At 42.9% G+C, this 288358-nt stretch overlaps 5 protein-coding genes and 1 long non-coding RNA gene across 8 annotated transcripts in view; 3 read left to right on the forward strand and 3 right to left on the reverse strand.

Annotated features, from left to right (window-relative positions):
- Positions 1-52775: 52775 nt before the first annotated feature.
- Positions 52776-63265, reverse strand: LOC142498113 (uncharacterized). The gene is made up of 4 exons (XM_075606617.1): positions 63195-63265; positions 55696-55883; positions 54222-54299; positions 52776-53856 (listed from the first exon to the last, which is right to left on the reverse strand). The coding sequence occupies exons 1-4, from the start codon at positions 63263-63265 to the stop codon at positions 52802-52804; spliced, it is 1392 nt and encodes a 463-aa protein (XP_075462732.1). The 3' UTR covers positions 52776-52801.
- Positions 63266-81807: 18542 nt separating this feature from the next.
- On the reverse strand, positions 81808-172817 carry CFAP74 (cilia and flagella associated protein 74). The gene is made up of 39 exons (XM_075604840.1): positions 172702-172817; positions 171182-171314; positions 170764-170857; positions 165637-165780; positions 165261-165359; positions 163455-163559; positions 160833-161006; positions 160231-160341; positions 157343-157445; positions 152202-152359; positions 150819-151023; positions 149305-149478; positions 145045-145218; positions 144396-144514; positions 140751-140817; positions 139906-139995; positions 139580-139753; positions 138910-139099; positions 136791-136897; positions 136590-136712; positions 135455-135576; positions 133615-133743; positions 126943-127030; positions 125868-126041; positions 124423-124556; positions 123685-123961; positions 120071-120220; positions 118290-118435; positions 115725-115859; positions 114558-114667; positions 111536-111591; positions 109953-110072; positions 108664-108819; positions 108082-108211; positions 103293-103447; positions 101614-101734; positions 100694-100821; positions 95354-95488; positions 81808-82900 (listed from the first exon to the last, which is right to left on the reverse strand). The coding sequence occupies exons 2-39, from the start codon at positions 171291-171293 to the stop codon at positions 82802-82804; spliced, it is 5088 nt and encodes a 1695-aa protein (XP_075460955.1). The 5' UTR covers positions 171294-171314; positions 172702-172817; the 3' UTR covers positions 81808-82801.
- On the forward strand, positions 165124-216310 carry GABRD (gamma-aminobutyric acid type A receptor subunit delta). 2 transcript variants are annotated; one of them, XM_075604842.1, is made up of 9 exons: positions 165124-165372; positions 198912-199024; positions 199708-199775; positions 204275-204495; positions 207796-207878; positions 208976-209113; positions 209386-209541; positions 209835-210046; positions 215537-216310. In XM_075604842.1, the coding sequence occupies exons 2-9, from the start codon at positions 198964-198966 to the stop codon at positions 215831-215833; spliced, it is 1236 nt and encodes a 411-aa protein (XP_075460957.1). In that variant the 5' UTR covers positions 165124-165372; positions 198912-198963; the 3' UTR covers positions 215834-216310. The 2 variants fall into 2 exon arrangements, with proteins under 2 accessions (XP_075460957.1, XP_075460956.1); XM_075604841.1 differs by lacking the exon at positions 165124-165372 and adding an exon at positions 187069-187427.
- A 15009-nt stretch (positions 216311-231319) lies between these two features.
- LOC142498114 (transmembrane protein 26-like) lies at positions 231320-236547 on the forward strand. Its single transcript, XM_075606619.1, has 3 exons — positions 231320-231516; positions 234459-234585; positions 235966-236547. The coding sequence occupies exons 1-3, from the start codon at positions 231320-231322 to the stop codon at positions 236545-236547; spliced, it is 906 nt and encodes a 301-aa protein (XP_075462734.1).
- An 11664-nt stretch (positions 236548-248211) lies between these two features.
- Positions 248212-288358, forward strand: part of PRKCZ (protein kinase C zeta) — a 185783-nt gene continuing 145636 nt past the window's right edge. Inside the window, exons 1-5 of one of the 2 annotated variants that reach the window (XM_075604845.1) lie at positions 248212-248353; positions 248950-249103; positions 252690-252879; positions 272254-272375; positions 288094-288183. In XM_075604845.1, the coding sequence (XP_075460960.1) occupies positions 252809-252879; positions 272254-272375; positions 288094-288183 (283 nt within the window). In that variant the 5' untranslated portion in view covers positions 248212-248353; positions 248950-249103; positions 252690-252808. Of the gene's footprint in view, positions 249104-252689; positions 252880-272253; positions 272376-288093; positions 288184-288358 lie in introns of both variants that reach the window. The other variant, XM_075604843.1, reaches the window with a different exon arrangement.
- On the reverse strand, positions 258356-275417 carry LOC142497283 (uncharacterized). Its single transcript, XR_012802220.1, has 4 exons — positions 275230-275417; positions 263343-263488; positions 261692-261836; positions 258356-259347 (listed from the first exon to the last, which is right to left on the reverse strand). It is a non-coding gene; the product is annotated as an uncharacterized LOC142497283 (long non-coding RNA).

Here is a 288358-nt window from a genome sequence, read left to right on the forward strand (position 1 = left end):
ATCACGCCAGTTCTCCACAGACGACATCGATTATACGGTCAAGGGCCCCATCATTCCCTCATCTAAAAATTGTGTTAGCTATTACGACTCTCCATCATATTCAGAAAGCCCAGAACAAGATGGCTGCTGGAATAGCGATTCCTCCATCCAAACTTTTCATTCCTCCTTCACTCCGGCTGGAGGTCTTACGATGGGGACTCGAATCTAAACTTGCAGGCCACCCAGGGGTTTGGAAGACATGTGAACTTATTGAGAGGACTTTTTGGTGGCCAAAATTAAAAACTGACGTACAGGACTTCGTCTCAGCTTGCAGTGTATGGGCCCGAATTAAGATTCCCCAAACACTGCCCTGTGGGCTTCTGCAACCATTGCCGATACCCTCTAGCCCCTGGATACAACTATCCATGGATTTTATTGTGGAACTTCCCCCCTCTCAGGGTATGATGACAATTTTAGTTATTGTTGATCGTTTTGTGAAACAGGCCCATTTCGTACCCCTTCCGTACCCCTTAAAAAACTTCCCTCTTCTTCTGAACTGGCGGACATCATTACCAAGGAGGTATTTCGTCTGTATGGACTGCCTTTACAGATCATTTCGGATAGGGGTTCCCAGTTCATTTCAAAATTTTGGAAGGTGTTCTGCAGGCAATTGGGGATTGACCTTCACTTTTCGTCTGCCTACCACCCGCAATCCGAAGGGCAAACTGAGGGCACCAACCAATCCTTGGAGCAATACCTCAGATATTACATTAATGAACATCAGAATGATTGGGCAGAACTCCTACCGCTGGTAGGATTTGTACGCAACATTTTATCTCATGACTCTCTGAGCTGTTCTCCATTTTTTGCTGCATGGGCTTATCATCCCCACACCCATCCCATTCATTCTCCAGCAAGAGGTGTTCCAGCAGCTGATACCAGGGCACAGAACTTACAGGACCTTTGGAAGGGGATTCAGGCAACCCTTCACTCAGCCACTGAGAGACAAAAAAAGTCTGCGGATAAACATCGGAGGCCATCACACCCATACTCCATGTGGGATAAAGTATATATCTCAACACGGAACATCAGTCTACGCCAACCTTCTGATAAACTCGTACCACAATTCCCTGCAATATCGTCTGGAAGATCAATGAGGTCACTTATCAACTGGAGCTCCCCTCTTCATTACAAATTCCCACCATGTTTCACATATCCCTTATAAAGCCTGTGGTGAAAAAAATCACTTTTCAGAGGACCCTACTCCTCCTTCCATTGAGGGTCAAATTGAGTATGAGGTACAACAAATACTTGACCCTTGTATCTCCAGGGGACCCATTAAGTATCTGGTGGACTGGAAGGGGTATGGTCCTGAGGAAAGGAGCTGGGTGAAGTCTTAAGATCTTCATGCTCCAGCCCTAGTCAAGGCGTTCCACCGTCGTCAGCCAGAAAAACCAGGACCTGGTCGCCCCAGAGTTCGATCCTGAAGGGGGGATACTATAAGGGATCTGTCTGAGCATTCAGGATGAATGCTTCCAGGAAGTGACATCACTTTCTCCAAAGCTACCATCTTGCCTCCTAGCAATCCCTGCCCTCACAGGAAGCAAGCCTCACTTTGAACTTTCATTGCCAGCAGCTGCCACTGGCCTTTAAGTAGCAGGCAGTTGCTATCCAACCTTGCTCATGCAAAGTACTTGTTACCTTGTCTTGTCTGAGCTGTGCCTTGCCTTTGTTTTGCCTGCTTCCTATCTCAACCTCAGAACCGGGCCTGACTACTCTTTGCCTTCCACCTGCCTCGACCTCGGAACCGGACCTGACTACCCTTCGTCTGCTGCCTGCCTTGACTCAGACCCAGACCTGACTACCCTTGCCTGCTGCCTGCCACAACCTCAGAGCCGGACCTGACTACCCTTTGCCTGCTTCCTGCCTCGACCCATGAACCGTTCCTGACTATCCCTGCATCTCAGGCCTCTGATCCAGGCCAAGGTTGGTGTATTACTTCGTACCTCTGCCTTGCGGGTCTATATTCTGTTCTGCAGTCAGCAACGTTACACAAAGTTCCTATGACTCAGTGACCCAGCCATTGCCTCCCTAATCAACTCAATTTTGTCTTCAGGCCATATCCCACAGACCTGGAAAACTGGTAGAGTTGTCCCAATCTACAAAAGTGGGGACAAAAACATTGTCCCACTACAGACTGATCTCTCTTCACCCACTACTATCCAAAGTCATGGGAAAATGTGTCAACTCCCAATTAAATGATTACTATACCAGGACAAATTTCCTTAGCCAACTCCAATCTGGCTTTTGCACAAACCATTCCAGAGTAACAAACCGCTTAAAAGTTTGCAATGAGATAAAGTGTGGAATGGAACTGGGACAACTAACTGGTACAATATTTCTAGATTTTGCATAGGCTTTTGACACTGTTGACCATGTTATCTTGTTAAACAAGCTGCAGTGCTCTGGAATAGGAGAACATGCTTTAAACTGACTTCACTCCTATCTATCGGGTAGATCCCAATATATGTCTATTTCGGGCTCTATCTCTAACCTCTTGGATATCACCTGTGGGGTCCCGTTAAGCTGTTATGGGCCTCTACTCTTTTCAGTTTTTATTAATGATCTATCTACAGCTTGTAAGGCAACTTCAATACACATGCATGCAGATGACACAATCATATATGCACACAGCCCTAGCGTCTCTGACTTTGAACATGTACTTCAATCTTTCAAGACTTGAGCACTGGATTTCCCAAAACAAACTCTTTTTAAACACTGACAAAACTGTAACTATTGTATTTGGGATGAAGGTAAAGCTACCAATGACAGGGCTACAAGATCAGAACCAACTCAAACACCACTCTAGCCCCTGTCACTGGTTTTAAATATCTGGGCATATGGCTTGACTCCCATTTAACATTTGGGTTGCATATTGATACTCTGAAATCCAAAACCTATGCCAAACTGGGTTTACTTTATAGGAACAAATCGTCCCTAAGACAGCTGGTCAGAAAGGGCATCGCACAGTAGATGCTAATGCCAATTATAGCCTATATGGTTCAGCACCCCAAACTCACCTTAGCAAGCTAGACACTCTCTACAACTCCATATACTGGTTTGTCCTACAATGTAATTACAATACACACCCCTGCAAAATGCTCAAAGAACTAGATTGGCTAAACCTTGAATCAAGGCACAAAGTACATTTTTTTTGTCTTGCCTTTAAATATTCTCTGGGCAAGCTACCCGGCTATCTGAACAAGCTCCTCACCCCTACCACATGCAGCATTTATCACCTGAGATCCGACTCCAAAAGACTGTTCATGGTTCCAAGGATCAACAAAAAATCTGGCCGCTCCTTACTAGGGCCGCAGACAGATTTCCTGGGGCTCAGGACTAAAGTTACGACTGGGCTCCCCTTCCCTGTACCGGCGGTCTTGCGAGCCTGCCCCCCCCCATTTCACACCTCACAAGCCCCCTCTATTTCCCCCCCTCTTCCCATGTATTTGTCTCGTTTCCCCCTCCATCAATTACCCCACTCTCACTCAATCCCTTCCCCCCTCATGTATCTCTCTCCCCTCCGTCTCACTCTTACTCCATCTTTTCCTCACCCACTCCTCTCACTCTCCCCCTCCATCAATTCCCATCAAACCCCACTCTCTCAATCCTCTCTCCTCACACTCATTTCCCCCTCCCCCTCCCCAACACAGACAATCCCCCCCACAAAATACATATAAAAGAACCCCCCAGCCCCAAATAAAAAAATTAAAAAAAGCTGTGTGTGCTGTGCACGCGCATAGTAAGTGAAACTTCTTTGACTTTTGTCACAGAAATTGACTTATAACGCGCGTGCTCGGCACACATGTGTCAGTCAGTGTATGTGTCAGTGTGTCAGTCAGTGAGTATGTATGTGTGTCAGTCAGTGAGTATGTATGTGTGTCAGTCAGAGAGTATGTATGTGTGTTTGTTTGTGTGTGTGTCAGTCAGTGTATGTATCTGTGCCGGTCAGTGTATGTATCTGTACCGGTCAGTGTGTGTATGTGTGTCGGTCAGTGTGTGTATTTGTGTCAGTCAGTGTGTGCATGTGTGTCAGTGTGTGCATGTGTGTCAGTCAATGTGTGTGTGTGTGTGTGTCAGTCAGTCAATGTGTGTGTGTGTGTGTGTCAGTCAGTGTGTGTGTGTGTCAGTCAGTGTGTGTGTGTCTGTCAGTCAATGTGTGTGTGTGTGTCAGTGTATGTCTCTCTCTCTCTCTGTGTTGTGTGAATGTCTCTCTGTGTCGGTCAGTGTGTGTATGTGTGTCAGTCAGTGTGTGTATGTGTGTCAGTCAGTGAGTTTATGTGTGTCAGTTAGTGTGCGTGCGTATGTGTGACAGTCAGTGTGCGTGCGCGTGCGTCAAAGTGTGCATGCGTCAGTGTGTGTGTGTATGTGTTTATTGGCAGCAGTACCAGCATCATGAATGTTGAGCGGGTGGGGGAGCTCACAGTGGGGGGGAAGGAATAGGCACATCATTCAGGGGCGGTGTTCGGTACATCACTGGCGTGTGCGTGCGTGCGTCAGTGTGTGTCAGAGTGTGCGTGTGCGTGCGTCAGAGTGTGTGCGCGTGCATCAGAGTGTGTGCGTGCGTCAGAGTGTGTGCGTGCGTCAGAGTGTGTGCGTGCGTCAGAGTCAGTCAGTGTGTGTGTGTCAGTGTGTGTATGTGTCAGTCAATGTGTGTATGTGTCAGTCAATGTGTGTATGTCAGTGTGTGTGTGTCTGTCAGTGTATGTGTATCTCTCTGTGTGTACACACCGTATGTCTCTCTGTCTGTGTCCTGCCCCCTCTCTCCTGACTCCCCCCACCCCCAGCGGAGCTGTGGACCCGGGGGGCTCAGTCTGAGTCTTCTGAGCAGATACCCCCCCCACCCCCCAGCGGCGCACTCAAGCTCCCCCCTTCCCCACCCCCCAGCGGCGCGCTCAAGCTCCCCCCTTCCCCACCCCCCGGCGGCCCGCCCAAGCTCCCCCCTTCCCCACAACCCGGCGGCGCGCTTAAGCTTCCCCCTTCCCCACCCCCCAGTGGCGCGCTCAAGCTCCCCCCTTCCCCACCCCCCGGCGGCGCGCTCAAGCTCCCCCCTTCCCCACCCCCCGGCGGCGCGCTCAAACCCCCCCATTCCCAGGCTGTTAGGAGCGGCGCGTCCATCGGCATGGCAGCGGGCGGGGAACAGCGCACCTGCCAGCCGCTTCTGTGCATGCGTGGCGCACAGCATGGCAGCGGGCGGGGAACAGCGCCGCTGCCAGCCGCTTCTGCGCTTGCGTGGCGCGCTCAAGCTCCCCCCTTCCCCACCCCCCGGCGGCGCGCTCAAACCACCCTATTCCCAGGCTGTTACGAGCGGCGGCAGCCTCCCTCCTCCTGTCCATCGGCATGGCAGCGGGCGGGGAACGGCGCCGCTGCCAGCCGCTTCTGCGCATGCGTGGCGCGCGGCATGGCAGTGGGCGGTGAACGGCGCCGCTGCCAGCAACTTCTGCGCATGCGTGGCGTGCGGCATGGCAGCGGGCGGCGGAACAGCGGCAGTTTTAGGAGGGTGAGGCGTGTGTGGGAGGGTGAGGCGTGTGTGGGAGGGTGAGGTGTGTGGCGGCGATTAGGAGCGGCGCCGGCGGCTTTCGCCGCCGCCGCCGCCACATGTGTCAGGGGGCGTGTGAGCGGAGCGGCATCCATTACGTGCCGTCACTTCCATTTCACATTTCGCCCCCCATCTATCCAGTTTTATCCCATCAGAGGTGCCACTAAAGAAGTTTCACTTCAAAAACAAATACATATAAATGCCCCCTGCTGCAGTTGGGCCCGACCTCTGGCCGGGCCCGGCTGACGGTTCTGTCGCTGCAGGTCCCTGCTCTCTCACAGCAGCGGGCCTCCCTCACTCTGTCCCATGCTGAGCTTCGTGCATCGATGTCAGAGAGGCACGGCGCACGCCAGCAGCTCAGCGTGGGACAGAGTGAAGGAGGCCCGCATCTGGGGAAGAGCCGGGGCCTGGCAGCGACATTACCGACAGCCGGGCCCAACTTGCGGCACTGGCCGGGCACCTCACAGCCACAGGGCCCAGGACCCCCCTCCCGATTCTTCCCCCCTGACGGCGGCCCTGCTCCTTACAACTGGAACAATCTACCAGAGACTCTCAAAACCAGTTTAAGTTCTTTCAAGTCTTGAGCTGTTCCACATTTTAATGTTGTCTGTAACTGTTAATTGTCTGTTAAATATGCCCATAACATATATTGTCCCTAACTGTCCATAAAATGTCTGGAGATACAATGTGTAACGATGGATTGTCATAAGTCTCTGGCCAGGACAAACTTGAAAACAAGAGGTAACTTTCAATGTATTATTTCCTGGTAAAACATTCTATAAATAAGTAAATAAATAATATACATGACTGCTGAAAGTCTGTGTCAGTGACTCCAAATCAGTATGACTAACAGCAAATCAGTGAAAGTTGACATGTTTGCATTATGAGTTGCAGAATTTTTACCCTCTGGGACTTTCCACCTGGAAACAGCAAAACCCATTGTGGTCGCCTGCTTTTCTGTAACACATGAGGGTTAAGAGAAAACAGTTTAGCATCCATCAATGCTCCCTCAAACTCCCTAAACACACAGCTACATTAGAACACAATGGTTTGCTGGCTTGACAGACAGTTATACAAGCAAAACAATTCACACTTGTCATGGAAAATTCGATTCCAAGACAAAGGAACTTGTTTGTATTGACCAAACCTGTTCTGTTGCTTGAAGTGCTTTGAAGCATCTTTTCTTAACAAGCTACACTAATGCATGTCTGGAAACTACACAGCCTTTCACTAGGGCATATCACATCTCACATATATATATCCAATGTCTATATTTATGCCTGTGTATGTGCGTTACAGGCCTTCCATCCATAGCATACTAGTGAGATGAGGTGTGGTGCATAGTTTCGCTTAACTCGTTTGTGTACAGTAAGTAAGAGCAGTGAGCATTGCATAGCAATGTGCTGATGGCACTTTTGGCAGGAAGAAGCTGTGTATGTGGACATTGCAATCCTAATATACACCACTCTTTTCACTTCCTCTGCCCCTTTCCATGCCTTTCTCTGTTCAGATATAAACTCTCACCTTTTGAAAGTTGTTATATGCTAACATGATTCAGACTTTGGCCTTTTTTTCATTTCAAAAGAAAAAATAACTGCAAAGTGATCAATGGCGCAATGCATAACCCATACATCTCTCATACATTTACTTTTATGAATATTTTCCCAAAAGTAAAAAAAACTGTCATGCACAGCGCGTTACCTATACAGTACATATGTCATGCATTTAGTTCAATACATGTCATACATACTGTACATATACTCAAACTTTATTTGCACAGAAAAAACATTTGGGAGGGGGCATGAGGGAGTGGGGGGAGGGGGTTTAGTCCTCCTCCTCAGGACCTTCTATGATGGAATAGTCTTTGAGCAGGCTGTGAATCAGCCTGCGACAGTCCTGTACCGACATCCTCTTCTTCCCCTTGGTCAAACGTTCCCTGGCAAATAGCAACACATTAGACGCCAACCGGTTTCGATGACGTCCTCCGTGTTTGTTCCTGAAAAAAGTCCATGGAACACAGAATGGTACGTAATGTACTTCATCGGTATACAGTCCCTTAGATCAGAGTGCAGAGCTCGCTTCAAGGTCCGCGCAAAGGGGCAGACCCAGAAGTGGTGAACAACAGTTTCCTCCACTGGGTTGCACCTGGGGCAGTGCCTCACAATGCATAGGCCCGGGCCATAGAGATGTGGGGAGAGTGGAGGCGCGCTAACGCTGAGACTCGCCTGCTTCAGTCAGCGTGATTGCACAGACTTGCAGGCGAGCCAGCGTGTGCGAAGGGAGCCGGGGGGAGGTGTTGGAGGCGGGGCAGTGACGTCGCTGGGCCAATCGCCCGCGACGCACTGACGTCAATGTCACGGTGCTGACGTCACGGCGCCGTGACGTTGACGCTGCTTCAGGCTGATTGGATGTTTTCAGCCGACAGCGCGCTGAAAAACAGCTTGGTGCTCGGCTGAAAACTCCAAAGCCTCAGCACGCCTGCGGACGCTCGCGTGAGCCCCCTCTCAAGGCATCCTCATTGAGGATGCAGGGGCTCAGTGCGGAGCGTCCGCACGCCTCAGCACGGCTTGTCCATCTATGGACGCAGCCTAAGTCTGCTTTTGTACTTGTCAGCCCTCACGGGAAGCCCTCCATGTATCGCCCCCACCATGCAATGTCTTTATGCTTGTTCGTAAGTCTTTTCTAAGCCATATTCCTTCACACCGTTTCAAAAGTGTTGGGGTGGAGTCCTGGGACCGAGTCTATAACGTCCTTTGCCCAGATCATTTTGTAAATGACCTTGGGCTTCCACAGATCTGGTTTTACTCCCTCCAGTTTGTTCTGCCTCACAAACTTCCTCACGTCCATGTAGTGCCTCTTGTATAAAAGTAGAGGTGAATACCAGGGGAGATTGGAAGCACACCAATGCCTTGCTAAGGATACACTACCCGCTATAATCCTGGTGGGGTGAGTGAAAAGGGAGACGTAAGGGGAATAAGAAGCCCTGAAGAAGGGGGTAACTATAATAGACTGCCACTGTACAGGGAACCCCCTAACCCACTGGAAACTGAGCCATTTAAAGGCACAACAGATCCCCTACATGCCCTACTACTCCTGACATTAGGTGATGCTGGGTGCATGAGATACAGTAGCGCTCTGAAATGCAAAAACATTATAAATAAACAGCCTGATCCCATCTAGGGTGCTGCAGTTGTAAGGGTCTATACTTGCCTTCTCCACAAGGCTATATCCACATATCCACACAACTGCTAAAATTCCACCTGCAGTGAAAAAGACACAGAAGTGAACTGCAAATCTGAATAACTATGCATCATTAAAAATGTTCTAAATGTTCTAATTGGGAGACTTCCGATGATGTCAATGGGCATGGTTCACTAATGATGGAGCCTCTAGGACCCTCCGAGATAAAACGATAAAAAAGCATGTTTCTGATCTGAGAAAACAGGTCTAAAAGATTTTTTAAATGGCTGTATACACCAGCGATGTCTATAAAATTTAGAAAACCTACGGCACAGGAGTTTACTACGTTCTTTGGAGGAACTCAACAAATGGCCGAAAATAAAGAAAATGGCGCTCGCACTGATGCTGTAGCACACGCGACAACAGACCAAGACCTCGAGAAAGAAGAGGGAGAGGTCCTATCTTGCTAGTCTGTTCAAGAGTATACAACAGTCCCTGCAGACATCTTTCCAGATTAATCTGAACGAGGCAGTTAAAGAGATCAAAGAAGAGATGTCAGCCCTCTCCCAAAGAACCACAGATTTGGAGACCAAAATGGACAAAGCCCTGCAATTGCAGGCAAGTGCTGATGACAAAATAATACAGCTAAAGCATGATCTCCAACTCCTCAAAGAAGGTCAAGAAAACCATGAAAATAGAGTGAGAAGACAAAATATCAGAATTAGAAACATACACACGAAGGTTTCTTTGGAAGATCTTCACTCATTTCTCGTCAGACTCTTCTCTACAATCGACCCAACCTTAGAAGAACGAGATCTAAAAATGGATCGGGCTCACAGAGCATTAGGATCAAGATCAGAAGACCCTAAAAGGGGAAGAGATGTTATAGTGAGACTCCACCATTACACTACAAAAGACAAGATTATTAACTGCTGTAGAATAAATGGTGACATCACCTTTGAGGATGCCACCTTACAAATTTTCAATGATCTTTCAAGGATTACCGTGGCGCGTCAGCGAGAATTAAAGCCACTAACTCCACTCCTGAGAGAAAAAGGAATTAAGTACAGATGGGGCTTCCCATTCAAACTCCTAGTGATAAGGAATGGAAAGCAGATTACAATCAGGTATCCCGAGGAAACAGAGAATTTTATACAAGCACTCGGTCTACCACCATCCCAAGCCGCCAGCGAACCACAAGCGCAGCCGAAGCCACAAAGAGCGAGCTTTCAGAGGGGACCCCCTCGTACCTCAGAAAGACTGACCGGCCATAACCAGGACCAACAAAGACCAACCAAGTGAACCCACTAAGACCAGCTTCGCGCCAACCTAGACCAAGGTCACAAGAAAACAAATGTATGTACTTTCTGCAAATAAACCTCAGTCATACCAACACCTGGCGTAGTATTTGAAGCATGACTAAGTAACAAAGAAGAAGAAGTGTCCATGAGGCGCATCCTGAAGCCTCAGGAACCTCTTGTACTGGAGGCACTGACTACTAAAGAACCACCGTGAGCCTGTCCTGATGTCCTCTGCACAACATCGTGGAGATCTCCTGCCTCCTCTTTACCACCAGGTATGATACAGCAGCCGCAGAATACACTGGTAGCAGCACCTTTCCCAGAGAGGGGGGGAAAGAACGCTACATATATACATCTCCACCCCGTTATAGCGCGATCCGCTACAACGCGGATCGCTTATAACGCAAGCTGAGCGTGGCTCCAGATTTAGAACATTTCTTCCAAACCTTTATTGCTAGGACACACACGGATATATACACTTCAAAGCCAGTGTCATTGTTTTCAGAGTCCATGCCTTTATTCACTGCGCCACCTCCATTTCATCAGAAATCCAGATGCACTTTTCCCCCCACTTTTGCAGCTGGGAGACTTTCGTACATAACCACCAATGTGTTTTTATATTATGAATTAAGAGGGGCTGCTCTATTTATTTCATTGTTTATTACCTACAGTAGTGGTTCTGGAAGAAAAAAATATGTAGCACACTATGCAATTTAAACTTGTGTTACTAAAAGTGTATAACAATTAACTAGCGTTCCAAATTTAGAGCCAGAGGCTTCGCTTTATAAGCATAATATCAGTTAATTAGGTTTTGCCATCATGACCCAGATTAAGTGCCTCCTTAATTTCTGAGTGTTGTTACGTATTGGCATGGGAGAATGTCGGGGCTGACTGGGATATCCATTTGAATATAACGGGTAGCTCAGGACAGTTGAATCCAATTTAGACATTTAAATCAAGCTCAGTCCTCAATGTATACCGACAGCCCAGATGTTCAAGCCTTTTCTAATTAACATGTAGTTAACCAATCAACTGACCTAATTCTCACGTAGGTAACTTGCTTAGTTATGTATTACCCTAGAAAAAACGGGCCTGTTTGTGGCTCTTGAGGAATAAGCTTGGCCCACCCTAATTTAAATATTTTGATCCAATATAAAATCAAAACTGCCTGAAGCTGCAAATGTTATCTAGGACCAGTTGAAATCTCTGCATATAATACATATTTCCAGCACTCTGGGACAGAGCTTACAAATACCCTGAGACAGGCATCCTAATGCCAGCAGCAAGATAATTATTGGGTGCAGAATCTGATTGGCCATGAGCTGTGCTATCTCCATATTAAACACACGGCCCACCCCATATAAAAGTAAACCTTAATATAGGAATTGCATTTAGGAGCGTAGACTTTTTTCTTGAGGCGGGTACTTTTAGGGAAAGCACACTTTCCAAGTATTTCTTTTGTGTCTGACTCTGAGGCAGTTTCCTGGTATCCTTGTATTATCCAAAGTCATTGTCATTTACTACAGAGCCAGTGACAAGCGATGTATGTATGAATAACCCCATTGTTAAACGAACACACTTCTTGTCCTTTCACATCTGCTCTCCTTTGCATTGTGAAACAGGATTGATGCACAAGTCCCAGTGGAGCCAAAGAAAGAGTTTAATAGGCTGCCCAGGGAAACCTCTCACCAGGGATTGAGTGGCAAGTACTTCATAATTTCCAATAAAAAATAGGCTGTTCACAGTTACTATAAATATGTTAGTGCCAAGCACGCGCGTTCTAAGTCACACTCCTTTGGGCTTTGATTTTTAATTAAAAACATCACCATCACAAATACAATTTGTGTGACAAAAGACAAAGAAGTTTCACTTTAAATGCGCGTGTTCGGCACATACTGATGGGCTCCGCTTTACGGCGTTCTGTTTTACAGCGTTCCGCTCATACGGCGTTTGCCAATGTATACCCATATTCATTAGGTTCGGAGCTTGTTCCGTTTTCCGGCGATTTTCAGCATGACGCGCTCAGCAGCTGAGTATCCGCTGTCACTAAACAACAGTTTTAGCGCGTGCGAAACTCCTTGTCAGATGCCACTTGCCAGCAAAACAGTCGGTTTACATCTCTGCACCTCTGTTTTCAAAGGTATAATACAGTACAGTAGGGCCCCGCTTTACAGCGATTTCCACTTGGCATTGGCGGCCTGGAACGGAACCCGCCGTATGATCGGGGCCCTGCTGTACAACCTTTATTATTAGCCTGTCCACACCCTGACCATATTGTCACAACTCAGCTGGCTCTGGGAGCAACCGTGTCTTTGTACATCCCAATTAATATTTGATTTTAAAAAAAGCAGGATATATTTTTAATAGCATGTAAAGATTTTGACTGAAAGTTAAACACTAAACATCACACACAAAAAACGCAGCAGCAAAGTTGACATGATCAGGACTGAATTTTTACAAAAATGTGGTAGTAGTGACTATTATAAGGATGCTTTCCTGCATACAATTCTGTATTCCTGGAAAAAAAGAGAGAGAAAAAAAGAATGGGGTATGTCACAGTATAATATATGGTAATATAGAAAATATACTGTACTGTAGGAATCTGTCAAAAAAAAAAAAAAAAATCAGAAGGGCCAGCAACGCATTGCAATGCTTTGCTGTCTCTTATTGCCCTGAAGGGGTTAATCAAGAGGACACCAGTTGCTCAAACTCTCGACACACTAAGGCAATTCAGTGCGCGCTGGTGCGTGTGCGGGCGTTTCGTTTATGGAAGCGCGTCTCAACTGTATCAACGTCAGCCTCTCACAGTCAATTGTAATTGACGCGCACGGTAGCACAACAGCGCGCTCTATGTTACAGGCCTCACTGGGGAGCATGAACTGTCAGGTAATAACATTGTTCAGCTGAACCTAACCACACTGGTAAACATACCTTATTCGCAGGCACGTCACTCACCTGAAGCTGAGGATGGCAACAATGACTCATCTGTCTCAATGGATATGGTTCCTGTATAATTATAAACCGGTTACATAACTCTTCATTTTCTTGTTCAATAAACCTAAATATGTAGTTATACTATTTTAATGGCACGCAGTCATATTGTATTACTCAGGCCCGTCCCTGTGCATACCTTGGCTAAGGCGTCGCCTATGGGTGGCAGGTCTCAGGAGGCAGCAAGAGGGAAAGTGTAATAGCACTGCTGCTTTTTCTTTTTCTAACATATGTAGGTGTAGCCCCCTTTCCCCGGTGTCAGGGCGACTACCTGTGCTGCTAATAGCTGCGTGGCAAACAGGAGGCCTAATCCTCCGCCACTGGGAGCCTGGGGTGTGTACAGGCATACCCCGCATTAACGTAAACAATGGGACCAGAACAGTTCTTGCTAGCTGGGCGAAACGCGTTGAGTGGATCAATTTTGGACTTGGAGGCGACCCGTAGCGAACCAGCCCTGTAGCCGTGACGTCACATATCCTGTGAATATGATTCAAGACACCGAGCTGTGGAAGCCAGCTACACACCTGAGGGAGGCGGTAAGCAGTTCGGCAAACCTCTAAGTTCACCATTTTGTGTGATACACGCTTGTTTTATATTGGCACATTGTAAGTGCGCATTTTTTATCCCCGTTTTACATAAAGATTTATCTATCAATTTGATCGCACTATGTAGCTTTCTCTCTTATCCTACATGTAACATACACCTTGCTGACGGAGCGTTCGAAAGGGGGTTCCTGATCACTACTACCTATATGGGTGGCAACCCTATTTGCCAACTGCCTTTATTTGCTAACGTCCTGTGAGTAGATCAACTATATGAGCCAAGACACAATTTCACATCTAATTGATTTCTGGAACGTCTGCACTTATATGTGTATTTTTTGTTTTCTTTTCTTTTCCCTATACGCTCCCCCTGGAACGTTTGAGAAACTGTAAAGCGAAAATGTACTTAAAATGAAGCACTACCTTTTTTCCACTTATCGATGCATGTACTGTACTGCAATCATTATATACGTGCATAACTGATGTAAATAACGCATTTGTAACAGGCTCTAGTCTCCCCGCTTGCGCACAGCTTCGGTACAGGTAGGGAGCTGGTATTGCTGTTCAGGATGTGCTGACAGGCGCATGCGTGAGATGCCGTTTGCCTATTGGGTGATATGTCCTTACTCGCGAGTGTACTTAAAGTGAGCTCCAGCCCCGGGGGTCACTGAGTAAGACCAAGTAACAGTCAGTCTGTTCCACCGAAGATCTGCCTCCGGGTGGGATGGTTTCCTGTGTATACCACCAGCAGAAAGTCTCTAAGAGGGTGGCCTGGTCTGGCCCCAGACGCAAGCCGCGCACACAGAGTGCGTCCGTCACCGCTGCACTGACTAGCACTAATGTATTAAAGGGAGCGTCCCTGCCTTGGGGCCTTTCCTACAACACACAAGCTAATGGTGAGGGGTCTAGCTGGGACCTAAGGGGGTATTCTGGCCTAGTTCAGTGGAGCACCTCTCCCTGATCCTTACCTATCCCCTTGCTGTCCTGCTTCCAACTGACGTGCTTTCCTGAGCATGCCAAATGTATCTATCTCCATGCAGAAGATTCCAGCTGCGCGATTGGCTTCTACAGCCCATGTGTCTATCAGCTCCAAGTGCTGCTGGATTTTGTAGTTCCCCTGCGGAGAACTTTGTAATGGCCCCCGCTGTGGGAATGCTCTGCGCATGCGCGAGGTGTGCCAAGATGGCCGCCACAACCCAAACCTGCACTGCGCAAGCAGAAGGAGTGGCAAGATGGCCGCCTTTGTCACGGAGCTCCGGCGATGCTCTCGTCTGCACCAACCTCTGTGCACCGGAGGTAAGAGGAGGGGGGCACATAGCTGAACCGGGGGACCAAGGGGACCTGGGTTGAAGCAGGGGGTCTCCCTAGCTGGTAGCTAGTAACTGTCCTGCGCTTCAGCTGGGCAGCAAGCACCTACGGTGTCAAACCGTCATGTCACTGGATGTGAGGGAGCAAATAATGGGCCCTAGGGTGACCGGAGTGTATGGAGAGGCAAAAAAGATTAAAATCTCTTACCTTTGTTCTCCACTCCGGTCTGGGTCCTGCTCACGCCTCCCTCCGGTGTCCGCGTGCTGCCTTTAGTAGGTATGAACAGTGGATGTGGAGAGAAGGCGCTACTGCGCATGACAGAAGTCCAAACAGGTCCCGGATGATGTAAAACAACTTTATTCACAACACACTCTGGGGGCTACACCACGATCTCCTCCTCTCCGCGTTTCACCCTTGGAGATAGGGCTTCGTCTTGGAGTACTTAGTGGGTCCAAGACGAAGACCTATCTCCAAGGGTGAAACGCGGAGAGGAGGAGATTGTGGTGTAGCCCCCAGAGTGTGTTGTGAATAAAGTTGTTTTACATCATCCGGGACCTGTTTGGACTTCTGTCATGCGCAGTAGCGCCTTCTCTCCACATCCACTGGTCTCCCTAGCTGATCCACATTAATTTTGGCTTTAGGGACCCCCTGCTTCCTGAGATACTTACCTCCTTACGGGGTGCAGGTATCTCAGCTCAGGTTTAAAGTTCCCGGTCACATGGGCCAATAGGAAGCCTCCTATGACATCACGGCCCAAGCCGTAATCAATGTGGTTCAGCTCCAGAGACCCCCTGCTTCCTACCTAGGGTGGGAAAGGGGAGTGGGGGGCTACATATTATTGCTTGCCTAAGGGCGGCACATAACCTAGGGATGGGCCTGGCTACTGTTAATGTTTTCTTGCAATAACCACTATATAGAGGTGCTATAAGTGGTTTAGGAGTGAGTATTGAGAGGCCAGTGTTCCTGAAGAATAATATAAATAAAGCATGAAGAAAGTCATCTTGATGCCTGAAATGTGAGCACAAATCTAAGCCATTGTAAAGCCTTTTTAGCCTTTAATCAATATGTAGTGTAGCTGAAGAAAATGTTAGTCCTACTCATTGTAATGGAGATGATCTCTTCTCCAGCATTGGGAAAACGACCCTTGAGCTTATTAACTAGTGGGTCTACAATTCTGCTGCACTTAGTTATTATTTTTACAGAAGTCAGAAGGACATGGATGTAATGTGTGGGATTTCTCTATATTGGAAAGACTACGCGAGTTTCCTATTTCATCTGCACCTGCAAATTTCCAGCCAGTTGCGCATGGCAGGACTACAGGGGAATGTTCCACCATCATTATGTTTATATTATTTATAATAGCTATACTGTCAATATAACACATTTTGCTAACTTATATAATTAAATCTTAGTGCTGCATCCCAAAAAATTGGTTGATATTGTACATAGCTACTTAATTCTGCGCTAACGCTATTAATAGACTTTTGGGGGTTTATACCAACTTGGCAGACAATTTTGACACACGGTCTCCTTTTTTGGTACATATTTAGTTTTTTATTACATACTATTTACATCTGTATACCTAGTGCAGTACATTTTTGTGCACCGCAAAAAAATTATTTTTGACACTAGATAGGCGCACACAAAGAAATTTCCGTGCACAATTTGATTTATTTTTTACACAAACAAAGCTTTTTGTGATACTGAGTGCATAGGCCCCCTTGTTTGATGGGTTAATCTTACATGTACACCATAAATTTATTTTAAAATGACTGTTATATCACACTTGGGAAAAAATAAAAAATATATATGATTGCGCTAAATATTGCAAACATAAACCTAGAATGAATAAAATGTCTTATAATTAATTACTAAAATAGTACAGATGTAGCCAGGCTTTCTGTCTTGCTAAGTGTAAATCTCAGACATTTATTTTCATTCTGTGGATATGACTGAGCCGTGGTTCAACAATGGAGTTTAGCGGTGGCCGTAGTACTCTGCAGTATTAATAGGTAGCGCTATTGTGTCTTTAATCTAAATGCAATGTAACCCATTCATTATTCCCGTTCATTTCATGTTATGATATGATACCCCATACATTTCAATTGAACCCACCACTTATTCCCATAAAAACTTCAGATAACTAAAAAGTATTTTTAAAGTATGACATTTTTTAATTAGAATAAATTACAGTTTAGAGATAAATAACAAAAACTTTGGGAAATAATACAATCTTCTTCAATTTTCTTACAAAAATACAATCTTCTTACAATAATACAATCTTCTTTAACTGACATCTTCTTCTTGCTGTCTGTTGTGAAGTTTCACATGTAAAATAATTGTGAGATTGTTATTAATAATTGAGAAGAAATAGATGCATGAATTACACAGTGTGAAACACATACTACTGATAAACTGTGCATGTGTGTATTATGGAACCTGTATGGAGCGCATGTGCATGTCATTTAATTTCAGTACATGTCATTTTATTTCAGCGCATGCGAGTTCTATGGAAACTGCATGGAACGAACATGCGAACTGTACGTATGTAACGCATGTGCAGTATAGGTATTGCCAATTGAATGAAACGCATACATTACCTTCAATATGCATTACTTCTGGTCAAGATTCAAAGAGTTAACCAAGTGCCTGCATGGATTAATAGTGGAGAAAAGTTTGAGGATGTTATATTTCCTGATGTTATATTTACATCTGGGCAACATGTGACATAGCATCGCTATACACTTGCATCAAACATAATAAAGGTCTAACAGCAGTAAAATATTTCCTAGATCAAGAAGTTAAAATTGGTAATATTCAAACCACATTTATTTTGCAGGCCATACAATTTATTTTAACTCATAATTACTTTTTATTTGAAGAATCTTATTATTTACAGACCTGTGGAACGGCCATGGGCACCGCGTTTGCCCCCAGTTATGCTAACCTCTACATGGGATGGTGGGAGGATCTCCATGTGTGGGGCAATGCAGGACTGGGGGCGAGTTTGGTGTTCTATGGCCGTTACATAGATGATCTCATTATCATCTGGGATGGACATCAGGACGAACTTGAAATTCAATTAAATTCATTCAATAACAATAATATGGATTTAAAATTCACCTTTGAAACAAATAAGGACAAAATGGTCTTCTTGGATCTTGAACTCAGTGTCAGTGAAGAGTCTAAGATTGTCACTAAAACACATTTTTAAAAAGTTGCATCCAATGGCTACCTTCACAGTAAAAGTAATCATTACAAAAAATGGTTGGACAATATCCCCAGGGGCCAGTTTCTTAGAGTCTGGAGAAATTGTTCTCTTGACTCTGACTACCTGGCCCAGGGGGATTTGTTGGTTAAAAGATTTCTATCAAAAGGATACAATCCACATGTCATAAATGAAACTTTCAGACAGGTCGGTGCACTCAATCGCGCCTCCCTGCTAGAGAAAACATTAGGAAACAAATCAAAAAACAAAATATCAAATGATTCAAAATCTTTGAATAATTCTCCTCTCTTTATTACAACATATAATAATGCTGCACGGGGTATCATATCCATTCTTAATCGACATTGGAGTATAATTTTGAGAGACCCAATTATAGGTAACAAATTACCACCAAAAATACCTGTAGTTTTTCAAAAAGCAAGAAATCGAAAAACAATGTTAGCACCAAGTCGTTTAAAACAAAATATGGACTAGTCTAATAACAAAGATATATTGAAAAATGGAAACTTTACTTGTGGGCGCACAAGATGTTTGACATGTGGACATCTAAACAAAGTAGATCAAATCACATCACATTTCAATCAAACAGTTCACACTGTGAAGGGTCATGTGAACTGCCTATCAACATTTATAGTTTATATCATCACATGCCCCTGTGGCTATCAATACATAGGCAGGACAGCGCGTGCTTTAAATATGTGTTTCCTGGAACATAGGCGTAATATTATTCATGGCATGACCACTCACAGTCTTTCAAGACATTACCTTGAAAAACATAACAAAGATCCTTCTTCACTTTCCATATTAGGTTTAGAATATATTCCTTCAAATTTGTTAAGTGGTGACAGATACAAAAACTAAACACCAGAGAGACTTATTGGATCTACGTATTAGATATGTTGAGTCCAAGCCCTACATACACAACTCATGTGGAGGAACGGAGGTCTGGGTTGAACATGTTCAGCATGTTCCCTTTGTTCCTCTATGTGAACTATGGCAGATGGGAGGTTTCTTGGCCAGTTCTGATATCACACAATTTATATACATAGAGTAGTTAGGTCACATGAATATATATTCAACACACATCCTTATTTTTATACATTAAATAAATCAACAAATTTAAGCATTTTCACTTTTCCACCATTAATCTATCACACATTGATACATTTAATTTATTTTATATTCACATTTGTACTATACACATACACTACCGACACGTTTAATCCGAGCAGGGCTAGTTCCGCAAGCCGGGGGATGCCCCGGCTTGCTAGCCCCACTCCCTCGGCGTGCCGCGCGTCACCGATGCGCGGTCACGCGTCATCGGGTGTCAGCGCCCCCTGCACGCGCGTCCAGGGCTCCCCGAGGGAGCCCTGGTGTCCCGCGATGTGGGGGATGGCGGCAGGGTGTTCCGGGGGACCCGGCGGACCCGGCAGCGGGAGGGAGAGCGCCCCGATCGGAGGGCGCTCTTCCGCTGCTTTGGCGCGCGCCCGGCACCCTCCGGTGCGCGCCAGGTTACTGCTGCGGCCGAGAACGGGCAAATGCTCGAATAAACTCGGCCGCAGCAGTATATATGAATTATATAATTAAAATATTATTGTTAAGAGCACATGACAATTAGATCACAAAATTTTCATTTATTATACTTTTAAAGATTATTAAACTTATATAAATAATACCATCTGGATTGCTAGTTTTGCTCTTTATTTCTCTCATTGGGCGATCCCTCCTACAAATATATGAATCTTTGAATTCTTTAAAAGGAAAAAAACCTTTATATTATATCATTCTGTTCATTGAGTCTAGTATTCATAGGCATCTATATTTAACTAACACGTATATTTAACGTATATTTAACATAACCTGTAGTCCAAAGAACTACAGGAAAATCATATTGTTTATCATCAATTTGGTACATTCATTAAACATCTAATGAATATTCCATTTAGATTTGTCTATAGATATATCATTTATATATTATCTGTGGCATGGTCCCTTCTATGTCTTTATGAATCAAGATATTATAAAATACTCACATAATTTGGATCCTTTCTTAGCAGAGATCAAAAGATCTCCATGTTAACTATTAACATCATGAATAATTTTTTCCATCCTGATGGATATATTCCATCAATGTCGTTCAGTTGAAGTTCAAATTCATGTACAATATTGTTTGTTATATATATATATATTTATTATTTTTTATTTTATTTTTCATTATGATAATCATGTCAAAAAGATTATTTGTGTATGTTTTTATTGTCTGTCCTTTACTCATTTTTATTTAGTAATCAACTTTTGATCAATATACAATTGCTTTTCTAAGTAAATTCTATTAAGATACAAGCTATTCAACACAATGTTTAAACGGTTAATTGTATTATTTGAAAACAATTATCTTATATCTCACTTATATGTTTATTTCATTATATCTATACTATCCAAAAAAGCCTATATCATAATGATGCAATAATATTATTATATATGCATCTAAATTAAGAGTAAACATTTACTAACATTGTAATAATGAATTTCTATGTCTCTGTCATTTTATTAATTCCAGATTATACATTCAAAAAATGTTGCTTCACAATCATGTGACTGCAATTATCTATTATTCATTTACCAATTAATATAGGATAACAATTTAATATAAACATAGCAACTTCTAAAAACAAGTTGATAACGTTGTTTTTAATATATATTTGCAGTTACATGCTTACAAATGTGAAATCTATGTATGTCTGTATTTTGATTATATTTCATCTTATCTACATCATTATGTTTTATATAGTTATTAGTTAATATGTACTAAGTAGTTCAATTACAACTCAATATGGTTAGCACAGATGACCCAATTTAGGGCAATATTGGGCGTATTTTACTTGAATTTTTCAATTGGATGGAAACTCCTTTAAATAGTAGCCCAATTAGAATGCACGTTATCCCCTGATGAAATCCGTAAATCGGAAGAAACGCGTACACGTAGGGCACGTGGTTTCAAGGAGCTACGTTTGGTGGAATAGCTCGTGCGTCTGCTGCCAGGAGAGGGAGGACGTTCCCTGAGCCACACACAGCATCTAATGCTGGAACAACAGACTGTATACCTGAATTTCTGGAGGGACATCTGACTGTGAGGCACCGGTAGCAGTGAGGTCTGATGTACTGAAGTAAACATTCAGCGAGCAGCTACTTGTTGGCGCATGGGTTTACCCATACAATGCTTAATTTGCATTGACAAATTGTGAGTGTGTATTTGTCTTGTGATTTTTTAATTAAAATTTTGTTACCAGATTTTACACATGGATCGGGCGCTTTTTCTCTTGTTTCTCCAATAGAGTTTGCTGGGAGGTTGCTGACCCCAAAGAAGGAGCAGCCCGGACGTTGTATCTCCATACAAAATCATCAACTTTTTTTGTGGAAAACACATAACTAAAAAAATATATAATTTGTTACACGTTTTTTTTATTTTTTATTTTACATTTTTTAACATTTTCATTTTTTGGTTAATACATTTCACCTAATCATATTATATTTTGATAATCATATTTTTCAGTGTTTTTTGCAATAATAGTTCATCATTCATCATTTTTTATTCAATATATTTTTTAACACACAACAATTATACATATACAATTTTTACAGTTTTTATATTTTACACACACTCACCATCAATACTTATGACCACCATCTGAGTTCCTATATATATTTTATAATTATACATTTTTACAATTGTTTTATACGGGTCATCTGTGCTAACATTTGTTGTGGTTTGTTTGTTGTCATGAGTCTACTGTGGGGCTAGTACACACCCAGGCGCTGTTGAATCTTTCAAATATATATATATATATATATGCTGTGGCGATAGGAATGCAATTATTGTATTAAAAAAGCAGTGTCTTTTACACAAAATAATTGTTGTTTCCACTTACCAGATACAAGTTTTGGGGTGTGAACATCATCAGATTTAAATGTTGGTTAACAAAAGGCTGGTTAATCTGTGAGATAATTGTTCTCACTTTTAACAATGAATTAAATTAGTTAGGCATTGGAGTTCAGGCAGAATTCCTTTGGTTAAGTACGTCATGCCCAGTTTAGCCTTTCAGGGGGAGGAGCAGAGGAATGATTCATACATAATGTGAAGAATGTAAATTATTTTCAATAATTTGAATGTAACTGGCAAGATGCATCACTATTGTGTAATCCATAGGTGTGCAAACTGGAGGGTGCAATGTTTTCTGGAGGAGGGTGGGGGGGCCCGGCGCTTACAAAGGCACTGCGCTCTTCCCTACAACACTTAAATTAAATGCCAGGGGAGAACACAAGTCCTCTGTACATTGCTTCTGGCGATGGCAATGCGGAGTCAAATGACACCACGGGGTCAAATAGCAGCACGTTGCTCTGGCAATGCAATGTCACATGACACTGTGATGTCAGATGACGCCGGAGAAAAGGTAAAGGGGGGCGCAAGCAAGGGGGGAGATCAGGCAGGGGGATAGAGACAGAAAAGTTTGTGCACCCCTGGTGTAATCAATACATGTAAATATTACACAAGAAACACCATTGCAGTTTTTATTTAAGTGAAACTCCCACAGTATAAAAGTATAATAATGTATTGTTTTACGTTTCGGGAGCAGCTGACAAGTATTGACCAATAATGGAGTGTGAACATCTTTGAATTTAGGCACATGCTTGTTCTATGGAACGCATATGCGGATCTTTTGGGAATGACAGTTCCATGTAAACTTAAATTTACCTTAATTATCCACGGGCAGAGGCTGAAAATTGGGTGGTAGCAACCCATTGTAGCAATTGTTTAAGTTGATCATGTAATTGGGATGGAGGTTCATCTAATTTTCGGAGTTGGTTTGTCCATACTGCTACTGTGGCACGTTTTCGGGTGGGGGTAGGGACTCAGATGGGAGCAGATCAGAGGAATCAGTTCAGAAAGGTCTATTCAATCTCGTTCTTCTTCGAAAGTTGCCATAACCAAACATACCCGTCCATGACTTGTGTAGTGCCAAGTACCCACCCCTCACGCCAGGGTGGGGGGGGGCACTATTCTAATAAAGACATCATTAATGCTTAATTTGTGTCGAATAGAATTCTTCCTGCCACTTTGTTGTTGTTGTAGAATGATATACTGATATATCTCAGAGAGTTACCCTCTTATCTGTACAGTCTTGAATGGCACAATATATTTTTTTTAAAAACAACAACAAAAAAACATAGTTGTAGGCATGTCTCTTCTCGCATTTATTTTCCATCATAAAAACGGACTGACACAAGATTTATTAATGTAGTGTTTTGAGAAAAAGTGTGAACCTGCTACTTTTGATGAAACGTACAAGGTCATAATAAACAAGGAAGGCAGTGTTTAAAGCGAGACATTTCTACATTGTATCTTGTATTGAAACACTTGTGAAGTTCTTGGCATGCTTGGGCAAAGGTACTGCACAATATGCAATGTGCCATCTGCCTTATGCAATAAATGAATCCTACTGTACAGATGTAGCAAGACTTACGGTTTCCGGTGCCGCACAAAACCAAGTGTTAATTCCGAGCATTTGTTTGCAAACTGCAGCATTGTGACCCTTACTGAGTATCATAGGTGACGATATTCAGTGTGCCATCTGCCGGACTCGTACTGAATTACAATTATATAAATAACCGCACACATAATTCTGTACTGAATAATTGAATTCTTAAAGGCCAAAATTATAGGACAATAAGAAAATAAATAAACACTGTAAGAAATTACATTTTAGCATTTAGCAAGGTGACCCGGTATTACAGATTAACAATACAAACCCATGACAGAAATTACATTTCTAGATACTTGGCATCACCCTAAGTATTTTTTGCATTTTTGTACCATAATGAAATTGCCTTAGAGAATAAGAAACTGTTACACTCCCCTTTGTACTTTTCCTGAGGTTTAGGATAAATCAGTTGTTTGTACAGGCATCTCATTAATGTTTTAGATAAAGATAAGCAATCCGTTTTATCCCCACACACAGCTTTTAGTCTAACATGCACAGTAATGAAAGCAATTTAAAATAATTTGAGGATGTATAAGGTGAAGCATAGACCTAGAGTGGAAAAGTACAGTGTATCAAACAAGGTCAGTACACATTTTCAGAAGCTTGTCGACCAATGGTTTAATTGTTAACAGGATCTTTAAGGGAAGCCACGTTGCATTAAAGAAACGCTCTAGGATCTGCTTGTGACTCTTGCATATAAAAAGGATATAAAGACATAAATATGTATTCACATGCTTGCTGTCTCACTTAACATGAGCTTCACACTTAATTTGTAGCCTGAGCCAAGCTGAGACATTACATTAATATTTTAATATAACACTTTCATTGTCACAAACAAGTTGCATGTACTTCCTGCATTCTTTATCATCTTTATATATTATTTTGATCTATTCCAAGGCACATCCTTAACCAGTAAAAACTGAACCAAAGATTGTTAGGTAATCCATATATGAATGATCCTTTTATTAAAACAATGCGTTTCATCTTATGCTTTCATTAAACTCAACTGATTTGTGCTGTAATTGCTCTTAAATAAAAAAAAAACATTATCCTTGGCACGAAACCAGTCTCACAACCAGTGAGGCTGGACCCCCTAGGATCACCCAGGAAAGGTACGAGGGAACTCAGAGTGATAGGATGGACATTCACACCAAGAGATATACAAAGTTGTATAGAGGCATACAGTAGGCATAAGTTAACCATATTTTAAAAAGTGTGATAGTGCCGATCTGGCAATCCTATCACACTTTATGGAATAATGGCCATAGTGACAAAAAGGCAGAAAGATGGCTTTAAAGGCAGAGATGAAGTGTCAAGTAGAAAGAAGGCAATTTTCCTGCATCAAAAACCTCAATTAACATATTTCTCTAAGTGGAATCCTCATTCTTTGCTGATCCCTGGTCTTAAAAAAGCTCAAACATAACAAGCAATTTCTCAATGTTACAGCCACAGCGGATAGGTATTCAACATACTGATGCCATTATTTCGCTTTGCTGGGGATCCCTGATCACTCCCAAGTTGCTGGAGTACGTTTTTGGTTGGAAATCACCCTTTTTGAAGTTGTGGCAAGTGCGAGATTGCTTCCACACTGATGCCAACATTCACTAAACAGTCTGGGAACTCCCAGCTACTGCCAGAGACACAAGAGCAAGTACGTGATTCAGTATCACCATCTTTGGGAGGAAACCTGCGTGTGCTTGCTGAATTTACCTCTCTGAAAGTCAGGAGGCAGAGTCTTGTGAAGAATCTTTATTATTTCAAAAAGGATTTTTTGGGACCTAAGACAATGTGGTCATTTTGTTTTGTGTAGCAGATACATAAATGGGCTCCAGAGACATGACCTAAGAACCTTCGATGCATAAATAAAACTTGCACACAGTAAGAGCACTGGAGGTTCAACGGTCACAGCTTTTATTAAAATACAAATAACAGAACAGTAATTACCAAACACCCTGACAGAGTGCTCCACCAATCAGTAAGGCCAATGGTGCTCAACCATGGACAGCAAACCCAACCAAGCCAGGAACCGCAAAGCCCCAGCTGCTCAGATGACTCACCATCAGCTGCGAGAATGAGCCCCAGGTACCCACCACCCGGTGATCTCTAACCACTCTCTAATAAATTCCATGACTAGGCATCACTGTACCCACAAAGCCGCATCTGGCCAGGTTACCTCACACTTAACCACCAAACATCCGCCACCAACGGGGCTATTTAACGACCATTAAATTAGCCATGAAGCATCCAGACCCGCCTGGACCCTTTCCACCCTGTCCTGAATGACGATATTAAATAAAGCCAGACCAAGGTTAGAAAAATGCACCCCGTCTGGCCGAAACAACTCATCGTTATCAGACACAGATTCCAGGTGACAAAACACCCTGCCACCTGACTGCAAAATAAACTTCCCCACAGCCTTATTAATGGTCTTCCTACTCTTCTCGATTGCCAAGCAAGATTATCCCCTCTCCAAATCTTCGTATTAATAGTGTTCAACACAACACAACTTGCCCAACCTAACTTTAATCTGTGCCAAGTCCCTCCTGATCGCATGAATAAAGTCCAATTTGACTGATACTATGTCATTACCTGCAATGTGAAACAATAATACTTGAGGAAGCCTCTTGTCCCTGGCTAGCACCAACAGCTCTAGCAACAGCTGGTCCCATTTTAGAACCCTCTTATCCCACCCAAAAAATGCTGAATGATCCCCCCGCCCCATCAGAGCACAAATGTCCATCTGTATGGGCGGACCTAAGCCTGCTTCTCGGCCCATTGAACATATGAGTCGCCGATCATTTATAGGTCCGTGATAGCAACACCTAAACCATGATAAGGAAACAAAACATAAAGCAACCACTGTAGCTACCTAAAATACTCAAAGACAAGCATAACCATGATAACAGTTTGACTCCCACCTCCCAATCCGATGGATCACATCGACACCTAAAACCCAATCCAGGCTGCCTCCCTCGCTGCCCTTATGCGTAGCAAACTGAGCACTATCTAAACACAAACTACTCAGACATAACTGATACCTCGACAAGGCCTCACCCCGCAGCATGCACTTGTAATGAGCCAGGAATAAGAAGCCTAACCTCCAGTAGCTCCCCCTGCCTGCTAACTGGGCAAGCCACATTGCCATAGAAACCACCTAACCGGACCCACGAACAGTGTCAGTTTTTGACTGGCGCACCAGGAGGCTGACAAGATCAGATCCCTCAACCATGTTCTGAAAAGACAAACCACCTCCCCCTTTCTTAGTGATGCCAACCAGCTTGCTAACACTTGGAGTCCCCAAAAATGCAAACACTGCTTTACACAGCCTTGTCTTGAACTTGAGAAGCACACTTTCTGTTTAACCTGCACAACACCTTCTAGTACTAAGGGCATAACTGTTTCCTACAAGCTTGTCGACCAATGGTTTAATGGTTAACAGGATCTTTAAGGGAAGCCACGTTGCATTAAAGAAACGCTCTAGGATCTGCTTGTGACTGTTGCATATAAAAAGGATATAAAGACATAAAGATGTATTCACATGCTTGCTGTCTCACTTAACATGAGCTTCACACTTAATTTGTAGCCTGAGCTAAGCTGAGACATTACATTAATATTTTAATATAACACTTTCATCGTCACAAACAAGTTGCATGTACTTCCTGCATTCTTTATCATCTTTATATATTATTTTGATCTATTCCAAGGCACATCCTTTACCAGTAAAAACAGAACCAAAGATTAAGTTATGTAATCCATATATGAATGATCCTTTTATTAATAAAACAATGCGTTTCATCTTATGCTTTCATTAAACTCCACTGATTTGTGCTGTAATTGCTTATGAATAAAAAAAAAAATTATCCTTGGCACGGAACCAGTCTCACAACCAGTGAGGCTGGACCCCCTAGGATCACCCAGGAAAGGTACGAGGGAACTCAGAGTGATAGGATGGACATTCACACCAAGAGATATACAAAGTTGTATAGAGGTGTAGCATGGGTCCCTCCGGTCCCCCTGTCTTGCGTGTGTGCTTCTGCGGGGGCGAGCGCGTTCCCGGGGGCTCCCTTTGGCAGCTGCGGCAGGACGCCGCCATGTTTAATGTGTTTGCGCATGTGTGGAGGCTTGCGCGTAAGCAGAGCAGTCGTGGCGGCCATGTTGAGGTTGCCGTGGGAGTTCGCGCCTGTGCAGTTCAATGCACAGAGGTTGGCAAGCATATAGGTGGCCATTACATGTGTGCAAGAGCTCTTGGAAGTTGCGCATGCTCAGTTAAGAGTAGCGGCGGCCATTACAGTTTCAGACATGCGCAGTAAAGATCGCGCACGTGGTCCCCATAGGAAAGAGCTGTACCAAGGACTACAATTCCCAGCAGCCTCTGGGGACTGCACTTTCACCCTGTCACATGCAGTCAGACAGCCACTAAGGCTGACAGATTCTCATGCTGCATTTTGGATACATTGTTGTGTGAAGCACATGAGTCAGTTAGGAGCTGGGACTCAGAGAGGGGAGGGTGTGTTTGTGCAGGGAGGAAAGTAGCCTCCTGTACTAGGCCAGAAGTCTCCCCTTAGGCCCCAGCTAGACCTCACTCCCCTTCAGCTTTTGACTGCCTTAGGGAAGGCCCCTTAGGTAGGGACTTTGCCCTGTTAGCAGCAATCAGAGCACAAATGTCCACCTGTATGGGCGGACCTAAGCCTGCTTCTCGGCCCATTGAACATATGAGTCGCCGATCATTTATAGGTCCGTGATAGCAACACCTAAACCATGATAAGGAAACAAAACATAAAGCAACCACTGTAGCTACCTAAAATACTCAAAGACAAGCATAACCATGATAACAGTTTGATTCCCACCTCCCAATCCGATGGATCACATCGACACCTAAAACCCAATCCAGGCTGCCTCCCTCGCTGCCCTTATGCAGAAGTAATGAGTAGCAAACTGAGCACTATCTAAACACAAACTACTCAGACATAACTGATACCTCGACAAGGCCTCACCCTGCAGCATGCACTTGTAATGAGCCAGGAATAAGAAGCCTAACCTCCAGTAGCTCCCCCTGCCTGCTAACTGGGCAAGCCACATTGCCATTGAAACCACCCAACTGGACCCACGAACAGTGTCAGTTTTTGACTGGCGCACCAGGAGGCTGACAAGATCAGATCCCTCAACCATGTTCTCAAAAGACAAACCTCCTCCCCCTTTCTTAGTGATGCCAACCAGCTTGCTAACACTTGGAGCCCCCAAAAATGCAAACACTGCTTTACACAGCCTTGTCTTGAACTTGAGAAGCACACTTTCTGGTTAACCTGCACAACACCCTCTAGTACTAAGGGCATAACTGTTTCCTACAATCCTGCACCACCGGTACCCTCTTGAGCCCTGCAACCACCTTGCATACTACAAAGTTCTTTGATGGGTCCCCCAAACCATACAGCCTTATAAAAATTGAAACCCCAGACAGCTTCCTTGCCACTAAGCTGCTCACCAGCCCTTATTCTTCAACCACTAACACAGGGTTAGCAGGGTCCGGAGCTCCTTGACTTCAAGCCAACTTCCCTGGCAGATTAACCACTCCACATACCAGGTGCAAAAGACGCCCGAACTAGGTTCCTCAATTTTCTGCCGCCAGGTCCCACAACTCTGGAATTCAAATCTGATCTTCCAGTTCTGCTTCGGGGGTCAACCCCCTCAACTCCACCAGCTGAATGCTATATTCAGATACAAACACCACCAAACCAAAGTTCGCAGCAGCGCTGCTACTGGATGGGACCATGCCCCAAAGCCATCTATGGGCTACATCACCCCCATGTTGTCAGTCCTGAAAGTCACCCCCCATTTAGCAAAGAGATTACCCCATAACCTTACTGCGACTATGTAGGGGATGTGTGCAGAGGATAGAACACCAGAGACGTTTTTAGGAGGACTTTTTGGCTTTACTAGCCAGCAAAGTTAAACAGAAAACAGCTTCATATCAGCAAATCAGAGCAGAAAACAACAACCAGGCCTCACCCAATGTATGGGACTGACTAACATTCAGCAGTCCCTATCTTAGGGCTGGAAGGCTAGGTCCCTTACCAACCTTTTGATATAAGTCCAAAGAGAGGTACCTATAGGCAGGGTGCTCTCCACATCAGTCCAGGGTCTGTGGGGGTGTCTTTTGGGTGTTCCCTCTGGTGGGTTTCAGGGACCGGTGTTGCCTGGAACAGAGTCTCTCTTCTCCTGGGATCTTTCTGGCAGCACAGACTCTCTATGCTAGAAATCCCCTACAGTTTGTGCAGCAGGCCTTTAAGCCTGCTTGATGAACCAGGTGTTTACTGGTCAATTAACTCCTGCTGAAATGTACCAGCTCCCTGTTGGACTCATCAGTAACAGACAGGCTTTATTTTGGAAGGCTTTTAAACTGGAGAAAAGCCCTGTTACCGACAACTAGGAACAAAAACGTAAACGTCAAATTTTTAATTAAGGGGGAATCTACCCATACCTCTGGCCAACATTTGGCTCACCCGCCCCCTCAAAGTAGTATATATACATTATAAGTGTTCAGACAGTACTACAACTAATAGATGGGATTGAATAACTATTTTGTAGGTGCCCGGATAACAGAAGGACCCCTAACAAAGTACTTCAAGCAAATAATAGGAAAGGTTGTGTGGTACTCAGCACTTCAAAATCAAAACATAGCACTCATGTAGGTTTTTAAATGCAAATCTTATGTTATCTGTTATATGTTCTCTCATGTTAATAAGTTATTCTCACATACTGTATTAAATCATGCAGTGTGGATAACCACTGTGTCAGAGTATAGCTACATATAGTCACGTCACGTGTAAAGAGAAAACAAAATGTATGCAAAGAGTTAACTACACACTATAAAAGTGTTAGCTAATTAGTTTAAAAACATCCATATTGTTTCAGGGTAACCCCACTTCTAAGTATTTTGATGGTTTCTGTAAAATTGCAAACAGGCTAATCGATGTTTTTCAGTCTAAAGAGCAATAGGAAACCGTCATAGAATAATCTCCTCTTATATCCTCAAAATAATAAGTATCACCTTACTGGAAGACCTGGCTATATAATCCAACATGTTGTGCATATTCATATTTACACAAATGTATGCACACAGGGTGTACAAGCAACAATATTTACAAAGATATATGGTGATAAGTGGAAAGAATTGAAAAAATATACGTGCAAAAGAGTATTAATAAAAAGAGGGGGGCCATGTCTCGGGGTCTAAGTCCTTCTTCTGGCCCATTCTCACACTAACCAAAGTGGAGTGAGGTACTTCGCTGTTTAGATCATCAAAAAGTTAAACACAAAAATATACAACCACCACACACAAATCAGGAAGCAAGAAGAATATATCTACGAAATCCTGGTAGGTAAATCGTCCATTCACTGTGTTAGAGCAGCGCCTTCTCAAGGTAGGTCCCCAAGCCTATTGACCTTGCTGCACCCGTAAAAAGCGGGAGCCCCTTGTTGGACGTTGGACGTTCCCTCCAGAGGCTCCTACCATTATAGAACCGCACATTTTTTTGCCATATAACCAAGTCCTTCAAAATACAGGACCCCAGCTTTAGTAGCCGCCAAGCATTTTCGAAAATACCCTCCCCACCGGCATCACTATGGCCACATAGACCAGTTGACTACGCAGGTTCTGGAACGGATGAAGCAAAACTTTTTTTAAGTGACAAGAATACCTCCAGAGCCCATTTAGTGCCCTAAGCTTGTCCCCGGGAGCCTGTACCCCATCCTGACAATGTCAATTCCTATTCACAAAAAGCAGAGGGACGTCATTGGACCCTCAGTATTTTCAACAGCCAGTGGAACCCCACACTCCAGCGCCATCGCCAAAAACCTTTCCAACCATCTTGCACATACAGTCAGACCCGCCTGGAGCCACAAACAGAAAGTCGTCCAGGTAATATAGTACCGATACCGCCTGCACTCTTTTTCGTACCAGCCCCTCCAAGAAGGTACTGATTGTTTCAAAATTAAACACCATAGTGCACACCCGATAATAAAAATCATCAATGGGGATGTACCGGCAGAAACCAAAAAGCGGACCAGAGACTCTGTACATCTTTTAATATTACCTTTGGTGGTGGCAGTGGATATAGTGGATATATATATATATATATATATATATATATATATATAGTAATGAAGTAAGGGGTAAATATTAACGCATTGAAAGTACCTTGCGCAGGAGAAAGGTGAGTTGGCTAGAGTAGCCGTGTGTATTAACCCTGGTATATCTAAGTCACGTGCTCACAAGTGTGCTGTTTGTGACAGATGGTATATTTGGAGAGATTGAGGGAAGATATTAGTCATTTGAGGGTCCGTGCATGGAGAAAAGGGACTCGGCTAGAGAGCTGTGTGTATTAACCCTTGTCCCATGCAAGGTCACGTACTCACAGGGGTGTCGTACGTGATAACATCTTTCATTCCACTCATTATTTTAATCTCTTCCTGCTTCAGTACCATATTTGCCGGCACCTTCTCCTCTTCTCTTTCACTTTGGTTAGTTGTCCCAGAAAGTATCTGTGAGAGCACTTACTGCATCATTCCTTATTTCTGAATTAACACCCTTGTTTGTTTGTCCAGAAGCTAACCTTGACCACTTGCTCATTTTTAGACCTGTCACACCAGGGAGGGGAAATAGGCATACTGTGTAAGCCAAATGATCCTATATGGCTTCCGTAAGTATAGATCAGTGACAACCGGTGATCCATCATGTGCAAGATTTTAAGCAGGAGCTGGTCAATTCATACCGTACACTAACCACAACTCAGCATTGGATTGCCCTTAGTAAAATGTTTGGTGGGAAGGGAACAGGTATTTCCTTTTAATGTTACTGTGCACTTATCTATATGTTTTACATTGAATGCCTGTTCTATAAAGTTCTACATACATAGCTTGTATACATACTTAGATTGGAAGCTCTTCGGGCAGAGACTCCAGAAACTCTCCAACCCTTTTATCCCCTGCACCCAATTTTCCAACTCTAAATGTCCATGAAATATCTGTAAATTGACTGCATAACCCTGTATTGTTACAGTATAAGTCTGTGCCCAGGACATACTTGATAACGAGAGGTAAATCTCAATGTATTACTTCATGGTAAAGCATTTTTATAAATAAAAAATGTCCTATTGTTTTATGTCTGAAGCGCTTATACCTATTGTGTTGTAATATTATGCCACGTGTATTACTGCTGTAAAGCGCTATGTACCTTGATGGTGCTACTAATTTATATATAACTAAACTATTAATATTAATCCTCATCTGAAATTTCCACTATCGACTATTGCATCCTCCATTATACTGCAGGGACGGGAAGTTTTCTCATAATCGTCATTTAAAATTGGAAATGAAAAACAGACAGCATCATTACTGTACGCTAAGGCCCCGCTGCACGCGCCTTGCTTGCCAGCGGCGCGTGCAAGTTACTGCACCGCGATTTGCGGTCTGCAGGTAACTTTTTCCGGCACGGGGGGGGGGGGGCATTTTCAAAATGTGGCAGGGGGGCTGGGCCATGACAGGGACGGGCCAAAACGCAAGCTGTTTGCAAACACCCAGCAAAAGCAGGATATATATATTTCTATTTATTTATTTATTTCCCTGACACTGCTTCCGGCAGTGACCATAGCCCTCGCACTCTCGGAGCCCCGTAGCCCTCACACTCCCAGAGCCCCCCCCCCCTCCCTCCCTCCTCCACAGGGTCAGCCTGCGAAACGGGCACCAGAGAGGAGGGGGGGTGGGGGCGCTTCACGGCTTCATGGCTCCAGAGACGCACAAACTTCCCTCCAGCTCCAGACAGCTCCCCTCCTCATTGGCTCACTGCGAGACCACGTGACGTGTCGCCGCTTGGGATCACGATCCTCGTGTATCCCCTGCCGGCTGACGCGTCACAGTGCACAGCGAGCCTTGCAGGTAGGAGGGACTGGGGCTGGCTCGGAAGGAACTCTGGTCTGGTGAGTGACGCGCACGCCGCCGCGCACGCCGCCGGATGCAGAGGGACCCAGGCCTAATGGTCTCAGCTCAGCAGCGAAAGGGTGAAATAATTCACCTGATCAAATCCAAAATACATCACATTCTTCTATTACCAAAACTACCTTGAACTATAAATGGGTCTCCCCATAGGTAGCACTGCCTAACTCCGTTACACTAACAGTCACCAGGAATTCTAATGAGGTACTTAGTTTAGTTTACGACCACAGGTGTGAGTCCCGAGTTAAGTAAAATCAGGTTATAAACATTTGTTGGCTGTGTAGCAGGACAATGTAAGTTTCCTTCAATACCTTCTCTATAATTTACAGGCTTGAGACGGACCCGCTTTTTTCTTTGGTTTGTGGAAAGTTTTACCATGTGTGTTTTCGCGGTCAACAGCCATTGAACTGCATCAATAATACATAGCTGAGTGCAGGTCAGCTTTGTGACTGTATTTATTCCTGTATAGTTTATAAGTCACGGCTGAGCACATTTGCAATGGGCATTCAGTTTATTGCTACTATTTTCTATGCAATACTATTCATTTTGAATTAAAGCTACAGGATCTGGAGTGAATATGCCTACTCCTGGTAATCTGACGCCAAGTGATCACTCATGATCTATGACAAGGTGGTTCATTAACCTCTTGTCACCATACTTGTTGAGAGGAGTATGGGGGTAGGGACAGGAAGTTAAAACTAATCACATCAATTAACCTGTCCCAATTACCTAGATTTAGTTAACCCTAAATCCATGTCTGCCAGAAAACTCAAACAACCATTTAACCATAAATACGCGAAAACTATCCATTCTGTACACTTCAAAAAGAAACCTCTGAGGTTTTGAAAGCTCTGTACACTATCATTTTCTCTACGACGAACTCTAATATTTCTCCTTTAGTAGGTATCACAACCATGAACATATCTATACTTTCTTAGGACCAGTAAGACTAAAACAATAATTTAGATGTAAGATGTACATTTTTTCACCGCTCTTTTAAGTGTAGCCTAGCCTCCGTCCGCTACTTATTTTCCTGGGCCCTACCAGTATAAGTCCTGTTACGTGCAGGCAGTGGATGAGTTAATCCCTTCAGAAAGGCCTTGTGTGCTATTGCAGCCTTGGATATATTTGATATATCCAATGGCGGGCCTAGCAACAGCCAGAAAGTGTCAACCTGAAGGGTGGATACTGGTTGGATCACATGCTGGATGTGATGGCCTGTCAGTATTCAGACCTGCTCTGTTATAGGTCAGAGTTACAAGCACAACCCAAGGGTATAAATACTGACACTTTCCTAAAAGTGGGTGTGTCTCTTTCCTCCCCCTGTGGAGTGAGTACCAGCTACCCTGGGTCTCATTAGGAGGAGCACCATGAAGAAGGCCTGGTATGGGCCTCAAGCCCTCTCACTAATACCTTCACTAGAGGAAGCAAGGAAAGTGATGCACCTGCTGTAAGATCCTGGACATGCAATAAGTACCATGGAAACATCTATCAGAGTGATTCACTGTCTTAAGCTAAAGAAAGGTGTCAGTCTGGGCCATCCTACTATCCAGAGGATCCATTCTGACTGGAGGTGCTGCAACCACAAATAAGGCACCATGTAAACCCTGTCCTGTTCTCCCCACACCAACGCGGAGCACTCATCCCTCTTGTTACCTCACAGGTACGCACCACACCCCTGTAAATATGGAGTAGCAGACCAAATCTCACTTAGGGTGGGGTAAAGGGGCTACATAAGTATGTTGAATTAACCAACTATAGTTGCTGAGTGATGTCTATCAATACAAAGAGAAATAGGTTTCAAACCACTGCACCATTTTTTGCTATTTTTTTTTGCTTTTGGTTATATGTTGGGCCATTTCAGACTTGGCAAATTTGTTGTGCAAAATACTCAGACAGAGTTTGATACATTCCATTATATTTCCATCAGATAACTACTGCCGAACACCTTCTGTTAACTCTCCGCAAATCTCAAACTGGTGCAGACAGAGCAAAATTGGAGCAAAGAACATTGAACATACAGTAGACGCAAAAGGCAAATGCACAAATTGTGCTCCAAAATTGTCTTGATACATGATATAGGAGTGGTTTATTTTTATTTCTTATAAAGCTTTAACTGCAGCAACTCAGCCCCCAGACAGATATAGTATACAGAACTTCATCTACAGCTGGGGTCACAAACTCAGTCCTCAAGGGCTACCAAACAGGCCAGCTTTTATGGATATCTCTGCTTCAGCACAGGTTACTCGGTTCAAGACTGAGCCACTGATTGAGCCTCCTGTGCTGAAGCAGGGATATCCATAAAACCTGGCCTGTTGGTGGCCATTGAGGACTGAGTTTCAGAACCCTGATCTACTGCCTAACACAACCTCCAACTCCTCTTGGCCTGACTTTCAACAAGAAACTTCTGTTGTTAGTAGGGATTGAAGGCCAGGCTTCTGCAGTATGAGGCCTACATAATCTATTGTTAAATAGATTATCTTGAGACTCTGTAAATACCAATATTTGCGTTGTTGTGGTAAATATACATCAGTGAAGTCATAGCCATTTAGCAACCTTAAACTGTAAAGTCTTCTAAGCAGGTATCACACTTTATGATGATCTGCTGTTACAATTACATTGCTTTCAATTATATATATTGAATTAATACACCTTGATCTACGGTTTTCCTCTAGTTTTAAAGCTAGTGGACTTTTATACACAGCCCCCCACATACCCCGAGGGAGTACAGCCTGGTTATCAGGACTGGAGCCAATTACCAGTGGTAGGAAAGAGGTGAATAAATATGACTCATGAAAATGGGTTTCTATGGAAATTCCCTGCATCACTGCTATATCTCCTACGTACTGTATCTCTCCATCCTTCTATCTCTGCTGTTTTACTAAACCCTCCCTGGTTTCTCCAGTAACAAAGGGCAACATTTACAGATCATCTTACTTGCAGATTTGCCAAACAAACATACACACAGTACTGTACTGATGATTCATATCTTTTATCCTTACCTTGAATCAGATGCGTATAAGCATTTCAAAAATAATTTTTCAAAGTGAATTTGTAGAGATGTGCATTTGACCCCGTGTTTTGGTTTTGGGTTCAATTCTAAAAAAAAAAAAAAAAATCCTGTGTTTTGGATTTGCAAAACATTGTCAAAAGTTTGTGGTATTAGTATTAGCGGGAAAATGTGAATTTGATGCCACAAAATCATAACGTCCTGAGATCTGGAGTTTACTTTGTTATTTATGCCATTTGCAAACGACACCAAAAATATTGATATTAATTAAATGCTCTGTCAGACAAGTTAATTATATATTCTTCTAATTTCTGACTGCTGGAGAGTAGGAGACAAGACAGATGGTGACACATTTCTCTATGCCTACCATAGTAGATTAAAATTCAATTTAAAATATATATATATATATTTTTAAACACCACCATGGACATGGGTTTGCTTCTCGTTAGTTCCGTTGTTGTTCTATCCAGCTGAGACTGATTGACTGGTTTAAAGATAGACCGGACACAGGTCAAGACGGTGGTGATGAAAGAAAATAGAATCTGATTATTACCTAGTCCTAGGTAACCAAACCAAATGGAGGAACAAGTCTGAACTGGACTGAGACAAGTTTAATGTTTGGTGGTATGTCTCTGCTTATATCGAAGCCTAGTAACCTAACCAGTCCAAGTTATTATTAATTTATACCTAAATAAATGATTATATCATTGTTATTTATTTCATGCATCTTCCTGTCCCAACACCCCTACCAAATAGCAGCAGGGGGAGGGAGAGGTGCCTTATTAGGAAGACCAGAGACAAGTGAGAAACAAAAACTAATGCTTGCCTCGATTTCAGCTCTGGCCCAAATATATACTCTGATTGCCCCGTTTCCATGTTTTAGATACCAAGAACCTGGACTAATTCATGTGTATGGCAGGATGTGGCACTATCTGTAAGGCTAGCCCTCTGAGTCCATGTCTTTTTATAGCTATATAGTTTAGAATAAATGCGTTCTTCAGTATTAGGTGATACCTTTTTTATTTGGACTAATAATTTATGTCATAGGACAAGCATTCAAGAGTTCTCCTCTCTTCGTCAGGTCAGCAATACTGATATACAAAGAAATCTATAGCTAAAACAGAGGTTTTCTATTCTATTCCGATAAGGTCCCAGTATATATATATATACATACATCTCGGTGAAAGCTGCTGTTTCGGGATAAAAGATAACTTTATGAACATGTGTACTTTGGGAAATTTGTAAGTACAAATTTCTCTGGATTCTACTAAGAACTCACTGAATATCCAGTTTTTTGAAAGGCATATTTGCACTATTTTGCTTGTGTTTTTCTTTCCACATATATATCTGCGCTCCCCACAAACATCCTGGATACCTGACACTTTTGGATTGAGGAAAAGCAATCTACATGAAGGGTTGAAGCTGCACCTTATTTTATATATTTATTCACTATATCACATATTCACCTTAAGAGTTTGTATTTTCACTATTATTTAAGCACTTATTATAAGTCACTTATTTACCATTTAGTAATAGATTTAAGCGCCAATAGATAACTTTTTTGTTTATAAATTATTAGTCCAAATAAAAAAGGTATTGCCTAATACTGAAGTACTCATTTATTCTGTACTATCGCAAATGGACTAACAGGGCTATTTCCGTTTTATAGTTATATAGATATGCTTGTAATACTTTGGGAGTTTTTTTAAAATAGGACTGGCCTTTTCAGAATGTATTTGATGTCAAGAAAAAGGTGTCCTAAACTTTGGCAAACAGAAGCATGTGTCTCCTTTTGTGGGAGAAAAGTGTGTATGTGTGGGGGACATGTAAGGACCACATAGCCCATATGCTCATTTGAAGTATCTCATGCACAGAAAGAAAATTGACTGTAAAAGTGGCTGTTAAATTAACATTTCTATATTCCCAGTTCAATAAGCTTCTCCTCCTACACGTGTATAATACAGATGACAGCAAAGCAGTAAAATTCAATTGACTGTAGTCACCAAGGTCATTGGTGCGATAGAAGCTACTTGAGTGACATTGTTTTTTTTTAATGTATTTTGGTCATCTTTTTAATAGTGACAACTTTTATGTCATCTGTTATTTTTGCTATACCAGTTGTAATAGGGTGAATAATCCCCCCACGCATGACACAGCAGAGAGTGGGTTAACCCTGCATCTAGCTAAAAGCTAAAAGAGGATTACAACCAGTGGCGGAATTACCATAGGGTCCCATCCTCCATGCCGGTCCATCACTTATTTTAGCAGTGTTCTGGCATGTCTAAAAAAAACCCTCTCTCCACACACTCTGCCCATAATCTACCTGTGGTGCAGGGCCTTACCCACAATTCCCACCTGGATGGGCTCCCTCCATGGCAGCTGCATAAGGCCCCGCTCCACAGTTAAGGCCCCAGGTGGATGGGGGGGGGGGGGGGGCTTTTTTTTTTTTACTTGCACAGGGCCCCACTGGTGACTGGTTCCGCCCCTGTTACAGCTGACAGGAGTCAGGCTTGCATAACCATCATATAAAAAGTTACCAATCTCAGTGGGATATGAATCAATTGTCACAAACAGGAGCATTGCTCTTAAACTCTGCATCAATGTATCAAGGAGGTTTGCTCCAATTTTACCAGAATTACCAAGCTTAATACTGCACATATATGGTACTGCTTTCAAATTGATGCAGAGGCAAATATATTTTCCATCTTTCAAAAGAAACAAATTATCTTAAAAAAAATTATTGCTGGTAAAGCTGCACAAACCTGTAATAGTTGGTATGGATTTTCCACCTGTCACATACTATGGAAAACTTTCTATATTAGAGAACCCCATCAAGCATTTTCCTTCTGAGCTTTCAAATCCTAAAGTTGCCAACCCCACAAGGCTTTTCATAGCAGGTATTTAAACACCTATTATAATGGACTAAATTATAGCATTTAAAACTGCTTGAACTGTATTGATTCTGTGCTTTCGCAACACGACTGCACAGCTAGATCCTCCCGGCAACTAGTGGTTGTGAGAGTTTAGAAGAGATCGCCCACTGTGGGAACATTATACATGAGCTGTGCATGCACAAATCCTGAGCAATCCTGTGAATATTCCCCAATCAGGGCTGCTTATAGCTACTCATACTGCAATTCCCTTCTGTGTACAGGTTCCTTTGACAACAAGGTGACGATGACTTCACCCTTACACTAATGGAAATCAAGAGCACCTGTAAAAGGACTTTATATTACCATCCTTGTAGAGCTTCAGATACATTTAATCCTATATCAAAACATATTAATCCATTTATTGGTAGAGGTATGGCCACGTACCGCTTTACTGGGGCCCAGGACTATTCTCTCCAACCGGGACCACCCCTGTCTTCTCTCTTTTCTCTCTCCCCCTCACTCCCCCTCTCTCTTTCATCCCCCTCACGCACTCTCGATCTCTCTAATAGCTCCCACCCTCTCTCGCTCCCCCTCTCACTCTTCCCATCTCTTTCTCACTGTCTGCTCTCTCCCCCCCTCTATTTCTCACTCCCACCTCTCTCTCACTCCCCACTCTCTTTTTACCCTCCTCTCCCCCCCTGTATTTATCCCCTCACCCCCATTGTATATCTCCCTCCTCTCTTTTACTCTCTCTTACTCCCATGGTATTTCTTCCCCTATTCATTTCTCCCCCTTTCTACGAATGTTACTTGGGAGGTTCTTGTTAGGAAGGGCTCTGTGGCGGAGGAGATCAGGGCACTGTGGACTGACGCAGAAGTTGAGCTCGACATTCGGGCACCTCCAAATTCTTGCATTGGCCAGGTGCACTTGGGGGAGGAGGGTTGCTAGAGAGGGCCCCGCAACTAAAGAGAGACATCCCATGGAGGACCAGATGGCCCAACATGAGCCAAACTTCCAGCATCAGCGGCCGGGCCCCCCTGAGCTACCAAGCGTGGGACACTTGTCTTGGCTTTCCTCTACTATTGGCGGCCCTGGGCAGAGAGCCAGCAGCGATGGAGTCATGGAAAGTAATCCGTAGGCTGATCTCCGTTATGGATTTAAGCAATGGCTACAGCTGTCCGCTGGTGTGATACAAAGTTTTATGCAGGATGGTCAAAAAAAGCTCCAGTTCCACTTAGACTGGCCATTATTTTTGTGTACAAATCAATTTTACTTTACCATCCTGCAGTTTGTGGTTATTAAGAATTATTGAACTAAAAAAAAAAATCCAGATTAAATATGATTAAAAAAGAAGATTGCTAAAAAGACGTCTATTTTTATATGGATTTGCATCTTGCCATATTTATTAAGCCCTTATCATATATCAATAATAGAAGTTCTTGATGCAATTTGGTTTCCGGCTATGCAATCTGCACACAGAGACACACACCCAGACGCACACACATATACATAGAGATGCGCACACACAGACACAGACACACAGATGCACACACACAGAGACAGACATACAGACGCGCACACACACACAGAGACGTGCACACACACACAGAGACGCGCACACAGAGACACGCACATGCACGCACACGAGGAATTCACAGACACTATACATATAGAAGTGCAAATAGGTAAAACAGGGTGTGTGTGCCGCGCACACACATTCTAGGTCAATCTTCTTGGCGTTTTGGCACTGAAATTATGTTTTGATTTTTAATTAAAAACATCACCATCACAAATACAATTTCTGTGACAAAACACAAAGAAGTTTCACTTAAAATGCGCATGCTTGGCACACACACTTTTCTTGTATGAAGACCTTCTGAGTGCCGGTTCCTTCTTGTTTTAGGAGGATGTGTCCTGTAGCCTTTCATTTTCACTGCACTGTAATGATGCCACTTCCTAAATTATATTCATGTCAAAAACATATTCTATATAATCCCCATTGTAGTTAATGGGGATTTTCAGTCAAAACTGGGCTGAATGGCCAATGCAGACTAAATAGAATGGCCAATGCAGACTATATAGAATGGCCAATGCAGACTATATAGAATGGCCAATGCAGACTACATAGAATGGCCAATGCAGACTATATAGAATGGCCAATACAGACTATATAGAATGGCCAAATAGTTGTGAAAAGATATTGAGCACTTCCTAAATCAGGGGTGAGCAAACTTCCTGCACTGCGCCCTCCCTGCCTGCTCTTGTGCTCGATCGCGCCCCCCTAATCTTCAACGAAGCGTCAAATGACGCTGCGGGGTCATATGACATCACGTCACGTTTCCTGCGGCGTCATTTGATGTCACGTCTCCATGGTAACAGGCATCATTTGACGCCACATTGCCATGGAGACGCATGGACAAGAAGCTGGTGAATACATTTACAGAGGCCTCGCGCTCTTAGCGCGGGGCCTCTGTAACCCCTGCGCCCCCCCCAATTAAGTCTTGTGGGGGCGCCCCCCAGTTTGCGCACCGCTGTCCTAAATGACAGTATGAAACAATCTTTCAAATTAGTAGAAAAAATGTAAAATGGTTGTTTTCATGTTATTGGAACACGAAGATAACACAGGGTTTAAACAGTGGCATCATTTTGCCTATGTGTAGGAATTTATTGTATACACTGTAATATACTCTTAATCTTCTTTGAACAATTTATTTTTATTAAGAATATCTGTTATTTTTCTACTTTTATATTACGTACAAATACCTCATACTATTAATACAAATGTGGGTTTTGAAAATGTCCTCTTTTGTTTTCTAATCTCTTTACCTATGAAATTATACTTCAGGGTATTTATGTGTAACGGGTATTCCCCCACCCAAGAGCATATGGTATATGTGTGCGGGGAACCTAATGTTACCAGGTGTGGTGCTTTACCTGTTAGGCTCACAGGGTGCCTAAGCCTCCGCCACGGGGAGCCTGGGGCACGTATAATAGTAATAGGAGTATAAAAGAGAGAAAAGTTGCGCCAAAAGTGGGTTATCCTACTGTTCAGTATGTAGCTTCAGTCTTTGCACAATGCAGTTCCGCAGCCTGAGTCTCTCAGAGGTGATTCACCAACCTCTGTATAGATACTGGTAGAAAAAAGGGGGTCCTCTGGCGCGTTGCTCTGCTTGTAGCTCCACGGTGTTTAAAGCATGTAAAATAAAGGAGAGAAGAGAGGGGACCACAGTAAGGGACCAACACAGTGGTTATACACAGCTCTTCGTTTGAATAAGGGAGGGGGGGGGAGTGGGGGTGGTTAGAAGATCAGTGGAGGTTGAAAGATAATGCTGTATGAGAGGAGACACACTCACATCAAATGTCTGATATCTTGAGCTGTTGTACTCTTCTCTTTATGTGACTGTATTTGTTGAGGGTGAGGAAAAGCCTCCTGGTATCCTCCTTAGCAAAAAATAGAAGGGAAAAAAATAGTGCAATAAAATTTATTAACAGTTGAAAAAAAGAGATTTAACACTTACAAGCGGCCGATAATTTCAAGCATAGAGAGGAGATGCCGCCAGACTCCACAACACGTCCCTTCCTGGGTTGGGGTGGTTTGTCCTGGCTGTTTCCCTGTTGGCAGATGATTGCTGTGTTGGTCTTCACTTTAGGTGGCTGTGCTGAGAATTTCCAAAAGCCCGTGCACGGGCTATGTCCTCCACAAGCCGCCTACCCCTCAGCATACACAGATTCCAGCTCCCTGCTCCGCTGCGCGGAATCTGTGTATGCTGAGGGGTAGGCGGCTTGTGGAGGACATAGCCTGTGCACGGGCTTTTGGAAATTCTCAGCACAGCCACCTAAAGTGAAGACCAACACAGCAATCATCTGCCAACAGGGAAACAGCCAGGACAAACCACCCCAACCCAGGAAGGGACGTGTTGTGGAGTCTGGCAGCATCTCCTCTCTATGCTTGAAATTATCGGCCGCTTGTAAGTGTTAAATCTCTTTTTTTCAACTGTTAATAAATTTTATTGCACTATTTTTTTCCCTTCTATTTTTTGCTAAGGAGGATACCAGGAGGCTTTTCCTCACCCTCAACAAATACAGTCACATAAAGAGAAGAGTACAACAGCTCAAGATATCAGACATTTGATGTGAGTGTGTCTCCTCTCATACAGCATTATCTTTCAACCTCCAGTAATAGGAGTAACCTCGTACTCGGTGCAGCGCCTCCACCTCCGATGGCTCCCACCAGAGGGGGAGTGATCCTCGCAGGACAATATATATGTAGAGATCACACAACAGCATGTGAAACAACCAATAACTTTACTGGCAGCAACCATAAGCATAGAAACGTACTTGCATATAATATCAACCGGTGTCCCTCCCTAGAGGTGACACTAACTACGGCGTCTCGCAGGACGCTATCCCCCTACCCCGGGTGATCCCACCCCGTGTCCAGTAAGCCCACACAATTGTCCTCCACCCTCAAGTGAGATAAATATGTGTGACTGCGCAGCCACTATGTCTGACAATGATAATATAGGATCGTTGGTGCACTTGATGAGGGTTACCTGCCGAGCACTCCTGTGCCCGGGCCTGCCAAGGAGCTTCACAAAGGATCCGGAGGCTGACGAATCACAGGAACTACCGTCCGGGGCGATCCCACCCGGATGGCTGCTGCAGCCGCAGCGGAGGTCTGAGCCCAAACCTCTGAATGGAAACGCAGCGTCCGCTGTGTCCCTAACTGACTCTGGATACTGATAAGGGGCAGGGTCCCTAACCTGGGGCCTGTTCCTACAACACTCAGCTATTATGACTCAGGGCTATCTGGGGCCTAGGGGGCTGCTGGCCTAGTGAAGGGAGTCACTGACTCCTGCACCCTACCTCCTTCCCCTAGCTGCTCCGGTCACCAACTGAACAACATGCTGCAAGCCCGCAAAATGTATCAATTCTCCCTTGCAGGGAGATGCTGTGGCCCTATTGGCTCCCTGGCGTCACGTGGGGTGTGCAGAGGCTCATGGGATATGTAGTCCCTTCCAAGAGCCCTCTTCCTATTGGCCAGGCCGTTTGCGCTATCACCGCGCATGTGCGAGCTGTCTGTGGGCATCCGACGCTTCTGGCTCCTGCGCATGCGCAACACAACTCGCAATGGCGATGCCCTGGCTACATCTGTATAAAAATTGTGATAACAATTAAGGTATAAACAGAGCAATCTAATGATATTATTCATATACAACAGTCTATAAACAGTATTATATAAAAACTATATAACTATATAAAAACTATATACATTGCATTGGTTATTACAATCAGGTAACTGAGAACTTAGGGCCTCATGCAGTAAGCGTTGATAAGGGAATTATCACCATTTTATAGCCAAAATTGGGTTTGAGATTCAGTAAGCGCCGATAAGTGCTTGATTTCGCCAGGTTTCGGAGCCGATTATTTTGTTATGGCCAGTCGGCTGCCGATAAGCCTGTTTTCACCACTGATCGCCACTTTTTTAAATCGGCTGGATTCAACAAAAAAAAACAGCTTATCGGGCCTGATCGGCACTACGAAATTGAGATGTTATGGCCAATTTCTCCCGCCAACTAAAGTTGGCAGTTTGGAGGGGAGAACGATCGCTAAGGCTGCCGCAACGGCACTTAGAAAAAAAAAAACTTCTGTACATCAATGGAGTCAATGGAGCGGGGACGTATAACAGTATAGTACTGTTTACGTTTCATTGCTCACAATACAAACGTCATTTGCATTACAGTGTGGGGGCATTCCCTGCATTGTGTCACAGCTGACGTGTATTATTTGCATAACATTAGACTTTTACATGTTTGCAGCATTTGCGGGTCACATTACTCATCATGTGTTGATGTGCCAAGGGAAAATACTATACTCAACTCTTAAAGGAGAACCTCACATCATATCACACATTTTACTGAACTGAGCGACAATTATTTACATGATGTTACACATGACACACATGTCACACATACACCGTATATTCATGTTCCTTTACATTACACAATGCTTGTAATGTGACACGCATCTTTAAACGTTCATGTACATCTAAATTCTCATGTTTACATATAGTTTTGGGTCGTCCCTATTTTCATGACGTCACTTATTGGACGCTCAATCACATTGCATGTTTACATTGTAACCGTAGCATTACAAGCACTTCAACCTAACTTATACACACATGTACAGTAATTCAGCATTGGGACACCTTGTAAACTCATTCTATACCAACTATCCTCCTTACAGAAATGCATGCATATGCACACGACTATTCATTGTTGTCAACATGTCACAATAACATGCCTAATTACACATGTTACACAAAACTTTTCCCACGTCAATCTCAGCCTTTTTGTCTAATTACATGACTGACTGTTGCGTTCACAAGTGTTACATGCATTGCACATGCAACTATTTATTTGCAAGCAATGTTTCTACAAAGGTTCACGTCACATCATTGCCAAATATCATCATTCCCTGCAGAATACACACAACAAATACTTATAACAAGAACTGCACACAGCTTGCCACAGAAGTACTTTATTATGTTAATGTAACACCTTGCATTTTACTATGTCACCTGACATCATCACATACCTATTTAAAGGACGCCCATTACCTGATCATTCACAGCTACTCATTTCAAAATGTTGAGATTGTTTAGGAGACGGAGGAACATTCTTTTCTATGACATGCTTGATGATGAAGACAATCATATAGGGCAAGGGAGGGACACACCGAGGGACAGTGACAGTGACAGGGACAGTCACGCGGATACGACAGAGACAGGGAGAGGGACAGGAGATCAGAGGAGAAGACAGAGGAGACAAGTTGTGCCTCATCCGCGTCTGTACAGGGAGAGAACCCTGTTAGATGGGATGAGTGAGGAGGAGATTGTAAGTCGCTATCGTTTGAGTTCAGCAGCAATCTTAGCTCTTTATCAGGAGATAAGGGGAGATTTAGATTTTTTCACAGCCAGAGGTCGTGCAGTCCCTGGGCTTGTTAAAATGCTGTGCTCATTACATTATCTTGCTTCCGCGTCATACCAGACAACTGTGGGCATAGTGGGCGGGGTCTCGCAATCTACATTCTCGCGGGCCTTGACCCAGTTTCTCTATGCACTCAATAGACACGCTAGGAATTATATTCATTTTCCTACAGAGGCGACAGAGTGGCTGGAAGTCAGGACTGGCTTTTATAATATAGCAGGGATACCATGTGTGCTGGGTGCAATCGATTGCACACATGTTGCTTTGATTGCACCTAGTCAGAGTGAGCATGTGTACCGCAATCGGAAGCACTACCATTCACTCAATGTACAGGTGGTATGTGATGCCACGATGAGGATAATGCATGTGGTACCCAAATTCCCTGGTTCCAGTCACGATTCCTCCATCCTGAGGAACTCTTCAGTCTTCCATGCGTTCGAAGAGGGACATTTTGAACATGGTTGGCTGCTGGGTGAGTACACATTTACATGTTTGTAACACAAAACACTTTTTTATTTAGGAATGTTGGCATTGTACAATTTGATCACTAATGTCAGCTTATGTGTGCTCCATTCATTATAGGTGACTCAGGATGCGGAATTAGGCCGTGGCTCTTGACTCCGGTGCTAAACCCTCAAACTGAAGCAGAGGAGAGGTACAATGCAGCCCATATCTCTACAAGATCTGTTATAGAGAGGACATTTGGCCTACTCAAGACCAGATTTAGGTGTCTGGACAGAACTGGTGGGGCTCTTCTATACAAGCCTCAAAAAGTGTCTGATATTATCCTTGCCTGTTGCATTTTGCACAATGTTGCACTGAGGCACAATGTACAGTCAGACCTAGCTGAGCCTGTGGTAGACGAGAATCCCACCCATGTAGCTGCTGAAAATGAACAAACAGCCAGTGGTGGCCAGACACGCCAGAATCTCATCAATTCATTTTTTTCTTGTAAGTACAAACATATATGTTCCAAGTTCTACTTTTATACTTACATTATGTTATCTTAACAATAATGTTTTTTTATATACCCTTCTGGTAGGACACAGATGAATATGGGTTGCACACCTTTCTTCTCTCTGCTGTGTGCACAAAGGGATGTGGCACCGGTATGTTATTGTTGCACAGGTTATATAATCCCTCTTCAATTTTACTTTAGTTGTGTGTATGTGAATACAACTGGGGTAACAAAGCACTAATATTTTAGCATTGTGTTGTTCCTTATGCTAACACAATACACATATTATGCCCATACTCATTCATGCTTCTAGTATGCTTACATACAATGTTATTGGTGCAGTGTAACATGTACATCCATATGATGTGTACACCAGCCTGATTTACATTTTGAATGTCATGAAATATACATGGTGTTGCACATTTAACACCAAATACACACTTTGCTGTGTTGTTTACGGTACTGAAGATGGCATGTCAATGTTTGCAATTTATATATTGTTCCTTTGCATTATAGGTATATCTCCAGTATGACTGATCATGGTATGTATATTTGCTGACATCTCTCATAAGATGTGCCTACATCAATCTTCCTATAATTATTTGAAGTCAAAACCCAACATATTGGTTTAAACACAAATGTTACATATATGTACTTTCTGTATCATGTATATGCATTTAGCTACTCTTGAGCTTTCATGTGCATTGTATTAGAAAATGATTACTCCCATTTCATCACATTTTATGTATGTTTCCTTATAAATTCCATTCATGTAATATAGAGGTGTTTGGAGACAAGGGGATAACTGTAGTTATTTCTTTACTTACGGGAGATCATTCATCACGGATGAAATTGACTGATCATAACACTCCATGCATGAATGCCTGCAATCACAACAATGCGTACTACATCTTATATTTAGCAATGTTGGTGTTTTGTAATGCTAGGAATTAATAGTCAACATTAATTTACATTTGTGACATGTGTATGTATAAGTCACACGTGTGTGGATGTGTCCTACATGTACCAAGTGTTAAACTGTTAACAGAGAAGACAAATTTGTCACTAATGTTACTGTCATTTAGCATTTCTAATTTACCAATATGACAATGATGGTAATATTTTTGCAATATAAATCACGTCACTTCATCATTATCATGATGATAATTATCAAGTATTGTCACAATTGTAACGTCAATCACGTGCACATTAGCATAGACACACTTTGTAAGACAACTGTTTGTGTCTGTATCAATTTGTGTAGGATCCATGTATAACACCGACAAATGATAACACCAGCTTTATTATGGTAGCTTATATCATCATATTGACTATACTATGTATTTTTAGAACGTTTAATAAACACAGTAAACTATAGTTAGTTAGGTTAATGAAATATACACAGAAACGTACTTCATTACATGATGTTGATGTCATAATCAGAACATCATGCATTGTAGGGGACCACAACATCTGGCCAATAACATTATTTGCTACAGTCCCAAACCATTTTATCAACATACCCATGTAACAAGAGATTTTTAACAAGAAATGGCTAGTTGGTTGTAAGTGTCCTTTACATTGGGAGAAGGAGTGGCTCAGTGAGTAAAGACACACACTGGCACTGAGATTTTGAAGCAGGGGAGTCTGGTTCAATTCCCGGTGTCGGCTCCTTGTGACCTTGGGCAAGTCACTTTATCTCCCTGTGCCTCAGGCGGCAAAAAATACATTGTAAGTTCCACGGGCCAGGGACCTCAGCCTGAAAAATGTGTCTGTAAAGCGCTGTGTACAACTAGCAGCGCTATACATGAACATGCTCATATTATAATTATTATTATTATTATTATTATTATTGTTACATAGTTTCGACAGTCATACGTTCCATTACACAATAGAATTCACAAATGTGTTAGCAGAGTGGGAATGGTTGTTATATATAAAACACACCATGCCATAAAATGATAGTAGTCATTAAAGAACACTCAATAAAAATTCATGAGGCACTATTTTGCAACATCATTATGTTAATTAAGTGCTTATGCAATATAGGCATAAGGGTATCACATTTTTAATTGTTTGTTAATAAGCGCTGCAAGCAATATAAAATTAGTTCCATATGTAGTATAGTAGTCGGTGGCTCCTCCTCACAATCATCTCATATAAAGGTAGACTCTTCTGAAATCATACATTGATCCGATTGTATCTTCCCCGACATCTCTGAAATACAGCAAACACATGAGGGTCAAATATGGCACCTTACTATATATGTATCCATGACAACGCATTACACAGCTCTATATGATTGTGTACATACACACGTCACTCACTTATATGTTAGAAGTACAAGTGTACATCAGTATGTAATGTTTCTTTAAATTTGTAGCAGGCATAACTATGTATATGATGTGAACGTTGCCTGTATACTGAAAAATGTGCGCGCACATCTTAGTGTGCGCACGCACTTCACGCTTGGCTGCACTAACTGTTAGCGCATGCGCAAAACAAAGCGTACGTTGTGCGTTCAATACATCTTGAAAATACCATTAAACATAAAATCTTTATTTCAAATACAATGAATACGAAACTACATTCGTTCTAAACGAGTACATCTGTATTCTTTTTAAACAGACGTGTTTGGACAGAAAGGACGGCCGATAACACAATGCGAAAATGCAATACGTGTGACGTCATGTTAAACCAGCGTGAAACGCACGCTAACACTCCTCCCACTCAATTAACATTCAGCTAACGCCCAGTTGACGCCTACAAACACTGAGCCGCACACATGACACACTGCAGTTACCGTTACTATAACAAAACATGACAGCCAATAGGCTTTGAGGCGCGCACGTCGCTTGGGGGCGGGACTTACATCCGTAACCCTTTTTAAGGACGCCTTGGGCCATGACAAGGGTCCCACGTCATACGTGGTGGACCCGCTTTTAAATGTTGTAGATGTAGCATGATAACAAAACAGGTATGTGTTAGAGTTATGGTAAAATGTTGCTAATATGGTTAAAGGGATAGGAAAGTACGTATATTTATTCCGTCAGCAATGTGTACTACTCTTTCAGGTTATACTATATTGTATTCGGCAACAATTTCTTTGTGATCGCTACATGTTATGCAGTCTGCAATGTTACGCTGTATCCACGCATTGGAAGGGAAAATGGTGGTTAAAAAAAAAAAAAAAAAACATTTAAACGCACAGTCAACGCATAACGGTTGTTATATTTACCATTCTTCTAGAATTAACTGTTCGTCTGGCTGCAACTGGTCGCTCCAGAAATGCAAGGCATTTTCATCCACGCTTGACCCACCCGCTGAATCCAGTATGACACACATCTCCTCCATGAAGCGCTCATAGGAATCGCCACTGCTTTCTTCAAACAATTGGTCGGGAGGTAGGTTCATTTCTTCTGGTTCCCATTCCAATGCATTTTCAGCTGAAAGGCTTGGTACATAATCATAGTACTTTTGTTGTTGTACAATGTGGGTTTCAGGAATGGAGGGTGCAGATATTGCAGCAGGTATCGATTCACACGGAACAGTAGTAGCGGATCCATTGCTATTGGCATTAGGAATAAATATGCCTTTCACAACAATATATGTGCCCTCTTTCAGGGTAAAATGCTTTTCCTTTGCAATCTTCCAGAAACCATAGGTGTGTTCTAGCTTATCCTGCACACGTTCAAAAAAGTCATTAGTTGATAAAGTGAATCTTATTGAGGAATTAAAATTCCGCGCATGCCTACGGTCTTGGTAATAAGGATATTTAGCTCGAATCAAATCATAGATTTGGCGTGTGCTTGCTTTGTGTCTGCGACTGTTTAAAATTGCTTCGGAAACCATGTACTTATAACCTAAGAGGGGATTCATATTGTTAACGAATTCATCAGCCATGTCAGAGTAGCACAAAAGATGTGTGCAGTTCTGTCTTCTTTGCTCATCAAAATGATTCTGCTCAATGGCTAACAAATTCCTGTGTTTCGTTTTCAAGGTCAACAAAAGTAACTACTTTTACTCCTTATTTCAAAGGCCAATTGGATGTGTCCTTTTAATTGGTTTAAGTTTTGTGGTTAGTGATAGGCGAATGTGGGAAAAACATGTATCATTTTTTTATCTCGTTTGTGAAAACATTCCTACACTTATTTCAGTAACATTGAGTTTTCTTGCAAAATAACAAAGAGCAGTGTGTGAAAATAGTGCTTAGACAGCCATATCAGTAAATACACACACCTGCAAAATGAAATGTTTTTTTCCCACATACATTTGTGTGTATTTGAAATTCTGGTTAACTACCTGTCTGCATGAGTTTAAATACGTGTGTATCTATATATATATAATTATATCTCTCTCATAAAAATATATATATATATATATAAAGTGTATATTGTACTATATGTATATATGTATATATATATATATATATATATATATATATATATATATATATATATATATATATATATATAATGTATCTTTTTTTTTTTTTTTTATTGCAGGAGTACACACAACATATTGATGGCAGTAAGTAGGCCTTGTATGAAACCTATTTAAATGGTGATAAACATGAGTGAATTAAGTAATAAACATTTGTTTGCACCCAATAATGTTAGAGGCTCACACTTAGTATAGTTGTCAAACATTAGGCCTGTATTATTAAAATAGTGTGTTTTCACAAGGAAGCATGAAGTGTATGTTTTTTGTAAATACATCTATACCAGTTTAGATAGTACTATATATACACACACACACACACACACACACACACACACACACACACAGTGTGTGTCTGTGTGTGTGTGTGTGTGCATATATCAATACATACTACATATATATTAGTATCAATTCAGAGATGTTCTTGAAACAAGAACACATAAATGATTAAAGGACAACATTACAATGGCCACCAAAGGTAAGTAATATTTAACACAAAATCCTGCTGTACACGTACAAGAAAGATGTTTGCAGTTAAATAGGTGCTTTTATAATTGCATGAAAATAATATGCACATGCAATGATTACATCAATTAACACACCCAAATGCAATGTTTTGCTGCAAAGTCAATGTCAGCTTCTCTAAACTTAGCAACTGGCTCCTGGTGGACCATTACTGAACAGACGATTAAAACATAAATATTTATAACACTATTCATTAATTAGGAGTGTTAACATTTCCAAAATTCACGTGTACAAAAACATACTTGAAAGTTTGGAAACAACACAGTCTTCAGCATACATACAATAGTAATTAGATAATCTGAAGTCAACAAAACAAGGCCAAAGACATATTTTCTGAATTATAACATTTATTTTTTTTGTTCCTTTTGCGAGCGAGTAACAGGCCTGCTTGTTGTCTCTTGAGTTTTCCTTTTTCTTTTGCCACCAACTTTAGGCACAACAGAGCCACTTTGAGTGGCCTCTGGCACTTCACGGGCAGGGCTTGTGGCCAGTGACTCACCTACAGGGCTTTTGGGCAGTGACTGTTCACCTACGGGGCTTGTGGCCAGTGACTCACCTACAGGGCTTGTGGCCAGTGACTCACCTACAGGGCTTTTGGGCAGCAATTCACCTACAGGGCTTTTGGGCAGCGATTCACCTACAGGGCTTTTGGGCAGTGACTCACCTACAGGGCTTTTGGGTAGTGACTGTTCACGGACAGGGCTTGTGCCCACTGACACATGTGAGCAAGTTGGTAGACACTGCACAAGTGATGGTTGGTCTGTTTCATGTGTGTCTTTTGTTGTTTTTGACCAAAAACTGGTCAGTAGTAACTGCTTGTGTTTTCTTTTTGTGGCCTCCTTTGTAGGTGTCAGCTGCTGAATTTGTACAGATGGCAGCGGTAGGATGTCGTCAGGAACCTGCACAGCAATGTCTGCTACTTGACCGGTAACATTTGGGCCTGGTGAATGAATATCAGATGAATGTGGTGAAAACTGACCTGCATGAACAGATCCTGGCTGTGAGGTGTTGAATTGTGGTACATTAGTCATTCTCCAGTAATTAGCTTGTGTTTGCTGAACAACTAATGCTTCGAATGAGGTGTTGATTTTTTGCAACTGTTTAGGCACTTCAATGAAGACTCTGTGGAGATGTGCCAATTGTGAAACTGTTTCTTCCTGCAGTGCAATCATCCTTTCCAGCACTGTCATCAGGTCAGAATGGCGACGATTTTCTGCTTCCACAATTTTTCCCTCAGAAGCTACAATTGCATCATATGTGGTATTTGCTGGACGTTTTGGCGGTAAAACAGTTTCAATTGGAACCTCTTCATGGTCACTTGCTTGTATTTGTGTGTCTATGGCGGCGGCGGCATCATCATCATCATCATCATCATCATCATCATAATCCTCTTCATCATGTTCTACAAATAAATGTACACATTATTAAATGGCATGTTAATCTCTGCTGTGTTACTATGTAATTGTACTGTGTCATAAGTAACAACTAACATGTTTCCATACGTTTTATAACCTCACATTAAAAACTACCTTGACTTAAGAATAATGTTTGGACTCAGTATGAAATATGAGTGAATGAAAACTTGCTGTAAACTCACAACTCCTACATGATAGTTAACATCACTAACACAATACAAGTTGGCTTACACTTCATTTTCACTGACACTAAGTAATCCTATTTAAAGAAGATGTGCAAAACAAATAATGAACATGACAACATAACATATAGAAGAGCACATATTATATGGCCACCAACTGATACACTCACCTTCTAGGTGTGTTGAGCTGGCTGACCCAGGTGAAGACACTTGTTCAGTCTCAGGTGACACATGTCCTTCAGGGGCAACTATATATAACAATAACATAAGTTTTACATTTACATGTGTAAATATTGAACAAACAGTTATTGTATTTTCTGTATTTATGAGTACCTAACAGCATCATTTCCTTAACCCAAAATGTGTGTGTGAAAGTGAACATAAATAGTTGTAATAACAATGTACATGCCTGTGTACTTAGAACTTTTGAGTTCCCTAACATAAAACATACTATGTTCCTGCAGTAATGCGTGAGGATAAATAGATTAAATTTGAACATAAAAATCATGTTGTGTAGTGATATCAGTATCATAATGTACATAACTATCATGAGATGACCATTCACAATGGTTATCATGAAGGTGGTCATATTGCACAAAGTGTTGTTTTTGGTAGAGGTACTGTGTGGTACATTAATATAAGATGTGGCACACATGAATGTGGCTGTGACTAAACAAGACAACACATGCAGTGTGTGATAATGTGTCGTTGATAGTAGTAGTTCAACTATAGATATGAGTGAACTAATGTGTGACGTACGGTTTGATAAGTAATGAGTTGTTGGGGCATTTAGTAGCTAAAGTGAAGCTTTCAAATGAGTGTGATTAACTTCAGTTGTGCTAGTCAGGTTGTAAGAACGGTATTCCCTTCCCCAAAAAGCCTAATCAGCCACACCTTTCAATGACTTGAAACAGGTGCAAATGGTGTGAACTAAGTTGACCCTAAAATGAGGCAGTAATTAGTGTGTGTGCTGAACCCCACCCCCTCTGTTGAAGTGTATGCTGTGATGAGATATTAATTGCAGCTGCTTTAACACAATGGTAGATGAGCTAAATAGTCGTGTGCAGTTTTTAAGTTATGAAAACAATGACATAAAATATGATACGTGTGCCTCATTATGCTGTCTGTATATGAGTTAAAGTAAAAATGGACCTTTTCATAAACAACTATAGATGTGTTAGTGCAAGTGATGTTTGTAGGCCGTTGCATGCAATATATTTGATGCATGCTTAAAATAGGCAGTAATGTCATGTTTGTCGGAGTAAAATAAATAAAATACACAATAATATTCTACATATTTCTGTTCTGTACCTGTAGCTAGTAATAATTTCTCATTAACATGTGTTACACATGTGTACTACCCTGTTGTTCCCCATCTTCGCCCACCATCAATTGCTTCCACTGCAGCAATGCATTTTGGGAATTCACATGTAAATGAGCACGCAATGGCACGTGCTATATTAGTTACTGCTTTTAGTAGGAGTACAACATATATGTCTATTTTGAGATATATATATATACAGAATCAGACATATACATATATAGATGCAGGTATGCTTATATTGTGAAGACAGTATAAAAAGCAGTGTAACTATGCAAAATAACTGTAAGCAACGACACGCCTAGTACAGTAATATTTCTCACCTGGTGGAAATTGTGAGGGGTAAATTCCTATATCACGGTCACCAGGTAAGCCTTCCACGACGACGGGAAGTAATTTTGCCCGAAGCAGCTCCTCCAATGGACTTAATATGAGACGTTGTGGTGTGGGCCCACCTCCAGTGCCAGTAGCATGCACGCGTTGGTGTTGTATTTTCTTTTTCAATTTGGACCTAATATCATCAAATCTCTTGTGACAACTCCGCTTGTCCCTCACATGATTCCCACACGCATTGACACCAATGACTATTGTGTCCCACATCTCTTTTCTGCTTGCTGAACTTGTCCGCCCTTGAAAAACATATAAAATATATGAGGTAAATTAATAATAATATAAGCACCAGTTTCCTACACTGCTAGCTGTTCCAAGAGATAGCAAACATGCTGTTTTATGTGTAATATGTGAAGCACATGAGCATTCACTACTAAACCTATACATGTAAGCAAGCTTGCATTCATATTGTATGCAGTTATGGCAAATTGACCGCCTGTGTTTAGTTGTCCTTGTAAGGCATGATAAAAAGCTGTGTTTCCAGACTAATTAACATAGAAAGATATTGTGAACCCATATTTGCATATGAACAAAACTCAGATGACCTAGGATCACATGTATTTGAATAATAAATGTAAAGGTACACTTACCTAGTAAATGTCCATATATACTGTCATAGTGCTCCAGAATGCCAGTGACAAGAGCTGTATTTTCCTGGTCAATGAAGCGAGGATTACGTGGCTTCTCCACACGTTTCTTCCGAGCAGGTTTAGGGTCAGAGCTTGGCTGGTGCTGACTGGACTCTCCTTCTTCCAATGGAAGAGCCTCCAAAAGCTGCCCACCAGCAAGCACGCCACCACCATCCACCCCATCTGCAACTGCGCCACCAGCAGCACTCCCAGCACCAGCACTCCCACTCCTAGCACCAGCACTCCCACTCCTAGCACCAGCACTCCCACTCCTAGCAACAGCACTCACACTCCTAGCACCAGCACTCCCAGCACTCCCACTCCCAGCAACAGCACTCCCACTCCCAGCAACAGCACTCCCACTCCCAGCAACAGCACTCCCACTCCCAGCAACACCACTCGCAGCACCAGCACTCCCACTCCCTGCAACACCACTCTCACTCTCAGCAACATCACTCCCCTGAACAGTACGTTCACTCCGACGCGTACTCGCACGAGTAGCACTCCCACTCCCACCGGCATCACTCTTCCCACGCTTTGCGGGCATACTTCCAGCACTCACAAAAAACAGACAATAAATGTACAGGCAATCACACGAAACACTTCCACATATAAAACAAGACAAAGATGTAAACAAAACAACAAAGGACAAAGCTCACCCAATACACAACAAGTCTCTCAGTCAATATGCAAATCTTCAATCGTCCAGCTCTGTGCGTCTCTCTCTCTCTCACTCCCAACAACACAGAGAATGATTAGCAGTACACGTTGCCTTTAAATATGGCGCGCAATCAAAAACATGCTTGTTTCGCCTGATTCAGCAAGATTTGTGATTGGGCAACCTAACAGCACCGCGCCACGCACGCCGATACACCTGTGTGTGATCGGCTAATCATCGTGAGAGTGGGCGGATTTGTTTTCGGGTTGATTTTGAATGTATTCGGCACTTACTGCATACGGAGAGGAAAAATCGCCAATAACATGACTAATCGGTAAGATTGCCGATTTCACATGAGGCCCTTAATCTGTTCAAGTTATCCTTATCAGGGTAAATCAAATGTTTGCAAAAGAAATACAAACATGAACAAAATGGGTGGAATTTTCTAACAAGAACTAAGGTAAATATCCTGAGGTGACTGGGCATTTCCTCCACCTCTTATTTGCTAAGTTCTTAGGTGGGCCTCTTTTAGCCTGAACACAATGGAAGTTTCGGTTAGAAAGTATCATTTGCACATCCCCCTAGGTTGTCTGACAGCATAGCTATTGAGTACTGGACCTGATCACCAGCTGCATTGGAAACCTGAGTCAACAACTCTCCCCAGGAAGGGCTTCTTATCTTAGAAAATTAGTCATTAAAGTGTGATTGTGCCGATAAGGGCACTACTGTATGTCACCGCAGGACTTTGCTGACTATTTTAAGGAAAAGGTGGAATCCATATGTCAGAACATCCCCTCTGTTTCTTCCTCCCATCCTACACCGTTTCCTAACTCTCCTCCTGCAATCCTTGACTTTTTTTCCACTGTCTCAGAGGAGGATGTGTCACTGCTGATCTCCTCTTCTCCCTCTACCACTATCCCTCTTGACCCCATTCCCTCCCATCTCCTAAAACCTCTTGCTCCTACTATAATCCCTACGCTCACACACATTTTTAACTCCTCCCTCTACTCTGGTACCTTTCCAGCCTCCTCCAAACATGCAACAGTTATACCATTACTCAGAAAACAGCAAGCTTGACCCTACCTGTCTTTCTAACTATCGTCCTGTCTCCCTCCTGCCTTTTGCCTCTGTAACGGTGTTCCCTCCCCCCCAATCGCAGATAGGGGCCATTACATAACAAGAGGGCTGAGTTGTCCGTGATGACTTTGGGACACAGGAACAGGCTTCTGGGGTCCATACCCCACATAATACTTAGCAGTGCAGCGCCTCCATCTGCCGTAGGCTCCAGGGATATGGAGATGATCTCCCACGGTAGAACTTGTACCTCTCCCCCCAGTTAGATCACACACCAGGCCGGAGATATTGCAAACAGGTACGGTTTATTACTACACACTTTGCATCAACACAACAGCTATGCAGCAGTCTTCTGCCGGATACAGTCACCTTAGATCAGCTCTCACTGGAGATGGTCCCTGGACCGTCACTGCAGGCCAAGGGCACCCGCAGCCATCCTAACTCTTCCCCACCTCCATAGCGGAGGCAGAAGTATAATCGCACTCACTCCTCCCCGCAAGGAAGAGCACATGGGTAGGTCCCAATCTCAGGCTCCCAGTCATGTGACCTTCCTTCCTCAGGAGGAAGGGCCAAACTCCAAATTTAGGGCGGTCCTGCCCTTAAGTATAGCCAGATGGTGGGCACCCCGTTGTCCCAGCTACAACAGGATGTGCCACCCTCTGCTGTCACTCAAGTGCAGTACCAAAGGTGAAGGGAAAAACCCCTTACCAACCACTGGCAAGCCTGTGAATACCAGGGTTTACTGCCAGCTCATTGGGTAAAATAGTAGCCAGGGGGCCCCCCGCTACACCTCTAAACTCCTTGAACGTCCTCTCCTCTCGCTTGCTCCACTTTCTCAACACCTATTCTCCCCTAGACCCTCTACAATCTGGCTTCCGCACTGCTTACTCGACTGAAACAGCCCGCACTAAAATAACTAATGACCTCCATGCTGCCAAAGACAGAGGTCATTACACTCTGCTCATATTACTCGACCTCTCTGCAGCATTTGAGACCGTGGACCACCCTCTCTCCTTCACATTCTCCATACTCTTGGTATTCGTAGCAAAGCTCTATCCTGGATCTCCTCTTACCTCTCCCATCGTACTTTCAGTGTCTCTTCTGCTAACACCTCCTCCTCCTCTATTGATCTCTCTGTTGGGGTACCACAGGGCTTTGTCCTGGGACCTCTTCTCTTTTCTCTGTACACACTTTCTCTAGGTGACCTAATCACATCTCCTGGGTTTAAATATCACCTCTATACTGACGACACACAAATTTACTTTTCAACCCCTGACCTTACACCTGCTGTACAGACCAAAGTTTCTGAATTTTTCTCTGTTATATCATCCTGGGTGGCCCTCCACTGACTTAAACTTAACATGGCAAAAACAGAGCTCCTCATACTTCCTCCCAAACCTGACCCTAATTCCTCCTTCCACATTACTGCAAATACAAAATAAAAGTTCCCGGCGCTAAAAATGTCCAAGATACCGTAATCCAAACGAAAGTCCCAGATGAAGGTTTCTGATGGATGGTATATGGAATATAGACAGAGTCCCAGGGTGTTGTTGAATCCCTTAGTGATGTCCACAGTGATTATGGGGAGACAGAACAGATACACACCAATTGCGCAGTATGCAACTACTCTTGACCCCAATCAGTACCAACGGACATAGAAACCCCACTTACAAGATGTAAACTTGTGTATTCATGGGAGAGAATCTGTAACTGTGTCTTTACTCCGCCTCGGTAGTTCACGGATCCCACGTGACTGGCAGCAGTCCTTTCTTATTCCATGCAGCGAACAGCACTCACAGGGGACGCAGGCAAGGCATGTCCATACAGGAACAGAAAGATGACACAAATGATGTAATACGTACACACTTTAATAAAAACTTTAAAACACAAATCACCCTCACTTACAATAGAAGGGGGGTGACAATATGACTCACGAATGCTGTCCGCGACTTGTCAACAGCCTGATGCACGCTTGAGAGCCCTCCTGAATGGCGATCTCTGCAACTCCCAAACCGATGACGTCAGCGGTAGGACGGTGCAGGGCGCTCTCACAGCATCAGTTGGACTATGGTGGCTGGACCAGCTCAAACACTAAGCTCCTCCTCCCTACGCGTTTCGTGACTCTGCTTCACTTCCTCAGGGGATTCCATATACCATCCATCAGAAACCTTCATCTGGGACTTTCGTTTGGATTACAGTATCTTGGATATTTTTAGCGCCGGGAACTTTTATATTGTATTTGCATATATCTTCACAGGTTGGGAATAATCTGTTTATTAGTCCCCTTGGCAGCTCTCAACACCACATATGAGTGGTGCTCACATTTATTGAGTGTTCACATTTGTGTATCACCATATTGTATGTTCACTTTAATTTGTGTTCATTTGCACATTGTAGATTAGCGCTTGTAGAGGGTATAATATTGTTGTTGTTTGTTTAGTTTTTTCTTCCACATTACTGTTGGAAGAACTGTTATTCACCCAGTAGCCCAAGCACGCTGCCTAGGGGTCACACTCGACATCTCTCTCACATTCTCCTCTCAGATTAAAACGTATCTAAAACCTGACACTTTTTCCTCCACAATATTACAAAGATACACCCTTTCCTCTGTTGCTCGACTGCTAAAACTCTGACTCAGGCCCTCATTCTCTCCCGTCTCGATTACTGTAACCTCCTGTTGTCCGGCTTTCCTGCCTCTCACCTGTCTCCCCTACAATCTATACTAAACGCTGCTGCCAGAATCACTCTACTCTTTCCTAAATCTGTCTCAGCGCCTCCCCTGCTGAAATCACTGCCCTGGCTTCCTATCAAATCCCGCATCTCACACTCAATTATCCTCCTCACTTTTAAAGCTTTACACTCTTCTGCCCCTCCTTATATTTCAGCCCTAATTTCTCACTATGCATCATCCCAACTCTTGCGTTCTACTCAATGATGTCTTCTCTCTACCCCCTTTGTATCTAAAGCCCTCTCCCGCCTTAAACCTTTCTCACTGACTGCCCAACAACTCTGGAATGCCCTTCCCCTCAGTACCCGACTAGCACCCTCTCTATCCACCTTTAAGACCCACTTGCTTAAAGAAGCATATGAGTAGCAACGCGGCTAATATTATACATGATACATAAAGCTCGGCCCCCTGCAGATGCACTTACCAGAACGCCCTCCAACTGTCACTGTACGTTCTTCTTACCTACCAATTAGATTGTAAGCTCTTCGGAGCAGGGACCCCTCTTCCGAAATGTTACTTTTATGTTTGAAGCACTTATTCCCATGACATGTTATTTGTATTATTTGATATTTATATGATTGTCACGTGTAGTACTACTGTGAAGCGCTATGTACATTAATGGCGCTATATAAATAAAGACATATGTAGCCCTTGTACCCCCGGGGTACGGGACTACGCGTGCTGCTTTTACCTGTGTGGCTAACAAGAGGCCTGAGCCTCCAACCACTGGGAGCCTGGCATACAGTTATGCACGGTGCAGCGCCTCCATAAGGGATCCCAGTGTGGTGGGAGTATTCCCTCACCGGAACCAACATACCAAGTAAATGCACACAGTTGTATATGAACAGTATTTACTAGGCATGTATGTTGCATATACCATAACACATTCCCCACATATAACTCATTGCATCACCCCACATAATATCTCCCCTTTGTCCTTCCAGTACGGACGTGCCTGGGCACTTAACCCCTGAGTGTCCACAAGTAATAGTGTATGTGTGAGGGATAGCGCTTCCCGAGTGTTTAATGTACTTTTAATGTAATTTTATCATTAATAGCTTCACTCCCCATTGTCCTGCGCTATGGAATATGTGGGGGCGTTATTAATAAATGGTGATGGCAGGACGAATAGCATACTGTAGTGCCGACGAGTATTCTAAAACAAACCTGGTGCAATCCTCAACAAGACCCAGGTACATGCTGGGCACATGCTGGGTACATGCTGGGTACATGCTGCAACATTTCAGTGACATTTCTGCAGAGAGTAATGGCCCATCAGATTAACAGCGGGGGTCCCTGGCAGTCCCATTCAAACTGAATGGGACTGCCAGGGACCCCTGCTGTGTTAATCCGATGGGCCATTAGTCTCTGCAGAAATGTCACTGAAATGTTTGCAGCATGTACCCAGCATGTACCCAGCATGTACCCAGCATGTACCCAGCATGTACCCAGCATGTACCTGGTGAGAGCCCCAGATTTTCCAAGGCAAGTTTGAGGCAAGTTTTAGAATACTCGTCGGCGCACCTGTAGTAGCGTTGGCTAATTGTTTGCAATAGCAAACCTAGAAGTTATCTCCAATCCAAACTCTCCGTATAGGAAATAATCAGTGCAAGTAGCATTAATAATTTGGGAAAGTCTGTAAATTAGGGCTCGTCAACTAGTTCTCCAAAGGGGCCAGATCATAAGACATTTAGGAGTAGAAGTACCACCATCCTAATGTAATATCATTTTATAACAATAGACAAGGAACGCCAAATGCTACATCCAATATCGCAAATTATTTTGTTCATGTTTATTCTCTGTTTATTCTTGTCATAAGGGCCGGCCATTTAGTTCAATCCTTTGGCCAAAACATGTCAATCCTGCAACCACATGAAAGTATGACCCCTCCGCATGTCCTACACTACCAATTTTATACTGTGTCTTTTCTATTTCTTCCACTGCATAGAGAAAAAGAGGCAACAAAACAATAATATAGCCAATAGGATGGGGTGCGTGTCATGTATGTGGTGCCTAAGGGGTTAACATTAAGAAGCACTACATGTGCTATGTCTGAGCTTCAGTGCAGCTGAAACTTGTTAAAAAAACAGAAAGTGCAAGAAAAATAAATAAATATATACACACACACACACACACACACACACACACACACACACACACACACACACACACACACACACACACACACACACACACACACACACACACACACACACACACTTCCCAGGCTTCAAATGTTTTTGATTGCAGTGGATTTTCGTTTCGAGTTTGCTTAGACTGTGTATATCTAAATGTAATTGTATATACATTTAGGTGTAGGGGTGTTCTGTTTTCCCTCTGTACCTCCGTTGCAGGGGTGTGCTGAGAGTATCCGGAGGTTCCGCGGCGGGCCAGATAGCACAGCGCGCCGCCATGTTGTAGGGCATTGCGCAATACCCCTGCGCGACCGGAGGCACGGAGAGTTCGCGCATGCGCAGAGTAAGCGCGCGAACGGCTGGCCAATCACCCGGAGGCTCTGCAGTTAAACTACAATTCCCATGAGCCTCAGCAGAGCCACCTGATACCAGGGAACGAATAGGAGTGCAGGGTTGCTGGCAGGCAGGAAAGGGAAGCGTGGGGGAGAGACCACGCTAGCCAGAGGAGCAAGGGGAGAGGTTGTGTGTGTGCAGGGGGCCAGTGACCCACCTGCGTAGGCCAGATTTCCCCTCAGTCCCAGTGCAGACCCTGAGTCACCATTAGCTTGTGGTGCTGCAGGGAAAGCCCTAGAGAAAGAGACATCCTATTCCCTTACTGTAGTATCAGATACAGGGGCTTATGCAGAGAGGTACGTACCGGAAAGGCATAAATTCGCCACAGGATTGGCTTTTATTTTAGTCCTATGCAGGGTACTTCGGTAGCCCGGTGTGCATTAAATTGTTAATTTGGCGAGTTTCACGCCATTCTGAGGCGCGTGTTATTTGGACACAATAAAGCCAACTTTTGTTGGCGGGCAAAATGTAACCCAAACGCGCCATATAGTAGCTCCGATTGGTGCGTTCATGCGCTTCGGAGCTACTGGAATCGTGCGTGTTTTAACAATGGCGAACTCACGCTTCTCGCCACCCGTCTGGCGAATTTGACTTGTCCCGCCACGTTCTCGCCACTAACTCTTTTAATGCGGACATTTTTGCCGTAAACCTGCCGAATTTGTCCTTACCGTACCTCTCTGCATAAGCCCCACAGTGTTTCCTGAGCTGCGGTGTGTGAACAGTGGTTTGGGCTCAAGCTGCTGGACATCACCAACTCGTGAGAGACTACGCTGGATCGGCGGATCCTTTTTGAAGTCTGTTGCCGGCTGCAGGAGTAACCGGAAGGTATTTAATAAGTGCACCAACACCGATACCATCAGGCGCTGATCCCGCCTTGGGGGAGGGTTCTTTGGGGACACTGGGTGGAGTGACCAAGGGACTGAGTATATATATTGGATACGGTGTGGGGTGCACGCGGTGGGGGAAGTGACATTACTCTATGAGGAGAGTGGCCAGGCCACAGGTGTACAGTACTGAATATCAGCTATTCATATCCATTATTGTATGTGTGTTATTCCTAATAGGTGTAAGCTAAGGTTTGTAAAAGGTTACAACGTTGAGGTGTGTTATCATTATTCTTACCTAGGGGAATCTCACTTATTGGGGATCCTGGGTAGGTGGAGGCGCTGCCAAGAACCTATTATTATCCCAGGCACCAAGTTAGCGGAGGCCCAGATCTCGCTGAGCCAGCAGGTACACACAGCACCAGTAGTCTCTTTATATCAGCAGGAAAGAGGGCTACACAGGCTTAAACATTATTTTATTTTAACACAATGCAATCACTGATAACATCTGTACCACATATATTTTGGTGATCTTGATTTACAAGTGAGTTTCAGGGGGATAAACAGCACTTAGCTGCCTACGCAACTACTATGAAAGGATCAGGCACAGAGAGTTCCAGGGCCACATCAAGGCCTTTCGTGGGCTGCACTTGGCCCGCAGATCATCAGTTGAATATTTACAAGGCAGCAATCTATATAAATAGACTGATTTAAATAATAGTGGTTTCTAATATAAAACTATTTATTCAGTTCTGCCATACATTGTATTGTATTGTATGTCTTTATTTATATAGCGCCAAAAGTGTACTCAGCGCTTCACAAAGAATACAGTACAGGGAATTATAATAATACAATAAGTGCAGCAAAATCAGACAATAGGAAAGGAAATTCCTGCCCCGAAGAGCTTACAATCTAAGAGGTTTGATGGGGAACTTACAGAGACAGCAGGTGAGGGAATAAGTGCTGTGGATGGTAGTGCTTGGTCACAATGGGTGGTAGGAGTGACTGAGTGTGGGACAGTAATCATGAGTGCAGGCTATTGGGATGCTTGATTTGTGGGGTAAGTTTTAAGATTAGTCAGTATTAAAATTATAGGGCTAACACACTTTCAGGGGAAGAGATGACAGGGAGGCATGGGTGAAATCAGGTGTGTATGTCTGGCTTCAGGCTACTGTACATTGGGACATGGAGAAGTAGGAGCCATGTTAGTTGAAATATGAACACTTATAGATATTATTTGTTTCAGATGCTATGCTTCCCTTTGGAACTACAATATTAGTTTTAAAGAAAGATGTAGCCCCTTTATCATACTACCTTATTATGTATGCCTGGTTTAACAGTTTCACTGCTGGAAAGCGGCAATATAATGCTTCTGACATTCCCCTCCTCCAACTCTCCCCTCCTCCAGCTCCCCATGCCTCCAACTCCCCCATCCTCCAGCTTCTCCCTCCTGTCGGCACCGGGATCCAACTTCCGCCCGACCGGTGTGGGGAGCTGGAGGAGGGGGCAGCTGGGGAAGGGGGCAGCTGGGGGAGGGGGCAGCTGGAGGAGGGGGCAGCTGGGGGAGGGGGCAGCTGGGGGAGGGGGGAGCTGGAGGAGGGGGGAGCTGGGGGAGGGGGCAGCTGGAGGAGGGGGCAGCTGGGGGAGGGGGCAGCTGGGGGAGGGGGCAGCTGGGGGAGGGGGGAGCTGGAGGAGGGGGGAGCTGGAGGAGAGAGGAGCTGGATGAGGGGGGGCCCACGCTCCTTCCTCCAGCTCCACTCTCCAGTCAGACGGAAGTTGGATCCAGATGCCGACAGGAGGAGGGAGAGGAGGGAGCACAGGTGTGACAGCGCAGATGACGTGCTATCACATGAAAGGTCCCAGTGACTTTAATGGGGCTTTTCATGGGATAGCACGTCACACATTACAGAATAAGGGCCATAAACGTAGAAAATAAACAAACAAAATAAAAACTCAGAGGGTTGGACACAAAACAAAGCTGTTCCTCTTTGTCCCAGTGTACTCACTGCTGTCAGCTACTGATTTCAGTTAGTAATATTGTTCTCCAGCATGTTAAGCCAATTTTTGCAAATTCCTGTTAAACTGTATCTGACTTGAAATTTGATGTCCAGTAACGTGCTATTCATCTAATTATTATTTCAACCATTTAACCCCATCAGTGCGGAGGGACCTTGAATGCTTTGCAATCTATCAAAAGTATCAATATATATATATACAACTGTATGCTCATCTGCATGTCTTAGGCAGGTCTGCAACCCCGCCTTTCACCATTATCACCCAGCACACAGCACTTCCACTGCAGCAAGGGATTCTGGGAAATGACATGCAAATGAGCACACACTGCCACTTTTTGCTTCAAAAACCAGTTTTAACATGGTTCCCTATAGGCTTAAGCTTGCTGCATGGTCACAGCTTTGAGCACAGCCAGGGTTAAGGTGCATAGCCACATAGGCAATACGATACCGTTTGAAGACGAATATCAGAGGCAGCACTCCAGGTAAGTGGTCAAAAGAAATTTGTATTAACAAGACATATTATCCAACGTTTCGGTCCTCCTGCAGGACCTTTCTCAAGGTGATGTGGACCGCACGAGGACCGAAACGTTGGATAAGATGTCTTGTTAATACAAATTTCTTTTGACTCTTTACCTGGAGTGCTGCCTCTGATATTCGTCTTCAAACGGTATCGCATTGCCTATTTTATACCATACAGGATTTGCACCCACATTGTTTCAACCAGACAGAGTGCCTATTGTTCTGCACCATCTACTATATACATACACACACACACACACACACACACACACACACACACACACACACACACACACACACACACACACACACACACACAGCACTATTGCATTGAAACTCCCATAATGCGATAGTGCCGTTAATGAATAACCCCCAATGTGTACTTGATACTTCAAATCAATGGCATTTGCCGCTGAATCAGGATGCAATATCCCACATTACGGCTCAATGAATCCTGACCTTTGACCAATAACCACTGTACAATCAGGAAGACTGATAAGCTGGGAAGCCAGGATAACTGCATGTCATTTACTTACACTTAATAAACAAAGCACAGCAGATAGACAATATAATAAATAAAAGATCTACTCCTATCTGCTTGGAGCTACTTGAAACATTTGCTGTCTTAATGCTTATTCCCAGTATCACTTCTGCATAAACTCTGCCTTATCTGGGTAAATTAGAAAGTCCTACTAAGTTTAGAAGGTCTCTTCAGTGTGCCATCTAATTGCTCGTATGGTAATGACAATAAGGCATAAAATCAATAATCTTAGAGGGCTAATCTCTCTAGTAAAATACCCCTCCACAGCTGTACTTCATCAATGCATACCAACCAAACTTGCTCCATTCATTGTGTAACAGGGTGGAGTCTTTATGTTATCGGAAAATTGTTTGTCATTGACAGGGCAGCCTTTCAAAAGAAAATCGCTCCAGGCCTTTTTCCGTAGAACTTCTTAGCGGAAGGTACTGTAGCAGCTTAAGAAAAGAAACAATACCCCCAAAACAGACCATCATAGTGAGAAAAGTAACTGGCAGCATTTTCTCCCCCCATTAAAAAAACAAAGAGGTACACAAACTCACTGAGACTAGTTAGACTTACACCTTCCACTCATTTCCAGATTCGGAACTTCGGTCCTTATAACAATGCGAGTGCTTTTAGTTTGTGTTCCGTAACATAAAGACACGGATGTAAAACACATTGTACTTTTTCCTAAGGACTTAATGTCATTATTTTCCAGAGAAACAAACCTGGTACGAGAAGGGTAAACATTCTGTTTTGTATAACCAATAATAGGACAATGGTCATCTTATTTTTTGGAGAGTTCAGAGCAAATGAGTACTTCAGCATTAGGTGATACCTTTTTTTATTTGGACTAACACTAGATATTATAAGACAGGCTTTTGAGAGTTTTCTCTCTTCCTCAGGTCAGTAATACTGATTATCAACATATTACATGAGTTAAACAGATGTAACCCCCCACCCCCCAAAAAAAACCTAAGATAATCTAAACAGATGAGTAGGAAAGGAATGGTAGAGCGAATAGTAAATAAACAGACATGGGCCAGCCTTAGGGAAAGGCAAGCAAAACGGCCACCTTGGGCGGGCCGCCTTGGGCCCAGCAAAGCCTAATGGCTGCCTTAATAAATGGATGAAAGGAACAGTGAGAAATAAGACCATACATCCATAAGCAGTGTGAAGGGGGGTGGGGGTTAATTGTAAAATTAATAGAGGCAGGGAGAAACATTACAAAAAATATGATGGTGTGCTTATTTTGTTAGAGGAGTTCTGTCTCACCCTAATAAAGAAAAATCTGTTTGACTGTTTGTGATTTGTGTATGCGTTGTATTTGCGTAAGTTTGATTGAAGGTTTTGGGCACTCTCTTATTTGAAAGCTATTGTATGCAGGTATTTAGTACAATCTGCCACAGTTTACCCCCAATGAGACCTTCACTATAACATTCCTGAGCAGAACGCTTCATCTCATTTCATAACACTAAAGTCCCTCACAGACAGGGAACAAGAGGTACATGTTTGAACAATGTAGGCACAATTTATACATGAGTGATGTGGTTTTTTTATGTTTTAGTACCCAAGGCAAAAACAGATTCAACTACCAATGTCAAATAATTTTTGACAAATGGCCATGAAAAAGAAAATTGATTTACTGTAGGAAACCACAAAATTCTGCCAGTTTTGACTAAAACAGCCATATTGTTTTGTATATATCAAAATGCAAACGTATGGTGTTTTATTAGGGCAGGTAAAACAATTTAAACAAATATTAACATTCTCACACTTCAAAGCTGGTAAACATATTGTATGTAATATGACTCCAAGTATGATGACAGTTTAGCAGCATACAAGGGAAGGCTATTTTCATGTTTTCAGCAACATCAAATAAGGATTGCCAAAAACAGGTCCTCTCCAAGACTTGATATTTGTCAAATTGTGCAGGTTTAGCTGTTGTAGACAACTACTTTTTCAGAGCTGAAATTAAATGTTTTTTTTAATCAACAAATACAAAAATAATAACACATAACAAACTGTGCAATACTTTCCCTAACCACAGAATTACCAGCCTCAGGCATTTTTGAAATATATTGCACATTTTCTCATGCTATTTTTGTTCCATTCCTCCGGCATGTAAAACCGATACAAAGAACAGGTGGGCAACTGTTTTTTTTTTTTGTTTTTTTTTAATAAGTCCAAATTTGAATGTCAGTCAGAAACCTAAACCTAATGGGTTGCAATGTAAGAAGTAAGCAATGTCCTTCTTATAACATATCATGTACTTTCCATTGATTTGTGTAGCAATATTGATAAATAAATCCACATGCTAGAATGCATCCTTTGAATCTGTACATGCAGTATTTGTACATTTCTTACAAAGCACACGTTGTGTTTTAATGCATGGTAATTCAGACAGAATAGAACTTGTCAATGTCCCTATTAAACATACTGTAAATTCCTTTGCTGCCACAGTTGCTTTCTTCTCTGCACTTGAGATGAAGATAATCAGTTGCCAGTGGGAGAAGCACAGGCTGCTCCACAGGTAAACAGCTACAGTGAGGCAAGTTGCCATACAAATGAACTGCCTTCATATTGTTCATATATGACCACACGTGCGAGCCCTGTTGTTAAAAATACACCAAATCATATTATATTTACTGAGTACTTCATTTATGTGCCTCATGTCCTTGAAAGTTCTGTACTATCACTTAAGTGCCACACCTTTATTGCCTGTGATAATGGAGTTGGACAACACTGGCACCTAAAACCTCATTCCTCTGGAGCATCTGACGCTTTCCCTCTATGTTTGATTACTGTTTTGTGCACACCACCCTTAGAATGTGATGACCTCATACATTTTACAATACACACTCAAGATTTACAGGGCATCATCTTACCCTAGGTGATATTTACATACATGGATCAAGCTAGATATAGATTACTTTATTAGCTGTCATACGAACTTTATTCTGCACTGCACAGATTTCTGTCACGGTTATATTATTTTTAGCACTTAAGTATATACACTATCTTATCTGTCTGTCTGTCTGTCTGTCTGTCTGTCAATATAACATGGATGTCTAGTAAATAGGGGGATGATTTGAGAAGATAGCAATGTGAGTCTACTATACATTAAAGAATGAGTCCCACATAGCAACATATACTGAAGCAACAATAGATTTCAATGACTCATAATACAATATATTCTCTTCCATTGTAATGGTTGTTTTGCATTTGCATGTTTCAGACAGGTCTGCAACCGTGTTTCCCCATTATCACGTAGCAAACAATGTTTCCACTGCAGCCAGGTATTCTGGGTAATGACGTGCCAATGCGCACAGTGTGTCACTCTTTACGTCTTATCCATTTTAACATGGATCCCCATAAGCTTATGCCTGCCGCATTACACAGATCATATCTAACCGAGGAAGGAATGTATATAAATTTCAAAGATGATTAGGGTTGAGTTATGAAGTCGTTTTTAGAAAATTTTAATATTGGGTATATTTAATGGACCCTAGCAAATATGTTTTTACATCAGTATTTTTCAAAAACAAAAAGCTATTGAATGATTTCACAATGAGATGAGGGTCCAGGATGCAAATGCAGTTTAAACTAAAAATGCATTTTTTTTTAACCGTCTACATGAGACTGTTCCTAAAGAAATGTGTTTCTCAGATTACAGTTTAATAAGTGGGGCATTTCCAACCTCCCAACTATAATATTGTCAAATTAAAAGGACATATTTAATGCTTTAAATCTTGGTGATTTTTTGCAGTACCACTTGCAGCAAAGGGATTAAGACCATGCACAGAAATGTGAACTCTCCATGATTTGGAGTGTCACTGATTTGGTGTAATTTGAGGTTCAGAAGTCCCATAGACTTCAACAGAGTTTCACCGATAGAAGTAATTTTGGTCTAGAACCATCAAATGTCACTGGGTTGAGACCTTCCAAGTTGATATCTCTGCATGCAAAAGTTATGATGTAATTGTGTGGGTGAAACCAAACTGGACAAGGGGGGACAAAATAGTTAATGTGCAGATGCAGCGGCCGTTATTCGAACAAATCACGGCGCCGTTTTCGTGTGCGCTGCTGTACTCCACGAGGCATTTACGCGGCCAATCGCCCCAGGCACACGTGTTTATCGCAGTTGCTTTGTATGAACTTCATGGATTGTGTGCAATTAAATGCAATGAATTGTAATGTATACAGTACTGTGTTTCTGTGTCAATTTCAGGTGTTTAAAAGCCAGAACACTAAAATGCCATTTTCTGCACTCGCGTATAAAGGCGGTACGGTTGGAAGAAGTCGTGCGCCATCACATGGGTATTCCGAGGTATACAACGCGTGAAGTTTTTCAATAACGGCCGCTGCATCTGTATAACAGGTCTGTTTTACAGAGTCTCCACTGAAAATAAAACCTAACTGCTCAAGAAACAAAAAGTGAGGATGGGTTACCCAAGAATAGGGCTTAAGAAAGCTGTTGCATTGGCCAACTAATAACAAAATGTTTTTGAGCCAAGTTAAACTGCCCCTATACTGTTCATAAATTCCAAATACATATCTACATAAAATAGGGTTAAAGTGCGAGACAGGATGAGAGGAAGCCCTATGCAAGATGGATGAGAGGCGTGAAAAGCCATTATCGCATGTTTGGGCAGTTATCATGAGATTTATGGTGCAGGGGAAAAGGGGGTGTCCCAAGCTACTCAAAAGGAGGTGTGTGAGTGGTGAAGCATCTCTGAATGACTAATATTGGCAACATAAAGTTTCCATTGTGCTCTGGCAGTACTTCTGACCGCTCATTCCTTTGGTCATTGCTTCAGGGCTTTTTCCGCTGTCATTTGCAAATTGGCCAATGACTCTCTAACTACTGTTGTCAGCAGGCTCCAAATTTTAAGTAGCCATGTTTAGGTAACCTGTTTGTAGATAGGAGTGGATGAAAGGAGGGTTGCAAGCTGAACTTGTTTTTGAAGCCCTTGAGTTCTTAGTCTATAGGTTGAGAGTTTCCATCCCATTTCTTTTATAGGACTTTTTCACAAAGGAATGCACTTTATCCAATCAACTCTTTTCTTGCACACCATCAAAGGATAAGTTAAAGGATAAGTTCTTTAGGGTGGAAATGTCATTCTTTATAACTTTTAACTACTGCACCGACACACTTTATTCGAGCAAATACCCAGTATGTACCTGGCAGATACCTGGAATGCGCCGCTCCTCACCTCTGACAAGCCCCGTTGCGTTTGCCTTCCCAGCCTGGGTTCATGCCTGGCTGACGGGCGGCTGATCTGTTAAATGATAATGATTAGGATTTAATAGGCTGCAATGCTTCGCGTGTCTACCAGATGGCATAAATTCATGAATTGTAATGCAGTATATATATATATATACTGTGCAGTATTGCAGCCAGCGGGAATAAAATGCTTCAATCCCTGCCTGGAAAATACCTCAATGCACTCGGGCAGAAAACAGTCACAAACCTCAATACACCCGGGTATATCCGAATTCGTGGGACTAGCCAAGCTCGAATAAAGTGTGTCGCCAGTGTATATGCTGTAGTAACAATTTAATATTGGACATTGGTATTAAAGGTACTGTGACACAAATGACCCCATTATAATGTCTGCCACTGCTTACTCATTTATATCCAATATCCTTAGTTATCTTTTCACATAGAGAATCGCTTTTAAGCAGATATGCTTTTAAGTATATATGTTTCAAGTATTTATGAAGTTTAAAAAGGAAGTTCAAAAAGAAGTGGAAAAGTGGACATCACCTACTGCTTCTGATTCCTGCTTTTGATCTACGTTGGAAAGAGGATATCATCTATCTAAGACTGCACATCTCAACACTTAACTATTGCTGTGATGCCGCCTTTATTTTTTATATTTGCTGCAACCGCACTTATTCTCAAATTATGCACTTCCTTCCACCAGTCTCCTTATGTCTCTAACTCTATTCATCTATCTCCATCTCTCCTTTCTTCCCCACTTCTCAGTTCACATGAACTCCTTTCTTACCTGCGTCCTCTGTCACCACACAGCTATACCCCCTGCACTAAAACACACCCCTACAAATCATCCTCACACATCCTCTTTCTATCCATGCTTCTCCTCCTTGCTTCTGGGGATATCTCTCCCAATCCTGGTCCCTGCCTTATTTCTACTTGCTCTCGTCCTCGCCTTCCACATGCAACTTCTACTCCTTCTGGTGTTAACCCCTCCAACCTCATACCCATCCCCTGCCACCCTCCCTCCTCTCTCCCTTTCTCCTGTGCCCTTTGGAATGCTCGCTCCCTTTCTAACAAGTTCCTCTCTGTGCATGACTTCTTTCTCTCTCACTCTCTGCTTCTCTTTGCTATAACTGAGACCTGGCTCACTCAGTCTGACTCTGCTCTGGAAGCTGCCCTCTCTTATGGTGGCCTTTCCTTCTCCCACACTCCGCGCCTTGATGGCAGGGGTGGAGGTGTGGGGCTCCTGCTCTCCTCTCTCTGCCGTTACCGAACCCTTCCTATTCCTCCCTCTCTTGCTTTTCCCTCCTTTGAGGCTCACACTGTCCAGATTTTCTCTCCTCTCCCTGTCCATGTGGCGGTCATCTATCGCCCACCTACCTCTACTCATCCCCCTTCTGCCTTTCTCTCTCACTTTGAATCCTGGCTCTCTTTCTTCCTCTCCTCAGACTCCCCTGTTCTACTCCTTGGGGACTTCAATTGCCACATTGATGACCCCTCTCTCCCTTGGGCTTCCCGCTTTCTTTCTCTAACCTCTTCTTTTGGCCTTCAACAGTGGACTGCAGCCAGCACCCACAAGGATGGCCACTACTTAGACCTGGTTTTCACTAAAAATTTCTCTCTCTCTGATTTCTCCATTTCCCCTTTTCCTCTCTCTGACCATCACCTCATCTCATTCTCTCTATCTCGCTTCTCAACTTCTCCACCTCCATCTACACCCCGGTTCTGCAGAAACCTGCGCTCTATTCACTTACCTGACTTTGAGTCCACGTTACACTCCTCCCTCTCCTCTCTCAGATCTGCTACAGACCCTGACAAACTGGTCAGGAACTACAACTCTGCCTTGTCCTCCTCTCTTGATCTACATGCCCCGCTTTCTCTCTGCCGCACTCGCCCTTTTAACCCTAGACCCTGGTTAAATTCCCACACGCGCATGCTGCGTTCCTCCACTCGTTCCTCTGAACGCCTCTGGAGGAAATCTCATACTCTCGCAGACTTCCTTCACTACAAATTTATGCTATCCTGTTTCAACTCTGCCCTCTCGCAAGCTAAACAAGCCTACTTTTCTTCACTAATCAACATGCACAAGTCTAACCCACGTCGACTGTTCTCTGTCTTTGATACTCTACTCAAACCACCCTCCGCTGCCTCTCCTTCCTCCATCTCCGCTCAGGACTATGCTGACTATTTTAAGGAAAAGGTGGAATCCATACGTCAGAACATCCCCTCTGTTTCTTCCTCCCATCCTACACCTCTTCCTAACTCTCCTCCTGCCTTCCTTGACTCTTTTTCCACTGTCTCAGAGGAGGATGTGTCGCTGTTGATCGCCTCTTCTCCCTCTACCACTTGCCCTCTTGACCCCATTCCCTCCCATCTCCTAAAACCTCTTGCTCCTACTATAATCCCTACGCTCACGCACATTTTTAACTCCTCCCTCTGCTCTGGAACCTTTCCATCCTCCTTCAAACATGCAACAGTCATACCATTACTCAAAAACAGCAAGCTTGACCCTACCTGTCTTTCTAACTATCGGCCTGTCTCCCTCCTGCCTTTTGCCTCTAAACTCCTTGAACGTCTTGTATTCGCTCGCTTGCTCCATTTTCTCAACACCTATTCTCTCCTAGACCCTCTACAATCTGGCTTCCGTACTGCTCACTCCACGGAAACAGCCCTCACTAAAATAACTGACGACCTCCATGCTGCCAAAGACAGAGGTCATTACACTCTGCTCATATTACTCGACCTCTCTGCAGCATTTGACACCGTGGACCACCCTCTTCTCCTTCATATTCTCCATACTCTTGGTATTCGGAACAAAGCTCTATCCTGGATCTCATCCTACCTCTCCCATCGTACTTTCAGTGTCTCTTCTGCTAATACCTCCTCCTCCTCTATTGATCTCTCTGTGGGGGTACCCCAGGGCTCTGTCCTGGGACCTCTTCTCTTTTCTCTGTACACACTCTCTCTAGGTGACCTAATAACATCTTTTGGGTTTAATTATCACCTCTATGCTGACGACACACAAATATATTTCTCAACACCCGACCTTACACCTACTGTACAAACCAAAGTTTCTGAATGTCTCTCTGCTATATCATCCTGGATGGCCCTCCGCCGCCTTAAACTCAACATGGCTAAAACAGAGCTCCTCATACTTCCTCCCAAACCTGGCCCTACTACCTCCTTCCACATTACTGTTGGAACTACGATCATTCACCCAGTAGCCCAAGCACGCTGCCTAGGGGTCACACTCGACTCCTCTCTCACATTTGCCCCTCACATTCAAAACATTTCTAAAACCTGTCGCTTTTTCCTCCGCAATATAACAAAGATACGCCCTTTCCTCTGTTGCTCGACTGCTAAAACTCTGACTCAGGCCCTCATTCTCTCCCGTCTTGATTACTGTAACCTCCTGCTGTCCGGCCTTCCTGCCTCTCACCTGTCTCCCCTACAATCTATCCTTAACGCTGCTGCCAGAATCACTCTACTCTTTCCTAGATCTGTCTCAGCATCTCCCCTCATGAAATCCCTCTCCTGGCTTCCGATCAAATCCCGCATCTCACACTCCATTCTTCTCCTCACTTTTAAAGCTTTACACTCTTCTGCTCCTCCTTACATCTCAGCCCTAATTTCTCGTTATGCACCATCCAGACTCTTGCGTTCTTCTCAAGGATGTCTTCTTTCTACCCCCTTTGTATCTAAAGCCCTCTCCCGCCTTAAACCTTTTTCATTGACTGCCCCTCACCTCTGGAATGCCCTTCCCCTCAGTACCCGACTAGCACCCTCTCTATCCACCTTTAAGACCCACCTTAAGACACACTTGCTTAAAGAAGCATATGAATAGGACTGTGGCTATTCTGAACACATGGCACATAAAGCTTGGCCCCCTGCAGATGCACTTACCAGAACTCCCTCCTACTGTCTCTGTACGTTCTCCCTACCTACCAATTAGACTGTAAGCTCCTCGGAGCAGGGACTCCTCTTCCTTAATGTCTAAAGCACTTATTCCCATGATCTGTTATTTATATTATCTGTTATTTATTGGATTACCACATGTATTACTGCTGTGAAGCGCTATGTACATTAATGGCGCTATATAAATAAAGACATACAATACAATACAATACAGAATAAATCCTGAAAAGGCAATTTCACGCACTAATCTTGTAATCACCTGAATCCCACTTCAAAGTTTTCACAAACTAGCCTGTTTGGTAACACTTACCAAGTTTATTAAAAGTCCACTGTTCATAATGAAAAAGCTAAAGCCTGTGGTTATTGAGACGTGGTTAACTTCACCCATTGCAGGCCTTCTTTGGGTATTCAGGACAGTTTAGACCAGTAGTGCTCAACTCCAGTCCTCGACTCCCCAACACATCAGGTTTTCAGATATCCCAGCTTCAGCACAGGTGGCTCAATCAGTGGCTCAGTTGAAGACTGTACCACCTACAGTATGGCTGAAACTGGGATATCCTCAATACCTCACCTGTTGGGGGGGAGGGGTCTTGAAGACTGGAATTGATCACCCCTGGTCTAGACTATCTCCCTCTCCTCTTTCTAGCAATGTGGGCTGGGATTAAAAAAAAAATCATAGGCCATAATACCATACTCATAACCCTTACTCATGAGAATACTAACATTGAAGTATTTAACTATGTATTTTGTCATATTGGATATAGCATTGGGTATTGTTGTCTTTTGTTGTATACATTTTGGCCACGCTCAGTTGCACTCCTTTTGGCACAACTATATACTGTATATGATGTGGTGGGTTCTGGGGTTAGAGCTTGCTGAGATTGTGTGTTCATTAGCCATAATACATTAACAAGGATTGCGGTAAGTTTTTAGAATCATATCCACTTCGATAAAGTTATTTTAATTCCACCGATTCCACAACACTGTCTGGTGGGTTATCGCTCATATAACTTGCATTGTGAATTGCTACAGAAGTTGATGGATCACAGGGACACTGCTCAAAATTTCTCATGAGTCCGTTTATCAAGTTATTTCGTTTTACTTTGTATGTGTATTAGTCATGTTCACTTATTCCAGGGGGAGGAGACATACTGTAGCAATGGTCTGACGGATCTTTTAAGTGTAGTGTTAAAATGTATTTCAGTAACTGTGAGCTGCCATAGGTACTGTAAATAAATAAGATTTACATTAATAAATACAAATCTGGTCATTCTGTTACTATCCCATACTGTAATTGCATGAAAGGAGCTTTTACTTAAATGATTCTTGCAAAAATTAAACTCCATTTAGAGGACAATTAACAGTGATACGATTTTTAGAATTTAATTATTGTCATTTGGAAGCTTTTTTGTGTGCAAATGGTTCTTCCTGATATGAGCTCATAATATATCTGCCAGAACATAAGTGGCCCAGAGAGGCACTCAAGGTCAGTTTTGCACCCAGCACAAACTATGTTTACTTATACAGTATTCCCTGTAAAAGCACATTACACTTCAAATATGTACTGTACATGATGTTCAGTATCTAACAATAAAACACTATCAGATGCCAAGATAAAAGAGCCAACAGAATTAAAAAGTGAAACGATTCCTTGTCCCTTCGTCTGAATCTATTGGAGTAAACTATATGTCTGTTAAACAAATACCCACATTCTATAGTGCAACTTAATCTACAAGATGTCCTCAAATGGTTTGACTGAAGTGCATTCACAATTTAAGTAGCTGTACTTTGCTTGATTGAATGAGAATATTCCTGATAAACAAGAAAGAACATTTATTTGCAGCCAATTCTCTAAAGGTTTAGCCTATCGGAAAATAAAGAGATATTCATCCTAATGTAATTAAGTGTTACTCTCTTAAAGTGAAACTGTAAATTCGCAATGGGGGGTCGGGGGGGGGGAGCGAGGAGGGGTCGTGAAAAGAGGAAACATAAACAATGATAAAATTAGTGAATATTTATTGGTGGCTTGTCCTCTAGTGAGCACCTGACCCCAAGAGGTTTGCTGCATCAATAGGAGCTTATCTTAAAGAACATAATGAGGAACATTAGGAAAGGAATCTAGGAGGCATAGAAATAGAAATAGAATTAATCAGGCGAGTACTTGTCATGAATAGATAGAACCAGAGACACGTTTAGGGTCAGATACCCCAGTTAAGAAATGCAGTCTGAGGATTGCTCAAGTTGTTTACTGGGCACAGAGAAGATGACCATGCTACAGTACACCAGACAACTGACACGTAGCCATGAACATGACACTTGTAAAGGTGCAAGCATTGAGAACATTGTGATCTGTATGTTTTACGTGTACATACTAATAAAAATGCACATCTGGACAGTGTCACATTTTGCACACGGCACTATTCCATTCCCATTATCTTTCCCCAAATATTAAACAATAAGGAAAAACATTGCTTGCTGCTTTACTCAAGAAACAAAGAAGTCCAGAGCAACATCCAATGTGACAAAAATATGCAATGAAATACCTATATATCTCTTGAAAAAAAGAGTCATTTAGTTAACCCTTTGGCCAAATCGTATAAGCCTGCGAGCCACTTTCAAGGCATGACCATAATATCGCAGGTCCTAACACTAACTGGTTAAATCCTTATTTACCTCTATAGTTAGAGGAAGGATGGTCCTGGCATTGAACCTGTCGAAACCAGCTGCATGAAAAGAAAACCTGCTTACTTGGACAGTGGGGAGTGGGGAGGGGTGAGCTTTAAACCCTGGGTGGGAGGAGCCACTAACCTCCAAAACAGCTGAGACCAGCTGGACAAAGTTAACAAACACACTGATACCCAGCCAGCTATTGCTGCTTTACCCACCATGGACATACATCCAGTATATCTGATTCCAAAGCCACCCCAGGGAGACAAGTGTAAAGCTGTTGCCAAAGAAAAGTTTATCAGATTATTAGACGTGGGATAATTTTGCACGAGGAGACATTAGACTAAGTAGACTTTCCTGTGTTTTACTTTGTTTAGTTTTTATGCTGAACAAATAAGAGATATCATGAGCTGCAAATGATTGTGCAAATACCTGATTAAGGTATTTGAGGAACTGAGGAAGGAAGGTGCAACAAAAATGATTTGTCGAGAAAATTACAACCTGCAACTGAAACTGACATGTCATTCTTCTAATGCAGAACTGGGCCGTTCCTACATGACAAATTTTGTTGACAGTAGTAACTTCACCATTCTCCATGGGATGATACAGTAGAGGAATGCCAATGTGGATTGTTTTTCTTATTACAGTATCTCTGCAAAACTTCCACAGAGCCACATCACAACTTCATTCCTATCCGCTCTAATCTGAGATAGATATCTTTGTTCTTTATGTGAACATTGTTCATTAAAGGTGGATTTTAATATAATTGTGGTATGGTTTCCAATGGTTCTGAAAGCCTGACTCATTTAACATAAATATGCATACACCATAACAACTTCCACAGGACAGGAGCTTTGTAGAAGTCTTAATCTTTGGATATTGGATCTGCAATGTTCTTGTATATAATACCTTGCAATATTTATTTTAATATGTTGACCTTTGCAATGTTTTAAGAAATGTTCTTACTGAATCTAGTCAAAAGCTGCTCCAAGTGATCGGAACAAGTTGAAACACAGCATTTTATAGAGCGGTAAACCTTGTTCAAATTATGACTGCTACTGTACATCGAAAGGACATCAGTAATATTCAACTGTTTACAGTCTACACAGGGCCGCCGACAGGGGGGGAGTGCCGAGACAAGAGTCCTGGGCCCGGTGGCTGCCGAGGGCCCGGCCGGGCCCAACTTCTTTGCCCGGCTGCTGGTCCTCTAGTTGTTGCCAGACCCTGGCTCTCCCCAAGCTGCAGGCCTCCTTACCTGACACTGTCCCATCCCCAGCCTCTGACACTGGTGCGCGCTGGGCCTCTCTGACGTTGGCACATGCCGGAAGCAAACTGGGCCCAGTTTCAGGCACGCACTGGCATCAGAGTGAGGCCCGGCGCGTGTCGATGTCAGAGGCTCGGCGTGGGACAGTATCAGTGAGGGAGGCCCAAGACTATTCCCAAGGTAGGTAAGTCTGTATTTTGTATTTATTTGGGGCGGGGGAAAGAGGGTGTTAAATGTATTTGGGGGTGAGGTTTTTTTTGTATGTATTTGGGGGGTGGGGGTTTGTATGTATTGGGGGGGGTATGTATTTGGGGGGTGGTTTCTTTTGTTGTTTGTATTTAGGGGGTGGGGTTTTTATTTGTATGAATTTGGGGTGTGGGAGGGTTGTACGTATTTGGTGAGTGGGGTTGTATGTATTTGGTGGGTTGGGGGGGGTTGTATGTATTTGGCGGGTTGTGGGATTTGTATGTATTTGGTGAGTTGGGGAGGTTTTGTATGTATTTGGTGGGTTAGGCGGGTTTGCATGTATTTGGGGGTAGGGGTTATTTTTGTTATGTATTTGAGTGGGTTGTATGTATTTGGGGGGTTTATGTATGTGGGGGGTGGGGGGGTTGTATGTATTTGGTGTTGGGGTTTATATGTATTTAAGGGGTGGAGTTTTTTTTGTATGTATTGAGGGAGTTGTATATATTTGGGGGATGGGGGAATTCATTTGTATGTATTTGGGGGTGGGGGGGTGTATGTATTTGGGGGCTGGGGGGTTGTATGTATTTAAGGGGTATTGTTTTGGTATGTATTTTGTGGGGCGATTGTGTGTGTGTGGGGCTGAGGGGGAGGGAATGAGTGTCAGGAGAAGGATTGAGTGAGAGTGGGGTAATTGATGGAGGTGGGGGAGAGTGGGGGGAGTAAGTGAGGAAGAGAGGGGGTAGGAGTAAGACAGAGGGGAGAGAAATACATGGGAAGAGGGGGGGGAATAGAGGAGGGTGCTTGTTAGGTGTGAAATAGGGGGCTTCGCAGGACCGCCGACACAAGGGGGAGGGGTCGTAACTCTAGTCCTGGACATAGGGAAATCTGTCTGCGGCACTGAGCCTACCTGTGAATGTGCCAGATTTTCTATACTTCATACTGAATTAATGTTTAGCCTGGCAAACATTACTTATTGCAAAAACAAAACCTTTTGTATAACGTGGAAAGAATGATTGTTCTTGTTAACCCATTTGCAGTGCACAAAACGAGAAAAGGCAAACAGAAAGGGTTAACATATATCCGGTAAAATAAGCAGTGATGTTAATATTTGTTAATGAGAATTGCCTGATGTAACAATATCCCATTAAATAATTAGGACACTATGTTCTTAAAGGAGCAAGCCCTCCTGGCACCAAAGTTAACTAATTCTAGTGACATATTTAAGGGGTCGCATCTGGGTAACTAATATCAGTTTTACTCAAATCTAGCACCACTAAGTATTTTTAATTTATTTTTTAAAGACTTGGGAAGTGTTTCGTTTCCTCTGGCTGCTCCCTTATGTGTGATGTCACGGCGCAGTAAGCAATTGTTTGCACAGCCAGAGTCCCCCCTCCCCAGCTCTTCTTATTAGTTCTCTGATACGAAGAGGATGGGATAAGGGTAAAGAAAACACTTAATTGACAAACACTTCCACATTCAATGGCCCCTAAGAAATTCATCTGGCCGACTCTGTGTGATTGCACCTTTAACGAAAAACTGCCACTTCCCGTTTAAATCAATGTATATAATATAATAGGCTAATCACACCGTCTCACACAACCTCTTCTTACAGTTACTCTTCATATGATACTATGATACAATATTGGCTTTCAAGGGATGCTAAAGCAGCATTTCTCGTCGCATCAAATGTGAGATAAAACTCAAACCTTACATGCTTATTTCTGCAGAGAAACATTTAATTGTGCAATTATAGGTTTGATACATTGAAATTCTATTAAAATGATGGTAATACAGTACAGCCTTTTTTTGTTTGTTTTTAAACTACTGTATGTAAAATCTGCAACACCTCCCTTCATTAATGACAGGGAGTTTGAAGGTATAGCACATAAAAACCAATATACAACATACAGCAAGGTTATCAGATGGAAGGGGGAAACTTTGTCCAAACATTCAATACTATTTATAGTATCTTCATGTTTTTGGACCATTGTGTGTTTGTGATATACAAACCCCTATAAAGCTATTTCCATTCACAAAGAGTTTTTGGAGTTGACAAATCATTGATGCAGGATTTTTATACCAAGTGCTGCTGTTGAAATGTAAGAGGTGTTGGCTGGAGCAGGTATCACAATATATGTATATACTGTAGCTATAACAGTTTTGTTTTCAGTAGTCATATTACACTTGTATCTCCAATGTCAGTTTTAAGTAATAATACACTTTTGGGCGCCACGGATAACGTACTATTGATGCATACAAGTGATTCTTTAGAAAGAGCGTATGCTGTTTTATGACGACACGACTTGTGTTGCAAAGATGATCTGGTACGTTTCACTGATATCACCTTTCAAAGTCAGTGTGGCCGTGGTAGTTGCTGGCTTACTTGTCTGCGAAACAAAGCAGAATATTTTGAAGTTAAGCTCACATTAGCATTACATGTTCATTTAATTTACATTCAGAAAATTACAGTTGTACATTGCTCATTAACAATACACAACTTTCTGCCCTATTTGAGAACATTAAAAATCATAATAAAAACTCCTACCTGACAAGGAAGAATAAGAGAGCACCGACAGGGTAGTAAGAAACTTACAGCATGTTAGTGGGTCACTGACCAATAACTTATCCACTGTATATGGTGAAAATGGAATATTTAAATAAATGATTAACTCTGTCCTATACCATGAGCCAAAGGGAGATTAAGTCTATATTGCTATGAAGGCAGGACTCCTTCAATGAAAAGCAATATGTTTCAGGACCTTCCATTACTGAAGGGACCAAAAGCAATATTTACTAAACAGTACATAAGACATCATCTGACACTCGGTGGCTTAAAGCTGCAGTTCAAGCAATATCCTACATGTGTTTTGTTTTGTTTTTGTTTTTTAATAAATCAGTTCTGTACTATGAGAAAATACTTTTCTACATTTTTTAAAAACCATTTTAAAAGACATTTTTAATGTATTCCAATGTAGCAAGCCTTTTTGTTTCTATAGAAACCATTTCCAAAGTCACACCCCCTTCCTCTTCTGAGACAGGCTCTGGCTCTAGAGCCCTGCCCTCTCTCTAGCAGTGCACCAATTGTAACTAGTGCCTGCCTGTCACATGATGATTGTGCAGCCCTAACAGTGAATTAAATAGCCCCCGATTCGGCGATCGATTACAGGAGAACGGATCGATCGGCAATTTACCTAATCTCTTGTCACTGTGCAGATTGTATTGATGCACATATCAAATGGAAAATAAATAAATAAACAATCGGCAGCTTGAACTACAGCTTTAAAAGAGTAGTGTTTCTAAGCCAGATATTAAACATAGACATTTGAGAAAGATTTAAACAATATTTATGCTTCGAAAGCAGTGGGGCTTCCTATGACAAAGCCATATTTCTTTCAATAAAAAGTAAAAACAGTAACAAAGAAATATTGCAGACCTGTAAATAAAAAAAATCACTCTTTGACCACTGATGGATCCGAAGACACCATACTGCATTGGAATGGCATATAAGATGCTTTCCAGCTCTTGAAGATGTCTTATGGAACAGCACTTTTTATTGCTGCTTGAAAAGCCTTCATGAGAAGTCGTTAAGCCATTTTCAACTTCTGATTTACTAGTAAAGCCCATATATGCCATATTTTGTTGATAAACAACCATCCACATACTGATAAGTGCACACAGTTGGGCTTTGCATTTCATTGGTTACCCCTAAAAACAATATTCCTCAGCTGTTATGTATCTTGTGATGTTTTGTGGTCATAGTTCATCACCGGGCTTTGGACAATGTAGTACAATATCTCACAAGCTACACAATTCTCTGTATCCAATAATTGACATAATGTGCAATAATTACTATGGTGCGATTCCATAAGACACTTTCCAGCGTCTGAAAACACCTTAGCGCTCACTCCCTTGACAGGGCTGTAAGGTGTCTTTTGGCATCAAAATGTATCTTATGACATATATGCAGCAGGCATTATTACACCCATGAACGCGATGAGCGCCGTTATTGCTTATGCAATATTTAGCACATTGTTTAATGCAGCTCCACGAAACCAATGTAACGCATGCAATGTTTCTTTAACGCATGTATTATATCGTATTATTTATTGACTTAACACATTAATGAGAGTAAAAACAGCTGCTACATCTGTAGCACCACTTAGTCAATATACTGTATACAATTTTGATTGTCCTCAGCACTCAAGGGAAAAGACACATACTGGAGTCAATAGTAGTTCTCTTTAAATGAAAATATTTTAATATCAGATACAGGTGGTGGATAATGATAGAGGTTTCTAAAAAAAAAAAAAACCTTCAGTATACAACAAAGCATAAGTCAAAAAGATACTCATCCAGCAAAACTAATGATCACTTGAATCTACTAGCTTGTCACCAAAGAAGCTCTAAAAGGGAAACTGGTTCTAGCGATTACTTAACAAGAGGGGCAACGTTATGGTGCCAAGCCCTTTCTTTAGTTCGTTCCCACACGTCCCAAATGGCATGCGGTACTTCCGTTCAATATAGAAAATGAAAAGGTGTTGTGAATAAGCAGCTCTAGAATCCTTCTCCCGTCTTTGTTCTAGTCAGCTTGTTTGAGGCAGCATGCACTGCCTGATAAGCTCCCAATGAGGTCTGATAACTTCTATGGTGTCTGACATCACAATTGTTATGATAACCCGATCCTCAACTATGGATGCTCGTGGGTAAATAGTAGCAGTTCCACTATAACCAGATAGAAGCAACCGTTGTCTTCATGGTAACCGCTCCATCATTATGGATGTCGACAAGTATCATTGTTGCAGTCCCACTGTGACAAAATAAAATCTTCATTTGTCCCCATGGTGACCCGCTACAACAAACCTTCTGTATTAGCGGGGTGTATAGATGTCTATTGCCAAATGTAAAGACTTCTGAGACACTCTAAGCCAGGGCCGCCAAAAGATTTCCCAGGGGCCCATGACTAGGGTTTTGAGCGCCCCCTTCGCTCTGTGTTGGCGGCCTTGCGAGCCCACCCTTCACACCTTGCAAGCTACCTCCTCTATTCGTCCCCTTTCCCCATGTATTTCTCTCACTCCCCCCCCAACCTCCACTCTCTGCTATCACTTAATTACCCCCCTCACTCAATCCCGCTCCCTCAATTCCCCACTCAGATTCATTCCCTCCTGCCCCCAGCCACACATACACTTTCCTCCCCTCTCCCCCACACATAATCCCCCGCCCCGATACCCATACAATCCCCCCCCACAATAATTACCCCCCACAATATCCCGTCCCCCTCCCACACACAAAATGCCTAGCCCCCTTCCCACAGCCAAAATGCAACAACCCTGCTTCCACACATTGTAATACCCCTTTCCCACACAATGCAATGCCCCCCTCTCAAACAAGGCAATAACTCCCGCATCCAATACAATACCCCACACACATTGCAATACCCCCTCCCACACACATTGCAATACTCCTCTCACACGTAATACCTCCCCTCCCACACAATGCAATACCCCTGCACACGCAATGCAATTCCCCACCACCACAATGCAATACCATCCCCCACACAAAATGCAATACCCCCACTTCTACACAATGTAATACCCCTCACACAATGCAATACCTCCCCTGCCACACACTGTGATAACCCCCCCCCCTTGCCGACACAATGCAATACACACACACCTCATGGTGGTGGGTCTGTGGCCTTTCCCGAGATGGGCATGCCTTTGTCCCATGAAGGGCCTGTATGAAGGACCTGCCTCTCTCCGATGCCTGGCCTCTCTCCCGCCGATGTGCGCAGGAAGCTGAGCCCGTTTGGAAGTCGAGCCCAGCTTCCAGAACGCACTAGTGAAAGAGAGGGGGTCCTGGCATAAATCAGAGACCCAGTGTGGGTGGGAGAAAGAGGCAGGCCCCCAGCAGCTGGGGAGAGCTGGGGCCCGGCAGCCGGACACTGGATTTGGGGGGTGTGGGGAGGAGAGGCCGGGTCAAGTGTCCCGGGCCCGGTCGCCGAGCCTGGGGCTCTTGTCCCGGCTCTCTCCCCCCCCCCCTGTTCGGAGCATATACCCCACAAGGCGGTCGTATATAGGGATTAAAAGAAAAGAGAAAACACAAGTCAACAATAGAGGACCAGCTATATACCCAACATTTGTGAAATATCTCCAATAATTCTGGATAAACCACATTACTAATGCAGAAAATGTTTTGATAAACACCATATGCACACAAAGTGTGTGAAAAGATATATACAGTATGTGGAAAATATATTAGAGATAAAAGTAATCTCAAACCATGCAATAATTATAGGTCATATCTTAGATTGGAGATTTTGAAACCCTCCTGGGGTGGATATTCCAGCCAATGACCATAGCAACTACATGCTCATTAAATTAGAGCAAATGCAGGCCACCACTTGTCAAGATATCACTTGAGAGTGTTGAAACCCAGAGGATTCTCTAATCAAAACCCATAGAAACTGTATATTCTCATTATAGTACATCCAGAACAGTACTTATAACAAATCAAGGGAATGCAAGCTGTCTTTAGGGCTATGTTCAAGTGGGAACATATGTCTCTGTGATTAGAGTGTGGAAAGCACAGCGCTAATGGTTAACTAAAACTGAGCCAGCTTATATATGACAGATGTATAGAAGTAGTGGGTTTCAATACTCAAGTGATATCTTGACAAGTATTGCCCTACATTTACTTTAATTTAATGAGCATGTAGTTGCTATGGTCATTGGCTGGAATATCCACCCCAGGAGGGTTTCAGTATCTCCAATCTAAGATATGACCTATAATTACTGTATCGGTTGAGATTACTTTTAACTCTAATATATTTTCCACATATATATTTTTTCACACACTGTATATAGTGTTTGTCAAAACATCTTCTGTATTAACCATGTGGTTTATCCAGAATTATTGGAGATATTGCATATTTGGTATATAGTTGGTCCTCTATTGTTGACATGTGTTTTCCCTTTTGGGGTATATGCTCAGAGTGTCTCAGAAGTATTTACATTTGGCAATAGACATCTACACCCCGCTAATACGGAAGGTTTGTTGTAGCGGGTCACCATGGAGACAAAAGATGCTATTATCCTGTCGCAGTTGGCATGTAACAATGATACCTGTCGACATCCATAATGATGGGGCGGTTACCATGGAGACAAGGGTTGCTACTATCTGGTTACAGTGGAACTGCTACATGATACCTGCAAGCATCAATGGTTCAAGATCGGGAATCATAACAATTGTGATATCAGACACCATAGACGTTATTAGACCTCATGAGGAGCTGAAAATGCAGTGCGTGCTGCCTCAAACAAGCTGACTAAAACAGAGACGGGAGAAGGATTCTAGGGCTGCTTATTCACAAAACCTTTTCTTTTTCTATATTGAACGGAAGTACCGCATTCCATTTGGGACGTGTGGGAACGAGCTGAAAAAGGGGTTTGCCACCATAACGCTGCCCCTCTTGTTAAGTAATCCCTGTAACATGTTTCCCTTTTAGAGCTTCTTTAGTGATGAGCTAAATCAGGGGTGGCCAACGTATTTTTCCAGGCAGGCCACTGTTCTACTGCTTCCTACATTCGGTTTAAATTAATAGCTAAACCTTAACTAAAGAATGCCAAAACAAGGATAATTAAAACATATTAAAATATTACAACTTTTTTTTATTGAGAAGATAAGAAAAGACTTGAAATTCTAATTAACAAAAAAACAAAAACAAAATCTGAATTTAAAATGTCCCAATGTGATTTCTGAAATTGCCTTTCAAGTAACAGTTTCTCAATACTAGGATTGATTTTCGAGGTTGATAACAGAAGCAGAGACCACATGAGTGTTTGTCAATACAGATCTATACTTGTTTTTAACAAAGTTCAGTGCCGAAAACCGTCTCCTTGCTGTCAGGAATCGGCTTTCTCCGCGCTCCCCACACAGAGCACTCTCTTCTCACAGGGAGCCCCTGGACACACAACTCAACCCTACCTTACCGGTCTCCGTGACTCCCCGCCCCTGCCGCCGTCGCGGGATCACTCCCCTCGGCGATTCCTCTGCTCAGCGCCGGGCGCGCCCATGGCCTCCCGCGCCCACGGCCTCCCGCGTGCACACCTGCACCCTCCTCTGGCGTGGTCCACGCACGTACACGCGTTACAGAGCGCACTCATTCTGCACACTCTTCTTCCTTTCTCCCGGACCTCAGGCTCCGCCCCCGCACGCCGCACGGACATACTCAGGTTACCAACAAGACTCACCTGGCTTGTTATTCCTGCACCAATCTGCAGTGTCTCCCTGTAGCTCTTCCTGTCCCGCCTCCGTTCCTGATTGGATCTCCCTGCTTTATCTAGCTTCTCTCTGCTCTCAGTCTTTGCTCGACAAAGTCTCTGTATGGAAGTACTTCAAGATTCTCTCAGTGTTTTCACAGGTTCTGACGCGGCTTGTACGACTACCCCCTCTGGCTCTCGATCTTGGCACTCCTTGGACAACGCTCACTCTGGTAACCCCTAGAACACGGCTTGGACTACAACCTATCTCCGCTCTCCACTCCCTGACCTCGGCAAGGCATTCTTCACTCTACAAGTACCGGCAAGTATTGTGTACCTTACTACACCTGGCCTGGCAACACTTTATACCACACTCCAGACACGCTCCCTTTGCTGCAGGTGCGTGTATTACCACTTCCCCCTTCAGCTCAGGGGATGGTCTGGTCTGCGGGCAGCACCGGCGTAACATTATGTCGAGCCCACAAGATGCAGACCAGACCGAACTTCAACAGTTTCTCTCCAATCTGCTTCAGCAAAACCAGGCAATAGGAGATGAAATTGTGGCACTTACACGCCAGGTCGCAGTACTCTCAGCCCGAGTACCGACCGCGACCTCGCCAGTTGTAAGCCCCCACTCCTCAAGCGCAGTTAGCAGCTCCGATGTAAAGATTCCACCCCCAAGCCTTTTGCAGGTGAACCGCAAGAATGTAGGGGTTTCCTAAATCATTGTGGTGCAGTTTGAAATGGCCCCCCATCTCTACAATACTGGTCACAAGAAGGTAGCCTACATTTATAACCTCCTCACTAGCAGCGCCCTGGCTTGGGCTTCCCCGGTTTGGGAGCGGCGTTCCGACCTTACCCAAGATTACCCGGCATTTAAAGCCGAGTTCCAACAAGTATTCGATCCCCCCGCTCGTCGGGAGATGGCATCTGTTTCTCTTCTCCAGATCACTCAGGGACGGTGAATGGTGACACAGTATGCTGTGGAATTCCGGACTCTAGCAGCCGAGACTAACTGGGGACAAGAGGCTCTCGTCTCCGTATTCTTGCAAGGCCTGGCAGATCCCATCAAGGATGAACTCTCTCGCCAATCCAGGCCGGATCAATTGGAGGTCCTCATTAATTTGGCCGTCCGAGTGGATCAACGTATCCAGGTACGCCGCTCAGAGCGTCAGCGCACTCGCTTCCATAACTTTCAAGTTCCTTTCTCCAGTACTCCCAGCAGCACTCCTGCTCTCCCAAGTGCTACCACACCTCTTCGTCCTGCACTGGAGTTGCCAGAGCCAATGCAATTGGGGGTACAACGCATCCGCACACCGATACGGCAGTTCCGCCATGCCGGGGGATTGTGTTTCTACTGCGGATCCATGGAGCATCTGGTTCGGGAGTGTCCACTGCATCCGGGAAACGGGAACACTCAGTGAGTACAGAGGGGCTCTCTCTGGGTGTAATGTCTCCACGTCCCCTTCATAAAGGTGACCTCCCTAAGAAACTTACATTTCCAGTCTCCCTTTCAGGCAATAAGTTCCAGACTTCTACCGCCGCTTTCATTGACTCAGGAGCTGGAGGAAACTTCGTGGACCTCGAATTCGCCAGGTTAAACCGCAAACCGCTCGTGAGGAAGAAAGTTCCCATCGCACTCGTCGGTATCGATTGACGTCCTCTTACCCCGGCCCACATCTCCTTAGAGATGGTCCCCTTGCTTCTGTCCTCACATCTGCACAAGGAGATCTTATTTCTCGATGCCATTCACGCTCCTGGGATACCCATCACCCTTGGTCTTCCTTGGCTACAGCTTAACAATCCTCTCATTGACTGGACTTCCTCTGCTCCCATCTCCTGGAGGCCGAGGTCAGACGAGACTCATTAACTGCTGGCCAATACCTCTGTTCCTGAGGTTATTCTACCTTCTGTTTACCCCCAATTCCGGGACGTTTTCAATAAGGTACAGTCAGACCTTTTGCCGCCACACATGACTTACGATTGTCCGATCGATCTGGTTCCAGGTTACTCCCTACCCAAGTCCAAGACCTACCCCTTGTCGTTACCAGAATCTCATGCTATGGATGAATATATCCAGGAGAATCTCAAAAAAGGCTTTATTCGTCACTCCAATTCCCCAGCAGGGGCTGGGTTTTTCTTCGTCAAGAAAAAGGACGGGTCGTTGAGGTCTTGCATCGATTACAGGGGTTTGAACCACATAACTATTAAAAATCGTTACCCCCTTCCCCTTATTACCGAACTGTTCGATAAATTACAGGGGGCCAAGATTTTTTCCAAGTTGGATCTACGTGGTGCCTATAATCTGGTGCGCATCAGGAAGGGGGATGAATGGAAAATGGCCTTCAACACGTGTAGTGGATACTACGAGTATCTTGTAATGCCTTTCGTCTTATGTAATGCTCCCGCTGTCTTCCAGGATTTCATCAACGACGTCTTTCGTAAGGTACTCAATATTTTTGTTATGGTATACTTGGATGATATCCTGATTTTTTCCAAAGATCTCCCGGACCATATACGTCACACCTCCTACGTCCTTTCCCGTCTCCGTGAACACCATTTGTGCACCAAGCTGGAGAAATGCACCTTTCATCAGACCTCTACTCCATTCCTGGGGTACATCATTTCCGATTTTTTATGATGGATTCCAGTAAACCTCAAGCAGTTACTGTACTGTGTGGCCAAGACCCAATTCTCTCAAGGCCATACAATGTTTTTTAGGGTTCGCTAATTACTATCGTAAGTTTATACGTAATTTTTCTACCATTGTGGCACCTCTCACTGCGCTCACCAAAACAGGAGCTGATCCCTCTGCTTGGTCATCCGAGGCCCTCTCTGCCTTCGAGACACTCAAGGAAGCTTTTATATCCGCACCTATTCTCTGTCATCCCAACATTAAACTTCCCTTTGTCCTGGAGGTCAACGCTTCTGATTGCGGCACTGGAGCCGTTCTTTCTCAGAGACCCACGCCTCAAGATAAGTTATATCCCTGTGCATATTTTTCCAAGAAATTCTCATCCGCCGAGAGGAACTATGACGTGGGTAACAGGGAACTTCTGGCCGTGAAGATGTCTCTTCAAGAGTGGAGACACCTGCTGGAGGGGTCGAAAGAGCCGTTTACTATTCTCACGGACCACAAGAACCTTCTTTACATAGAAAACGCTCGACGCCTTGGTCCACGACAGGCTCGTTGGGCTCTTTTTTTTTCTCGATTCGATTTTCACCTTTCCTATATCCCTGGGACCAAGAACGTAAAGGCAGACGCACTCTCCCGAATACATTTTTCTGAAGAGAGACCAGAGGAACCTTTGGAGACCATCCTTCCACAGGAGAGGATCCTCGCCACGTCTTCTTTCAAGAATCTTGACAAGATTTTGCACTCCCAGAGACGCATTCCCAAGGACTTGGTCGTTCCCGACAACAAACTCTTCGTACCTTCGAAATTTGTTCCAGAGGTCCTGTTTTGGGGTCACTCCTCTAAATCTGCAGGTCATCCAGGTTTTAAGAAAACTACTGATCTCATTCGTCAGAATTTCTGGTGGCTAAGGATGTCTCAAGATATTCTGGAGTTTACTCGCGCCTGTCCCACGTGCGCTCAAAGCAAGACTCTTCGTCAAAAGCCTCAGGGTTTTCTGTTACTGTACCTCTTCCAGTTCCCAACTGCCCCTGGTCCCACATTTCGATGGACTTCATCGTGGACTTGCCCAGGTCCAGAGGAATGAACACTATCTTGGTGGTCGTGGACAGGTTCTCAAAGATGTCCCATTTTATTCCATTTAAGGGATTATTCACCTCCCCCGCCCTTGCTGATATCTTTACGGAGCAGATTTTCCGGATTCATGGGATTCCTTCGTCCATTGTTTCTGACAGAGGTTCTCAGTTCGTATCCAAATTTTGGAGAGCTTTCACAAAGAGATTGGGCATCTCTTCTTCTTTCTCTTCTGCCTATCATCCTCAGTCCAATGGACAAACGGAGAGAATCAATCAATCCCTGGAGAAGTACCTGAGATGTTTCATATCCGATTTCCAGGATGATTGGGCTCAACTCCTTTCTTGGGCAGAGCACGCCGTCAATTCTGCCAAAAACGAGGCCAACCGGGAGTTGCCCTTCTTTATAAATTATGGGTTCCACCCTCCCTGTCTTCCCATCCCCAACATCCCTTCTGGAGTACCAGCCGTAGATGAACGCATTTCTTCCCTCCAAACCGCATGGTCCAGGATTCAGTCTACCCTTCTCGACTCCTCCCGCAGATCGAAAATACAGGCCGATCGTCATCGTCGTTCGGCGCCCAGTTACAAGCCAGGGGATTTGGTATGGCTCTCCTCTAAGAATATCCACCTCAAGGTACCATCTCCAAAATTGGCACCTAAGTTCCTTGGTCCCTTCCCTATTTGTGAACAAATCAATCCTGTGGCATTTCGGCTCCAACTACCACACAGTATGAAGATTCCCCATGTCCCTCTTAAAACCATTCATCACCAGTCACTTCTTTCCGGATCAGACTCGTAAATCGGACCCTATTACTGTCCAAAATAACGAGGAATACGAAGTTCACTCTCTTTTGGATTCTCGCCTATCCAGGGGCCAGCTCCAGTTCTTGGTGCAGTGGAAGGGCTTTGGCCCTGAAGAGAGATCCTGGGTACCTTTTAAAGGACATTCACGCCCCAACCCTTCTTAAGTCCTTCAGGAAAGTTTCCAGAGAAACCTTTCATGGACCGTCCTGAGGCCGTTTCTGAAGGGGGGGTACTGTCAGGAATCGGTGTTCTCCGCGCTCCCCACACAGAGCACTCTCTTGTCACAGGGTGCCCCTGGACACACAACTCAACCCTACCTTACCGGTCTCTGCGGCTCCCCGCCCCTGCCGCAGGATCACTCCCCTCGGCGATTCCTCTGCTCAGCGCCGGGCGTGACCACGGCCTCCTGCACGCACACCTGCACCCTCCTCTGGCGCGGTCCACGCGCTACGGAGCGCGCTCATTCTGCACACTTTTCTTCCTTTCTCCCGGACCTCAGGCTCCGCCCGCACGCCGCACGGACATACTCAGGTTACCAACAAGACTCACCTGGCTTGTTATGCCTGCACCAATCTGCAGTGTCTCCCTGTAGCTCTTCCTGTCCCGCCTCCGTTCCTGATTGGATCTCCGTGCTTTATCTAGCTTCTCTCTGCTCGACATAGTCTCTGTATGGAAGTACTACCCCCTCTGGCTCTCGATCTCGGCACTCCTTGGACAATGCTCACTCTGGTAACCCCTTGAACTCGGCTTGGACTACAACCTATTTCCGCTCTCCACTCCCTGACCTCGGCAAGTCATTCTTCTCTCTATCTCTACAACCGGTACCCCTTCAGCTCAGGTGACGGGTCTCGTCTGCGGGCAGCACCGGCGTATTACTTGCAAAACAAATATGGGGAATAATTTACATTTTCGTAATTATTTGAATTGATTTATTTTATGTTTAATTGTTAAAGAAGTTATTAAAATTGTGTTCATTTTCAAAATGTATGTTAATATTCCTAAGTTTCCTCTGTCATGTTTTTTTCATTTGAAGGATTTCGTATTGTTCCTTTCCAAATGCCACGGGTTGGCCACCCCTGAGCTAGTTGATTCCTTTTTTGTTTTGTGCACATTCTCCATCCTATCTAGTGATCTTTCATTTTGTTGAAGTATCTTTTTGACTTGTGCTTTTAGAAATGGATGTGTAACTACAGCTGAACCCTGTTATAATGCGATCCTTGGGGTCCACGGAATGAGATTTACGGGATTTACGGGATTGCGTAAATTTTGCAGCGTGAGGATTTACCAGCATTTGCATTTCTCTCCTCCCTGTAGGGGGATGTGTGTGTCATGTGGCCCTCCTCTGCGTTCGAGAAGTCTACGGCAGGGGAGAGGAGAGATACAAGAGCCGCAGAGAGGAGAGAAATGCAGATGTCTGTAAGTCCTCGCGTGGCGAAAGGAGGTGTTTTTAAATCGGGAGCCACGTTTAGACCGTGTTATAAGCGGATCGTGCTATAACGGGGTTGAGCTGTATTTGTATTGAAGCTTTTTTAGAAACCTCCATCACTATCCACCGTCTGTATCTGATAAGTATTATGTATATGACATTAAAATATTTTCATTGAAAGTTAACTACTATTGACTCCAGTACGAGCCTTATTCCCTTCAGTGCTGAGGACAATCAAAATGATATATTCTTGATGAGGGATTAGGGGTCCCTACTGCTCCTCAGTCACTTTAAGCAAAATGATTAACGATTTGGTGCTGTCTGGCCTAGATTGTTTGTATACACTTAGTAAATATGAACCAATAAGTTACACAGAAGCCTTTTAGTTTCATCTGTTAATTCACTGAAGAGCATTACTTTTATTGTCCACCTTGCAGTGAAGTAGTGAATAGACTGCTACTTGAATGGGAAATTCCTGTTAGATCCAATGTAAGGTTTGTGTGAACTTGGACTTTATGTCACTGTGCCTCAGGAAACAAAACAATTGTAAGCAATGTAGGGCAGACGTTGCTATTTCCGTCACCTACATTTGCAATTCTATAAAAGATGTCTGTATTATTACTGTGAAAGATGCTACATACATCATATCCAGCAGGTGGAACCCAAGAAACACATATGGATTTTCTTTGTCCTGGTTCAACCATTGCTTTCACTGGCTCAATTGTGAATCCTTTCTGTTGCAAGAGCTGTATATTGTCCCAGGAGAAATCTGTATTCTGTGAAAAAAAGAAAGATGACTACCTGAAATATCTTTTTGCAACACTGCTATAGCGTTAACACGTTTGAGACTTTCTGTCTCTGATAAAAAACAAGTACAGTATAAACATAGAAATTGACAGTAAATAGGCCCAATTTGGCCAACTTAGTCTTCCAAAAACTAAGTGTAAAAAAGGCAGATTTATACAAAGAAAATGTCAGGCACCATAAGGGTCAATCTAATACACTGATATCTTGAGAGTTGTCATAATGGATCACCAATAACAGACAACAAATAACATAACATACAACAATAAGATTTTTAAAAATCAAATATATTGGGTGATTTTAAGAACTCATTTATGAAATATATATATATATATATATATAGAATCCACAGAAGCAGCCGGCACTCAACTTGCAAGTAGAAAAAATTGGGTGCTTGTCCCATAAAGCAATAATAAACCATACGATACCATTTGAAGCACGAGATCAGAAGACAGCACTCTGGTAAGTTTGATCACAAGTTTTTGTATTGAAAAAGTTTGTGTCTTTTTCAATACAAAAACTTGTGATCAAACTTACCAGAGTTCTGTCTCCTGATCTCGTGCTTCAAACGGTATCGTATGGTTTATATATATATATATATATATCATGTTAATGTATAGCTAGGACGTACTTCCGTCACATATCCCCTGATGAAATCACCGTTAGAGTGAAGAAACGCGTAGGGATGTTGGTGTGAGCTACTGACAGGTTTTGGTAAACTCGGACATTCTGTGGCTGCTGCTGGGACAATACTTACATTGCCGTGCTTTGACGAACTGACACACTTGCTGGTTCTCCCCTGCGGGGTCACGTTACCTAATTTCCCCCCATCCGGGGCACTGTGGAGAGCGGTCTACATCCGGTTCACGTTGGGAGAGTGCGTGTTACCTTCTGAGAGCCCTGCTGGACGGGGGCTCAGACTGATTGGGACTGCAGTGAAGATCGATTGGGCGTGTGAGCAGAGCAGTGTGTTCCGGCAGCTGGCGAATGAGTATACTCATTACATGCTTTTTATTCACATATGTTTGTGAGTTTTTATTTGTTGGGTTAAACAATCGTTATTAAATGTGTATTTTCATATTACACTAGGATCGGGCGCTTTCTTTCTTGTCGTTATATATATATATATAATGAGTGGGTTAACTGACTTTGCATCTCCCAAGTCCTTGCTTAAAAGCTGTGTTTAAAGCAGCATGCATTGGCTAAGGGTTGCTCATGTAATGTGAGCATGAGATAAAAAGTGGCACTGTATGCTCATTTGCATGTCATTTCCCAGAATCCCTTGCTGCAGTGGAAGTGCTGTTTGCTGGGTGATAATGGTAAAAGACAGGGTTGCAGACCTGTCTAAGACATGCAAATGAATATACAGGAATATTTACAGTTGCTTTATGCTTTACTGTGGAAGGTTTTAGTCACTTTTTTTACCCACCATAACCTTAATAGTCGTGGTGATTACCTACTCTTATCTCATTTGAGCAAATGTCAGCAAGCCAACCTCACACTGATGATACCCATCAAGGTTGAAACATGTCTGTGAGTGGGTTAACTGACTTTGCATCTCCCAAGTCCTTGCTTAAAAGCTGTGTTTAAAGCAGCATGCATTGACTAAGGGTTGCTCATGTAATGTGAGCATGAGATAAAAAGTGGCACTGTGTGCTCATTTGCATGTGTGCTCATTTCCCAGAATCCCTTCCTGCAGTGGAAGTGCTGTTTGCTGGGTGATAATGGTAAAAGACAGGGTTGCAGACCTGTCTAAGACATGCAAATGAATACACAGGAATATTTACAGTTGCTTTATGCTTTACTGTGGAGGGTTTTAGTCACTTTTTTTACCCACCATAACCTTAATAGTCGTGGTATATGTATATGTATATATATATATATATATATATACAGTATATATATATATATCATGTTCTTGTATAGCGCTGCTAGTTTTACGTAGCGCTTTACAGAGACATTTTGCAGACACAGGTCCCTGCCCCGTAGAGCTTGCAATCTATGTTTTTGGTGCCTGAGGTAGATTCACAAAGTCCAGGGAGAGCATATAGGGAGACAAAGACAACAAAACACAAGTGTAGGAGTAGTGTAAAGTTAGGACCAATATCAGCTCCAATCTTGGCTCTATAGACAGCATACTCACAAGATGTAAGGTGTACAAAAGCAGTTTTGCGCTTTCTTCCCTTTTGTATCCCTGTCTAGCTGGTGTTATCCTGACCCCAGTTTTCTCAAGACAGTAGCAGACCCTACATTAGTAAGGGAAGTTTTCTCTTCATACTACACTTTGTAGTTTGCGATGTTTATATTTCATCACTCGTACACACGGGTTTATTACACACCCTAATTGATTTGTTAATCTTATTTTTTCACTGTGTAGTTTATTCACTTCTTTATAGTTATTTGCAATCACTTTTATGCACATATTGATGCGCTTGGACCTTTTTTTGTTTTTATGTAATCCACAATGCTCAGAGAAAGCGACCCCAATAGAGGGAGATAAGAAAGAACTCCATAGCATAGATCAGCTAGGTATGAAATTGTTTATCTTCAAACAATATATATAATGACAAAAAAGGGAAGGGGAAAAGGAAAGATACCCCTTAATAAACACACAAATTCGTAACAACCGTGAGACCAGTAAACAAATCAGACCTTTCGTGTTAGAGTACTCAGTGTCTATAGGCATTAGATTTCGAGCAGAAGTTTACTCTTGTCCTTCGTAATGCTTAATGCCCTTTGTGCCCATAAACATAAATAGTCCCTTTCTAGTCTTTGGGCCAAGACCCCCTCACCCATCACCAGGACCTTCAATCCGCCTGTGCACCAGCTTCTTAACCAGTCTGCAGACTGGCATCCAGGCAGTAGATTCACAGATAAAACAGTCCATAGAGTAGGTTATAAGGAATAAATGGGGAAAACAGATGGAGAAAACATAGGGGAAACAAACATATCTGTAAGTCTGATATAGACTTCTCAAAATCGCTGTGGTTGGCCGGATCGCGTTTAGGGGAACGGTCGTGGACTCCTATTGAATCTTCCATGGTTCTGGTGAATATCAGGGGGACTTGGCGGGACTCCCGCAAGAGCTTTGTCGATCTTAATTATTTCATCTCCACGCTACTGCCCCCTCGGTCGACCGATCATCGTCTCTGTTCTCATCTCGGGCTCTTCGCTGCTGACACGGTCTCTCCCTAGGGGTGAGATTTAACGCCGATCGGAAGGATGGAGATTCCTCAGGATAACGGAGCAAAATCTGTCTACCTTCATGATTAACATTAAGACAGAATGGGAAGGCCCACCGGTAGCAGATCCCTTTTTCATGGAGAACCGCAGTCACTGGTCGTAACCCTCTTCGCCTATCTATTGTCATCCAAGAAAGATCCTGGAAGATCTGGATAGAGTCATTTTCGAAATCAATTGAGCCTCTGTTTCTGCAGCCTTTTATAATCCTTTCTTTGGTTGCATATTGATGGAGTCTGAGAACCACGTCTCTGCTTCTTTTGGGGTCATCAAATCTCGGGGCCAGGACTCTGTGAGCTCTATCCATATGAAGATCGCCATCTTGTAGCTGGAAGTCAATTGACAAGAACAGTCTCTTAAGGTATGGCTGGAGGGCTTCCGTGGACACCGACTCAGGGATATGGTGAATTCGTAGGTTCTGTCTTCGCTCCCTTTTCTCCAAGTCATCCATACCGTCCCTCTTAGCTCTTATCTCATCGTTGAGACGTAGGACCTCGTTGTCAGTATTTGCCTGGTTTTGTAAAGATACATCCATTTTATTTTCCAGCTCGTCGTTCTTTTGGCCAATAAAGAGACTTCTGATTTAAATTCCTTTACAGCTTTATCCAGGGCTGCCTGAAAACCTGCTTGCATTTCTTTAACCTTATTCTGCAGTTCCTGCTTTGTGATCACTGTATCTCCCTCAGCCTTATAACTCTCACCTTCAATAGCAGCTCTCACCTCAGCCTCTTTTTCTGCTGTGCTTTTCTCTGCAGAATTTCTTAAAGTTGCTCTTCTCTGAAGATTGTCCCCCTCTGGTCTCACAGCCTGTCTCTCTCCTTTGTTTGTGTGTGTGTGTATGTGTCCGCCGATGCGTGCTTCCGAGCACTCAGTGCGGCACCATCTTTGTTTTTTTTATGTTCCCCAGCCGCTGACTGCCCGTGGCTGAAACTGGAGAGATCTGGGGTCCCCCCGGCTTCGGGTCTTTCTTCGGGGGCTTCCCCGCCTCTTTCCCTGACTGCAGGTACTGTCGTCCCGCGGGGGGGATTTATGCACCGATCAGGGGTTTATGCTGCATATATTAGCGGAGTGCACAGAGCTTCCTCAGCTTGCGTGCATCCGCGTTGACGTCACGCGCGCGCCCCCACCACTCCCTTTTAAACATGGCATTTTTTTTGCCTTTTTGCCCTCTTTATATATTTTCCCTTCACAATTGCGTACATGTGTACGTAGTGTTCTAAGTTTCATTAGGCACTTCCTGAGTTGCTACATACTAGCCGAGTGTTTTCTCTTGAACCCTCTTTGCCGCCATGCAATGTTTTTAGGCTCTGGTTAATGACCTGCAGCTGCTTTATCATCAGCTTGTAAATGTGGGTTTGTCCCCTATCTGAGACCTCTTTGAGATCTGAAGTACTGTTACCACCGGAGTTCTCACTTTACCAACCTCTGTACGCTGAAAGGACGGGCTTGCTTGGCAGCAGAGTTGGGGAGGGTGTCTTGTCTGGAATGGCCAGTGTGTTGTCCCGCTGTGGGGGATTTGCAGAAAGCACCAGCAGCAGGACACGGAGAATAACACACACACGCACCACACAGAGAGAGACACACACACTGACTGACACACACACAAGGAATTCAGTTACTATAAATATAGAAGTGCAAATACCTAAAACACGCGTTCTAAGTCAAACATCTTTGCGTTTTGGCACTGAAATTGTGTTTTGAGTTTTAATTAAAAACATCACATTTACACATACAATTTCTGTGACAAAACAGTGACAAAAGACAAAGAAGTTTCACTTAAAATGCATGTGCTCGACACACACACACACTTTTTTTGTACAGTATATGTCTCAGATTAGTAAAACATCACTTTAGTGATGCGTACTTCTAGCAGCTTATCCTGCTTGGTAACACTAGACTAGCTAAGACCTCTATCTCCAATCATAGCATGTGTTTACCTTTTTTGTGGGTAGTAGTGTTGTGCGTATGCAGCCAATATGCAGTTCTCTCACAACTGGTTTAAGAGAGGTTTCACTCTGGACACATTGGAGGGTAAGGAGAAGCGATTTCACTGGTTCATCTGGATCTAAAATAGCACATTGTTTTAAAATGATCTGATGTATTCTGAATTCATCAACTTGTTCAGTACTAGAAAGCATTTAATATTTGCAAATAGGAGTGACATACCAGGGTTTAGACTATGGGAGATATGTATTAAGGAAAGTGCACATAGAAGATTGTTCTGACGTATTGCTCCATTCTTTGTTTGCTTCAAATATAAGAAAGCGTTTTTTTTATACTTGACGCAAATTGTTGGCCAGAAAAGTTTGCGTCACATTAGAACTGGCAGATCTTTTTGACGCAAATACAAGATACAAAAGTGAAGCAGTTTGCTACATCTCATAATCTGTGCGACGTGTAGCTCCTCCCTAACTCCTCCTATTGTTACTCCCAAGGTGAAGCAAATGGAGAAAAACATGAAGCAAACACCTCAATACATTGATAAAAGAGATGTAAGATACAAAATGACGCAATTTGCATACATTTTACTTCCAAATTTGCCTTGATACAATAACCAACAACGTGGTTTATAAACCCACATGTTTTAGACTGACAATGAAAAATGTTTTTAGGGCTCATCTTTTAAAACCTAAACTGACTGAAACATTATGAAAAATGTACCTGAACTACTATGGAGACACAATTTAGTGTCAAATTCTCGCATTGATGCTGTGTGATTCAAAAACAAGAACAAACTTAACTAGAACTAACTTAAAGCACAACACGGAAGCATTGGGTAATATTGCGTATTCACCGAAGTGTAGACTTTAGAGAATACACCCATTTGTTTGATCAGGAACATCTGCAGCATACTTACCTTCTTCATATGTTGGCATTATGCTCAGGGATTCAACAGGAACATCTAATGGATCACCTCCTTCTATGTACATCATATGATTTCTGGATGCACCCTTCAGCTGGATATCATGAGCTATATGCTGCAAGCATATTTGAAAGGTTGTTTCATATTGCCTTTATATTTATTTCTCTTTATATTAACAACAGATGATATTAACCTGCTTTGACTAGGACATTTTTCTTTTGTGTAGTGTGTGACATTTATTATGAGACAAACACAATCATTATCGTATAAGAAGGTGAGCATTTGTTTAAGACTACAAAGTCCTTTCTATATTGGCCAACGTGAAAGCTGCTACAAGGAAGACTTGATAGGAAAACACAGGATATACTTGGAATTGAGAGTTAGAGCTCACAATGGGGGAGATCCCCAAATCTCAGATTAGGGTTATATCACACTGGGATCCTGCTTGACCTGCCATTGAAGGCAATCAATGGCAGTTAATGCACAGCAATAAGTTATTTGGATAATGTATCTATCCTGATTAAAATAGTTTACAAATAAATAAACAAAAGATAACTTTAAACTTACCATTATGCTGCACTAGGGTGAGAGACATTTTATAAGGGAGAAAGTAAATCGATGCAAGTTTTAGCTATATGTATATCTATGTGTGTATGTATATCATAATAATGTGGAGTCTCGCTGGTAACTATGAAGAAGTATCCAGTGGCTGCTTTATCAGCAATGGCTAATTATGTTCAGTACGGGAGGATTTGGTAGTTTAGTTTATCTTAAGTTTCCATCATATTAAAAGAATCACCCCTATTAGTTCATCCAATTAGTTACTATAACGTGACTCATATACAGTATGTTCAGATGTAGAAGGCTGCATGTTCTCTGAATGAGTCATAACATCTCCCACCTTGTTGAATACTTAAAGATTTTTTCTTGTTTACTATTTGTATTCATTTGTGTGCTTCTTAATCTAATAGTTATCATAGCTCGTTTTCTTGCCTGATGTTGATCTTGTTTTGTGTTGGTAAATAATGGAGGGATTACGATGAAACAATTATAAAAGATTATCACTTCATTTGCATTTTAAGTTCAACCCATATACTGCCTTCTAAAATCTCAGTAAGAAGTAAGAATTTATTACCAACATAGTTATTCTCTGTTTTGAAAGCAGGTCAGAGACATATTGACACCAATTATCCATACTGTATATCAGGGGTGCGCAAACTTTCCCCCATGTGCACCCATACCTGCTCTCCTTACCGGCTCGCACCCCCCTCCTTCTTTGTCCTCGGCGTCAAATGACGTAGCGGGGTCACATGAGGTTGCCGTGGCGACGCGTTGCCGAAGACAAGGTAGGAGACATTGCAGAAGCCTCACACAATCCCCCGACATTTAATTTAAATACCTTGGGGAATAGCGCTGGGCCTCTGCGACCACCGCGCCCCCCCTGCAAAATCTTGCGCCCCCCACTTTGCACACCCATGCTGTATATCATTTCTATGGTGCTACAATACAAACGGCAAAGAATCAATTTTGATATGCTAATGATAAAACTGTGACAATACAAATGTTATTAAACCTTCTTAATAAGGATGGAAATAAATGACCCAGATCTATTTATAATCAAACTTCCATAAGGAACCAAGTTCATAATATTTTTAATTTCAATGCTTTCTTACCTTACCGAAGAGCTCCACCTTGAGGGTGTCAGAGTAATATATACTCTCATGGTCAGGACTGAAAGTGACAGTGAAATTAAGACTCTTTTCAGGTTCGATAATGCCCTCTACAGGAGAGACACTGAAAACACTACGGCCGTTGTAATTCTGAGTACCTGAAAAGGGAATGGATTACTGGAGGGTAGAGACCATTAGGAACCCACTTACTGTACATACACCAAGAGAAACAACATTTTGCAGGGTTGTTATTTCATATACAGTAATTCTTTCACTGGTGTCATGGAATTCAGGTCATCCCTATCACTAAAGGCATTTTTGTCAGCTTAGCGTTAATGAAGGTTGTACAAAAATATCATACCGTTAAACATCCTATCCTACATTCAAAAACGGTTACAGAAAACTTCCAACATGGCCACAATCCAAGAAAGAGGTCAATACATTTTTTTTAAACATGTCAATACAAAGGTGCACATTAGTAATTGAATGTCGGGAGCGGCCCAGGAAATGCTGCTACGCATTTCATGATGCAACTTCCTCAGAGGTCAAATCTCCTCCTCCTCCTCACTGCTACATTATATACACTAATCAAAAAAAATAAAATGCTGATAATTAATAATAATTAAAAATGAAAACCTTAGAAAGAAGTCTCAGGATCACAGGTGTCCATAAATATCATATACAATAATATAGAAATCCAAAGGGTATATACATGTTTTTATTTATTTAATTAAATTACTAACTGATAATGATACGAAATCCCTTGTGGTACACTTAGATTTTGCAAAAGCTTTTGATACGGTGCCATACAAGAGGTTAGGCACAAAATACAGGAAATTGGACTTGGTAAAAATATTTACACCTGGATTGAAAACTGGTTGAAGGATAGACAACAGAGAGTTGTCATAAATAGAACTTCTTTGAGCCAAAATTATGAGTGGATCGTTACTCAAGGATCGTTACTGCGACCCCCACTTTTTAATTTGTTTATTGATGACCTTGAGGTTAGCATAGAAAGCAAAGTCTCCATCTTTGCTGATGACATTAAATTGTGTACGGTAGTAGAATCACAGCAGGATGTAATTTCTCTCCAGAAGGACTTGGAGAGACTGGAAACTTGGGCAGGTAAATAGCTGATGAGGTTTAATACAGATAAATATAAGTTTATGCATTTGAGAAACAAGAATAAACAGATGATTTACAAATTAAATGGGGCAAAATTAGGTGAATCCTTGATGGAGAAGTAATCCTTCTACATGTGTTTGTAGACCACAGGCTTAGCAATAGTGCCCAATGTCATGCAGTAGCTGCAAAGGCAAATAAGATCTTATCTGGCATTAAACAGTATAGATGAAAGGGAAGTAAGCACAATTATGCCCTTGTATAAAGCATTAGTAAGACCACACCTTGAATATGGAGTACAGTTTTGGGCACCACTCGATAAAAATACATTATGGAACTAAAAAAAAGTGCAGAGAAGAGCCACTAAATTAATAAAGGGGATAGAAAATCTCATTTAATCATGAGAGGCTAGCTAAATTAGATTTGTTTACATTAGAAAAGAGGTAACTAAGAGGGGATATGATGACTATATACAAATATATTTGGGGACAATACAAGGAGCTTTCAAAAGTACTATTCATCCCAAGGGCAGTAGTAACGATACACAGGGTCCTACCTTAAGGTTGGATGGAAGGAGGTTTCACCAGCAACAAAGGAAAGGGTTCTGTACAGCAGGGGTGAGCAAAGTGGGGGGCGAAGGTTTTTCAGGGGGGGCGCGCCTGTTACAGAGGTCCCGTGCTTCCCCGAAAGCATTTCAAATAAATACCGGGGATCGCGTGAGGCCTATGTAACGTTTTACTTACATTCCCATCCAGCAACACGTCTAAATGGCAACACGGTATCAAATGACGCCCCGGATCAAATTACGTGATGTCATGACGTCACATGACCCTGCTATGTCATTTGACGCCGGAGCCGTGCAGGGAGGTGGGGCGCGGGCCGGAGGGGAGAGGAGACAGAGGGGCTCATGTAGGAAACTTTGCGCACCCTTGCTTTACAGTAAGGGCAGTTGAAATGTGGAATTCATTACCCATGGAGACTGTGATGGCAGATACAATAGATTTGTTAAAAAAAATTGGATATATTTTTAGAAAGGAAAGGTATACAGGAATATACCAAATAAGTAAACATGGGAAGGATGTTGAACCCGTGAGAAATCTGATTGTCATTATTTGTAGTCAGGAAGAAATGTATTTTTCCCTTTATGAGACAGCATTACATAGATTTAACTAGATTTTCATCCAGCCAAGGCAGCGTCTCTCACACCGAGAGATATATAACAAAGTTACACAGAAAAACCCAAGGCAAAGAGAGATATATACAAAAAAAAAGAACATACCTGTAGTATGATCTGTGGACATAAAGTGGGGGAGATAAAATGGGGGATACTTTATCTCCACAGATCCCACTATGTTCTATTTTTGTTTTTCTTTCCCTTGCGCTTTAGATCTTTCTTTATGAAATCATTGGATGATATGTCACTGGGGGTTTTTTTTTGCCTTCCTCTTGATCAATATAATGTAATTATGGATATAGGATAAAGTATCTGTCGTCTAAATTTAGCATAGGTTGAACATACAGTATGTCTTTTTCAACCACATCTACAATGTAGCTATGTAATTTCCTCTGACTACAAATTATTAGATTTACTGAGTTAAATGTATTATAAAATTATATATATACACACACACATACTGTATGTATATATACATTGAAAAAAATCCCAAAACTATAAAACATCCTTTGTTTAGTTTTGTGGATAGAAAAAAAAAGTTAACATTTGGTTTGAGAATCATGTGTAATTTAATTTACATTGTTTACAATTTGTTTATAATTTTGAATTAATATGATTGCTTTTCCATATTAGTTAATTTTGTTTAGAGTATACAAGGTAGTGCTGAGGATACAAAGTATGTATTGGTCTTCTCCCACTGATCGATTGCTAAGATGCACCTTTTGTATTGACTCTTATGATTAAGTAATTGGTTATTGCCATCCATCCTTGGATCAGATCCATGTTGGAAGTTTACTGTTGCGGAATGAAACTGGGACCATTTCTTATAGTGGAAGAATCAAGCTTTGGAAGCGCGGCCCTGGTTGTGAGTGAAGGCCTAAGGATTACTAGATAAATCAAGCTAAGAAAACTAAACATTTTCATGGACTACAAAATGTGCCCAAAAAATCCAAAGTATCTGACCCCGAGGGGCTTCACATGGAAAAAATTATTTAGATAGTAACATGTAATCCAGAGGCACCCTCTCTGTGCCAATTAAATATATAACCTAAGAATAGAACTTCTAGAAAATGACAACATTGTAATTAGAAAAATGTATAATGCCATACCTATGGGTTATGTGCATGGCCCAAGCTTCATACATTAAGTGAAAAATATATGACGTAAACATACAAAAAGTAACCCCTTTTTTGTGACAAAGGGCATTCTATTGCCCGAAACATTAAGCCTCTGCATCCGGGTATATATCATTGTTGTAGAGGTAAAAGTCATTAACTACATTCTTACAGTACTGAGGAAAAGGCGAATAAATGTTCTTTTTAACATTATTTTAAAATTATACTGAATGAGTTTTATGTTTTGGTAACTCTGAACTAAGTAGGCACTTAATTCACTTTTCAATTGAAATATCAAGAAATTCATTTTTCAATTGAAATACCAAGAAATGCAAATCGGAAGTGCATTTAGTGAGTTTTTGCCCAATATCCACTTAATGGGTTTGACCTCTACAACAACTATATGCACCTTAATTTTCTGCATTTATATAACAGGGCTCTTTCAATTTGAGCACTGTATTTGCTACTTTTTGTGACTTTTTGCATGTTTACTTCATATTGTTTTTAATGTATGAAGCTTGGGGCATAGGTATTGCATTAAACATTTTTCGGCATACAATGATGTAATTTTCTTGAACTTTGAGAGTGGCACTATTTTAGGGGCCAGCATTTAATGGAACATGTCTTACATTACATGATAGTACAGATTCATTATACACACTTTGTAATACACAGTACAGACTTTGTAATACTTCTCTTTTAAACCCAATCACAACATTTAGTTCTCTTGTATTCTACCGTGTAATATTGCTTGGAGTGAAAATGTTTGTATGCTTTCTAAGCCATACCAGATCATTGTAAATTATATAAACTGGTCCTAATATCACATAAATAATGAATAATACTGCTCAATAATACTGCCCTGCTCTATTTTTATGTGCTGCTCAATTTTCTTGTTAAACATTTGCTAAACATATGGATCTCCATGAGCTAAACTACACTTGCCACGCAGGGGACCCCTCATGACAGTAACTGAGAAATGTAATTTATAATCTCCTGGAGAGGACATTGTGGCTTTCTATTAAGTGACTTATTGGCCGTCTTGGATTTGCTTAATTTACAAACAAATTAAACAGGGGGTTCTCAGTATTTCAAGTAACATAGGTCATCTCAAGAAACCCCCTTCTCTTGTTCAGATAATGTTAACAAATGCGACCAAGAATTTTAAAAACCCCATCTACCATAAGATTAATCAACAGAATCATCATAACGATTTCTTCATAATCCCCTTTCTGTCCATTTTTTTTCTGTGATTCATTATGCTATTTTACACAGTTTTGCAAATATAGACAGCATTATAAGTAAAATCAGAAAAAAACTAAAATATGTCAAACTAGACAACTGAATTATGCATTACAAGAAGGATTTCAAGGATATTTACCAACTAAATTTGAAGACTTTATTTGGGAGGAGATAAAACAGGGAAGTTTCTGTAGTTCACTGTATCTGGTCACAGAAAGACTTCCCAGGTTCATAGAATAACTCACTGGAACTGTAGACGTGTTCTGCAGCTGTAAGAAAGTACTAAGTCAGTTCAATTTCAATAACAATAAGGAACACAAAACACAAAAACAACTTAGGCTGCGGCCCCGCTGACGCTGACCGCGCTCATGCTTGAGAGCGGTGATGTCACCAACTCTCCAAGCATGAGCGCGGGTGTCCTCGCTATTTCAGAAGCTTGTGCGGGGGGTGGGGGGGGGGGGGGCATTGCGGGCAAATTGAGCGCACTCGAAAGTAAAAAAAAATTGTTTACCCAAGCGCCAAGTGTGGGTGAGCGTGTGCCCACACATGAGCGCGCGCACAGTGTGAGCGTGGATGTGACGATCCACATTGACTAAGGTAAGCGTGCCAAGCGCACTCAGTGCCAGCGGGGACTCAGCCTAAGACCTCTTTCTTGGCCTCCGTTAGTTCAAGCTGGGCCCCTCCTGCAACAAAAGGACCTTTTAACGAGTTCCAGTTTTACCTTAAATGATGTTGTTGGGCTGTCTTTCGCCAAAACATATCCCATGTCAAGGATTCTTCCTTCCAGCGAGCATGAGACAGAGGGGGTGAGACCTCGCCCTTTAATACCAAGCGTCAAGGTCGCATGTGTACTGCAAACTTCCAGATTTTCAAAGAACTAAGAAAAAGGGGAACTACATTGTAATACATTTATAGACCAAAGTTTACAAAAGTTCGTTTTAATAACAACTAAAAAAGTTTGTGATATTTTCGTTTGAAAAATATGTCATTAAAGTTCTATGTACACAATGGTAAATTCTTGGTACATTCCTTTTTTTTTTAAGTCGAGTCCATGATTGGAGCATTACACCGATAAAAGTCCTATTATTGATTACAAATATATTAAAAAAAAGTTTTTTTAATACTCTATTACATTGCTATGTGTGACCAGGACTTATTTTTATAGTGAATTGTAAGCAAATATAGGAAACCTATTATGCATTTTATATTACTTTAGACACTGTAATAGCTAAATAGTTGAAATTATTTAAACTTTGTGCTCAGTTTACAACTAGATATTAAAGTAACATTATTTTAAAAGCTAAAACCTCATATCTAGCTATATATCACGTTTTCATGCTTGAATCCAATGCCAGGCTGGCATGTCTAATAAAGGCTTGGAAATAGTATGGTAACTTGCCAGAGTGGTATATCTGTATAATTTTATTTCAGATTTTATAAGCAGTGTCCCAGCGTCTTTTAACAGAGGAGATTATGTTGACAAAAGATAAGGTATATGTCCAATAAGTTTGAATTGGTGAGATACTCATCCTATATTTCTATATTCATCCAGAAGAAGACTGGGAAAAACAGTGCGTCATTTGCCAATTATGGGTCATAAGACCAAAAATAAATGTTATTATTTATTCATTCTTAAATTCATTGATGCCATTTTGTGTTGACAAGTAAGTGATAGCATTATTTCTTTGAATTTGCAAACTACTGGTATCACCTTCACAAAACAATGAATCTATAATGCCATTTATTAATTAGGTCTGGTCCCGGAGGTTGTTAATATTCAAATTAACTCTCATAAATCTCTAAGTTTGTGTCCTTCGTTACGTTCTAAGGACGACGTGACTTTTCTTCTCTCTTTTTATATTCTTTCCTGATGGCAAAGGTAAAATAGGACATACGCAATCTTAGCAAGCTCAGGTAAAATAGGAAACATTAAAGTACCCTGATTTATGTTTGGATTTTCAAAGTGCCTTTTATTATACTGTACAGTAGATTTGCAGTTTGTGGACTCACTGTTTTATTCTCATCAGGTGAAAAAGCAATAAGGAGGAAGCAGTTGGTCCCAGGTTCCACAACATCAACAGGATTCAGCAGCAGGAACGAACCATTGGGATTTAAAATGGAAAAACCAAGCTAGAAAATTACTGGTCAAGGAGTATGTTTTCCAGGGGTGGACAAAAAAATATTTTAAAAAAACTTGGGAGCCAGGCAGAATGTTAGTAGTCAGAGCTTTGTTTAACGGAAGGAGGGGGCGAGATGTCCACACACTCAAACACATACACTCACGGACACACTCATAAGGACAACCACAATGTCACACACTCACACAGAGTCTGAGACACACACTCCTGTTCCCTCCCGTCCACACAATCAAAATAGAGAGCAGGGGAGGGCACTCCCCCTCTCTCCCTCCCCCTCTCTGCTCTCTATTGCATCCCTCCCACCCCCCACCCGCATGGTAAACTAAGCAGCGCAGCGTTTACTGACCTGTCAGTCACCGTCAGGGCTGGTCACAGCGCATCCTATCCTGCTTTGCAGTCACGCTAGCAAAGCAGGATAGGGGCACACAGTTACCGGTCGCAGCAGAGACTTACAGATCAGTCAGTGCTGTGCCCCAACATAATTATGTGTATTCTATTTTACCAGAGCAAATCCTTCACTAAAAGACAGGTGAATTGTGCAAATTTGTTAACTAAACAATGTGCAGAGCACTTTCAGAAAATCCCCTTTACAAACCATATTGGCGATTTCAGCTATACAGTATGGATTTCACATGTAACAAAAGCTTGTAAACTCACAGATCATGTGCAAGATTCAACACAGAACTGATTTTGACTGCAGATATTTTTTACATGAGGTACAGTAAGTGCAACTGGGTCCTGATCTTGTCTATGTTAACATTTTATACATACCTCAGTTACCATCAAAACTTATGTATGTATGTATGTATGTATGTATGTGTGTTTGTGGAAGTGAACACATTTATGTTTTTGTAGTATGGTGACAGTGTAAAGTATGGGTGTCATCTTTTTGAGGCTAATTTGGCAACAAGAACAGAAAATAATATTAAAGCAGTACCCCTCCCCAGAAGACTATATGAGTTTAACCCATATAATGTTAGAATTATAACCTTCCAGACACTTAATATTTCAAACACTTATATCTACTGAACAGAGCATTACATTTACAACACCAAAAAAAAAAAAAAACAAGTGTTGGAAAGGGCAGGAAGAGTTCTCCTAGAGTAACTAAAAATGCTAAGGGACATGGCAATCAGCACAGACTGCTGCTTTAAAGGTTTAGAGCAGGAAATAATTAGGTAACTAAGTTGCACATCACACTGGATAAAAAAGTAACAAACGGATAAATCAGCAAACTTTGTTATTCCTTCTGCTTAATGATATTCAGAACATTGTTGAAGAGGCCCAAACAAATGTGAAAGCAACATGTCGTGGGCTCCATTGGCATTGAAAGGGTGAGAATGTCATTTAATATAAAAAAAAATTAGCAATCGCTACTATTTATGGATAAGACTGAAATGTTTGAGAGTCATTATTCTTATTCTATTAAAGGAAATCTATTCATATTAAGGATACTTTCAAAGGGTCTTGAGAAATGTTTTGTAACGTTACTCTTTTTAGTACTCTCTGACCTGCAATAAAAACAAAAATATGTAGTTAAATCAATGTCTTAGATACTTGCTATAGAAGTTTGAAAAGAATTCCTTAAGAAAATAACTGAATAATATTCAAACAGCTTTATCTTATGAGTAGAAAACAAAACAGCAGTACCAATTACCCTTTTACACTGAAGAAGACCTCTGGACTGTAAAAATGCAGTGTTTCACATATGTACAAATCAGGGGCATAGCTATAGCCCGGGGGCCCGCACTCTTGGGGGGCCCGCTCTCTCCCACCCCCCCGTTGTAGAGACAGGTGGGGGATTAGTTATGCGGCGGTGGGCTCCATCAAACAGAAGCCAGTAGAGGAATCAGCAAGGGAGGGGAGGAGCACCCTATAGCAGTCTGACCCAGAAGACTTTATAACTTCCAGTGTCTGCTGCCACAGCTCCTCTGCCGGCTGCTCCTCTGATCATCTCCTCCCTTCAAAGGTAGGCATGGGAAGAGAGAGCTGAGGGGAACAGGGAGAGAGAGAGCTGGTGAGGGGGAGCTGATGATTATGATGATGAGGGGGGATAGCTGGTGAGAGGCAGCTGATGAGGATGAGAGGGGAGAGCTGGTGAGGGGGAGCTGATGATGCGGGGGGAGAGCTGGTGAGGATGAGGGGGGAGAGCTGGTGAGGGGAAGCTGATGATGATATGGGGGAGAGCTGGTGAGGGGGAGAGGATAATGATAATGATGAGGGGGAGATCTGGTGAGGGGGAGCTGATAATGATAATGATGAGGGGGAGATCTGGTGAGGGGGAGCTGCTGATGATGATGAGGAGAGCTAGCTAAGGGAAGCTGATGATTAGAGAGAGAATCAGGGAGAGGATGGAGGAGGGAGAAAAAAAAATTACAGCAGTATTAATGGGGCCCTGAAATGTTTTTTGCCCAGGGGTCCGCCCATGTCTTGCTACGCCACTGGTACAGATATACAGATGTAGCATGACTTACTGTCCCGCGTGTAGGCGACAGATTACAGCTGTACCACCTAGGCCAAAAATGAGTAAATAAATGTAAACTATACATAGTTGAATTCTTTCTCGTCTTGGTTTTCCTGTTCCCATGCGCACATAGATCATGGTACTTGAGTATGGATGTGTATATGAAGGGTTTCATCTACCCCTTCATGATTCATAAAAAAGTTAAGATGCTGTTAGTGGGTAAACAGTTATACAACATTTAGAAAAAAAAGTATCTAGGTGCTTGTCTGCAAAGAAAAGTCACAAAACAATCATTCAGTGACCTGAGGAGAGGCCATGTTGGCCTGAAACATTGTCGTTGTTGTTGCTGCTCTATCAAATGTAATGAAGATTTTGCAATTGAATTGAAGCTTGTTCATTCCTCGTAAGGTGTGGACCTTGAGTTTTTGACAGTGCTGTCTCTCATCTTGTTTTTCATCTACCCCTTCACAATTGTTCATTAGCCAGTCCCTATGTAACTTCTGCCCCCCCCCCCCACCCACATTTTGTTTTTTTACCCCAGTTTAATCTCTATACAATCTCTCTCCCCATTTTCCACTCATCTCTCCAAACAAAGCTCCATACTATCCCCCCTATTATTTGCCCATATCCAACTCCTCTTTCTTCCTAAACGTCCATCATACATGTTCCCCACAATCTTCCCACATCTCTAATAATAGCAATGTCTGCATTTACCATCTGATAAAATACAACATAGTGCAGTAAAAATAAGAAATAGCTAGTTCAGCAGCGCAACATGATTATAAACAAGTGAAATGTCCTAATCCAGCTTTGTGAAACACTACATGTCAATGATTAAAAAAGTGGGGTTTTTTTTTAGGAATTGTTTTGACTTTCTTTTTTTCATCCTAATCACGCACTTCACTGCCAAATCTTCCAGTAGTTTATTATTTTAAAGAAATATAAATGTAAAACAAATGGTGTGGTTTAAAATACGTGTGAGTTTTATAATAATGGCTACTAATGCGACCAAAATGACATGTGAGGCTTTAACTAGAACCGTAAAAATAGCAGCATGTGTTGAATGTTCTGTTAAATCATTCATTAAACCTACCTTGAACTATGGAAGAAACATTTCCTTATATACATTTATAAGTTGGATCTATTTATTTAATATACATTCCATAACCAGCTTGTAGAAAAGGGAGAGAGATGGGGCAAATAATACCTTACGACTAAGTTTACTTGCATGTATGGAAGCAAATGGGCAATTATATGTGTTTCCCTCTATTCCCTGTTCCTTCACTCTTCTATTTTATTCTAGTTATACCATTTACTCCCACAGGTCGTGATTATGGCCCATATAATAATGGATCCTATGCCATAACACAACTTCTGGCACCTAAATATCAAAATGGAGAGACATGTAGGCATGGGACGAGCTATAGCTTAAAAACAAAGTTTGGCTCATTAAAATCTCACTCATGGAGGACCACTGTGGTAGTTTTATAATAATGTTTTAAAATGACGTGTGTAGAAATTCTGCTAGAAGCTGTTCTGTATAGGAGGTGTTTTTGTTTTAATCGTACCTGAACCGGAGGGATCCTGCAGAGTGTATCGTGATCCCCCAAATTACAGGGACCCGTCCTCTCGGTTCCAGGAGACATTTATATATTTTTTTGTGCTGTCTCCAACAACAAAAATAGAAATATGGCCGTGAACTATAAATATGACAGCTGGGGACACCAATGAAAAGCTGCAATGTCCACTCTGATGATGTCACTGCTTCTCTATTGGCTGACGGATTGAGTACTGGCCCCGGTGGCTATATTGCTCACCAAGGATTGCTGGCTGGACCCCTATAGTGGGCAGGCTCACCACTCACTATTGGGGTTCCTGGACATTGGGGGACCACCGATATGCAATACAAGACCCCCCCGATCCCTCGTTTCAGGTAAGAGTAAAAATGAGAAAAAAAACTCTATTAGGGAATGCTTTTTAACGTCTATCAGCGTAAGTCATATGATTGGCTACCTATGGCGACGTCTCCAAAGCCGATAAGTTGCCTTCCATTCTCAGAGGTGACAATAATAGGAGGTGCTACAGCTGGGCAGTGCAGCTCAAGGTACAGTGTGTTGTAAGGGCTGTTGAGACACAAACAAAAGCATGGTTAATAGCTGAAAGGGGGAGGGAAGAGGACTATATGAGGTGGATTACTGTGCAGTCCTTTAAGTAGTCTAATGTTATTTACATGTTTTTGAGCAGTTGCAAAGTAATATACAACTGAATGGGAGTTAAGATGTGTGAAAGCTTAGTGCCCTTTAATGAATACGTGCCTTAGATCATTGGTGCACAAACTGGGGGGCGTGTCCCCCAAGAATTTCCAGGGGGGCGCAGTGGTTACAGAGGCCCCGTGCTCTTCCCCACGGCATTTAAATTAAATGCCGGGGGAGGTGTGAGGCCTCTGTAGCTCCCTTTGACGCAGAGTCCTTGGAGAGGGGGGGGGGGGAGGGTGCGAACGCTACGGTTGCTGGGCAGGGGGGCGCAGCTCAAGAAGTTTGCGCACCCCTGCCTTAGATGGTTCAAGTAAATCCAAAAGTAAATACAAGTAATAGAACATTTCAAAGCTATATGAAAGTATTTGATAGTACAGTATTTCTCAATTGGAGTGTCATGTCACCCAAGGGTGTCTCAGAAAAAACTGAAGGGTTCCCCTTAAGAAAACAAATTATGGTGTCATTTTAGAGTCATGTTGATTAAATATTTTGCATTACTCTAAAATAATAGAAGAAATATGCAATTTATAGTTTCACGTTTGAACACTGATTATGACAACAGTATAATTGTAAATGCAGTTGTCGGTATAACATATAGAAGTATTTAGGGATTCAATATCAATTTCAATACAGCATGTCAGTAACGTTGCTCATTTTAAATATATGGGGTACCCTCAACAATTGAATACTTTAAATAAAGGTTGGGAAACACAGAGACAATAAGGGTGGTTTGTGGTGCTATACATCCTCCCATCCTGGAAGTGGAGACTGGAAAAGGGGAAGTAAGCAGGAAGCACGGAGGCAGCGAAAGAGTCAAGTCATTCTAAAGGAGAGGAGGCTTCTTATGTAGTGCATCTCATACTTTCATGAAGCCAATTAGACGTAACCATTGGCCAAAGCCTCCATCATTTTTACTTTTATGTACCTGAAGTTTAGATCCTCGTGGTCTTTCCGGTTACCGATGTCGCAGCTGGCAATAAAGCATGGTATAATAAATGTTTCAAACTTGCCCCTAAATCTTCGATAGATGGATACCTGGGCAGCCGCATATTCATCAGAGCTACAATTTAATAGAAAGAAATTCTGAGCATAGAAAATATAAGTAATCAAGATGAGCAAGTAATAAGTGAACATACAAGTCATCTAGTCAGATGTTGTGTTGGATTTTCTACGTACCAAATTGTTAATCTTTTTTTTATTTTTATTTTTATTTTTGTACAAATAGTTTTATTCAGTTTTTCTATAAGTTGTATACAACAGATTTGAGATTTTAAGCAGATTTTAAAACATAGGGACTAAAATAAAATGGGAGGGGGGAGGTGGGTACTATCCATCTTCGCTTGTTAGTTCCACGATCATCAAATTCCCTCTTTCTATGCCTCCTGCCCTGACTTCCCTTAGCCTCTCTAGCTCTAAACCCCACACCCGAAGCCATAAGGGTCTTTTGGTCTTTTATTCTTTAACTCAGGGGCGCGCAAACTTATTTTGCTGTGCCCCCCGCCTTGCTCCCTCCGTTCCTGCGCCCCCCCTTACCTCGCGCAGCGTCAAATGACACCGCGGGGCCGTGTGACGTCACGTGACCCGCAGCATAATTTGACGCCACGTTACCAAAGCAACCGTGACGTCACATGACCCGCAGCGTCAAATCCACGCGTCCCGAAGCCGGCTGAACCTTGGTAAGTATTATATATATATATATATATATATATAAAATCACACTCAGGATGACCACTTTCTTTCACTTGGAGAACCCCCCAATTCCGGGAAATTCACTGGGCACTGAACTCAGCAGCCAATTATAAAAGTACTGCATGTCAAAGTGACATTAAACTCTCTCATTGCCTCATCGTTAATGATGCAACGGGGGGATTTTTAATAATTGACAAAATAACTATAACAGTTTTTGAAACTATATATATATAATGATAAAAGCTCACTGAGAGGACTGAAACATTGATCCTCATAAGAAAACAAACCACTATTTGAGAAGATGTATGTGCCCAGGTCTTCTGTTAATACACTGTATTCAAATGTTCTACTCGGAGCACCCAGGCAATGTGTTGGCTTGAATCTGTGGACGCCTTCCCTGAGGGTGAGAATTTAAATTTTCTCTTTCCCCGACATTTCTTTTTCCTGTTAGATTGTTCCAATGTAGGCTATTAACAGTTATACTGTATATGATTCAGCTCTTTCTTTTCGTCACACTAGAGGGTTTAATATCCTGAAGGTTGTTTCTCCCCATCAGTGTTGCTTAGCAACTATGGGCTATTTAGAGCGCTGCTGCACAGCAAGACTAGGCCTGATGAAGTCGCCATTTTGAGTGACGAAACGTGTTGGGTCGTAACCCAACGTCATCATGCTAACGGAGTGAGACGAGGCGTCTACTCGCTCCTTCTGTAGCAGGTCGGGATATACAGCTCCCGCCACGCCATTGATATGAGTTCTGAATATTGCATTCAGTATGCCTCCAGGACTTTATATTCTCTCCAGTTTTTCCTCCAGTCATCAAGGACCATCCATGGTGCTGGGAACGAGCCAGCAGGTGAATATGCTGTATACTTGGCAATATACTTGGCAAATGCTTTTAATAATGCTCTCCTTGTGAGTGCATATTTACTTCCCTCTTGATTTGTACTAAAAGTGTTATACTTTTTTACGCTATGGAGCGTCCAGTTTCACTTTTTGTTTTTTAGTGTCTTTTCTGGATGTGGTCCGTCCCACAGAGAGCTGCCTAAGTCTCCTGTCCATCAAGATGGTTGGATTATATTAGGACATTGATTTTGCATCCACTGGTCTGGACTGCCAATTTATATATTATTTTTCACTTTATCCCTCCATTTTTTCCTTCCACCTTCATTTTTTACTTTTATCACTTTTTTATAAAGCGCTTGGGCGCAAAATACGTAGGTGCGTTTTTTTACGAGTCAGCTATCCATGTGAGCTAATAAATTATTTTTATGGGACTTACCCTCTGATCTTTATTTTTCCTCCCATTCTGGTTGTGCTCCATTTTTACACAGATATTCCTGTGTGTTTATAGTTTGTTACTTTAAATATGGTCACCTTTGTGCATTCTTTCTCCAGTAAGGTACAGTATAACCATATAAAACCTGAACAAAAGTGTTATCCATTGTATATTCTGTGAAATTTGTTATTGTGCCATCTGCAGTTAGGCTTTTGGGCCTACTTTTGAAAGGCTATAAAAATGTATCGAAATTATGACCCAAAGGTTAAAAATGGCACAGAAATTGATTTATGCCTGTGTGCAAAACCTTATAGAAACTCCAAAGTATGTTGTCATGTGAGACTAGCTTTAAACACAAAAGAGGTTAAAAAGCAATCACCACACAACTGCCCCTATCCCTGTTATTTTGCCTAATTTACATTTGCCGGTTGGGACCATGCGTATCTCTGATGCAACCCGACATCAACACATGAAAAGTAACACATCAAATTCTGCTCTGTATTTCAGTCTATGTTTTGTGCTTACTCCACTCTTATTTCCTCTAACTTGGGTAACTCAATCGGAATAGGCTCCACCAGCTTTGTGACTTTTTCCCTTTGGGGCTGCTTGGGGGATGCAAGTTGCTTTCTCTTTTCTCTCTTTGCAGGCTTGTTTATTTTCTCCTTCTTACTCTGAAACAGATGAGAGCATATTATAATTTCTATGATGGCATTAAATAGACCTTTGTCACTACAGAACTCTGCAATTTATACTTGTACAACATCTTCTTAAAGTAGGGTAACCATGTCAGCCAGTTATCAGAAATATTAAAATATTCATTAAATGAAGTGGATTTAACTATTTAAGTATTGGATAACTACTGGAGTTCCTATAACTACTTGTAGTCAATTCATTCTGAAACAAATCAGCAATGTTGCAACCAGCAGTCTTTCAGTACTGTAAATCTTAAATTACATTATAGTTCACAGTTGAAACACTGAAAGTTAAAAATGACCCGTTATGGTTCAGTGACTCAGTCAAAGAGGTAATTTCCTTCTGTAATTCCACCACCTTACATTTCTATGCATGTTAAGCGTTTATTATATTATTTCTGATCAAATCAAAAGGCATTTGACCTTCTCGACCATTTCCAAGACATCAAACATAATTACAGTAAGAAACAAATGCTATAATAATCAGGCAAACAAAAGAATGGTTCTCAAGAATATCTGATTACAGTTCAAGTCAAAGTACCATAATAAACTAAAATCTGTTCAATTAAGCTGGGCAAGCATATGTATATTTCCTATATGTCAATACCCCAAAAAAGACCAAGGTAAATTAAAAAAAAAAAAGATAACAGGAATAAAGTGTAATATTTTGGGGACAAAACAGCCCCAACAAGTTGATGTGCACAGTACTTTTTTACAGTTATTGTGAATGTTGGGCTATGCTAAATTGTAAGTTACCGAGTACCTAGGGGCCTATTCTAGTAACTTCGATAACTAACTCATTGAGCTTTTTGAGCACTTCCCGAACGATTTGGCCAGTTTGCTATTCAGAATAACTTGCCAAACTCGTTCGAGAAATGCATTTTCCCGAGCGGTAGCACTCCTGCTCAAGCACACCGAGCGGGAGCCGAAAATAGCTCCAGATCGCCATTTTGCTAAGATCACGCTATTCTAGTAGCCCCGATAATCTTAGACATACAGTACCAGGGCCTGTAACTTGGAAAGTAGGGTGTCCCAGAGGCTGAAATCAATGCGGTTCAGCTCCGGAGACCCCCTGCTCCCGTACATTGGTATTAAAATGTAAATTAAAACAGCTTCATTACCTTAGTGGCTAGCCGCTAAGGCAATGAAGGGGTTAAACCTGACTACCCTGTTTATTGGGGGCAGAGGGGGTGGATGAAGAGGGTAGTTGCCACAGAGTGGGTGGTTAGGTCTGCCAGGAAGGTTGCGGATGGAGTTAACCCCTTCACTACCATAACGGTGGTAACCGCTATGGTAATGAAGGGGTTAACCACTCCCGGTACCCACCCTAGAGCAGCAGCACTAGGTAAGGAGGGAACACATCACAAAGGACGTGTTCCCTGATTCCTTACAGGTGGAAGTTGGATCCGGCGCCAACAGGAGGAGGGAGAACAGGACGAGGAGGAAGCGTTATTGCAGCTTACAGAATAAGCCCCAAAATTGTGAGAGGAACATATGAGATTAACATCTGTTTATGAATGTGGGACCTTACTGCCGGGGATAGATAAGTGTGAGTCGGCATTTAACAGTGAGTATCATCTGCGTAGAGTGCACACTACCAGGAATATTTTATACCTCTATTTCACTTTCCGCCATTAATGCTGCCATCAATGCTTTTTCCCGAACTGCTTTAGCTTCAGCAGCCCGGATCAGTATACACATTGCCTCCTCCCTGATTTCCTGATCTGAAACTGTGGGTCTGAAGGACACTTGGATCATGCATCTCTGTGATGGAGAGAAGACAAAAGAAGCAAACAGAGTTAATAAAGTTATATATCTATTGGGGCATATTCTAGTAGCTGCAAGCTTGTCCTTGTAAAACCACATAGTTTGCTATGGTCATAAATCACGGAATACAATTTGACAACTAGCTGTATTCTGTATTACAGATCACATAATTTAAACCATGTCTATAAAAAGTGACTCATCATATGCTTAAGCAGTCAATCCGCACAGATTGTACACAGAGAGAGAGAACTAAACCAGCATCAGCATTGAACTAAACCAGATGCGGGGAAGCTCCACTGTCACATCTCCCAGGTATCTCAGGTGTGCTCCTTTTGTGCACAAGGTACATTGAACTGGCAACCAGGAAGTGAAAGTGGTCTGCTTTTAAAGTAAGCCATGGTTAAGGAGCTCAAGATGTGACGAGTAGAGCTCAACCGTATGTTATGACAATAGAGCTTCCCAGCATCTGGTTTAGTTAAATGCTAGAGCTGCTGTTCACAATAGCAAGAGCTTGTGGGTTCAGATCCTGCTGGGCCTGGCACAAGTACCTTCCTCATCACATTAGACTTGTCAGTATAGGTCTTATGGAAATATTGTATGAGCTGTTGGGTATGACTCATTTAAATATACTTTGCATATTTAGCCTGCACAATTAACCCCCCTATTTACTGCTGTCTCTCCCAGCACTTGTCTGCACACAACTTCCTCTCCCTTCCCCCAAATCCCTCTGAAATCCAAGAATTGACCCTAGCATTGCAAATGCTGCACACTTTCTGTGGCAAGTAAAAGGCACACATCTGCTGTGTACTCAATGCACACACTAACTTGGCTTACCACAGCTTCGTGCAAAGTTACCTACCTTTGTGATAATAAACATGCTATTACCTAAAGTCTGCCATTTACTGTGGCCTCATTGAGATGTTACTCTCTCTATCCACTACAAACTGCTCCCTTCTGGCTGACACCCAATATCATCATACATCTTGGGCAACTCAAAAGCCTTGCATTGTCTACTGAATATTGATGGAGAACTCTGAAAACCAGTACACCAACCAGCACACATTCTAATGGCAAACATCACCAATTTACACCTTGCAAACAACTACTCAAATTTCTATTTTTACTATTACTCTCTTTAACAGGCAATACTGAACTTAACCTAGCCCCCCCCCCCTTTTCAACTCTGTCCCATACCCCTTTCAAATTCCAAACAGGGCTATCTGTCGCTCATATAAATATCCGTAGCCTGTTGCCCAAACTGAATGAACTAAGGACATGATGCCTTATGCATAAACCCAAAGCCATCATTCTCACAGAAACATGGCTAACGCCTAAAACCCTCAATGCAAATATCACCATTCAGGGATACTCCATCTCTAGGAAAGACAGGTCAAAGAGAGGAGACAGGGTGTTACTTTAAAAGGAAGACACCTTACAATTTACGCTGCTAAATTATCCCCCAAGCCCATCCTCTTTTGAAATCCTAGTTGGCAGAATTTGCCTCCCCCCAGAATTTCTAATCCCGTTCTTATTGCTGACATCTACCGTTCCCCTAAAGCCCCACTATAATCCCTGACTGATATCACTCAGCTTCTTGGCTCAATTTCCTCTCTGAATGGAAAGTGTGAGCTATTAGTTCTTGGGGATTTCAACTACAATTGGCTTGCCCTAAAAATACAAAATCCAGACAACTCAAGCCACTAAACCTAACCCAACTAATTTCCCAATCCACATGGACAAACCTAACATCTCATAACCATTCCTTGCTAGACTGGATTCTATCCTTTAGTCCCAACATAATCCAATCCTCTGGTATCCTTCTTGACATTTTCAGTGGCCATGCAATACGGAACTCGTGACAGGCCAGAACCCCTGTCTAAAAGGGCTTCACTAGAAATCCTGTATTGGTCTGAGGAATCCAGCAGGGAGCTGGTTAATTGCAGCTACAGACAATTAACCAGTCTCCACCTGGCTTATCAGAGAGGTAGAAAAGCCTCCTGCTTGTCCCAGGAACCAGACCTCTATTCCAGGGCACAACGGACCCTGGAACCCGCCAGACCCAGTGACTGACACCTCTTTGGACTTTGTGGTCATAGGTTGGCAAGAGGCCTATCCTCACAGCACTGAAGATAGGGACTGGGAAAGTGAGTTAGCCCTTACAAAGGGGCAGGCTGTTTATTTATTTGCGTTCTTCCTTAAATGTATTGCTTAAAGCTACAGGCTGAATAAAAGCCAAGGTTTATTTTCCCCAAATATGTCTCCCTGGTTGTACCTCTGCACATATCTTACAGTACTGTGTATGTAAAATCAGACCACCCCAATCACGCCCTAAAATTTACTCACTAGAACATTTAGTAACTTTAACCCACATCCAGTTTCTGGCTTATCTTACCAACTGCCCTTGGTACAGAATCAACTTAATACCTGACCCCGAATCTGCGCTCAATTATTTCTAAACAGAGTTCTTAAAACTCTGTGATACTGATGCTCCACTATGCAGGATAAGAGTACGGAGGCCCACCTTCCGTGGGTTACATCCGACGTTATAGTAGTGCTCTTTACCATTTTAGGAATGTCTTGTTGAAAATCTACAAAGTAACTGGCACTACCAAGGATCTTAATAACTACAGATGCCTGCGGAATATGTGCACAAGTCAAACAAGACTAGCAAAAGCTCAATATTACTCTGACAATCTTCATCAGAATCCTTCAAATCCAGCGAATTTCTGGAAGGTTATCAACAATATATTCCAGCCTTCTAGCCATCAACAACCATCTAATATCATTAAGGATGATAATACTCTGACAAATCCCACTGACATTGCACCAGGTCTGCTGATCCTAGCTGCCTGAGTCTGCAGACAGCTCACTACAGATCATGATCATAATCACCTGCACTTGTCCCATGCCTCCAGCCAGACCTATATAAAACTCCCCTTCCCGTTCCTCCTTGCTTGTTTATACTGGTGCTTCCTGGGTAGACTAACTTGCTGTCTTGCTGCACATGTTGTTCCTGTTGTCGTTACTAGACCCCTGCTTGCCTATCGACCACACCTCTCGCTGCCTGCCACGGACATTTGCCTGTGACCCCGACTATGCCTCTCGCTGCCTGCCCTGCCATTTCCAGAAACTGGGATACACTCCACAGTTGCCGCAAGACTTAACAGTGACTTATTATTCTGTATAACATCTTTGATGATGATAATATTATAAGTTACTAATCATTTCAGTGTTGTAGGAGCTGTTGGTGAATTGTCGATCACACAGCAATCAAAATAAATCTGACTTGTGTAAAATAAGAACTCAAGTTTAGATGCCCTACAAACCAGGGGGGTTACAGCTTGAAAAAGATGAAATAAGACATTTGCACATGTAAATGTAACATGTAGAATATTCAATACATGTGTCCTCTCATGACCATTTTACTTAGACTCATAAAATAATCATTGAAATCCTTTTACCTCCCCAGGCAAAATAGTGCCAACCAATGGGGAAATGGTGACAGGAGAATCTTCTGACACATGGAACTCAAAAGATGTAGGTGCAACTGGAGCAATGTGACCCTTGCCGATCCTTGGAACAGGATGGGTGAACTCATTGCCACTGGTGTGTGAATTGATAACATACAAGATTGCTGTGGAGATGTCATTTAAAGCTGTTGCAGGAAACTGTATCAAAGAGTGAGATAGTTCAAGAGGTGGATGGACCCCAACAGCTTTGCAAAACACCTTGAATTGTCTGGGAACACAAACAAAACAACAGAATGGATTAAACATGATACATGCACAGATGATAAATGTCTTTCTTTGCCAACACTGAAGATCTTAATGCTTGTTCTCACAACATGTTATAGGCAATATACTGTAGACTCTTTCACAAGTTATTTGTCAGTGACACTAAAGGTACCACAGTATGTCACACCTTTTCAAGTTACATTTAGTCTCAGAAATATTTTTTTTCACACAAAAAAATCTATAATTAATCATTAGCAATTCAAAAGGCTTTAAAGCTCTGCCTGAGGCCCATAGAAAATGGTGTACAACTGCAGTGATATGACAAATGCAATGAAGCAACAGAGGTGCTCTGTTACCTCAACTTACAGAGAGAGAAGTCTTAAGAAGAAGAGTCTTTGGGGGTCATGTAAAATGCAAACACTTTCTCACTTATTTCTATCCCAGGCAGGCCATGTATATATTTACCTGTTGATAGCGGACTTGCAAGTAAGCTCAAACTTGTATTCTTTTGCCTTCTCAGCTCTAAATATAATATCCAGCAGCACAGTCTCCCGGGGAAGAAGGGTTCCGAATCCATCATTGGGTTGAATCTCTACATACTATAAATCCAAATAATAAACAAGGTAGAAATATATTAGATTAAAAAAATATATATTAATTATTCATTACAGTAAATAAGAATCTCAAGTTTCCGAACCTTACAAACACTATCAGTATGATTAGGAACACATGCCTAATGACATCATGTATTAGCTGTTTCTTTGCAGAAGTTGTGTTATAGGGTGGGAGTAATTCAATATCTCACATTCAAGTTGAGCGTTCTGGGAAAATTGCAAAATGATCGAGGAATGCAATACCTCCCTCACATTACAGCTCATCTCATGTTTTCCATCAGATTGGTAAATAGTCAGAGAAGAGACCCAAGAGGCCTCCTTATTTCACTGAAACCGTCTTTACAAGTAGGTCATTCCTAGTTACTGTATTCACCTCATAGTGTACTTGGCTGTGCACAAACACATGTTGTACTTATATAATCTACTAATGATATTTAGTATCATTTCTGTATAGAAAGTAGTCTGTTATCTTCAATTTGTGGACAGCTGTGTGGGCAGTTGTACAGGAGTAACCTTCTCAGTTCTGCATTTCATATCTTTTTGGCTGAAGCAACGTTAATGATCAGAGCTGTGCTTATAATTCCTGATTCTCACTAGAACTATTGTAATTGCTGCTTTAAAGCAACAATACATTTTGACTTCTTTTTTTCCTTATTTTTATATGTAAAGCATGTATAATTCTACATTCTTACCTAAGCTGGCAATCGTTTGGTGCTCCTGTTATACATCTGTAAAAATCCTGATTGTGTGCTTAACAAAATGGTCACCTTTCAGTTTTAATCAATCCTTCAGTTAGTGTAACTCAGCAGCTACAATATATCCTGATATTACTAAGGCAACATTGACTATCGTTAGAGTTTGCAGCTCAAACTGCTGGGAACATTGGCAACAAATTATCACAAACAGGAAAGTGTTACAAAGATCTTGACCTTCTTGGGAGGTGGGCTAAAGCCTGCTATAGAAATCAAAGAATGCGCAGTATATTAAAACTCATTCAAAATGGCATTGAGTTCATAAATAATAAATTTTAAAAAAACTGTCACTATTATCTAATACTACAGAACTGATTTATTAAAACTATATATAAGATTTCACATGTTTTGCTGAGAAACCATCCATACATCTTCTTTGGCACACTTTATTATCACATTAGGATGGTTAGCGTTTGTATTTAGCATGGTTGGAAAAGGACTGGTCAAATCAGTTTAAATAATCTTATAAACCAAATTGTGCTCACTTATTGGTTTTATGAAAAAGTATAAAGTAAAGGGGAGATAAGAGTAATACAATTTGTACCTCTGGCATTCCCACAAAACCAAACTCTTGGGGCAGGATAGACTTGTTTGTTAGTTGAACGGAGGTCTGAACAGCTTCAAAGATTGTGCAGTATCCAAAATCCACTTCCGCTGGCTTAATTTCCAAATCCGACGTGGTAATAATAGCATGGACAGCAAAAAGAACAGGCCGGGTCTGAAACACAAGATGGACGAAGAATCATAGAAAATCACTGGCTGGTCTGATACTACAAAGCATAATCCAAGTTGCTATGCACATTATATGTATAAAAAGGTGGAAACACAAATATATAATGAAGGAAACAGATGTGTTATTACAGATTTGTTGATACATTTAAATATCTTTTTCTGAATTCTGCTATCCCTTCAGGCTCTACAGTTGTCTTTAGTAGTCAGCAGTATTACCCATCCTTTTATTGTCCCCACGGCCATTTACTGTAGCTAGCGAAGAGGCAGGAAAGTGTTTACTCAGCAGCCAACAGCTGACACAAGCTTTCAGAGACGTTAGATGGAGCTGTGCATTGGAAGACTGACATTTATGTGCCTCATGCACTTAGCTGCAAACTCATGAGGAAGACATGTCATATGCTGCATCAAATTCACGTGAAATGAAATGCGGACAACTATGCCCTGTTGATTTTGGGATTCTGTGTCATTATTGAGATATCATAAGTCGGCCTTTAATTGTTTAGTCACAAAATTGATATGGGAGATGAGAGAAAAACGAGCACATACCTAACTCTTTATACAAAGGTTCAATTATTGACCACTATTTGTGGCACTTGTTTAATTTTCTTTCCAAAAATAATGGTTTGTCTAAGCTTGTTTCAAATGTCCTTCCACACATGGTTGAATTCATAATCCGTTTACTACCAGTTGAATCCAGACTAAAATATCTAAGTGACTCAACATCACAATGTATTTCAGGCTCCTTTAGTACTTAAAGGTACGTCTACACAAGGATATGAAACTTTTATAAACCCTTTTGCTTCCGGTTGGGCCACAAGTCACTAGTCACCCATTGTTTATGTATACAGAGTTATAATAGTTCTTCCAGAAACAGAAGGTGAGCTAACCTGGTCAGCAACTGATATCGTCATTGGGGCCTCCAAAACGCCAGTCTCCTTATCAAAATAATCACTGGCATCTCCTGAAAGAGAGAGTCTGGAACAAAAATAAAACAGAACAGCGTTTTTAAGTCTGTGAGCAGTGCAGTAGCTGCATAATTATTCTGCATTAGTTTGTGTTTCAAAACACAGAAGCTTTGGGGATATCCTGTAGGAATAGGTCCTGTAATCTTTGCTATCATGCTGACCACTACAAATACACAGCTGAGTGAAAAGATTTGAAGTAAAGAATTTCAAGACGGGAAAGGTTAATGCAATTTACCAGGCTCCTTTATCCAACAGGGTGTCACTTCCTTAGCAAAATACAATCACCCTTGGATCATGTGTAAAAATAAATATCTGCTTTCTTCACGTGTGTGTGACTCTAATCTTATATGGTAATGTTTACTCTTCCCTTTTAACTCTAATAATGATAATAAAAGTGATTAAATAATGTCCCTCAATCTATACTTTTAACAGTACAATGTGACTGATTCAGGAAGAATGCTTCACCAATTCAACTTATCCAAGGATAAAAGGGGAATTTAGCAGATGTTGTGAGGAAATTGTGTCCATCTTCAAATTATGTATGCAACAATTTTGTAACAAAGTACATGAGAAACAGCATAAGAAAATAAGTTTGTAATTTATCTTATCATTAAAATATAATGTTCTCCTGTACAATAGGGTAAAATGCAAATTAATTTTTTCCACTGCGTACATTTCCAGGAATGTGCAAATTATATTGAAAAATAGCCATACATTAGTCATGGTGTTCTTCTTCTAAATGTGAACATTTCTTAAAAAATTGAACACAAGATTAGCTCAGAACATACATTCAAGGAGCAAAACATGTGGGGGGGGGGGTTAATAGGTGGAATGCAGGGGGTCTCCGGAGCGGAACCCCATTAATTTCAGTTCTGGGAACCCCCTGCTTCCAGAGATACTAACCTCCGTAGGTAGCAGCTCTGCATTTTTAAAGGTCCAGGTCACGTGGGCTAATAGGAAACCACCAGGGATAACATCACGGCTTCCTATTGGCCCGCGTGACAGTTAACCCACCATTTCGATAGCCACATGCAGCCCCAGCTGGAGCTGCTATCGGCACCCCCTACAGAGGTAGCTCAGGAGGCAGTGGATCCCCAGAGTTCAAATGAACACAGTTCAGCTCCAGAGACCCCCGGCTTCCCACCTATAACTATAAAAAATTACATTGCAGGATTGCTGCTTCAATGACTACCAGCATTCCACACTTGTGTTTTCCTTCCTCTTTCCATCTCTTGGGGCCTTATCTACCAAAGCAGCTGCTCAGCTAATTTTCTGCCAAAAAACCTCATTGAAGTCTACGGGGATTTCCGGCCAAAAAAACGAACCAAGCGGCAACTTTGGCAGATATAGAATTCACCCCTTACAAACACTGTAAGATCCTTGGAACATGGAACAGCTGACCTATTTTGTCATCATATGTACATTTTTGTTAATCTGTTTGTTAAGCTTGTGTGACATAGTCCCAGGATATTAGGCAGCTTTCTGCCCGATTTAGGTCAGAAAGTGCAGAAATAGTCTAAAAGGATCCATTTCACAGCTTCACATTTTCTGAGGCTGGTGGATAAAGAATCCAGGCCATAGTTTATAGTGGTTCTGGTTCCCCCTCACCTGCTCACCTAATTACAGTAACAGGTATTTAGGGCAGAAAGGTTTGCTGTTTCAGTCTCTCTCCTAGAGACTGGAGGCTGGGGGTATCGCGGCTCCCCTGCATCCAGTTAGGGGAGGACGCCCCTTTCAAGTATCGCAGTACCCAGAAGATTTGCCTGGACTCATTTGGAACCGAGCCCACCACTACAGTCAGTATCTCTCCTAGAGCCTGAAGTCTGGGAGTATTGCCGCTCCCCTTCATCCAGTTCGGGGAGGACTCCCCCTTCATGTGTTGCAGTATCCGGAAGGATTGCAGAGAATCTATTGGGACAATCTATTGGGACGCTGTCCCCATCTATCAGATAAGAACACAATATATATACAGCCATCCTGCTTCCTGGAAAATCCTGCCCTTACTCCCCTGACAGGAAATCAGCCTCTCTTTAGCTCTCATTGTCAGCAGCTGCCTCTGGCCTTAAATAGCAGGCAGCTGCTACAAGTCTTTGCTCGTGCAAAGTACTGGAAACCTTGTCCTGTTTGAGCTCTCCCTTGCCTTTGCTTGCCTGCTGCCTGTCTTCACCTTGGAACCGAATCTGACTACCCCTTACCTGCCGCTTGCCTCGACTTCGGAACCAGACCTAACTACCTCTGCTTGCCTCGACCCCGGAACGTACCTGATTACCCCTGCATCCCAGGCCTCTGATCCTAGGCCAAGGTCGTGTATTACTCCCTACCTCTGCCCTGTGGTCCATATCCTGTTTTGCAGTCAGCAACGTTACAAATATATGGTAACCCTAAACAGGAGTGTGTTGTTTACGCTGGGAACCTGGTTAGTTGGCCAGCAACAATTAGAAAGGCTTATACTTCTGTATAGTTTGTTTCTCTAAAAAGGATATGCTTTACTTTTATGATTTCGTTTTCTTAAAGTGACAGGCTGTATAAAATATTGTGTCACTAATGTAAGAATAACCACTGAAGGTTAATGGCTGAGTGCCTCCAACATGTAGCTGTTGAAACTGCAGTCCCCTACTGGGACGAAATAAAATAGGCAGAAGCCTGAGTTACGCACTATAATACTACGTCTTATCCTTGTGTTTCTCTACATAAACCCTAGAAGACTGTGTCGGGAAGAGCCCAGACGTCAGCGCTATGCAAGGGTGGCGTTTGTCACACTTGTTATTGTCTTATACCAGGGGTGAGCAAACATTTATACCGAGCCCCCCTTTTCATCCATGAAATTTCTCAGGCCCCCCCTGCCTGATGTAATCAAAATAACATGACAGCAGTGCACGAGAGCTGGTTCAGCCAATGAGGGCGAACCAGCTTCGTGACGTGACCGCCGCGCGTCTACAATCTCCTGCAGCCAAGTTCACAAATCGCTTGGGCTGCAGGCGTGCGCGCAGGCAGTATACTAGTATTGGATCACTGTTTCATTTATTGTTTGCTGGCATCTGGTAATATGTTTTTTTCTGGTGCACAAAGGCAATCCATTTGGGGGGCATTCATCCACCTCTTTGCTACCTTGCTTCCCTCTACCCCCCCCCCCTTTTTTCCCTCCCCCTCCCTTTTTTCCTTCTCCCATTTGCTTTCTCCAGTGTCATCCACTCCTACCTACCAGTTTTATGTATTATTTATTTATTTTCGTTTTAAATGTTGTTGTGTTTTTACTTTCTTTTTAATGATTTTATTACATTTATAGCACCATTGACAGTTGCAGCCTACTCTTCCACTTGTCAGCTGTGCAGAGGATCGCAGGAACCCGGTAGCCAGTGGAGGAGAGCAGGTTCAGAGCACTTTGTCACTGCTCTAGCGCGTGCTCCTCCCCTGGCCTCTTTGGAGCCATTTCTCTTAAGCCGCCGTACCTCCGCAACCCCATCAACTTTCCTGCCAGCACCTCCTGTCTGCCCCGTGTCTGTCCACCTCAGCCCCCCCCCCACCCCGCCTGCCCGTCCGTCCCCCGCCTGTCTGTATGTCCATGCGCCCTCCCGCAGCATGTTTTGGTGTCTGCCGGCCCGCAGACAGCAGGTTTTGCCGCCCACCGCCTGTGCCCCCTCATAACAATCTTGCTCCCCCAGGGGGCGCGCCCCCCAGATTGCGCACCGCTGTCTTATACCACCGTTGTACTGCACTGCAGAACTTCTTTGTGCATTATTGGTAAATGATAATAAATGACTTCGATTTGCTAGTTACACTCATACTACTTTGGATTTGCATAACATTAAACTAACATCAATGATGGCTAAAGAATAATGTTTTTGGCATCAGTTATTGCACCACCTGCTTAGGTTGATATACATAACCATCCTGCGTCCAAAGTTAATTAAACACACGTAAGCCAACCAACATTTACAATCTGTTCTTCTTCTTGGGGGTTGTGCTTCAAACTGTAAAGCTATCTCTCGGTCCATATGTCTTATTGACATTGACATTAATTAATGATGGCCCCCAAGTGTCAGTAATAATGAGATCCCCACACGACTCAAAGGCAGCAGCAGAGATCACAACAAAGCAATGTGAGGAATGATAAACACGAGAAGCACATTTTAATTTTCTTGAATATCATCATGTTCCATTACAGGCTGTAGATGTTCCTCATTTGATAGCCTACTTTCTATTTACTACAAATACAGTATATAAATGTATGATGTTAAAAATTCCAAAATGACTTCGGCCAAGATAATTAATCTCCCCATGCATTCAGCACCAGAATTTAGATTTCAAAATCTTTGAGACAGGAATGTATTGGTTCTGCAAAATTATGTGGACAGCTCAAAGCAACATAGAGACTGTAAAACAATGATACTGAGTTTGAAGCACGGAAACCTGGTTTAATTCCCGGTGTCAGCTCCTTGGCACCTTGGGCAAGTCACTTTATCCGTCTGTAAAAAATTCCTATGGTCCCGGTTGTAGGTCTCGGATGGATGTCCTCCCTAAGGCTGTGTCCCCGCTGAGCGCACGTTGCTTGCCGCTTTTACTTAGATAAATCTAAATGTGTAAATCCCCGCTCACGCGGTGTGCGCTCACGCACGCTCACTCAAACTTGGAGCTTGAGTAAACAAAAAAAATTAACCTGTGAAATAGGCAGGACACCCAGCGCTCATGCTTAGAGAGTTGGTGACGTAACCGCTCTCAAGCATGAGCGTGGTCAGCGCCAGCGGGGCCGCAGCCTTAGTATCTACATATGCTCTAGTACTGAGTTTCTTGGTCAGTAGCACGTTAGAAAACATACCAGAGGGTGGGCTAACGAAACACAGCAGTAAGCAAACGCAGATATTAGCCCTTGGCACTCTGGTTCTGTGCAGAGGGGAGCTACATAAATGATTGAAGAACCTGCCTCACACTACTCTGGATCAGAATAAATATTCTTAAAACTAATCAGGCACAGCTGTAAGTAAAAAGTTCAGAACAGAAGGCAAAACAGAAGTAGAGTAGCAGAGCCAAGAAAACACACAGTAGTTATTTGGGTCAACTATTTGGTAGTGTGTCAGATCCGCATATAGCGGAAATATGAAAAGCATTGTTTGCCAAGTTATTTAAAATAAAGCATGGTCCCTTGCGTACTGTTGAATTAACAGGTTTGCTTTGCAAATAGGTTATCCATGAGGTAGTTTAAGGGAAGCAAAAGTAATGATATAATTCTGTAAATGTTTAGAAGGCAAGTAATGTTTCAAGCTCCATAAAACCATTTATTTCACACAAGCCCTTTCAGTGATTGAAGAGCCTGTAATACACCGCAACCCCATCTCTAATGAAGGGGTTTCGTGAGAACAGTTCTAATTATGTATTCAAAATGGTCAAATATTCATTCTAAAAACCTAATATTCATTTCATACATTTGTAGCTAAGTGTTAATACACTTGAAGAAGAAAAACGGCGAGATTTCAGAAGCTCTGTACACTAATTTCAACAATGAAGGACTCTAATCTTCGTTCCAAGAAAGGTAATACCACCTACACTGAATCAGCTGCTCTAATTAGAGATGTCACCAATCGTGCACAACTGGTCCTTTATTGGTCACAAAAAAAAAGCCTGTCTGTCACGGTTTGCAGACAATTCACCAAGCATTAAGTAAAGGTCCATTTTAGTTTAATATACTAATTTGTGGTTACTACAGTAAATGCTATAATCAGAGCTGCAGAATACTCACAACAATTACGCAAGGCATTAAACAAAGATTACGACAAAAGGGGTGTACATCAGTAAAATCCTTTGATAAAAACAATTAGATTTTTTTTGCAAGTATTGACCCAGTTCCATTCCACACTGGATCTCATTGCAAACTTTTAGAAGGATAGTTACCGTGGAGTGTTTGGGGCGAAAGCCAGGTTGGGATTGGCTGGGGAAATTAGCCTTGGTATACTGTAGTAATCGCTTAATTTAGAGTGAACACTTTTTTCCATGACTTTGGATAGTATTGGGAGAAGAGAGATTGGCCTGTAGTTTGAGACAGAGTTTTTGTCCCCACTTTTTAAGATTGGGACAACTCTGGCAGTTTTCCAGGTCTTAGGGATATGGCCTGGAGATAGAATAGAGTTGACTAGGGAAGCAATCGGTTTGGCAATGGCTGGGGCACCAAGTCTTAGGAACTTTGATTGCAGTAAGTTAGGTCTACATTGGTTGCTTAGTTTTAATTTGAGGAACACTTGTGTAATCTCCTCTTCAGATACTGGGACAAATTGAAAATGGTGGGCAGTGTTGGGAGAGGGTGGGGCTGTAGGGGTACTGTCAGAATGAGGTTCATGTTTGTGGTTCGGGTGGCGTTTCGCTAATAAGTTAGAAGCAATCCCACAAAGTAATCATTGAATGCATTTGCAATGTCAGTGGGATTTGTCAGAGTAATATCCTCCTTAATGATATTACATGGTTGTTTATGGCTAGAAGGCTAGAATATATTGTTGATGACTTTCCAGAAGTTAGCTGGGTTTGATGTATTCTGGCGAATAATACATTATTACGGTGAAATAAGGCTTAACATGATCTAGTAATTATGTATTAGTATATACTCACCTTGGTAAGAACTTGAGCTGTACACTGAAGGAAGACTGAGCCTGGATGAAGCCTGTTTTTGGGAGCAGCTCCATGTGATTCTTTAGAGCTTTACACACTTCAAACTTTAAACGAAGGGCTGTTGTTGCTCTGCAATAGGAACAACACATGTTTTTCCTGTTTATGGCTCAGATAGACTGTTAAGTGTTTTTTATTAACTATTTAAAACATTGGTTCAAATTGTGTTCCCACAATTGTGCCTGGGGACCAGTATTTCTATTTTCTGTTTCATATTGAGAGAACATGACGTGCTTCAGATGCTGAAGATGTCTGCAACACATTCTTTTTCGATGCACTGTAGGTCACTCCAGCACTCAAAGTTTATTGTATTGCTATTATCTCAGGAGTCATACATGCAAATAGGAGCTCTACGATAATTAGAGCTTGTGAAGAAGAATGTAAACATTTAAGTGATTTGTTTTCCACAAATAACTCTGCTGTGAAGTGTCTGTACAATCTCTGTCACTGATGCAGTCTGCCTTCTCTACTTTCTTTTAACTAATTCGGCATTGGAAATGGACAGCGCAATGTTATAATTAGAGGCAGGACTCTTTTTGTGACGGTACTGTCTGGTACTCAGTACTGGCACCTCTGTTTCCCCTGCTGCATGTTTTTTCCCTGTTTGCTGAGGGGGCTGGGCCATCACTGCACTCAGCTAATCCCTCCCCACCCTTGCCTGTGTCCAAGCCCCCCACATGGCTGAGCTCTACAGAGCAGCTAAAAACAGACCGGTGCAGACCTATCTCCCACCAGGTATCATTCTTAGAGGCAGGAAGTGTGTGTGTGTTCTCTCTGGGAACTTCCCCTTCCCCCCTCCTCTCTTTTTCTGCTTCCCCTCTGCAAAAAGCTTTCTATATGTCTAAGTATATATAAAAAATAAAAAAAATGATACGTACAAACAGACTACTATGTGACAAGGTGATAGATTTTGTTTTAATACACATAGCATTTGCAGTTCTTAATAGTAAACCTCCCCATTAGTAAAGGAGTTTATAAAGAAGAAGTTGAAGAAGTTATTGGCAGAATAATAAGCACCCCTTTATTTTATGAGGCTACAAATGGCTGAGGCAGTAGAGAACAGATGAGTTTAGGCATATATGTCAAGCAACAGGTTTCTACAATAAGTATATGATGTGTGTATTAGTTATTGGGGCAGGTGGGTTAGTTGTATTGGGGGTGTATTATGTGTATTGGGGGTGTATTGTGTGTATTGGGGGGTTATGTGTATTGGAGAGGGGGTTGTTATGTGTATTGAGGGGCTAGTAAGGCCTGCCAACACTAGGGGAGGTGGAGGGGCCGCAGCCCAGTGTAAACTATAGTCTTGGGCCCCAAAAAAGCAGTCTGCAGCCCTGAGTACCTGCACCTCTTTTTTTTTTTACAATAAAAGCACTGATTAGAGGTTGAACATGTTGTGCTTATTTTAGTGATTATTTTCTTTAATCTGCCAGGTTTAGGTGACCTGAACCTGGGATCAGTGCCAAAATTAAGAAACAAGATTAAAAAGTTTCATGCATAGGGCAGATTTTTTTTTTTTAATCTGTGTTTTCAGGCAAATTGACCCATCCTGATCAACATTAAAATAACTTCAATAGCTTTATATGCTGTTCAGCTTCTATTCACAACTAATGTCTACTTTGATTAAAAATAAATATCCTTGACAGATTGAAACTTTCAAAGAATGCTCTATTTAACTTAAACATATTGGTGCTAGAAACTTTAGCCAATGTGTGAGAGAGGCAAGAAGTCCTATATATTTATTATACTGTATGTACTGCGTGAAAATCTAGTGTCAGTTGCATACCTGTTTTGAACAACAATACTGTCTTGATACAATCGATCATATGTACATATTTTCAGATCAATGTTTGGATTTGGAATATAGACTGGGACATCTATAGCAGCTCCAGTGACTTTAATAGTTATCTGAAAGGAGAAATTACATGTCAACTGTGTATATTTTACTTGCCTGAAGTCTACACAATGTTTGTTTTTTTAAGTGAACATTCAAAGACAAACACTGTATATTCAAGTTGTCCAAATTGTTACATGGACAGCAGCAGTTAAATTAAACTTTAGCTATCATCAAGTGGACACCCATAAAGCCAAACAATTGAATATTTATTGCAACCAAAAGCTGGAAAAAATGTCGACATTTCTGAGGTCTGTATTGTTTGGCTCAAGTTACAAAAGTAATATTAACAGATATTTCTACAAACTCAGAACTCATTTATGTTGGCCATAATGTAGATAAATTAATACAAGAGGATATAATGCAGTAAAACACAAGGCAACATATTTTTACTAATATCAGAATGGCACAAAAAAATATATATTTTGCATTTGAGCTGTGTCATTCGACCAAGATCTTGGATAACCTCAGTACTCGAGCGGGCCTGCAATTATTTTAATTAAGTAAAAATACCCTCAGGACAGTGTATTAACTGGACATTAACGCCCAGGGTGGAGAAGTTGAAGTAGCCAAGCAAAACAGGCACTAATGGATAGGTAATGAGGGGATTATTACTATTATTGACTAATTGTTATAAATGCTTTTAAATAACATTAATTAAAAAATTGCAAATGGCCAGCCCCTCTCCCGGTTCACCAATGGCAGGCCTAGGAACACCCTCCCGCCCCTACAAATGTCATGTCCCCTTCTCTCACTCACCTGGAAAATAGGGGCATCCGACCTTCTCCTGAATCTCTGGAAGGATGACCAGGAAAGCCCCTCCCCCCACTCCTCCAGACAGATGGCCCCCTCTTCTAAAGTGCTGCTCCCTCAGACAGGCAGCCTGCTCCTCTAACCTCCCTCACTCCCCCAGACAGACAGCCCACTCCTCCAGCTGCCTGACTGAAGGAAGGCCCGACGACCCCCCCCCCCTCCTCCATAAAGTCTGGAATGTCAAACTTTTTAGCCTGTTACGTGTGATACTTACTGCGTTGCAACTGGGGTTGTCAAAGGTAATCTCAAACAATACATGTACTTTTCCTGGAATTTTTGGAGTGAAAATTAGGGGAATTTTCACAGAGTTAAAAGGTCCTATTTCACCTTCTGTGATCTGAAATTAGAGACAACTTTAGACAAAGCCATTCATGCCTACCCACATAAACTCTTGTTATCTGTAGACTCCTCTTACCTCGCCCAGATTGATTTCTACCAGCTCATCTTCAAAGTAACTTTGTAGGTCTTTATCTGTATTCACTGCGTCTCCCATAGATGTAGAATGTTCTTCACCAATATGATCTAGATTAGATATAACATATGGATCAAAATAGCTGGCTGGACAAAGAAAATCATCCGTTATCATTACGGTTTAATATATCTTTCACTATTAAAATTATTATTCATGGTGAAGTGATTATATACATGGCTTATGGTGCAGGAAAATCACTGCTGAGATTTGGTGTGCACATTCCAGTAGCTGTACTGTTGTTCTTATCATATCTTAGTTTCCCAGAAATAAATTTGACTTTCCCTTATCGTAAAGCAACAGTCCCCATTTTTTCCTTTTTTTTAATTCTACATGAACCCTTGGTTCCAAAGATATTTCATTTTTTAGTGTCAGTGTAAGACACAAAAAACTACAAATATGGCAGTTGAGTCACCAATAGTCATCACCTGATGTCGCAGATTTCTACTGGCCACTGGAGCAAGCGGGACTCCGCAGCTATATTACCTAAATGATCCCCTTATCGCCTCCCCAAAAATATCAAGTAATACGAAGACCGCGACTTTAACACTGTAGCTATTAGTTAGCCGTATACTGCATTATAGGCTAAAGCAGTAAAATTCCGGGCATTATTGAAAACCCTGCTCTCTGATTGGTTAAAATTCCAGGCATTATCCAATCAGTAATGCCCGGAATTTAAGTAGCTTGCAATGTGTAGTTTTCAATGTGTTTATTTCCAGCCAATCAGCTTTCAGAACAGCTGAGACAGGGCAGGGGATTCGTCTGAATGAAGTAACAGCTCTGAGACAGGGCAAGGGATTGGTCAGGACGTATCAGCCATGGGTTGACTCCTCCCCCTCCCGAGCTGACAGATTTATTTTCTGAGCAGATTCAGTTGATTTGGGGGGCGGGGGGGGGGGGGGAGTCTGCAAATAAGTAAGTGGCTGTCTGCAGTTTCTTTGTGGCTGCAGTTTGTGTGTGAGTGTGTCAGTAGCTGTGTGTGTGTGCTGTTGTGTTGTATATCTGTGTAGAGGTGCTGTGTGTGAGTATAGAGCTCCAGTGTGTGTGTGTCAGTGTCAGCAGCAGTGTTTATGGGTGTAGCATGTGTGTGTAGCAGCAGTTTGTGTGTGTGTAGAGGTGCTGTGTTGTGTGTAGAGGTGCTGTGTATAGAGGTGCACTGTTGTGTGTATGTGTGTGTATGTTGTGTGTGTAGATGTGCTGTGTTGTGCATAGAGGTGCAGTGTTGTGTGTGTGTGTGGGGGTGTGTGTGTGTAGAGGTGCTGTGTTGAGTGGAGAGGTGGGGGGGGGAGAGTGCAAAGTTTAGTAAGTGGCTGCATTTTTGATTGTGGCTGCAGTGTGTGTGTGTGTGTGTTGTGCTGTTCTATGTGTAGCAGCTGTTTGTGTGTGTATAGAGTTACTGTGTGTGTGTCAGTGTCAGCAGCAGTGTTTATGGGTGTAGCATGTGTGTGTAGCAGCAGAGTTTGTGTGTGTAGAGCTGCTGTGTTGTGTGTGTAGAGGTGCTGTGTTGTGTGTGTGTGTAGATGTGCTGTGTGGTGTGTCTAGAGCTCCAGTGTGTGTGTGTGTGTGGGTGTGTGTGCTTGTGTGTGTAGAGCTGCTGTGTGTGTAGAGGTGCTGTGTTGTGTGTGGTGTGCTGTTGTGTGTGTGTGTGTGTAGCAGCAGTTTGTGTGTGTTGAGCTGCTGTGTGTGTGTGTGTGTGTGTACACAGAGGGGGCGGCAGTGTGTGGATATAGATATCTGCAGTGTAAGCATATATAGAGGTGGTTTCATGTATTTACCATTTTATTTTAATAAAAAAATCTATTTAACTATACAAAAGTGTCTATTATTTATGAAATAAGCCTACATTTAGCCTATAATAGTAATAATCCCCCCAGAACAGGGCATTACTGGCCTTCAACTCTTCCAGCCAGGGCATTATTGGCAAGTAATGCCCTGTTCTTCGGGGATTATTACTTAATTACACACACTTTGCTTGACCATTTTAACCACATATTACGAAACACAATACAATCATAAATGACAGTCCCTTGTTTATTTATATTTACAAGCCTGAATAGGAGTATACCTATGGTTGCATCGATTTTAATTTTGCTGCTCCTTGTTTCTTCTGTTTTTGTGCCCTGGGTACTTGTCTCTTCACTAGCAGCTTCAGTTTGGTATGACATGTCTATTTCAATATTGTCTTGGTTTGTCGATCCGGGTGCGCTGTCAGTGCCTTTATATTCGGATAAATGTCGAGCTGAAGTTGGAGATGTCTAAGCATTCATACATAATTACATATTATTTTATGCAGTTGTACATGTCCATGTTTATTTTATTCATCTAACAAAATTAGAAATGACTACCCACAGGTATAATGATAATGATGTTGTGTATAAAGAGAAGTACAGATGTGTATACCTTCTGTAGTTCAGCACATCACTGATAATAACATATTACAGTAGGTAAGATGTTGTGTCAAGGTATAAGGCATTGCGGGCCATATTCACTAAGCTCTGAAACGCCATAAGACACCTTCCCACACAGCTTAGTAAATATATGGCCATGTAAATTTGTATGTTTTTTAATGTTCATAAAATGTACTGCTGAATAATTTCAATATTTTAGCAATTTTGTCACAGTGAACTGCTACTTCTTTTGTCACTTGCATTAGCAAAATGGTTCAGAGGAACAGTTTAGCCATGTCAGACCCATATTGCAAATGTTTATGTAAATACAAACAATCTCAGACTTACCATTTGTTCCAAAGATGTCTGATGCGTTGTCTTCTGTGTTTGATTCGCCTCCGTTGATGTCTGGATATGGAATCTTGTTCCAAGAGCCCCCAAGTTTGTCAGGGTGATGGTCTGTAATACTGTCTCACCAACCACATGAGTACCAAAGTCAATGTACTCTTTGTCTAGTGCCAACTGGAAGGAAAAAATACCATTGTCACTGCTTATGGTAACCAATCACTCTGGTTAAGTTTGTATATGGTACTCCATTCAGTTTACTTTACTTGTATGAGGAAGGGGAACCCCCATGTACAGTAAGTAGTGATCTTTTCCCATGTTTGCCTTACCTCACATTTCTTGGTTGTACATTTCAGAGGAATAGAAAATGAACCAGTCTGGGCCAAAAACATCACTTCTCCTTCAAGATCTTCATTTATCTGAAAAATGCAACGGAATTAGGGAAGTTACATGACAAAGCTGACTTTAAAATGTTCTCTGAGAACAGATTGGAAACAGATTGGAAACAGAAGACAGGGGTGCCCAATGCTACATCAAATTGACATAAATATATATTCATGATGTGGTTGATGTAGGAGTTTGAGCTACCTGGGAATATGTGTGTTAACAGATTGGAAACCCCAGGAATAGATTACCCCATTCACTGCATTGCTTTGTTTGATTATGAAAGATTGTGTCCTTTCTTTATTAAGAATGAGATGCCAATGGTATTAAAATTATAATTATTTGTTGATAGCTGAAAATGTAACAGAATATTAAGCCATGTATGAAAAATAAGTAATTACATTAATAAGTAAATATATGCTCAGCTCCTTGGAATTAACAGGGTATCTCAACAGTGTGGAAATGAGATCAATAGCCTTAAAATATGCATTTGACTAGTCTCAACCTACAGTCCATGCTTTAATTTACAATGTACGTAGATTGAAAGTATATATTTTTAAATAAAATACAAATTCCTGAAGAAATTAACTTTCCATGGTACACTCTTCACACAAGGGGCCATATTCTATATTGTTCGATGTAGCCGTTTTAAGACAAAAATTCCAATTAAAGTCAATGGAGATATTTGAGCAAAAATGTACGCTTGGGACTATATAGAATTACTATATAGACTATATATAATTATTATTATATAATTATATAATGTACAGTACTGTAGCTGGTCACTTACCATTGGTTTAAATATAACTATCATTTCACATGACATTCCAGCAGACATTTGGCCAGGTGGATCAAATCTGTGAAAATCAATACAGTATTAATAATTGTAAATGTACGTGCACAGGATTAACTTGATTTGAATATTTTTACTTCACATAAAGGGATTATTCATGAAATTAAGATTGCAGATTGGGACAGACCCCATTGAAGTCAATTGGAGTTTGTGGTCAACAGTGCTCCAATTGGCACTAACACGGTTTAATAAGCAGAATGTCTAAACCCATATTATGTTCACTTCTCCTAAAAGAGTGAAAAATAGCAGTGCAGGAGAAATCATTTTACCTAATGAAGCTTTGTTACTTCTCAGCTTTTTGGCTAAGACACAGTATATTCTTGGCCTAAGGCTGGGAACAACAAGCCCAATACTACAGTCCCTGCACAGAATAGAGCACTATTTGTGACAAAGGATCCTGGTTGCAGAAGCATTAGTCCGGATTTTGCTTCATAACAATTTTGCTACAAAGCACTGTAATTAAGTCATTGCATTTGGCTGAAAAACAATTGGCACTGAATATAGACCACAAGCGCACTGCATGAGCACAAGTGCAAAAAAAAAAAAAACGCTTCCAGCATTTGTTATTTACGCAGTTTCTACAATATAATGTTTTCTTCAATTTTGGGGGTCCTTCAAGTTTTTTTTTACATTTTATTAAATAACGCACTTACACCAATAAACTCAATCGATAACCTAATTTGCGGGTCCTTTTATGACCCACTAACACCACTAACATTACAATAAGTGATGCAGATTTATCATAGGTATGTCTATCTAATAATTATTTATCTTGCTATACAATTGTTTCTTTCTAATCTTTTCCCCACATCTTTGTGCAGCACTGTGGCAGTATGATTGATCTGCATTGGTTTGCTGGCATTAATAATATAAGATAACCAGCGTGCCAAAATGTCTGTATACATTTGTAGGAATTCATGTATCTAAATAGAGGAATATGCATCAAGGATTGCAAATGGGCATTACGATGTTGAGTTGGTGCGAAGTAGAGAAGGGCAAATTTTTGGGGCTGATTTGGATCCGCTGCGGAGTGGCCGATTCCTTTGGTCCGCGGATTTCAGCGAATCAATTTCAAAAAGGGCAATTCGTCTTTTTCGGACTATTTCTTTTTTAATCAGCAATCCACGGATTGGAGTCTTAAAATCCACCAGCGGTTTGCGGAATCCACGGATTGGATGGGTAAAATCCATCAGAAGATTATATCCAATGGCGGTTTTTGATTCATCCGCACGGATTGAAACTGGAACAATCCACCAAGGGATTTTACACCGCGGAACAGATTTTGAATGTGAAAGCTAGGGAAATTCCAAAAAACGGATCTTCACAGTTTCACGCATCTCTAGTGCTAAAAGCATTAATTTATCCAAGTGCTTTATCACATTACCAATATAGCGAGTGCTTTCTGGAGCATCTAAGGAGGTGTTGTTTCAGAAATCATAATGGTGTACATCAAAATCTGCATCTGTAAATGGTGCTGTTTTTCTTAGTCTTGCGTTATTTACTGTAACTCTGACACATCTGAGGTTGTGGTAACTTCTTTGCTCAAGAGATCACATGTAAGAAAATCATTTGGCCAATGCACATGAAAATTTTGGATTCATATTATGAATTAAATTGCGTCAACTTGATACACTTATTCAGAGCATGCTTTGTGTTTGCTGGAGACAAACACAAAAAAGGGAAAACTGTTTTAAAACAGAATTTTTTTTTTAATTCTAATATAACGTTGAAAAGTAAAAAAAAAAAAAAAAGATTATAGATAGGCAAGCTCTTTGAATTGTGGAGTGCACGTCTTAGCAAAAAAAGGATTTACCTCAAAGCTTCTTGATCTGCAAACTCATATCAAACATCTGTTACAGAGTTACAATTATCATGGAAAGTGGTGCTGGATTATGGTGAGATATGTCTCACTGTTCCGGTGAAGCATCATTGGCATTCAGAGAACATCTTTGCATTCCAAGTGAGGGCAGTGAGCTATAAAGTGAAAGTTCTCACGTACTACGGAAATCAGCTACTGTAATGTGACATGTTCATTTCACCAGCCCATGAAATGTATCATTCTATTGCCATCATGGAGCCTTCAATGTCACATGAGGTTTGAAAACTGTTAATTTCCGTACATAGCACAATTGCTTATAAAGCTATGTGACTTGAAAACTGAGAGTTTTATTAATGTGGTCATATATGAAAGGCTATTGGTTTCTAAATTGATCTCCTTTTATGCATTTTGTCGCAACTACTGTGTGGTTTTTACACATGACTTCCCCAGGTAATACAAAAACATAAATAGCATGGGGTTTGGGGGAAAACAATATCAGCTGCTTCTAGCATAAAATCTAGAAACATTACTTATGTTACACAATGATGCAGTGAATATTAACACTGGCCATCAGAATTAATTATTCATAAGGATACCGAAGTACAGATGTAGCTAGACTCACTGTCCCTGGAGCAGTGTCGAGAGCAAAACGGGGACAGTAAAATCTGTGACTGCCTGCGGGGGGTTGTTCCTCTGATTGGGATCCCACACATATAGATTTCCCACGGTCAGGATTCTGCGGCTTCCCCGAGCAGCGCAAATAGTTAATCTCGCTACATCTGTAGCATCACAATAATACTATGTTATTTCTTAGACTTTTTAGGGATTGCTAAGTGTTTATAATGCACAGTTAAGCTACAGGACAGGGACGTTTGTATAAATGTTATTACAGAACAAACTGGTTCTCATAATCCTGTATTGGAACAAACAAATGGCATTTAGGGAACCAGGGCTTAGCTAAACTCTCATAATAAAATGTAGTTACGCTGGTAATATTGGGATTGGGAATGGAAGAGAGATTCATCAGTAGGGATGTCGGTAATAGTTTAAATCTCACATGTGTAATTAAATACAGATTACTACTGAATCAGCGACCATATGCACTAAAATCTGTCCCTGACTATCACTTCATAAAGGCGCCTTCATTGTGCCATGTTGCTCCCCCTTATTTAAACATTTTCCAGACTTCAGATAAACTAGAGTTTGCAGAGTTTTCTGAAATCTCCAACTTTTGTTTTTCTAATATTAGTACCAATGATTTCTTCATAATGCAAACACACAGCTCTGGGTTATGTGGGAATAATCTTTGTCTGTTTGACTGAACTGTAACACAACACAATTCATTCCTACTCTTCTACGTAACATATAGAGAAACCATTATTGAGCAGATAGCAATGAGTTCATGATAATTCACTTGAAGCTGAGCTGCGTTAATTTCAGCACCGGGGACCGCCTGCCTCCCTGGAATCCTTGCCTCCGTAGGTAAAATAAATGTTATCTACTGATTTAGGTCACGTGCCGTTTTGAACCCTGATTTAATTGAGCTCAGCGGATGTGGCCCTAAATGTTTTGTATAAAGTATTGAGGGAAATTTGCATCTTTCATGCGTTCATCTCTGTTTTCACAATAATATTTCCCTTGCATACCTAGAGGATTTTATAATAAAGTATTTGATCTGGATGAAAAGGGAAAGTGGAATTGGAAACAGAATAGTATTTGGATTCATTTGAGGTAAAGGAGGTATTGATGTCTCTTTAGCTTACTGAATGATGATGAAATCCTTCAGATGGTCACTGACTCCCACCAGCTTGCAAAAGTTAATGGTATAGGATGCATTGGTCAAAGTTACTTTTTTCTTGTATGTTTTACCTACATCAAGGTCCTGAAATTTAAATAAAGAGACAGTAAGCTGTAGATTGCAAGGTATACAATGGCATCTCCCCCACAATTTGGCTGAGATCGGCACTATTGCAGCTAAATGAATAAGGCCCGGTCCCACCAAAAAGGAGTTACTATTCCACTGGAGTATTGAGTATTTAAGGCTTGTACAGAATAGTCTTCAAATAAAACTAATGTATGCTGACTTTCTGAACTTATCTATGGAGCAAATGTATGAACCTGGAAGCATTTCGGATTCCTGGGCTTTGTTTGGTCTGCTTTTACATATCAGAGAGAGTCCAGTTGACAACAGAAACACATTGGCCTATATTTAGTAAGTGGTATTATTCCATAAAACACCTTCCAGTGCTATAAGACATCTTAGAGGCCATTCACTTAAATAGGCCAGAGGGTGTCTGGCATTTTTCTTGAGAGGTAGCACCACTTATTAAATATGGGCTAATCTAATTGTTTCATTCTCCAGATTTCTTTGAAATGGTATAAGATCTTTCATGGCAATGTCTGTACACTAACCTTAAAATGTATGAGGTTTGGTTTACTATAAAAAGGACATCCCTTGAACTCATGTCCTGAGACCACTTGCTTTTCAATGTTTCCACTACGAAGCTTCCTCAGTTTCTCAGCCAAAATCGCCTTTTCCATTTTACTGCCTCCCAGTGGTTTCGAATCAATTTCCTCTTTTGGCAGCTACAAAAAAAACACATGAATTTATAAAGCAAAAGCAAAATATTAATATCATGTATGTTATTAGCTCAAATATAGGAACCTTTTTAGCTATTCTGATCAAACTGGTAAATGCCTTTTAGGTGATTTTCTAAAACACCTATAGGTGTTTTTGATACAAAGTAAACTTACAAAATTGTGGTCCAGTAATTTAGATGTATAAGAACTTAGTATAAGGGTCATATTGACAAATAATTACTACTCTGCAGGACACCATTGGTGCTGGCAGACACCTTATGGCTCATTCAAATTAATGGACCATGTTTACTAAGCGGTGTTACTTCATAAGCCCCCTTCCATACCGGAAGACACCATAAAGCCCCATTCACTTGAATGTGGTGGAAGGTGTCTTATGGAGTAGCACTGCTTAGTACATACGGCCCTGTTAACGTTTACAGACCTAAAGATGAGGGTTACAAAAAATCGTGTGTGTGGTTTTCTTGAACTGACATATTTCCACATGAGGTCATTCTGAAATCAACAGCTTATCTGACTGCCAGGTTCAATTCTTCAAATCAAACAAACCAACAAACATTGTGATATATGCCTTTGCAGTTAATGCACTGAGAGCAGAAAGCAGGGTCATTGTTTGTGCGTGAGGATCCAATGCGTAGAGGCATATTCAGGGCTTCCTAAACCTGCTTTTTCACCTGAAAACACAATCAGCTAGTTAAGCACTTAAAGAAGGGGGTAGGATGGTCCGTGGTTCACAGCAACTTCAGCAGCCAACGCATGGATGTCTAAAAAAACTTTATTGATCGCTAGCAGCAAACATCAGGCAACCACTCTAACATGTTTCGTCCAGGCTATGGACTTGTTAGAGTGGTTGCCTGATGTTTGCTGCTAGCGATCAATAAAGTTTTTTTAGACATCCATGCGTTGGCTGCTGAAGTTGCTGTGAACCACGGACCATCCTACCCCCTTCTTCCTGTGTCATCATTTCCGGAGGAGCACGCTGACGCCAGCTACACCAGAGGAGGAAGCCGCTGCAGAATTCCCTGCACCAACAGGGACGGCTTTTTCGTGAGTACTCCTAACCTCCACGCGGTATTTCAGGGAGATTATTGAGGCGGTTAGTGCCGGGCTGTGATTTACTTGGGGGCGCCCCTTAGGGAGGTGTCCCCCTGTACCTCTATCTGGCTTACTATTACCCAACTCCCTGTTTTCAATACCGGAGGCTTATTGTTTCATTAATCATTGCTGGGTCTCTCTTCAATCAAGTTGCCATAAAGTGTGTGCACTACCTGTTAGCAGCCTCGGTATACTGGGTAATTCCAAATTCTCTAGTTAAGCACTTACATGATAATGTTGAAAGATGGGCAATATGGAATATATAAAGAATCTGAGGAGTATTTAAAACACAGGGATTATTCATTAAAGTGTGATAGTGCTAACAGTGCTATCCTACTCAAGTACAGTAAATGAAAGATGTGTGTGTTACATTACTGCATTATGAATAACTCCCACATAAATGACACATGTCTGATAGGCCTATGCTGAAAATATGCGGTTTTGAGAATATATCTCTAGATTAACATAGGCATCTTCAGATTCATCTTCAGGCATCCAACTAATATAGTCTAGAAAATGAGTAATCAAAATAAGCAACCAGGTTGCAGAGAGCTATGCATATATAAATGTTTCTGAGCATTACTTCACATTCCTGCTGTCTGAGTACATGAGACGTTTTATGGAATTCACTCTTATGCTAAAAATCAGATTAATAAATGGAAACATTGCGTTATCATTCCGTCTTCTTTTCTCTTCCACTTTCTTCACATACAAATGTAGCAGACATTATTGCACCCATGAATGCAATGCGTTGTGTTAACGCTGCAGAGTTATTGAGCAGTGGTGCTTTTGAAAACACTAGTTAAGGAGATAACACACGTGATATTTAACACGTTATTTGGTGCGTTGACTTATGTTAATGTGGGTAATACCGTCTGCTCCATCTGTACATGCATTAATAATACGTGACAGTTCAGAACAGTGGGCACTAAGTCACTGGCGGCCAACTCCAGTCCTCAAGGTCCAGCAACAGGTCAGGTTTTCAGGATATCCCTGCTCCAGCACAGGTGGCGCAATCAGTGGCTTCGTCAAAGACTGCACCACCTATGCTGAAGGAGGGATATCCTGAAACCGTGACCTGTTGGTGGCCTTTGACTGGGTATGGCCACCCCTACACTAAGCCTTAGTTACTTCACACAGCTCCATGCATCCTTCTCTTATTTTCCCTTTCTCTTGCTGAATGTGTATTTAGACAAACACAACAACTGGACCAGCTACATAAAAAGTGCGGGTTAATATGATGAAGGGAGCACAATTCAGGTCACTAATCCAAAATGGGACTCACAAAAGATGCACGATGGGCTGAAGGAGCAGCTCACTGGTAATGTCACTGCCTTTGAAGCAGTTGAGCCCAGTTTAAATCATAGTGTCAGCTCTCCTTGTAACCTTGGACAAGTCACTTTATCTCCCTGGGCCTCAGCCACCGGAATTATATTGTAAACTCTACGGGGCAGTGACTCCTTGTACCTGCAACATTCTATGTGCAGGTCTGCAAACGCCATCAGTGCTACATACAGTACAAAAATATTAATATTATTACACAATATTTTTAGGGCTGCTTCAGTGCTTTTGCATAAAACAATCTGTGAACAATATAACGTATAACTATTACCAGTGTTCGACAAACCTATACATTTGCACGCCCCGGGCGAGTGGATTTAACATCGTGGCGAGCTCCTATTTGCCCAAGCAGCACACGTGTGGTACTAGGTGGCGAGTAGATTTTTTTGTTCGGCGAGTAGATTTTTTGGTGATTTGTCGACCACTGACTATTACCATTTGAGTATTAGTGTAGAAATGAGGAGATTGTATTTCTTCCATTCTGCAACTTCCTAAAGAATATTAGTTTAAACATTTCTTAATTACATTTTTTTTTTAAAGTTAAAATGAAAAAGCACCTCTTAGAGCAAGAAGGGATAGAAACATATGACTGAACCTCTGCTCAAGCACAGATGTTCTTAATACCTGGTCCGTTAAGGAGCCTTGAGCCCTGGAGTTGGGAACCATTACCTTAGGCCAGTCCTCCAATCTATAACCAGTGCTTACCAATCTTTTTAAACTGGGCTCCCCCAAAAGAAAATGTTTTGCCTTAGTGAACCCCCATTCTGTATTCAATGCACAAAGCAAGGAAACCAATGTTTGAGGGTTAGGTCCCAAAAGATCCTATGTAAAACATGGATTCTACATAGTGCAATGTACTGTATTAACTGGGCTGTTTATGCAGGAAAACTGAATTATATCTATTTGTCAATTTCACCTATCTCCTTTTGACACTCTATGCCAGTGTTTATTAAACTTTTTTGTTAAGGAACCGTATAATTATATTGTGAAATTCTAAGGAACCACAACCCTCTCTAATAGCGCGTCTGAGATCAGATGCATTGTAAGGAACCCCAACCATCTCTAATAGCGCGTCTAAGATCAGATGCATTGTAAGGAACCCCAACCCTCTCTAATAGCACGCCTGAGATCAGATGCATTGTAAGGAACCCCAACCCTCTCTAATAGCGCGTCTGAGATCAGATGCATTGTAAGGAACCCCAACCCTCTCTAATAGCGCGTCTGAGATCAGATGCATTGTAAGGAACCCCAACCCTCTCTAATAGCGCGTCTGAGATCAGATGCATGGTAAGGAACCCCAACCCTCTCTAATAGCGCGTCTGAGATCACATGCATTGTACATTTTTCTGTATTTGGTACAATTTTCAAATGAGCTGAAAATTGCAGGGACCACTCTAGGGGTGCCCAGGCAACCCAAGAGTTCCTAGGAACCCCTTTTAAAAAACACAGCTCTATGCTGTCCTTTTTTTGCATCTTTCTCTATCTCTCAGTGTGTATCCTTCCTGTCACTTTCAGCCCCCTATTTAGGTCTCCTGGCCACCTCGGTTTCGAAACAACCTAGGTGGCCAGGATAGTTGCTTCTTCACACTACCCATAACCTACGTATATATATAAAAAGATATACATAACATTCTGTACCTTGTAGAGTTTATAGTCTTGATTCCACAATCCTAAAAACTCTGGCTGAGCAAGAGTATCATTTTCCTCTTCATCAGCATCATGCGTGAGTTGCTGCACCACGTCAGAAGACTGCTCCCCTGTGGTGCTCATGTCTTCATCAGCTGACAAAGGTGAAGGTGAGCGCCACCGCTTCTGTAAAATGATCCAAGCAAAATTCCTCTTAACAAACTAGATTGATCCTTAAAAGGGCAAACCTACAGTATATAGCTGACATTATGTAAACAACGCACAATGGATCCGACTAGCACCTTCTCTCTTCATTTTTAAGACCAATCTTAAAACACCTCTTTAACGAAGCATATGGGCAGCTCTGCTGGCTGATACTATACATCTCATCTGCACTGACTTTGCCCCTTTGCAGACTCACTTACCAGAACACCCACCTACTGTCTCTGTAAGTTCTCCCTAATTACCACTTAGATTGTAAGCATACATACAATGAAAGCGGATTCCTCAGGCAAACGTTCACTAATTCATAAACAACTGTTTCCTCCATTCTTGGCCTGTCTGACATTTTCCCTAATGATTATGTTATCATAATTGTACATGCCCCCTCCTGTCTGAGGACCAAATGTGAAGAAGGAAGGAAAAGTGAAGGCATTTTCCTGTGCATGGGGCAGAGCCTACCCTGTTTAATACTCAGCAACAACAGTGACAAAATATAAGAAATGGAACACATCCCAAGTTTCAGGTTACAGTGTTTAATTCTAACAAAAGGACCAACATTTGAAAAAGAAAATGCTTTGGCTTATCAAATGCAGCAAACACCTAGAGATAGCCCCTTAAACATGTCACTTCCAATAGCTCCCTTTGGTGTGTGGAGACACTGCACCTTCCAAACGTTCACATACATTTTGATGGGTAATTGAGAAGGGACAGGGTGGCTAGCTATGTACTATAATCAACTCTGAAGTATTTTTGACATGCTATTCACATTTCATAAAACTGTGGATAATATGTAAAATGTGCAGCCCCGCAGCATTTCATTTTTGTTTGCAAATGTGGTTGAACAGACCACGGAAAAACTGCATACATTGGTGTTAAATAGGAAATTAGCCGAGTGTACTTCTGAAAGGTGAGGTCACAATCCCTGAAACAACCGCCCAAACTAGTGTAAAAACGAAAGCTTAATAAATATGATTCTGTTTCCATGCAACATCACACAAAGAAAGCGACAGGCGAACAAACACAAAGATGACATTGTTCCTAATGATGTGAATTTAGTTTAATTACAATTCAAGGTACATGCTTCCTCATGTTCCACCTCAACCATCACAAACATTTTAGATGCATACAGAGTGTTAATACTGTATGTTATCAGATTTACTCTTTATAGCCCAAGAATATTAGGTTACTTACAGTATAAACGCACACCCTAAAAGAGAATGCAACATCAACAATTCTACAACAAGCTGTTTTAGCCCTTACACAATTAGCTTTTTGACTCTGGAATAACACTTGGTCTTACTTACCTTCAGCTCCTGGTCTTCTTCTGGGTCTGTAAAGGTAGTTGACTCTATGTACTGAAGTGTTTTGGCTCTAAGTTTGGTGGGTTCCCAGCTCCTGCGTATTTCTAAGGAGGAGGCGTGTTTTTTTAGTTTTTCTTGGCTAGCTTCCTCTTGCAAAATCCGACTGATAATGTCTTGTTTCCTTATTTTCTGTTTCTCTTCAAATTGTCTATATAAAAATATTAGTGATGAGACGGTATACAAATTATCACCCAATGTTGAAGCATGCAAAAGTGGCTACAAGTAGTGGCAAATCATGAGAAATACACATTTGTATTAGACATCTGTAGAAAATGTTATTAGAAACTGTAAAACTGCTTGACAGTTTTGTTACTCTGAAATTGAGGTGGATAAATGAGCTGCTCTTAAAGAAGCATTACTACACCCCCCCCCCCTTCCCTTTTTTGTTTCTTATTTGCATATGTGACAATGTATAATTCTTCAATCTTACCAAAACTGGCAATCGTTGGGTGCTCCTGTCATAAATCTGTAAAAATCCTTATTGCGTGACTAACAGAATGGCCGCCTTTTAGTTTTAAATCAATCCTTCAGTCAGTATAACTCACCAGCTACAATGTATCCTTATACTACTAAAGTAACATTATCATGTGTTACAGTTTGCAGCTGAAACTGCTGGGAATATTGTCAACAAATTATCACAAACAGGAAAGTGTTGCAAAGATCTTGCACTCCTTGGGCTAAAACCTGCTACAGAAATCAATGGATGCTTTAAAACTAATTAAAAATGGCATTAAGGAGACTTCCGGTGACGTTGCAGGGGATGGTCGGCTAGCGAGGGAGCTCCTGAGACTCTCACACAGCAACTAGATCAAGAAGGCTTTTTCCTAATACGAACTCCAAATTTTTGGGGCTCGTCTGGCAGCCAAAATATCCAACAATGGCTGGAAAACTTAAAAAACAAATAACACAAGCTGTATCCCGCTATTTTGGAAACACTCAGAGCGCCCCAGGTCAGAGCAACGATACCCAAGATGGCGACGGGACATGGATACAATTTGGATACATTTTGCTTGGCAACAATGTTGGCCCATTTGCAACATAACAATTGGGCACTCGAATAGCAGGTTATGTCTTTTTAATCGGGTGTAACTAAATATGTGTAATACAAGCTTAACCTTGTCTCCAAAACCAAATTATAATTTAAATTACTGTCCTACCCAAATATAATACTCAATGCTATGCAGACAAATGAATGAGTTAGTAGCAGAGCTATTTGGAACAAGCTACAAATTATACAATAATGGTGCTAAGCATGATTTTCTTGTTTGTACTAAATATCTGCTAAACGAATGTAGACTTGCAAGTGTATGAGCAGTCGGAACTTACAGCTTCTTTCTTTCAAACTCTTGGAGTCTTTTCTGATGGATCACAAACTTTGTTACATCTCCACCTTTTGCAATCACCGCCTCTTTATCCAACATTTCCTGCTTCTTGGCCATCCCTGCTTTTGCTTTGTTCCGAACCTCAATGGATCGTAGGTTTTCCTGCATAGTGGTGGGAAGAAGAGGCACTTAAATACATGTAGCAATGAGCATCATGTAAGCCCCATATTAACTGAATTCATTATCAAATGCATCATAGGAATTGGGAATCATGAGATAATATTTTATGACAAGGGCAGTGTTATATGAAGATCCTTGCTATCATCTAAAATCTCTTCATGTTAAAGTCAGTTGTAGCCGTATCTTACAGTACATACCAAATATGTCACACCAACAACAGTAAAACTACACAATGGATTGCCATAGAAAAAAATGCCACTAAAAAGTTGCAAGTATAGATAGATGTTTCCACAGGTTCATGTGTCAATGCATTTTGTTTAACAGTTAAAGGGTCAATCCAAGATGGCAATTTTCCCCCCAAAATATTTTAATTTCTTATAGCATAGAAGAAGGGGATCTACGGAGCTGAAGCCCATTCATTTCAGCTCCGGGCATCCCCTGCTCCCGGAGATACTTACCTTGAAGTAGGTGCTGGTAGCTGCTCTGGCTGAGCAAGCAGGGTTATAGTTTAAAGCTCCCACATCACATGGGCCAATAGAAAGCCGTACTGATGACATCACTGCTTCCTATTGGACTACAGGGTGCAAGATGTTTAAACAGCTGCAATTACGTGATCCCCGACAACCAAGGAGAGCCGCTACCGGCACCTACTTCGGAGGTAAGTATCTCCAGAAGCAGTGGCCCCCGAAGCTGAAATTAACAGGGTTCAGCTCTGAAGACCCTCTGCTTCAATGCTATATATTTGGAGAGGAAAAAAAATGTGCAAAACATTCACTGACTTGGATTGCCGCTTTAAACTGTACTATTAATTAAAGTTGCAAAGTACTCAAACATCATCACATAGAGAAAGTGACTGAGTAAAATTCAAGTCAACCGCTATTCTGGGCATCTTTCTTTAAATACTCATGATATAGAAATTCAAAGTTGCAGCAAGACAGTCCAAATATGCCCAAACCACTGTTTATTATATCATATGCACACCAGAAACAAGCACTACGTTTCGGGGGGTATACAACCTTCCTTCCTCAGGTGTGTCCGTATCCCCACGAAACGTAGTACATGTTTTTTTACTCTGCATATACAGATGTAGCAGTTACTGTTTTCGGTGGCGCAACCGAAACTCGGCAAAAACAATGCGCTGGGGGATGTGGCAGCTGCGACGCTGTGGCAACGAAAACAGTAAGTGCTGCTACGTCTGTAATAAACAGCACAGTCTCATGACGATTTGAAAGCAGCTGATTTCAGGATGCTGCGTCAAGCAGAGACTGCACGAGGAGTGAAAACGGAGTACCTGACATACACTTTGAGCAAGCAAGGAGACTGCTGGCTTATACGAATTACTGCTTTCTTCAAAGCAGCAATCCTGCCCGATATTGAGCTGCTCTGTGGTCCCTCAACATTCAGTGATCCTGCGGTTCCCGAGGAGTTTGTCGTTTTTTGTGACGGTGTGAGACGACAAATATGGTGCTCCACACGGAGGAAACACCATGGCCGCTGTCATGATGATATCATGAGATATTAGGTATTTTAATCCCTCTGGTGCTTAATGGGCTAATGAGCTACCATTTGAAGTTAAAATACAATATTTGGGGTTTCTGATTTGCCATGAATCTGTGGGAGCTTCAAAAGGGCTTGATTGAAGTTGGGTGAGAAAAGTACAAAGAGAGCTTTTATGGTATGTTATCACCTTATGAAGACCTAGTGGTACAAACGGATATATTCGCAAGATAAGGGTGGTTGTGTTGCCAGACGCGGGAATAAAATGTGGCGCCTGTGACAAGTTTATAAACATGGTCTTTTTACAGCTGAGCTTCAAAGACGTTCGCTAGATGGTTGTGCAAGGTTCAAGAGGTGTGGCTACAGAAGGTATCAAACCAAGGGTCAAAGGAAAATAGGGGGAGCAAAGGGTTAGAGGGAAACACACCTTCAACAACCATTAATAACCTTCAGAGATGGACGTGAAATGAATAATAATAATGATTAAATACTCACACGGCCCTGTGTGAGTAAAAATACATAGGAGTATCTTACTGCTGAAACGTCTTCTTATCCCAGATAGTTGGTTATATTGGGAATAGAATGGGAATGAAGGGAGAAATATAAAATGGTAATAACCATATGATACTTACACGGCCATGTGTAAGCCCTATCCTTGAAAGGTTTCTGTAGGGTGCCTCTGGTATACCCGTCCAAGATTATTCCAGGGGTACGACTCCCACATCTGCTGGCAGGCAGGGTGTTGAATGGGGGTTCCCCTTCACTATCCTCACGCTTTTAGTCTTCCCTCCCCGGTTCAGCCAACGGGGGTGGGTGAGGTAAGGTAACAGCCAGGGGTCAGTGATAGTATTAAAAGGAATGTAGATTTATTTAAACATTAAAAATACAAAAGATATCACTCACATGAAAAATAACAAATCCCCGTTATGCTCCCGTTGCTGTGTCGGCAAGCCGCCTCTCAGTTGCACTATCTTCCGCGTCCGGAGTCAGAAGAGATGGGAACTTCTGGCGCGGCTGTGACTGCAACTTGCTTCCACTAACTACGGAAGCCTCCAATGTCCAAAATGGTGTGAGGATAGTGAAGGGGAACCCCCATTCAACATCCTGCCTGCCAGCAGATGTGGGAGTCGAACCCCTGGAATAATCTTGGACAGGTATACCAGAGGCACCCTACAGAAACCTTTCAAGGATAGGGCTTACACATGGCCGTGTAAGTATCAACTGGTTATTACCATTTTATATTTCTCCCTTCATTCCCATTCTATTACCAATATAACCAACTATCTGGGATAAGAAGACGTTTCAGCAGTAAGATACTCCTATGTATTTTTACTCACACAGGGCCGTGTGAGTATTTAATCATTATTATTATTCATTTCACGTCCATCTCTGAAGGTTATTAACGGTTGTTGAAGGTGTGTTTCCCTCTAACCCTTTGCTCCCCCTATTTTCCTTTGTTTCTATGTACATTAAGGGTTCGGATACCCCTCTCTGGGGTTGAGCAGAGGGACTCACTGGGATTTACAGACTCCACTGTGAAAGACCACATTTATTGTTTTTAATAGGTATTGTATTGCACCCTGAATCAATATTCCAAAGGTAAGCGCCCGTTTTTTTATTTGTACTTTTCATCAAACCAAGGGTGACTTTATTAAAAATGAGAATATCATGTGACGTCTGCTGAACATGCTAAAAATGACATGTGTGTATCCGTAGAACCAAGTCGCACATAATGATTACAGACACGTCAGGCCTAGCAGGTACTAAGAGACAGATACAAATTTATCTCTTACATTTAGGATTAAGATGGTAATAATTACACTTATCGCGCCCGCCATGAGTGCCTGAATGTATTGATGTGTCTCACAGGTGTGTAAGGGTTAGTTAAGGAAAGTTATGAGTACATTTAGATATTGAAAAGGAGTTTAAACGTCATTTGGTGGGAGGTGTTTTACTCTGTGGTAAAGCCGTCAATCTCACAGTTGATTTACGACAGGGGCTGGGTTCTGGGTTTAGGTTGTATTCAATGGGAAAGAATTGTATTTAAGTCTGAGCAAAGATGATGAAAATCAGATCCTACCAGAAGAGTGTTTTGGATAAAACATGTAGATCTCATATTCTAAAACAGTGGCCTATCTGGGGAAAATCTATGGCATTTGGTAATGTATAGGTTTTTCTTTTATGTTTATCATTTTATTTTAAGAAGCTGTTCTGCATTTTATTGTAACTGTATGTTTCTTGTAATCTCTTTTCTGTAACCTAAGCACTGTATTTTTATATGTACACTACCGACACACTTTATTGAAGTGTGGTCGGTACCGCAAGCCGGGAAATCTCCCGGCTTGCTAGTGGCCGCCCCTCGGCGTGCCGCGCGTCATAGACGCGCGGTCACGCGTCATCGGGAGCGTGCGCCCCCTGCACGCGTGTCCAGGGGCTCCCCGAGGGAGCCCTGGTGTCCCGCGATCGCGGGACAGCGGCAGGGGGTTCCGGGGGACCCGGCGGACCCGGCAGCGGTAGGGAGAGCGCCCCGATCGGAGGGCGCTCTTCCGCTGCTTCGGCGCGCGCCCGTCACACTCGGGCGCGCGCCAGGCTACTGCTGCGGCACAGAACGGGCAAATGCTCGAATAAACTGTGCCGCAGCAGTATTAAAACATTTAATAAGTAATGCTTTGGGCTCTGAATGAACTATTGTACGCTCTGGGGAGAGTATTAACGTTTTCGTACACATTTTGCTACAACTGATTTGTGTGTGTTAAAGTGCATAGTTTTTTCTACAATACACATGGACCTGGGGCCCTGGAAAATATTAATTTGACATCTCTTATTTGCATAACCACTGTAACTCAGGTGGTGTCAGTGGATAGATATAATTTGCAATTGAGGGAGGGGTTAATATTAACTCACTGGAGGTACCTTGCAGAGGAGAAAGGTGAGTTGGCTAGAGTAGCCGTGTGTATTAACCCAGGTTGCATATCTAAGTCACATGCTCACTTGTGTGCTGTTCGTGGCGGTTGCATATTGGGACGGATCTAGGAGAGATAGAACTCATTTGAGGTACCTTTGCGAAGGTGAAGAGTGGGGCAGCTTGTGGGTTGTGTATTAATCCTTGTCCTGTAGAGGAGATATTGTTCATTTGACGGACCTTTGCGGAGGTGAAAAGTGGGAGCGCTTGCGAGTGCGAGTATTAATCCTTGTCCCGTATGCAGGTCGCGTGATCGCAGGGTGCCGTACGTGACAGCCACCGAGGTCGACTAAAAGGAAGCCACAACCAATGACTATGCAGCTTCCTACTGGCTCGCAGACCCTGAAAGATCTGGCGGCCAAAACGTTTCTCAAGTAGAGAACTTTAAACCTGATAAGTTTCAGTTCAGCCAGGGTGCTCCCCCCCCCCTCCCACCCCCCAGTTGCAATTACAGTATGTATGTAGTTATCAGTTAGTGACATGAGAGTTGTTTTCATCAACAGTACCCTGTTTGTAGAGATGTTGTTTTTCAGAGTTATAACCGCCTGCATCCTCTTCTCCATTTCCTCTCTCGTCTTTATTTCTTTTTCTGTTTCCTTCTCACGAACTCTGTTAGTACCCCAAATAAAAAAACAAATGGCTTATTTAGATTACAGTAGTGGGTACAGCAGATACAAGGCACAAGGGCCCATGTCCTTAGGTAGGGCCAATCCCTCAAAGTCACGTGGTGGCCTATGAATTCTGGGTGCAGAAGGACTTGGGCAGCGTGAATTGACCTTAATGTTACCAGTTTTAATTGTTGAATAAAAACTGCTCGAGTTTCACCCTCCTTTACCAGTATTTTTTTACACCCATCTGCCACAGCTGGTGTAAATCTTAATGAGGCTTATTCATTAAACTCCAATACTGTCAATTTACAAACACACACAATCCCTGCAAGCTCTAACCCCAAAACCCACCACATCATATCATATATATTTGTGTCAAATGGGGTGCTACTGGGTGTGATCAAATGTATACAATAAAAGACAAAAATACCGAATGCTACATCCAATATGACAAAAAATATTTAGATAAATACTTAACTCTTTGTCTTCTCATAAGTAAGGGTCATTTAGTTAAACTTTGGCCAAAGTATTATAAGCCTGCAGGTAGTGTTAGGATAGTGGTCACGCCGTGACGTGGCTGCAGGCTTATAACGCTTTGGCCAAAGAGTTTACTAAATGACCCTTACTTGTGAGAAGACAAACATTTAATTATATATTTGTTTATCATATTCGATGTAGCATTGGGTATTTTGGTCTTTTGTTCCAATATTATCAATGCAAAATCGTCCCAAAATGGCATGCAATTTTACACCACAAAATCTGGTGTGTTCATTGTATTCATTAGAAATTATCTATGCATAAAAATTACACTGTTTGACATCTCATTTACGTGGATTTTTTTTCACCCACTTGGCTGCAATTCTATCTGGAAACTGACATTCAGAAATGTCACCTCCGTAACGTAGGAGAAAGAGGAGAAGAGGGATGAGAGACAGAGGAGGAAAGACCAATATAAGAAAGGGACCATTTTCTTATATGCTCCAAATAGATAAACCCAGGGGTGTGCAAACTTTTGGCCCTGTGCCACCCTGTCTGCTCAGCCCCAGTGCTCGCGCCCCCACTACTTGGTATCCGGCGTCATGTGAAGTGATGTCACATGATCCCGCGGCATCATTTGATGCTGCGTTGCCATGGCGATGCGTCGCTTGAAGCCGGAGAAAAGGTAAGGCCAAGTCCATAGTGCAGGCGCACGTGACGGCGTGCACGGTACGAAGAAGAGACGGCTCCTCCTATGAGGCCACCCATAGTGCATGCGATGAATCTCGACGGCGCGGCAGTATTTCCAAAAGACAAGATTTTTGTGTTTTGGCGCAGTGGGCGAGCGACAGCTGCATCACAGCCACGTCACGTGGATGGTTCAGTCAATGAGGACGAACCAGCTCCATGATGTAACGGCCATGCCTACGACATGTCTCCGACTCACCTCCCCGTCGTGCGCATCATAGAAATTTTATAGGCCAATGATCGGTCAAGCAACAGGCGCGCGCGACGCCATGCACTCCATCATGCGTGCCTGCATTATGGACTTGGCCTAAGTGAATTACAGAGGCCTCGCACGCTCCCCGGCATTTAATTTAAATGCTTTGGGGAAGAGTGCGGGACCTCTGCTACCCCCGCACCTCCTAAACAAATTCTCGTGTCTCCCAGTTTGCGGACCCCTGAATTAACCTATACTGCACATGGGGAGATGCATGAAAAACAGCTAATTGCAATAATTTGAAAATATTTTACATTTACATTTGCATATTTCCCAGGTATCTCAGTCAATGGGCCCCTTCCTATTAGGTTTGGCAAAATCATTTCCGGGTTTTCACGTTACGGCTCGGGATTTTGCTCTTGCTCGCCCTCTGTGGCTGGATGGTCCATTTTTGCTCCTGGCAACTTCCTTTAAAAACGACCGCCTGTGAGCAGGAAGTTGCCAAGCAAAGTTCCAATTTCCTACTGTGTTCATGCAGCACGCTTATGCTTATTGTCTTTCACGTTACCAGATCCGGCTCACGTGCCTCGACTATCCTTGTCTTCAGCCCTCCCCGACCACTGCAAGTATCTCGACTATCCTTGAGTTCAGCCTGCCTCGACCTCTGCATCCACACTTACTATGAAACTCTGTTGCCAGCCCAGACCTTCGGCTTACTACGTACTACTCTATCAGGACTCTGTCCCTCGGCTCAGGTCGGTTATTTCACCTTCCTACCTCAGCCCTGAGGGTCCGCTTCCTGCTTGAGTCGAACATCGTTACACTTCCCTAAATTCGTCTCTTCTTCTCAAGCCCCAATACGCCTACCTGAACGAAGACAAGATTACTGGCCGTGATTTTCCTAGTGATCTGCAAACTAGCAGCTTCTTGAATAGCTCATTAATATGGAATTTTGTAAGTGTGCCTCATTTGCATACTGCACAGAATTACATAGCCGGAACCAAACGTGTAAAAAAAATAACGTTTCCTCACTGTTTGGTCATGCGACAAGTGCTTAATGAATAAAGTGAGATTCAATTCCACATGGGAATGCATTTATTGGAGATTAATGTATAGGCCCCGATGTGTAGCAAGTCCCTCTGGCATTGAAGGGATTAGGACAATTGAGCTGCATACCTCTTACGATTATACAGATAGTTCACAGTTGTATATACACATTCATGTCATTCTGAAGCCAATAGGTTTGTTGCCCCTTATACAGTACGTCCATTGTGAAATCACAAAATGCTCCTCACTGCAACCACACAACATTTAAATAGGTCCCACAGAGGACAAAGTAAAGATCACAACGCATGGTTATAAAACTCACCGTGTCATGGTTTCCTTCAGGAACTGTACAGCTTTTTCATGATTTTTCTGTGCATCCTCCACTGCTTTCCGATGCCTTCGCTCCTGTTCCTTCACCTCCTTCATATCTCTCCTACCGTAGAAAAATACAAAGACTGAGTTCAGTCATTTGCACATTTCTGTTGGATCCACAATTCTGATCATTTACAAAATGCCATGTTAAAAAAGATTAAATATTACCTAAATAAAGTATTCATTTATGTTGAGGTTATGAAGTTGAAATATCCACAGCCCATTCAATTATTTTCTTCTTAATTTCTCAATTAATCTTCCTAACAAACCATAAATCTATCCATTCACTTGTATGTATTAACCTATTGGCCTCAATTACACATAACATATCAGTATACAACTCTGAATCTTTTCTACACGTTCACTGCCTGTTCAGTAATGAGAGGCCAGCAACTAATTGTAAGGCCGTGTTCCAGCATTATAGTCATATATACAGTATAATTATCAGCATAGATTGTTACTGTTGTTGAGAAGAAATATGTTTTAGTTCCTCATGTAGCATGCATAATATGAATGGTGTCAGTTAAGTACACTTGTGATAACTTGGCTTACATGTTCTCCATATGTTTTCTGTGCTCTACATGAATTAGCGCAGTCCCCTCCTTCTGAAGACGTTGGTCTGCCAAGTCTTTGCGCTGTCTGTCTAGCTCTTCTTCATCTTGTTGAATCCTCTCGCGAAGTCTGATAAATTTTCCCTGCTCAATCTCAATTTGCCATAGGTCGTACCTTTGTAACAGAGAGTAAGATACTTGATTACATCCTGACGTATCCATAAAAGGGAATAAATTCCTTTGCCGCTCAAGACATTGGATTTATTTGTCCAATGGAATAGTGAATACGATCTTTTAAAAATGTGTTGATTTTTCAATGGAATCTAGTAACACAGTTTAACTTTTACGTGCAGAACAAGAAATATGTTACTTACAAATCTAGTAGATATTGGATAAGACCCAGGTGTACTAAGGAAAACTATTTCCCAGAAGGTAAATGCCCTCCATAGTTTGCTCAAATTGTCTAAGTTAGAGGCACTTCTTTTAAAGACCCATGCCTTATATAAATAAACTCAAAGGTCCAGATGCACGAAGCTCCATTGGCCTATTTAACGTATAGTTAACACATATGCACTAAAGAGTATAACGTTATGATAACCTAGTTAACCACTGAACTAACATCTCAATACATTTTATACGGACGTTAGGGTAATGCATATGCAAATAAGATGCTAATAAAACTCTAAGCCTAACATCGCAGATCTGTTACACTTGGTTAAGGTTAGCGCAGGGAAATAACGTTAGGATAAATAGGTCACACCAAAATATGCCATTAATCACAACCAGACAGTGATTAGCCTAACGATATTTCAGTCAATAGGGTATAATGAGAAAGGGATGAAAAAAGTGGTGCGCTAATATATTATTTTGGTTTGGTACTTATAACTATTTCAATGGAAAGTGCTGTCAGATCAAGATATATACCAAATATCCACTACAATGAGCAATAAAGGCAAATAAATACCATCACAACAAATGAATGTTCAACATGTATATTGAACCAAACACAGCATTCGAGTGAGATCCAAGTCAGAGACTCAAAATTATACATGTTACATATTGTGTACTAACTAAATTATGTGTGTACAATTACATTACAACTATATATTGAAATAATTACAAAGAGACACAAATACTTAACATTTATTCATATACACACACACACTAACACTTAAAGCTGCAGTTCAGGCATTATCCTGCATGTGTGCTTTTTTGTAATAAATCAGTTATGTAGTAAGAAAAAATACTTTTAGCATTTTCTGTTTTAAAAAAAAACAACTTTGAAAGACCAATTTTCTTGTATTCTATTTTAACAAGCATGCTTGTTCCTATAGCAACGATTTACATTCCCCATATTTAAAGATGTTGCCAAACTTTGCCGATCAATAGACGGAGAACGAATTGACCGGCAGCTATGCAGTTCTTTAGGTAATTAGAGATTGCCCACATGGAACTATTGAAGTAAAAAAAGAAATAAAATAAAAAAGACTGAACTGCAGCTTTAAAGCACCGTGGCTGAAAAATAAAGTGATCAAACAAAATGTAATATAGGCCATGTCAATTCACAAGCAACAACATTTTTATTAAACTCTTCCTCTTTTTATGTTTTGATTACGCAGTTGAAACACACACATTAATTGGAATGGACGTTAGATTTTTACCAATGTGCATTGTATTGCTTCACCCGTCTCTGTGCTATTAACGTACCCGTTCATGCATTTCTCGCTACAATACTGCTTTTGCTGATGGACGCTATTTTTGCACATCATTAGCTTAGTGGATACTCATTAAACTAGGGGGGAAATAGAGTCTGTTACCTATTTAGGTAACGTCACATTATTTGCCCTGATTTAACAGAGCTTCGTGCATCTGGGCTACAGAGGGTTTTGTATGGCACAGACCATATGAGACGGAATAGGAAATAACCAATGGACTGCTTAGCTATAAATAAACCTGTTTGCTAAGCATACCATAAGTACCACAATTTGTTTTGCCTTTGAGCACCGATGGACACATTTTGTTTTATATTTGTACAGAACAGGACTCTCTTGGCAATATCTTCTAAGGGGCAGATCCACAGAGCTTCGTTAAATCAGGGCATATAATGTGACATTACCTAAATAGGTAACGGAAGTTCCTCTGAGTTCCTCTTTCTTTCCAGCCTTCATCTCCTTCTCCCTCCCCCCACAACCCCAATATTTCAGTTTCTGGAGGGAACTAACACCCCCTGTATCTATAACCTAATTAACGCCAGGTTAAATCCCTGCGCTAACCTGAATGGCCTTTAGTGGATATGTGATGTTAGGTGGAGAACCTCTTCTGCATATCATCAGCACTACCAGACAGAAACAAAATAGTCATATGTTATTTAAGAAGTAGCACTGGGTGAACGTCACATTATTTGCCTTGGTGCATAGGCGTTATAATTAACTTAATGTTCATTTCTGTTACCGTTAGGTTAAATAGGCTAACGGAGCTTTGTGGATCTGCCCCTTAGTGGTGCTAAGCTAGAAAGCACCATATGACTTGGCTTCGTTTAGTAAATCTGGCCCTTCATTTCAGACTTCTGCTGGTGGAGAGCTATTTCTTTAATACTCCTTCAGTAGTGAACAGGTTAACTTACTCGTTATCTTCCAGCATGACGGCTATTTTCGACTCCACGTCCTGCTCATTGACTAGCTCAGTGCACAGCCGTTTATGTACAGCCTGCAAGCGGGACACAGCGGCACTGTTGTATCAAACAAGGACACAATAAAGATTATATATTTGCCATTATCCCTTCTATTGTAAAACGGCATCATCTCTCATTAATATCGAGATCTAAAGCTGTAAAGCAAAAAGATCATTCTAACATATTTAATCCTGAGTGTGGTTAAGATGCAGTTAATATTTGTGATTAGTGATAACAAAAACAATATACTGCAGTTAGAAAATGGCCTGTATATTTGCAATATACGTTTGATATAATTGTTAACGGTAGTGGATGTCCGACATACAGTATTGCTGCATAGAGCGCTCTAAATGGGATTCTAATACCTAAAAATGTTACCTGCTCCAGAAATATTTAGCAGTTTAGAACTTCTAATAATGATTATTACAGGTTGTGATATTTCAATCCATTACAAAGTATCAGAATCTTCAACAAATCCTCATAAATATTATTTATGAGACACATTTCTGCAAACAATTTTGCTAATTAAGGAACTAAGACAATGTAAATATTACTATACCACGTTATAACTATGGAATAACTGTACTGCTTTATCTCCTCAGATATGTGTGTTTTGTGATGCAAGACCTAGTTTGTTTGTGCCCCGATTCTTCCTACAATCGCGGAAGACCAGGTACCTTCTTTTATATATGGTGGGAGTGTCTGTCCCTAAGGCACTATGGACTCAAGTGTTTAAACTTATCAGGCGACTGCTTCAGCTAGCCATCCACCCAGACCCAGCTATAGTCTTAGTCAGCAAACACCCCCTACTATAAACAGGGTTGAACATACACTTGTGACCCACATCTTATCAGCTACAAAATGCTGCATTGCCTCTTATTATCCCACAGAGTCTTTGAACCATGGCTCTCCGCACAAACTCCCATTAACCATAGTAGAGAGTTGCTGACTCTTTAGAACCGAGGCCCAGTAAAGTGCAGATGGTCTGGGGGTTCTTTGCCAGTGGCTCTGCCTACATAGTATATTAAATGTACTACCCTATTCTCAGCCAGTGGGATTTACTGGTTGAACAATATTTACTATACTTACTACTTCAGCAACTACTTTAATCACTGACCATACATTTTTTAAATGATGTAATTTATAATTCAATGTATAATGTTTAAGTTATAAAAGTAAGTTACGTCACTCACGTCACTTTATGCTTTCTGTACCCCCCTTCATTTTAAAACCTTAATAAAAAAGTGTCAAAGGGAAAAAAAATAATCTTGTTTCTAGGTTTTAACAGAAATCTTTGTTGCCGCTTACCTCCAGAATTTCTTGCTTGCGCTCTTACCTAAATGCTGTTGTTGCAGCTGTGCTTTGCAAACTGCAAGCTAGAGATGTGTAACACTGAAAGACCTTTGGGAGACCTTGCATCACCTATACCAGGTGATAGAAGGGCTAAGCTTATTTCCCAGGTTTACCTGTCAGTGAAGTGCCATGGCTACAGCACAGGGGAAAACCAATGAAACATCTACTTGAACTCTGTCTTCTGCTAACTGACCTGCTACAACACCAGACCTTTCCAAACAGTGGGTAAACAATATACATTCTTACAATTTGAATCGGAAAACTGGCACAGTAGAATAAATGATCTCTAACACTTTCCCTTGTGAAGTAGCCTGCTGAGTGTTGTTAAACACTACAGTACATTGCCCTCCAGCTGCAGATACATTCATATGGTAATCTGAGGATTATGTGTTGTTTTCTGCTTACACATTGTCCGTCTTTTGCTCTGCAAAGATTTCCATTTCTACAAGACACTTCTGTTGTTCCAACACCTCGATCCGTTGCCGGGATGCCCTCTGCTCTTCCCTGAAACAAAAAGGTAAATATGAAAATGTGTGTCCATTATTCATTATCAAACGTAGTTTATCGCTACCATCCAAAAAGGTAGTGAAGGAAAAGAATGTATTGGTCAGAAAATGAAAACAGATACAAAATCCAATGTTGGTTTTGTAACGGGGTCATCCTAGTTGCTTTGATACCACATTTGTCAGATTCTCTATTGGCTCACTAGTCTCAATATTGGTTATGGTGCTTAGAACAGAATGCATGCAACTAAAAATTATATCAGAGAATATTAGCAAACCTGACATTCTGAATCAATAATTCCTTTTCCTTGAGAATGCTGTCCAGCTGGTTTAGGTTTTTACGCAAACGAAAGGTCTGAATTTTGTCCAGATAGCTATTTTTCCTTGTCTGGTCCTGGTCTCTGGGATACTCTTCATTTCCCCTAGAAGGAAAAAAAAAGATGTTATACTTTATCTACACAATACTTCTCTTATTAACCCTGTCTATAATGGATGAATTAACACAGCATTGCAGACCAAAACACTGCACCTCCCTTGCAAGAGGGTGATGGGCAGCAGCTGAATATGTGATTTAGTTAATCTCAAGTCTACCAAGTACAATACTCTGGTCCACAGACTAAGGCGCATGATTTGAAGATCTACATCAAATGATTCAGAGGCATATACAGGAGAGGTGACACGTCATCTCACATAAAAAATTTAACTAGAAAGAAAAAAGGATGGTACCATCTCCACCCTATCCCTAAAACAAGTAGTGGTACTGTGCCTAACAAACAAAAGTATGACTGTATTAAACATTGGGGAAAAAAAGGTATTTGGACCATATTTTAGAAAGATTTACATAACATTTATGCTTCAGAAGCAAAAAGGGAGATATTTTTCCTAAATTATCAAATTTTCCTTTCAAATAGAAAGTGGAACAGTAAGTGTATTACAAAAAAGTAGTGGTACTGTGGACCTGTAAATAATAAAGTAGTGATGTGATACTCAAAATGCAGCATCCATGGACTGCTACTATAGTATGTTGTTTTTTCCCCTTGTAGCATTGAGCTGTATGTATGCAGAGTTTAAAGGGTTTCCCATAGACATGTATTGCCTTGCGTCTTAAAGCGCATGAAGTGACGTCATCGGAGATTCCCCTCTGCCGAAACAGCTGAGTTACACTGCTAGCCACTAAGGGAGGATTAGTTGCTCCGTTCAGGCGGAGGTGACTCCTCATACGGGGCTCTTCAACGCCTTACCGGCATTTGTTTTCTGCAAACCCCTTGAGCCCCAGTGCTCAGCTGCTCTTCTGTCTCACGGATGCTGCCGTGTTCCGACATACCAGCTGAGCGCTCACCCGATAAGGCTCTAGGTTTCTCTGCTGCACATTATTTGTTCCATGGCTTGCCAGAGACTCTGTTTGGGACTTTCACCATTCTACGGCTTGAGTTTGGATGCCATCGACTGACATCTCATCTGGAGAGAGGAACTTCATCTCCACTACATCCAGTAGCTGATGACGGTCCTCACCTGTGAAAGTTCCTGCATCTGGTACCATGCTGGTTATTGCATGATATGTCTTTATTATATCATATTTTTTACGTGCATTACTTATCCTCACCATATTGTTCAATATAATTTTATTTAATACATTGTCACGGGAGACCAGGTTTATCAACACCTTTTTATACCGGGATCATATGATTGAGCAAAGCAAGGAGGTAAAATAAATTGTAATTTATTTCAGGAAAAGACATACGCACAATGTAACAAAATTTACACAGTTAACACACTTACTGGGAACGGGGCTAACGAATAAAATCTTCCTTTAAACGAAATTGTCAAAAAGGACCTCTGTAGGAGCCCTTTCCAATGACCGGGAGGTACTCACGAAAAGCTTGGAACTGAATTCGGCATACAATGCCAGTCGCGACCGCTACGTTCTCAAAAAGCAGGACTTAGAAACTTTTCTGAGTCAAAATCGCTGAAGCCGGCTCGTGTCTATTCAGTACAGAGCATCTTTGAATTTGCCGCTGATGGTTTGGTGCTTGGAATCTCTTCTCCTGATTGGCTGCAAGGCTTCTTATGGGTTTCAGTGTTCCATCCACAAACCTCTACAGCCCATAAGCGTGTGGGAATTCTCCTGCTAGCCAATCACCGATTTACCGGTATGTTAAAATCGGGTGGGCACCTTTTCTCATTCTGCTAAGGGGCATGCGCCAACCTGGCACCTCTGCCTCTTAGCATACTGAGCCTCCCGTGGCTCCAGGCTCAACAGAGTCTGGGAAAGGAGGAAACCGTCTGAAAAGCTCAAAGGCAATATACCTAGTGGCGTATGCCAATAATATAGTAGAGGTAGAGGAGCGTAAGTAGGGAGAGAGTATTGGAGAGTAAACTGTTACTGAACTAAGACAAAGCAATGTCCATGGTGTAAAGTGCAGTATGACAAGGATCAGCCTGGAGTTGCAAGTACTCACGATGAAGCCGTCCTCCGTAGCTCTCACTCTCTCTCTCTCCTTGTGTCACACTGTCCAAGGTAAGTGACGTCACTCCCTGGCGCGGGAACGATCCGAAGTAGCAGAAGAAAGATGAGTGATCGATGCAGCAGCCGCTCTGAATACTGGGACTCACCAGGTAAAACTTAAAAATCAGGCTTTATTTATCTCAGAAAGGGCAGTTCATGCCCGAAATGCGTGGGAGGTTCTTCTATTTTTGTATGTACCGAGTGTCTTCATTTTAATGTAACTTCAATAAAGCCTGATTTTTAAGTTTTACCTGGTGAGTCCCAGTATTCAGAGCGGCTGCTGCATCGATCACTCATCTTTCTTCAACAGAGTCTGGGTTTGGGCAAATGGTGGCCGGATAGCCCTGTGTTAGCCCAGGATGGATGTACTCAAGTATAACTGCAGTACCCCTCCTGTTCTAACACCTTGGCATTGTCACGCCTGTATGCCCGCAGACCAAGCTAGACCCCAGTACTGAGGTGGGAACGGTATGATACCACACACCCACAGCAGTGGGAGCAAGCCCGGAGTGTGGTATAGCGTTGCTGGGCCTGTTGGAAGAGTTGTTAGGGTATACTTGCAACGCTTGGGGAATGTCCGTGAGAATAGTCGTGTCCGTTTGCCAATGGTCAGGGATCCAGAGGGTAGAGTCATCAGAGGGCAAGCAAGGTCCTGGGAAGCCAGAGGTCAGCGGAGTCGTATGCGGAGCAGGGTTCAAAGGGGTACCAGAGAGCAGAGTAGTCCAGGGTAAAGCAGGAGTCAAAGCCAGGGAAATCCAAAGTAACACAGGAGCAGGTAATCACAGGAGCACAGAGGGAGCACAGCATAGGTCAGGTACACACAGGGAAACAGGAACTATGCAGAGCGAGGAAGAGGTGGACAGACAGGGATTATAAAGGACGGTGCACCAATGACAGAGAGGGGAGGAGTTGAGAGAGAAGTGGGAGAAACTAGAGATAGGTCAGGGAGGGGAGAGGAGGAGGAGACAGAAGGGGCAGTCAGGGGAATGGCCTGTACAGCTATGGAGGCGGAGACAGGGGGAACCTGGTAAGAAGAGTCTGTGCGCGCGCCCCCTGTAAGCTGGGGATGCGCGCGCACAGGTTGCAACACAGGCGCGGCCCGCACGGAGCAGAAGACCGCAGGAGGGGGACGGAGCCAAGAGGAGGGGAATGCGCGCGAGGCCTGTGCCCGCGCGATGGCCAGCAAAGGCAGAGAGGAGCATGTACGTGCGTCCTCCGTGGGCTGAGGGAGTGCACGCACCGGATGCGTCACCAGGCGCGCGGAACTCCGTGCCGCGGGCACCACGCGAGGAGGAGGCAACGGGATGGATGGCACCACAGGGGAAGGTAAAGGAGCTACCGCGGGGGAGAGGGAGCGGGGAGGATCAAAGCAGGGGCTAAGGGAGCGCGTGAGTGTGCGAGACCTGCGGGGAACGCGCTGCGGCAAGGGGAGAGAGGTACAAGGTGAAGGAGAGAAGTGGGAAGGAGTGGAAAGGGTAACAGGAGATGGGAGAGAGGGACAAGGAGAGGAAGGAATCTCCTGAGTCGTCACAGTATCCCCCCCTTGAGGATCAATCTCCGAGTGATCCAACCACGGCTTAAGTGGAAATTTCTGGTGAAACTGGGAAAGCAACCTTGGGGCATGCACGTGATGTGCCGGTACCCAGGAGCGTTCCTCAGGACCGTAGCCCTTCCAGTGTACTAAGAATTGAAGTCCTTTTTTGGAGACACGCGAGTCGATGAGAGACTGTATCTCGTACTCCTGTTGACCCAGGGTGGACACTGGACTAGGTCTCCGAGAGGGATCCGGGAAATGAGGGCTGGACACAAATTCCTTAAGGAGGGAAATGTAAAGCTCGAGGCGATAGGCTACAGGATTAACCTTCTCTAGGATTTTGAATGGTCCCAAGAATCTAGGAGACACTTTGGGTGAAGGAGTTTTGAGCCTAATATTTTTAGACGACAGCCAGACCAGATCACCAGGTTTGAACGAAGGACCTTTTTGGCGGTGACGATCAGTCTTGGTCTTTTGCTAGGCCACCGCAGACCGTAAGGACTTGAGAATCTTTTTGCAGGATTCTTGCAAGTTGGTGATATGAGAGTCGGCTGCCGGAACACCAGAAGGAGAAGGTGAGAGAGGGAGACAACTGGGGTGAAAGCCACAGTTGATAAAGAAAGGAGACTCCTGAGTAGACTCGTTCTTTAAGGAATTAATGGCAAATTTAGCCCATGGTAGAAGATCCACCCAGTTATCCTGTGAGTCAGAAATGAAGCACCTCAGGTACTGTTTGAGAGTTTGGTTCATCCTTTCAGTTTGCCCGTTGGTTTGTGGATGATATCCAGAGGAGAACAAGAGGGAGATACCCAATCTTTGAGAGAAAGCTCGCCAGAATTTTGAGATGAACTGGGACCCACGGTCTGAGACGATAGAAATGGGAACGCCATCAGAGAAAAAAATATTAAGGTCCTCCACGAATGGTACTATATTACAGCATGCCTTCATATATTTTCCCCTAACTCATCCTCTCTGTGCTGGCGAAACTGCGGGCATGTCAGCATATTTAAACATATTTGGTGGCCATGCCCCAAAGTTACTCCATGCTGGAGGAAAATTAAGAGCCTGATAACCCAGGTTACGGGCATAGTCAACAAGCCTATAGACCACATAGATAGAAACACAGACTCCCTACTAAAACATATTGTATTCTTTCAGCACCCATAGCCAGAAACTGGAAACAAGCCTCCTGTTTTCAATATAGTAAAACACAAGGTTAACAATGTAATGATTATGGAACAACTCACTTGTCTACTAGAGGACAAATATACTCTTTTTCTAAACATTTGGGAACCATGGAGGGCACACGTGAGCTAACCTGGCCACCCCGGGGATGTCCCTGCCAAGCAGAGAATACGCACTTACCCGCTAGAATCAGAATCAAAGTAATCACTTATTTCAGCAAAAGCATTTTCATATTGAAGCTTTTCTGTTGTGTATTCATCTCCAGGTTCACTATCTAGAAACGCAAAGTAAGTAACAGGAAGCATGGGAAAGAAAGAGAGAATGAGATGTGTTAGAGCACAGTGTTAACACAGTAAAGGGCAGAAGAGAAGAAAGGAAGGATGGTTTGAAGGAAGGAAGACAGCAGCAAGAGAAAGAGAGAAAAGAAGGGAATAAACATATCAATAAAATGGTTAACCGTTTTTTTTATTTTTTAATTACTTAAAACAGTTTGTGGTGGTTATGGGGGGAAAAAAACACTGACTAGTACATACACTGAGAGCCAAGTGAAACATTAATGATTTTCTCAGCTTTCTCAAAAATGTGGACATTTTCTAACCTTTCTCGTGTTCGTCTTCCGCCCATAGATAAGAGGGTAGCTTTTCCTCTTCCAGCAATGATGTCAGGTTCGATTCTTCTTCGGGAATGTCAAAAAATGCAACATCTTCCATGCTTGCAGCGCTATATTATCTCTTTAAAAAGAAAAAAACTATATAAATATGAGAAAGTATTGCTAACAATAAGTGCTGTAATCAAATAAAGAGTATAAATCAATAATTGAGATTTCTTCCAATTGATTCAATTACCCATAACACGTTAATAGCACCCCACAAGTAGAATTTGTAGGCTGGTACTCAGTTGTATTTAGTAAACTTACATTTTCGCTTAGAAAACCTTAATGTTTCCTTCATTTTAAAGAAAAGGGAAATATTTTTTTAGAAAAGGCATCCCTCTTCTTGCTATGAAATACCTATTTTAAACTTATTACAGATAATATTCAGAGGAGTTTCAGTGTTCTGTTCAAATAATTGTGCTCACCATTCCTCATATTTAAATGGGACCAAATCACTACTATTTTCTCATGCTAGAATGCAAGCACCATGGTTACACAAGGTAAACTACTGGTAAAACAAAGGGAAAGCTGCATAGACTGCTCTGGGAAGTAATGTCATAAGAAGTGAAGATCACGCTATGTTAGTAGCATCTGTGGATGCAAATTCATTGTAGTCCATATATTTTTTCACCTATATTTTCGCAACCATTGTCAGTTATACTAATTTCCCTAGCGGACAGTGGTTTTCCAGCTTTCAATCAATAAAGACACCAGAGAGTTCATATGCGCTTCTTTTTAATAATTTTGAATATGTCTACGATCTTATATTTCTGGAGCTGGCATGTAATTTAATTTGACAATCTCACTTGAGTTAACATAACATATATTGCAAGTCAAATGATCAGCAATACGAGCCAAAAGTATGTATGTATATATAAAAGGAGTCCCTAACGAGCTTACAATCTAATTAGTAAGCAACAATGTTATTGGTAAGTAATGATCAAAACATTCAAATTTCTTTACATTTTTACCCAAACTCTGTGTAAATTTCATGTGAATTATATATATATACATGTAGAGGTATCAGTACCGTGTTAGCCGAGCTTCAATAGTGTTAGCCGAGCTTCAATAATCAAAAAATAAATAGATGATAGCCACAGAACGTATCATCTATTTATTTTTTGATTTTTTATATATATATATATATATATATATATATATATATATACACACACACACACACACACACACACACACACACACACACATATATATCTCCAAGATACTGTAGCTATATATCATTTATATGCATAATATTCACAATATTAATCCACTGTGTCTGTTGTAATAAGCCTTTGGAAGGGAAAACATATTCTACAACTTTACACCGTGAATCTAATACCTCCTAATGGCTCCTAACCAAATACACAGATACACGTTCCCTTTGCCGGGATGTAAGGTGCGATCTGTGTTATTAATATTATGATATATGAGTTGGATAGCGTTAGGCCCCGGCTCCTACTTACCCCAGAGAGCAGCAGCATGAAGCGCACACAGAGGACGCGTCACCATAGCAACGGACCAAACCACTCGGCGGATCGGAGAGGGAAGGGGCAGATAGACCCACGGCGCCACGAAACAGATCCTGCTCCTGTCCGCATGAGCTTTGAGCGCAGCAGCTCGTTTTACTGACCCTACAAACATTTCTCACAAAGCTGGAATCTATTATAACTGTAGATTGATGTAATAGCCACCCCCCCCTCACCGGAGAATGGTATATCTGGGTCTAGTGCCAAAGACAGAGCTACAACACAAGACACAACAAAACGTGTGTGCAGTGCGACAGGTTGAGAGGCTGCTGCTGGCAGTGTGTGCAGTGAGGCAGGGTGAGGCTGCTGCTGGCAGTGTGTGCAGTGAGACAGGGTGAGGCTGCTGCTGGCAGTGTGTACAGTGAGACAGGGTGAGGCTGCTGCTAGCAGTGTGTACAGTGAGGCTGCTGCTAGCAGTGTGTGCAGTGAGACAGGTTGAGAGGCTGCTGCTAGCAGTATGTGCAGTGAGACAGGGTGAGGCTGCTGCTGGCAGTGTGTGCAGTGAGACAGGGTGAGGCTGCTGCTGGCAGTGTGTGCAGTGAGACAGGGTGAGAGGCTGCTGCTGGCAGTGTGTGCAGTGAGACAGGGTGAGGCTGCTGCTGGCAGTGTGTGCAGTGAGACAGGTTGAGAGGCTGCTGCTGGCAGTGTGTGCAGTGAGACAGGGTGAGGCTGCTGCTGGCAGTGTGTGCAGTGAGACAGGGTGAGGCTGCTGCTGGCAGTGTGTGCAGTGAGACAGGGTGAGGCTGCTGCTGGCAGTGTGTGCAGTGAGACAGGGTGAGGCTGCTGCTGGCAGTGTGTGCAGTGAGACAGGTTGAGAGGCTGCTGCTGGCAGTGTGTGCAGTGAGACAGGGTGAGGCTGCTGCTGGCAGTGTGTGCAGTGAGACAGGTTGAGAGGCTGCTGCTGGCAGTGTGTGAAGTGAGACAGGGTGAGGCTGCTGCTGGCAGTGTGTGCAGTGAGACAGGGTGAGGCTGCTGCTGGCAGTGTGTGCAGTGAGACAGGTTGAGAGGCTGCTGCTGGCAGTGTGTGCAGTGAGACAGGGTGAGGCTGCTGCTGGCAGTGTGTGCAGTGAGACAGGTTGAGAGGCTGCTGCTGGCAGTGTGTGCAGTGAGACAGGTTGAGAGGCTGCTGCTGGCAGTGTGTGCAGTGAGACAGGTTGAGAGGCTGCTGCTGGCAGTGTGTGCAGTGAGACAGGTTGAGAGGCTGCTGCTGGCAGTGTGTGCAGTGAGACAGGGTGAGGCTGCTGCTGGCAGTGTGTGCAGTGAGACAGGGTGAGGCTGCTGCTGGCAGTGTGTGCAGAGACAGGGTGAGGCTGCTGCTGGCAGTGTGTGCAGTGAGACAGGGTGAGGCTGCTGCTGGCAGTGTGTGCAGAGACAGGGTGAGGCTGCTGCTGGCAGTGTGTGCAGTGAGACAGGGTGAGGCTGCTGCTGGCAGTGTGTGCAGTGAGACCGAGTGAGTGAGGCTGCTGCTGGCAGTGTGTGCAGTGAGACAGGGTGAGGCTGCTGCTGGCAGTGTGTGCAGTGAGACCGAGTGAGTGAGGCTTCTGCTGGCAGTGTGTGCAATGAGACGGTGAGGCTGCTGCTAGCAGTGTGTGCAGGGAGACGGTGAGGCTGCTGCTGCTGGCAGTGTGTGCAGTGAGACATTGTGAGGTTGCTGCTGGCAGTGTGTGCAGTGAGACAGGATGATGCTGCTGCTGGCAGTGTATATGTTGGAGGCTCTGGCTGTCAGTAGGCCTCAAATCGTCACTCATGTGAAGTGAGTGTTACTCAGTAGCGGTCTCACTCATTCCCATTACCAGCCTCAGAGATATTAATAAGGATTTGCATTCCAGTAGTAAAATGAATATGAAAGTACAGTGCTTTCTATGAAGGGAGAAAGGACTGTCCCAGTGATCATGTGACTGCACTCCTAAGTTAATTTTAAATCCAGAGTACAACTACTTTTTATTTTATTTTTTACCCAATTCTTCTTTAAATTCCAAAAATAAAAAGCATGCCCTCTTACAAGATGATGTTATAGCATAGGTATTGTACACCTATATTTCTCTAAAAAGGAAGCCTCCCTCATAATGCACTGAAAATATTTATCTTATTTGATTACTTTGTACCTCAACCCAATTAAAGGTACAATTATCTGCTTTTTTCTAGTACATCCCCCTGGAAACAGTTTTTATATGTTAAACGATAAGTGTATAATATTATATTTAGAATTTTTGTAGAGTACTTTTTTTAAGTATGGTTACCCTTTCTTTTTTTGAAGTGAAACGTCTTTGCTGGCGCCTATAGGGCTTTTCATGGGAAAAAATGCATTGCCTTGTAATAAAAAAACGTAACAAAAGTGATGACACGCTGCTAATGGTCGCGCGCCCGTCGCGCATGCACAAAAGAGGAGCTTGCAGGCCACGACGCATGCGCAGTACAGCTCTTGTCCAAGTACATTGGCGCTCCTCCCTCTTCCAGCACACATGCGCACTAACGGCCGCGGGCCTCTGCACATGTAAACTATGGGCCTCTGCACATGTACACTACCACAAGTGAGGTCTGACCGAGGGGGAGGAGAGGAGCCGGGAACACCGGGCTGGGAGAGAGTGAGAGATCTGCATCCCCCGAGATCCCGGTGCTGAAACAGACACAGTCTCACACACAAACACAACCAGAGTCACACATACACAACCAGAGTCACACATACATACACGCAAAGTCACTCACACACACACGCAGAGTCACAAATGTGGAATTCACAGTTAGTATAAATATATTAGTGCCGAGCACGCACGTTCTAAGTCACACTTCTTTGTGTTTTGTCACTGAAATTGTGTTTTGATTTTTAATTAAAAACATCACCATCACAAATACAATTTCTGCGACAAAAGACAAAGGAGTTTCACTTTAAATGCGCGTGCACAGCACACACCCTTTTTTTATTTTACACAAGCGTTATGGCTTACACTTTTATACATTTACAATGTGACAGGAAAAGAAGGGTTTATTGTAAAACTAGTTTCTTTTTGTCTAAAAATATGAATTGCAAGTTTAGGTTTAAGTTGTGACATTACGCCCACTCATGTTATTACACACTTCATACAGTACACGTATTAATGGAGTTTCACACATTTAAATCAGCCAGCATCACATTTCTACTTAAAGCAGCAATCCCCCCACAAGCCTATGAGTGAGCCTCATATAACGTTGGCATCTTGCCTCTTGAGCATGTCCTACTAGTTTAAAAATAATCTTTTTTTTGTGTTCAATATTATGATGATCTTAATCTCTAGCTTCTGAGGTTGCCATGGTAATCCTTAGACTGCAATGGGCTCTTAGGTACTTACAGCAGCAAAATGTGAAAAATCCTGTTTTTTTTTTTTAATATAACTAGATTCTGTTTAGATAATCATGTTTGCATTTTTGTTTAAGTCCTAATGCCATTAGTTGTGCTTTTTTTTTTTTTTTTAAATGTACTGATTATTCTTTGGTTTATATAGCAACCATTTAGAAAGTCACACCCACTTCCTCTTTTGAAACCGACTCTGAAACACACCTTTTTTGAGCTCTGGCCATTGGCAACAAAGTATCGCATACAGATCTGTTGCTGTATTCCAAACAGCAGATTGTCTATTACTCTGAAAGCTGTAACAATAATGTGTTACACGTAGTGATATAATGTTACATATCAGCTGCAGCATGTCACAGACTGCAGCACAAAGTTAGAAGGCGGCCATTTCATTAGGCACACAATCAGGATTTTTACAGATTTATAACAGGAACACCAAACGATTGCCAGCTTCGGTAAGAATGTAGAATTATACATTGTCACATGCTTTACATATACAAATAAGAGAAACATAATGAGGGGGGGGGTGTAGTATTGCTGCTTTTATCATTAAAAAGTTTATATCTACTAGATGAAGAATGTGATTTTAAAAATTAGAACAGCGTTTAGAAAGGACAACAAGAGGTCCCTTAAACTAAAAATAAAATGCAAAAAATAAATGTTGATAAGCACAGACTTCTGCTTTATCCTTTCCAGTACCAGGGCCACAGGAGTGCCACTAGGCTTCTGGCACTTCTGCAACACTGTCTCACTATTGGTGGCACATTACTAAAGGTGATCTGGTTTGATCTGAGGGATCACTTGATTTAAAAGAGATTTGAAAGAAAAATACCCACAAGGGGAGGTATGCTACTTTAAAACAGTGATCACGTCCAAAATTGAAATAGGTTTTTTATTACGGTATTCCAACCGGAGGGTCCTTTGGGGCTCAACCGCGCTACATTTTGCTCCAGGGATGATCTGGTTCCTGAGATACTTACAGTTTTAGGTGCCGGTACACTTCCTGGTTATTTAACCCTTTAAGTGACAGAGGGACAGCCCCTCCGTCACTCGCCATCACGTTACCGTCACGTGATGATTCTGTCACTGCTGATGGTGCAGAAGTGGAGGCGTGACCCCCTTCCATTTCACTTAGTGATAGATTCCGTTCTCTGCTCCACACGCAATCATCCCTAGGAAAACAACCAAGATTAGTATGACGTAGCTACTACGTCGTGGGGCGCCTAGAGTACCAGACCCCATTACGTTGTAGCTACATCTGAAGGGCACACAATGGGTTAAACAGGGTGCCCACGGTAGCTATAGGCAAAAGTGTCAACGTGGAGCCCGCACATTTTCCCACAAACGTTTCTATTTCTTCACAAAACCGTGTTTATTTTCTCGAACATTTGCTATTAACAGATTGCAATTCTGTTAATTCCATCCAGAACTGGAAATATGGGTTTGCCTGGAGAGAGACATACTGTAGAAAGTCATATTTTACTAGCATCCTAAGTGCTATATATACGTTCCCAAACACACCTTTATACAGTATAACACGTGGAGCGACACCTTATTTTGAATGTACGATTTTCTCTCTCACACAGAATAACATTATTTCGCGTGTTTTTCTTTCAAAGACATTTTTAAGTTAGGTGAACCAAACTTTTTCGGACAAATTGGTGAAAGATCAACCATGTGAAGAAAGCAGATTCGAACTTTCGCAAAAAGTTCACCCATTTCTAGTTCATGATCATCTAATAAGAAGCCACAATGTCATTCGTTGCAGCTTTTGTAGTAGCCTGCAGTTTATTTATTTTATTTATTTATCAAATGTTTTACCAGGAAAAACACATTGAGAGTTACCTCTCGTTTTCAATGTCCTGGGCACAGAGTTAAGATAACAAATAATACTTGGTTACAAATATAGTTACATAAGTGAACAGGGTATGTATTATATACAAGACATTGCATACACTGTTAGAGATAATATATATTATAAACGTATGTTGCAGTTACAGACCAGGTTAAAATGTGAGACAGCTTTGGTTTTGAAAGATCTTAGACTGGTGGTGACTGTGAGAGTCTCCAGTAGATTGTTCCAGTTTTTTGGGGCGCAAGGTAAGAGAAGGAGGAGCGTCCGGATACTTTGCTGAACCTTGGGACCATGAACAGTCTTTTGGAGTCAGATCTGAGATGATAAGTGCTGCATGTGGTAGGGGTGAGGAGCTTGTTCAGATAGACGGGTAGTTTGCCCAGAAAGTATTTGAAGGCAAGACAGGAAAGATTAACTTGACGCCTAGATTAAAGATGACTAATCTAGTTCTTTGAGCATTTCGCAGTGGTGTGTGTTGTAGTTGCATTGTAGAACAAAGTGGCATATTGAATTGTAGAGGGTGTCAAGTTTGCTAAGGTGGGTTTGAGGAGCCGAGCCATATACTATGTCTCCATAGTCAATAATTGGCATTAGCATCTGCTGTGCGATACGCTTTCTGACCAGGAGACTTAGGGAGGATTTGTTCCTGTAAAGTACCCCTAGTTTGGCATAGTTCTTGGTTGTCAGGGTATCAATGTGCATCCCGAATGTTAAGTGGGAGTCAAACCATAAGCCCAGGTATTTAAAACTAGTGACAGGGGTTAGGGTGGTGTTAGCGTTGGTTCTAATCAGGAGCTCAGTCACTGGAAGCTTTACAAATTTAGTCTTGGTCCCAAATACCATTGTTACAGTCTTGTCAGTGTTTAAAAACAGTTTGTTTTGGGAAATCCAGTTTTCGAGTCTCAAAAAGTCAGACTGAAGTATGTGTTGAAGGTCAGAGAGGCTATGGCTGTGTGCATATAGGATTGTGTCATCTGCATACATGTGTATTGAGGCTTCCTTACAAGCTGTGGGAAGATCATTAATGAACACTGAGAAGAGTAGGGGCCCCAGAACAGAGCCTTGCGGGACACCACAGGTGATATCCAGGGGGTTGGAGTTAGAGCCTGAGATGGACACATGTTGGGATCTTCCTGATAGGTAGGACTGAAACCAGTTTAAAGCATGCTTCCCTATTCCAGAGCACTGGAGTTTGTTAAGCAAGATAACATGATCAACAGTATCAAAAGCCTTTGCAAAATCTAGGAATATTGCACCGGTGAGTTGTCCCCGTTCCATTCCATTTCATTGCAAACTTTTAGCTGTGTAGTTACCGTGGAGTGTTTGGGGCGAAATCCAGATTGAAATTGTCTAGGGAAATTTGTCTTGGTATACTAATCGCTTAATTGGGAGTGAACACATTTTTCCATGACTTTGGATAGTATTGGGAGAACAGAGATTGGCCTGTAGTTTGAAACAGTGTTTTTGTCCCCACTTTTGAAGATTGGGCAACTCTGGCAGTTTTCCAGGTCTTGGTGGCCATGTTGATTTCTCAGGAGGGAGAGAAAACTGGCACCCGAAACTGTAAGTATCTTAAGAACCAGGAGGGTCTTCAGAACTGGAAATAACACGGTTCTGCTTCAATGGACCCGCTGTAAAAGTTTTTAAAAAAAACCTTGCATGCGGGATTGTAGCTTTAATATTATTATTTTTTTTGCATAGATGAGAGGGTTAACCCTCTGGTTGCAGGAGTGTCATGGCTCCTCCAGCAAATCGCTTCACATGGCCTCTCTGAAGAGCGATCACATGATTGCAGCCTCACATTCTGGAAACGGGAGAGGAGACCTCCTCTTCCAACATTTCCCTCTGTGACATAGGACCGCAGAAGGCGATCACTGGAGAACTAACACTCCTAAGGTTACGCTTATAGTGCCGACAACGTGACGGTGACGTCAGGTTGTGGTCGCTGGAAAAATCAAATTTAGATGACTTCCAGCGATTGCGACCAAGCCGTCGCGTCTCGCTTACTATAGGTGCAAGCGACGGCGGCAATGCATTTGTTTTGACGCGACGTCGCCGGCACAGCCTTAGGCATGACATAACCACTATTTCAGGTGTGGCCAACTCCAGTCCTCAAGGGCCACCTTTTCAGGATATCCCTGCTTCAGCACAGGTGGTTCAATCAATGGCTCAGTCAACGACTGAGTTTGCACAGGAATTGGCTCTCTCATAAGTACAGAGGAGACTAAGGATAAAGAAAACATTTGATTGACAAATACTCCTGAATTTATTTATTTATAAAAATGTTTTACCAGGAAGTAATACATTGAGAGTTACATCTCGTTTTCAAGTATGTCCTGGGCACAGAGTTATAAAAAATACATGGTTACAATAAAAGAACAGGGTTATACAGTCACTTCACAGACATTTCATGGAAAGATAGAGTTGGAAAATTGGGTACAGGGGATAAAGGGCTGATGAGTTTCAGATTGAAATAGAGCAGCTTTAACATCACCAAACATCAGCGAACGGCAGCAAACCGCTCACACCATTTGGCTGCACCAAAGGCTGTCCGCCTTTGGGGCAATGCAGTTGTACACTGGGGTGGTCGAGATTGAATCTGTTGCAGCTGTGAACAAAAAGATCTTTGTGTCCTCTTGGCTCATTAACATTCCAGTGGGTGGGGTTGACGTTACACAAAGTACAAGCACATGTTAACCCTTAGCACGCTCGTCCTGTGCAGAGGGTAGCAATTCTTGGGGAGCCCCATCAGGCTGTCCACCTTTGGGGCAACGCAGTTGTACACTGGGGTGGTTGAGAGGCCCTTATGAAATGCAATGTAGAATATGGTTGATGACACTGGCGGGCGCGTGCGCGTCCGGCACGCTCCCCCACTCCTTAGGCACGCTCCTTGGTCACATGAGTGGGGAAGCCTTTTGCTGCCTCTGCGCAAGCGCGTGACAGTTCGGCTCTCTATCTGTTGGCCCAGGATTGCGTGTGGGAGGCGGGGGCTGTGTGTGGGGGCGCGTGCGCGCGCTTAGTTGACCCCACATCAGAGTTTCATCAGCCAGATCATGGGGTGGCTCCTAGATATGCTTCAGGATTGGTAAGCCAATTATTTTTTAACCTTTAAATATGTCAATGAGGATAGAATGTGTATGCCTTGATAAAGTGCTCTGTGTAGCATGTTGGTAGGGTAATGCCTTGATAAAGTGCTCTGTGTAGCATGTTGGTAGGGTAATGCCTTGATAAAGTGCTCTGTGTAGCATGTTCGTAGGGTAATGCCTTGATAAAGTGCTCTGTGTAGCATGTTGGTAGGGTAATGCCTTGATAAAGTGCTCTGTGTAGCATGTTGGTAGGGTAATGCCTTGATAAAGTGCTCTGTGTAGCATGTTGGTAGGGTAATGCCTTGATAAAGTGCTCTGTGTAGCATGTTGGTAGGGTAATGCCTTGATAAAGTGCTCTGTGTAGCATGTTCGTAGGGTAATGCCTTGATAAAGTGCTCTGTGTAGCATGTTGGTAGGGTAATGCCTTGATAAAGTGCTCTGTGTAGCATGTTGGTAGGGTAATGCCTTTTTTCCTTCCATGACTATTAAACCCTTTTATGGATAACGCACTTTCCTCCTAATTCTCTTTTTTTGGATGATTCCGGTTGTGCTCTGCCATTTCTCTCTCCTATTGCATTCAATCTTTGGGATATGCTGGAAACCTGACCTGTTGGTAAAACTCCAAAATATTTTTTATAATATAAATTTGAGAAGCTTTTTAGGGTTGCAAACCTTTAATAACCTGTCTTGACTCTATAATATTTATTTTAGCGTTGAGACCCTCCAGCTCTTTCGCAGACAACTTTGGAAAATCGCAAACCTGTAAATAGCTATCTATTTGGTCCATAGATGCTCTATTAAAATTAGGGTCTGATGTATCCAGATTATACAAATTATTGTAGTATTTAGAAAATTCCTCTGCAATTTGGAAAGGGTTATATGTAACTTCCCCATTACCCCGTCTTAGCGCTGAAACTTGCGTTTTAGATTGAACCCCTCTTAACTTATTTTCGAGCAACTTATCTGCTTTATTTCATTTATCATAGTAGGTCTGACGAGTTTATTTTAATGCCTTTTCTGTGTCTTCCAATCTTAATCTATGTAGTTCCTCTTTGGCCTGATGTACAGTAGAAGTTTATAAATTTTCCTGCATGGGCATTTTTTATGTTCTTGTTCTAACTCAATTATTTTTGCCAATAACTTTCCCTGATTAAGGTTTTTGACTCTTTTCCTATATGAAGCTATTGAAATAAATTGACCTCTAATAGAGGCTTTGTGGGCTTCCCAGAGAGTGGTCGGGCTTTCAACTGAACCTTTATTTCATTTAAAATAATCTACCAATAAATTCCCTATCTCCTCCTCAATCCCAGTCTGATTCAGAAGGGAATCATTTAGACGCCATTGAAAAACCTTGGGCCTAATAAAAGGGGGTTTCAGGAGCAACTCCACTGGGGCATGGTCCGACCATGTTATAGGGCCTAAATTTGTCTGGGTGACTAGATCCAAAAGATTTGCGGAGACAAATATATAGTCGACTCTTATATAAATATCGTGAAGGATAAAATGTATAGTCTCTTTGGTTTTTATTCTCAGTGCGCCAAGCTTCTAGCATAAAATTCTTTTGTGAGTTTCCTAAAACTTCTTGATTTGTTAAATACAGTACATAATTCGCTAATTTTTGATTTGGCGACGAGGACTTGTCTATGTTGGGATTCAGGTTCATATTAAAATCTCCGCCTAGTATTATATCCCCTTGGGGGGATTCCCCAATTTCTTCAAGAATTAATTTAAAAAAATCGATTTGTTGATCATTTGGAGCATATATATATTCACTAGGGTTACCTTAATCCCTGACCAAAAAAAAAACCTTCAGCATTATAAATCTACCCTCCTTATCTCTTTTTATTTCTTACAATTGGAATGGAACATCTTGTTTTATCAGAATAGCTACTCCTCTTTTTTTCTTGGTAAAAGAAGAATAGTATGCTAACGGGTAGATACCCCGAAAAGTGTTGGGTGGGTTTGGGTATTAAAATGAGTTTCCTGGAGAAACAAAATATCCGCCTGCATTTTCTTAAATTCTCTCAGAGCTAGTCTCCTTTTGATATTCGAGTTTAGTTCCTTTACATTTAGAGAGACTACTTTTATAGATAATTGATTAGTCATGGGATACATGTTAATGCTAGCTCTCTGTTTATCCTAATATATAATGCATATTTTGTGTGTGTCGGTGTTGTTACCTGATCTTGATGACTTACTATGATCCTCTTTAAAGGAGGGGAGGCGGATCCTCCCTGTTGATCTGTGATGGTTCTGGGGGGGGGGGACACCTCAGGAGGGGGGGAGAAAATGTAGAGAAACAATAACAGAAAACAACAACAACAAAGAGTATATGGAGGGGAGTGGACCTACTATCTATCCTAAAATCTTTTAACTATTGGTCCTTCTCTGGACCAAAATAAAGGGCTAAAAGAAGCCCAAATAGGGGGGGGGGGGCACAAGCCTCTGGGATTTCAGGACACCCCAAACTTAATTAAAGGACTCCTTCATACTGATTCCTCCAAACCTCTTAACTTGTAAACTCCTACCCCTTTTATAAACAGAATTTGTGAAGCAAGTAATTGCCTTGGGTACAAATAACAGCCTAAACCTCTTACATTAAATATTTCCGCTCTTCCTATAGAGTTCACAGCTTGTAACTATAATAAATGGAAATATAGTTTAGGACCTTCGAAAAATGAGTAAAATCGATAGGCTCAGATTATCCAGAGAAATTTAACAAAAATAACTTTGAGTCTGTTGGAAAGTCATCTTTCTCTTAGATTTCTTTGTCCCCACCTAGATCCAACAAGACCTCAGGGGAACAGCGAAGGTATCAAAAAACACTGGAGGGAAAAATTCGCCGCGGATCATAAACTCTGAGCCGCCAGTCTCTTTCACCAGCTTATCAGACTTTAGCCATCAAGACAGGACCCTTTGCTCCGTCAGGTCGGGTGGGTGATGTCGGGAGCTTCTGGATGATCCACACTTTCACTCTGTTGTGAGGCTTCCGGTGGTCTCTTGGGCCTCAGAGAACGCTGCGGTTTCGTGAACAGCTGGCCGTGTACACCAGGGGCTCCTAGGAAACTCTCCGCCACTTCCGTGAAGCATAACGAAAATTGACTCCCATCTTTATTTACGACTAGTCGGAATGGGAAAGTCCATCTATAGCGGATCTCGTTATCTCTGAGGACCGCTGTGCCTGGACGGAGGCTTCTTCTTCTTGAGATTGTAGATCTGAAAAGATCTTGGAAAATCTGGATCCTAGAGTCCACTGTGGTGGGAAATGCTTTTGCTTTACTTGAAAGAATGTGGGTTCTGAATTCAAAGACCTTTCGAGCATAGATTTAACACAATTTTTTTATTGATTCTATGGAACTATATTTGCTTTTGATTTTTTTCACATATACGATTCAACGTTTTGCGCTCCCCTACTGTCTACCAACTCTCCACCAAGAAGGAACACTGTGGACCGTTCCCAGGAAAGGTTTTTTTGAGCAGCATTTATTCCTATCTTTTCACCATTTACACAAATCACTGTCACTATTTGTTTATTAGTCATTCACATGTGATCATTGTCACTGGTTATTATCACTTTATTCACTTTCTCTGTGGAACGCTGTTTTAGTTTTTCTCTTGCCGACGTACAGGTGGACAGACTTTGCTTGCAGAGTTCGTAGCTCTCTCAGGCGTCTCTGTAGACTTTTTCTTCTTTACTTTGGTAGGTTCTGAAACATCAGTGGTACTGTGCACACATTCTTTCTCATCAGTGATTCAGTGATACTGGATGTGCACTTGCTAAGAAAAACTTCTGTACCTTCCTTGTGACCACTGTTAATTGCTGGCTGCTGCAGTTCCTTGGCTCGTTGAAAAAAATATTCCTCTGGCTGCTACCTTTTTCTGGGGCCACATAGACATCATCCTCATCATCAGAATAAGGTCTGAGGGGACACAGCTCCGTGTGGCTGGTCTCTTTACACCAGGAACACCTTTTCTTCTCCCATCTTGCAGAGTCTGTATTTAACTTCAGCTGGGTGGCCATTTTAAAATCCGAGGGTTTTCTTTTTTCTTTCTTTTCTTCACACAAGTGGTGGGGTAGACTCTGGCCACAGCATCTGTAGCTTGTTTGGGTCACCATCTGTCACAGTCTTCCCATTCAAACTGTCGCTTTCTCCGGTGCATTGTAGTTTTCCTGCCTGGATGAGTAGCCCTTTAACTCTGGTCACTTCTGCATGTGTTTCTTTGTTTTGTTGTTAAGGCTGTTGCAGGAACTGTATACAGGCAAAAACACCAAAAAATTCACAGGCAGTCTCCGGAGCCCATTTTAAATTCAAGAGCCTCCTCTTATCTCACGTCAACCACCATATGTAAGAGATGTGTGCAGAGGAACATTAATGGAGACAGTTTGGGGTGAACTTAAAACATGGCTTTATTTAGCCTGTCCCTTTAAACAATGTACAGCAAACAAAAATATACAAAAGAAACAAACACCTATCCCTTGTAAGGGCTAACTAACTTCCCCAGTCCCTATCTGCAAGACTGAGAGGAAAAGCCCCTTACCAGTCTATTACCCTAATGTCTCTAAAGGTACCTCAAAATAAGTGGCCCTTCAGGTCAGTCTCTGGTTTCAGCTATGTGTTTGTTGAGGGCCAACCTTTTGGTCGGTTCCTTGAGTTTGCAGCACCCTGGAAGAAAGATATGTTCCCCTGTATCTTGCAATCAGCGCACAGTAATCCTGTGGGCTCAAGAGAGTCACTCTGGGTCTGTTTCAGCAGGAGTTTTAAACCTTTCTGATTACCAGGTGGAGTCTGGTTAATTGCCTGGCTGCAATTAACCAGCTCCCTGCTGGATTTAGAGGCAGTTTCTTAAACAGGGATACGTCCCTGTTACAGAGCCCCATATAAATATTTTTTATTACATACAGTATAGACAAATTACTATTTTAAAGAAGAAAAATGTCTCATTTGGATCTACTTTTTCATGATTCAGGAAGGCCTGTAATACTGAAGCTAAGATCAGGGCCTGTGCAAGGTTATTTGGCACCCTAGGCAACCCTTCAGACCTGTGCCCCTCATTCTCTCTCACCACTCCTCCTCTTCCTCTCTCTCATTTCATCCCCACCACTCCTCCTCAATCACCCCCCTGCTCTTGTGCTCTTGTCTCATACACACTCTCACTGCTCCTCTTTCACCCTTCCCACTCTTCCTCTCACCACCTCCCACTCTTCCTCTCTCACCACCTCCCAGTCCTCCACAATCACCCCCTCCTCTTCCTATTACCGCCCTCCTCCTCTCACCCCCTCCTTCTCTTCCTCTCAACCCCTCCTTCTCTTCCTCTCACCCCCTCCTTCACTTACTCTCAGCACCCTCCTTTTCCTTTTTCCCCTCCTCTTCTTCTCTCACCATCTCTCACCACCCTCCTTCTCCTCTTCCTCTCTCTCCCCATCCTCTTTCTCTCTCATCACCCTCCTCCTCTCTCACCCCCACCTTCTCTCTCACCCCCTCCTTCTCCTCTCTCACCCCCTCCTTCTACTTTCTCACCCCTTTCCTTCTCCTCTTCCTCTCACCACCCTCCTTCTCCTCTTCTCTCACCCTCTCCTTCTCCTTTCTCACCCCTTTCCTTCTCCTCTTCGTCTCACCCCCCTCCTTCTCCTCTTTAAATGTGCCGCCTTACTCGACCTTCAAAGTTGCCTAGTGGTAGCACTGGCCCTGAGTAAGATTGCCCCGCAGAAGACACATAGACATGTCCATCTCACAGAGTGATTCGGGCTACCTCAAACTACTCATTATAAGGCCAGTAACTCCTTATATATTATTATTATATACTATTATTAATATGATTATTTTGGTAGAGTGCTGTGCCCTTTTGAAAATCATCAGCCAGTACATGGACTTTTTGTGCTATACTTTGATTGGATCTGCAACACTGAACACCTTGTACGCCTATAAACCTCCAACTGTGTCTACTTAACAGATAATGTACTAGGTTTCTGTGTTTTGTACCTGCTGAATACCAGCTGCAGCTATTGTACCCTTTTTTCTGCCAGTGCATAAGGATTGCTCCTATTGGATGAAACTCAGAGCCTTCAGTTGAATAAAGCCACATGCATTGAACCAGTAATGCTGAGAACAGGCAGCAACAGAAGGAGAAAGAAGCTTGATGAGTTCACTTCACAGCCCTTCAATCTTCTGTCTATGGCTTGCACTATACATCCTGGCTGGTTATTGCTGTTGGGCTTCATTGGCTTTTGACAGACTGCACTGGCATCCAACTGAACATCAACTTCTCAGAATAGGATAGCAGCACTGCAGCAACTCTTATCTGTAACCATCTATTAACTAAGACACATGGGAGACCCCACTTGGATCCTACTGGTCTGTACTCTAATATGCATTCAGCAACTAATATATATCAGGTAATGTACATTCAATTGGTATTATCTCCTTTCTGTAAATATGACAGGTGTAGGTAGATATTATATAGATAATTTTTAGTCTTGTCTTTTGTCACTCCTGTTAATGAAACTAGATCAAATCAGGAGTATAAAAACAGGTAACATGACTTTCTGAGCCATATATAATAATATAAGAGTTTACCTGATTTGTGCATGAAGCAAACATGCCGCAGACCCCATTTAACTTCTCCAATGTCAGAGCAGCATGTAACCTGCATTACAGCTAACTTGGGCACAGAACTGGTTATTTTGTATAGTGCTATTTGACTCTATAGTTTTTGTAAACTGCATGAACAAATATTAAGATTATGCTTACTGCTGTTTTAATTTATATTTAAACAGAGGTAGGGATCCCCGTTTCACTGCATTTATTTTCATAATATAGTGCAATGTTAAAATCTATATCCTCTAGTCTAATGTTTCACCATTTCTTTTTCCTTAATATACTATTTATGTTGTCTTTTCCCCTCCCCTCATTAAGCCACTTGTGTCCTGTACAAAAATGTGTAAATAGGTTAATGTTATATATTTACAGATGTCCCCCCTGTGTCCCAGAGTGGAAGGACGCAAAGTAAAACAAACCACATATTAAGTATTCTTCACCATTTTGTCTTTTACAGTTAAAGTATGCAAATAACTTACAGCGAGGGCATTACGCCACAATTCAATAATTTCATTCTTTCTGATCTAGCGTTGCGGGTGTACACAGAGCTATAAATAGCATTTCTGTTTTGATCAGTCCCTGCCTCAAAGAGCTTACAATTAAGTTCTGTGTCCTTGACTTGCACAAGGTCACAGGGAACGCACTGGAGATCCAAGACAGTGTTCTGACCTCTAAGCTACTTCTTCTGCTAAATAAACATTTTATAGATTTCAATACAACAGATTGCTTTATAAGGAAAACTAAAAAAAGAAGTACCGAATGTTGTATTTGTGTCATACGTACTCTACGTAGTATAATGGTAAATGTAATTAAAATGTTATGGACTGAAGTTACGCAATTAACATATTACAGTGTAATGGAACATAATAATTTATAGTGCACATTTATCAAGTGCTGGGGTGGGTTATCGCACCACGTTCCGGCGTTAACTTCCAGTGACTTCATGTGTCTTGTTGTCCTCACTGTCTGATTTTTATGCATGAAAAGAGTCTGCAAGCTCTGAAGCGCTCTAAACCCTTGAAGCCAGCAGATCTGCATCAAATGTAAGCAATGTGATTAACTTCCATGTGCACATCACAAACAGATAGAACAAGTTAGAAAGTTAAATCTGTGTATTGGTAAATAAAGCTGGGGAAAAAAGTTGTGTATTAAATTTCCTGATGCAAGATGCACATTTATTACGTTTCACACATAATTGATCAATTTATACATAAAAAAGTTTTTTTTGATTGATTACAGATTTTTTTTTAATATGGAATAAATGAAGACGTATTCAGGAGTAATTATCTTATCATAACTATATCATAATTACGGTGGATTTTTTTTTTAATGACACACATATATACTATATATATAGTAGATGGTGCAGAACAATAGGCACTCCGTCTGGTTGAAACAATGTGGGTGCAAATCCTGTATGGTATAAAATAGGTAATACGATACCGTTTGAAGACGAATATCAGAGGCAGCACTCCAGGTAAGTGGTCAAAAGAAATTTGTATTAACAAGACATATTATCCAACGTTTCGGTCCTCGTGCGGGACCTTTCTCAAGGTAATGAGAAAGATGTGTGTGCGCTTGTCTGTCTCTGCACGTGCGTGTGCCTCAGCGCATGCATGAGAGTCCATAGCTTTTTCTGCGGTTGTGTGGAATGCGGGAGTGGTACCGAACGTTTTTGCGCATGCGTGGCATGTGCGAGTGACATGGGTCGCTTCTGCACATGTATGCCATGTGCGAGTAGCACTGGTTGATTCTGCGCATGCAGCCGTTTCTGCACATGCGCGCACCAACAGCCGCTTCTGCCAACACTGATGTCACTTTCATTACAAACTTCGGTCTCCATGAAGGAGATTTGTGTCTCAGCTAAGAAGTTTCACTTCAAATGGTTGAAAATGACTGAGATGAGCAGATGTTTAGATGTTCATCATATTTTATGTTTTATCTTTCAAATTAAAGGCATGGAAGCCACCTTAACTGATTTCAAAAACAAATACATACATTCTGTGTTATCGTGCAGGGTCTCAGATAAAACACATCAGACTGATTTAATTACATTGGTTACACAGAGTGTAAACGAGAAATTCATCTTCCAACCATGTTCCAAAATAGCTGCCCCTTCATGCTCTGTAACAGACCGTGCTATTTGAAGTGTGTTCAAAAACATACAGCCCACAAGGACATAGCTAATGTCAAGATAACAGCCAAATCGTTTAAATTCATAACTTCTTAAACTCTTGTGTAGATATTACTGTACCTACTTCCAACACTTCTGTTCCACAAAGACCGAGAGTACATTACTAACAAAAGAATAAGGAAACAATACAGACAAGAAACCAATTGTAGCAACCACAACTGAAGAACATGGCGGACCTTTTCACTGCTAGAGACTAACATGTAGAGGCCTATCTGTGTACTAACATATTTTTTTCAAATTTCTATTGTGTCAAAAATGTCAGATCTAAAAAGTTAAAGAAACCATGAAAATATGTGTGTTGTCTGTATGAAGACTTCAGATACAGAACACACCATTTGTTGTTTGAAATGATTTTTCAATCATCCCTCATGTTGAATACCTAATTGATACAATTGAAATTAAAACAAAATTATGTATATATTTTTATTTATAACTAGTATTTGTAAATATCGGTGTAATATTATTTATATTAGCCATATTGTGGGGAAAAAATACATGTTGTTAACCTACATAATGAAACATCCCTGCTGCGTTAAATAATTTTTTTGGTTGATACATAGCAACTTCATTCTTCGGTGACACTGTTTCCGGCTTTTTGGGTTTTCCGCCAGGCTGAAGATTTTGTTGCAACTTTTAATAGACCTTTTTTAGTGCACAAAATATTATATTAGACCAACCGCAGTCAAGTCTATTTCTGTGTGCCAAAGCAAAACAGAAATACCTTTTGGGGTGCAGATGGAGAAATAGGACGTTAGTACAGAGGTACACACAAGCATAATTGAAGTTGAAGTTGTTGGGAGCCAATTCTGTACTAAGAAATCGGTTTGCGTCACTTAGTACAGTACACGGGTCCCATTGCTTCTCCGCTGTACTGCATGTACTTTCTGGATTTAAAGCAGCTGAATTTGTGGGTCACTTTTACTTACCCCTTCCAATATTTCCTTACGCCTTCTATGGCTTGACATTTATTATATTTATAAAAAGTTAAAATTGTCCGTTTGATAATTGTCATTGTGTGGATGCCCTTGTTATGTGGTAGACTGTTGCTTGAACTGGATGCAAATCCGTGTGTTACTATTATTATCGTTTATTTGCAAAACATCAACATATACACAGCGCGGTACGAAAGAGTGTACAGAGATTTGATAATTACATAAACAGAGTTACATACAAATAAGGGCACGCATGCACCAACAGATACAGAGAGGTAATGAGGGCCCTGCGCGTGAGAGTCACCATCTAGAGGGAATGAGGGACAAAGTTGAGACAAAGAGGTGAAGTGGCTGCTCGTTGTGGTATGGATTGTATCTCAGGTTGGAGTGGGGTCCAGACCAATAGCCGATCCCATTAAGGTTTGAGAGTGGGGAAGTGAGGGGGGCGGGGTGTTACATAGTGTGGAGATCCAGCCGCGAAGCTGGTCCCAATAAGGTTGGAGGGGAGGTGGAGGAATTCTCAATAATTTCTCATCCTAGCTATTAGTTGAATGCACCAAAGCAGATTTAGCCAGAAAAGTAGCTCATTCTCTTTGAATACCTACCATCAAACATGATTACAATCCTAATTTGTGATGGAATTTAAATAATAATTTCATGGTGAGACAACTTTCTACTTCTATGAAATCTAATAGGTAAAATAGTTACCACGCACAGTCAGTGCCAGTCATTGAGTGCGACCAAGTTATGCCAACAATATTAATAACAGAGCTGAAACCAATGCTTTAAACACTTCAATTGTCACCCAATGCTTTGTAGAAGAGCGTTTGACCTATATTGTATACTATAGCTGTATATGATTATATGTTCAGTTTATGAATGAGTATACTGTTGTGGATATATGGTGCTCACAAGTACCAGGACCTATACACTTGATAATAAAAGGAGAATGGAGTCTATACTGGGAAATAAACAATACAAAGTACTAAACCTATAATGGGGCTCTAGTCACCCTGAAGGTAGGAGAAGGTGCACGGAGACACCCCCCCTTGCCTCATTGGGCTGGCCCCAGGTAAACGTACTCACAACTCAGTGCCTCCAGTAACTCTCTCCATCAGTGTGCAGCTGTATCCGGTCAGGGAAATCCAATGCAGTGTGTGTGCAGCGCGCAGCCAAAAAGGGATAGGGAGCAGGTCTGGCAAAAAAATCTTTAATGTGAGGCCATAAAATAGAGGGTTGCAAACCTTCTACGCGTTTCGTGCGCTACAGGCACTTTATCATTAATATCAGAGCTGAAACCAATGCTTTAAACACTTCAATTGTCACCCAATGCTTTGTAGAAGAGCTTTTGACCTATATTGTATACTATAGCTGTGTAGCGGTCATGTAAAATGCCTACAGTCATCTCTCCTGCTGGCAGTAAGGCCTGGTAAGTGTGGGCATGCCAGCAGTAATCATGGAGGTTTTCCCTCACACCCTGGTGGGGTGCTCTGTGTATGGCTGGGACTGGTCACATGCTCTGACTCCATGGTTAGTGATGTCAGAGATGTGTCAGCCTCAGAAGCTTACATAAGGCACAGCACTGTGTTCTAAAGTTGGTGGCTAGTTGTTCTGCTGAGAAAGGAGTTCCAGCTCTTGTCAGAGCTGAGGAAGGAGTTCAAGTTCTATCAGAGTGTCAGTTATGTTATAGTAACTCCATGGGAGGCTGTGTCCAGGGACCTGGCACAGGACAGTGATTCCTGCGGGAATAGTGAATCCCTGATCTAGGTGATATACCTATCAAAAGGGAGCACTGGCGAGATGAGCGGCTGAAGATACTCCTTGTGGAGGGCAGTTGCCCTGCCGTGTCAATAAAGATGAGTTCAGCCAGAAACCCTCTCGTGTATCTATCTGGAATGAGTGTACAGAGAGGAGCACCACGGAGGAGTTCCTCGCCAGGATCATCCCCTTGCGGACGCAGGGACCCTGGTGAGGTGGAGGCGCTGCACTGGAACTAGGTGAGACTCAGCACACTACCTCAGCTGCCTGTCTGACGGGTCCTCCCCACATACCATCATGCGGGAGACTCAGGAGTCCTGTAGCCAGCAGGTGCACCATCAGGCATATTCACACTGTAATGGGGTCCGGTTAGACCACAGGGGCCAATGACAGATTGGGTGGGTCAGGCCGGGCCAGAAAGACCGTTACATTTGGAGGCGAGCTGCTGAGATCAGATCCGTCAACAGGACAGGCTTTTAGCTAGGTCACTTGGAAACAGGGAGAGTGTCTGCTGCCACTTTGTGCTGAGTAGGGACGGACCTAGGGGTGGTCAGGGGGCTGACGGGATATTGTCAGTTCGCAGGGACAACCTAGGGGCCTGAAGGGAGTGAGGGGTCTGGAGCGGGCTATAGCTGACCGAGTCACCTTGAGGCAGTGCTAGTTGGTAGGATGCCAGAAGGGACAGCCTGTTAACTTGGTCAGGAGTCCTGGAGAGGGTCTGCGCTAGGCTGACCAAGACAGGTAGACGCCCCAAGTACTGCATGGCAGAGCCAGCCAGAGTACCTAGCCATTCCAGACACTCACCGTAGGGAGCACAGACTGGGAGGAAGGAGTCACAGCAGACACTGAGAGAGTGAGCCTAGCCTGAGGTAGTGCAACACTGGGTCACACCTAGATAAGGTACACATGTGGTGGTGCATCTGAGCTAATCTTTATTGTACCGGTGTGGTGGCTGCCCCGCAGAGTGGAGCCTCATGTACGACAACTGTTATGAGAGAGTGGAGGATCCGCGTGGCGCGGAGAACGTAAAATGGCGGACAGAGGCTGATGGGGAGGGCACCCGTGGCGTGCAACCCACTGAAGAGCAGACTGTCGCTGAATTGTCCTTAACGAGTTTGCTCTGGAGCGGAGCAAAGGCCGTGGCTGCCCCGTTTTTATCCTGCCTGGGACAGCGAGGGGCCACCTTTGAAGAGTGTGAGGACATTGCAATAATTGGGGGAGAACCCCGTGAGGAGAGCGAACGAATGGACTTTTTGGGCGCCAAAACCAACCAAAATGGCGGTTCCCGCTTGCTAGGGAAACCGCATGGGCCAGGCGCAGAAAAAATGGCTGCTGCAGGACTTGCACAGAGCTGGCCGGGAATGGCGCGAACAGCAGAGCCCCGCCCTGATGGGGGGCATGGCGCGAAAGCTATGGCTGCGCCGGGATGGACAGTGACTAATTCAGCCCCTGTGCTGAGTCAACCGTTGAGTTTATGGGACCCTCCCCTGATTTCTACCAGGGGGAGTGACTTTCAATTATGGCCTGTGGGGATGCACCCACTGGGCCCAGGGACTGATATCCAGACGGCGCCACTACAAAAAGTAGTTCCGGCCGTGGAGGTGATTTGCAAGCAAAGGTACCTTGTGCAAAAAGCTGCTGCAAGGAGAAGGCGGGAACTAGCCGCGGGAAAGGACTCCAGCTCTGGGGAGGAAATTGGCGCGAAAACGCAGACCGCGCCCACCAGGACTGAGAGAGGTGCGGCCTTAATTAAGGGGCATGATATTCCCCTGTGGGACCCGCCCATTATTGCAACCCCTGGGGGCGGGTTCCAACTCTGTCAGAGAAGGGAGGAGCCGAAGCAGGGAGTGGCGGATCCAGCAACTTCCACCAGTCAGTTGCGAGGAACCACAGAGAAGGAGAGACCTGTACAGGAAGTGACTCCTGTACAAAGAATGGCCTGCTCCTCCACTGTGGGCACTATGGTCTCCACCCAGCCCTACTCAGTGCCCGGCGGGGTGCTGGTGGTGAGGGTGGCCAATACTGAGACGGTGGTCGGGCTCTGCCTACAATGCGGGCTGCCCGGAGGTACTGTGAATACGATGGCACGTTGCCCTCATTGCGGGACTTTGTATCTGTGGCCTATGCCCACATTCGTCCCAATACAGCCTGCTGACCCCCCGGTGGATGTGACACGGCACTCTGCTGAGTCCCCGGGCGCGCTGTGGATGAACCGCGCGAGTCCCGGAGACAGGGGACTGGAGCCGGTCAAGTCGGCTGGGTCACTGGCCATTGAGGCGGCTGGATTAAACCCCGCGACAGGGGCAAAGAGACTTTCACCCCGCCCCGCGACCCCTAGGTCGGGGCGAGGGGACTACTCTGATGAGGACCTTCGTGAGCTGGCGGTAGCAAAAACGGAGCGGAAAAGACAGACGGGAAGAACGACGCCCCGTGGGGTGAGTGACCGGACGTCCCCCGCAGATCGGCGATCCGACCGACGGAGTCCCGCCATCCCAGGACCTGGCGGAGATGGGAGAGAGACGCCTACACCCCTGCGGACGGGTAAGCCAAAAAGCCCTATCTCTTACCTGGTCACAACAGACGGCGAAGCGCTGGAAGGGCCGCGCCAGGCCCAACGCGCACGTGGAGGAACGGCATCACTTCCGGTGGCGACGGCGGAGCAACCGGATGTCGTCGTGGAAGAAGAGATCCCGCATGGGGGTCCAACGCGAGATGGCGACGCTTCCGGTTCCGGGGAGGACGTCACTTCCGGTGGCGACGGCGGAACCCAGGAAGGGGAAGCAGCGACGCTTCGGCGATTGGGGGAAGGTCCCCGACCGCTCGTATTGCCCAGAAATCGGAGAGACGATCTCAGGACTGAGGAGGGTGAGGCATCATCCTTGGACCAGTCTACGGACAGCCAGGAGCGGGTCGTAACCCCGTGGGGTCCCGTCCCATGCCCCTATACCCAACCCCATGCCCTAGCTAATGTCCCTACCCCTATCACACGGTCACCGGGTTCACCGCCCAGCTTGGAACTTGTGGACATACCTTTGGGGGGGGAGGAAAAACGGACTGGGGAGAGGCAGCTCAGTGGAGCTACGGAAGGTGATTCACGGGGAGGAGGGGAATTGAGGGTGGCGGATACAGCACACCAACCGGCAGTAAAGGCTCCGGGGTCCTCGAGGTGGTTCAACTCGCGATCCACAAGGTCGTCAGGGGTATTTTCATTTGATGACGACCGGGAACCAGGGCCTAATCCCTTTAAGGAGACCCGGTGGTGGGCTCCACTATTTGAGGGGTACTCCGCATGGATGGACCGTACTCGGTTCCTCATCCGGCGGGAGGACGTGGTAGATTTCTGGTGGAAAGAGGGAGAGTTTACACCCGAGCAGAGGGACAGGGAACTACAGAAGAGGTGGTTCCAGCTGGAGCGTAGAGACATAGCGCCCATGGGTCCCGACACACTGTCAGATCCAGTCGATCCTGATGAGCCCCTATCATGGGTGTTACCTGGGAGGGCAGGTAATGCTGATCTGACCAGGGTCAGTAGGGCGGAGAGGGCTATAATAGTCAAATATAAAAAATCCCATGGGTTGGAGTATCCCTATGTTCCGGAGCCCCTGATGGATGAAATTGAGGACAATAGGGAAACGTGGCTCCAAGAAACTATAGAGCTGTATTTAGCCAATAGGGGGAGTGACATTGTAGGTAAGAAGGCGGAAGAAAGGATAGACACCCTGATGCGAGTGTGGAGCATAGGGAGAAATGTTCACAAACATAGGGTGACCTATGTGCCAGAGAGAGGATCACCTAGGCATTATTATGTTACGGTCCTGGATATGGGTAACCGGGAAGTGAGGAAACCTGACCCAGATCACTATTATTAAGGGGGTACTGAGACATTACGCGGGTTCGTGGCTGCTGGTCGGGGCGGGCTTGGCGGATGACTGTATTCATGTGTACTGTATTATGAGGAAATTTGTGTGATGTTAATTATGTTTTCCGTTACAGTGCTTCCTGGAAAGAGGTATACAAAGTTAGGTCCCAGCGAGGACGATGGGATTCACCAGGGGGAGAATGTAGCGGTCATGTAAAATGCCTACAGTCATCTCTCCTGCTGGCAGTAAGGCCTGGTAAGTGTGGGCATGCCAGCAGTAATCATGGAGGTTTTCCCTCACACCCTGGTGGGGTGCTCTGTGTATGGCTGGGACTGGTCACATGCTCTGACTCCATGGTTAGTGATGTCAGAGATGTGTCAGCCTCAGAAGCTTACATAAGGCACAGCACTGTGTTCTAAAGTTGGTGGCTAGTTGTTCTGCTGAGAAAGGAGTTCCAGCTCTTGTCAGAGCTGAGGAAGGAGTTCAAGTTCTATCAGAGTGTCAGTTATGTTATAGTAACTCCATGGGAGGCTGTGTCCAGGGACCTGGCACAGGACAGTGATTCCTGCGGGAATAGTGAATCCCTGATCTAGGTGATATACCTATCAAAAGGGAGCACTGGCGAGATGAGCGGCTGAAGATACTCCTTGTGGAGGGCAGTTGCCCTGCCGTGTCAATAAAGATGAGTTCAGCCAGAAACCCTCTCGTGTATCTATCTGGAATGAGTGTACAGAGAGGAGCACCACGGAGGAGTTCCTCGCCAGGATCATCCCCTTGCGGACGCAGGGACCCTGGTGAGGTGGAGGCGCTGCACTGGAACTAGGTGAGACTCAGCACACTACCTCAGCTGCCTGTCTGACGGGTCCTCCCCACATACCATCATGCGGGAGACTCAGGAGTCCTGTAGCCAGCAGGTGCACCATCAGGCATATTCACACTGTAATGGGGTCCGGTTAGACCACAGGGGCCAATGACAGATTGGGTGGGTCAGGCCGGGCCAGAAAGACCGTTACAACTGTATATGATTATATGTTCAGTTTATGAATGAGAGCTGTTCGTGTGGTTGTAAGTTGAATGCTGAAGCTGAATTTCTCCCCAGGTTGTGTTTTTTTGCATTAGGTGTAGAGCAGGGGGTCTCAGGAACTGAACCTGGTTAATTTGTGCTCCGGGGTCCCACTGCTTCCTAAAATACTCCGTAGGTCATGCCAGCATCATCCCCGGCTGGGAGCGCAATAGTCTGTGAATAGGAAGCTGGAACACCATCCATTACGGCTTCCCTTTGGTCTGCATAACACGTGAACGTTAAACTTGCAGGGGATAATGGCAGCACCATGAGAGGTATGTATCTCGGGAGGAAAGGGGTCCCCTGAGGGTAAATCAGCATGGTTCAGCTCCAGAGACCCTCTGCTCCTCACATCGGGAGGGAGAAGGAAATTCTCCTTTCAATAGCGCACAAACAAAAGTTCAAATGTGTGTGTATATATATGTACAGTATGTATGAGTGATATATATATATATATATATATATATATATATATATATATATGTATATGTGAGTGTCAGGAAATATACAGAACTATTTCAGCATTCCTCTGGCTGTCTCTGGTGGGCCAGTTGCCACCTGTTTTTAGTGCCCTGCATCCTGCACATCCGCCTCTGCTACTCTCGAATGGCACAGAAACCCCCCAAATATAACTGGACTGCCCCTATGTGCTTCTCCACCACACTGTGTTCATAGACTAGGGTGAGCTCAGCGGTGATGACACTGCCTTTCGCAGTGTGTTAACCTGGCACCCATTATCATCTCTCCTTGTGAACTTGGGCAGGTGCCTTTTTCTTCCTGTGCCTCGGGAGTTTAGTTATTAAACTCTACAGAGCAGTGACTTATTGTCCCTGCAAAAGTCTATGTACCGCGCTGTGTACACTGTCAGTGCTATAAAGAAGAACAAAATATTATATTGTTACAGCAATTATATAGCGTGCTTAGACATGGCATCACACGCCAGGCAAGTTGCAATGGTCCTTTGGCCTGGTCAGGGCAGGGTTAAGGCTAGAGTTCATAGACTGTTAGACTGTTAGACTGTTAGACTGTTAGACTGTATACACTAGCATATCCTGAGCAGAGTATGTCACAACCAGCACTGGACACGATAATCAAAATAAAGTGAGTTTATGTAACAGATCATCTACAATATAATAGAGTCTGAAAACGTTGGTACTCTATTGTAGATAACAGTATTTTTATTATCATGCCCGGTGCTGATTGTGACATATATAACAATAATATAAATATGTAAATATTTCCTGGGAGATATTTCCATTGGTTTAGAAGAGCCTGCATTTTATGAAGCCCAATAATGAATTGAATGTTAATGTGATTAAATGACTAAATGTATTCTAAGCATCAGAGGATATTGTTATGGTTCTATAATGTAGGAGAATGACAGCCCTCTAGTGTCCTACTGTTTGGTTTGGTTTAGCAGAATCTTTACTTACAGTACAGTACATAACATAAAGACCTTCTTGCTATTTTAACAGTAGTGCAGAAGACATCGGAGACTACATTGGTTCGAACATTGAGATTTCTTGGATGCCTAACTTGGATGACTTGATGAAAGGATACGCAAGAAATTTTAGACCTGAGATTGGAGGTATTACATGAGGGCAGATCATGTTGATTTCAGAATTTTTTAGAGGGGAGTTTAAAGTGCGCAGTGGAAGATATAAGTATTGTACTAGTGCGCTGTTCCACTCGTAATGGGCACTCAATACGCCGCAGGGTGGTGAGAATTTCAGAAGGGAACCAGTTTTTGTAAAGGGTGGCCACATTACATAATGGACCACATGCTGATTTGGCCTTGGAAGCTCCTGCATTATTTAACATTCTTATAACTTTAAAGCAGTTTACAAGCTCATACATATGAACTACAAAAATGACCAGAGCCAAACGGGATTTAATTAACATAGTGGTTATTTTTTTGGAGGTCCATCAAAAAATGTTTTTTTTAAATCAATATTTATATCAAGAATTGAAAACTATTGGTGGATTTCATGGTGTAGTATTGCATGCAATCAGGATGACGACAAGTAAAAAGAAAGGCAATTTATACAAATTAATAATACTGTATCGTGATTGCCATTTGATCCCTTATTCAATAAGTCGATGGCAGTTTTCGGCTGAGCTTCAGACTTTATTAACCAAGGGCCTCGGTGTGAAACACAGGGGGACTTCTCTCAATGTTGCCTCTACTGTGTAGGTTGTTTGTCTTATACATTATGTATTCATTTGCATTTCTGTGCAACTCTCACTTTGATTCCCATCTTCTGTTGTTAGGTCCTCCTGTGAATGTTTCTGTAGATATTGAAGTAACCAGTATTGATCACATCTCGGAAGTGAACATGGTAATATTCAAAGGATTTATGGCTCTTCTTTTTCTCTAAACTGTTGTATGTGGCAATTATAGTCTGGGATTTGAGTTTGATGTATCGGTAACGTCATTGGCAGAAGCCACAGGACCAAATGTTGGAACAGTGTTGGTTGTTGTATGTCAAGGTGGTCGCCCAAAGTTTTCTTACTGCAAAAATGTTACAAACGTTAAAGCTGCTGCATTTGATTTATCAAAAATAAACAGCCTCAATGCTTTCATTGAATGTAAATCTACTATATATTTCTGAAAGCACTGTATGTCTGCGTCCCTAGCGGCAATCTCATTGGTCCCTTGGCCTGCCCGCCCCCGCACCTCTCATTGGCCTGAGGCAGAGTGACGGCCAAAAAAAAAACACACACACACACACACACACACACACACCCTCACTCACTCTCCCCCGTCAGTTGGACCGCAGCTCACCTTCCACACACACCCCCCCCCCCCCTCCTCTCCCGGTGCCCCTCACTCTCTCCCCCCTCCCCACCTCACCCAAATCCCCACGCTCCGCAACATCCCCAGCCGCACCATCACCCTCACCGTGCGCCGCTCCCGGAGGAAGCGCGGCCCTCCTGCTCAGCAGCAAACTCAAGGCTCCTCCCCCCTCGCGGCGCGGCCCGGGCCTCCTGCACTCCCCCTCACGTGCGCCGGCTCCCGGACGGAGGGGAAGCGCGGCGCGGGACTCCTTCTCACGTGCGCCGGCTCCCAGACGGAGGGGAAGCACGGCGCGGGACTCCTCCTCACGTGCACCGGCTCCCAGATGGAGGGGAAGCGCGGCGCGGGTCTCCTGCCACTCTTGCCCCCCCCCCCACCAGCTTCCCGAACTCACCTCCTGCCCCAGCCAGATGCCACGGGGTCAAGGTAAGTCACCCACTGTCTCCCACCCACACCCACTGTCACCCAGTCACCCACCCACACACACACACCCACACACCCACACACCCACCCAGTCACCCACACACCCACCCAGTCACTTTCACCCAGTCACCCACTTTCACCCAGTCACCCACTCACCCACCCACCCAGTCACCCACCCACTCACTCAGTCACTCACTCAGTCACCCACTCAGTCACCCACCCACCCACTCACTTAGTCACCCAAAAACTCACTTAGTCACCCACCCACTCACTTAGTCACCCACTCACTCAGTCACCCACCCACTCACTCAGTCACCCACCCACCCACACACCCACCCAGTCACTTTCACCCAGTCACCCACTTTCACCCAGTCACCCACCCACTCAGTCACCCACCCACTCAGTCACCCACCCACTCAGTCACCCACCCACTCAGTCACCCACCCACTCAGTCACCCACCCACTTAGTCACTCACCCACCCACCCACTCAGTCACCCACCTACCCACTCAGTCACCCACCCAGTCACTCAGTCACCCATTCAGTCAGTCACCCAGTCACCCACCCATTCAGTCACCCAGTCACCCACCCATTCAGTCACCCAGTCACCCATTCAGTCTGTCACCCACCCATTCAGTCAGTCAGTCAGTCACCCACCCACCCAGTCACCCACTCACCCACCCAGTCACCCACTCAGTCACCCACTCACCCAGTCAGTCACCCACTCACCCAGTCAGTCACCCACTCACCCACCCAGTCAGTCACCCACTCACCCACCCAGTCAGTCAGTCACTCACCCACCCAGTCAGTCACCCACTCACCCACACAGTCAGTCACCCACTCACCCACCCAGTCAGTCACCCACTCACCCACCCAGTCAGTCACCCACTCACCCACCCAGTCAGTCACCCACTCGCCCACCCAGTCAGTCACCCACTCACCCACCCAGTCAGTCACCCACTCACCCACCCAGTCAGTCTCCCACTCACCCACCCAGTCAGTCTCCCACTCACCCACCCAGTCAGTCTCCCACTCACCCACCCAGTCAGTCTCCCACTCACCCACCCAGTCAGTCTCCCACTCACCCACCCAGTCAGTCTCCCACTCACTCACCCAGTCAGTCTCCCACTCACCCACCCAGTCAGTCTAAGTCAGTCTCTCACCCACCCACCCAGTCAGTCTCCCACCCAGTCAGTCTCCCACCCAGTCAGTCTCCCACCCAGTCAGTCTCCCACCCAGTCAGTCTCCCACTCAGTCTCCCACTCACCCACCCATTCAGTTTCCCACTCACCCACCCATTCAGTTTCCCACTCACCCACCAATTCAGTTTCCCACTCACCCACCCATTCAGTTTCCCACTCACCCACCCATTCAGTTTCCCACTCACCCACCCATTCAGTCTCCCACTCACCCACCCATTCAATCTCCCACTCACCCACCCATTCAGTCTCCCACTCACCCACCCATTCAGTCTCCCACTCACCCACCCATTCAGTCTCCCACTCACCCACCCATTCAGTCTCACACTCACCCACCCATTCAGTCTCACACTCACCCACCCATTCAGTCTCACACTCACCCACCCATTCAGTCTCACACTCACCCACCCATTCAGTCTCACACTCACCCACCCATTCAGTCTCACACTCACCCACCCATTCAGTCTCACACTCACCCACCCAGTCTCACCCAAAACCACCCACCCAGTCACTGACCCCACCCACCCACTCACCGACCCCACCTACCCACTCACTGACCCACCCAGTCACCGACCCCAGTCACTGACCCACCCAGTCACCGACCCTGAAAAAGTCACCCAGTCACCGACCCTGAAAAAGTCACCCAGTCACCGACCCACCCACCGACCCAAAGTCACCCACCCACTGACCCAAAGTCACCCACCCACCCACCAACCCAAAGTCACCCACCCACCGACCCAAAGTCACCCACCCACCGACCCAAAGTCACCCACCCACCGACCCAAAGTCACCCACCGACCCAAAGTCAAACCTACCCACCCACCAACCCAAAGTCACCCACCAACCCAAAGTCACCCACCAACCCAAAGTCACCCACCCACCGACCCAATGTCACCCACCCACCCACCGACCCAAAGTCACCCACCCACCGTCCCAAAGTCACCCACCCACCGACCCAAAGTCATCCACCCACCGACCCAAGTCACCCACCCACCGACCCAACTCACCCACCCAACCACCGACCCAAAGTCACACACCGACCCAAAGTCACACACCGACCCAAAGTCAAACCGACCCAAAGTCACCCACCCAAAGTCACACACCCACCGACCCAAAGTCACCCACCCACCGACCCAAAGTCAAACCGACCCAATGTCACCCACCCACCGACCCAAAGTCACCCACCCACCGACCCAAAGTCACCCACCCACCGACCCAAAGTCAAACCGACCCAAAGTCACCCACCCAGTCACTGACCCAAAGTCACCCACCCACCCACACAGTCACCCACACACTCAGTCAACTCAGTCACCCACCTAGCTGTCAAGGGGGGGGGGAAGCCTAACCCTGTTGTACGCCCCCCCAAAATTACATCCCGGGCAACGCCGGGTCTCTCAGCTAGTCTTTTATAGATATGTTTTTTTATTTTGCATTAGGGAAACATTTGACACACAATCACTATTGACTCATACAACGTCCTTTTTGCCTTTGCCCCACCAACTATGCCATTATTTACAGAACATTTTATGCTGTCATAAATAATTGGCGATCAGACCACTAAAAATGTGGATTATGGTTTTTTTTATGATGTATTTATTATTTGTACACAATTTAGAACAATGCAATCCCAAATGGTTATTTTTCTAAATTACTTCTAGTCTAACCTAACCTGTATTACTTCCTGGTAAAATATTTTTATAAATAAAAATAAATAAATAAACCTATGTCATTGCTCCTATATAGTAGGTAAAGTGGCATGCTAATGTCCAAAAATATGGTGCCAACATTTATTTAATAGAAGTCAAAGTCACCAGAACAGTACTTTCTATTTCCTACTGCTTTGAGTATTTTAAAACGTATATTCTTATTTTCTTTAGATGCCTTGCATTAGCAACATTTAATATTTTGTTTTCTTATCTCTACACAGTGGCCGACATTCCCTAAGCTCTGATAAGGGGTATCCCAGCTCGATCTGGCGTTTACTGCTATTGACTTAAATGGTAGTTAGCGCGGAATCGACCTCTGATACCCCTTATCAGAGCTTAATGAATCTCCTCCAGTACATTTATAGTATATTTAGAAAAGCACAATATTACTTTGCTCTACGAAAAGTTCATTGGTATGCTATCTGTGCATCAGCTTACAGTAACATGATTAATAAACAGGATTGATTGTGTTATAAATGAGAAAATTAAAGCTTTAATGCTGTATAGTTAAATGTTAAAGGTGAATAATGGATGTCTTCAATGGCAATGATTGATAATACTTGCTATGCTTAAGAAATATTCCAATGGTGCTCTAACCTGTATTTACATTGATACCAGGGCTAAAGTACAGTCCAAGGAAACCTTTGTTACTTTTTACTTATTAGACAATTTAGCATTCTCAGAGCTCCTGAGGTTAATTATGTCATTGTTTAGGAATACACAATGACAGTCTTCCTGCGTCAAAGTTGGCGAGATGAAAGACTATCTTACAACCATACCGACAAGACTCTTGGCTTGGATAGTAGATTTGTTGAGAAACTTTGGCTCCCAGATACATTTATTGTGAATGCCAAATCTGCCTGGTTTCATGATGTAACAGTGGAAAACAAGCTAATCCGACTGCAGCCGGAGGGTGTTATCTTATACAGCAGCAGGTACAGTAAGACTGAGTGCTGAGAGTGCCTCTCAATGGTCCCTGTTCATTGTGCTGTGAAACCGTCTGCCCTGTGCTGGAAAATAGTTTAGCTCCATTCACTAAATGGGACTAACAGTTTCTCCAGCACATGGAAAGCAGCATCACAGCATATTTAAATATGATCTCCATATGTGTGAGCTCACAGGCTTCCCTGTTATGGAGAAACCCTATCACTACATATTAAAAACAGGCCACTCTATGTGTGTGTGTGTGTGTGTGTGTCTGTGTCTGTGTGTCTGTGTGGTTTTGAAGCAAAAGTCATTTGCATGTCATTTCCCAGAATCCTTTGCTGCAATGGAAGCACTGTGTGCTGGGTGATAATGGTAAAAGGGGGAAAGGCGGGGTTGCAGACCTGTCTGAGACATGCAAATGAGCATACAGTAATATTTCCATTTGCTATATATATATATATATATATATATATATATATATATATATATATATATATATATATATTGAAGAACTCATTTATTCTGCACTATATATATATAGTGCAGAATAAATGAGTTCTTCAGTATTAGGTGATACCTTTTTTATTTGGACTAACAATTTATGTCATAGGATAAGCTTTCAAGAGATGTATATACATATATATATATATATATATATATATATATATATATATATATATATATATATAAATAAAAAAAAATATATATATATAACAAACAACGCAACTCTAAACAATTATCTCAACAATATAAAACATATAATATGTTGCTACAGACATAAAATGATAATGGGAGGTGTTAACCCTTTAACTATCTATCTTTATTAATCTGCAGCCAAATAGCTCCACGGCTTTACAGATGCCAATAAAATGAATGCCACAAGAATGACCTAGGTGCACAAATGGGGAAAGAAAAAGAACATAGGGTAGTATGTAGAAATATTATGACTATTAATTGGTAAGATATGCACTCACAGTTAGAAAGACAAACAAATGCCTTTATCCAATATTGGGACCAGGAACTCTGCTCAATCTTCAATATTCTCAAAATCTCACAGATGTTAGCATCTGGGGTCGGGTCTCTGCACACTCCAGGCAATTTAGTAACAGGATCCCCACAGTCTCACGAGATCTTCACCTACTCCGCTACTGGCCCTTTGGACACCAGTTCTGCATGGCTCTCTGGACGTCAGTCTCTCACTCTTGGACACTGAAATCACACCCCGCATGACTTGGACGCAATCACGTGATGCGAAAGTGATTCCCAGTGAATGTAGAAGCAGTCCGGAGTGTGAGAGACTCAGGCTAAAACTCTCAACTGCCTTTTAAATTACTCATAGAATGTGAGTGTAATACCTGTCAAGGTTTCTTATATACAATTTTATATTAAACGATCGAGGGATCAGCTTATCGAGGCTGATCGCCACTCTAGAATGGAGATTTCCTCTCCAAATCATCCTGCAACAAAAAGTTGGCAAGAAGGTGGGGAGAAGCTGCCGAGAAGCGGTGAGACGTACATTTTTCCTGCATCGGATTGATGCCGGGGTCTCCGGAGCTGATATCCATTAATATCACCACTGGAGACCCCCGGCATGAATCCGATGCATGAAAAATGCATTTACAGGCAACTTCATTACCTTAGTGGCTAACCGCTACAGCAATGAAGGGGTTAACCAGCAGTGTCGTGCTTATTGAGGGTAGCGGGGTGGGTGAAGGTGGTTTTTGGTCCTTGGTGGATGTTTAGGCCTTACGGGGGGCTTGCGGGTGGACTTAACCCCTTTATTACCTTAGCGGTTAATACCGCTAAAGTAATGAAGGGGTTAAGTCCACCCGCTACCCACCCAGTAGGCCTAAACACCCATCCTTGGAGCTAATACCCCGTTCACCCACCACCGCTACCCACAATACAAAAAAATACCCACAACAGCCATACTAGCCACCTCCTAAGCCACCAAAAACCATTACAATATTTAATAAACAACAATACACAACCCACCCCCTGTACCCCCACATAAAACCATTACTTATTTTTTTACACACCGGATTAGTACCACAGGCCGATGGGGGTCCCCGGGTGGTCCATATCTGAATAATAAGACCACCCGAGGGCCCCCAGATACCCGTGGGAAACCCCCCGGGTGCTCTGTGGGACCTGCGGACACCCATGGGGACCACCCGGGGACCCCCGAAGGCCTGTGGTATTAAACCTATGTGTAAAAAAAATAAAAAATTATTTTATGTGGGGGCACAGGGGGTGGGTTGTGTATCAGTGGGTATTACATATTTTAATTTAAATTAAATTACTAGTGTATTGTAGCAGGGGGTCTCCTGAGCAGAACCTCGTTTATTTGAGGTCCGGGGACCCCCTGCTTCCCGAGATACAGGCCCCGTTATAGGGTGTCGTTATCTCCTATGCATGCAAATGTCTCGTGACCGGGACATTTCAATGCATAGGAGATACCAGCACCCCATAACGGGGCCTGTATCTCCGTAGCAGGTCTTAAAATTAGGTAAATACAACCTCAGATGAATAACAACACATGACATATTACACCGTGTCATGATTTATTTAACAAAAATAAAGCCAAAATGGAGAAGCCATGTGTGAAAAACTAAGTATACCTTATGATTCAATAGCTTGTAGAACCACCTTTAGCAGCAATAACTTGAAGTAATCGTTTTCTGTATGACTTTATCAATCTCTCACATCATTGTGGAGGAATTTTGGCCCACTCTTCTTTACAACGTTGCTTCAGTTCATTGAGGTTTGTGAGCATTTGTTTATGCACAGCGCTCTTAAGGTCCAGCCACAGCATTTCAATCGGGTTGAGGTCTGGACTTTGACTGGGCCATTGCAACACCTTGATTCTTTTCTTTTTCAGCCATTCTGTTGTAGATTTGCTGGTGTGCTTGGGATCATTGTCCTGTTGCATAACCCAATTTCGGCCAAGCTTTAGCTGTCGGACAGATGGCCTCACATTTGACTCTAGAATACTTTGGTATACAGAGGAGTTCATGGTCGACTCAATGACTGCAAGGTTCCCAGGTCCTGTGTCTGCAAAACAAGCCCAAATCATCACCCCTCCACAGTTGGTATGAGGTGTTTGTGCTGATATGCTGTGTTTGGTTTTTGCCAAATGTGGCGCTGTGCATTATGGCCAAACATCTTCATCAACAATTTCTTACCCATTTTTGTCATATGACTACATAATAAGAATATTTTTGTTAGCTTTTTAAAATACTGAAATTGTCATAATATGAATTAACAGTTTCATATTACTGTTAAAGGGAAGGTACTGTCATTTGCAGAATTACTTCAACTGTTTCCTGTGACATGGACCTAACAAAGTACCCGATGGATGAACAGGAGTGTATGCTGGACCTAGAGAGCTGTGAGTGTGTGCCATGTAAACCCTTAACCAGTACGTCACAATTCATGTGGCTGCCACCAGAAAAATAACACTAGGCAATATAGTGTATTTAAACATGTTAAGATAACCCCATGTTCCGTAAATAGAAACATGCTGCAATTTTGGGTGTGTCCTAGAATACTGCATCTCCGCGGCCTGCTTATGTAAGCATGTCAAAGTGATATAACTTTAATATAATGAGTGGCTGCAGGGTTGTATTTAAAACATTTCCCCTCTGACCTAACAACTTATACAGGTCCACTGACAATTTTGCCAAGCCCAGGACTGAAGTATTGATCTGGGCCCCGGTTTGAACAGGGACGACCAAACTATTGAGCAGGTGGAAGCACTGACCTGTGCAGTGGTTGTGGAGCAGAGGTTGAGCCCATTGCCATCCAATCTGTGCAGGAGGGAGAGCCGGGTACAGAAAGGGGGCCTCGCTGGCCAAAGCCGGAAGTCGAGTCCCCCTTCCTCCACCACCTGCTCTCCCCCTGTCGCCTGTCCTGGACTTATACCGAAAAGAACTGCAAAAATTTGGCAGGGTTGACACAAGGGTGTGCTTCCCCTCCAAACCTAGCGCTTCACACTATTACATCGGCTAAAGCACACACGAATTACACTAATGTGTTGATTTTTAACATGATGAATTCATTTGAAAATGTTTTAAACACAATAATGTATATGAAACAAGAAGAGGTCAGAGCACCATATTCCCAGAATGCGACGTATTGGTGAAAGTTGGTGACTTTTTTGTTTCTTCCAGTCTTTTCTAGGTGTAAATCCCATTTTGGTTTTGGAAAACTCCATATCTAGTTTTCTTTGTTTACTTCAGAAAGGGTTATATGAGAAATATTTGGGAATTTCAATGTGAACAGAAAGTAGAGCAATGCCTAAAGGGCTACGTTTTCTCTCGTACAGGATATATATATATTTTTAAATAATTTGTTTAACTGGTGTATAACAGATCACACATTTTCACAGCTAGGTTTATAGCATAATGTTTACATTTTAAGAACCTGATGTTGTTGCACAATAAAATCATTCAAAGCAATCACCTATAATTCATGATCAATTGGCAGATGGATATTCCTCAGAAGATATTCTATACCACTGGTCAGAAACCCAGGACCAGATCCATGGACTGGATAAACTTGAGCTGCCCCAGTTCACTATTACAAATTACAGATTCACAAGAGAGCCAATGAACTTCAAATCAGGTAACAGGCGTGAATGTGGACACATGGGCGTTAGATAAATGGCTATACCTCTGCAATAGATATGTATATTTCTTGTATTAACCCATTTTAGCCAAACAAATGAAAGCTAAAGTCTCAGAGCTGGAAGGTTTCATTTAAACTATGGATATTGTGTGTTTTGTTTTGTTTAAACTGCCTTCTCTTCTCGCTTATTGACAGTGGTTATGTGATCAGTATGTTTACTTTGAAATAACTATGTACTACGAGTGATTATAGCTTACTCTCTTTTCCAGCTGGTCAGTTTCCCAGACTGAGTCTTCGCTTCCAGCTGAGAAGAAATCGGGGAGTTTACATAATACAATCCTACGTACCGGCAATCCTACTAGTGGCTATGTCATGGGTTTCATTCTGGATCAGCCAGTCAGCTGTACCTGCCAGAGTCTCATTGGGTAAAATAGTCTCAATTAGATGGAGGGAAATTGCCATCAGATGTTGGTGAATTATCTATATGAGAAATGTAGGGACTTTCCAGTATAATTACCCATTTTATGGCCAGTACTATTTACCAGTATACAACCTTCTTTGGGACAGTTGTTAGGTTATATCTGTTTTATTTACTTCACATTTGCACATATAAAGTCCAATTGATCATAACGTTATGATAAGATGTTACCTTTGTATATCTTGCATTGCTTAATATAATTCAGAGTACACGTTAGTATTGTATGTTTTTATTTGCCAGGTATCACCACAGTGCTCACAATGACCACGGTGATGGTCAGTGCTCGATCTTCTCTGCCTAGAGCATCTGCCATCAAAGCCTTGGATATCTACTTCCTGATCTGCTATGTGTTTGTGTTTGCGGCCCTGGTGGAATATGCCTTTGCTCACTTCAATGCAGATTACATGAAGAAACAGAGAGTCACCACAAAGACTAGCAAGCAGAACAGAAAGGTCAGACAACATGCTTAATACAAGAAGGAGTTTTTAATTGTACAACATGCCTCATTTTTTTTAATGTGTCCACATTTATCTACCTCAGATAAAGAAAGATTGAGTACACATAGCCAGTGTTCAAACATGCATCAAACCTGTATTTTACACAGCTGTTTAAGTAGGAGCTTTAGCTGGATAAACCCTCTCACAGACTGAACCGACTCTGTAACTGTGTAACTATTTACTAAAACATAACCACAAAAGGAACTATGAATTAAGAGCCAGGAGCGGAACTGGGTATATTGTTTAGAAAAATAGACTAAACGTATCATTTAGTGAATGCATGCACTTACATTAACACTGCACACTAGGAGAATGCTATATTTTATACTGCGTTGTGGGATGAGTGATTAAATCAATAGGGCAAAGATTCATAACACAGAATTAAACACAGGCAAAACGCCATCAATTTGTGTATTTTGGCATAAAATTTTCTTAGTATTCTCAAACTTCAGTTAAAAAATGGTAATGTCAGGTGATGTCTGGCCTCACACTATTGTGTGGTATTATTCGAGCCTATTAATAAGCCTTGTTTCCACTGATTGTCAAGGCCCCGGCAACGAAGTCATCCAGAAACGTGGCTCTTATCTGTCACAACGGTCAAGCACTGTCGTGAAGTCAAACAAAAATGTAAATACCGAATACCACGTCAGCTCTTACATTATTGCGACTTGAAAAGATATACGTTTAATATAAAATCGTAAAGTGCAAAACACTTCCATGTAACACTATCGTTCACATCAAACTGTCTGAAAGTTGGAAAACAAAATTCATTATTCTCAAGAAGCCTGTGATGTATGAACAGTTATATTGATATGGCGGATGACGTGAAAAAACAATCAAAAACCTATTGTGCAATGAATAGTTATCACTGCCTCTTAGGCTGAGTCCCTGCTGGCGCAGAGCGCGCTTTGTGCGCTTACCTTAGTCAATGTGGATCGTCACATCCACGCTCACGCTGTGCGCACGCACTCATGTGCGGACACACACGCTCACCCACGCTCGGCACTTAGATAAACAAAATAAACTGACTTTCGAGCACGCTCAGCTTGACTGCAACGCCCCCCTGCTCATGCTTGCGATATAGCTAGGATAGCCAAGCGCTCATGCTTGGAGAGCTGGTGACGTCACCGCTCTCAAGCATGAGCGCGGTCAGTGCCAGTGTGGCCACAGCCTTAGATCTCTAAGTAAATCTACAGGTTGTTGTTGTACAGTGTTTGTCATCGTGGTTACCAATTTAATTTAATTTTAAATATTTAATTTCTCTGAAACGTTTCAAGCAAATTGTTTGAAAATGTTGTACAAGTTGCAAAATAATACATTTAATGCTTCGTATCAAGAATCTGGTCAATGAGATGTACCGGTTTATTTTTATCACTTCAAAAAATGTATTCCAAGATGGGGGCTGCACCGATTTGGTTGAAACCTCTGGTTGATCTAAGTTGGGGTGGCAGAAAGGTACCCTCAAATTTAATCAGAATCGCTCAAGGCTTTTGGCCTGTGGAGAGAGAACACACAAACAACAAACACACAACCAAAGTGGCCACAATGTTTAGTTATGTCTTCGTTTCGCACACTCATCCAATTATTAACAATAGTATCAAGTGTATCTGCAAAATAAAAACATAAATAAAACAACTGTATAGAGCTACATACATTCATGTTATACTAGATATTTATACATGTTGAGAGACCTGATCTGTGTGGTTGATTTCAAGTGCTAGTTGTATTAAGTGTGAAGTTAGACCCAGAAGGAAAGGGAAGTGCTGTGTATACTAGTGTATACTAGCAGGGGTGGTTGAATTTGTAGAGTGTAAAGTGGGTTTATTTCTTTTTAAAGGGTGTGGTAATTGAAGCCTGTAACTTGTTTCCCCCTTTCTCTTGCCTGAGGCAGAGTGGGTATGGTTAGTTAATTGCTAACCTGACACACCTGGTGGGTGTCCCTATTTAAACAGAGGCTTCTAACGAATTCTGGGCTTGTAAATACTGATCTGTGTGGTTGATTTCAAGTGCTGCTTGTATTAAATGTGCAGTTAGACCCAGAAGCAGTTTAACCAAGGAAGCGGTTAAACAAGGTATAGTATATTGAACAGTTTATTGTTGATACTTATAAACTTCATAGTTGCTATAATAAGCAGGACTGAAAATGTCACTCAATGCACATCTTGCCACATGTATGTGCACTTGGAGCAGCTGTTCCGAGGAGCATACCGCTGTAAGAAATGTGAGCGGGTGGCCTCTTTAGAGTCAGAGATTGCTGATCTGAAGAGGCAACTTGCAATATTGAGGGACATTGGCAATCTTGAAAAGGGTTTAGAGCTCACTGAGCAGGCTCTTCTAGTGGTGCAGATGGTGGCGCTGTTAGTGAGGAGCAGGTAGGTAGCTTGGTTGCTGTTAGTGTGGAGCAGGTATGTAGCTGGGTAACAGTTAGAAGGGGAAGCAGGGGCAATAGGGAGAGGCAGGTCATTTCTGAGCTGATCCATCTCAATAGATTTGCCATATTGAGTGAAGATATTGGGAGTGTCAGGGCAGAAATGGCAAGGCTGGGGGAGACTGGTTCCTCTAGCAGCCAGGGGAATAATTCCTCCAGCACAGTGGGGACTCAGGATGCTCAGATACCAAGAAAGATTGTGGTGGTAGGGGACTCCATTATTAGGAAGGTAGATGGGGCAATCTGTTGCCATGACCGCATGAACCGAACAGTTTGTTGTCTCCCGGGAGCTTGGGTTCGGCACATTGCGGATCGGGTAGACAGCTTGTTGGGGGGGCTGGGATTGACCCGGCGGTCTTGGTATATGTTGGCACCAATGACAAAGTTAGAGAAGGATGGAGGGTCCGAAAAAATGATTTCAGGGATCTAGGCCAAAAGTTTATACAAGGACATCGAAGGTGTTTTCTGAAATACTACCAGTGCCATGCGCTACCGCAGGGAGACAGTCAGAGATTAGGGAGGTTAATGCATGGCTAAGAAAGTGGTGTAGGAATGAGGGATTAATTTTTTTAGAGCACTGGGACTCCTTTTCTGAGAAGTGCATCTATATTCTAGGGACGGATTGCACCTCAATGAAGAGGGATCTTCTGTGCTAGGGGGGAGAATGTTAAAAAGATTGGAGGCAAGTTTAAACTATGATGGAGGGGGAGGGGAATGAAACAGATAACAAGCTAAATAGAATAGAAGAGGAAACAAGGGGTTATGGAGGTAGAATGGGGGCAAGTGCGAGTTTGACAAGCAATGAGGCACCCATAGTACATACAGATAATACTAGAAACCTATTAAAGACTAAACCAAGTTGGCGCAGAAAGAAAGGAGAAGATAAGATAATAGTACCAGCTGAAAAAAAACCTTAAATGCATGCTTGCTAATGCAAGAAGCCTGACAGATAAAATGGGGGACCTTCAATTAATAGCTGCAAGGGAGCAGTATGATTTCATAGGCATTACTGAAACATGGTGGGATGAAACTCATGACTGGACAGTTAATTTAGAGGGTTATTCCCTTTTTCGGAAGGATCGAGCAAATAGAAGAGGAGGTGGAGTATGTTTATATGTTAAACCGGATCTAAAACCTATTATAAGGGAAGATGTTTATGAAGGATATTATGAAAATGTAGAGACCTTGGGGATAGAAATTAACAGTGGAGGTAAAAGTATAAATAAAATGTTTGTAGGGATATGCTATAAACCACCAAATATTGGTGAGATTAAGGAAGGTAAAATACTTTTGCAAATGGAGAAGGCATCAAAACTAGGTCATGTTTGCATAATAGGTGATTTTAATTATCCAGACATAGACTGGGGCAATGAGATTAGCATTACAACAAAAAGGAACAGGTTTTTGGGGGTGCTTAAAGACAATTATATGACCCAAATTATCGAGGAACCAACCAGGAGAGGGGCAATACTGGATTTGGTAATATCAAACAATGTAGAAGTAATAACAAATATTCAAGTCCTGGAACATTTGGGTAACAGTGATCATAACATGGTCTCATTTGAAATAAATTATCAAAAAAAAGATTACTTGGGTTCAACAAAGACCTTAAACTTTAGAAAAGCAGATTTTAATAAACTGAGGTCCAATCTACAAGTAATACATTGGAGATGATGTTTTTGCAGGGAAAATGTAGAAGATAAATCTGAAGTCTTTAAAACATTGTTAGAAAAGCACACTTATCTTGCATTAAACAGGCAATGGATGGAAGGGAAGTAAACATAATTATGCCCCTTTACAAAGCATTAGTAAGACCACACCTTGAATATGAAGTACAATTTTGGGCACCACTCCTTAGGCTGCGTCCATAGGACTGCAGCCGTGCTGAGGCGTGCGGAGGCTGAGGGAAAGCGGGTGCTTTCCCTGGCCTTGGTTCGCGCGCCATCCAGGGGCGTGTTGGGGGGGGGGGGGGGCTGTGATGTCACGGAGCTGGTTCGCCCTTATTGGGCGAACCGCTCACGTGACCAGCCCTGCGCTCTCTTGAGCGCTTGAATTGAAAATTTTGCTAAGACTTACGCTTCCACGCGCTTTCAGAAGCGTAAGCGAGCCCCTGCTAAAGCCGCTCTCATTGCGGCTGCAGGGGCTCACTGCCGAGCAGAGCGCGCCTCAGCACGGGTCAGCGCATAAGCGCTGACCATGCCCGAGGCCTTAGAAAAGACATTATGGAACTATAGAGAGTGCAGAGAAGAGCCACCAAATTAATAAAGGGGATGGACAATCTAACTTATGAGGAGAGACTAGCTAAATTAGATTTATTTACATTAGAAAAGAAGCGTCTAAGAGGGGATATGATAACTATATACAAATATATTCCGGGACAGTACAAGCAGCTTTCAAATGAACTATTCATCCCAAGGGCAGTACAAAGGACTCTGGGGCATCCCTTTAGGTTGGAGGAAAGGAGATTTTACCAGCAACAAAGGAAAGGGTTCTTTACAGTAAGGGCAGTTAAAATGTGGAATTCATTACCCATGGAGACTGTGATGGCAGATACAATAGATTTGTTCAAAAAAAGGTTGGACATCTTTTTAGATGGGAAAGGTATACAGGGATATACTAAATAAGTAAACATGGGAAGGATGTTGATCCAGGGATTATACTCATTGCCAATTCTTGGAGTCGGGAAGGAATTTATTTTTCCCCTTATGAGATATCATTGGATGATATGACACTGGGTTTTTGTTTGCCTTCCTCTGGATCAATAAGTAAGTATCGATATAGGATAAAGTATCTGTTGTCTAAATTTAGCATAGGTTGAACTTGATGGATGCATGTCTTTTTTCAACCTCATCTACTATGTAATTATGTAACTATGTAAGTATTTCAGGGCAAAGCCTTTCCATTAGCAAAAGGTGTTTAAAAGGTGTCCAAGCATCACAATGAACGTGGTTTGAAGTGCGAGTAATAGTCAGCATGGACCAAGATGTCACAGGATGTAATCTCCCCTTTCATTACAGATATCTATGAAGGATGGAGAACATGCGATTGTGTTAGTTTCCCTTTCAGTACTGGGGTCGAATCCAGATTTATCCATTACTAACAGGCATCGAATTCCCCAAAACATAAGCATACCTGACGATATGGGAACAGGACAAAAAAAGAGCCTCCACAAATCAACACTTGAGCGGCAGGGAAGATTAAAGTCCTTACTGAAGCCCATAGATGCAGATACCATCGATGTTTATGCTAGGGCAGTTTTCCCAGCAGCCTTTGCAGCAGTTAACATCATCTACTGGGTAGCCTACACAACGTAAAACAATATTGTGAATCAGGCTGAAAATACCTCCACAGAACATTTTAACGAGTCAGCAGAAAAAGAAAAAAAACTAGAAAAGAGGGATAGACAAAGATATATATGCGAGCGGCAGGTCTATGTTTTGATATACTACTATAAAACAAACAGCAAAACAAGAGAGTACAACTAAAGAAGATGCGATCGTCTCCCCTCCCCCTCAACGCACTTGTATGTAGATGAACGAGAAATGTAAACTTTATTGGAATTTGTATAATCAAATATGTTCTTGAACAAGAAAAAATAGCAACGCAAATGTAAACAAGGTGCACGTGTCTCAAATAAAGTTATTTGTGGAAAAAAAAAGTCAGCAGAGTACAAGCAGTAGAGCCTGTTTATACAGTCTAAAAAGTGTCAAAAAAGCACTGTATGTTTAATTTTTTATGTTATTGTGATAGTGAAAAAACAGGCGCTATACTATAAGTGATCACTATTAATAATAACGTGACAGTATAAAAGCAATATAAGCTGTGAACAATAAATAAACGTGTAATTAACGTGTCAAGTGAATAAATAAATAAAGATTATAACGCCCTGCTCAAACCCTTCTGGCAGGGCCTGTCTTCTCTGGTCCCCAAATTGAAGAATGGAAGTCTTGTAACCCAGGGGGAGCATAAAGGGAGACAAAACACAACAATCTAAGTGCAGACAGTGAGTGGGTGGGTGGATGGGTGAATGACAGTGGGTGGGTGGGTGAATGTTGAATGTGGGTGGGTGAATGACGGTGGGAGAGAGTGACTAGGTGACAGTGACTATGACAGTGACTGGGTGGGTGGGAGACAGTGACTGGGTGGGTGGGAGACAGTGACTGGGTGGGTGGGAGACAGTGACTGGGTGGGTGGGAGACAGTGACTGGGTGGGTGGGAGACAGTGGGTGGGTGGGAGACAGTGACTGGGTGGGTGGGAGACAGTGACTGGGTGGGTGGGAGACAGTGACTGGGTGGGTGGGAGACAGTGACTGGGTGGGTGGGAGACAGTGGGTGGGTGGGAGACAGTGACTGGGTGACTGAGTGAGTGACAGTGACTGGGTGGGACAGTGACTTGACAGTGACTGGGTGGGTGACAGTGACTTGGTGAGTGACAGTCAGTGACTGGGTGGGTGACGGTGACAGTGGGTTATGGCTTGGCTTTTCTTCCCCCTCTGTCCCACTTTGGGAGCGGGGGGAAGCGGGCCCTGCTTGCCCTGCGCATGCGTGCCGGGACCGCGGGGAATCGGCGCCATTTTTTTAAACTTTTTTTTTTTAAATTTATTTAATTAACTGGTGCCCGGCCGCGCAGGGGGCCCGGCCTGACCCACGGGGCCCGGGAAGCAGTACACTTTGTCCCCCCTGTGCCCCCCCTGTTTGCGGCCCTGGATCCAATGGGGGCAGCGTGGGTCCCCGGGGGGTCCCTGCATCTCTGGGAGTCCCTGCGGGTCTTCGGGGGTCTTCCAGGTGTCCCTGTGGGTCTCCGGTATCAATCCTGTGCAATAAAAATAAAATTGCAGCCAGTTTCATTACCTTAGGGGCTAACCGTTACGGTAATAAAAGGTAATTAATTGTAGCAGGCACTGCTTTACCACTATGCCAGTCAATGTCTTCGCCCTCCAATTCCGACTGCAGCAGGAACCTCTTGATCCTCTACACAATGCTCCCCAATATCTGGTAAGTTCTTTTCTTCTTTCTTCAGTCTTCTCTTCTTTCATTGTAATCCAATCCAATGGGGCGGATGTTGTTCCGTCAGCTTCTTAAGCTTAAATGAGATGACAGGTGTTATATAAGGCCTGTGATGTCACATTTGAGTGTCAAATGGTACACCCCCAATCCGATTGGCTGGTGTACCATGTGACAGATTCTTTTTCTTTTTAAGGATGTGACATCATCAAAAGGGAGGTAAGCCAGACAATCAGGAAGACTATGCTTCCCTCCCTTTAAGATGTCACCAAAAAAATTGTTGCCATCACGTTACTCCAATCAATCAGATTGGGAGATATACCATGTGAGGCATCAGATGGCACACCCCCAATCTGATTGGTTGTATCATGTGACAGCATCCATTTTCTTTCAAAGGATGTGACGTCATCTTAAAGTGAGGGACGTCACAGCCTTTAAAAAAATGGAAGCCGTCACATGGTACTACAACCAACCACACGTTTTACTGCACGATAAAACAATGCAAAATCGCTTGGCTCTGCACTGATTTTATCGCGGTTTAGTGAATAAGCCCCATAGTGTTTTAAACCACTTAGAATGGCACATCAATGCAACCGAAAGACCTTAAATGTATTGGCATTGAATAGATGGACCCAGATTGGAAAGGAGGAGACAGTACCAAAAAGATCTCCCAGGGGGAAACCTACTGGATCTACACTCTTAAAACTCTAGCCCCACTAGGTCTAAATATAGATATAGATTGTATTTGTATCATTCTCAAATGTATGGTACATCCCCTTCTCTAAATAACAGTTTACCTGTGCTCCATTTCACCATTTCTTGTTATGAACCAAATTGTGGATCTACACAATTGGGACTTTGATCAAACCCACTGTCTTTCCATGATTAAACAACAGTGCAAACATAATCCACCTAGTTTTGTTTGGACAATGCTCTTTAAAAATTATATCATAGTCCTTTATCACAGGGGAGCGCAAACTTTAGTCTTGCTTGCCCCGGTTCTGACTCCCCCCTTCCTTGCATTCATGTTAAATGATGCTACAGGGTCACGTGATGTCATGTGACCCACGGCGTCATTTGACGTGTGTGACGTCACATGACCCCGCAGTGTCATTGCCATGGCGATGCGTCACACAGCCGGCTGAAGCAAGGTAAGTGGAGTGTTGCAGGGGCCTTATGCGATCACCCAGCATTTAATTTAAATGCCTTGGGGAAGAGCGCGGGGCCTCTGCAACGGCCCATGCCCCCCCAGACAAATCTCCCACCCCCCGGGGGGGCGCGTCTCCCAGTTTGTGCACTGCTGCTTTATCAAATCAATTTTTTCTTTCCTTTTACCTAGACAATATATTTATATATCATGTAGTCAATATGATAATTAACTCAATGTTGCATATGGTGTATAGAATCATTCCGTATGTCCCACCAATATATGGATCTATATGATCAACATATCAATTTGGTATTCAAAACAAACAAACACTATTTCGGAATGTGTTTTCTTCAATGAATTTCTTTATAGCCCATAGTCAATTTAAAAACACCCTTATTCAAACCCGTTCCCCCCTATGTGTGTCTTTTAAACACTATATATTCACTATTTAGTGTATTCTATAATGTATCCAACAAGAAACATCTATATTACAATTTTTTTCTCTCACACTATGAGACACATTTGTACGTACTCCTCTATATTTAAGAACTAATACACTTAGATTTGGTTAAATAGTATCTAAGTACCTGTCATCTTAATATATAAAATCGAATGGTTAGTGAGGTTAGTGCTATCTACGGTGAATCTGATTGGTCCGTGACTCTCATTGGCCAAGAGGTACGCCCCACTGTGACATCACCTCCTTCACTCTCACACACTTGCTGTCACAACACACGCCCAGAACCTCTGAGGACTCCTTGGTAAGTTGACATATCACACTGTCACCCCCCACACTCACACACAACCCTGTACACACAGTCACCCCCTCACACTCACACACTCAGTGTCACACTCAACACTGTACACACACTCACACTCAACCCTGTACACACACACACACACACACACACTGTCACCCCTGTGTACACACACATTCACACTCACCCCTGTCAAACAACAACCTGTACACACACACACACACACACACACACACACTGTCAGCCCTGTGTACACACACACACTGTCAGGCCTGTGTACACACACACACACACTCTCACCCCTGTGTACACACACACACATCTTACACATTCCACACATTCACACTCACCCATTACCTTTATTGTCCCTGTGCACATCATCTCTTTTCATCCCGCTCTCTGGCCACATGCCCGTCTAAACCGCTCATATATGCCCGCCGCCGCGCACATTACACCGCCCGCGTCCATTACCTTTATTGTCCCTGTGCACATCATCTCTTGCCGCCGCGCACATTACACCGGCCGCTCTCTGGCCACATACCCGTGTAAACCGTTCATATATGCCCGACGACGCGCACATTACACCGCCCGCATGCGTCCATTAACTTTATTGTCCCTGTGCACACGCGCGCACATTACACCCCCTCCGCTCACCTCTCCCGGCGCTCCCCTCATCTCCATCCCCGGCGGGGGAACAGCCAGCGGACCCCCTTCCTCCCTCGCGGCGCCTCATCTCCATCCCCGGCGGGGGAACAGGCAGCGGACCCCCTCCCTCGCGGCGCCTAAGATGGCGGCGCAACCGAAAGGACACCCTTCTTCCCTCGCGGCGCCGAGTGAGAAGATGGCGGCGGCCGGAAGTAGAGGTAGGTGTCGCGTGTGTGTCGCTCTAGGTGACGTGTGTGTGTGTGTCACTGTGTGTCTGTGTGACAGTGTGTGTGTGTGTGTGACACTGTGTGTGTGTGTGTGTGACACTGTGTGTGTGTGTGTGTGTGTGTGTGTGTGTGTGTGTGTGTGTGACACTGTGTGTGTGTGTGTGTGACACTGTGTGTGTGTGTGTGTGTGTGTGACACTGTGTGTGTGTGTGACACTGTGTGTGTGTGTGTGTGACACTGTGTGTGTGTGTGTGACACTGTGTGTGTGTGTGTGTCACACTGTGTGTGTGTGTCGCCCCCCCTGCCTTTCATGCCCCCCCGCCTTTCACGCCCCCCCCCCCCTGCCTTTCATGCCCCCCCCCTGGCTTTCACGCCCCCCCCCCCCTGCCTTTCACGCCCCCCCCTGCCTTTCACACCCCCCCCTGCCTTTCACGCCCCCCCCCTGCCTTTCACGCCCCCCCTGCCTTTCACACCCCCCCTCACGGCCTCCGGGCAACGCCGGGTATATCAGCTAGTATATAAATAAGGTTCTAAATTTCCATTAGATGATGATGATGTATAAGAGTTAGTGTATACATTGCAACATTTAGATAGATTGTGAACAATCAATACTAACATTCAACACCTCCTCAATTGGTCTAATAATTGTATCCATCCAAATTACTTGCAGTCAACACCAGAAGTATTTCCTCTCTCTTTAAAAGTCCTGAGTCTAATTTTGACTGTAGAGAACTCTAAACTAGTTCTAACTATTTGTTATATTTTTCTTTTTATATTTTAAAGTGTCCTACACAAATAATTTATTTTCCACAATTAGACACACTGTAAAGTATATTATGTATTTTAAGTCCCTATGAACCATATTGCCCTGAAGAGGTTAACATCTGATGGTATAAATGATATGAGGAGAACAGCACAAGGATTACCCCTGAGGAAACTAACCGGCAAAACGCGTTGGGTTGAACCTGTGAGGTCACCGTACTTTTCTAGTCTCTCTGAACAGAGAGATATTATTTGAACTGGCAACACACGCTGTGGATACATTTACACAGGAAGAGCTGAGATGCCGGGACGCTATGGCGAAACAGCCGATAGCCACTGAAAAGCGTGTTACGCCTTGCCCATATAATATGGGCATGCTAGAGATATACCCTCTCTAACACGCTTATGTCCTAGCTCCGTTTTTGAGTGTGCTACCTTTCAACTTTAAATTTTTGGCATTAAACCTTTTACAGTTTCACACTATGGGGCACGCGCTTCTCTTTTTTCTTTCCTAACAGATCTATGTGGATGCAGGTAATCCTATAAGAAGCTGCAAACCTGTCCTGGAACTAATATAATTTTGGACAAAATTTACTATTTACTGAATCTGTATTGCCTATCTTATTTGTAGACACTCTCACTATTATATAACGTCTTTATAGCTGTTGCGTTCTGTCTGTATTCATCTATTGTCTAGTATATAGACTATATTTCTATCTGGTATTATTGTTCTATTTAGCGCTAATTATTGTTCTGTTTTATATATATACTAGCTGATATAACCGGCGTTGCCCGGAGGCCGTGAGGGGGTGTGTGAAAGGCAGGGGGGGGCGTGAAAGGCAGGGGGGGGGGCGTGAAAGGCAGGGGGGGCGTGAAAGGCAGGGGGGGGGCGTGAAAGGCAGGGGGGGGGCGTGAAAGGCAGGGGGGGGGGCGTGAAAGGCGGGGGGGGCATGAAAGGCAGGGGGGGCGACACACACACACAGTGTGACACACACACACAGTGTCACACACACACACACAGTGTCACACACACACACACACACACACACACACACACACACACACACACACACACACACACACACACACACACACACACACACACACACACACACACACACACACACACACACTGTCACACACACACACAGTGTCACACACACACACTGTCACACAGACACACTGTCACACAGACACACAGTGACACACACACACACACACGTCACCTAGAGCGACACACACGCGACACCTACCTCTACTTCCGGCCGCCGCCATCTTCTCACTCGGCGCCGCGAGGGAAGAAGGGTGTCCTTCCGGTTGCGCCGCCATCTTAGGCGCCGCGAGGGAGGAAGGGGGTCCGCTGCCTGTTCCCCCGCCGGGGATGGAGATGAGGGGAGCGCCGGGAGAGGTGAGCGGAGGGGGTGTAATGTGCGCGCGTGTGCACAGGGACAATAAAGTTAATGGACGCGTGCGGGCGGTGTAATGTGCGCGTCGGCGGGCATATATGAGCGGTTTACACGGGTATGTGGCCAGAGAGCGGCCGGTGTAATGTGCGCGGCGGCAAGAGATGATGTGCACAGGGACAATAAAGGTAATGGACGCGTGCGGGCGGTGTAATGTGCGCGGCGGCGGGCATATATGAGCGGTTTAGACGGGCATGTGGCCAGAGAGCGGGATGAAAAGAGATGATGTGCACAGGGACAATAAAGGTAATGGGTGAGTGTGAATGTGTGGAATGTGTAAGATGTGTGTGTGTGTACACAGGGGTGAGAGTGTGTGTGTGTGTGTGTGTACACAGGCCTGACAGTGTGTGTGTGTACACAGGGCTGACAGTGTGTGTGTGTGTGTGTGTGTGTGTGTGTGTGTGTGTGTGTGTGTGTGTGTGTGTGTGTGTGTGTGTGTGTGTGTGTGTGTGTGTGTACAGGTTGTTGTTTGACAGGGGTGAGTGTGAATGTGTGTGTACACAGGGGTGACAGTGTGTGTGTGTGTGTGTGTGTGTGTGTACAGGGTTGAGTGTGAGTGTGTGTACAGTGCTGAGTGTGACACTGAGTGTGTGAGTGTGAGGGGGTGACTGTGTGTACAGGGTTGTGTGTGAGTGTGGGGGGTGACAGTGTGATATGTCAACTTACCAAGGAGTCCTCAGAGGTTCTGGGCGTGTGTTGTGACTGCAAGTGTGTGAGAGTGAAGGAGGTGATGTCACAGTGGGGCGTACCTCTTGGCCAATGAGAGTCACGGACCAATCAGATTCACCGCAGATAGCACTAACCTCACTAACCATTCGATTTTATATATTAAGATATATATACGCGCACACACACACATAGCGAAGCTCTCAAAGTTTCACGGCATCATCAAATCGAAGTCTGGATTAGCAAACAATCTGAGGTAAATTCCCTCTAATCTCTTTGACCCAATGAAAGCTTGTGTGAAAAAGAGCCCACACAGTGCACCAAATCAGGAAATTAAAGTACATTTAATGTCACACAAAATAAAAAGAAAAGGTCTTAAGTAAAAATGAGTGGACTTAGTAAAATAGTGTAGTATGTGCAGGCATTCTTTGTAGATAGGAGTGAAGACATTGCATGGACATAGAATTGTATATTAGCTACTCCCCCCTATACCCACTAAAAAAGAGAGTATCACTTCTGTTTGAAGGCTCCTTCCATTAATTTAAGAGGATTCTTTTATTTCTGTGTTTCATTATATCTTCTGTAACTGATTTGTAGATTTAGGCCCTTATGCTATTACGTGTGCAGATATGACGTCCTTGTGTCTCTTTCTTCGTTTTTGTTTTCTTCTATCCAGTCAGAATGCTGAATAAAAAGAATAGCATTTCTTTAAAAAGAAACAGAGTGGGAGGAGATTTCGGTATCTACTGTATTTCTGGAGAACGGGTTTCTTAACTGCCATGTAAACAATACTTAGCAACATAGTTACATTTTTATTCCTCCCTTGATTATTACAAACAAAGAGACGAGTATAAAATTAAATGTTAAGGTTTTTTTGCAAAAGACTTCTCTCCAAACCCCCTGAATATAGTGACATCTCCATAGATAATGTCTGATGATTGCAGCTGTTATGGAGCATCGTGGACATTTATCATCTACTGATTGCTTGAGCATATGACTAATCTTCGGGGATATAGACTCTGTGTAGCAATTTATACATAATTTCTTGATAAATCGTCAATGATCTTGACCTCAATGAATGTGTGAAGGCTCTTTTTATATCAGCTTTAGGGATGTGTGCAAAATCTATTGTCCATTTATCTTTTTGTAAATATTGGCATATTTATGAATCAAATCGATTTTTTTATATCTCCCTGTGACAATTGTCCAAGTATACCTTGAGTGCAGTCTCTATCTTTGAAGAAGGCACATAAATGCCTTGTTTGTTTTTCATATCTGTTGTGTTAAAGTGAATGGATTGAAAGGTCTACCCTATTCAAAAGATCCCCTTCTTGGTATCTCGCTTCCCCTTCTGAAAGTCTGGTATCTCCCTTCCCCTTCCTGAAAGTCTGGTATCTCGCTTCCCCTTCCTGAAAGTCTGTTATCTCCCTTCCCCTTCCTGAAAGTCTGGTATCTCGCTTCCCCTTCCTGAAAGTCTGTTATCTCCCTTCCCCTTCCTGAAAGTCTGGTATCTCGCTTCCCCTTCCTGAAAGTCTGGTATCTCGCTTCCCCTTCCTGAAAGTCTGGTATCTCGCTTTCCATTCCTGAAAGTCTGGTATCTCGCTTCCCCTTCCTGAAAGTCTGGTATCTCGCTTCCCCTTCCTGAAAGTCTTGTATCTCGCTTCCCCTTCCTGAAAGTCTGGTATCTCGCTTCCCCTTCCTGAAAGTCTGGTATCTCGCTTCCCCTTCCTGAAAGTCTGGTATCTCGCTTCCCCTTCATGAAAGTCTGGTATCTCGCTTCCCCTTCATGAAAGTCTGGTATCTCGCTTCCCCTTCCTGAAAGTCTGGTATCTCGCTTCCCCTTCATGAAAGTCTGGTATCTCGCTTCCCCTTCCTGAAAGTCTGGTATCTCGCTTCCCCTTCATGAAAGTCTGGTATCTCGCTTCCCCTTCCTGAAAGTCTGGTATCTCGCTTCCCCTTCCTGAAAGTCTGGTATCTCGCTTCCCCTTCATGAAAGTCTGGTATCTCGCTTCCCCTTCCTGAAAGTCTGGTATCTCGCTTCCCCTTCCTGAAAGTCTTGTATCTTGCTTCCCCTTCCTGAAAGTCTGGTATCTTGCTTCCCCTTCCTGAAAGTCTGGTATCTCGCTTCCCCTTCCTGAATGTCTGGTATCTCGCTTCCCCTTCATGAAAGTCTGGTATCTTGCTTCCCCTTCCTGAAAGTCTGGTATCTCGCTTCCCCTTCCTGAAAGTCTGGTATCTCACTTCCCCTTCCTGAAAGTCTTGTATCTTGCTTCCCCTTCCTGAAAGTCTAGTATCTTGCTTCCCCTTCCTGAAAGTCTGGTATCTAGCTTCCCCTTTCTGAAAGTCTGGTATCTAGCTTCCCCTTCCTGAAAGTCTGGTATCTCGCTTCCCTTCCTGAAAGTCTGGTATCTCGCTTCCCCTTCCTGAAAGTCTTGTATCTAGCTTCCCCTTCCTGGAAGTCTGGTATCTCGCTTCCCTTCCTGAAAGTCTGGTATCTTGTTTCCCTACCACCTTCCCCCCCAAATCCTCCCTCTAAGGAAATTAAAGTTTGAAGTCGCACGCCATAATCTTAACGGTCAGTGTACAGAATCTCATGTATACGTCACCTCAGATACACGCAAAAAGTAACCTGTGATCCACTGCTCTCTAACTCGATAAGGGAAGGGCCGCTGCAATCCAGGTACAGGATAAACAAAAAATGAAGAGTAGAGGTTCCACAGATTTTATAAATGCAATAATTCATTGAAGCCACTATATTTGGCTTCAATAACTAATTGCATTTATAAAATCCGTGGAGCCTCTACTCTTCCTTTTTTGATAATAATGCATATTTGTGATTGGTGTCACTGTAAGGGCTTCTTCTCAGCACAGACCATTTACTTTTCATGTGCTCATGATTTTAATAACGCTTAGTCGTTGTCATACTCCTGATGGGCTTTTTTATATCTTGAATATTACATTACATTTAGATGATACAAATGCTTGAACATCTGTCAACAATATCCTCCAATTAAAGGATGTCTCCAATTTTGTTGAATTGAGCTGTGTAATTACAAACAAATCTTGTAATCTCTTTGCTTTTATTTTAAGATCTAATAATTAAATTCTCTCCCCACCTTTACTTCTATAATAGGCTCATTAAAGACATGCAGTAGAATACCCCTCATGTGGGTACGCTTTCTAAGTATCAACACTTACTCCTCAAAAGTCTGTACTTTATTGCAATTTTGTCTGGCTGTCAAGTATATTTCAAAATTAGCGAAGGAAGATGCAAACTATGAGCGGATAGCAGCATATTTATAGAGATGGGTTTACAATGAACTCTAGTATTAATTTTCCCATCATGTGACTTTGAGATTTCTGAACCTAAAAATAGAGTACTCTATAAATTATAATTTGATGTAAACTATAAATGCGTTATAATAGTAGTTACATATACAGTTGTAGTTACATCTTCCAAATTCTTTATAGCTACTGCCAACAGCCACAGTATGTTACCGTATGAATAATGCATATACTCTGTTCTTTCTAATTCCGATACACAGAATACTGGGCTACATCAGCCCTCCATTTTATCAGCTGCACTAAACAGTAAGGGCGTGATTATAGGAGGACGCTTTCGTTTTTTTGTTGGCTCTATGAAAGCAAGGGGGGTGTGTGTATCACTAATGAGTACTACAGGTACACAGCAAGATATACTTATCTTAGAATCACATTTCTTTTCCTGCTTACAGTTGTCTTATTTGAAAAAGGAAGAGTAACGCATCTGGAAAGTTGGAGAATATTTCTTTGTGAAATCAAAAGGTAAGATTACAGCCAAACCTCGGAAAGTGCTTCAACTGTAATATATATTGTTGTTATTAAAATTGGTCTTTAGGGGCATCAAAAATTAATTGCACGCTGTTTAATCCTTTATTGGACCGAAGTGAAAAGTTTACGTAATATAATACAAAAGCTTAAGAGTCAGATCTGAAGGTATATGTCTGTGGCCTGCAAGGTATATTTAATTATAGCCGTGTAGAATTGTAGATGTGTATTTTTCTTTATTCATTGTGGTCAGTTGTGATATTGATCTCAGAAAAAGTAAGATACTTTGTAGGTTGTGATACCCTTTCATGGACAAACAGCAATCAAAAAAGGTTTTCTTGAAAACCTTGTACATTATATGTTGGCTCACTAACATAAATGTATCTCTTTTTTTTATATACCTGTTACTGAACCAGCATATCTAGTAAATAAAAAGCACTCTTTTGCAAATTAAATGCTGTATGGTGTTTGTCATTTATTTGCAGACTTTTCAGTCTAAATGCAGTGGACTAATCTCAAGGAAACCTTGAGAAAAGTCAACTGCATTAGGATCGAAACGCTGGCAAGAAAACGACATGCCGCATTTGATTTGAAAAGAGTGCTGCTCTTTATTTGCTATATACCTCTGCAATTCAGGAGTTCCAGCACCCACACGTATTACCGTAACATTTCTTTGAGTGCTCATATGCCATCTCTATACTGAAAGAACATAGTCACCGACACATGAGCTTTTGCGTCTTCACCGCTCTCTTAGGCTCCTATTACATATGGTGAGAAGAGGGGTAACCATAATAAGCAATGCCTGAACTTCCACCAAACATCGTACTATATAGAATGCTGGGGTTTGTATGAGGCTTTCAACGTTTGTGCACAGAAACATCTACGTCGAACTGTCATGTTGGTTCAGTGAACGGTATCAACACCTGCAATACATCTACTGTACATGCAACCCGATTAAAAGGCAAAGAACGCACTGTGTAAGTTTAGGAGACGTTTGTATTGTGTCTACTGTGTGAAGTTAATACTCGGCTGGAGGTTCTGAGGCATGAATTGCAAATTGGAGGTTTTTGAACAAGTAAAAGGTAAGTTAATTAATTTAACTGCACATCTCTCTTATCTAGGAACGCATTAGCATTGCCATTAGCTAACCCATGATAGTCTATTATGTACTTTCAGGACAAATGCCATTACAAGAGATTTAATTGGGGAGGCAATTAAGGCATCACATGTTCAGTTGCCATTGGTCACTTCTAATTTGGAAGCAGTCCTGTTATGCAAAAGATACCAAATTAAGACTCATCTGTAATTGGGCGTACTGGGCCTTGGAGTTCAATTACAAATTTAAATAATGAAATACTTTCTTACAGGTATAAGCTGATCACTGGCTGTTTGGGGAATGTACGGACAGGGAGCACACTTTTTAAAACCTATATGAAACTAATGGTAATGGTAAAAATGATAATAAAAAACTATGCTAAGGAACATTAAGTATGGACATCAAACCAATAAATTGTTTGAAAATGCAGTTTAATGTTATCCACCCACAATCCCTTTTGCTTTGTCATTAAATCACAAATCATCTCAGAAATATAGCTATATTTCACACAATGTTATGTATAATTCACATATTTAGAATTTTTAATAAGCATATATAGTCTTCATCAGAGATTTCCTGGATACTGATTTCATTTAATATCTTTTTATTAGCATTTTCTTTTTCCAGAAAGTACAAAAGACAAGTTGCACAATAGAGAATCCAAATAGTACATGTATGCACACCAACATGTCACATCATCTCCAAACATCCAGAGATAATACTTAAGATATATCATAGGTACAAGAAAAATCTGGTAATAAAATACGACTAGTCAACAATAATATAACCAAGAATAAAATATAAAATAGAAATAATCAAAAAAAAAATGTAAATTAACCAAGTACAGTACAATAAGTATATTACAGTAGCATTTCAGATCACATCAAAACTCAATGCAACATGCTAAATAAATCTCTGATCCAAGGAATATTTCTGACAAACACTGACCTGCGGTAAATTATTCTTCCGTCCTCTTCATTCGCCACAACTCTTCTAATTTGTTGTAGTAAATACAGCTGCAGTGGCCATTATTCAAACAAATCACGCGTTGTATACATCGGAATACGGAATTAAGACGTGAGTGCGGCGAGTGCAGAAAATGGCATTTTATAGTTCTGGTTTTTAAACACCTTAAATTGACACAGTAGCACAGTGCTGTACACATTGAAAATTCATTCATTTCATTGCACCCAAAGAAACAGAATCCATGAAATTCAACAAAGCAATCGCGATAAGCGCGGGTGCCTGAGGTGATTGGCCGCGTTCATGCTGCGTGGAGTACAGCAGAGCGCACAAAATCGGCGCCGAGATTTGTTTGAAAACATGCCGCTGCAGTTGTACCTCAAAGAGGCAGCTAAAAACGTGTTTCTCATCCGCATGTTTCATCGTAAAATAAACTTTTCCCCATGTAAGGTGGAATTTTTCAGGCATTTTTCTTTGTCTAACAGGAAGTCTTTAAATTGTCATGACCGTGAACATCTCATTTCTTAACTGGGAAATTGTGGGAGGAATTTTAGCAAATGCGAGCAACTAGGAATCTAATAATTGGTGGGCATATTTGTCACTGAGTACTGCTTTTTATAAGGTGGGAATTTATTGAAAAATCGCAAGGGGCACATGTAGGAGACACATAGCAACAGATGAATGGATACAAAGAAATGTTTGCTGTGATGCAGGGTATCATTTCTGCTTGCTGGTGAACCAAATGTAAGAAACGCAAGACATTCTGATGCACATAATTAGGGAGAGGAACTTAAACAACATCTAAGGCTGCGCTTATAGTGCTGGACATGGTGACTGCGACGTTGCGCAGCGCCGTAGCAGGTACATGCAGTCTGTCGCAGGTGCCCACAGTGGGCGCGACCACGACGGCGCTGCAGAGCGACGGAGCGGTTGCGATCGCCCGTAGTCAAAGGATTTTTACTTTTTCGGCGATCGCCTCAGGATAACTTTTCTAGTTGAAACGCGTTGAGTGTGAATACCAAGCAGGACACTCTACACAGTACCTTCTGCCTTATCGAGGAACTCTAACCCCGGAGACTCAGTGTGAGGGGACGCGAGTCTAGCAGAGCTGGGGGAGAAGAGATTGGATCCAGTCTTCAGCTGCCGGCGTCAGTTAATAGATCGAAATGCCTGTTTTGATCAGACACAATGTGAGTGTGTTTTACCTATGATTCATTTTTTAAAGCTTTTGTGTATCAGTCTACACTATCTCTGGCTTTTTATTTTGCCACACTAAGGTCATATCCGGTGGAGTGAGTTACCTGTCTACTACTTACGTGTGGGAAATTCGTGCCTTAAAGACCCAAAGATACCTTTATGGGATTTATGAAATAGTGAAATTTGTAAGTACAAAATTCATTGGAATTGGGAAGAAGGCTGTTTCCTAAAAACATCAGACATATTGCACTATTTGTGGTGTGTTTGTTTTTTCACATATCTGCGCTCCCCCTATACCTGGATAACGGAGACAACACGAGGATTGAGGAAGTAATCAACAGTGGGGTGGAAGCTACAAATTTCATTTTGTCTGTATTGTATATATTATTTTTTTTACTATCACATCAATCACATCCACGGATGTGATATGTACCATATAGATTGAAACACTTGATACACTTATATATCTGTTTCTGCATTATATAGAATGAGTATGCTCATTAGTGGTATTTGTATTTGCTATATGTTATTTCCTAAATTAAAACTGGCATAAACATTTAAACTACCTGGATATAGTGACGCAAGATGAAAAAGCGTCTGTGCATTGATTTTAAACCAAAATTGACTGTATTTCCAAATGTTTACTATGTTTGATGTCCACATATTACATTTCTTTAACACAGTAAACGTATGAATGTATGTCACTGTATGTTACAAATCCAGCTACACTCATTAACTGAATATTCCAAGCTTGAATAACACAATTAGAATGACACCGATATTGTCTGGATATTCCAGTGACAAGCAGTTAAGACAAAAAACTGCAATTAAATTAAACTCAGGCACAAATCAATGACAAATCCTGTTGTCTAAATGGACTATATATTAATGGGCCTATAAGGAGCCCAGTCCTTACTCAACACCGCTGATCTATGCTAAACCAAACCATAGCCATAAAGTATTTAATTGTATGCCCCATCTTTGTATATAGTACTTAAATAGGGGATATCAAAATATCACCTGGATGGTTTTCTTTGTACAGGTCACGGATACATTGGGCAAATGACGTGCATATCACGGATGTTACTGTCAGCCGTTATCAGTCGGATCATTTTCACAGCGCATGGGGTGCTGCTGGTATGGAGAGTGGTAGATGTGAAAAAGGATCAGCACTACTGGCTTCTGCTGATTGGACTCGCTCTCGTATACGTGGAGATGACAGTGACATTGACTCACACTAGGAAAGGAGAATGGAAATGGTAACAAAACTTTTTTTTCCAACTACTGCCTCACACAAAGCTGAACATATATACAGCCACTTCTTAGTCGGAATTGAGATGGCCTTTAAAGCAGCTTTTAAAAAATAAATAAATCCCTTCTGAACTGTGAGAAAATAATTGTAGCATATTTTTAAACAACGCTGAATGACATTTTTTATGTATTATAATGTAACAAGCATTTTTTGTTTCTATAGCAACCATTTACAAAGTCACATCCCCTTCCTCTTCTGAAACAGGCTCTGGCACACCCATTTTTGAGCCCTGCCCTCTCTCTAGCAGTGCACCAATTCTATCTAGTAACTGATGGGTCACATGATCTTCCCCACAGAACTTTGCATCTTTGGTCCTCTTCTGCTGCACTGACTGCCATTTAATAAACCCTGAGCCGAATCTTCGCCGATCGATCAGAGGAGAATTAATCGATCGGCAACATAGCTAATTACTTACCATTGTGTGTATTATATTGATGCACATGTAGCATCTTTACCCCCACCCTACATGAGATTGGGTACAACCAGTGTGTTCCATGGTGCTGTGCATACCTGTGTGGCAACAGGAGGGCTCTGAGTTGCTCCGTGATGGTGTGGGGAGAATCAGGACAGGCTTTTAGGATACTTCATTCTTTGTCAGCGCCTCCAGTCAGCATGGATCCTAAGACTTGTGCAGGATGGACCATGATGACACTACGTTCTTTCCAGGCAGTAAACCACACCTTGTTATGATTCAACCGGTATTTATTGCACTCAGAGTTGCAGCATGCTTTGCTTCTCCTGGAAGGTTACCTTAAAGCTTGAGGCCCATCTAGGTTCCCTTCTGGTGCTCCTCCTGAATCCCCTTGTGGGATACAGGGTAGTTCTTGTCCACTCCACAGGGGGAGGAAAGAGACAGAGACACACTGACTTCTGGGAGAGTGCCAGTGTTTATACCTGGGGGTTTTGCTTGTAACCCTGCCCCATAACAGGGCAGGTCTGATACTGACAGGAGTCACATCACTGCATGTGACCCAGCCAGTATAGTCCCCCAGTCTGACACCCTCAGTTGTTTCTAGGCCCGCCCTTGTATTCAGTAAGTGTATCCAAGGCTGCAATAGCAAACTAGGCCTTCATGAGGACTTAACCCCTCCAGTGCCTGTCCCAAGCAGGACTTATGCTGTAAGGGACCGAAGGAATAGGTAGCGGCTAGGCTACCCACATATTAAGGGAGGGGAAGGGGGGCGGGGGAACCAGCAGCTTGGACTGCTGCTTTAAAGGAAATGTGTACTTGACTTCTACCTGAACCAGATGGGTCCTTGGTTATAATTTATAAGTGGCTCTGTCTTGGTTCCGGTAAGATTGAAACAAGCCACAATAAAATATGGTGCTTTGAAGATGGAATACCTGACAATCTAACTGGAAACACTCAATTGTTGTTACTTAGAATATAACCTCTTCGAGAATTAGTATTATTATGTTTGTCTTGCTTTAAAATGTACAGTGCAATGTACACTGACAGTGATATAAATGTATCCATTTGTCTTTTTCTTCCATACATAGTATATACATACATACATACATACATACATACATACATACATACATTTCTCATATATTTTACTCTCTTTATATTGGAGGATATTTTTTTTCCAAGTCTGTGGCACAGTGCGACTATCAGCAATAAAGAGGTTAATGAACACTAAGCACGTGTATATTGGAACATTATAATTACCGGCATATTACCTTTGTAGGTTATTACCTACTTACATAAAATTGTCAGTTCCCCTTTGATGTTTCTTCGTAAGAAGTGGTCATCATTCATTTCTAAAAGATTAGCCAGCTTACAGATTTCCATTTTTGCCCAATTATTGGTACCTGATGATACAGACTTAATGTAATCACCACTTCAAAGACACCCTAACTCTACAGGCTCCACACACAATTCATCATTTCTAAGCCCATTTATTTTTAGTATTAACTGGAAAGGCCATTTACTGTACTGTACTATACCATAATTTATCTCATTTAAACTTGTGGTAAAAAGTGGTTTAATACGTCTCTGTAGATCAGGCACCAGCCCTATTAGTACAGATGCAATATATATTTCCCATTCCAGTATGCTGTTGACCTGACCACTTTGTAGATAACTACTTGAACCTGATTGCTATGGACAGGCTTAGCCACTTAGAAGTTACATGTCTTTATTCTGTAAGGTCACTGTAAGCTCTCTATATGGAGAATTGGCAGCTCTCTCTCAGATCCAATGCGAAAAATACAAGAGAGATTTAGGGGCTTTTTCTATATCCGCCAAAGTGGGCAAATGGGCTGTTTCGGCAGATATAGAATAAGCCCCTTGGTGATAATTTAATTAATAATGTCCATTCACCTCTTTACCATCAGCATACATACAGTTGTCTTTTCAGTGTATTTAATAGATTGCTGACATGTAAACATAATATATTATACGAAAATGAAAAGCCACTTGATAAAGGGCTGTTAGACGTGTCTATATACATTTCCAATACATTTATTTCTACTGTATCTGATGACTCTTGTCTTTATTAATCCAGTTTTGTGACAACTGTCCCTTCGCGTTTTTGATACAGAAATATTGACGCATATTTTTCACAATGGTTCAAAAACGGATGTCAATCTTCAAAGCATTACGTACTGATACATTTATAGCAGGTAGCCATTGGGTAAAGGTGGCATGCTTAATATGTCCTGCTCCAGTCTAGGGCAGCATTTACGAAGTGCCGATGTGGGGTATTGCACAAGTCAATGGCAGCTCACGTTCAATCGGGGTGCGATACCCCACATCGGTGCTTAGTGAATCCCAGTCTAGGTGCTTTGGTGCTAAATAGACACTCCATTTTGCAGCCACTAAATGGTTTGTAAGAATATGGACAGTTGGACTCCAACATTAAAATGAATTATTCTGTTATTTAGGTTCTCCCCCATGGTGTTTCTGTATCTCTGTACCGCCATTCCATCTATATTTTTGTTGGAACTTGACCTGCTTCAAGTCAGAATCTTATTGAGTAACTCATCCATCAGTGCTGAGGATTTAGCAGAGGTATGTAACTGGAATAAAATGAAGAGATCGTACATACTTGACGAGATGATGTAATTCAAAAGGTAGATCAATATGTTAAGGGACTACTGTTTAAAGTAGTGGTTCCCGACCTTTTTACATTGTTAAACCCCCGCTAGAAAATATTTGTCACGCAAACCGCTAATTAATAAATCTTATTGCCCACTCATCAGGCTATTGCCAACAAAATTGTTTCACCGATCCCTGGCAGTATAAAAAGTATAATCACCTGAGCTTGTGGGGGTGAACACACAAGGCCCCTAACTGCACCTCGGTATGTGCAGGCAGCATGGGTGGCATACCTGTCAATTACTGCAGGTGCTTCCAAAGTTATGCCCCACAATGCCTTGCTGTGGATGCAAAGCATTGTGGGGAGCGACTTTGGAAGCTCCTGTTGTAATTGACAGCTGTATCAACTACACTGAAGTACAGTTTAATACCTTACTAAGTGTGCAGTCCCCACACGGGCTGAGGAACTCACTATTCTCTCTGGAATCTGCCTTTACATATTTATTTTTGATGAACCCATTGGAGACTTCTCGCAAAACCCTTAGAGGTTCCCGAACCCTGTTAGGAATTTAAAGTACTTATAGTTGTTGCGTAGGCTTCAGAAGAACAGTGGTGGGAAACCCACACTTGTAGTCACAACACTTCACATACGTACATATAAGGGCCATGTCCTTACATTTATATCCAAAATATGTATAAATACTGTTGTTCCACTAAATGTTACATATACATTTACCACCTTGACATGCTGTTGTTTTGTGTTGTACAGCTCTTCAGAATATGTTTGCATCATATAAACAATTACACAATAAAAATAACAACACTGCTTGTGTAAGGGAAGGAACATTTAATTCAAATCTAACTCATTAGTTCTATTAAACTGGAGGTCAGTTTTCCCCATGCTCGTTGCTCTAATGATCTTCAGTAAATAACTTTTTTTTCAAATTTGTATTACTCTAGTCTTAACCCCTTCAATGCTAGCTGGCCCAGCACCACCTTGCTGTGGTACAAATTGCAGAAGTAAATGATATTTGTGTAGAAATTAATAGCATGTGCAGCAAATGTGCAGCCTTCATGGGTAGGCACTGATTACGTAGTCCTGTAACTGTGCTGCAGGGCACATTATTTTAATAAACCCCTCTGCTTGCTCATAATTTTAACACCCACTCATCCTCCAGTAATACATGTAAATTCCATTGCACGTACAGATGCAGCAGACATTATTACCCGTTAATAAGGCACCAGTGTTAGAGCAGCGCATCGTGTTACAGGAAGAGGTCATGCTTGCTACATCTGTAAGTTAAACAACACTCAAAAGCAATGCCTAACCGTGTGTTGATCTCCTACCAGCAGATGAACATCCCCAAGTCTTCTCAGTGGCTGGAAGGACTGGAGCAGATCATGATCCTAGTCCTGGTTATAGGACGGTGGCTTATGCCGAAAGGGGAGATGAACAGAGATCAGCTTTCACAACTACTGCTGGTCTACATTGGTTTGGGTGCTGACATAATAGACATTTTACAAATATTCAAAGAACCCACAGTGGCAACCGACTGCAATATAACAATTGTGGGATTAGCTCTCTTTAGCTGGGCACTCTTGCAGTTCACGATGGTGCTCACCCAAACTGAATCCTCAGAGTCTCTGAAAAAAATTGCGGATCCGGATTCACAGTCTTCAGCTGACATCTTCCACCCAGATAAACACGAGAGTGGTGACTCCTCGTGGTGCACGAATGACGTATGGAGTCTGATAATAACAGTGGGGATGCAGGATGGACCCTTCCTTATCTACCGCCTTTACCTGATGATTAAGAAGGGCGTGCAAAATGAGATGATGATCTTCTTTGCCTGCAAAAACATGTTGACAGTCATGATCGAAATATATAGGATTGCTGTGGTGCAGTGTGCAAGGAACCATCACAGAAATAAGTGAAAGGTCCACAACCTATCACTTCTACAAATACTTTATTTAAATAAATGTATAGATGTATATATTCATATGATTTTTTTTTGTAATAATATAAACACAAAGAAAGAGGGGCTACTCTTCTGCTGCACTCATACATCAATCATTAAAACTTGGCCTTTTTTGTATTTACATATAAACAGTGGATGGGGGGAAAAAATGAATGAGAAATTAATGAGAATTATTAGTAATTCTAATAATTAAAATAACTAAATATGAACCAAGAAAATCCTCTACAATTAGATTATGATATAACTAACAGTCGTTACGTTTGATATTGGTGAAAGTGAAATTTATGCCAGGAAAATGACCAATGTTTTTACAATATTTACAATATAGTAGCCAACCTTAATACAGCATGTCCAGACAGTTAAGAGAACCCATTCAATACGGTGAGCTGTATGATAGAACTGTAAATGCTGAATGGTTATTAAGCCTGGGTCCAGGGAGCCAACATTTTGGGTCGGCAATTTATTTATTTTTCCCATATACACAGGCCCCGCTCCCTTCCCCACTAATTGCCTGGGGAGAGCGTGGGGCCTCTGTAAATGTTACCTGCTTCTTCACGCCGCCCTCCTCCTTCTGTAGCATTGCGGCATTGCCATGACGTCCTATGGTATCGCGTTGTCATAAACACACGTCATGGCGTCATTTGACGCCCCAATGCTGCAGGAGGAGGGGGGCAAAAAGGCAAGTGCCTACGGGCGGCAACATTTTAAATCCAACACTGATATTACTCATTAACAAGGAGCAGTGATCTTTTGGTTAGAAAAATGTACCGGAATCCTGAGAGAAGAAAAATGAAGTAATATCTACAGTATCTGTAACTCTACCTGCCCAGCCCTCTAGGGATGCAACATCGAGGTAGTTGTGTATTTGACATCAGCAAAAATTTACCTTGTCTCAGGGTGCGGTCTGTGGTCGGCTGGGCGGTGGAAAAGATGGGTGCCAGGAGTTTTTATAACACAACTTCAATCTTTATTTGTGTTTGTTGCAGGGACAACGCAACGACGCATGGGGGTGTTCTGAGTTGGCATGCTTATTCAGCCTTAAAACATGGGGCACAAAATAACACAGCTATTCTTCAGAACATATAAACAAATGTAAAGATCGGTCCTGAGTTTTTCCAGCAAGGACGGTTGAAGTCCAGTATAGAAACATATAGCAAGGTTAAGTGTCCCAATTTAACAGACGGTTTGGCAAGCTGTTCTCCCTCCAGCGTCAGGATATGCTTCTTTGATTCAGACAGGAACCAGGCACAAGTGAAGAGTCTGAGTTTTTCAAGCCCCTTAATGAGGCAGCTGAGACCTGGTTAATTAATCCAGCCTTTTCAAAACTGGGATTAACCAGGTTACTGCTGGACTGCAGACCAATACATAGGTCTCCCAGGGATATTGAATTCACCCTGTCACAGTGTTCCCATGCTTAGGAACATTGCAGTCCCTGTTACATGGTAGATTGACATGATTGTACTTTATTTCATCCATACCACTGTCACTCTTGGTACTGTCTTCCGTGAGTGCCCACTCTTAACACTCATGGGAGGCATATTTACTTCATATAGTAGAATTTTCCTCATGTGTACCAGCCCCCCATTTTTAGCTACATCTTGAGGGTCCCTTTTACTGTAGGCCCCTACTGAGATCCTGGCATATTTTGTGTAACGTTACTGTTACTTTCCTGCCCTGTTCTGGAACTGTCACTTCCTCAGAGGGGAACTGAATACTGTGGAGAGGGATATGGGTGTAGGACTGATCGCCAGACATCCTGGGGAATTTTCTGCTTTGCCCACTGAGGCATGTCTGCATTCCAGTTACTGGGACATGCTCTTCTCATATGGCCATACTATGGGATCCTAACTGATGGGGCACTATCCCTTACTGTAACACAATAAAAGGGGGCCTGACCTATACTATACTTTAGGAAACGTATGTCCTACCTCTACTCCCCAAGGCTTCTCTCCTGCCATGCTGGAACCTAACTCCCAGAACTCTCTGCTTCTACTTTTATACCTCCTGGTACATGTTACCTCTCTGTCACCACAGGGTGGTGCATAGCATCGACTGCTCCCCATTAACCCCTTGTAGTACACTAGTAAACCCACAAGGGGGTTACACATAATAACTTAATAACTTCATAATCACTAATTTGAGTTTCTTTTACCTAAAAAAAGTTTCCAAAATCAGTTGCTGTGAGTTCCCCACAAAAGTAGTGCTCGTACTGGGCACTCTGTATTCACACTGTCCCCTCCTGTTCCTAAATCATACACATTTGAAAAAAAATGTGAATAAGCTTTGGCCGACTGTATAATGCTCTCTTGTATTCCAGCTGCACGTGTCCATTGAAGCCCTACTTGAAAAGAAATTCATTTATCATATATTTGTATTTTTTTTTTTTACCCTTCAGCATTGTGAATTAGTGAAGGGTTTTACTCCCAGGAGTCAAAGAAATCCAAATTGAACCCAAATAAACAGATGAACTCTGACCATTGTATTTTCATACCTTTGTAGTCCCATCTGCTGTACTGTACATTTGCACTGATAGGAATATCACTTCATATCTACATTTTAGTTTTCTAAAAATGGCAATACAGTTAAATGCAAATATGATGGAGTTCTACAATGGTAAGGAAGTTTTAACATGGTGTTTTAACTGTCCTAATTTCTTGCATTGTAGATGCAATCCCTTATACACTAAACATATGGTATTCTTACATTTGACAAGATTCCTGCAGGCTCCACCATAAGCTTTTACACCATGAGGCGAAAATGTGAGAGATGAACACACACAGTACCACCAGGTTCAGTCTCAAATTGTGGATCTCAAACAGAAATGTTTATACATCACAATCTGTGAGAGATTTCAGGTGCCTTGAGAGGCCTGTAGGGGTGTGTCTTGACTGTTATGTGTCCCTTTATCCTTAACAGGTACACTTATATAACTGGAGGTCTAGGAGAGGGGGTTTTGAAACATTTCCAATTTAATCAGGGAATATAAAATACTTAATAATTCACTTGTAGTAGTTAACAAATACATGGCACCAGCACAACCATATTCCAGACAACATCAAGGACAGAATTTATGCAATGTAATGGCTCCTTTGTTTACTTTGAGGAAGAGATGAATTATTGCAGACCTGTCGCCGTGTAGTCCTTCTAATTTCTGCATTATGATAATTGAGTATATTCATACTGTAGTTCACCAACTTAGACATAATAAGAGTTGCACAGACAAAACATTATCCCCATTCATGTTAGCCTGTAATTGGATGAGCGAGCGAGGCCATCAAGTAGAATTTGCAGCCAATTTGGGTGTGTGGTTTTTTTTGTCCGTGTGTCCTCTCCACAGGCCAATTGCCTTGATCGATTCTGATGAAATTTGAGGGTACCTTTCTGCGATTCTAACTTAGATGTGCCAGGAGCTTCAACCAAATCGGTGCAGCCCCCATCTTGGAATTATTTTAATAAATGAAAAATTTTTTTAATGGTACATCTCATCGACTGGATTCTTCTTACAAAAACATTAAAAGGTATTATTTTGCAACTTGTACTACATTTTCAGGTAATTAGCTTAAACCGTTTCAGTGAAATATTTAAAATGAAAATAAATTGGTAACCCCGTGACAAACACAGTACAACAACAACAACCTGCAGATTTACTTTGATATCGAGGTGGCAGTGATAATTATTCACTGGGCAATAGGTTTTCTATGGTATCCACCATGTCAGCGTAACTGTTCAAACATCACAGATTTCTTGGGAATAATACGTTTTGTGTGTTTGTTGTGTTTCAAGTTTTGGACAGTTTTTTGCAAATGAGATTATCATTGCATGGAAGGGTTTTGCAGTTTGTGCTATTAAATCACACCTATATATTGTCATGTCAGTATAATGTGAGAGTTGAAGTGGTATTCAGTATTTACATTTTTGTTTGACTTCAAGACAGTGCTTGATAGTTGTGACAGGCCATAGCACCTTTCTGGACCACGCTGTTGTCAGTGCCTCGACTGCCAGTGGAAACTAGCTTATTTATAGGCTTTAATAATACCACACAATAGTATGAGAATTAAATTGGCTAGATATTACCGTTTTAACTTACATTTGAGAATACTAAGAACATTTTATGACAAAATCCACAAATTGATGGCGTTTCAAATTTTACTTACAAAATTGTGTTTCCTTCTGAATTATGAATCTTTGTCCTATTAGTTTCATCACTCATGCCACAACATGGTATAACATATAGCATTTTCTTAGTGATAAAGAATATAATGTACTTTTGGTAACCCGTGGTCACAGTGAGATCTTTGAAGTTTAAGACACTCACAGTAACTCACCTGGGTACCTGTCATACATTGCTTGGCCATAACTGTCATATGAGTCTAAACAGTCATGGAAAGTTGGTTGTAAAACTGTTGTCTTGCATCTTTCCTGGGAGGACATAGTAACCCCAACTAGTGACTTCAACGTTAAAAGGGACACACTAAACCAAAAGGAAACGTTAACCCCGTCTGCTGGAGCAGGGCAGGTCCCTTTGTTGGTTGACCCCTTGGTTGCCATACTACACACACAATGCAATATTTACATGGCTATATTGTATAGTCCATTCAGATGTCTTTATCTTGAGAAAATAATAGGATAGTACTTGTAATTAGCTTTTTTATATGATTATTTGGTTGAAAAGGGAGATTTTTTTCGAATTGAATTGCACTTGGTTAAGAAATGTTTTGGGTGAGCCAGTAAAAAGATCAAAAGAAAGCAGCGCTAACCAACCAAAGTGACGTGTTATGTGAAAAAAAATATATATATATATATAAATATATGTGTAAATATTGGTAATAAATAAGGTAGGCCCACATGGGAATTACTCAAGTCCCGCTACTAGAGTCCAAGGAGAGAGTTCGTCGTCTCCAGAAACAAGTTGCAGAAAAAACGAAGTGTCCTCCAGCGCGTTGACTCAGGTAATGGTTTCAAACATATGGAAAAAGAAGACAGGAAACACAGTGGTGCATTATGGGTAATAAACCCAGTGTTCACTATATTTTACAGTAAACACTTATGTTATTTAAAGATGGTGTCATATATCTACTATATATTTCTGAAAGCACTGTATGTCTGCATGGCCTGTGTCCCTAGCGGCAATCTCATTGGTCCCTTGGCCCGCCCGCCCCCGCACACCTCTCATTGGCCTGAGGCGGAGTGACGGGCCAAAGGATACATCACACACACACACACACACACACACCTCTCTCTCTGTCCTCTCCCGCCCCCATCACACTCACCTCCCTCTCCACTCACCTCCCTCCACCTCCCGCTCCACTCACCTCCCTCCTGCTCAACTCCCTCCCCGGCGCGGGGACAGGCAGTGGGCAGGGCAGCCTGCCGCTGCCTCCACTCACCTCCCGCTCCACTCACCTCCCCGGCGCGGGGACAGGCAGTGGGCAGGGCAGCCTGCCGCTGCCTCCACTCACCTCCTGCTCCCTCCCGCTCCACTCACCTCCCGCTCCACTCACCTCCCCGGCGCGGGGACAGGCAGTGGGCAGGGCAGCCTGCCGCTGCCTCCACTCACCTCCCGCACCCTCCGCTCACCTCCTGCTCCCTCCACTCACCTCCCGCTCCACTCACCTTCCCGGCGCGGGGACAGGCAGTGGGCAGGGTAGCCTGCCGCTGCCTCCACTCACCTCCCGCTCCCTCCACTCACCTCCTGCTCCCTCCACTCACCTCCCGCTCACCTCCCTGGCGCAGGGACAGGCATTGGCCAGGGCAGCCTACCGCTGCCACGCAGCACCTAAGATGGCGGCGGACGGAAGGACCCCTTCCTCCCTCGCGGACTAACTAACATGGCGGCGGCCAGAAGGAGAGGTGAGTGTGTGTGTGTGTGTCACAGCGTGACAGTGTGTGTGTGTGTGGGACACTGTGTGTGTGCCTGTGTGCGTGTGTTACACTGTGTCTCAGACACTGTAGAGTGGGGACCGGAGCTACACATGGGGGGGGGGGGGGGGCGGGGGGGTCACGAGCGGAGAAAGATACAGGGGGAGTGGAGAGGAGGGACCCGTCAATTTAAAGCAAACCAACCCCCCTCCTGTCCACTGCCCCCCCTCCTGTCCACTGTCACCCCCCTCCTGTCCACTCTCCCCCCCTCCTGTCCACTGTCACCCCCCCTCCTGTCCACTGTCACCCCCCCTCCTGTCCACTGTCACCCCCCCTCCTGTCCACTCTCCCCCCCCATGTCCACTCTCCCCCCCCTCCTGCCCACTCTCCCCCCCCCTCCTGTCCACTCCCCCCCCCCCTCCCATTCCCTCCTGTCCACTGTCCCCCCCCTGTCCACTGTCCCCCCCCCTCCTGTCCACTCTCCCCCCCCCTCCTGCCCACTCTCCCCCCCCCCTCCCTGTCCACTCCCCCCCCCCTCCCCATCCCCTCCTGTCCACTGCCCCCCCCCCCCACCCAGCCACTGCCCCCCCCCCCACCCGGCCACTGCCCCCCCTCCCCCCCGGCCACTGTCCCCCCCTCCTGTCCACTGTCCCCCTCCCCTCCTTCCCCCCCCCCCTTTTCCTAGCGCTAAATGTAACTCACGGGCAACGCCGGGTCTCTCAGCTAGTGTGTTATAAAGTACTAGTATATATATATATCTTATACTATATTAGTGAAAGCACTGTATGCCTGTCTGGATGTCCGGTGTCCCTAGGGGAAATCTCATTGGTCCCTTGGGCGGCCCCGCCCCCCGCACACCTCTCATTGGCCTGAGGCGGAGTGACGGGCCACACACACACACACACACACACACACACACACACACACACACACACACACACACACACACACACACACACACACACACACACACACACACACACACACTAGGGGGGGTGTTACATACATTATCTTGGGGGGCGCACGATTATGTAGGGGGGGGCGCGAGCAGCTTGCAGGTGAAACCTGGGGGCGCTCCGTGCTGCTGCTTCTATGTCTGTGTCTTGCAGAGGGGGCGGGGCCAGAAGATCCGTGCTGCTGCTTCTATGTCTGTGTCTTGCAGAGGGGGCGGGCCAGAAGATCCGTGCTGCTGCTTCTATGTCTGTGTCTTGCAGAGGGGACGGGGCTTCTCTCTGCACACAGACAAGCCCTCCTTCTCTTCCTGTCTGCTTCCCAGCAGCATGGGGGGGTTGGGGGATCAGAGCATGTCGCCCCCCCAGGTGAAATTGTGGACTGATTAAGTGTGTGTGTGTGTGTTGGTGGTGTTGGTGGTGGTGGGGGGGGGGGGGAGTGATTGAGTGTGTGTGTGTGGGGGATTGAGTGTGTGTGTGGGGGGTGGGGGGATTGAGTGTGTGTGTGGGGGGTGGGGGGGATTGAGTGTGTGTGTGTGGGGGGGGGGGATTGAGTGTGTGTGTGTGTGTGGGAAGTGCGTGTGGGGGGGGGATTGTGTGTGTGTGTGTGTGTGTGTGTGTGTGGGGGGGGGGATTGAGTGTGGGGATTGTGTGATTGTGTGTGGGGGGGGATTGTGTGTGTGTGTGGGGGGGATTGAGTCCCCCCCCTCCCCTTTGCCCCCCCCCCCCTCCCTGCCCTTTGCCCCCCCCCCTCCCTGCCCTTTGCCCCCCCCTGCCCTTTGCCTCCCCCCCTTACACTCCATGCCCCCTGCCCTTCCACGCCCGGGGCAATGCCGGGTATATCAGCTAGTATATATATATATATATATATATCGTGGGATGAGTGACGGAGGTGGGGCTTCACGCAATCCTCACAGCCCCCCCCCCCCCATCCCTTCAGGAGCGAACTCCGGGCGTCTCAGGGATGGCTTGAGAGGGTAAAGAGAGTGAAAGGCCCGGACGAGTCTGGGGGCATGTCATTGACCCTGGGGAATCCAGGATCGCTCTTCTGGTCCAAAATATAGTTCTTATTTTAATCTTTTCACTACCAGAGGGTGCCCAATTGCTACATCCAATTGACAAAACATATGTGGTAATAAGTATAAAGTTTAAATACTTTATTAATAATAATAATAATAATAATAATAACTACTTGGTTATTTAGTTAAACCCTTTGGCCAAAGCGTCGTAAGTCTGCATACCAAACGTCAAGGTATAACCAAAAATGCAGGTCCTACACTACACTGTGAACCCTTCCTTTTACCTCTGTATGAGGGGAAAGAACCAAAGTGGGTCCTGTTCTTGCAGCAAAGTGAAAAGACCTCCCAAGTTAAAAAGGCGAGGACATAAATATATATTCGTGATGTGGTGGGTGTAGGAGTTTTTAAGCTAGCTGGGAATGTGTGTTAATCACTACCAGAGGGGCCAGCAATGTGTTGTGCTGACCTTTCTGGCAATGAAAGTTTTAAAAAAAAATACATAAATGTATATATATATATATATATATATATATATTATATATAATATATATATTTATATATATATATATAACGGAAATAGCCGTATTAGCCCAGTTGCGATAGTGCAGAATAAATGAGTATTTTCATGCAATCCAGGGGGAGCATGTAGGGAGGAAAGACAGCAACACAAACAATTTAACTGCAGGTGTATTGCAATTTTGGATGATAATCGGCTAGTAGCTTGGCTCTATACACATAAAGTGCTGTTGCATGAAACGCGTAGGTGCGTTCATGTAGTCCGTTTTCACTGTATGTCTAGCTTGCAATAAATTACCCTTTTGTTAGTTTTGGAGTGGCCTGGCCTTTTTTTCCTTCTCTGGATACCAGAAGCATGATATCCTCGGCTGTGCTCTATCTACATCTACTGTTTCCCTGGCTCTATACACAGCCAACTCACAGGATACTAGATGTTAAAAGGCAATTTCAGACAAAGCTGTAGCTGGCAATTTTCAGTGGGTCTGGTGCAGTTAGAATCCCATCCAGGCAGCTCAGAAGAGATGACCCTTACAATAGTACAGTTTAAAATAGGCACATACCACTAGTCAGTGTAGACAAGAAACCGGACAGCAATTGGTCTCACTGCCCCGTCTCGAAAGGATGTCTGTTGGTCCCAGGTGAGTACCCAGCGAGGACTGTGTCTGCTCTGTCGCTTCCGTCGAAACTCTGAAGTCACCATTATAAATGAGTTCCATGGAATGCACCCCTGAGGAAGTTCCCGCAGTGGAACGAAATGCGTAGGGTGGTCCTATGTTACTTCTGAAGCGCTGTGTGCCGTGCCTGCTGTTCTCTGCACTATTGGAGTGTAGCCGGATTGAAGGCTCAACATTGACTGATCAATGCGGTGACGTCATCCGCCGGGGGAACCTGGAAGTGTGATTCGCCTGCGAGACCTCTGAGACCAGGGAAAGCGGAGTGTCCGCAACTGCCATTCATCTGCTAATTGCGAGCAGAATCCCGACAACGTGGACCCAGAGTGGTCACCACGCTTTTTTATTCTGTGGAGCATGCGAGTTTGTATTTGGGCTCACTGTATGTTATTTTATAAACTGTGCTGTACTATATATTTCCTCTTTATTTTATGTACCTGGGGAGTTCAGGAATATCCAATCCGCCTATAAATATCAGCATTTCTGATCTTATTCTTCCTATCAAAATCATAGAGTGAGTTGCAGTTTATTGCACATTCACTTTATATAAGTTACACATGAGGAGAGTTTGCACTTAAGGTTTGCTTGTTGCCTTTACAATATAACACTGTTAATATAATTTAAATATATAACTTTGTTTCAAAACAGTGATGCAGCAAACACAAACATTCTAAAACAAACAAACAAAACAAAGGTATGGTGCCTGGTTTAAAAGTTAATGATCCAGCCATAAAAATATTTGTGGAGTGCTGGGTGAGCTCCTTTGGAAATCCAATGTTCCATAGCGCAGGTGTAAAACCCACTCTAATCTGATAGCCTAGTAGTGACACCTCCCAACAACACATCCTGTTACTCAGCAACTGGCAAACACAACGTTCCTTCCTTCTGCGCCTTCTGAATGGCTGCGGGCATAATCTTCTATTCTTTCATTGGTTGATCCTTTAATTCCCGCGCCAGGTATTTGACACACTGTTCCTATTGGTCGCTGCTCTGCCGCTTCGCTATATTGACGGGCGCTGGCAACCCGCTTATTCCGCCATTTTCGTAGAGTCCAGCGGTCCTGGGACGGGCTGGACTTCTCTCAGCTTATTTCCGATAAGTCTGTCCCGTTGGCCCCAGCTCTGAATTTCGCTTCCAAACACACCGAAGGGAACAACATGTGTGTCAAAATACAAAAACAAAATACATGTGTGTTGGTTACTCGTGCCCCACAGTTATAAGAAGTTCACTTCAGAGCCTGTCGGTGAGAGCCGGTACAAGAGCGCGTTACACAGGAGCCCCCTTCACCGGACTCCCTCATCCCATTACTAGAGCTTATTTCCCACTACGTGACCCACGACACCCGGAAGAGTTTGCTCACTAGGCTATTAATGCCACCACCAGGCGCTGAGCGCTACTCAACCCCCAAATGTATAAGTGTACATGCAAATCTATATTATAAAGGTTTTTTTTTTTTTTGCTGCTTGAGTGGGCCCTGCTTCATCACCTGGGGGGGGGGGGGGGGGGTGGTTCGTTCTCTGGGTTGTAAATACAGGGGGTGTAAAAAAGGGGAGTGAAAGTACAAAAAGAAGGTTGGAGGAGAGGGTGAAAGGGAAAAAGTAAAGGGAAAGGGAGAAAATAAACGGGGAGGCGGGGAGAGTAAAAGAAGACAGGAGGGGAAAATAAAAGTTTAGAGGGGGGATAATAAAAGAGGGGGGAAACATACGAGATAATGGAGGTGAATAAGAGGGGGGGGGGGCATGTTCGGTAGACGCAGGTGAGGGGGAAGCAGTAGGTGAGAGGGAGCATGTTGGGTAGAATCTCCCGAGGAGGGGGAGCGTTTGTGGGCGAAGCTGGTGAGGAGGGAGCACGTGTGGGAGAAGCATGTGGAATCCTAATATATACTATTGTACTGTGAAACTGAAAACAAGTAGTTTTTTTTAATTGCTGTGTTTAAGATTGTGCTGTGGGGGAAAAAAAAAAAGAAAGTTCCTGCACCTTTTTTTGTAGAACTCTAGCACTGTTATCTACATATGAATGAATGAATGGAACTAATAAGTTCCAAAGAGCTGTCAAAAAAGTCCACTGATTTTACATCAAAAGCAGAAATAACAATGCCCACAACAGACTTTAGGCGCCAGTGCCCACTTGAATATATTTGAAATATAACTATATGGATTTCTTCTGTCCTAAAGTGTTCCCACCAGCTATGATTGGAAGTACTGTAAAAGTACTAAAATAGTTCTACAAATGCATCCTATATTAAACTCTATTGATATGTTGGCATCAAGATACAATTGGAATCCCACTCACAAAATTCATCCAGTTTCAAAAGCACACAGTGAATGTGCAGGTTCCGTTTGTTCTCCTAATCTGCTGCTAATCTTCTTTGGAGGGGTCTGTCTGCTCTCCCCACAATGTTGCAGACCACAGGGGCACTCCAATAAATATACTGTAAAGCAACTTTTGCCATTAATACATGTAGTGATCTCATATTCTCTGCGTTACATTAGACCTAAGATATTTGTCATGCTGACTGTATTTGTTGTGCTGTAGAATTTACCTACTGACCAGAGTGGAGGCGTCCAGAGCGGCCTAGCAAAACGTTGTGACGTCGCCGAGGGGGCGGAATCCTGGAATGCAACAACAAGGAAGGACCGAGGCTCTGAGCCTTGTGCACACAGCACCTGCAGCAGCTCAATTGGGACCTCCATTCACCCACCGGAACCTGCACATTCACTGTGTGCTTCTGACACGGGACGAATCGTGTGAGTGGGATTCCAATTTTATCTTGAGATGCCAAGAAGAAGTCACCAGAATGCGATACATTTTATACCAATTTATAAAATACCTAATGTGACAGAGGATGGATTTGTAGAGCTGGTTTAGTACTTTTAGAGTACTTTCAAGAACTTTTTAGCGCTATTACAGCATTCATTCTCAGCTGTTTGATTCACTTAAAGAAGACACGCACAGTGTGTGTGTGTAATATATATATTATACACACGTTTTATTATCTCGCTCAGTTTTTTTTCCTGTTTGTTTTTCCACACGATATCCTTCACGTGACAGCTAGTGGGAACACTTCAGGACAGAAGAAATCCATATACTGTAGTTATAATTCAAGACTCATGCAGTCTGGATCATATATTGATTTGCATATTCATTCAAGTGGCCACTATAACCTAAGAAGTCAGTTGTGGACTACGGGCCAATAATGTGTTTATACGAAATTATGGCCAGTGTCGGGCTAAGCAGTTGTCCTGGCTCCAGTGGACGTCCGTGACATTGACCCTTTCCTGACTCCTTGTTACACTGTTGCAGTACTCTGCCCCCTGACCCCTCCTCCGCCTGCTTCCCTTAGTAATGCCCGGCATCCAATTCCGCATTCCTCCGGGGGAGGGGACACACACACGCCTGGGTTGCACTCCGAGGCAGGTGATCACAGTCACCGGGATATCCGACCTGGAGAGGGGACCATCCGAGGACAGCCTCTGCTGCAACAGGTCTGGCAAGAGGTAAGCTTCGCAGAGTCCTTTCTCAGCCTCTCCTAGTTACTGTTAGTTTGTCCCTGCTTTATTTATTTGTTATCTCTAAGCGGCCAAAAGAGGGAGTGAAGCTGGATTAATAAACCCACAAAGTACTGCTCAAGTGTGTAATGTTAGTTGTGCTCCCCTGCATCTCCACTTTCCCCAAACTCCCACTATTCATGGGAATTTAAGGGGTTCTGGTGTGTGTTATCTCCGACTGTTTCTCTGTAAACAACTATCGGTATAACTGTCATACTAACTTGGCATTAGCAATTAAAAAAATACAATAATTATATGTTGGTCCAACAAATATTGAACCAATTATACCAGCACTGGAACTCATGATATAAAAAAAAAAGTTTATTGAAATGGTCACATACCAAATCGTAGATGTGTCAGAGACCCAACGTTTGTGTACCTGGTTTTGAAAAGATACTGTATGTTTACCACTGATCGACTGGCAGGGATGGAAAAGAATCTTAGTGCTAAAGTACATTTTAAACGATTGTGCTGTCAGGTTTATTTACAAGATCCCTGGACGTGTTGTGCTGGATATAGCAGAAAATAATTGATAACAAAGTTTGTTAAATCGGATGCATATCTGTGGTCCTCAGGTTTCTGCTACTGCACACAGCTCATAACATCAGGTTATTGACTGCTTGCGAATTGTCATCTGAGCAGCCTCTAACTTGAAAAAAAAAGTTTGTTACTTTTGCTCACTGTCCAAAAACTGCTCTTAGTTTAATGACTAAGTGGTTATTTTGCATTGTTTAATGTAAACAGATGCCCAAATCTGTATTAAAAATACAACCTTTCAAATGGTTTAGAGATAATAGGGATAGTCCACGTAGTACATGAAAGATGTGTAATCAATGTTTTTATTAATTCTGTAAAAAAGAAAATCGATATAGGCTATTTTTTATTATTTACAGCAGGGTTTGTTTACAATTGGTTTAATCCACTTGTTCCATAACATAATCAGATTTGTACCTAATTTACCCAAATCTGAAAAACAATTTGGACAGTGGGAGTAGAGAAGATACTTTGATTTTCACTAAAATAAACAAAAGGCAAAAAGGAAATGAAACAACTTTTACGTATCAATAAATAATTCCAGCACTCCAAATACGATAAAGAAGAGAGAACACTTTTAAATGTGCAAAAAGTGTATTGATAATCACATACAGAATTAGTAAACAACATTTAGAGACCATTGGTTCAATATAAAATGAGAATAATGTCAGATTTGAGAGAGGGTAAATATAATACAATATGCTGTAATTGAGAGATAATAAATAGAATACAACATATGGGTGATGTCTCAAGAATAGAGAGACCTCGGATGTAAAAGACATGATTAATCAGGTTAACTAGCCCGTTTATGAAACATCAGCATGTAATCGACCGCACTCCAAAATAGGCACAACATGAATTGGCTTGGGGGGGGGGGACGGTCGGCACTGGACATATCTAGGATATCATGTATAAAGCACACATGATAGGACTCCTATTGATTTTTTTTTGTTTTTGTTTTTTTTTTACATCATTGTATTTTTATTAGGGGTCAATTCATATTGTGTCTATTTTGGCATACAGTCCATTACATGCTTTCTGATATTTCATATAGGGGTTAGTTACCCTGATAATGTCTTTTACATCCGAGTTTTCTCCTTGAGACATCACCCATATATTGTATTCCATTTACGATCTCTCAAATCTTAGTGGCATTATACTCATGTTATATTGAACAAATGGTCTGTAAATATCCATGACTAATTCTGTATGTGATTATCAATACACATTTTAAAGTATTCTCTCTTCACTGTCATCTTTTTGAATGCTTGTATTATTTCTATACAGTATAACTACTTGCATGTGGACCTTTTGGTTTGGGCCTCTTCTCCTGTGCACCACTAGACAAACAATGAACAAACAAGAACAGAGGACAGATGTGCTGTCCTATTTATTCATGTAATAGCTTTTATCAATTAAAAAAATGGGTACCATTCATACATTTGAATCCTGGCCCTTTTGTATTCTGTATTATTTCGTTATTGCGTGAAAGAGCTCTGTACATATTCAATATGGGAATACTAGTAACGTTTGTGCACTGTAGGAACTAACTCGGCATTGAATAATTCCAAATTTAGGATGGAAATTAAATCTTGGACCACTTGTAGTCCCTGAAAACCCTTAGGCTATGGCTTTTCTTTCACTGAATGAGGCTGATCATTATATCCAAGTCCAGTGCTTTAGAAAAATGTTACAAGTGTATATAAATATACTGATGAATATAGTGAAGTGTAATTATGCTGGTCCTCTAAATTATATTAACAATGCAGTGGTCTGCAATAAGAAAAATGAAGAATCCCTGATTTGGGCTCTGAATAAACTGTAAATGCTATAAAGACTGCTATTGCTGGAAATGGATATTATAGGCCCATATTTATAACATCTTTGGACGATATGTCACTGGGGTTTTTTGTTTGCCTTCCTCTGGATCAATATACTGTAAGTATGGATATAGAATAAAGTATCTGTTGTCTAAATTTAGCTTAGGTTGAACTTGGACGCATGCATTTTGCAACCTTATCTACTATGTAACATATAGCCCATAAGCAGTCTTCTGCCATAAGACGTTGCATTTTTTTTTTACTCTGCCATAAAACCCCTTATGTCCTATTGATTTGAATGGGCTATAAGGTGTCAGAAAACTGCTTAATAAATGTGACCCCTGTTTCTTAACGTTAACGTACTGTATGAAAACGCATGTACTCTGCCCTGTGTGCAGATTGGGGAATGCCAATCCAATGCAAAATGGTGTAAACCCCCCTGGTTGACGAGCTGCATCAAATGTGGGAATCCTGATTACCAAACGTTTTACACTTGAAGCCCCTACCAGCTGAAATGTTTTCATCCCAATGAGCTAAGGCATGCTTTTCTATGCTTTGATTCATAGAGCCCTATACTATTGTCAGTCAGTGGCGTAACCACCACCCAAGATGCCTGGCATGTTCCCAGCTCGGGGGAAGGTGGGGGCCCGAAGGGAGTTGGGACCCTCCTGACTTGTAAGCAGTGGCGTACTGGCATCTCACGTGAGCGCGGGAACCCGGAAATGGTTCAAACGAACTTGGATGCAATTCAGGGGAAGAAAGGAGACAGAGCTGGTGCACTCTCTCTTACAGTGACTGAGTTCTGAGAGAAGAAGTGTAAAAGATAGAGCACACCAGCTATGTCTCATGTACTTCCCATAACTACATTCCAGTTCGGTTGAACCATTTTTTGGGTTACGTGGGATGCCGCTTGTTACGAGTCGGGAGGGTCCACTTAATTTTCTGTCTGGGGGCCCCTTACGGTTTAGTTACACCACTGACTGTTGTGTACCATTTGTAAAATAATTAAAGGTCCTATTTTAAGATTTGTAAATTGGTGCTATCTACGTGCCATTATAGGAATACATTAAAAAGCTCACATATAGAAACATTTGTTTAATTATCTTGGTCATAACATTTATTTTTTATTACAGAAAATATTTTGATGCAAAAAATGATTCATTTTTCTTCCCTGTGTGTAGGTGAGGAGCCCGGATATCCTGTTTGATCACGACACCTCCTGCTGTAATACTAGAGTTACTGACTAAGCTCTGATGCACTTTTTCCTTTGAAAAACCTAACACTGGAGTATTCAAGTATCATGCCGAGCAGGATGGGGTCAAAAATAGATTTATCGAAGGACTTCATCAAAATGAAGGCACACTACAATGGGTGAGTTGTAAATTAAATGACATGTTAATTGCCTTGGAAATTGGACATCCTGTGTGATGTTTGCTATAAATGCAATATATGTGCATTGCTTCTACAGAATATGCCTTGTGCTATTTTGATTAATCAGGGGGGACACTTACCAGTGTTTTAGTAAAAAAAAAAATGGTTTTGTTGTGCTGGAATTTGATTTGTTTTTGGAGTTTGAAAAAAAAAAAAAATAGCAGGAATATTTAAAAGTTTACCAGTTGTATTTGTATTTGATCATTCGTTCTAAAGATAAACTCCGACTTCGCAGTTTGGATTCTGAACCCGCGAACCTATCCACCCGTATTAACCTTTTACAATGCCCTAATGATGCAGCTTGTACTACATGGTCCCTGTCACACCAAAGGCCCTTATGATGTACCGCAGGGATGGGCAACGCCAGTCATCAAGGGCCACCAACAGGTTGAGTTTCCAGAATATCCCTGTTTCAGCACAGGGTATGCAGTCTTTGACTGAGCCACTGATTGGACCACCTATGCTGAAGCAGGGACATCCTAAACACCTGACCTGTTGGTGGCCCTTGAGGACTGGAGTTGCCCACTCCGGTTGGACCAGGTTTATCATGGGCACTTGCTTGTTCTAGGGTGTGATCTGTCTGCAGCCTCATTGAAACCGAGGTGAAGCCCCCTCTACATCTGTTTCTTGCATCTGGGGCCTGGTCGCGTCACATGACTCGGAAGTGCCGGAACAAACATTCTGTGTTGTTATTTAAAAATACTTGTCTGTTTGTTTGCCTACATTTAGCTCGCACTGCAATTTTGCACCGGAGGAACTCCTCCCCCTGTTCCCAATGATGTTTTACTGAATTAGAACTGGTTGGTTGGGTTGCTGCTTTAAGCAATGGCCCATTTGATTATGGTTTTATTTTCATGTACTATAATTGATTCCTACTGGCACTTTTGGAAAATAAAATTGTCTTCTGGACAATGCATTACAGCGTACCCATTGTAACGCGTGCTCACCACAAACAAGACGGGACCGCAAGGCTAAGGTGGGGATGTTAATAACCACCGACCTACAACTGGGCAGCCACGTCCGGGGTGCAGAGTGGTAGTTGTGTAGCTGGGTCAGGGTAGGAGAAGTCAGAATGGGCGCGGTACTTGCCATGGTCTAGGATTGGAGAGATCGGATAGTCATTATGCGGTGCAGGGGTATAGAAGGTAGAAGTCCGAATGCACGCCGGGGTCAAGGGCGGAGGTCCAGATACAAGCCGAGGTCAAAACAGGAACAGGATAAGCAAGACAAGACAGCAGCAGGGTGTTTGAGGCAAACACTAGTACACAAAAAGAGGTTTATGCTCAGCCAGTTTGCAGCAGGGCTGACTTGAGCATTTAAAGGACAGACAGCCAATGGTAGGTAGCACACAGCTGCAGGATAGTGAACAAGAACCGCCCCTAGACATATTCAGTTCACTGATAAACAAGGGGGGGAGAAGTGTAGATGTGGAATAATTGCTGATGCAATTAACCCCTTGTGTGCCCAGGGTGGCGCCTGCGCGTAGCTTGCGTGCGGTGCGCCTCACCCATGACGTCACGAGGGCGAAGCCTGAGCCAGGTCCGTGCGGTGTCCCCCAGCCTGGCAGAGCGGTGCGCGTTGGGCGCTTCGTCACAGGACGTGTCACGGCGGCGCAGCCTAAGCGCGGGGCGTGCGGTGTCCCTCAGCCTAGTAGTGTGGCGTGCGTCACCCATCCCGGGGGAGGGACCGACGGACAATCCTCACACCATGAGGCATAAAGTGCTTTCTAAGCGGCCCCAAGTAGTAGTGTTTTTTTTTTTCAGTTGCGATTTTGTTCTAGGCTGTGAGGCACCTCCCATGAGATTGTATAAGAGGATGTCTTTTTGGACTTGTAAGAGAAGATGTAGTTGTTATAAAGAGGCTCTCATTTAACACATGTATGCCAAATGTTTTTTGGGTACTGCTCAACGGGTCTACCTTTAACGTGTTTGCAGGCTTTATATGTTTTAGCAAACTATTGAATTAAATGCCCCATACTTATGAGAAGAATAAACATAGAATATGAGTCAAATGATTTGACGTGTGTGTGTGTGTCTGTAAAACTCATTTCCCCCCTTCCCCCCCTCCCCTGTCTTCTGATGCTGGAAGAGCATGTAATGGCAGGTGTTGCTACACAATAATATGCAAGAAATAAGGTCATGAAATTGCAAACGTTATTTTAGGGCTATTTTCACCTGTAATATGCCTTGCCTTATTGCTACATTTATTTTGTTCTCTCCTGTCCCTCCATTTCAGCGCATGACATGGAGGCATATGCTCCTCCAAGCTGAGGTAGGACACAGAACAACCGACACTTTGAGACCTATATAAACCCTCCTCCTTTGGTCTCTGGTTAGTTTGGTCTCTGGGTCCTACGCTCATGGTTGCAACCACTCTGGGTTTCACCTCGGAGACTACGGGTTTTGACCACGTATCTCCATGCTACGGGTTTACCTAGTAAACCTCTGGGTGGTGGCGTTTTCCCTCTGCGTCCTCCCAGCATCTTCCCCCTCAACTCCTGTTAATATGTCTGTTTGGTGTAAAATGGCGCCGCGTTGCCATGTCAATGGGACCACCACGTGACGTCACAGCAACACGCGATGCCTGTTGCCATGAAAACGAGGTGTTGTGTGATGTTGTGGCATTGCCATGACAATGTGGCAACCCTGCCTACGGTAGATGTGGTGTTGATTGATTAAAAATAATTCTTCACTTATCATATGGAACCTCATTCTAGCCGGTCTCAGTGCTTTCTGCTGATGGAGCTCATCCACGTGCTGCCGTTGTGCATCCCTGTTCCCACCCAGTAAGCGCTAGCTATCAACCTGGCGACATGAACTGTCTCATTTGCAGAGCGGACCTATCGTGCAGAGACCCCCCTCATGTAAAGGTCTTCCCTACCTCATGTGATGCGAGGCTGCATAGTCCCATATGTTATCGCAGCCGACTTCCAGGGCAAAGCGGAGCACGACTTCCGCCCTTGCTCTGAGAGCATAATGTCTATTGTAAGCAACGGTGCAGGCTATGATGTCATTGTTCTGTGGAGGTGGCCCCCTAGGCAGCAGGAATTGCCTGCCAAAAAGGAGCATATAAGGAAGCATGGAGTCTCTCCTGGTTGAAGGTACAATTTTTTTTTATTTTTGAGGAGGGAATTCAGGAAGTTGTAGCACTTTATAGTTCTCCTCTCTCTCTGGTGCTATTGTTGCCATTGTTTTTTCTCAATTTGCTGCAACTCTGTGTGAGGATTGTTTGCAACACGTCTACTTTAACCCCCTTCAGGTAATAAGCCTGAGCCTTTACCTGATAACTCCGTAGCAAGGCCTGTGAAATGTACTGCTAAATCCAAACATCCCAGCTTCTTGGGTTGTAGTGAAAGGCAGCCTGTAGGACATCTGGGATAGTTAAGTCAGCTATGCATTAGGAAGGCAGCGCTAGTTCTTCACATGGTTCAAGGCATCCATGGTTGAATAATTTACAGCAGCAATCGAAGAAGCCTTTCAGCGTTCAGGCATGTGCTTTAAACAAATGACGCATTTGGAGTCTAAGTTTTTTGGAGCAGAGTCTGACATGGAGTACAAATACAAATCTGATATATACTCAATCAGGAGGCTACGGAGTCATCCAGCTTCAACCTGGAAGGTATAAAGACACCCCTCAAAGAGATTGCAGCAACACTAGGTCTCCCTGAACAGAAGGAAGACTTTCATGCACTGGGTAGAATGTTTTATTGAGCCAAGAAGATGAATAGTACCTTTTTGTAGAATTCATTCTAAATGAGTGGAAACATCCTGACAGGAAGAGTGGCACTTCTAATACATTTGCGAGGATGTATCCTTTCAACGTGGAGGAAAAGGAAAACTAGGAAAATCTGCCCAGAGTGGACGCAGCGGTCGCAAGATTAACCAGACGAACAACCCTTCCGTTGGAGCATTCAGTATCTTTCAGAGATCCAATGGATTGAAGGCCTGCTTATGAGGCTATACGCTAACCGAGGTTCCACATACAAACCCATGATAACAGCAGCGTACCTAGCCAGAACAATGAAGATCTGGTTCTCCAAATTTGTAAAACACAATAGAGGCAGGAACTTTACGACAAAAGATCTTAAAGGATTCAGCAATTATTTGTGAATCATGGGATTTCTTATGTGATTCACTGTTTGATGCAATAATGTTGTTAGCAAGATCATCAGAGATATCAGTAGCAACACGTAGGGCCCTTTGGCTGAAACGGTGAGCAGCAGACATTTTCTCCAAGAACCAGCTGGTGTCTGTACTGTTCTTGGGGAAGGCACTCTTGGGACAGGAGCTGTAGGCCAGAATCGCAGGAGGAAAAGGATTCTTTTTTTACCACAAGATCGAAAGACAGACCATCATCTTCATGTAGGAGCCGCAGACAATCCTTTTGAGGGACTGGAGTCTCTCTAAAGGACTGTGAATGATACCTATGAAATAGGAGAGCACAGCCTCAAAATATTCAAATTGAAGGAGATACCTATATGGAACAAAAACTCTCCTTTCTGAGAATTGGTGGCTCTACTTCCTGGATCCTCAGGGGGCAGACTTGGTGGTTCAGGATCCAAAATACTGTACAACAGACAGCTGGGTCCTACAAATTATAGATAGCTATTATACCATAGAACTATATAAAAAAAATCCCTCAATCAACCAACATTCCTCAAAATTCACAAAAATCTACAAGCAGTAAAACATTGTCTATCATATTATCTAAAACCGTAAGTAATAACAGAAGACCACAGGGGTCAGTGGCAAAGGGTTTTAATCCATCCTGTTCATGGACCTGAAAAAATGAATGGATTTGTTCAGATTTTGTCTAGTACTGGTTTCAAAGACATCACAAAAAGGATCTTCGAGATGGAATTAATCAGATACATTATCGGCATAATAAGCAGAGGGATCTTCTTAGCGGCAGTGGATCTCAAGGATACTTACCTGCACATTCCCATTCATCAATCTTATATAAAACTCCTGTGATTTTCAGTGATGGATTGGCATTTTCAGTTTCTGAGCACTTCCATTTGGCCTTTCCAGAGCCAAAGTGTTTTTACTAAGGTGCTAGCGGTCATAGTGCCAGCCATCAGGACTGTGAATAGCAGATCTTTTGGAAGTCCCACAGGGAGGGAAACAAAGCGGGCACAATGATGATGGAGGCTGAATCGAGTAAAAAAAATAAATCACTTTTACTGTAGTCTAACCTGGCAGCATGAAAATCAGGAAACATAGAGGACACTAATGCATTTCATGCTGTGCAGCGCTTTGACAAACAAGAGCAGTGCCATCTTTGTTTCCCCCATGCGACTTCCAGTCGTCTATTTCCTTCAGCCGTGTGCATGCTGGACCCGGAGATACTTTGTGGAGGTCATGAGTACCCTATACCAGGGGTGTGCAAACTGGGGGCCACGCAAGATTTTTCGGGTGGGGGTGGGCACGGTGGTTGCAGAGGCGCCGCGCTCTTCCCCCAAGACATTTAAATTAATGCTGGGGGGATCGCGTAAGGCCTCTGTAACTTCACTTACCTTGTCTCCGGCAACGCGGCATCAAATGACGCCACGGGATCATTTGATGCCAAGACCCGGAGTCAAGGTAAGGTGGGAGGGGGGCGCGAGCAGGGAGGGAAGCCACCAAGGGGGCGCAGCATGGAAAGATTGTGCACACCTGCCCTATACCACTGTTATTGATATTTCATCCTACTCCAGGAGTTACATACTTCTAGCCACATAGGGATCTGTCCCTGGCTCACAGCTGTGAGTCTATGGATAGTCCCCCTGGGCAAGATACTACTGTATGGGGCTTGTTATCTTTCCACAACAGGAGTGATTTGTTATATACATACTGAATATCTTCAAATACAGCGTCCGAATTGACCTCAATTTTATTACATATCTGCATGGATCATTTAGTCATCTGTAACACAAGGTTTGTTTTGTGCTTACTGTCTGTAATCATTGAATGCTGGGCCCGTGATTCATTTAGTTGGGCTAGCATGCAATGAATCCAAGAAATAGGCCTTGTATTGGGTGAAGGGTAATGTTGTGAGACACGGGAGCTGGACTGAGATGCACCCAGCAGATGGAAGAGTATCCACTCTAAGGACGGAGTATTGTCCTCCGACAGTGAGGCGTCTCGCCCTGCAGGAGTTATGGTGCTGAAACTGGGGAGCGCTGTCTGGGTCCTGGCTCTGTCCGCTCGCTCCCTATTTGCAAGTTCATATTTCTCTCTACATGAGGCCCTGCCCCTTGAGACCATCCTTCAACTCTGTACCAGTTCTGAAGCCCTCGGTCTCTGGATCCCGGTTTTCCATGCTTTCAGATGGAGGCCGGGGTTCTATGTAAGCCGATGCCGATCCGACTTCCACAGTCCTTCATGGTTAGTCTCTGTGTCGAGACTAACTGGAAAAACGGCTTGTGACCTGAAAGGCAGTGATCCTGAGTTACTGGGATATCCTGAGACAAACAGATCATGGAGACATCCTGGGTAAGCTCGCCACTGCGGCGCCCAGCACATAGTAAGCCAAGTGTCCCCTGTAATTCCCTGTCTTGTTGAGCTGTGACCGTATTTTGCATGTGTTCTACCTGTTGGCTTCAACCAAAATAAACCTAGTTTCTTTAACTTCCTTGTTCTGTCTGGTCTCCTGTGACAAGAGGAAAGAGGCCATGCTTCATGTACATCTAGTAGAGCAATCCCTAAAAGGGATGGAATTCATTGTAGAATCTGCCACAGTGTCATTGCCATCAGACAAAATGGAGGACATTATACAGAGGGTAAAACATATGCGTTCCCTCCGTTTCCCCAAGCAGATCAGTACATGACATTGCTGGGGGAAATGGTGGCAGCCATAGAAATAATTCCCTAGGGCCTCATCTGCCTGAGGCAACTACAGCACAATCTCTTGTCCGCCTGCAACAAGGACAGGGGGTACTACAGCTAGGTGATAGCTGAGAGGTTTTTTATTAAAATGTAGGTCAAGTTTTGCAGAGTAAGAGTATGTCAAGAGTATGTCAAGAGTATGTAAGAGTATGTCATACATAAGAGTATGTCAAGTAAGGCATATTTTATTAGCAAAGTGTATTGCAACATATGCTTGTGCATTGTACCAAGGTGGTGCCACTCTGTCTCACTCATAGGTCTGGACTTGAAAGGCTAGGGGTGTGAGAGCCATTTGTTCAGGATGGTTCCGTAGTGGCTACATCCTCAGATCAAGCGACCTGATTCCCATTTCAAGCTGGTCTACCCAGACCGGCCGGAGACCTGTCACTGTTTGTGGCTGGAATGGAACAGAGGGCAGAAGGATCATATGTCACCTGCCCCTGTCGATAGTCAGAGGTTTAAGAAACCCCGTTTAGTAGTCTCAGATTGGTTGCTAGGGAAATCTCTTAGGCCCCTGATAGGGAGAGTGTTTTTTTTGAGAGGTTTTAAAAACCTTTACACAGCTCAAATCTGGCACTGAGAAGCCAGGCTTGCCAGAATAAACTTTCATTTTTTCAATTATTGTGTCCTGTCTGGTGGTACTGATCCCTGTGGTTTTGGTGTTAAAGGTTCTGGTCCCCCTTGACAGTCCACTTGGGCAACATGACGGCAGTCTTGTATATCAACCATTAGGGAGGTACAAGAAGTTTTAAAGGTGACCAGAGATGTGAATGAAACTCAATATTTCTGCAATTATGGCAGTGAATATAGCTGGGGGAAGTCGACGTTTAATTGGATTAAAAAAAAAAAAAAAAAAAAAAAGTCCCCCTCTTCCTCCCCAGCTCGTCATTATTTGTAATCTATTTCCCAACAATTGACAACTCTGATATTTCTGTATCCCTTACAATGTGAAATATTTTGTGATGACACCTCAAAATGACATTTGGTTTCTGTTTGTCTAAAAATCTATATCCTGTTTAATTGTGTGCCTATGTTCCCCCCCTCCCCCCACCCCCTATTTTACATGTTTTTGCAAAGCTTGTTAATACATTTCCACTAAGCCTTCTTGGTGTCCTGTTGAGCCTGGATAATTGTATCTTACAGCAGCATAAGCACAAATGAAGTACTGTGTGCATTGTTTCAGTCTGCAGTTGTCCTTGCTGTTGGTTTCCTTTTTCTTTCTTTATTTTTTTTCTTTCATCAAATTGATATAATTGCTAACAAAAGTATCCTTCAGGATAGAACTGGAAACTTGAAAATTACCTCAACATTAGTTGGCCAAATAATTAGCCATAATTGCCCTGCCTGTTTTCTTATTTATATACTTACTAGCTGATATACCCGGCGTTGCCCAGGCGTGGAAGGGCAGGGGGCATGGAGTGGAAGGGCGGGGGGGGGGGCAAAGGGCAGGGAGGGGGGGGACAAAGGGCAGGGAGGGGGGGCAAAGGGTAGGGAGGGGGGGGCAAAGGGTAGGGAGGGGGGGGGAAAGGGTAGGGAGGGGGGGGGGGCAAAGGGTAGGGAGGGGGGGGGAGCAAAGGGCAGGGAGGGGGGGGACAAAGTGCAGGGGGAGGGAGGGCAGGGGGCAAAAGGCAGGGGGAGGGAGGGCAGGAGGGCAGGGGGAGGGAGGGCAGGAGGGCAGGGGAAGGGAGGGCAGCGGGCAAAGGGCAGGGGGAGGGAGGGCAGGGGGGGAAAAGGGCAGGGAGGGTAGGGGGGGCAGGGAGGGCAGGGGGAGGGAGGGCAGGGGGGGAAAAGGGCAGGGAGGGTAGGTGGGGCAGGGAGGGTAGGGGGGCAAAGGGCAGGGTGAGTCTTGGACGCGTTAAATTACCCATTCCCCTGCGTTTACTCACCTTGCACACGGCCGCGCTCCTGTTCCTACGGGTACCGTCCGCCGTCCTCCTCCACCTCGGGCTCCTCAGCGGAGAGGCTGAGACGCTCCGGTGAGGAGGCGCTGTGCCTTTCGCGGGGAGAGGCGGATACAGCCGGAGGAGCGCCCTGTGTGAGGGGAGAGACGCACAGTGCGTGCTCTGTATGGGTGGGGTGGGGGTGAGCGAGAGCGCCGGGTGAGGGAGTGGCCTATGTGTGGTGAGAGCCGTGGGGAGGTGAGAGTCCCCCGCTGTGTCCCGGGCACTCGCTCCGCTCCCCCGCTGACTGTAGCGGCGCCGGGGGGGGTGAAAGTACGGGACACGGGGAGTGGAGGAGGTGCGCGCGGGTCACGATGACTTGGATTTCAGCCTGATGTTCGGGGAGGAAGAGGCGGAGCCTCCGGGACCGGCGGGTAAGAGACCGGGAGATGTGCTGCTAACACTGTCAGCGCGTGTGTGTGTGTGTGTGTTGTGTGTCCTTTGGCCCGTCACTCCGCCTCAGGCCAATGAGAGGTGTGCGGGGGCGGGCGGACCAAGGGACCAATGAGATTTCCCCTAGGGACAGAGGCCATGCAGACAGGCATACAGTGCTTTCACAAATATAGTATATATATATATAGATATATAGATATGCTGTCTTGCAATACTTTTATATTTAAGAGATATTGTTCAATTAGTGAAGCTGTAGTGTTTCTACTCTGCTTTTTCTTTAAATTGTAAGCTGTTTAGAGAATGGAGCTCCTTACTCATTATATCAATATTCAATATATTAATAGTATTCCTCGAATGTTGTTTTTTTTTTTTTTTTCATTTCCATCCCCGATTGTCCTGATCGGGGGAATATATTGCTGCTATATAAAAACATAAATAAAATGCAAATCTGTATTACTGTAGTTGCTATGTTTAAAGAATGCTGTTGTCAAAACTAATTTGCTGCATATTCCCTGTTATTTTCCATATACTGTACATGTGTGTATTTGTATATAGATAGATATCGTGTGTTAAAGATAACTATAGGATTACTCTATGAAATTACTACTCATGAGCTATTTTAAGCATCTAGCAGCTCAATAAAACCTAACCATTATAATAACTTTTCTTTAAGATGTAATCATCTTTTATCATGTTGAATGTATGTACAGTATATTTTCAATAGTAACAATGTAATTCTTTATTATATCAATCACTTGTACACCACTCTAAGTGGTCTGACTAAAGATGGCACTGTAATTCTTTCCCAAGAGGGACAAAGGGATAGGCAAGGTCGTTCCAGGGCAGACTTGTCTTAAGAAGATTTGGCTACATCTCATAAAGTAATCTAAACCAAGGGTGGCCAACTCCAGTCCTCAAGGACCACCAACAGGTCAGGTTCTAAGTGTACCTGCTTCAGCACAGGTGGATCAGTCAACGACTGTGCTAGTTTTTAGGAGAGGTACCCAATAGAGCCATTAAAACAAAAGTGGGGGCTCTTCTGTTATCGTCATAAAGGGACTGCCCTCGACCATGTATTCACCATCGAATCGATCACATGGACGCTATTTATGAAATCCGGTGGCACCCTAGTTGCGGCCGAAACTCCGTCAGCAAAGGGTTAAATTGTATGACTGCGCTTTGACACAATGCTATTGTTACATACCTTGCCACTGAAAGGGATAATTACATTATTGGCATGACAGATCCTATAAAATATGCCTTGTTGAAAACCTGTCATCCGATCACGGTTTGTTGATTACACACGGAAATGATGGGAAACTCTTAAATTCCTTGGTGGGTCAGCAGAATCTAGTTAGAATAAAACGGAAATGACACTTTGACTACACATTTGACCCTTCATTGCATAGTGTACAGGTGCAGCTGAAATGGTATTTCAAGTTCTGCAAGAATCCTTTCCTGGCTTTTACAGGAATGCAGTCATGCTGCCCGTTTATAACTTCCATAGATGTTCTATAGGTAAGTGTGCCAGACTTTCACAATCCAGCCCTTCATCATTCTCTATTTATCGCATTCACTGTAGTGTGTATTCATGAAACACTCATAGGCAAAACTAGATCTAGAAAAAACTATTCGTAGCGCTACCCTAATACCTGCTAAAAATAAAATCTTATATAAATAAATAGGTGTACAAAAAAGAGGGATACGAATACAAGTGAATAATCTAAATACGAGTGATACATTGCAGCAACAGAATCGGCACACCTGGCGCCGCACGATGAGTATACCTTCCACAGTAGGCAAGTGCAAAAGTCCAAAGTGTTGCAAAATTAGTGCGCTACCCACTGAATGCATTACGTAGGACAGACCAGACAACACAAAACAAACAGACAAAAAAGATTAGAAAAAGGGGGATGAGAAGAGAACCAATGGTGCGTTCTGTTTCAAAAATAAAATGTATTTAAATCATGCAATGGTCTAACAATTTCTCAGTTCTTTGAAGCAAGGTAGAGGAAAGTCTCCCGAGTTTGGGATCCCAGCGATGGTACTCGGTTCCGGGTCGAGCTGCAGACATGACCCCCTCTCGGTTGGCATTTTCCTAGTGTTCTCGCCCTCGCATAGCATCAATCTGCACAGCCTGCGCATGGGTGCCTGGTAATCGGGAACTTTCGCCTCAAACTGTGCACTCTAGGATCTTGAGTGTCGTGCTGAGATAGCACTGCGATAGTACCTGACTACACAGTCCTACGTGTTTCACGAGTTAGACTAGTTTCATCAGGAAAACGCCGACCGAGAGGGGGTTGTGTCTGCAGCTCTGGGATCCGAGTACCATCGCTGGGATCCTGAACTTCTAAGGCTTACCTGTACCTTGCTTTAAAGAACTGAGACATTGTAAGTGAGACCATTGTATGATTTCAATACGTTTTATTTCTGAAACATAACGCACTGTTTCTTCTCTATCTTCTTCTCATCCCCTTAGACAACATTTTTTTTTTTTTTTAATCTGTTCATAGCTAAAACGCCTTCACTGATGGTGCGGTCTGCAGATTTTTAGAAAGTGGTTATTAGTTTGTCACCAGTTTTAACCAACCACAATTTAGTGTTAAGAGCTTTCTAAACATTGCCAGTCTTCTGTTCATTGGACACAATACAATTGTACATGAGAAGCAAGCTATGTGATTTCTGGAAGTTTAAGATGCCTTATATAGTCTGTCCAGTGCAGACAGCATGATAGGAATGTCACATCCTGGAGCCAATATTGTGGTTTGTGTTCCTTTAAAAAAAATAATATCAAACAATAAATAGATGATACCATTCTGTGGCTAACGAAATGCTTTTATTTGTGCGAGCTTTCGAGATACACTGATCTCTTCTTCCGGCGATGTTACTATATATATATATATATATATATATATATATATATATATATATATATATATATATATATATATATATATATATATATATATATATATATATATATATATATATATATATATATATATATATATATATATATATATATATATATATATATATATATATATATATATATATATATATATATATATATATATATATATATATATATATATATATATAATATATATCTCCACTGTAAATATTACTGTATGTTCATTTGCATGTCTTAGACAGGTCTGCAACCCTGTCTTTCCCCATTGTCACCCAGCATACAGCACTTCCACTGCAGCAAGGGATTCTGGGAAATGACATGCAAATGAGCACTCAGTGCCACCTTTTGTCTCAAGCTCGTATTACACAAGCCAATCCTCAAGCCAATGCATGCTGTTTTAAACACAGCTTTTAAACAGAGGCTGGGATGAGATGCAAAGCCATTAGACCTACTCACATACATGTTTCAACCTTGATGGGTATCATCAGTGTGAGGCTGGTCTTAATGGCAAGCAGGTTTGAGACTAGACTAGGTAATCCACTGTCATTAAGGTTATGGTGGGTAAAAAAAGTGACAAAAACCCTCCACAGTAAAGCATATATATATATATATATATATATATATATATATATTTTTTTTATATATATATATATACACACACACCACTTTCCCTCTTAAGAGAGATGAATGATTTGAAGTGTGTAGCCTTACTCTAGCTTTAAGAATTTAAATATTTTCACTGTAGAACTATACAGAACAATCAAAGTTGGATTAACAGCTTCCGAGTTGCAATGGCTTATTTGTTTTAGGCCTCTCTTAAATGTAAGGGTTTAACATAATGACATGGCCTTAATCCGAGCGTTTACCACAGAATCCAAGCCACTGGTTATAGTTTTGAACCCTCTTTTATTCTTGTAATAATGGAAAATGCTTTCTCTAGTGCGGTGTTTTCAGAAAGAGGTTTTATATTCTTTAGAGTAAAGTTGCAAGATGCAATATTTGCGTTTGTATAAACATATGTTGAAATTGGTTATGCAAAGATTAAACCATAGGCTTGTGTCATTCTTACAGGACACCTACAAGCTCATATTGAACCCCCAAAATAACCACAACATATAAGCATATAAGTGTCACAGAGGAGTGCTATTGAGCATGGCAATATATATTTAAAACCAGAGACAGAACATAAAACACAGACAGAGCTCAGTGCACATCCAGTGAAACTTATACACGGTACAGTGCCTAAATATATATGTATAGATATCTATTAAATAAAATGGTCTTTTAGTTTAACATTTTGGCCAAAGTGTTGTAAGCCACTACACGGCAGACCACATCTCAAGGGTCCCTAACACTAATATAAATTCTTAATAACCTGTGCAATACCAGGAAGAAAGATTTATAATAAATCTGTCAAAATTAGTTGCATAGTTCTAAGTCTGATTGAAGCTTTTATTAACCTGTACATTACCAGGAAAAGCACTCTATAATAGATTTGTCACAATCATACTGCAAGCAAGCAAGTTCCCCTGAGAGTGGGAGATGCTATGGAGTGAGCTGTCTGTGTTTCATGTTCTGTCTCTGGTTTTAAATAGCTTGTGTCATTCTGCTAAGCTAAGTGTTGAGGTCATAGCCATAGTTTCGTTTATATTAACCTGCAACTCCCGCAGGTTCATTTCATTTACAACATTCATGTCACAGGTAGTTGGACCCGTTTTGGACGCGTCCTCTTTGCTACTTGTCACTTCCTATTGTGGCAACAGACCTCAGGACATCCTTGTCCTCTGCAGCTTGTTTTATTTTCCCTCTTTTTTTCAAGTGCGTGTCCCCCATTTACAGTACATACCGTGTCACTACTAGCTCAAAGCCGTAATAGGAGCTGTGCTTTTGTTTTAGGGGATTGGAGGTGTTGCTGTTTTTATTATATTGAGTGCTTTTGCCACGAGGGCCCTTCTGTTCTATAGCATAATCAAAGTCTGCTTTTTATTTTTAAGGCCTCTATTCTATATGCTGTTATGAAGTTACCTTTCCCTTGCTTGAGAACATTTCAGCTCCATTCCTTTGCACAAGACTTCAATCTTTACAAACAAGGGCATACTGTTTCACAGCATATTTAAATAAAGGCTTAAAATATGGATTTTAAATATGCTTCTCTGCATCAGTGTGACATTGATATGTTAGAATTTCCCCCTGTTGTGCACTGCATGCTCTAGTGAGCAATTTGGGAATGTAGTTGGAGGTGTGAGAGATGTTACGTGACACACATCTTAAAGGAATGCATCGAAAGCAATGTCTTAGGTCTTTATTTATATTCTTACAACAAAAAAATCCACCTGGTCTTGGCACAAAACTTGATGCATATGAAACCAGGGAAAAGAAGTCTTGGGCCCCATTTTCTTCAGAGGCCTGTCTAATACCATAGTTTCATAAATGCGATTGAATTATTACATGTGCAGGAGTTGTTGGTCACCAATAACCTTGCCTATATAATTTGGCAGTATTGATAACAACTTTGGGTTGCAGTATGCCAACCATGGCCGTCTACAGGAGGATAATTGCCCCTGTTGTCCCAGGCTCTGTTCCCACCAATCCCACTTATCTGTTTAACCCTTTGGCTGAGGCCCAGGTCCTGCCTGAAGTCCGGGACCCTGGTAATCCTGTAGGCGTGCCTGATGCCAATGAATGTACAGTACACAGTTAGATTGTAAAGCTTTGGGTACACTAACTGGTGCTATATGAATACAAACATAAAACGTTTATGTAAGTGTAGCTGAACCTGGGTAAGCTCATATAGAGATCCAGCCTCTAAATAAACATACTAAGCACATAGGAACAGGTCTAAATTTAGACTTGTTAATGTAACTAACACTGAACTTAATATTGCATAGTAAACCTAACTCTATAAAAACCCGCATAGATTACTGTGATAATCACCCCTCTCTGGACTTGTCATTTAGCCACAAAACATGCTGGGGGTTGTTACTATGGAAATATTTGCTGTTTTTTTATAGTTTACCTTTGGTTCAGGTTATCAGTTTGTTCTTTTAAAGTGGTTATCACATAAGAAATATATTGGAGGTGTTATGAAACGAAAATGTTGAGCCACGTATCTTTTTAATTTTTGTGTTCATGCCAAGCACTTGAGAAAAGTGTGTTCATTTAAAAAAAAAAAAAAAAAAATATATATATATATACAGTATATTATTTATTGCCCTTATGCCTTTTAGTGCTGTGTTGTGCTATTCATTTGATAAGGGCTTTTTTTGTCCTTGCAGACACACCTTCAAATTGTTGAAATCCTGGCACTTAAAGGTTTATATTCACTATTTATACCCACTTGGCTTTATGACTGCACCTAAAATGCAGTAAAAATACATTGTCCATAACCAAGTTTATTTCTCTGAAACCTCACCTTCTGTTCTCATCTCTCCCAAAAAGTCTTTATTTTTATGGATTCATTTATAAATGATTGTTTACTTGGTAGACCACTAATTATGTTAAATGTGCAACAGTAATTAAATCGATTCAAGGGTGTTAGTTATATCCTTTTATTACGTTGTATCCCGCTGTTAGGCTTCAGACATCTCACTACTTAAACTGAATACCAATTAAAGTTGCTCAGAAAGTTCTGCCGTTGGACAAAGGCAGGTGCCCCTCTTACCCCTCTAGACATTTTAGCATTTGTGCTACTAGCACTGAAGTCCTAATATTCTCAATATATATACCTAGACAAATCATATAGGCTTTATTTTTGCATAACCGGTCTCTTATAGTTGTATCCATGGTTTTAATGTTCTATTTTCCACATTTTAGAAACGTCCGTCCAAATGCTAAAAAATTTGAATGACGAGTGAACATGAGCTAGTATAAACCTTGAATTCCGTGTCACTTACAGACTGCAGTGTGTTATATATCATTTTGTTCACCACCCATAAAGCTACACTACCAGAACATCTAAGAATACAGTGTATAAATGAATGCTTCAGCAGTATAGGCCAACTGGAAACCCTGACCAACACATCCAGCGACATGACATCTTGTAATCAAATATCTTCGCCAATCTCTGTAGTTTTCACATGACGTAACTGTTACATTATGCAGTGTGATGTTTTTGGTCAGGCAAGATCAAAGGGATTAAAAGTGCACTTTCATTTGGTAACACAATAGTAACTTCATTACTATTTGTTCTGGTTTCCAATAGGTTTAGTTGCTTTGTACAATTGAAACAGCAACTCCGCCCAATATTGCAATTAATGTATTTTAGTTTTGTTTTTACATTATTGGAACCGGTTATCCTCGAGCTGCCCTGCACTATTTGCAGCTCTGGTATCCGGTTTCTGAGATGCATTCAGTTTTGGGCGCCGCTGCAGTTCCAGGGTATTTAAACATACAAGCTGCGGTCATCTAATGGGGAGCCGTAATGCCTTTTGTCATGACTTCTATTGGCACGCGTTTGTGGCCATTTTTATTTCCCGAGGAGAACAGCGGCACCTAAACCAGTCCGTATCTCGGGAACCAAGAGTACCCATGTTTAATGTTTACATTTCACAATGCAGTAGAACAATTTATGCCCGACATCTCTTCTCCCTGGCTCATATTTTACTAAACACCAAGAGGTAAAGTAACTTCACACAGAGCAAGCATCTTAAACCCAAATCTTCTGGTTCACCGTAAACTGCTTAACCATGAATGCATTGAGTCCATTCCCTAATTATCGGAGACTGCTGATTAGTACATGAACAGAAATAGTTTAGTAATCCTCCTAGCTGCTGCAGTGTTCATAAGGTAAACACATCCAAGAGTATAGGACAAATGACTTCAAGGGTGGGTGCGCCACTTTCAAGTACTCTTTTATTGTTATAGACACTTAGAATCCTGCCCTGAAGTTAGGTTAATTAATAACAACTGAGATGAAAGTCCATATCGTATTGAATAGTAACATACAGTAGTGTCTTTGATTTACTGAGACCTATTCTTGATGATGGAGAATCTTGCATACATTGCTAGTTACTGCGCGGCATGGAGTCTGGCACTCTAGGGGTCCCATGTCATTGTAACTATGTCCTATTCTATTTGCTCGCTTTTCTAGGGGAGATCGCGTTCCCACGCAGGTGGCGATCTGACAGGAGAGGGGAAACGCTTTTTATTTCGTCATTAGTGACGAATCAGTTACGTAATATCCTCCTGAGGAGCGGCCACGCGATTCCTCTGTCTGAGGTGCTGTGGCACTCAAATGCCACGGCACTCAAAGTGTTAAAGCAAGATCTGGATATTAATCATCATCATTTTATTTTTCTTCTCCTTTTAAAGGGTGGGGGGGGGAGAGAATATCTCGGACATCCACGGGGGAGGTGGGGGAGAAAGGTCTCGGAGATGCTGTAGTCATTCGACCTCCAGAGACTCCCCAGTTTCTGAGATATTTACAGTATAGGTGGGGTTTATGCCTATTTTTGTCGCAACATCATTTTCTGAAGTTGCTGCTTTAAACAAAACACTCGCTTACGTTGAGGCTACAGTCAGGCACTTCCAGGAAATTAGATCTAGGCAACCATATAGAATGCCCTTCATATTTGTTTCCCGGATGCGTGTGTGCGTTAATCACGGTTTGTACCCTTCAAAAAGAAGCTTATCGGTCTATCATGTTATCCGACATTCTACTGACACCCCATTTCCACTTCTCCTAAATCGTATCAATATTGTTTGAAACATCAATTTGTAGTTTAATGATAGGCATCGGGATACATGGGTCAGATACACAGATTTATGCATATGTATTGCACAGCGATATCCCCCCTTCAGTGATGCATTATTTGTTAGTGTAGTCCATCAGTAGACACCTATTTTGGAGAATTATTGTACAGTTGGTATTTATGGCGACACACTTTTGGAAATACCGCTGTGTTCTTTCCTCCGTTGTGAGCTATATGGGATGCTGTATAAGTTCTGATGTTGTTTTTTTTTTTTGTTGCAATACTGCCATGTTCAGGTCTAAATTTAGCAATCTCTTGTATCTATATCAGCGGTGCGCAATTTGGGGGGCGCAGGGTTTACAGAGGCCCTGCGCGCTTCCCGAAGGCACTTAAATTAAGTGCCTGGGAAGCGGAGAAGGCCTCTGTAAACCTTATCATGGTTCAGCTGGCATCTGGAGACGCGTCACCATGGCAACGCAGCGTCAAATGACGCCACGGGGTCATGTGATGTCACGTTGCTATACCAAGGTGACGTCATGACGGCCAAAAGCCGGGAACCACGGTAAGGAGGAGGGAGGGGGTGCGCGGAGAGCAGGACAGCCGGTAGGGGGGCGCAGGAGAAAAAGATTGCGCTCCCCTGATCTATATTATGAAACAAATGCACTATAAGTGGTATTTTTATTTACTGTGCGGTTGAGGGTTTTTATTTATATATTTTTTTTTTTACTCCCCATAACTTTTTTTAATGTCTGGTTAAACCCATGTACGACCGTCACATTGCATGGCCAGTGAACCCAGGCTGTGCTGAAAAACGGTGTAATACCGTAGTCATAAGCTTACAGGAGTCCATGTTAAATTGGTGAGAAGTAAAGAGCGACACACTGTGCTTGCTCATTGGCATGGCATTACCAAGAATCCCTGGCTGCAGTGGAAGCACTGTTTGTTAAGCGATAATGGGGAACGACAGGGTTAATGACCTGTCAGAGACATGCAAATGCACCACAAGTGGTATTTTTATTTACTGAAACAACTGTTAAAATGGCAGCAACGTTTCATTTCTGGGCATTCATTGTTTTGTGTCTCCCACATGTAAAGTAGCTTTTGTCACTGGTACCCTTACCCAGAATAACTATTAGCTTTCCCCCTAAAGTAGGATGTATCCAACTCCTAGTTGTTTTCCAAATAGGGACTTCCTCTCGTGTAAATACTATAATAATAGCTTGTCTGAGGTAACAATTTGAATATTTGCACCATAATGTAGATATGTTTTGAACTACAGAGAACAATGTGTGCTGTGAGAGATACTTATAACAGTGGTGTTTTATTTGATAATCATATACTAAGGGAGCTATTATTGCAAGAGCTGATACATTCCATGAATTAATATCCTGTTATTGTGTTCTGTGATGTCACTAGAAGAGCGAAAGCTGCAAACGTCAGTGCAGTGACTCCTACCTCCAACCTACATTCGTCTTAACCATCTGCTTGCTCTCTGTGTTTGTTTTCTACAGGGACATTCTCATCACTCGCTTGGGAGCATCAATGAGTTATGATGATCTGTGCCAAGAAGTGAGAGAAATGTGCAAGTTATTCCATTGGCAGCCCATCACACTGAAGTGGATTGATGATGAAGGTATTAAAGTGGACAATGTATAAAAATATGTGACTACATTTCTCAATGTTACTGATTAATATTTTTTCTTCTTCACATGACTCGAATATTTGTATCTCCATTTCCACTGGGTTAACCCACTGTAACATGTTGCTACGAGCATGTAACAAAGAAATGCTAAACACTATAAACCAATTCCATTCCCCTAACTCCCCCCCCCGCACCCGCTCCTCCTCCAAACAAACATGATTTGATCATACTCTCCTGTTGGTTATTAGTATGTGTTAATGACACTTGTATGAGAATGTATCCTATATTTGACATAGCAGGTAAGAGTCAGCATTTGTTATGTTTTTATTAAAGGAGCAGTTCCTTCCGTTAAAAAAAAACAAAAAACTTTTTAACCCCATTTTTTTAATAATATGAATAGTGATTCCACGGAACCACTGTTTTCAGCTCTGGCAACCCATCCCCCTCTTGAGACACTTAATGGTGAAGTTACTGCATCTAAATCTCCCTCAGGGGAACAAAATGGCTATTAAATATTGGGCCAAAAGGAAGCTGTAACATCATTGGTTGCGGCTTCCTATTGGCTGGCCATTTAAATCCCCTTAAAAATCCAGGCAGTAATACCATGCACTTCATCAGTAAGTATCTCTGGAATCAGGTGGCACGAGAGTGGAAAATAGTGAGCTTTAGCTCTGCAGGCCCCCCTGGTTAAAATGCTGTTAACAATTTGGAGGTTGGTTAGGGGTAGAAGCTTTTTGGAGCTGCAAGCATGCATGCTCAGTATCTTTGTATGATGTATCATGTGCATTTTGTAGAAATATATTAGTTTTATCCTGTTACATAATATATAGCTTGAAGAGGTACTTTCCCTAAGGGGTTAGGAGACGTGAGTTACCACATTTTCTCTTTAAGGCAAGTAAACTGAAATGGTTTAAAATATCATCGAGTTTCAAATTAAGTGTAAAGGCCAGACTACATAGCCATGAAGAATGCTATTAACTCTTATACTGCAGCAGAAACGTCGCCCATTCAATGGTTCGGAGAGTCACATGAGTAATTATGGTCTGTATATACTAGATAGATACTCTGATTTTTATTCCATCCATGAGCTGCAACCTTTCCCGTGGGCGTCCTTGACACGCAATCTTGACAGTTCCTTGCTTGTCCCTCATATTACTGTTGAGTGTGGCACGCTCCCAACTGTTTTGTGATTCACTCAATCTTAGTGTCATTTGTTTGACATGTCCCTCCCTAGGACTGTTAGATGGACTGACATTTCCTATATTTATCTTTTTTTATCACAAATATTTTTTCTTTCGAAGAGCTAGTAAGGAGAGGTGACTGTGATGGTAACAAAGGTTACTGCAGTGCAGTGTTTTACTGATACTGGTATTTGCAAATCAAATCAAACTTCCTAATGAATTTGTGAACACTGAGAATGGTACAAGACCATGCAATATTACACCTTACTAATATCCCACAGGCGGTCACACAAGTAAAACGCTCCATATTAAAGGATCATACTGATGCACACCCAGGGATATGGTATATATCAGGGGTGAGCAAACTTTTTATGCCGAGCCCCCCTTTTCATCCATGAAATTTCTCGGGCCCCCCCTGCCTGATGTAATCAAAATCACATGACGTCAGCGCACGTGAGCTGGTTCAGCCAATGAGGGCGAACCAGCTTTGTGACGCCCCCGCCACGCGTCTACAATCTCCTGCAGCCAAGTTCACAAATCGCTTGGGCTGCAGGCGTGCGCGCAGGCAGTATACTAGTATTGGATCACTGTTTATTTTATTGTTTACTGGCATCTGGTAATATGTTTTTTTCTGGTGCACAAAGGCAGTCCATTTGAGGGGGCATTCATCCACCTCTTTGCTACATCCCTTCCCTCTCCCATTTGCTTTCCCCAGTGTCATCCACTCCTACCTACCAGATTTATGTATTATTTATTTATTCCTGTTTTAAACGTTGCCCAGGGATCAGGGAACCCCATAACCAAACTCAAGGGGGGTACTGATGAATCTCCCCTGCTGATCAATACTCCGAAGTGACCCCTCTGACCCAAAGAAGAACCCTCAGCCCCCCAAAACTCATCCTCCCAAGCCCCTCAATTCTGCCATCTCTGCCTGACCTTCATCCCACTGTTTAGCCATTGAGTCTCTCCCTCCCCCCAGTGTCTCTCCCTCACCTTCCCCAGTGTCTCTCTCTCACCTTCCCCCCAGTGTCTCTCTCCCACCTCTCCATCCCCCTCCCCCCAATGTCTCCCACCTCTCCATGTCTCTCTCCCCCTCCCCCCTCCCCCCAACATGTCTCCCACCTCTCCATATCTCTCCCCCCAATATTTCTCCCACCTCTCCATGTCTCTCTCCCCCTCCCCCCAATATGTCTCCCACCTCTCCATGTCTCTCTCCACCTCCCCCCAATATGTCTCCCATCTCTCCATGACTCTCTCCCCCTCCCCCCAATATGTCTCCCACCTCTCCATGGCTTTCTTTATCTCCCCCCCCCCCCCCCCCAATATGTCTCCCACCTCTCCATGGCTTTCTTTATCTCCCCCCAATATGTCTCCCACCTCTCCATGGCTCTCTTTCTGTCTCCCACCTCTCCATGGCTCTCTTTATCTCCCCCCAATATGTCTCCCACCTCTCCATGGCTCTCTTTCTCTCCCACCAATATGTCTCCCACCTCTCCATGGCTCTCTTTCTCTCTCCCTCCCCCCAATATGTCTCCCACCTCTCCATGGCTTTCTTTATCTCCCCCCAATATGTCTCCCACCTCTCCATGGCTCTCTTTCTCTCTCCCTCCCCCCAATATGTCTCCCACCTCTACACACACAACACACAACACACAAATACTTACTTTCACTTTTAAGCCTGCTTCAGTCCCCCATGTACGCTGAAAACTGGGACAGGAGGAGGAGGGGCTGTCTGTGTGCAGTGAGAAGCCCCGCCCCCACAGCAAGGCAGACATCACACAGAAGCAGCCTCAGCACGGAGCTTCTGGCCGCCCGTGCACAGCTCTGCCCGCCCCCAGGTTTCTCCGCACGCAGCCCGCGCCCCCCCTACATAATCGTGCGCCCCCCCAAGGGGGCGCGCCCCACAGTTTGCGCACCGCTGGTATATATGATTCAGTGCAGCAAATGTGACCAAGGATGCTACATTGGTGAAACCAACCCAAAACTACAAACCATAATTAACCTTCAGACACACCCTGAAAAAGTGAGATGTTGCACTTGATTGGGACATCACTATTCACAGACAGATAATTCCATAAATTATATAAAACTTCAGATCCGCAAAGGATTTAAAAGCACCCAAGAATGAAAAACATATTGTATTGTATTTGGGTTTAATTATCACCTCTATGCCGACGACACACAAATATACTTTTCAACACCTGACCTTACACCTGCTGTACAAACCAAAGTTTCTGAATGTCTCTCTGCTATATCATCCTGGATGGCCCTCCGACGCCTTAAACTCAACATGGCTAAAACAGAGCTCCTCATACTTCCTCCCAAACCTGGCCCTACTACCTCCTTCCACATTACTGTTGGAACTACAATCATTCACCCAGTAGCCCAAGCACGCTGCCTAGGGGTCACACTCGACTCCTCTCTCACATTCGCCCCTCACATTCAAAACATTTCTAAAATTTGTCGCTTTTTCCTCCGCAATATAACTAAGATACGCCCTTTCCTCTGTTGTTCGACTGCTAAAACTCTGACTCAGGCCCTCATTCTCTCCGTCTTGATTATTGTAACCTCCTGCTGTCTGGCCTTCCTGCCTCTCACCTGTCTCCCCTACAATCTATCCTAAATGCTGCTGCCAGAATCACTCTACTCTTTCCTAGATCTGTCTCAGCATCTCCCCTCATGAAATCCCTCTCCTGGCTTCCGATCAAATCCTGCATCTCACACTCCATTCTTCTCCTCACTTTTAAAGCTTTACATTCTTCTGCCCCTCCTTACATCTCATCCCTAATTTCTCGGTATGCACCATCCAGACTCTTGCGTTCTTCTCAAGGATGTCTTCTTTCTACCCCCTTTGTATCTAAAGCCCTCTCCCGCCTTAAACCTTTTTCACTGACTGCCCCACACCTCTGGAATGCCCTTCCCCTCAGTACCCGACTAGCACCCTCTCTATCCACCTTTAAGACCCACCTTAAGACACACTTGCTTAAAGAAGCATATGAATAGCACTGTGAACATTCTGAACACATGATACATAAAGCTTGGCCCCCTGCAGACGCACTTACCAGAACTCCCTCCTACTGTCTCTGTACGTTCTCCCTACCTACCAATTAGACTGTAAGCTCCTCGGGGCAGGGACTCCTCTTCCGAAATGTTACTTTTATGTCTAAAGCACTTATTCCCATGATCTGTTATTTATATTATCTGTTATTTATTTGATTACCACATGTATTACTACTGTGAAGCGCTATGTACACTAATGGCGCTATATAAATAAAGACATACAATACAATACAAAAACATATGAATTCAAAATGATGATGCTCTTTGACCCTAAAAAGAGGACATCGGTGGCGAGAAAAAGTTTTTGAACCATTTAGGATTTTTCACATTTCCAACTTAAAATGCTATTAGATCTTAATCAAAGTGCTACTAAGAAGTGCTAATAAGAGATCAAGATAACCTGATTAAACAAAAAACATGATACTTTTTCAACATTTATTTATCCACAAATTATTCAACATTTAATATCCATGTATGTGAACCTTTAGATTCAGTATCTGGTGGCATCGTTTTGCGGTCTAGGATATTTGGCCGTGACTAAAACGCCCCCTGGCGTTGTGGCACAGGGACACTTTGCTGCAAGGACATTTTGCTGCCATATCCATTCCTGTGCCCGTCCACCACGTGCCTGACCCCACAACTGCATGTTTAAACGTCCTGCACGGACCTAGACAGGCTGTTCCAAACGTGGGACATTTAATGATGGCACGTCGGAGCGGCCTGTCTAGGTCTCGCATGGGTCATTGAAACATGCAGTTGTCGGAGCCGCAGGCTTGGCTTGTTGGGTCGGGTGCGTGGCATCGCGGCAAAGTGTCCCACGGCGAGCTGCCCTGCAGCAAAGTGTTTTGGCGGCAGAACTGCGGCGTATTTTGGTTGCAGCCAAATAGCCGCGGCGAAACGTCCCATTCTGCCATCTTGACTAGCAATGACTTCAACTAAGCGTTTCCTGTAAATGCTGATTAGTCTGTCACATCAGTTTTGAGGAATTTTGGCAGAACTGCTTCGACTCGGTGACATTTAAGGGCTTCCTTGCAAGGACAGTTTGCTTCAAGTCCTGCCACAACTTTTTCATGGGGTTTTGGGTCCGGACTTTGACTAGGCCATTCTAAAACACATAATGTCTTCTTCTGCAGGCATTGTTTGTTAGATCTGCTTGTAGGTTTAGGATCATTGTCTTGCTGCATGACCCACTTTGGCTTCAGCTCATGGACGGCTGGCGTGACTTGCAACCCTTGAATCTTCAGATACAATGCAGAATTCATGGTTGTGTCAATGATAAACACACAATCCCATCAAGCTCAGAACCCCAAAACCCAGTGTGTCAATGATAGCAAGCCGTCCAGGTCCTGAGGCAGCAAAGCAGCCGCAAACCATCGCACTCCCACCATCATGCTTGACAGTTGGGATGAGGTTTTTCTGTTCGCACGCAGTTTTGGTTTTCGTCAAACATAATGTTTCTCATTGATGCTAAAAAGTTCTTCCTTTGACTTCTCTGTGCAGAGATCATTGTTCCAGAAGACTTTGTGGATCATCTGTGTGCTCTTTGGCAAACTTCAAACAGGCAACAACGTTCTTTTTAGAGAGCAGTGGTTTCCTCCTGGCTATCCTTCCATGAACACCATTCTTGTTCAGTCTTTTTCTTATAGTTGAGTCATGAACACTTACATTAGACGAGGTGAGAGTCGCCTACGGGTCCTTGGATGTTGTTCTGGGGTTCTTTGTGACTTCCTCGATGATTTGCCAGTTCTTGGAGAGATTTTGGTGGGACGACCTCTCCTGGGTAGAGTGACTAACTGTGGTCTTGAACTTTCTCAATTTGTCTGATAGTGAATTGGTGGAGCTCCAAATACTTAGAAGTGGTTTTGTAACCCTTTCCAGACTGATCATCAATAACTGCTTTTCCGACATCCTCAGAGATTTATTTTGATTGTGGCATGACCCGTTTCCACACACCTGTATGGTGAAGACCAAACTCAGTTTCTGATCTTTACATAGGGTGGGGGCTCCCAGACTCAAACCTGAAGATTTGCTTAATTATTTAAACACGCAAATGTAATTATCCCCTTTAATTTAGCTCCTAAAACCTCATTGTTTGTCTAATTCCTACATTTGTTTCAAAAGACAAAATGGTTATCATGAAAAAACTTTGGAATTTCTGTAATTACCATTTGTGTTCACAAAAATGTTCTCGCCACTGTAGATTTGGGGTTTCTAACACACTTATGAGAATGTTCCCCTGTCAAAAGGACTGAGCCGCTGATTGCGCCACCTGTGCTAAAGCAGGGATATCCTTAAAACCTCACTTGTTGGTGGCCCTTGAGGACAGGAGTTGGCCACACCTAATCTAGAGGCTCTATATAAACTATTTTCATTCCAGAATGAATTAATCTGTCCAATTTGCTTTTCACACCTATTTTCTCTGTGGATGTATTTTTTGTACATTAATTAGACATGACCACAAAACAGACTAATTATTATAAGACGAGAAGTAATATACTCAACCCATGTATTCACATCCTACTTTCTGAGAAGCTAGAAGTAATTTATATCTATAAAATATTATTGAATTAGTTCTTATATAATCCAATTCTCACTTTTACCAAATGTCCCATCTGTAATAATTTTATTTATTTTTACAAAATATGCAATTCTGGTAAGTACACTATAAATGGCAGTAGAATAACGTTAAAAAATAATAATAAAATAATAAAATAAATAAAGTTAGCCATCACCCCCTTCTATCAGATATGAGAGATGCAGTCGGGTCCCAATATTTGAGAATTGGAGCATGGTAGTGCTTTACAGTGTTAATAGCATAATGCTTGGTTATTGTCCGTCCTTCTATAAAACAATATCATCCATTCCTGAATTACGAGCTCTATATGCCAACATTAAATATTTAAATGTTGCTCTCTTCTCTATTTCATACAACTCAATATAAAGGGGAATCAGAGAACTGTATTTAAGACCTGTATACTGGCATGTACACTTATTTGCCAGCTGAATTTATAATTGGCTGTAGAGGATTTTATAAGGATGATGTTAAGATGGACAAGACATTATTGCAGTATTTAAATGAGCATTCTAAATATCCAAAGTAAAAACGGAGGCTTCTTTGTTTCTGATTTGGTGAAATAAAGGCGCTTGCTCTCAATGGAATCTAGAACTGCAATTCTTTTTAGTAGACATTAAAATATGCTCTCATCAAGAAAATTATTGTGATTTTTAATTTGATATAAGGTTTAGGGTCTTTACTTGTTTTATAGGGTCCATTGTCAATTAACTGAAATAGCTAGAACCAAGTCATCAGTTAACATTGTACCTAGAAATGACATGATTCAGATTTGTTAAAGCTGCAGTCCATGCTAAAACTAGAACGCATCAATAGTAGTAACATGTTAAAGATGGTTAAACCTGGAGGTTGGCGGGGTGGTGGTTCTGGTTTTTAGTAGCTTCTTTGTTTTCTGTCTGTGGTGGCCAACTCCAGTGCTCAAGGGCCACCAACAGGCCAGGTGTTTGGGAAATCCCTGCCTCAGCACAGGTGGCTCAATCAATGACTGAGCCACTGATTTAGCCACTTGTGCTGAAGTGAGGATATCCCTAATACACAACCTGTGTTGGCCCTTGAAGACTGGAGTTGGCCACCCCTGTTTTAGGTGATGCTACGGGTTTAATCCGGACTTCCTCACTACAACGGTTTGTTTGTGTGTGTGAGATGGTGTACATGAAGAGTGCAAAAGTAGAGGCAGTGGATTTTCATTGTGCAGGTAGTCCTCGCTTTACGACGTTTCTCTTTCCATGGGATGTTTTTTCCGACGGCGCATAATGCAGAAAAAAAAATCATTATCCGCAGCGGTTTTCGCGTATCTGACGAAAACCGTAGCTGGTTAACATGAGTCCCGCTTTCTGACTGTCCCGCATCCGACGTGGGTTTGCGGGGCGCATTTTGTCGGAAAAGAGAGGACTACCTGTATAGTGACATCCCAAAATTTGTTTTGTGATTTCAGACATACTGTATCATAGTGTCCCCTGAAATGTATCTCCCCAATCCGCAACAGTACATTGCATGATAAAGCCTGACATTTTCAAGGACATCCTTGTTCGTTTGGTCGCAATGGAAACTTGCAGTGGCGTACAGTAGATTTGTTTTCAGATGTGTTATGTTGAAAGATTATATGTTTATCAACCGTGCTCGCAATGCAACATCGAGAGACTGTTTTGTAGGATGAAAGTAAACTATATGTCATGTATAATAGGTTTATTTTTTTTTCTTGGACAAGTGTGTATTTTTTATATACTTGTCCAAGGAAAAAGAAAAAAAAAAGGGATTTTTTTTGCTCTCTTCCTACTATTACAGGGAAAATAAAAGCTTTGCATTTGTTTTGCCCGCTGTTTGGGTAGTTCTTAAGAGAAAGCCATCATTGGTCAAACAGATTAAGTACAATAGCTGTTATGCTTGACTGGCGGCGCGTGCACAGATTACAGCCGTGATCTGCAGCCGGTAGGTGAGCTATGGGATGTGCGGAGATGCACAGCCATGGCTGAGCATATCTGCCCTTCCAATGGCTGTCCGCCGAGCCCGTGACCATGGCACGGGGAGACAGAATTCTTGTTTTCCCTGCCAGCGTACGTGTCACAGCGCATTGCGCGCGCCCACACACATGGCCACTGGGGCCTGCCCCATAGAGGACTGTGCTGTTGTGTGGGGCGCACGTGCTGCAGCGGCCACTGGGGATTTACCCTAAGGATTATACAAAACAATGGTTCAGACTGCGCAACGTTTATAACTTTCAAGTATCTGTAAGCATAGGTGCTCGGGGAATAAAATGGCCCCCCAAAGTTCTTCAATGGTATTGAAGAAGTGGCGATCCTATTCTGATGAAAGTCTCTGGGGACTTCTATATTAAAAAAGTTACGTTGTCCCCAGCACTCAAAAAGAACACACTCTTGTGGTTCGAGAACAACTCCATAAATCAAAAGTAATACATTGCTTTTATATACAGATATTAAATTTGGTCAGTAAAGTCGACATTTAGAAAAACAATAATAACATTTATAAAATGAAGATATTAGTGGGTGAACAACCCCAACGTTTGGGGAATTCTGCTTCACAACAATATAAACCAAGATCGAAGGATAAAAAAAAAGTGACGTCGTTATGAAAGCTTTGCCGCCAGAAGCCAGTTATCCTTGTGTAACGGGTTCCCCCCCCCCCCCCAATCGCAGATTATAGTGTGGGGGTGCAGGAAACATATATTGTTACTCGGGTGTGGTGCGTTACCTGTTGGCTCACAGGAGGGCTGAGCTTCCGCCACGGGGAACCTGGGGCAATTACACTATGGACAACCACTTACAATCGGTGCAGCGCCTCCACCTGCGATGGCTCCCACCAAAGGGGGAGTGGTTCCTCGCAGGACAATCAATAATAACATACACGGTGAGGTATAATAACTAAGGACTTTACTAACATGCAAACAACATATCACGGCAATACCATAATATAACCTGTGTCCCTCTTTAGAGGAGACACCTACTGCGTCGCGCAGGATGCTTCCCCAACACCAGGTGATCCCACCCAGTGTCCCGAGAATCCCACCCAATGTCCCGCACTCATGGAGAGAACGTGGGTGACTGCGCAGTCACAGTTACACTAAGGGCCCGTTGGTGCACTTATGACTGTATGGTACCTGCCGAGCACTCCGGTACTCGGATCAGCAACTGGCTTCGCAAAGGGTCAGACGTGTGATGAATCCGTCTGATCCTCCAACCGAACTCCTGGCACGCGGACCGCCAGTGGCGATCCTATTCTGATGAAAGTCTCTGGGGACCCCAACGTGGGTCCGAACCGCTTCACAGGAACAGCAGCATCCGCTGAGTCCCTAACTAACACTTGGCACTGACGTGACAGGAACCCTGACCTAGGGCCTGTCCCTGTAGTACCACAACTGGGGGTGAGAAGCTATCTGGGACCTAAGGGGTTAATAGCCTGCCTCGCTCCCCTTACGGTTCCCTGTTCTACTCTACCCCTATAACTAGCCTTCGCAGTCCTGACTAACTACGTCTAGTACTTCCAGCACTTGCAGTAACGCGCTGCAACCTACTGGATGCTGACAGCCAACGTGCTGTGCAACCTTGTGCCTGCCTGTCAGACCTCACGGCACTGACAGCCGTGACTCTGACCAGACCGCACACTAACACTAAGGGCAGCGTCCCTATCTCGGGCCTCCCTGCGCATTTACCCACTAACCTAGTGGGGAGTTGGGGCCTACCTGGGGTGTGGGTACCTATATGGGGCAGGAGCTGCACTCGCTCCCCGCACCCTTCCTTCCCTCACAGCTCCCTGACTCCAACTGCAATCCTGAGTGACAGGGTCCCTTAACCTAGGGCAGTCCCTGGCAACACTCTCTACATGGGGGTAACTAGATACCTCGGGCCCTGGGGGTGCTGGCCTAGTACAGGGAGTCCCTGACTCCTGTACCCTACCTCCTTCCCTGGGCTGCTCCGGTCTCTGACTGCTCAACATGCTGCAAGCCCGCGAATTGTATCCACTTGCCTCTGCAGACTTCCTAAGCCCTATTGGCTCCCTGGTGTCACATGGGGCATACAGAGGCTCATGGGATCTGTAGTCCCAGCTCAGAGCCTTCCCTGGTAGGCTAGGGCTTCGCGGGCTTTTCCTACGCTGTACTGCGCCTGTGCAAGCTTTAGGGGGCTGCCTCAACCTCTCCCTGCCTAACCTAGCCCTTGCGCAACTTCGCCCTGACTCTGGGGCTCTAACTGCGCATGCGCGACCACTGCGCATGCGCGAGCTAAGGGGCAATGGCGGCGCCCTTACCGCCCGGCTCTGGGAGCGCCGGGAGCCTTGTGACGCGCTTGCGGCCTTGGCAACCGGCCGCACGCGTCCCCGGCAACTCCCGAGCCGGGACCTGACCGCCCTCTCCCCTGCCATCGCCGGACGGAGCCGCCATTGGACGCGGCGGCCCCCGCGATCGGCAGCTAGGCGGGGGGGGCACGGACGGTGTGGGGAGACCTGGCTACACTTGTGGTAACTTTTTTTTCTTACACCTCCTGCTTAAAACCCAAAAAGTCAGAAGGAGCGTGAGGCCCCACTTTCACGGTCTGTATGGATACTGAGAATCAAGATCAAGCGAGCTTTTGCCCTTCTGCTCCACGGGAGGTTTCATTATTTATTTATACAATGTTTTACCAGGAAGTAATACATTGAGAGTTACCTCTCGTTTTCAAGTATGTTTCTGTCCTCCCTGAGCTCACTTGAGGACACCTGAGTTACAGTTTGACAGGTGTCCCGCCCCAATCCATCTTCCTGCCGTGCCAGGCGCGACCTGCTCAAAGGGTAGTGGCAGGTGGGGAGTTTGACTCCTGGCCAACTGTAATGCAAGTGATGTAAGACACTATACCATTTACTAATTTATTCCATTGTGAGTGCTGGAAATAACAACTTTTTTTGCAGGACGAGGAATACATTGACTTTTTAACAGAACGGAAATACGTGAAATAGTTCCTTTTTAAATGGTGATTTTGAAGGAAACCGATTTACACTGATAAACTTAGTTTAATTTTTTTTTTTTTAACTTGTTACACGGAACTTGCAAAACATTGGTCTCTTTTTTTTATTTTTTACTTTAAAAAAAAAAACAAAAAAACATTTCTCCAGCACCGACTCAAAATATTGAATTAGGGGCCTTGATCTATTGCATTACATGTGTGAGATTATTGAATACCTTCAAAAAAACAACCTTAACAGCTATTCAACAGTTAAGTACCAGTAATGGGAGGTTACTATTGCACTCTCCCTTTAGTTATGAGGTAAACTAGAGCAGGACTCTTGAACTGGCAGTCCGCAGACCATGTGGCCCTTAGCGTCAGCTGTCTAAGCAAAAAGAGTGAAGTTAGTAAAGTGTAGTTCTTTACGCAAACTCACTTGTAAGTTAAGGTAATGTACAGTAAATTCCAAGTGTGGCCAAAAATATAAAACACGTAGGAGCCAGCGTTTTCTTAGGCAGAGAGGGATGGTGGCGCCCCTTGTGTGTGTGTGACTGATGCACTGATTGACTCTTTCACACAGATTGACACGCACACGCAATAGATGGACTCTCACACACACACCACTCCTCCCTCCACCCCCTGCCACAGTGTGCATTGAGAGCAGGGACATGCGGAGGACTACAGTTAGTTCTCCTCCTGCAGCCCTCCGACTAGCTCCCGGCCCCCACCCCTCGTGTGACTTCTGCTCTCTGATTTTCCCCTCTTCCCTCACTGAATAGCGGTGACTTTAAATTCCTATATTTAAAATAAAGTCGCCCAGGATTTTTCCATCCTTGGTAATGTAAATATATATGGTAAATATGTTATGCTTGCAAAATAATGAAATATAATTTTTTTTTAAATTCTTTCAATGTATCCAACAATGACATTGCAATGTTGCTAAATGTTTTCTGGCTCAAAAGTAGCTGTAGTCCTTTACTAGATTATTGAATATTCCGCACATCAATGGAGGTGTTGCACCATAAGGGAGTTTATGATGGTTACAATGTATTCATGTGGAAAGAGTGGCCCAGCTGTGATCAATCATCCAGGTGACAGCCTGACAAGTTTCACGGCACTTTCACTGAGCAAGGACATTTTGGTTAAGCTTTTAGAGGCATTAAGGAGGAAAAACTGTAACTTTCCTGCCAGTTCGAAACTGTGATTTCTGTGTATGCCTGTCTGGCCTTTAAGTGGGAAGTGACCGATTTGAAAACAATAGTTTCCTGTTTTTGTTCTCTGCACAATAAATGCTGACATTTTCAAGGACGTCCATGTTGGTTTTGTCTTGATGGAAAATGCAACAATTGAAAGGGGGGGGGGGGAGGAATTGGTATAATTTGTTCTTTTGCCAAGTTTATAGAAAATAAATCGTTTCACTGCTAAGGCAGTTTACATATGCGTGGCCAAGGGAATTTTAAGATTTTTGTAATTACATTTTTGAAACCATGATTTGTTATACTGTGTATCCTAGTACATCGGAGCGCAAACTGGGGGCGCGAGATTTTTTGTTGGGGGGCGCAGAGGTCCCGCACTCTTCCCCAAGGCATTTAAATTAAATGCCGGGGGACCGCCCGAGGCCATTGCAACCTGAACTTACCGAGATTCTGCCGGCTTCAGGACGCGTGACCATGGCAACGCGGCATCAAATGACGCCACGGGCTTATGTGATATCATGGTTGCCCTGGTAACGTGACATAAAATGACACCACGGGTCATGTGACGTCACACAACCTCGCAGCGTCATTTGACGCCACACGAGGTAAGGAGGGAGGCGGCCAATGGAGGAGGTAAGCCGGGGGGGGGGGGCAAAAAAAAGTTGGTGTGCCGCTGTCCTTGTAAACCAATACACCGTTTCTTTCAGAACACGTTACACTTTTAGCAGCTGTTGGTGCCAAATACATATTCAGTCATGTGACTTCAACAATCTCATTAACATGCAAAAAATATTGGATTTTTTTTTCTTTCAAAGCTGTATGTAATATGGCTATGACCCTTGTCCTATTGTGTGCTCATTTGCATGTTATTTCCCAGAATCCCTGGCTGTAGTGGCAGCATTGTATGCTAAGGCCGCGATTATAGTGGCCGCGCATGTGGTGCACTCTTGAAACATGAACTAGGCTGGAGGCGTGGGGGAGGTGTAGCCATGACGTCACATGAGCAATTCGCCCTCATAGGCGGAACCACTCACGTGACGCGGCCGTTGCACTGCAAGAACAAATCCAACGGTATTTTCGCAAATCGCGTGCTCTATGGCCTGCCTCATAGAGGTACGGCCTTTTGTTCAAAGCGCGCAGGAACTATAATCGCGGCCTAAGAGATAATGGTGGAAAGCAGGGTTGTAGCCCTGTCTGAGACATGTGAATGTGCTCACAGGTGGTATTTTAATTTATTGTACACTAATATTGACTTGTAAAGTTTGTCTGAATGGGCCATGTTATATACACCATATAATCTGTCATTCTGTCTACTTTAATAAGAAAATATAACATCCAATACATTCTTTTTATGTAGTTAATGTTTTTATATGAGAGAAGGGTGGTGGGTCTCAGTGACATTACACAGATTTTGACGCACTGCTACTTTCTCATGTAATTACAGTAACTACACAATGATGCACACAGACATGACTTCTATTTTCTGAAAGTAGGCAACTAAAGCTATCCCGCGGTGGGTCACTTTAAAGAGGCAATCCATGCCATTTTTTGTACAGGATTGAAGCAGGGAGTCTGAACCTGAACCCCATTAATTCCCACTCTGGGGACTCCCTGCTTCCGGAGGTACTTACCTCTGTACTGGGTGCCAGTGGCCACGCCGGGGCTCATATTATCACTGCTTTTCAAAGCTCCTGGGCACTACGGGCCAATAGGAAGCCGTGACGTCATCAGGCGCAGCTTCCTATTGGCCCATGTGAAGAGGAAGTTGAAAACTGCTGAGATACAGGTACTCCCTATGGAGGGCAGTATCTCCTGAAGCAGGGGGTCCCTGGAGCTGAAATTAATTGGTTTCAGCTCTGGAGACCCCCTGCTTCAAACCTGTATTAAAAAATGTAAAAAGAAAATTAAAAACCAAGACATGGATTGCTCCTTTAACCTGTCATACAAAGGCTAACTATTGATTGCGTCTTTCTATGACCGATCAAATAAAAATTGTTGCTTTCTTCTGCTCCAGAGTAATGTACACTTTGACACCTGACCTTTTTGTTGTTGATCTTTTTGATTTGCTTCAGAAAATAGTCTATCACTGTATCGTATCCTACTGTACTTAGAATTTTATTGGGTAAAATGTGATGAAACAAATTTGGTTTGCCATATTTAATTCATTGCTGCCATATTCACTGTCATTGAATGTGATATAAAGATAGAAATAACTTGTATTGCATCTACTGTCAATTAGAAAAGCTTGATAAGTGAACTACTCGGTGGAAAGTTTACTTCTTCTGAGTAAAGGTAAATAAACATACATAAATTAAAATATTACATTCTGAATTTCAAAATGGGATTGATACGCTTGCTCCTTCAGCAAACCGCCAATACTTTTTCTGTCCGTCCTGCGGCTCTCAGGTGTTGTCTTTGTGCTAAGGCTTTGTTTCACTTATGTGCATCCTATTTTTTTTTTTGTATGTACTGTATGTCTTTATTTAGCGTCATTAATGTTCATAGCGCTTCACAGTAGTAATACACATGACAATCGTAAAAATAACTACAAATAACAGATCATGGGAATAAGTGCTTCAGACATAAAAGTAACATCGTGGAAGAGGGAGACCCTGCTCCGAAGAGCTTACAATCGAATCATTTTAATTTTAATGTAGTGTTACTTTACTTCATGTTTAATTATAAGAAGTTGTGTGCTCCAAAGTGTTTAATAGAAAACGTGATGTTAAGGTAGTAACAATTGCATTTGTTTGTGGTTCCTTCTCTCAGGCGATCCATGCACTATTTCCTCCCAACTGGAACTGGAAGAAGCCTTCCGCTTATATTCCAAGCACAAGGAAGAGGGCCTCAGCATTCACGGTAAATGCTTTAACCTGGATCTTAAACAGAGCTATTTTATTGAGGATTATTGGGTGGTGGACAGACGGTGGAATCAATGTATCTGTTGCATATGTTGTATTACCCTTTTTGAAATGTTCTGAACTGCGACGCCTCTTTCTATGGTACCCTGTTCTTCCACAATGAGTTCGAAGGA

Source organism: Ascaphus truei, chromosome 6 (genome assembly GCF_040206685.1).
Source record: "Ascaphus truei isolate aAscTru1 chromosome 6, aAscTru1.hap1, whole genome shotgun sequence".
In the NCBI taxonomy this organism is placed as follows: Eukaryota; Metazoa; Chordata; class Amphibia; order Anura; family Ascaphidae; genus Ascaphus; species Ascaphus truei.

Coding starts and splice junctions, on each gene's coding strand:
- LOC142498113 (XM_075606617.1), bottom strand. CDS start 63,265: ATGGCGGCGCGCTGTGCTATCTGGCCCGCCGCGGAACCTCCGGATACT. Junction 54,300..55,695: donor CCCCTCACAATTTCCACCAG/GTGAGAAATATT, acceptor TGTTATATATAG/TTGCCCCTGAAGGACATGTG. Junction 53,857..54,221: donor CAGCTCAACACACCTAGAAG/GTGAGTGTATCA, acceptor ATTTATTTGTAG/AACATGATGAAGAGGATTAT.
- CFAP74 (XM_075604840.1), bottom strand. CDS start 171,293: ATGGAAGATGTTGCATTTTTTGACATTCCCGAAGAAGAATCGAACCTG. Junction 120,221..123,684: donor GCACTATTTTGCCTGGGGAG/GTAAAAGGATTT, acceptor TCTCCATCACAG/AGATGCATGATCCAAGTGTC. Junction 110,073..111,535: donor TTTCTCAAGACCCTTTGAAA/GTATCCTTAATA, acceptor GTAATTTTCTAG/CTTGGTTTTTCCATTTTAAA.
- GABRD (XM_075604841.1), top strand. CDS start 187,360: ATGGGAGACCCCACTTGGATCCTACTGGTCTGTACTCTAATATGCATT. Junction 209,114..209,385: donor GCCAATGAACTTCAAATCAG/GTAACAGGCGTG, acceptor TCTCTTTTCCAG/CTGGTCAGTTTCCCAGACTG. Junction 210,047..215,536: donor CTAGCAAGCAGAACAGAAAG/GTCAGACAACAT, acceptor CTTTCATTACAG/ATATCTATGAAGGATGGAGA.
- LOC142498114 (XM_075606619.1), top strand. CDS start 231,320: ATGACGTGCATATCACGGATGTTACTGTCAGCCGTTATCAGTCGGATC. Junction 231,517..234,458: donor AGGAAAGGAGAATGGAAATG/GTAACAAAACTT, acceptor TCTGTTATTTAG/GTTCTCCCCCATGGTGTTTC. Junction 234,586..235,965: donor GTGCTGAGGATTTAGCAGAG/GTATGTAACTGG, acceptor TCCTACCAGCAG/ATGAACATCCCCAAGTCTTC.